This window comes from Argopecten irradians, chromosome 3 (genome assembly GCF_041381155.1).
Source record: "Argopecten irradians isolate NY chromosome 3, Ai_NY, whole genome shotgun sequence".
In the NCBI taxonomy this organism is placed as follows: Eukaryota; Metazoa; Mollusca; class Bivalvia; order Pectinida; family Pectinidae; genus Argopecten; species Argopecten irradians.
In genome coordinates this window covers 983,788-1,263,838 of record NC_091136.1, presented here as the reverse complement: position 1 = coordinate 1,263,838, position 280,051 = coordinate 983,788, and the positions used below count along the sequence as shown (strand labels likewise).

The window sequence follows — 280,051 nt, the reverse complement described above, 5'->3', positions numbered from 1 at the left end:
TAAAATTTAAAAATGAAAGGTTTTGCACAACAGACAGTTTTGTGAATGTTGAACCCTCAGAAATATCCCCATGTTGTACGTCTAATATTGGATTGATCCTGAAGAATCCCTATTTATACACGGGCGAAACTGGTCGACTGAAAATAAACCTGAAAACCAACCACACTCTGAATCAAATGTCATCACATTTTGATTTTCACCATTTCCCAATCACCCTGCTTACATTGGTTATCCAATGGAGTATAACCTGCGAGTAACTTTAGACACGGCGTTGGTTCCATAGCCATATCTTTCTCCTTTCTTCTTAATATTGGATTAGGCTCAAATATGAAATAATCATAGTGCCAACCTGTTCAAGATCATTCTCTGCAAAACCTTGACTGCACCAAAATTAGTAATTAATGTTACAGTAAATCAGAAGATACAGACAGGATGGATAATACTTGTATAATTATATACATGTATTTTAAATCCTTTGTCAGTGAAACAAATGAAACTACGGGATGGATATTGGATGACGCTTATATTTTATATTATAGTTACTGTTACTCAACTTTGTTTTGCGATCAATGATCAAGATCAAGATCAATGTAAACTCGCGAAAGTTTATCAGTGCGAATTTATATCTTCCACACAAGTTTTGCACAATTAGATTCGAGGATATTTCCATTTAATTTCAAATCCACAGATTCTAATATTGCGAAAATGCTTTGAAACGGAAATTGCGAAAGAGAGTAAGTTTGCAGTATATAGAGCATTATGATATCAAAGCTTTCAGAATTTGAAATTGCATCCAATGACAACAGACTGGAACGCATTTGTACCGCCTATACATTATAACGCACAGCAAGGTAGAAGGTAAGATATAACGATGTGATCAAAGAATCTAGACAATCGCATGCGCTTGCATTGTAGCTCATATATAACAGCTGCTTTAATAAAAGTATAACAGAAAAGTGCTACTGATAGCTCTAGGTCATACAAAATAGTTAACAATAGCCCTATTCCGTTGTGATTTAAGCAACTTTATTCGGGAAAACCACCGTTATAATGAACCTCTGGGGACCAACAAAATGAATAGTCATAATACGCAATATCAACGGCGTTTTGGGGTAAAATAATTACTAGTATTAAGACTGCTAGAACTACTTTTCCTTGATATATTTTTCGCATCAAGTATCAAGAGTAAAAATAACTCTTATTGAGTAAACATAAAAGCACGATCGAGCAATTTTGATTTCGCGGTTTTAAAACGTTGAAGCACTTCATACCTAAGGGTTAGTTGGACATATTACTGTTTTTTGGGGTTTTTTTTAGTTCTTATAATAATTTTATACATAAATTAATTTGAAACAAATAGGTGACGATTTGTGTTTACTTTGCCACGTTATCGCAGCAAACAGCCATCAATTTTATCAGATGTCAGTCAGATTTATCATAATAAAAACTTACGAACCTCAACGACTTAGCCGAACAGTTTAATGGCCCTGTCGTATCTTATGTCTGTTCGAGTTCATTAGATTCGGTGAGCCCTTTGGACCACGGGCGATTGCGGTTAACAAAGAGAATTTATAAGCTATCTTGCTAAAAATAAGTGAACAGGTTTGGCAACTATAGGTCGTGTAATCGACGCTATTCTGTTTGACTTTAGCGACTAAAAACATATTTATCTCAAGTAACCTGTTCAAAAAAACTATACACGACCGTATTCCGGAAATGGTATATTTCATTTAACGTGTCACCCTGTCAATGCCAATCGTTTTATCCGACTGGAGTATTTTTTGAAAACATAGTAAAATTCTGTCAATTCCCCAAACCAAAATACAATTAGCATACAGGGTTCACAGGTCATATATAGTTACATGGTGATGTATGTGCGGATTTAGTCGCTAAAGCTAGTTGAGTATGGGAAGGAGCTTTATATCCTTCTCGTTTACTAGTATATATTTATACTACATGTACAGGGGCGTAGGAAGCGGGGGGGGGGGGGGGGGGGGGGGGGGGGGGGGGGCGCATTTCCTAAAAGGCTCAAGCACATAATGTCAAACCTTAAATTGTAAAAAATCAATACACCAGAGTGTCCATAGACCATTTAAGACTTTTAGAGGTCTAGATCAAAATTCGGTAAAAACATGTTATATGGTACATTAGTGGCGTAGGAAGATGAAACGTCATGGGGGGGGCAAAGGTCCTCAATATTTTGTAACCCCCCCCCCCCCCCCCCCCCCCCCCCACACCTCAGGAGGAGAGATTAATTCAACTCCCAAACCATATAATACATGCTTAATGTACATTTTTCATATATCACTAAATTTAATCCTTGTACACATTTATAGACAGTGAGGTCGGTAAAAGGAAATTAACGAATACGCAAATTGGCCAAATTAGCGTGTGAGCGTCGAAGGCGCGAGATTTTGGTGTTTTATAAGGTGTCTGAGGGTGACCCCCGGGATGAGTTTTATGTATTTTGATGATTTTGCGATCGCCCGGAAGCGCGAGATTTTGGTGTTTGGGGGGTCCGGGGTCTCCCCCGGGAAAAAAAAATTACGATTTAGAATGGCTTAGATGAGTTTTACGATGCATTTGATGAATTTGCGAGCGCCCAAAGGCGCGAGAATTTGGTGTTAGGGGGGTCCGGGGGTCTCCCCCGGGAAAAAAAAATTACGATTTAGAATGGCTGAGATGAGTTTTACGATAAAGTTTAATGATTATAAAGCGTTCTTAACATGGTAATTTTTCGATTTAAAGCTACCTGCATTTAGAAATGATAATTGTGTCGTCATAACATTATGCAACCCTACTCGATCTGAATATACCGGCTTCACACCATCGGCACATTGTTGTGTAACATAAAAAAAAGAATTCATTGTCTCGCTAAGACATAAACAAATTGATCTTTTAAGAGACATTTTTTTAAATAGTACATAGAATCCCTTTATGGACATTTTTAGTCTAGTTTGTGTGTATTGAATTGACATTATGTGCTTGAACATTTTAGGAAATGCGCCGCGTAGCGGAAAATTTTCTAGAATGAAGTACGAAAAATGTGCAGGAGGACCCTTTTTTTCTTTCAAATAAGCATTTTTAGAAAATTTTAGTCGGCGAAAATGGGGGGGCAAAAAGACATGTTTGCCCCCCCCCCCCCCCGTCCTGGGGAACGGGGGGCAGTTGCCCCCCCCCCCCCCCACCCCCCACCCCCCCCCCCCACCCCCCCCCCCCCCCGCTTCCTACGCACCTGTAATTCATTCAAATTCAAACGCGGCATGGGCATCACTCACGTCATCCTCGGTACTCCAGGGGTTCCGATCACTTTCGATCTCCCTGGACTATCTCATAGTAAAACTGGAGGCAACAGAATAGAACAGGTAATTTAGTCATTTGATGTACATCAAAAGAGCCGTATAACGGTACACTGTGGTTGACTCTGTGGCTTTGATGTTAGGCGTCGCTCTCTCTTTAGTCTTCAAAGGAAATCTTTGCTAGCCTGTGATTGGTCAAATGTTTTCCGCTGAGCTGCCTTCAATTTCACTATGAGATAGTCCAGGGGTGTAGAGATCGTAAGTGATCGGAAGCCCTGGAGTATCGAGGATGCACTCACGTGTTCTTGTCACCAATCCTTACATTTGTCCTGTTTATCTTTGCTGTAGGATTGTTGGTAGGGACGGTGGTCTTTTGGATTATCTTCTTGTACTCCGTGTTTTCCTGGGGTTATTACCTACATTGGTAGTCCCGACGGATTTCTGCATCATATATATATATATATAGGATAACGATCCGTACAGGTAAAACTGGTTTCGTACATTTGGAATTAACCTACGAGGCCATTTGATAACACAGATGTCTCAAAAGTGGAAATATCTTATTTTAAGGATCCTGCGTTTTTTTTATCTTAATTCTTGACGTCTTGGATTCAGTCCAAACGAAAGTTAACAGAGATGGACTACGGTTACACCACTGAGAACTCCGAATCTGTGTTTCAAAAGCATTGTCTGTGTCAATAATGTACCAAATTCAAACAATATACTAGTGGTTTTCATTCAAAATCACTGAACCCAACCGGATGTGGGTAACTGTAGTTACGCTCAACAAAAATGGTGACGGTGATTAGGTCAGATTTCGCATGCCTCAGTTTATGTAATTTGCGATATTTTTAAGGTTTTTATTCGTGTCTCACGAATCATTTTTGTATAAAAATAAAATTTGAAGCGTAACGCATACGTAAATGACAATGAATAAGCGAAACAAGTCACCCCAATATTGACATTTAGTGGGTAACTGAAATTTAAATGTGCGTAACCGAGTTATGTTTTTAAGGCGAATGGTGGGTAACTGACAAACATGGAGCGCAACTGACGAATTAGGCTTGGATCGACCAACCTATAATACTTTTTTTTTCATTATTTATGCATACTTAGGGCTTTTCACATATGGGTTGTTTTTGTTCTGTTTTTTATTATTCTTCTGTACAGAAACTTGTATACAAAGGACCTCCGATATCTCGTTTAAAATTCGTTAAATAATTTAATACGCCACTCGCCTAAAGGCTCGTGGCATATCAAATTATTGAACTCGTTTGATAAATTTCATATCATATAGTCACTCATGTAAGATCCTCTCTGAATCTGTCGCGTCGTGTTGTGCAATGTTTTAAAACGTCTAAAGATACATGTCTAGCCCATATAAAATTTCGGTGACAGAATGAGTAATATTGTGTAGTTTACAAAGTAATATAACTTCATAAATATGTGTCGATACACCCGGTTAAATTATAATAACTTTGTGAAACCTCACTGATAGTTCAAATGATAATATTTGTTAGAGTGTCTAACATATTCCTTTCAATATAAAGAATATGTGAATATTATATAGCATGTAACTGATAACATATACATAAGAAATTTGTTAAATGTATGATTTAATATATTTTAAGCATTAATAAATTCATGTTGTTTTTAACTGTGCATTGCATCGATCATAATACTTTAATGCTTTGTTTTCCTAATTAATACCTTCATTTTAGTTTGTCAAACATGTATCCTGACCTTGGCGACAAGGTCGTCTCGTAAAGAGCGACAATTTTTTACGAAAATATGTCGCAGTAATAAGGGACATGAAAAATCCAACTGCAAATATGACCACTTTTGATGTATCTGTGCGTTTGAACTTGGAAAACAATATATATGTATGTAGATTGACTTCATAAGTAATATTAGTTTTTATACCCAACTTATAAATTGTAAATTTCTGGTAATATATTTATGTGACATGAATAAAACGTGTATTTATGCAAATGTTTTACAATAAATGTAATATATCAGGTGCCAAAAAAATTTGACGTGCGATTTTTTCTCTAGTAATCTATTGAAAACCATCAGGTTTGATGAATTAAGATGTCAAAATCATTCAAATGGGCCGATATTCATGTATGGTGCCTTATAAACATTAGTTTCAACACATGATTTATGTGCTGTTAATGCCTTATAAATGTATGTTTAGATGGAAACAAACCTGCACTTTGCAATTACTTTTAACACTGTAAAAATGTCGAATGAAATTGTAGACCACAACTTGCCTTCATGGTCTGACTGTATGCACTCATTTCACTGCATTGAAGATGTAAATATGATTTTTGGCCTTATTTACACTTACAAAATTCAAACCTATCCATTGTAAGCATTGATATTCTCAAATTTTTTGTAATATTTGGTGGTGAATAAAATATCAAAAAGTTCTTCTTGATTCGTGAGTATGAAAATTACGGCACATCTTTACTATGTCCTTTTTTATAGTTTGGTCCAGAAGCGTTATGCGAAAAAATTAAAATGTTAAAATGTATTGTTTAAGCGTTGAGCCAATTTGGTATCATAAAACGTTATGCATTGATGTTTTTGTTTAAATATAACGTTAGGAGTTAGGACAGCTCGTACTTTATCTTAAAAAAGCCAGATTAATCAGGGACACCAAAAGGTGAAATCGCGAAGGTTTAATAAGTGTTTTAGATCAAATTAGAACGACAATACAACCTGTCCTGGCGACCATCTCCATATAACAACACTTGTTTTGATAAGACCACTTTTGGGGTCCCAACATCACTTACAAAATATGTACGGTCTCTACACCCTGGACTATCCCATAGTCAAACTGGAGGCAACACAACAGATACTTTGACTGTGTGGCTTTGAAATTTGCCTCCAGTTTTACTATGATATAGTCCAGGGGTGTAGAGATCGTAAGTGATCGGAACCCAACGGCCAACGTCACCACAGCGTGACCAGTTATATGAAATTTTGTTTGTTTTCGTGGTTACAATATCAATACGGGACAACGAACATAAAAGAACAAATGATGTTTTAGACACAATTATCATCGTCGTTCCATCAACTAACCACAAATATTTCTATCCACAAAATTATTTGAAGGCTTCAAACCATGAAATAAATTACCCACGAATAATTCATGTAATACAGTATACATATATTTGAGATAAGTTTTTTCAAATTCCATTGGTTGTTCTTCATAGACAAGTTTTACTTAGAAATGTCAGTATTTGTTAATGTTTAATATATATATACACAGTTTAATTATGATAAATTAATTGAATGATAGGCCTAAATGGGCCTACCATACCATATAAAGTTTGACCTTTGAACGTTTCCTTATTTTAGCTTGCACTGTTTTTGTATAATCACATTACCTTCACATTTTTACTGTAAAGAAACAGGTCATGTGTATATAATAGTGTTACATGCCTTACCTGGCGTTAATAGTCAATTTCATAACCTGTTCCGTACCGTCGGTGTGTGACAGCGTGATGTATTGAGAAAAATAGCTTCAGGTGGCGTTAACGTTACGTTCTATCCTCACTGTTACACGGGAGTTAATATCATTTAAATACTTCAATTAATGTATGCACAGCTATATATGTTCAAGGTGGTTTGTATGATACGAACAGCAATAGGTGTCCTAGTCATTAACATATATGTACGTTAATTGCATATTAATTAATATATAGTTTTAATTTCCTTGAAAATATTTCTCCCGAATGGGCCTCACATACTTACCGTCAACAAACAATGTGATGTGTTTGGTGTGAGTCTATTTGTTTGCTATATGTTACGTTAAAAGCACGTGGATATACCGTTAATATGAAATATTTTGTTGTTTCTATTCAATTTGGATGATAAACCATATGTCAAATGGATTATGCAACAACCGGACTTGAGAACGTATGCATGCTATATTTTCTTTGTAGTTTCCTGCATCGTAAACTTGGACGGACACATAGCCGCTTGACATTGGATATGAACATCTTTGTAGGAATACTCTGCACACAACGCTGTGTATGAAACAATAATGATTATCGTTTAATAGATAATATGAATAATAAAGAAGATGACGAACCGGAATAGCATAAGATGTTTACAGTAAGTATACATTTTTTATGAATTCAAAATTGTCTTTAGTGTGTAATATCGTAGTGCCACAAAGTCATTACTGTACACACCTGTCTGAAATGCAGAGCTAGTGGTTAAATGGTAATCACTTTCCCAAAGTCAGATGGCTAGTGATAGAATATAAGAAAGTTCACCGCTGCGTGAGCCAGCGCAAACAATACGTGGCAGGCTAGTGGTTGAAAGGTATACGACTGAACAACGCTATTGATATAATTCATAGAATTTATTTCCTTATTTTATTTAGACTCCCTGTTGATTGATTTACCCTGTAAATTTTACTTCTTTACTTACTATAGTTAGGAATTCTTTATGATAAATATATAAATGGACATAGGGATGAGGAAACAGGTTTGACAAATAATTTCAAACATATTTAAAATAAGGACCTTGAGATAAAGCTTAATAAGTGACATGTTTGTTATTTCATGTTACTTGACTGACTGAAGATCACTTTTGTCTCAGACAATGCATAATAAGACAATAATACAATGATGGAATAGACAGGGGAACTAACACTTCATTTGGATGTGAAGTCTATATACGTAAGATAAATGTCTTAATACTACAATTAAGTTCAGGAAAAGTGTCAAAAGACTAATTCTCATAGCTAACAATATTTATATATTTTTTACGTTAGTTGAAGGTTACATTATATTTGTCAATCTCAAATTCTTTAACAAAATTGTCTCGGTAAGAAGTCTGAATTGCACCAATATTAGATTTATTGTTGTTGTCATTTAAAATAATATACGTTTATGAAATTATGTTTTCGTTATTTATAATATGTTTGTATCAAGAGCATTGGAATAATTTCCGCATGTTTTATTCTCACATTCCTGTGAAGTGAATATTTCATAAATGCGGGAATCTTTCATGTTCATTACTTTGTTTTCAAATCTTATAGATAAAAATATAAATGAAATAACTATTCTTCTGAAATTCAAAGTCACGACTACTTACGATTAAATGTATCAGCGGCGCTGTTTTATCTCAGTGGTATAGGCCACCAAACAACCAAGTTGGGCATCGTCAATTACCTACAAAGGAAACATGTTAAAATAACGGACATACGGATATTTCCACAGCGGTTTGGATCGTTTACGGCAAAGATAAACGTTGAACCCAATGCTGCCGCAATTCTCGAAAGCCCAGGATTCTGGCCAGAAAGCGTGGTATGTAGACCTTGGCTCCTCAATAGGGAATGGCAAGAAAAACTTGAATCCCAACAGCCAAATGAAGATAGATCGCGATGGACAGCACCGCGAGACCGCAATGATAATGAACGCAATAGAGATTATTGGCATGATGATAGCGAGGATTATTACAACAGATTCAACAGAGGCAATGACAGTTCTTGGAACTATAATGATGCACGCGATAACTTCTATTAGAACACAGCACTCGAATAGAATCGGGGAAAGACAGACGTTTCATATGTCTAAATTAGGACTTCTCGCTGACATCATGGTGTTTACCGTAATGACATGGAATGTAAAAGTGTTGTAAAACTACTACGTGATACGGACTGTGACGTAATGGCGATCACCGAACACAAATTGTGCCAGAAGTCGCACGGCTATCTAGACACGTTAGACGAAAACTACGATGCAGTATGTGCTAATTGTCGTGAATACTCCAACGTTGGAACCGGCGCTGCTTTTCTTATTAAAAAGTCCTTACAATATACCATCCGGAAACTAGACGAAGTAAAGAATGAACGCATTGTTGCCATTGAAGTAACCGGTAAAACATGGAACAGTCCTATATATATATTTGGCGTATATATGCATAGTGATTGCAATATAAATGCTTACTGCGAAACCTTACAAACTTTACACGATCTTCTTTCGTTCTATGACCAACGCGGTAAACTGATTATAGCGGGAGATTTTAATGCAAGGATCCTAGAAAATCCGACATATTCAATTGCAAGACAAAAGGCAAATGCTGTGAAAAATCTAGTTAATGACCTTAACCTGTGCATTCTTAACAATCAACCGTCCAGAACTGGACAAGAATATACCTTCAGATCTTGCCAATCGACGTTAGACTATATATTTATAGACCAATCAACCGCTGCTAGTGTTACAAGCAACCGAATACTAGATAATGGTGATAATGAAATAGCGTCTGACCACCTACCTATAGGAGATTTCAGAAAAGATGGCGATGACGTCACACAAAGGTACATCCGGGCGCTCAAAGGTACAACTCCGTATATCTACACATAAACATAGAGGGAACACAGCCGCTTGGGATGTTTGTTTACATTTTATTGTAATAAATAGTACGACACTCCGAGAACTATTGCGTTATTTTAATTATAAAAAGGGTAAATAAAGATATTTAACAAAAATATTTAGATATAAACATGTTGTATTCATATACTTTACTCTGTTTATATTCCATTTTCGACCGCCACGAGAAAAAAACACGGTCGCCATTAGACCTACGTATAAATATTGACAGAAGTTACAAAATTGACAAAAACTACAAATTAAATTCCAAGTTTCCCCAAATATTATACTGACATTTTAATATGCGATTAATGTTTTCAAATTCTAACTTGGTAAAACACCTTACGATGTGTGATAATGGCCAAATTAAAATTTGCCTCGTAGATCACCCCAAGCGCACGGCAGCCATTACGTACGGTACTGCCGAGATCCCGAATTTCGTCATTTTTCAGAGTCACAAAATTATGTATTCTGGTTAACTTTTTCGTCAGAAATTTTGGAATTTAGTTTATGACATTCAAATGAGTCATTTTATAGTTACTTTTTATCATATTTTAAAACAAAACTTCGAGTATTTTAGGATTCTCGAAGCCGTGCGCAATATGTGTCCTGGTCGGCATTTATAGTAATTACTATCTACCTATATTAATATATCTAAATGTAGTCTATCTAACATGTATTCAAATTATTTAAAAGTAATATCACCTCAATATGAACTTCACATAACGGCACATGGAATAAAAATGGCTAAAAATTAAAAAGTAAACTCATGAAATTGAACGATTTCACTATTTTATTTTTCGAGATATCGGCAGCCATACTGTACGTGTGCGTACATGTACACATACATCTTTATTTATGTGTAACAGTGGTTTATACCATTCATTAAAAATAATATATACATGGGAAATAACGAAATATATATATTTTACAAGTACTTATTGAGATATGTGTTGGTAATTACGTATAAATAGTATTAATTTCCCAATTATTGGCTGTTACCCGAGGTGATCTACCAGCGAAGCCATGCACGAGCGGCCGTGGTCTGGCCAGGTGGTTTACATTTCGTTATATTTATATTAATTAGTGTTATGAACAGATTTTTCGTGTATAAAAGAAATATGATACATTGAAATCAATTATCTATTCATAACTTTTTCACAACATGGATTTCTACGTGTGAACAAAAAGCGGGTACGTGTGACGGCCCGGCACCGCTTCGCAAGCTGGCTTCAACACTAAATCTACACAAATATATTTAGCAATGAACAAGTTGTAAATATAAATGTCTGTAACCTCTGAAACAATAAGAAGCTATTTAAAAAATCAGAATTTGCAAGTATGAAAGTGTATACTTTTGCCAGCGTATCGATTGTGTAGCAGGGATGTACATATCTGTTATTGTTTTTATTAGTCGCCATACTGTGTTTGTACCTTTGAGGACCCGGATGTAAACTTTCTGTGACGTCACGCCATCTTTTCTGAAATCTCCTATAGTCTGCTCAATAGATCTCAATATTGAATATTGTAAAGTACCAGAAAATAGTCCAAGGAACCACACATCTTGGAATAAAGCAAGTACAGACCATTTGATAGCATATCAGTTAGCTCTAACGGAAAAACTTGTCAACATCCGAGAATTTGACATGGATACACAACTTGGTATAGACGCGTTATATGAACAATTGTCATTATGTATGCTATTGTCGCAAAATTCAAGCAATTTCTAAAACCGTACTGGACGCCGAAAATTGAAAACGCGCATAATATGGCTCTTTATAAAAGACAGCTGTGGATAAACGAAAACAGACCGCGAGGGATGCAATTCAAAACATATAAAGAATACAAGGAGGCTAAAAATATATTCCGTAACATGCATCAAATTGCATACAAATCATATATGGACACAATTCACAACGAACTTGATAGCACAGCTGATCTCGATATAAGACTATTCTGGCGAACGATACGGAAACGAAAGAACCCAACGCCAGAAATATGTACATCATTATCACTTGAAGGTGTTGATAGTAGAGATTCCATTGGAATAGCGGGCATTTTTGCAGACTTTTTTGAAAGCCTCCACTCGGATAACTCAAATGAGGAGACGGACTTCGACCCACAACATAGGTACGTAGAGGAATTAGACTCGCCGTTTACGTTTGATGAGATCAACATATGCATACGACAGCTAAAACAGAATAAATCCCCAGTTATTGATAATATAACAAATGAACATATCAGATATGGAGGGAAATTATTGATAGAGAAGATAGTAGAACTGTTCAACTGTATAAGGATTTCAGGGAAAATACCAAAAACGTGGAAAATGGGAATAGTCATTCCAATTTATAAAGATGGACATAAAAAGAAGAACGATCCAAAAAATTACCGTCCAATATCATTACTACCGACCCTTTACAAACTGATGGAAAATGTTATTCGTAATCGTGTCCTTCGATAGATGGAAACGGAAAATATCCAATTCCCTAACAAACGGCAACAAGGATTTCAAGAAGGAAAGAGCTGCACCATGGCATCTTTTAATCTTCACGAATGTATCAACGAAAATCTAGAAAAAAATAATGTTTATGTTGCGTTGTTAGATACATACAAAGCATTCGATACTGTTCAACATAAAGGCATGTTTCAGAAGTTATATGAACTCGGTATAACCGGAAACTTGTTCAGAATGCTTTACAACTCATATAAAGGAATCGTCAGTGCGGTCTTCCACAATAATGTCCAATCACGTTGGTTCAGTGTGAAAAGATCAGTAAGACAAGGAGGAATAATGTCAACTTTTTTTTATACCTCCTCCATATAAACGATCTACTTAACCAATTAGAAGCATCGGCAGCAGGCGCGAGAATTCTGTCAGTTAAATATGCTAACCCATGCCTAGCGGACGATATAGCACTCATTAGCACGAGTCCGAGAGCTCTTCAGTGCCTACTCAACATCGCGGAAGAATATGCGAAGATGTGGAATTTACTTTTAATTCTTCTAAGTGTTCTATAATATCGTTTAAAAACTGTATTACAAATATCACATGGACATTGTACGGGAATATACTCAAGACGGTAAAATCAGAAGTTCATCTAGGAATTGAAGTATCATCGGATCTAAAGATCTCAAACGCTGTGAAAAAGAAAGCATGCAGAAAAGGAAGGAAAGAAATACTAAGCCGTTGACCACTGTTAATATGTATAAGAAGGTAATACTACCAGCCGTGTTATATGGGTCTGAAATATGGAGCAACTTAACGGCAAAAGACAGACAAACGCTAGAAATCTTCCAGCGATGCTCGGCATCTATAGAATCAATAGTGAAACTGAAAAGAAGAAATTGAACTTTCTACACTGCCTGATAAGTAGTCCTCCAAATAGCACAACAAAAGATATTTTCATTCGCAGACTTTTAAAATTCCTGAATTATGACGGAACATCAAAGATACAAGGCGGATTCGTGCCTGATATAGTCAACATTCTTCGCAAGTATAATTTAATAACATATATATCTCAATACGTAATTAATGGGAACTTTCCAAATCGACGCGAGTTGAAATATATAGTAAGAGCTGCAATACACATCCGTGAAAACGCACAACTTAAAAAACGAATCAACAATGACTCTGATTTTAATCGTTTTAAAAATGTAAACATGACATATAGTGAACCATATAAGCTACTGAAATTAGAAAACACCAATAAGAAAGAAGTATTATACGTCTGTAAAATGTTAACTTGCCCTCCTATAGAACACAGTAGCAAAATATGTGTGAAGTGCGGAAAACCTTCCTATGACGTCATTCGGCATTTCGTCACTGAATGTACTACCACATTCATTCTAAGGGACACGTTTATGGACAAAATGATAAATTACTATCCATGGTGTACAGCCATATCTGACGTTGTCGCAGATGAGTGACGAGAAACTTTTAGTGTCTCTTTTTAAAGCAACACATGGCGAACATGACTTTGACAATGATGCTGTGGGCTGCGAATTCGCAAACGATTGTATATATTTCTTGTATAAAGCAGCACAAACGTATTTTAACGCCGTAAACATGGAATGATACCATAAGATGTCAGGGGGATACACCCCTAGCAAAGAACATTGATATGTTGTTTAAGATACGAGACTTTCTAAATTTGATCGATATTGTATATATCAATTATTAATTTTGTTTTCTTTTTCTGTTTTACACACTCTCATTTTTGAGGAATAAAGATTGATAATGATAATGATGCACTCACAAAATAATGACGTCACAAGGGATACTTACCCGCAAGGGAGCTAACACTGTAATATGACGAGATATTTGCTCGCGAAATTAAATCGCACGCGAAAAATCTGCGTTTGCATATTACAGAGTTATCTGCCCTTCTGGGTTGGTACATGTATTTATTGTCACGTGATGTGTTCCCGAGCGTAACGTCATCCCTTTTCAGAGAAAACGACGTGAATTTCGCTTACAAAAGTAATGACGTCAAAATGAATACCTACCCGCAAGGGTGGTTACTCTGTTATATGCAAAGACGTAATAAGTTGATTTACAGTATATGACCACCACATATATTTACCAATTATACGAAAAGGGATAAATAAAATCAATAGAACAAACATATGTACTGTGTTACGCAAATAAATCTACACATTGTATAGTACCTGTAAAAGACGACCGTATTATTTGATATACTGAAAAGTAATGTGAAGGCTTATTTGGTGTAATTTGCTATAAAGAGAGAGAAAAAAATACTATTTCTGGCTGTGTATCTTTCTGTGCATATATTCAAAACTTTGGATTTTACGATAAAGAATTATATTGCTAATTAGCTTTTTATACAGATGTTAACTTTATTTTGTTGTCATACTGGTGTACTATCTTTGTTCCACATTTCTAAATTTTCCTTCTTCTCTTTACAGTGGCCGGAGACTGATCGCCTTATTATTAGGAGTGTGTCTTGCTCTGACAATTGTATTCATGCTGAAGAATTATGACATCACATTAAGTTCACGTCACATAATTGAATTCAAAGCTAACATCATACATAATGGTTATAGATACGGAGTCAACACATTGTCTAACGGGACGATAAGTAGGGATTACAACCATACAGCAAAACATCGTAATGGTGTGACTGAAGACAACGTACACAAAACTCAGACGGCTGCCATATTGAAATCAACATCTCACATCTTCCTAATGGACCCTTTAAAACGTGAAGTAGTTAAACATTTAAAACCAAAAGATTTTAACAGAAATTTAGACGTTTATCCACAAAAATCTTCACATGATAAGCATAATTTGCATAACGCCAAAAGTTCAACCAATGTGAAAGTTAGTGTTGGCAGTATGGCTGAAAGCTCAAAAGATTCTGTCGTACAGAGTTTGCAATTTCCTGGTCTAGTGGGTGCTCCAAATAGCCAACAAACCAGAACAGAGTTTAAGTTTCCCCTGAAAACGCATATGAGCCCTTCAAGATCTAAGTATGAAACAACTCATTACGAAAATATAGGGATGAATCAATTAACAAAGAATAATGTTAAAGACGTTGTAGAGTTTCATCCTGAAAGAGATATTCCGAACACAAATATAAGTACTAGTTTGATACATCGTAACATTATACAAAAACAAGATGAGATGCAAAACCATGTTGATCATACAAACACCCAATTCGTAACCCAGGATATAGTGCTGGACAGCAACAATATGTTTACAAGAGAAAATTATCAAACGAATGAAATACCATCAACTTATAAGGATGATCATTTTCTGAAATCGACTTATATGATTGCAACAAATGAAGCAAATCCTGCATCGCATGCAGGGCGGGTTCACAACATTAAGTCACTTATTCAATATACTCAAGGAAACGTCCAAACTAATCGCATTAAAAATATTAATTCTAGAACAAAATTCGTAACGCCAACTGTGTTAACCGATAAGATTGAAAAAAGTAATTTGCACTTCCAAAATGTCGAACAAGCTGTCCGATTTGACCTGATTGAGAACAAATTTCCGCCTTCGTTTCTTGAGCATAGAAATATCTCGGACAAAACACGATCAATTTATGACTGCAGTGCTCCAAGTAAAGTGAAAGAAGTGGAAAATATTCTATGTATGGTATGGACATTTTTATTTTTTTTATTGTTTTTTTTTCTCATCACAAATAATATAAGCATTGTCGTGGTAGTATCTAATTCGAGCACTTTCCCTGACTTCAGTGAAATATTGTAATTTAAAAAATATCATTGAAATGTTTTGTCTGATTTAATAAAACACGAATGAAAAAATCATTCCATAAAAATAAATCATTGATGTTCAAACGTGATACTTACACATAAATTATATATATTCTGCATATCTTATTAACAACCACGCCTCTTGTAACTGTTAACCGGTCAACAGTTTTGACTGTCGAACATTGGTTTTTTGCAATTATCTCGGGCAATAATCGTCTCACTTTCTTCACGAATATTTACACGCACAATATGATTCGCACAATATGATTTTCATTTTTGAAGGACAAGCCAGCATTTCTTACTAACTATAAAAATCCATGTTGGAGGGACAGTCGATCAGGCAGATTAAGATGTCTGCCATATTTCCATTTGTTTGGAACATGCAAGTCCGGAACAACAGACCTATTTCATCGGATGACCCATCACCCTCAGATTATTCCTAATAGAGGTATCCTATCTAAGGAGACGTGGTTCTGGAGCTGGAGGCGATACGGTGGGTAGTAGACGATGCCTAAACGGAAACACATATGTAGATCTTTAATTTATCTTGCTTAAAACACTTTCAACATTCCATTCAGGAGGCCTTCTCATGTATGTGTCGCGATGATTGTACATCTATATGTATATTTTGAGTGAGTATGTGGTATACGGTGTACTAGTTTTCATTATTGTCTTCACCAAATGATATATTTTTTTAAATTGCTTTTTGGTAAGTCACGCTATAATGAAACATAATGAGGTTCTACCCTAACCCTCATTAGTACTTGAATCAATTTCATTCCACTTAGTCAACGAATTATAAGGCACACCATGCACGTGCTCCATGACCTTTAACATAGGAACATAAAGGCAGGTCTGAGTTGTCAAAATTCATTTCGATGTAGTCTGATTCATATCAATATTGATAAATTTGGGTCTTGAAGAAGATAAATACAGGGCATAGGCCGGGATCTAGAGGGGGTCTACGTGCCCCCCCCCCCCCCCCCCCCACAACTTAACGAACCAATGTTTTTCTGAAGCCTTATGACCCACTGATAACGAAATCGAGAGGTAACATTGTATAAACTGGGATGAACTTCCGGTTATGACGTCATCAAGATGGCCGCCATCTCGAATTTCACTAAAGATTGAAAAATAGTCATAACATTGGCATTTTTCAACCGAAGAAGACAAATGAGGCCTCAAAATGACCACGATAGAACAACAAATACATATCAGGACCATAAAATCCAATATATGTAGTGATTTCTACGCAGGAAATGAAAAAATCGGATTTTAAGCTCAAAAATGGTAATTTTTTAGCAATTTTTTCATATTTGGCTTGACGCAGCAAAAATGTTTGCCAACAGCAAACTATTATTTCTAATTAGTTATTTGACCTCTTATCAATCAGTAAAAACGACACCAACAAAAAAACAATGTTAACATTGTATAAGCTCCGGTTATGACGTCATCAAGATGGCCGCCATCTCGAATTACTAACAATTGAAAAATAGTCATAGCATTAACATTTTTCAACCGAAGTAGACAAATGAGGTATCAAAATGATCATAATATAACAAAAAATTCATATGGGGACCATATAATCCAATATATGTAGTGATTTCTACGCAGGAAATGAAAAAATCGGATTTTAAGCTCAAAAATGATAATTTTTTAGCAAATTTTTCATATTTGGCTTTACGCAGCAATAATTGTTTCCCAACAAGAAACTATTACAGCTGTATTCGTAATCAGTTATTTGACCTCTTATCAATTAGTAAAAACAACAACAACAAAAATATATAGAAATGCAAAAGAGAATTGTTGTTATACCATCATTTGGTATACAAAACATCACCGGGTGCGTATACAGGGTATATGATTGCTGTTTTTTCCAAACCGCTGACACTACAGTTTCCGGATGTCTTAGAACTTCCTGAAGATAACATTGGCAATTGACGATCCATATCTTAACACATTTGAATTATAAGTTGGCTTAATATCTAAGTGGGACTTTACAATTTCCTAACAAAATTCATTTTCATGTTCGAAAGTTTGTAGACTAGTAGCGTCTCAAAATGAATTTTTACTGCACAACGCCAACTAATAGGGTATCAAATTAAAACTGAAGAAAGCATTTGTTTCCGTTAATACCACGACACTTTCCGAAATTTGTTTCTTTTAGAAATAGCGCATCCACTGTTAACTTTATTTTTCTGTGTGTAACGTAAGGAAATGTCAGATGGTTACTGCAGTATCACATATTTCTTTCAATAGTTCTTAATGATAAGCATTATCTTTGTGCGTGCTTTCTCGCCAGAGTGTCGATAAGCTGATGAGCTGATGTGACATTACATTACCGGTTTACCATCGTGGTTCTAACTTGTCAACCGTCCATGGCCAGAGGTAACATCAAGAACATCGGGTTCGCGGATGTGGGATCTCATCTGGTTTTCAACCTAGTGATTCACATATCGTATATGATGTTCCAGACCTCTCCGGTAGGATGGAAAAGACACCAGAGCCACATTCTGCGAAGGGTTGCGTTGCATCTCCTTAATTCGTATGAAGCACAATTCCTCATTCTTGTGAACCCTCAGTGACCATAGATGACACAGATGAATTATTTGAGGTCATAAATGAGGTCTACAGTGAAGTTCCTCTCTTTGCCAAGTCTGGAGAGCACTGTAGAAAACTTTTTCTGGAGAGTCTTCAATGGTGTATCCACGCATACACCAGATGCGACACAATCAGTACCTTCAAGGGACATGGGAAAGTCTGACCAATGAAAAACATTTAACATTTATGACCTCATTAAAGACCTCTAGGATATCACCTGTGCCATCTATAGTCGCACGAGTGTCCACAAGGTTAATGAATGGTGCTTGAATCATTCCACCATTCGAAGAATCTGGATCTGGTGTAATTTCCTGAGAAGTCTGAAACAGCATATACGATGTGTTAGAATCTGAAGGAGATCCCACATCCCTGAACCTGTTGTTCCTGATATAAACTCTGGCCATGGATGAGCCATGAAAGATGACAGGCTAGAACTCCACTGGTAATGTAGTGTCACATCATCTCATCGACATCGAAGACGACGCCCTGGCTTTCGACGAATTGGATACTGATATCTCGATTACTCTGATTAGGACTGCATGTACCAGCTACCAGACATGCCGAGTCATGTCAGAGGATAGTGCAGTGAGGCGGGAAAGCACGCACAATGATAATGGTTATAATTGAGAACCAGTGAAAGAAATATGTGACATTGTGGTAACTATCTGACATTTTGCTAATAATATGCATAGGAAATAAACGAAACTGTGACTTGTCCTACCCGAGGCTAGATATTCTGTCAACTTTACATTCATGTTTCCTACTTATAAATCGCCAATAGTCAAACTTATTTAAGGAACTTGTAATACACCAGGAAACTGTAGTGTCAGCGGTTTGGAGTTAGAAAAATAGCATATACCCAGTATACCCACCCGGTGATGTTTTTTTTTTTAAACTTAATGATGGTATAACAATAATTCTTTTTTGTATCTCTATATATTTTATTGTTTTACTGAGTGATTAGAGGTCAAATAACTGTTTACGAATAATAGTTTGCTGTTGGTAAACATTTTTGCTGCGTCAAGCCAAATATGAAAAATTTGCTAAAAATTATCATTTTTGAGCTTAAAATCCGAATTTTTCATTTCCTACCTAGAAATCACTACATATATTGAATTATGTGGTCCCGATATGAATTTGATGTTCTATTATGATCATTTTGATACCTCATTTGTCTACTTCGGTTGAAAAATGTTAATGTTATGACTATTTTTCAATTGTTAGTGAAATTCGAGATGGCGGCCATCTTGATGACGTCATAACCGGAGCTTATACAATGTTAACATTGTTTTTTTTGTTGGTGTCGTTTTTACTGATTGATAAGAGATCAAATAACTGATTAGAAATAATAGTTTGCTGTTGGCAAACATTTTTGCTGCGTCAAGCCAAATATGAAAAATTTGCTAAAAAATTACCATTTTTGAGCTTAAAATCCGATTTTTTCATTTCCTGCGTAGAAATAACTACATATATTGGATTATATGGTCCTGATATGTATTTGTTGTTCTATTGTAGTCATTTTGATGCCTCATTTGTCTTCTTCGGTTGAAAAATGTCAATGTTATGACTATTTTTCAATCTTTAGTGAAATTCGAGATGGCGGCCATCTTGATGACGTCATAACCGGAAGTTCATCCCAGTTTATACAATGTTACCTCTCGATTTCGTTATCAGTGGGTCATAAGGCTTCAGAAAAACATTGGTTCGTTAAGTTGTGGGGGGGGGGGGGGGTGCACGTAGACCCTCCCTAGATCCCGGCCTAGCATATATATTCTGTATTTGCATATTACAGAAAATGGTATTAAAGGAAGAGTTTCAATAAGGTTTAATAAATTTCTCTTTTGTACAGTTGGTGAGCAGCTGGTTGTTGTTATTTAGAAAGTCTCTAATATTACTAGGAAAACAAATGGCAATAAGATCAGTAACTGATGTGTACATTTAGGCTATGAATGCTGCAAGTTGCAAAGCTGAGTTAATACGTTTATTATCTTCTCTATATAGGAAGAGATCGATCTTTGATAATTATACTTTATTTCTGAACCAAATCTTGTTTGTTATCTTTCAGATCCAACATTTGGGCAGCTGATGTCTGGGAACTCTTCAAACGCTACAAGTAAGGTTTCATCTTTATTGCATGTCCCATTTGAAAACCAAAGACAATAGCTACATGAAATATCAAACAACGAGAGGAAATGCACTGACATTCCAACAGGTGTTGTCCATCATGTAGGAGCTATAACTGGGAAACTTTAAAAATCTTTAAAATCTTAATTTTATCCTTATGTTCACCCATATATTTTTAATTTAAAGATATCTATTTTGGTGAAAATTGCATCATACTAGTACTGTGGCTTCTCTATGACAATCAGTGAGGAATCTAGTCTAACATATCATAGATTAAGATTCACGCTTGTTAATTGATGGCTATGTAGATGCATTATTTGTAATAATTTATATTTTCTGTTTTTCAATTGCATTGTTAGTTTCCTCAGACCGTAAGAAAACATTAATACATGTATAATGTTTCCGTGAAATATAATTGCACGAAAAATAATTTTTAATGATATTAGAAATAACGTACAGGTTTCATAATACTACACAACTACCATCCTCGATACTCCAGGGGTTCCGATCACTTACGATATCTACACCCCTGGACTATTTCATCGTAAAACTGGAGGCAACAGAACAGAACAGGTAATTTAGTCCTTTGATGTACATCAAAAGAGCCGTATAACGGTACACTGTGGTTGACTATGTGGCTTTGAAGTTGGCTCTCTCTGTAGTCTTCGAAGGAAATCTTTGCTGGTCAAATATTTTCAGCTGAGCTGCCTTCAATTTCACTATGAGATAGTCCAGGGGTGTAGAGATCGTAAGTGATCGGAACCCCTGGATTATCGAGGATGCACAACTACATACATTTTCATGTCCAGTACTTGTACTTTATGTGATTTGAGGCTGGATGTCTTCATTCCTCATCTATTCTGTCTTTGCATATTACAGAGTTAACTCCCTTTCTGGTAGGTATCCATTGTGACGTCATTATTTTGTGAGTGCAATTCACGCCGTTTTCTCAGAAAAGTGTGACGTTACGCTCGCAAACACATGACATCACAATCAATACTTACCGACAAGGACAGATAACTCTGCCATCATGTATGGCCGATGACCGCAGTGATGTTGATATCGCTAGAGTAGTATGTGAGCGGCGCACTGACAGATGGTTTGTTTGTATCCAGCAACGGAGATCACGTCGAATCTCGTAAACTCTCACACTTCCGCTTTCCAGCCCTATAATAACTAATATGCAAATACAGAATATAATTCCATAAAGCAGAGAACGCTTAATCAAATTTTAGCGGTTTATAAATTTTCACGATCTTAGTCAGCCATTTCTCAATATATCGCGAATCAAATCTTCCCGATCTTTACAATGCCCCGCGAAAATAGCCGGCTACACGGTATTCTTATATAAAAAAAAACGTTCGAAAGACGATTCCAAAAGGCTTCACATAAAATTCAACTATGTCGAGTAGTAACAGCGATGTCCTACGAAATAGCGGAAACATTATACCCGCAAAAAAAAAACAAAAAAAACCCGCAAAAAAAAAAACAAAAAAAAAAACGGCTACACCGTATTCTTAAATGCAAAACGAACTGACTTTCAAAAGACGTTTTGAAGAGGTGTGAAATTCAGCTACGTCGAGTAGGAACCTTGTTGAAATGGATATATTATTGCACATATACCCTTTATTTTGATCTTTTCAGGAATGGGAATGACTCTAAAAAACTTTACAGATTTCTTCGATGCAGAAACTATTGAAAGACATGTTACGTACGTGAAAGGAATTTATCCCTATCATAAACTTGTGACTGGTATGTATCGTATTATACATCATTTTTTCAATATTATATGTCATCGATAGAACTATTGAATGTGGTTGTGGGTACCATTGTGATTGAATTTGTCCACGAACATCTTTACATAAAATGTTTTGAATTTACCGTATGGAGAGTCATTATGTAATCTTGAAATGGCCTCAGTGGTCTATAAAATGTGTTTTTATCCAAAACATTATCACTAAAATGTTTTTATGTAATCTGAACGATTAGATACTGCCGAGTATGTAGATGTTGCCAAGAAATGAGAAATTTGTCAATTTTTATGGAAAGTCAAAATTGATGTAGGTTTTCTTTTAAATGGACAATGCAGTCAGGCTTATTCTGTTACATAACCACGAAGCAAAATATGGCATAGATAAACTGTCATACATTCCTTATCAAACATATAACATAAAATATTGGCAAATTCCGCGTCATTGTTAAGTACATATTTGTATTTTGATTGATACCGTTAAAATTCCAAATAGCATAGCAATACGATTAAGAAGATATGATATATACGCGGTACCAATACCCGAGCCAATGTCACGTATGTTAAACAAATGAAATACATAATCACTGAGGAGTTTGTGAAATGATTTTTAGGCATGACAGTTTACCTAATAATGTAAAACCACTACTGTCAGAGCGATTTGAGTAGTTCTAGTTGCATTTCTCCACGAGCAAGGGCCAGGGTTCGGTATACAAGACGTCCGACTGCAATGTGTAATGCCGGACAGCGAGCGAGTTTGAACATTTCACATACATTTTTCCATAATTGGCTTATCTGGCATGTCAAAGTAAAAACAACTTATCTTATTTCTATTAGAGCTGGTTTGTTTCCGATGTATGCGCAAATTTCAATGTTCTCTTAGACCGAATTGTCCCTTTAAGATATAACATACAATTATCAACAGGTATTTGCTCTCTAAACTAATAATACATGGATCTCTGATTTTTTATTTCGGTATAATTTGCATTGGACATAATACGCTATTTTTTAAACATCAATTATCATAATTTAATGACATTTATTATTACTGCATGTAACATCGAAGTTTTGTTGAAATTGACCCCAACACTGATTATTAACAATTTTCTCTCGCGACTGATCGTTTAATTAGCGACACTGTGAACCTGCAATAGACAGTACATAATCCATTATTAACTTCTAAGAGCATCACAATATCACTTATATTTCATATCACATTTTAAACAGAACTTTTTATTTCTTTATTTCTATATTTTTCTTTTTTTATTATTGTTATCATTAATTTTTGTCGACTTTTGTCGTTCTAGGTCATGGAGATCCTATGGATATTTGGGATTTTTCCAGATGGGAGAGTATTTCACAAAACGACCCTTTGGCCTTGGAACCGGATATAACGACTCCATATTTAATTCGCCACGTTAATCCTGACGTCAAATTGATTGCGCTGCTGCGAGAACCAGCTGAAAGGTAACGTTCTGTACTTGTTAACGTGTTATGATCGTTCACTGTATACCACTTTATGATTGCGAAATACAAATGTAACGTTAGAAAGCTCAAACCTCTATACCGAAGTTTTAGAACATATTTGCCCTTTTCAACACATAATTGCATTGTCTGACAGCAAATGTGTATACTGGTTAATATTTCATCGTATTTTTTAAGGTTTGGCAAAATTTCGCTTTTTCACGATAAGATTTAGTTATATAAGCTTGTATTCCTAGTATTTTGGGTTTTCTTACCAAATAAGTCGAATTCCTTTTTATCAGCTTATTAAAAGTGAGGATACTTCTGTAACATAACTACGAAGCAAAATATGGCATAAATGTATTGTTCTACATTCTTTACGAAACGTATGACAAGAAATCTCGACAAATTCCACGATATTGTTAAGTATTTTGATTGACATGTGCGCTGTACTCATACCCGAGCCAAAGTCAGGCACGTTAAACAAATGCAATACATTACCACCAAGGAAATTATTTTTAGACAAGAACATGCATCTAAGAAGGTAAACACTACTGTAAGAGAATTGAGTAGTCCTAGACACACATTTCTTTCATACCTACGGGTTTAGTACTGGCTGGTCTAGGGAAATACACTCATGTCGCCTTCGGCTGTGTTGCATGGCTACCCATGCAATAAAGCCTCGTGACGTCACAGCGTCAACAAAATCTCTATTTCCTCGGTAAAAAATTAACATTTTTTCACAAATATGACTGGTTTTACTATAAAAAGATGCAAACAACGGAATTTGTGTTGAATATATCACGTAATTTTTCATGTATGGTAAATAGACTTTCATTCGTGGATTTCTTTGGATTTATTTCAAAATGGCGGGATAATACAGTTGTAAAATTGCAAAAAAAAACAACGTCGAGGTATGAAAGAAAAATACTCTTTCATAAGTGGATATGAAGGATAGGGATAGTCTACTCTCGGGATCACAAAAATTGCAAAACCCTCGGCAAGCCTCGGGTTTTACTATTTTGTGACCCTAACAACTGGTTTGTTTCCGATACGTATGTTTGCAAATTTTTATGTATTCTTAGACTAAATTGTCCCTTTAACTTATATTTTAGTTGAAAGTTACATATTTTAGGATATATTCCAAATATTTCACTGTATGTTTTCTAATTTCAAGAACTGTTTCCACTCTTTGTTTGGCTTTTTCATGTAACTATTTGTTATTCTTTCAGGGCATATTCCCATTACTTGCACATGCATAGTGGCGATACGAAGGAGGAGTTTCATTCCGACGCAATCCGTACCATCAAATATTTGAGGGATTGTGAGAAAAGTGGTGAACTAAGGGCTTGTGTATACAAACAAAGCGCTTATATAAAGGTATATTTACAAAATAAGTTGAGGTATGTACGTGATATATCACAAGGACAGGTGGGCACGCTACGGAAAGTATTTACACATCTAAATCTAGGTATGTACGTGATATATCACAAGGACAGGGTGGGCACGCTACGGAAAAGTATTTACACATCTAAATCTAGGTATGTACGTGATATATCACAAGGACAGGGTGGGCACGCTACGGAAAGTATTTACACATCTAAATCTAGGTATGTACGTATATTACGCTACGGAAAGTATTTACACATCTAAATCTAGGTATGTACGTGATATATCACAAGGACATACGCTACGGAAAGTATTTACACATCTAAATCTAGGTATGTACGTGATATATCACAAGGACAGGTGGGCACGCTACGGAAAGTATTTACACATCTAAATCTAGGTATGTACGTGATATATCACAAGGACAGAGTGGGCACGCTACGGAAAGTATTTATACATCTAAATCTAAGTATGTACGTGATATATCACAAGGACAAGTGGGCACGCTACGGAAAGTATTTATACATCTAAATCTAGGTATGTACGTGATATATCACAAGGACGGGTGGGCACGCTACGGAAAGTATTTACACATCTAAATCTAGGTATGTACGTGATATATCACAAGGACAGAGTGGGCACGCTACGGAAAGTATTTACACATCTAAATCTAGGTATGTACGTGATATATCACAAGGACAGGGTGGGCACGCTACGGAAAGTATTTACACATCTAAATCTAGGTATGTACGTGATATATCACAAGGACAGAGTGGGCACGCTACGGAAAGTATTTACACATCTAAATCTAGGTATGTACGTGATATATCACAAGGACAGGGTGGGCACGCTACGGAAAGTATTTACACATCTAAATCTAGGTATGTACGTGATATATATCACAAGGACAGGTGGGCACGCTACGGAAAGTATTTACACATCTAAATCTAGGTATGTACGTGATATATCACAAGGACATGGTGGGCACGCTACGGAAAGTATTTACACATCTAAATCTAGGTATGTACGTGATATATCACAAGGACAGGGTGGGCACGCTACGGAAAGTATTTACACATCTAAATCTAGGTATGTACGTGATATATCACAAGGACAGGGTGGGCACGCTACGGAAAGTATTTACACATCTAAATCTAGGTATGTATGTGCACGTGATATATCACAAGGACATGGTGGGCACGCTACGGAAAGTATTTACACATCTAAATCTAGGTATGTACGTGATATATCACAAGGACATGGTGGGCACGCTACGGAAAGTATTTACACATCTAAATCTAGGTATGTACGTGATATATCACAAGGACAGGGTGGGCACGCTACGGAAAGTATTTACACATCTAAATCTAGGTATGTACGTGATATATCACAAGGACAGGGTGGGCACGCTACGGAAAGTATTTACACATCTAAATCTAGGTATGTACGTGATATATCACAAGGACATGGTGGGCACGCTACGGAAAGTATTTACATACATCTAAATCTAGGTATGTACGTGATATATCACAAGGACATGGTGGGCACGCTACGGAAAGTATTTACACATCTAAATCTAGGTATGTACGTGATATATCACAAGGACAGAGTGGGCACGCTACGGAAAGTATTTATACATCTAAATCTAGGTATGTACGTGATATATCAACAAGGACATGGTGGGCACGCTACGGAAAGTATTTACACATCTAAATCTAGGTATGTACGTGATATATCACAAGGACAGGGTGGGCACGCTACGGAAAGTATTTACACATCTAAATCTAGGTATGTACGTGATATATCACAAGGACAGAGTGGGCACGCTACGGAAAGTATTTACACATCTAAATCTAGGTATGTACGTGATATATCACAAGGACATGGTGGGCACGCTACGGAAAGTATTTACACATCTAAATCTAGGTATGTACGTGATATATCACAAGGACATGGTGGGCACGCTACGGAAAGTATTTACACATCTAAATCTAGGTATGTACGTGATATATCACAAGGACAGAGTGGGCACGCTACGGAAAGTATTTATACATCTAAATCTAGGTATGTACGTGATATATCACAAGGACAGAGTGGGCACGCTACGGAAAGTATTTATACATCTAAATCTAGGTATGTACGTGATATATCACAAGGACAGAGTGGGCACGCTACGGAAAGTATTTACACATCTAAATCTAGGTATGTACGTGATATATCACAAGGACATGGTGGGCACGCTACGGAAAGTATTTACACATCTAAATCTAGGTATGTACGTGATATATCACAAGGGACATGGTGGGCACGCTACGGAAAGTATTTACACATCTAAATCTAGGTATGTACGTGATATATCACAAGGACAGGGTGGGCACGCTACGGAAAGTATTTACACATCTAAATCTAGGTATGTACGTGATATATCACAAGGACATGGTGGGCACGCTACGGAAAGTATTTACACATCTAAATCTAGGTATGTACGTGATATATCACACTCTATAGGACAGAGGTGGGCACGCTACGGAAAGTATTTACACATCTAAATCTAAGTATGTACGTGATATATCACAAGGACAGGGTGGGCACGCTACGGAAAGTATTTACACATCTAAATCTAGGTATGTACGTGATATATCACAAGGACATGGTGGGCACGCTACGGAAAGTATTTACACATCTAAATCTAGGTAGTACTGATATATCACAAGGACAGGTGGGCACGCTACGGAAAGTATTTACACACTAAATCTAGGTATGTACGTGATATATCACAGGACATGGTGGGCACGCTACGGAAAGTATTTACACATCTAAATCTAGGTATGTACGTGATATATCACAAGGACATGGTGGGCACGCTACGGAAAGTATTTACACATCTAAATCTAAGGTATGTACGTGATATATCACAAGGACATGGTGGGCACGCTACGGAAAGTATTTACACATCTAAATCTAGGTATGTACGTGATATATCACAAGGACAGGTGGGCACGCTACGGAAAGTATTTACACATCTAAATCTAGGTATGTACGTGATATATCACAAGGACATGGTGGGCACGCTACGGAAAGTATTTACACATCTAAATCTAGGTATGTACGTGATATATCACAGGACATCACACGGAAAGTATTTACACATCTAAATCTAGTGGGCATTATCACAGGACAGGTGGGCACGGAAAGTATTTACACATCTAAATCTAGGTATGTACGTGATATATCACAAGGACAGGTGGGCACGCTACGGAAAGTATTTACACATCTAAATCTAGGTATGTACGTGATATATCACAAGGACAGGGTGGGCACGCTACGGAAAGTATTTACACATCTAAATCTAGGTATGTACGTGATATATCACAAGGACAGGGTGGGCACGCTACGGAAAGTATTTACACATCTAAATCTAACACAGGAACAAAGGTATGTACGTGATATATCACAAGGACAGGGTGGGCACGCTACGGAAAGTATTTACACATCTAAATCTAGGTATGTACGTGATATATCACAAGGACAGAGTGGGCACGCTACGGAAAGTATTTACACATCTAAATCTAGGTATGTACGTGATATATCACAAGGACAGGGTGGGCACGCTACGGAAAGTATTTACACATCTAAATCTAGGTATGTACGTGATATATCACAAGGACATGGTGGGCACGCTACGGAAAGTATTTACACATCTAAATCTAGGTATGTACGTGATATATCACAAGGACATGGTGGGCACGCTACGGAAAGTATTTACACATCTAAATCTAGGTATGTACGTGAGTTGATATATCACAAGGACAGGGTGGGCACGCTACGGAAAGTATTTACACATCTAAATCTAGTATGTACGTGATATATCACAAGGACAGGGTGGGCACGCTACGGAAAGTATTTACACATCTAAATCTAGGTATGTACGTGATATATCACAAGGACAGAGTGGGGCACGCTACGGAAAGTATTTACACATCTAAATCTAGGTATGTACGTGATATATCACAAGGACATGGTGGGCACGCTACGGAAAGTATTTACACATCTAAATCTAGGTATGTACGTGATATATCACAAGGACAGGGTGGGCACGCTACGGAAAGTATTTACACATCTAAATCTAGGTATGTACGTGATATATCACAAGGACAGGTGGGCACGCTACGGAAAGTATTTACACATCTAAATCTAGGTATGTACGTGATATATCACAAGGACAGGGTGGGCACGCTACGGAAAGTATTTACACATCTAAAATCTAGGTATGTACGTGATATATCACAAGGACAGAGTGGGCACGCTACGGAAAGTATTTACACATCTAAATCTAGATATGTACGTGATATATCACAAGGACAGGGTGGGCACGCTACGGAAAGTATTTACACATCTAAATCTAGGTATGTACGTGATATATCACAAGGACATGGTGGGCACGCTAGGAAAGTATTTACACATCTAAATCTAGGTATGTACGTGATATATCACAAGGACAGGGTGGGCACGCTACGGAAAGTATTTACACATCTAAATCTAGGTATGTACGTGATATATCACAAGGACAGGGTGGGCACGCTACGGAAAGTATTTACACATCTAAATCTAGGTATGTACGTGATATATCACAGGACATACGCTACGGAAAGTATTTACACATCAAATCTAGGATGTACGGAATTTCACAAGGACAGTGGGCACGCTACGGAAAGTATTTTACACATCTAAATCTAGGTATGTACGTGATATATCACAAGGACAGGGTGGGCACGCTACGGAAAGTATTTACACATCTAAATCTAGGTATGTACGTGATATATCACAAGGACAGGGTGGGCACGCTACGGAAAGTATTTACACATCTAAATCTAGGTATGTACGTGATATATCACAAAGGACAGGGTGGGCACGCTACGGAAAGTATTTACACATCTAAATCTAGTATTGTACGTGATATATCACAAGGACAGGGTGGGCACGCTACGGAAAGTATTTACACATCTAAATCTAGGTATGTACGTGATATATCACAAGGACAGGGTGGGCACGCTACGGAAAGTATTTACACATCTAAATCTAGGTATGTACGTGATATATCACAAGGACAGGGTGGGCACGCTACGGAAAGTATTTACACATCTAAATCTAGGTATGTACGTGATATATCACAAGGACAGGGTGGGCACGCTACGGAAAGTATTTACACATCTAAATCTAGGTATGTACGTGATATATCACAAGGACATGGTGGGCACGCTACGGAAAGTATTTACACATCTAAATCTAGGTATGTACGTGATATATCACAAGGACAGGGTGGGCACGCTACGGAAAGTATTTACACATCTAAATCTAGGTATGTACGTGATATATCACAAGGACATGGTGGGCACGCTACGGAAAGTATTTACACATCTAAATCTAGGTATGTACGTGATATATCACAAGGACATGGTGGGCACGCTACGGAAAGTATTTACACATCTAAATCTAAGTATGTACGTGATATATCACAAGGACAGGGTGGGCACGCTACGGAAAGTATTTACACATCTAAATCTAGGTATGTACGTGATATATCACAAGGACATGGTGGGCACGCTACGGAAAGTATTTACACATCTAAATCTAGGTATGTACGTGATATATCACAAGGACAGAGTGGGCACAATACGGAAAGTATTTACACATCTAAATCTAGGTATGTATGTGCACGTGATATATCACAAGGACAGGGTGGGCACGCTACGGAAAGTATTTACACACATCTAAATCTAGGTATGTACGTGATATATCACAAGGACAGGGTGGGCACGCTACGGAAAGTATTTACACATCTAAATCTAGGTATGTACGTGATATATCACAAGGACATGGTGGGCACGCTACGGAAAGTATTTACACATCTAAATCTAGGTATGTACGTGATATATCACAAGGACAGGGTGGGCACGCTACGGAAAGTATTTACACATCTAAATCTAGGTATGTACGTGATATATCACAAGGACAGGGTGGGCACGCTACGGAAAGTATTTACACATCTAAATCTAGGTATGTACGTGATATATCACAAGGACATGGTGGGCACGCTACGGAAAGTATTTACATCATCTAAATCAGTTCTATGTATGTACGTGATATATCACAAGGACAGGGTGGGCACGCTACGGAAAGTATTTACACATCTAAATCTAGGTATGTACGTGATATATCACAAGGACATGGTGGGCACGCTACGGAAAGTATTTACACATCTAAATCTAGGTATGTACGTGATATATCACAAGGACAGGGTGGGCACGCTACGGAAAGTATTTACACATCTAAATCTAGGTATGTACGTGATATATCACAAGGACATGGTGGGCACGCTACGGAAAGTATTTACACATCTAAATCTAGGTATGTACGTGATATATCACAAGGACAGGGTGGGCACGCTACGGAAAGTATTTACACATCTAAATCTAGGTATGTACGTGATATATCACAAGGACAGGGTGGGCACGCTACGGAAAGTATTTACACATCTAAATCTAGGTATGTACGTGATATATCACAAGGACAGGGTGGGCACGCTACGGAAAGTATTTACACATCTAAATCTAAGTATGTACGTGATATATCACAAGGACAGGTGGCATACGGATTTATCGGAATACACAAGGACAGGTGGGCACGCTACGGAAAGTATTTACACATCTAAATCTAGGTATGTACGTGATATATCACAAGGACAGGGTGGGCACGCTACGGAAAGTATTTACACATCTAAATCTAGGTATGTACGTGATATATCACAAGGACAGGTGGGCACGCTACGGAAAGTATTTACACATCTAAATCTAGGTATGTACGTGATATATCACAAGGACAGGTGGGCACGCTACGGAAAGTATTTTACACATCTAAATCTAGGTATGTACGTGATATATCACAAGGACAGAGTGGGCACGCTACGGAAAGTATTTACACATCTAAATCTAGGTATGTACGTGATATATCACAAGGACAGAGTGGGCACAATACGGAAAGTATTTACACATCTAAATCTAGGTATGTACGTGATATATCACAAGGACATGGTGGGCACGCTACGGAAAGTATTTACACATCTAAATCTAGGTATGTACGTGATATATCACAAGGACATGGTGGGCACGCTACGGAAAGTATTTACACATCTAAATCTAGGTATGTACGTGATATATCACAAGGACAGGTGGGCACGCTATACGGAAAGTATTTACACATCTAAATCTAGGTATGTACGTGATATATCACAAGGACATGGTGGGCACGCTACGGAAAGTATTTACACATCTAAATCTAGGTATGTACGTGATATATCACAAGGACATGGTGGGCACGCTACGGAAAGTATTTACACATCTAAATCTAGGTATGTACGTGATATATCACAAGGACAGAGTGGGCACGCTACGGAAAGTATTTATACATCTAAATCTAGGTATGTACGTGATATATCACACGGACATGGTGGGCACGCTACGGAAAGTATTTACACATCTAAATCTAGGTATGTACGTGATATATCACAAGGACAGAGTGGGCACGCTACGGAAAGTATTTACACATCTAAATCTAGGTATGTACGTGATATATCACAAGGACAGGGTGGGCACGCTACGGAAAGTATTTATACATCTAAATCTAGGTATGTACGTGATATATCACACGGACATGGTGGGCACGCTACGGAAAGTATTTACACATCTAAATCTAGGTATGTACGTGATATATCACAAGGACAGGGTGGGCACGCTACGGAAAGTATTTACACATCTAAATCTAGGTATGTACGTGATATATCACAAGGACATGGTGGGCACGCTACGGAAAGTATTTACACATCTAAATCTAGGTATGTACGTGATATATCACAAGGACATGGTGGGCACGCTACGGAAAGTATTTACACATCTAAATCTAGGTATGTACGTGATATATCACAAGGACATGGTGGGCACGCTACGGAAAGTATTTACACATCTAAACTAGGTATGTACGTGATATATCACAAGGACATGGTGGGCACGCTACGGAAAGTATTTACACATCTAAATCTAAGTATGTACGTGATATATCACAAGGACAGGACAAGAGTGGGCACGCTACGGAAAGTATTTATACATCTAAATCTAGGTATGTACGTGATATATCACAAGGACATGGTGGGCACGCTACGGAAAGTATTTATACATCTAAATCTAGGTATGTACGTGATATATCACACGGACATGGTGGGCACGCTACGGAAAGTATTTACACATCTAAATCTAGGTATGTACGTGATATATCACAAGGACATGGTGGGCACGCTACGGAAAGTATTTACACATCTAAATCTAGGTATGTACGTGATATATCACAAGGACATGGTGGGCACGCTACGGAAAGTATTTACACATCTAAATCTAGGTATGTACGTGATATATCACAAGGACAGAGGTGGGCACGCTACGGAAAGTATTTACACATCTAAATCTAGGTATGTACGTGATATATCACAAGGACATGGTGGGCACGCTACGGAAAGTATTTACACATCTAAATCTAGGTATGTACGTGATATATCACAAGGACATGGTGGGCACGCTACGGAAAGTATTTACACATCTAAATCTAGGTATGTACGTGATATATCACAAGGACAGAGTGGGCACAATACGGAAAGTATTTACACATCTAAATCTAGGTATGTATGTGCACGTGATATATCACAAGGACAGGGTGGGCACGCTACGGAAAGTATTTACACATCTAAATCTAGGTATGTACGTGATATATCACAAGGACAGAGTGGGCACGCTACGGAAAGTATTTATACATCTAAATCTAGGTATGTACGTGATATATCACAAGGACAGAGTGGGCACGCTACGGAAAGTATTTACACATCTAAATCTAGGTATGTACGTGATATATCACAAGGACATGGTGGGCACGCTACGGAAAGTATTTACACATCTAAATCTAGGTATGTACGTGATATATCACAAGGACATGGTGGGCACGCTACGGAAAGTATTTACACATCTAAATCTAGGTATGTACGTGATATATCACAAGGACATGGTGGGCACGCTACGGAAAGTATTTACACATCTAAATCTAGGTATGTACAGGCATGGTCATATATTTACACATCTAATTAGTATGTACTCATATTCATATCTATATAAGGGCATATATTTTAAACTGTGTATGCTAAGGGCATTTCTGTTCAAATTCCAAATGAGCACAACGTATAAATGCCTATAGATTTGAGTTTTAAAGGAGATACAAATCACATTAATTTATTCGTCAAGAGCAACTCCTCTTTAACAACGAATTGCCCCTGAGGTCTACCATTCGATAAAATTTCAGTTTTGCAGACGCATGCTTTCTAAAAAATATGTACAGTAGCTTGATACAAATGTGGAAGTAATTTAAGCATTTTCATAGTAGATATATCGTGCAATTATGTCGATAATGTTGATTATATTTTCATACTTTTTAGATCCAATAACTTACTCGGATTATATGCACATTGCTGGTCAACAGAAGCAGTATGTCTCTCCCCTGAAAGCCAGACTTGGGTCTATGCTGCCAAAAACCAAAGCCATTCTCAACAAATACTTCGAAAGTTCCATCCATAAACTCGTCACTTTATTAAACGATACAAAATATCTTAAGTGGATAGATAGCAACTCAATCGTCAATGACAATATCAACTTGGATACTCTGGACGAGTTTCATGCAACAGCACAAAGTTCACTTATGACTCAACACAGGGCCCGACTTCGAGCACTAGTAACGAACTTCGACAGAAGAAAGAGACTTAAACAGTTTAATACATTTAAATTGAACTTACCTACGAACAATGTACCACGTGCTGATCTTCCTTCGTTCCTTTTATTACAACCCCAACGACCAAATATACGGGAACATAACAATGTCACGATACCTCATCAACTTAGAATTGTATCCAATATAATCAACCACACATTACACAAACTTAATATCTCTGACAGAAAACTAAAACGCACGTCACCGTACGTTACCGCTAAAGTCAAGTCTTCAAAAACAACCCCGAAAATAAAGTCCTCAAACACAATACAATTAATGAAATCCCCACAACCACTCCCTAAAATATTACATTTTAAAAACAATCCAAAAAAATAGTTTTGTATCAAATTTGAAAATTGAATACTAAAAAATGATAAGCACTTTCAAATCGTTCAAAAAAAATAATAAAAATATAAAATCTTTAAAAAATATGCCAACAATAAACACCCTGAAGGCTCCTAGAAAGCACAAAATAGAATCCGCATTTCTTGCACTCTGAAAAGGTGATCGTTATTTGAAAGTGTCCTCAAAATCTTTTTAAAATTCAGATTCCTTATTACTATATGATACATATAAACATCTCATAATGAATTTAGATCGTCAAAACTGTAAAACACGAAAGTTATTGGTTTTTTTACATGGATAATGTATGATCATTACTATTTTACCACGAATGTTGTGTTTTGGTGATGCTGTTTTTAAAGATGTACAATGTGTTCCAAAAATAACTCATTCTCATATGAATGTGTAAACTCGAAACCACATCCATATGAAATCCAATGTGAGAAAGCAAATACTGATCGACCCAATCCAAAACCAGTATTAAAAAAAAATGAAGAACATGTACTACCGACCGTAGTTTGTTACGCTCTTAGACTCAACGATCCAGTACTAAACTGGAACGTAGAGTATCGGTGTGTAATCGAAGATCTGGTTTTAATCAGATTGGGCTATTTTATAATTTATAATTTAACATGACTAAACTATATATGAAACATAATACAGATGAATTAGTTGAGGATTTCATCCTAACTATAGCTCAGTGTACAGGACATCACGTGAAATAAAATCAAACCGAATCAAATCATTTCGACTTTTGTTATCGTATTGTTTACAAAAGACATTGTGCATGAGAAAGGAAACTGTAGTAAGTTACATCACATGTATATTTTAGCATGGTGCTTGCAGACTGATGTTAAGCTAATTATAATCAGCCAGGGCAAGACAGCCTATGTGTATAGAACAATTTTTCCTTCATTGCATATTAAAGAGTTAGCTATCTATTGTTACGTCATTACATGTATATTTTAGCATGGTGCTTGCAGACAACAACAAAATCATGACTACATGAATTGAAGACAATATCTTTCCAATACACCACGTCAATATTACGAGGACGGCGGGTCAAAATAGCGGCATCTGCATTTCGCAATACATTTTGACGTGAAATTCTTCAAAATATAGGATTAAGTTGTTGTAGATATGTGATAAAAAGTATCTTAAAATTGTGATTATTTCATATGAGATTTTATGAAACTCGTCTTTAAAGTTTTAATTTTTGCTCGCCAAGGCTCGCAGAAATAAAAACGAACTTCTTAGGCTCGTTTCACAAAACCTCATATGAAATGTTGATTAACCACTTGGGGGGAAACGAGAGCTCGTGCACAGGCGCTAGTCATTGACGCGATGTCATCGATATATCAGTCGACGTTATAAATAACGCAATATAACTTCACTGGGATGATGGCGCGCAATGAAATTGCTTCTAAACTGCTTTCATTACTTTTCTTTATAGAATATATCGAAAAATCCCACAGATGGGCCTGTTATAGCTATCCTCATGCAAGATACTGACTGTCTACACTCGGCAAACATCAGGTGTGCGTACCACTAAAAGTTTTTTAAAAATCTTTCACTCGGGGTGAGATTACTGGCATCATCTTGTTACTAGCAATCGCGCTGGGTAACCCTTATAGACTATTAGATCAAGTAATTCCTGAACAACCGCGGCATAACCTTGTCAACTATGAAGAACATCTTTGCTGCGATGGCGCAATAAAAATGCCTTGATAAACAGTTAAAATTTCACTAATTCCGTACGTATGAGAGACAAATGCCAAATATGGGTATGTCTGGCATACAGACATGTATACATATTTCAGTCAATTCTTAATGTAATAATTGATTTGTGTATCGTGCGTGTGTTACTCATGTATATTCGCTTGTCACTGGGTTTGTAAGTGTGTATAGATCTAGATGTGTCAGAGATTTAGATTTTTGATTTGATCACATTAAATAACTAGGGCATGGTAATAATAATATACAAATATTGCATTTTGATGAGGTCTATACATGGTTATATCGAACAAAGAAAGAATATTGACCAAGGACGTAGTCCGAGGTCGATATTTTTCTGTGGTCGATATAAACTGTTACCAGATTTGACATACAGTTGATATGAAGCCCATCCGGAAGGAAGATAAATAGAATGGCGCCCGTTAGGGCGCCATGAATATTTATCTTTCGGACGGATGGGCTTCATATCAACTGTATGTCCAATCTGGTAACAGTTTATTACTTATATTTCCATTACGATCATTCAAATTCAAAACTATACACGTATATCCTTTGAATTTCACGCTTGCGTTAGTGTTGACGTCACCAAGTTCAATAGACGGAACAGCCATTGCATTAGCTTCTGAATATAGTTCAACACAAAATGGTTTGAAACAAGCGAACAAATGGAAATTATGCAATGATATTTTATAATACATGCTATTTTGTCAACACGATAATACAATTAGATTTCATAGACCGCGCAATTTTAAAACCACATTTAAAATTATTTTACCGTTATGTATAGGCGTAAGCATACATTATTTACATTGTCAGTGACGCGGCGGAAACGTTAAATATTCATACGCTTGACCAGATTGGAGTTCATAGTCTGATATTGCCCATCTGGTTTAACATAGATTAAACGGGAAACTGAAAGTAGAATGGAAATATAACCATGTATTGACCGAAATCAAAATGCTATAATTGTTTTATTATTTTTCTGGATTTTTTTTTACATATTGAAATAAGTGTGAAACTAAATAAGCATCGCATTGTAAATTCTGCTTCGTGATAATAGTTACAATCTTATGATTTTGTAACAAGTTTATAGAGTCCTCTAACATTAACTTAAACAAGAATTCTGTTAAGTTCAAGTCAGTTGTGGAGTCTTGTATACAAGTAATTTGAGTTGACATATCAGCATCATAATATTAATTTTTATCAATATTTTAAGCTCATATTTCCAGTTTTTAAATCAGAGATAATAACTGTCTTAATAAAATCTAGCCTTACTACACTTGTCTCTTAAACTCCATATATACACATGTATATTATGTACATATAGGGATTGGATTTCGTTTTTATGTTAACCATGCTTGTATGGAGCAATTCCTCTAAGAATATATTCTATGGGGCGCGTTAGCGCCCCATATTGAATATATTCTTAGAGGAATTGCTCCATACAAGCATGGTTAACATAAAAACGAAATCCAATCCCTATATTTACACTCACACGACTTTTTATTTATATTTTATGCAATAAAATCGTCATTTGAAAGTGACGTAATTATTCAATAAAAGTCGGTCAAAAGTGGGAGGAGCTTACTCATTTGAACAGCGAATGGTGACGCTTCACGTAAGATAGAATTATTCATCCGCGACGACAAAAAAGTTCAATATTTTAGTGTAAAATAAACATGACAAACAAAGTAAATTTCAGAGATAATTTTATTTAATCAGATCAGAACTTTAAATATATATTCAATTTTGCTAAAAGTTAATATATAGCGTAATAACATAAAGAATTTGTACACGGCCACATGTGTGAACTCGGTGACCGTTATTGTGCAGCGAGGCGAAGCTGACGCACGCTTACACACGAAGTTGGCAAAACACCGATTTTCAAGTAGCTCAATGTGTTTGAGATGTCGTCTGACTTGACGGTATTACATCCTTGGGAGCCATGTGATTATATAATCTACGCTTAGATCCATATCAAACAAATTCACTTGTGTTCGATGGATACAATGTATTTGTGGTGACGCGGAACTGTCAACACGTGGATTATTAGCGGTGCATGTTTTATAATACACATGATTAAATACTCAAAGAACAAAGACAAGAGGATATGTTAATAACTGACCTCTATCAGAGGGTCTCACACCCGTCCACCCCAAAGGCTCGATCGTAGGACGAACATAGGCACAGAGGTAATGTTTACATTTGACACCCATCATTTTTAACAAAAATGAAAGCACGTCGCCCCGGTCGGGATATTTTTCCGTTTCTTTATACAATCGTTAATTTAAAAATTGTTTGAATCATATATAAATATAAAACATGTATATATTGTTTACATTTTTCCAAAATTCTATGAAAAACAACAATATACACGTAATGTTGCGTCAAAATGTAAACAAAGCCATGTGTTTCTTTTTAAAAAAAAGTAGTCCTTTTACGTTGCACAGAACATTTCCTTACGCAAGTTCAAAGTTCAATGTTACCATGCAGTTATGGTAAACAAAATCGGCTAGTATTAGCGTATAGTGACCAAGCCTAGCAAGTGTAAATATATATACATGTACAAATGTATTGTGTATGCATGATTGTATCTATATATTGATTACATCAATATGCTAATTCATTGTCATGTATGTTACACACTATACAAACTATGTACATTGTCGTTTTGTGATGTGACACTCCATTACCACGGTATCTATATGGACAATTTGGCAAATTAAATTTGTTACACTTACTGACATTAAATTGTATGTCATAAAATTAGAAAATAATGCTAGCAGTTAATTTTTGTCAACTTCGAATTTGAAAAGGAAACTGCTCCAAAATTTTAAGTAATATTCTTGTTCTTGTTGTAATAAAATAAAACATCGATATCACATATGTTAGCAGAAATACACAGAGACACTAAGTTCACTTCATGTGTAATTTATTTACTGTAGAAGCAAAACGAAATGAACACTTACGATTTTTGCTGTTTCTGTGAGAATGGAATGTTGTAGGCATTGATTATTGTCACACGGGGTCGGGTTGCGGAAGTACCCAGGTCCGAAAATGCGTACCCGGGTACCCTTCAAAATACATGTAGGAAACATGTGTAGGCAACATGTGTAGGCCTTCCCGGCCGGGTATCCGTCAAAATAGGAAACATACTGACCGATGTCTGAGTAAATGTAAAATTTAGTTACAAGAAGTACAAAATAGCACTCTTTTGTTCTGTTTTACTCACAAAGGATGACACTTCATCTGCTTACGACATGTTCACAAGCAACATTGTTGCAATTTTTATTTCCCATGATCGGAGAACTGATCATGGTGCAGTTCGAGCGTTAACTTTAGTCTGAACAGGAAGCAGGCACTACGCATGACGATAAAGTTGCGAATCGAACGCACTCTAGTTCATAAACTATAGTTAAAGATGGTGTCCCCCACAAGAAAAATACAGCACTGTACACTAATGGATTACTTGATCAGTGATTCTGATGATGAGACGATTTCTCGACACAAATACATGATGTCTGCTATGGCTTTGCACATCCAGAAAGCAAACCGCTCATCTGTACCAAAAATCAATACTTATATGGGCATCATATATGATATGATACTGCCGGAAAATGTGGATGACTTCAAAACGCACTACAGATTAAGTAGGGATATGTTTGATTGCTTTCTGGAGCGTGTAAGAGACGATTTAATTAAAGACTTTCGTGGTGGTCGCTGCCCAATAAATCCTGGTAAGCAGCTTCTTGTTTTCTTGAATTATCTCGGCAATCAACAGAGCATGCGAGAATGCGCCCACATATTTGGATTGTCAAAATCAACTGTTCACAGCATTGTTACATCGGTAACTGAAGCCATTGTCAAGTTACAGTCTCAGATGTGTGGCTAAAAATCATATTTAGTTTCAGTTGAACATGCTTTAATTTTCATCTCATTTTCTGTATTTGTCCCAGCCTGTTGATGATTGAAGTATCAAATTCAAATATATTTTGACTAAAGTGTTGCTAAAGTATGCCGTAACAAGACTCTTGTTTGACTCATATTATAGACACTATATTCCAGATCTTGGTTTCAACAGGTTATCAGATGGCCAGATGCAGATAGACAGAGAGAAATTGCAAGAGAAGCTGAAGCTAGTGTGGGCATACCTGGTGTTGTGGGCTTCATCGACGGAACACATATTCGCTTAGCAAGTGCCCCTGGTGGCGAAAGAGAGTATTACAACAGAAAAAATGTCCCTTCGGTTCAACTACAGGTAGGGTATATATCCAACAAGTATACTTATTTACCATGTATAAGGTACTATAGATAAGTACTTGCTTATATAATTAAATGTCTTTGTGAAGCATAGTTAAGATGACCGACTGATTTAGCATGTTGAGCTATACGCCTTGACAATTGCTGAATTTTAAATGTTGCATGCATATGGCTGTCTATAAAACAAATATCACGACTTTTGGTACATAGCACACCGACTTTTCTATTTTGCATAAAATTTCAATAGCTAATTGACAAATTTGTCATTTTCAGGCAGTTGTTGATAACAACTTAATGATTACAAATGCCTACTGCGGCTGGCCAGGATATACCCATGATGCTCGAGTGTTAAGGAATTCTGAACTATTCTCAAAAGCAGAAAATGGTACATTATTTCCTCAAGATCATTTTCTTTTAGCTGACAATGCCTACCCTTTGAGGAACTGGCTGATTTCTCCCTTCAAGAATTATGGCAATTTGTCTCCACAGCAAAATAGGTTTAACAAAAAAGTGTCAAGTGCTCGACAAACTGTTGAAAGATCATTTTCTCACTTGAAGGGTCGATTTCGTCGATTGAAAGAAGTGACCTTCCACAACCCTACAGAAATCACAAAACTTGTTATATCAGCATGTATATTGCACAATCTCTGTGTTATTCATCGTGATGATTTGGACCAGTACATGGACGAAGGACACAATGATGAGCCGGGAAATGATGAAGCTTATCAGCATAGACATCATGGAATACTTGGTAGAACCAGACTCCTTCAGCTGGTGTAGTTCAAAAATGGCAATATTACTTTCCATTAAGAAAAAACTGCCAACAGTTATAATTAAAAAAAAATATACAACAAAACTGGAGTTTGGATCTTTTGTCTTAATAATGATTTTCAAAATTTAAACATTTGGAAACATAAATTTTCCATATAACATCTATAAAATAAAATAAAAATCACTATCTGTGAATTTTAATTGAACAAAATTCAACAACGTAAAAGAAAAAAGAAAAAAAAAACATACCTGGTACTTGCTATCATAATTTTCTAAATTTAACATTTGGAAACAAAAGTGTTCGATATAACAACTATAAAATAAAAGAGATATATTCACTATCTGTGAATATTAATTGAACGGAATTCAACAATGTAAAACAAAACATACCATACTTGCCAAAACCCGAGCAAAATCTGCCAGATACTTCTATAAAGTTAATTGCAATTGGTAATAACTAACAAGAAAACAATGTCACTGACTGTAACTTTACAATCATTTGGTTGAGCACTACTGATCAGATGTGCTCTGCTTATCCATAACGTCGAGAAACCTGTCGAAACGTTTCATCCGCTAATTGTGCATTTCACCAATATTTTGCATGAATTCTGAATGCTGATCCTCCAATGCACTCAAAACCTGTAAATTACTTGAGGACTTCCTTTGAGGGAACTTGGCTTTTTTGGGAGGTTTCTTGCTGTTTTTCGATTCCGTTGAATCACCACTGCTTTCTTTCAAAGTATCAACGGTAAATGTTGGTCTTGTACTGACCTTGTCACCATATTCATCATCAAATGCTCTCTTGTGAGTGAAACGTTTAGCTGCTGATCCTGAGGGACTGTCTATAATCTCCTTCCACCTCTTTTTCAATGCATTATATTTATACATAACTTGTTGACTAGTAGTTGAACAATTCAGTGTTTCATTAATTATGTTTGCTATTTCCTGCCACAGGGAAAGGTGATTTCTGGTAGTCTTAAACAGAGCTGATCTCTCATGCCTCAGGTCAACAAGCAAGCTTTCTTCATTTTCTGTCCAGGTCTTAGTCTGGTGGCTCTGGTCTAGAGAACTTCTGTCCCTACATTTACTTGGTTGAGTACATTTTTCTTCATCATTTGTAGTTATACTTGAATTGGCCTTTTCTGAGATTTCTTTAGTCATCCTGTCTGATTGCTTACTTTGCTCCTGCAAGCCGGTTTGTTGTTCCATATGGGCTTGTGTCGAGTACTGTTCTTTTATGATACTTAGAACCAAAGCCTCCTTGGCTGCAGCTTCTGTTGCCAAAATAAACGGTTTATTTTGGCAACCAAAGACTTTTTTTACACATAATGATAAACAATACCAGAGCATTAATCCCAGAAATAAATATATGTCAGAAAATAAAACAGGAAAGTGACATGCATTTTGACAATAAACTGGTGATACACTAGATTAAATTCTTTAAAAGAACAACCTGATTGTTAGCATATAGGCATGGTGTTTACTGTAGTTATCCTGCAATCAACCCAGAAGTATATAACAATCTGACTGGTAGGCTTATAACAGGACATATAGGCTGGCTAACTTGCATGATAAATATGGTAAGAGATCCCAGATGGATGATGGTTGGCTCTTTAAGATTGACCTTGATGACTTTAAAATGGTTAATTAATTTAAATATCAATGACTGGACACAAATTTCCTGACCTGTTAAAGAAAAAGCCATTTAAACGAAAGTTGGTAGATGACCGGTCAGCCCACCATATCAAACATCCGAGACTCTCTATGCCAGATGACCTATAAATACATACCAATTTGTGGAGACTTCAGAAGATTGGCCATGCTCTCTGTCACCCTTATCCTGGTTTTTCCTGCCATTGTTGGTGTGGTTACTTCCAGTGTTACTAGATTTTTGCTACAATGCAGGAAAACATATGTCGGATGTGTTACAAACACAACTAAATGACCAAAACACCTACTGACATAATTAGAGTAGCATATGAACTCACTCTGGTGCTAATTCTGGGGGGCCACCATTAATTATATAAACAAGAGGTCCCAGAGGGAACTTGGCGCCAACCATTGACAATTCTTAGTTAGTTCTATGATAGACTGTTTTTCTCCCTTCTTTTTTCACTCCTTTTCCCTTCGTGATTTAACAAGTCAACCACACAATTAACTTTCAAAACTCCAGCTCTGACTTTTTGGACAAACTAAACTTCAGGAGCTTTATAAGAAATAGCAACCACAAGAATTAATAGCCCACCATCTGGTGACTGTAGGGTAAAAAATAAAAACTTATGAAATATGTTACAATTAATATTTGATAAATATGTATTGATATAATCTGTCAAAATTAAAGGTGATGATACAATTAGTAATCATTATTTAATTTCTGTGATACCTTGCCATGCTCAGCACAATAGTTGCACAATACAAGGGTGTCTTCTCCTGTAAGTACTGGTTCCAATTCAAAGTCAACACAAACAGGATGAAAACAAAGATTGCAATTCTCACACCGAAGTAGGATGCTGGAAAGAAGTTTATGATACTCTCTATCTGCAAACAAGCTAATAAAAGATGTTATTATTACCAATAAACCATATTAACACTTATTGGACTTTTTGATGTTTAAGGTGATAATTTTTGTAATTAAAATTAAGTTTTGTATGATGGTCATAAATGCATGTATAGCGCATATATCCTACATGCTATTGTAGGACAGGGGTTATCTCCCCTTGCATAGCTCTCCTCTGTTAGGAGTTAATTACTTGCAGTGATAGGCAAGTTGCAATGCCGGCATGGGTGATTCTTTGCAAAGACCACAACGATGGAAGATCGGCCTAAAAGGTTACAAAAACTAGCTAGAACACTTGGTCCTCCCAAATCTGTTCTTGAGCCAGACATATTAATGGCAGATAACCAGAATATTCTTTCGGATGAAGAGTCCGAGGCGGACTTCTCAGGTGAACCCGAAGCGCACGTGGCCCCACCACGACAAGGGCAGCGCGATGAACTTGAAATTGAAGAATCAACGAGGTCTACTCCGAATCAAAATAGACTTTTCCTACGACCTGTGGGTAAAGAAGCATTAAATTCAAGATCAATAACATCCCACGTGGACCCCCCCCCCCCTCAACATGACCTTGAAATGGCCACGATGGCCTCTGAACTCAGGGCGCTAAAAATGGAGGAAGAAAAACTCAAAATGCGGAAAGAAATCGCATAGACACGCCAAAGAATTGCGGGTTATCAATCACACCAACTTTCCCTAAATGAGACTGGTGATGATCATGGACATAGGCCCGATGGATTCCACGTGGTACAACCTCGAGCTCATTCAGTGAAAGCTAGCCACCAGGTAGAGGGAGACACAATACACAAAAACCAAGGTGAGAATGATTTCGTGAACATTATGCGACAATTATTATTCAGAGACACACAACCCAGTAAAAAGTCATCGCCGTATAAAATCACCGACTTCATTTGGGAAGACCCCACTATGAAATCTGAGAATAGTGATACCATAACAATTAGCACCGAAGGCAAAGTGAAGGTCACCAAAAAAGTAAAACCAGACTTACAAAATATCTCAGTTGAGCAATGGGGATACGGTTGTATTGCAATATTATTACACATGCTTGACTCCAAGGAGATAGATAATGCAGGCATGCTTGATTACCTAAAGTACACTCAAAACACCCTGCGTTACTTTCATAGATACCAACGAGTAAGTGTATTAGCATACGACAAAGAATATCGCGAGTCTCAGAAGAAAGAGGGTTTTAAGTGGTCATCGTCTCAAAGGGACATACAAGATTTCCAATTGGTATTGAAAACAACCAAAGGCAGTTCAGAAGTTTTATCTACGCCCACTAATAGTAAACGCAGAAAAGGCCCGTTCCTTCCGAATGGAAAGGAGATTTGTCGTTGTTTCAACGTGGAACCGTGCGACAGATCGCTAACAAATTGTAGAATGGCGCATAATTGTAGTTTGTGTTTTTCGAGGGACCATCCTGCAACAAAACACCCTACAGGTACGCATTCTATGGATTCAAAAAAAAGTAGATTTGGGCCCGGGCCAAGTTACGGACAATACCCCTGGGGATATTAGAGGACCCCTATGTATTGAAGAGTGGTCTAGGCTTTTAGATGAGGATGATTTCGACCGTGACTACATTTTGGAAGGTGTGAAACATGGATTTAAATTACTAGAATCAAATCTAGAGTCAATTTCACAGTAGAGGCAGACAATTATTCATCCTGCACAAAATACTTCGATTTAGTTGAAAAGCAGATTAAACATGAACTCTTACATGGCAACTATAAAGTGACTGCGTCAAAACAAACTATTATTAGTGCTTTAGGGGCCATCCCAAAGTCATCTTCTAAAGTACGCCTAATCCATGATGCCAGTAGACTATCTAAATTATCACTAAATGACCACATTTTATCGGATTGTTCATGCGAGTATATGGATTTACGGGAGGCCACGAAGCATATCACCCCGGGGTGTTATATGGCTAAAGTAGACCTTAGTAACGCGTATACATGTAGATCTGTTCCAATTCATCCATCCAACTACACAGCTACAAGGTTAAAATGGACTTTCTCTGGTGAAACCCAACCCACTTATATGTATGACTGTAGACTTCCCTTTGGCGTTTCGAAAAGTCCACAGATATTCCAGCGCCTTAGTAGCGCAGTATGCCGTATATTAAAAAGTAAATATGGCTTCAGGGTAATATCTTACCTTGATGACTTTCTGATCATGGAACATTCATTTGACAGATGCCTTCAGGCCTTAAACACCCTCATCAGAGTATTACGTAAACTCGGTTTTTCTATAAACTGGTCAAAAGTAGAAGGACCAACCACGCGGATTCGTTTTTTTGGAATAGTCATCGACAGTGAAACCATGACATTTTCATTACCGCAGGATAAGCTAAATCATTTTGCTTGTCTGTTACAATCGTATGTATCGAAAAAGCGTGCTAGTAAAAAACAATTAGAAACTCTATGTGGAAAATTAAGCTGGGCAGCTCAGGTAATATGTGGTGGCCGAACTTTTCTCCGTCGTATTATTAGTATGAAAAACGCAATGGCTGATACTCATCATAAAGCCCTTCTGTCTCCAGGATTTTTTAAGGATTTGGAGTGGTGGTTGTCTTTTCTACACTTTTTCAATGGGATACAGCAAATCCTGAATTCAAAGCCAGTTACCTCCCTTCAATCAGACGCATGTGATAAAGGTGCAGGCGCATACTACAATGGAGACTATTACTATGTTAACTGGGAGCTAGACATGCCCCCTATCTACAGAGAACACATAAATATCAAAGAACCAGTTGCCATATATCTTGCTATCTGTCGCTGGTGTCATTTGCTTAAAAATCAACATGTTGTTATATATACTGACAATAAAACGGCGGCGTCATGGATTAACAAAGGATCCTCTCGAAATGAACTCTGTATGTTTATATTGCGAATTTTATTTTGGTTTTGCGCATGTTATAACTTTACATTGAAATGTGTGTATTTTCCTGGAGTTTAAAATGTCATTGCAGACACGTGTTCTAGACTTCACGAAACTGGAAAACTTAGCTTACCAGTTGTTACCATCTTTACAACTTGATCAATTTAATGTTCATGAACTGACAACTTACATGTCACAAAACTTTTTCATCAACAGGTGGTATGTCATCCTCGATACTCCAGGGCTTCCGATCACTAGCGATCTCTACAGTGTAGAGATCGTAAGTGATAGTAAAACTGGAGGCAACAGAATAGAACAGGTAATTTAGTCATTTGATGTACATCAAAAGAGCGTATAACGGTACACTGTGGTCGACTGTGTGGCTTTGATATTAGTCATCGCTCTCTCTGTAGTCTTCAAAGGAAATCTTTGCTGGCCTGTGATTGGTCAAATGTTTTCGGCTGAACTGCCTTCAATTTCACTAGCGATCTCTACAGTGTAGAGATCGTAAGTGATCGGAAGCCCTGGAATATCGAGGATGGTGGTATGTCAGAGACTGTGCTTATGGAAACAGCAGAGCTACTAAAAAGCAAGGCGTGGACTGATTCCACCAGTAGAACTTATTCCACACACTGGAGATGCTACACAGCTTTTTGTGACAGGAACAAGTATAATCCAGTGCCAGCATCACCAGATGTGCTTCAGGTATTTGTGGCTTACCTAATAACAGTGAAACAGTTGAAATATCTCTTCAAATGCTTCTGGCCCAGTCCATATCTGCAGACCCTTTGGGCCCATTGTTTCAGCAATTGGATGGATCTGCTTTGACTTATAAAAACTTTCGTGATAAGTTGCATACCTGCCTCACCTTAGCAGGAATAGACTCGTCCAATATCAAGGGTCACTCCTTTCGTCGGGGTGGGGCTTCCTGGCTTGCTAAAATGGGGATCCCCCTTGACATGATTAAAAACATTGGTATGTGGTCGAGCGACGCAGTGCATCGGTATATAGAACCTGATTTTAGTGCAAAACTCAAAACAGTACAGCAATTTGTTTGTTCTGCTGCTTCATGTGCATGATAGGTTATTATAATACCAGTGTTATACAATCTTGTATTTAGTAAGCTTAATATTATTGTTAAATTGGTACTGATTGCAATTACATATTTTTCCCTAGCATTTTCAAATACATACCTTATTACCTTAGGAATATAATATTATTCATCAAAATACTCAACTAGTTAACTTTCCGACCTATATTAAATTTTAACCTCTGGGCTGGGAATTTATTATCATAATTACTTAATTCTGTTATTGTATTTTGTTGTCATAATTACCAAAGATATTGGGAAGAATTGTTATTTTTATTTCTGTAATTAAAATTGCCAGACTTAGAGTGTTGTTGATCTTATATATGTACATCTTCAAAGTGATAATTTTTGTAATTAAAATTAAGTTTTGTATGATGGTCATAAATGCATGTATAGCGCATATATCCTACATGCTATTGTAGGACAGGGGTTATCTCCCCTTGCATAGCTCTCCTCTGTTAGGAGTTAATTAATTGCAGTGATAGGCAAGTTGCAATGCCGGCATGGGTGATTCTTTGCAAACCCATCCCTCCCACCCTTTATATTATTATTATCTGTACACTTTCACATAGTAGTATTACTATTGTTTGTGTAGTCTTTTGCATACCCCTTCAGGGGAATTTTATTATCATAATTACTTAATTCTGTTATTGTATTTTGTTGTCATAATTACCAAAGATATTGGGAAGAATTGTTATTTTTATTTCTGTAATTAAAATTGCCAGACTTAGAGTGTTTTTGATCTTATATATGTATATATTCAAAGAAAAATATATCCAGTAAAATTACAGTATAAATTCATGAAACACAAGACAATTTTGTAACACATTTTGTATCAAGGTTATTGTCTTATTTATTTACACATAAAAAAAATATAGGCAAAATAATGTCATGAAAATGCATTAGCCCAAATATCTTTTTGAATTAACACATACATGTATCTAATTGGGGATGAAATTAATTATGAGACTTTTTACACATCAATGCGTAATGTTTAAAAATTAATGATTATTTATGTCCCGCTGAAAGTGAACCAAAAGAATCAAAGTGCCAAGGCCACTCATAGATGCTGTGAATGAAGGACTCAAACAAGAAATAAAGAAATTGGTTTTTCATTTAAATCTAGAATTTAGTAAACTATACATAAGTGTGCAGTGTTGAATTTCAGAGTTTAATAAAAAAAAAATTTACGATATACCGTATTTATTTTATGATATTTGAAGCTTTTCAAGAACAATAAGTTGAATAACTTATTATCCTGAAATAACTGTAAACATTTTTATTTCTAGATTATTTTTGAAATAACTATTTCAACACCAATGAAACCGTTCAGAATCTGAGTATAATTTTTTTATAATTCTTTATTAATTGCTAAATTATCAATTTTGTCAATGTCTCTTCAAAGACAAAAAAATAATAAGAAAACATTTTCGTATCTTAATATCCACTTAACATTGAAGAATATTTTTGGAAAAATATAACATTAGAAATATTACCCTTTCCGGATATGTTTTGGTTCCTTTTTAGAAAACTAACATGGTTTGCTTTGACGACTTTTGACTAATAAATCATGGCCAGATACTTTTGCCAAAGAAAAGGTACATTATTTCATTACGTATTTCACTCGGATTTCTTTTAAAGATGCTCCACCGCTGACAAATGGTATATTTTCACTATCAAAAACAGGAGCAGGCGATTAAGTATTTTTCTTCAGTAACAAAAGTTACTTACTTTACACCATTATAACCTTTGAAAAGTTTGAGCTTCTAATTTTACTTCAAGTTAAAATTACAAAAAAATAATTAATTGCATCCCGAAAAAATTCCGCGGCACTATATCCTATATGGAATGAAGTACTGATTGCGCATGCACCAAAAGCAAAATACATTATTTTATATTACTTTTTCTGTTAATTAGACATATATATACACTATTAAATACCCATTATTGTTCAAGTGATGAATATCATTTATGCTCTGTCGGCGGTGGAGCATCTTTAAATTCACAAAACTTCATGTAATGTATCGGACTTTAGCAAGTCTTCGTAAGCCTAACTATAACGTTAACAGTAACTGGTTGGCGAGATATTATCGTGCAGAACATTTATCGTGAGTTTTGCTTTGCCGACTTTTGACTTATAATTAAACATGTCCATATACGTTTGTCAAGTAAAGGGTACATTATTTGGTTACTTATGAAAGTCAAATTTCTTTTGAATTCATAAGAACGCTATCATCAAGAAAACTTCCTGCAATACATCGGACTTTAGCAAGTCTTCATAAGGCTAGGCCTACCGTACATTACACGACAATATAAGTTCATTTGTTACTTTAAGTTGCTCGTACATAAATAGATCTATATTATCATTATATTTTGTAAGTTTAAGTTGATAGATTTGGTACTTTTTCCCTTTCAATATACCGCAGTTGTCAATAAACAAAAGACAGAACTCCCAGTGACACATCAAGGGAGGAGGCACGTACTCAAAACTATTAACTTTTACTGCGCAATAATATCTCAGATATAGTTCGTCAATACAACCAACACAAAAGAACTTTATAAGCGTTATAAGAACTTTCTTTTGCAGTTACATTCCTAACACTTGGTTACAATAATCGGTCATTAGCATGAATTAGGTAAAATTTAGATAAACGTACACAATCCAAAATCCACCGAAAGTCTGTCGCGGAGGAAGACAGCGAAGAATGCGTTGTTCGTGATTTTCGGGAGACCAGTGTTCTCGGAGTAATACAAATATCATAGAGTCCCAACTGAACACTTAAAACACTTCATCCATGGTGTAAACGTATGTACAAATTCTATGTCTGTGGTTTTGAATATTGGGGTTTTATTTTTTCATACCATCAAGTATTACGTGATATGAACAAAACAACTTTTAATTTTCATCGCGGAGTGGTTTCATTGTTTTTATGTGCACAGGCTCTCCGAGCGTACCTAAGAATGCTGTTTCACAGCATCAAAAATCTGTTATATATTTTTACCTGTAATTTGTATCAACAAACACCTTGACTTTCCCCAGTTGATTTGACAGTGATGCAGCACTGGCAGGCTTCTTGTGGCATTCAACGCAAGTCCAAAACACTTCTTGCTGATCCATTTGCTCTGAAAAGTTACGATTGAAATGTATTTTGGATATTCCCGCTTTTTGAAATACACACACGACCTAATAACCACACGTGCTCGTTGGTGAAGAGGTTTTCAACGAAGATAAACTCGCTTTTATTACATTTTATTCGATAATTATCTGATGTCGTTCCAATATTTGCATATGTATGACGAAAATCTGTTTGTCTTTTGCAGAAAACGTTCAGGGTTTTTCAAAATCTACATTTTAGATACTTAAGATTTCAGAAACGCATCCTTTCCGCTATCTTTGAACTAGACCTCTAGTACGGCGCGAAATAGCTGACCCCAGCTCCCGAAAAATCGTCACTTCCGGAAAGTTACGTTCCGTTCGATTGAACTTTAGTTCGACTGTAGCAGCTGAAGTCTTCGCTCGAACTCGACCCATGAATATGGCGCACATGTTTATTTTCACTATCTGTATGCTGTATATGATAACACCAGAGTAATTTCCGTGAATCTTCGGAAATATATCACCTCGAGTGCATGCATGGAGGGGCACGTGGTATGTTCACGTGGTATGTACGTCATATTCCAAAATGGCTGCGCCCATGTATTGGCATGGAATCAACACGAAGGAAAGCACTACGTTTTTGTTTGATGTGTTCTAGCACAACAATGCGTCCGTATAATGTACTGAACCAGAAATACAAATCTGAAGATGTTTGTGATAAACTAGAGATGGGACATGCAGTTCCTAAGACCACGCGAAAAAGGTGAATATATGCGATTCTTGTTTGAATTAAAAACTGAAGAATGAAGTATAATTAGGCCTATTTTGTTAAGAGTTCTGTTTTAAATATGCAGTTCGTGTACACTATATAGTATATACAGATATGTTTATGCTATTATTAGTTTAGTTTAGTGCTTGTAATTTATCTATGTACATGTATCAATGTAAGTGATTGAAAAGACATATAAATTGATATTGCATGTTGATGTTTGTTTTTTTTTTCAGAAGGAGAGAATTTATTTCACAATCACAAAGACGGCATAGAAATGAGATCGTATATTCCTTGGGTGATCCGGTGATCCATATGCACTTAACAGAGGAATAACAGTATGGCACACAGAAAGTAGCAGTAGATCTACCACTTCAAAATGATTATGTAAATTTTATATCCATGGTATATCTCAAGGATTTATACGTCCTTGTATATCTGTATTGCATTAATGCACAAGATAAAAATATCTTCTTGTTTTGATAAATATATTATGTAAATGAATTATAAGCGAATGAAGTAGAGCCATGACAGAGATACAATTATGCTGTACAGTATATATAGTTATATAATATTGTATGTGAATATCTTCATTTTATTCAATTATAATACTGCATCATGTATTCCTAAGAGTAAGATACATGCAACACAATACCTGAACAAAACATATATGCACAGGGGTTTGACATTCTGCCAAAAATATATACATGTATATATATGTACTGCATTGTATGTATTATTGCGTGCATGTATGGAACATTTATAAGTTCACATTATTTTTTATTCAATCTTCAAGTCTAATACTGTTTTGATATCTGGATCATCACAAAATGTAACTTACCTATAGCCTAGGTACAATTATTATGTTTCAAATACTGTTGATGGTATTTGTGTTTTGCAGGCCTATAAAGATTGACATATGGAAAGGCCATTACTTATCACTTCAAAATATGGGATGTCAAAGATGCACCATGTATGCAGTCATCAAAACTAAGAGGAGACATTACCTTATCCAGCGAAACAGGAATACAGCATAATGGAGGAGATTCTGAATGTACATGAATGCCTATATAGATGTGCATGTATATATGTATTGTCTCTTGAAAAGGTGTCAGCAAATCTTCATTTTTTCCATTGCATATTATTTTCTTAACAAGCATTTGATATGATCTGAGCCTCTGAGGACAGTTAAGTGATTAAAATGTCTGGTTTAGGTTTTAATGACTAAGTCAGAAATATTTTGAATTGTCATAATAAGATCACTTGCTTGATCAAGAACAGCTATAGTTTTCCCCAAGTTTGTCTATTTTGTAGATATTTGCTTCCATTAATATTACAAATACATACTACTTAATATGAAAAAAGCATGACAATTCTTTGTGACGAAGAAGTGTAAGGTGCAATGCAACAGTAAAATATACAGCTTGAAATATTTATGCTTTTACTGATCAATAGTTTACCAGTATTTGATTTTCTCGTTCCAGGAAAAGTTATCAAAAGATACCACTGAATACCATGAGAGCAGTTTGTTTTGGATGTGACCGCACATAGCATAAGATAAATGGAAAAGACACAAGTTTAAGGCGTTCTGGAATCCCTTGTCATCGCAACAACCTTTTAATACACCTATGTGTGTCCAATTCGAAAAAGTGGCCCTACCAATCTTGGATATTGTAAAATAACTGTCACTAAAACATATATCAGTTCATCAGACTTTTTAGTAACCTAATTGACTTTGAGATTTCACTATTCAATAGAACATCAATCGCCAAGAACATCAATCGCCAAATTGATAAGTAAATAAAAAGAAAAAGTATTAAAATCAAAGATTCTTATTTCTTTTAAGGTAATTTAGCATACAGGGTACAACCTACTTAATAATATATGGAAAATCAAAAATATTTACTTTTCTTGTCCAAGTGTTTTCATTTGATAATATGTACAGTATGTATAGTTTCCCTTCAAGCCAAGTACTGGTATACATGTAAAAAAGACATTAAAATTATGTATTTAGTAATAAATAGCTGTGGTATTATGTGATTTAAATACTTATTACCCAGTACTCCTGTTTATTCTTTAGAGGAAAAAAACCCAACAAACTACAAGACATTCTATTGGAGCTGCAGTGCATGTGAATGGGTGCATGGTTAAGATATGACAAAATACAACAAGACACTCAATGTCACAGAGTTTGAATCCCATTTGTGGCAGTTTTCCTGTATTAATGCTGTTTTTTTTGTGTTTTTCTCTAGGTACTCCAGATTTCTTCGATCCTGGCTATTAAACATGCTAATCAAACCACACCAAGCAACAAAGTATCTGTTTTCTTTTTCACACTCACCAAAAACATCCTAACCAAAGACCTAGAGTCAGAATTCATTATTAAAATCAAAATAGTTCTTTTATTCCTAATGACTTCCTACTTTTCTTGCATCAAGATACATTGGAACCCAGGTATAATGAAATCCTCACCAGAGAATGGAGTACAAATTGTAGCTAACACATGTGTATGTACATTCTGTACATGGAAATCATTCCAATATGATTTGAAACAATAAAACAGTTTAGCATCAGCATTTCTTTCAATATTTGATATATAGATGTTTCAACATTTGAGATATAGATGTTGATTATTGTAAATTCTGCCTTAGCACAATCTTTGTATAAAGACCACCTGCTTATAATTTTTAAACCACTTTTAAGTGTCTAAAATGGATGTTTATAACACAATTTGGTCTGTGTATAAAGTGTAAAGATCTATATTATAGATAAGTTTGACTATAGTTATCAAATGCACACAAAAACACAGTACATCAGATGTGTCCTCTAGTAAATAGATTACTTTTACATTTAAAAATTTTGAGGCAGAGTGGTCAAGGTGTTCTAACAGTACTACTACTCCTTCACCTCTGGGTTTCAAGTTTGAACCCTAATAGGAAAGCTACCTGTACCAAAGTACTGATCATCGGTTTATTGATCTTCTCTAGATAATTCAGCTTCCTCCAACTAAACATGGTACAAGGTAATCTCACCAAGGTACAATTTAATAGGCAGTAAAGATCTTTGCAAATACTCACTTAGGGTAAGAGAAAAAAAATTGTTCACTCTCTTTTGGTGAGGGGAGATCTCGCCCCTCGGGATAAGATTTTTTATACTTTTTGTTTGACAACTTAAGAATTTTACTCCTTGGTTTGTTATTCTGTCTCAGCCCCAAGGGGTTTTATGATTTTATTACTTTTTAATATATATTGGTTCTTTGGTAGTATGCGTTAACGTTGGAAAAATAATACTGTATTATAAGTCCTAGGCCAATCAAATATAACCTAAAGATCCTTGGAGAGTCTGAAAAGAGTGTCCTCTACCAGATGTGAGGGAAACTTCTATATGTAGGGTCTTTAAGTCCAAAATCATATCTAATCATCTTATGAGGTTTAGAAATATTAAGTTTGGGGAGTCTAATTGATAAATACCAGTCGTCTGTGTTCGCTTATTTATACATACCTTTTAATATTGGAATATACAGAAAAAACATGGTTAAAATTAACATCTGGAGAACAACAAAACAACTTTGTTATACAAATATTCTTTCAGTAGTTTGTTATATGCAAACGGCGGTGGCCGACTGGTTAAGATGTCTCTGACTTAATACCACAAGCCCTCCACTACTGGGTCACGAGTTCGAATCCAGGTAATGCCAGGTACAGGCCGCTGGTCAGTGGCTTTTCTCCGGGTACTCCTGCTTTTCTCCACCAACAAACCTGGCACGTCCTAACATGACCCTGACTGTTAATAGGAGGTTGAACAAATGAAACCCAAACCCATTATATGTAAACACACATTACAGATATTGTATAGGAATATTGACAGGGACTGTTCGCCCCTGTGAGGAAGGCTCTGGGTTCTGTCCCCTGGCCGAGACACACCAAAGTCTATAAAAGTGGTAGTTTCTGCTCCTGCTTAGCGTTCAGCATACGGGGAGTGGGACGACTGGTTCGCCCGTTGTCAGTATAATGTGACCGGGTGGGGTGTGTTGCTTGGTGTCTTCGGCGGCATGCTTCAGTGATATAGCACTATAAAAAGGGCAACAGTTCCACTATACAAGAAGACACAACACGAACATACCGCAGTCTCCCAGTACACTCACCTCGCACAACACACCGCATACATGGGAGGCCGTCCTTACATGACCATAGCTGTTAATAGGACGTTAATAAATCAAACAAACAAAAGCATACATGTGTGCTATTGAACTTAATTGTAAGAGTGTTCGTTATGAAATGTTTTACTGTACATACACTAGTTATTGTTATTTGGACTTGTAGGCCTAAACTTAAACAAACATGTAACCACATGTGGAGTGTTGTAAATTAATTGTTTATGTGACTGGGTGTTATGTTTTAAATGACACCTGTAACTATATAAGGTATAATTTAAGCCATAGTTATAAGTTATGATCAACCACAGCATGTGGTCATATATAATCCTTAAATGAATAAGTGGCATCTTCCAGTTATAGGAAATAAAACAAGTGTGGAAAGGGTACTTGCATGTCCACAAATAGATTCATATTCATATATGAATGGGCAGAAGAATTCAATCCATTTTCTGATTTTAAACCCATTTATCTTTATTTCTTCAGTTCACAAATTCAGATATCTGAATTAACAATATATATACTCTTAAATATCTTCATATAAAATACAGATATCTATATTTATTGCTATAAGTATATATTATACAAATATCTGTATTATATTACAGATATCTGTAAAATACAGAATTGTTACATTTCTAAATTCAAAGACATATTTATTTAAAATAAATTGAAGATATCTGTAATTGAAATAAAGATATCCTTATTCAATGGGTATAAATATGCCATAGTAATGCCATAGTACCTGACAATAAGAGTTATTTGATTAAAAGAATTGATGGTGGTCTGCGAAGGATCCTTTTCATGTAGTGCATTCATGCTGATAGCTACTCGAGGGTTTACTATTAGTATAGCTGACATTATATCCAACTCTGGACTATCTCATAGTTATAGCTGTTGAAGTTAAACATTACCACAAACTAGTAAACTTATATCCATAGTATCCTAATAAATTTGGTATCCATCTACATGTATATAGGCCCTATGTTTCCTCTGTGTTCTATGTCTCTATATAAAAATATTGACTGATTGGAGTTCAGTCTGCAATTATCTGTAGCCAAGGAGATACAAATGAATTTCACAGGTGACATGACAAAACTATAAAACATAAAGAAACGTTTGTATGGTTTTAATGTCTTTAATGTCTGCAATTTCAAATCGATGAATAGTTAATCACATACGCGTATTATATCAATTTCACACAGACATCTTCCCATGATATGAATAACAATGACGGCGGCTGCAAAGTCTCCTAACTTTACAACGAATACTAGGCCTAAGTTAACTCGGAAAAATACAAATGAATGACAAATGCATCCAAAATAACTTGAAATCTAACAATAACGAGTATCGCACCAATCCTGCTCTGGTAGATTTTCTATTTCAGCATGCTGGCAACTGATCATTAAAGAAACTGACAGGAATTTCGCCCTTGTTTCAGTTTGCGTATCCTTATCAAACTTACTGAGCTGTGCTTTCGCCACTGTAAACATTGGCAGCCATATTTCTCTATTCGGAACCTATAGATAGATAAAGTCCGAGGGTTTTCGAACTATGTCGTGATTCACGGCATGGCGGCTTCGGCACACACTCCCGAGGTGTTATATTTCCGAAGATTACCGGAAATTTCCAATTTGGCTTATGATCACCCTTGTTTTGACCTTTACCCTTGAAATTTCTCCGAGGGGATCCGATTGTATCTGTATGCTGTATATGATAACACCAGAGGCTATCCGAATGAAGACTACGTATATACGTCACTCTTTTGTACTTCCTGTTGCGGGCTCTGTAAGCTTGTTATATTACGAATGTATGATGTTACCGATTGATATTAAATTGATTATCCAATACCATTTGGTATAAATCTCTCACATATCATTATGATTACATTGAAATTTGCTCCATCTGAAGATCGCCCCAAACAACATCAGTAAAATTGTACAGTAACTCACGAAGTTGATACTTTCATATATGAATACATGTCGAGTACCTAGGTACGGATCGGATACTTAAATTCGGGTACCAGAGGACAAAATTTAGTACCCATAACAGCCCTACTTATACATTTAGTGCAAATAACTGGCGAGAATTTAGGTCAGCGATCGCTATCATTCATGCGAATATTATTCTCACTACTTTCCATTAATAGAAAACGATATTACAGTTTTGGACACATTTTTCGGTCTCAATGATTGGAGGATATATTTCTAAAGTCAACATTTTTTTTGGACAATAAGAAATAAAGTTTGCTAGTGTTCCTTCCAGTTTGGACTTTTGAGGATTCCTTGGACACCAAGGTATTAAATAAGAAACATGTACTAAACTCTTAGGAGCCAATTCTAATATTTCCTATGGTGTTATATGCCAACTGACTTTATAGCATCTTAAACCTTTTCCTTGTTAATTTGATGTCAATTAAAATGTCCATTCTCAATTGCTATTCTCATTAAGTTCCTGGGACCAAAGTATCAGTTAACAAGTATTGTTTTGCAGCAGAGACAGACAAGAGGCATATTTTTCTATGCCAAAATGTCTTAAATATAGAATATGTCAGTCCTCAAGAAGACTTATCAATATAGTCATACCATTTCTGAATAAACTGGTCAATTGGTCTACTTTTAACAAGTTTTTGTAATTAGTCTTTTGTAAAACAGCAAGTTGATTGATATATCCAAACATGATTTAAACTAGCTCTGATAAAATATCTTAAACATCTTACAGCCATTTAAACAAGAGCTGTCGGAGAACAGCAAATCTCGCCTATTCAGAAGAAGTTGTTGTTCAAGTATTTACTATTTAAACATGGAAATATGACAAATTAACAGACTAAAAAAAACCTAAAGGGCCCCAAATTGGTTGTATTATCACGTTCAGCATCCATACACATTAGGAAAATAAAATCATAAACATTTATGATGACTTAAGCTTAAACAATAGACAAAATAGAAACTTGCTCAAAAACTTTAACGTGAAATATGACAAATTAACAGACTCAAAAAACCCCTAAAGGGCCCAAAATTGGTTGTATTATCACGTTCAGCATCCATACACATTAGGAAAATAAAATCAGAAACATTTATGATGACTTAAGCTTAAACAATTGACGAAACAGAAGCTTGCTCAAAAACTTTAACGTGAAATGGGACGCCAACGCTGACGCCGACGCCGACGCCGACGCCGGGGTGACAACATTAGCTCCCCCTATTCTTCGAATAGGCGAGCTAAAAACGTCTGGTCTATTTTCATGTTAAGTATACATTATGCCAAAAAGTAATCATTCTACATTTTATTCCAATATCAATTGGGTATCTTGTTAGCTCGCCATAAACCATGAATTGTTTTATACACTTTTTTAACTTGAGGAAATTACAAATGATTTTTTTTCTACAATATTTTGTATTTTCAAATCCCCATACTTCTGATGAGTATAATAAAACTGGCATTACAAGTGACTAAAATATTTTCAGTTTAAAATCAACAGGAAGGGATACATTCCTTTGTTTCTTAAAAATAGTAGACACTGATTTAATTGTTTGTTCAGCAGTTTTTTCCTTTTCTTTAAAAACGCTACCATTAATGTTAAAAAATATACATAGATATGTATACCCTTCTTATCAAAATAATTCTATATCCCATAACGTAAACTGGTGTTGTTGGGCCAATTTACGTTTTTGAGAATATTACAACTTTTATCTTTCTGATATATTAGATTATAATTTCCATATAATGCAATAATGTAATGCAATATTATTCAAATCCGTTTAACATTTGTTGTAGAACAGTGTCATCGCCATATAAAATGATAAAAGTTTGGGATACATTTCAATATTATCTGTAAATAATTTGTCAATAGTTGTCAGACAATTAACATTCTTTTTCCGCCAGATAAGATTCCAAGTCATCAAGGTATATTGAAAATAGGAAAGGAGATATAAATAAGGTACCATACTGTGCATGTATATGTTCAATGTAAATTAACAATGTAAGCTGATCTTGCAGAATTGCCTTACAGCGTTATAATAAATGCAGTTGTCTCATTGCATTGGATATAATTGATTTAAGGCAGTTCATGTGGCGACCGAAAAAGGTAAAATCACCATTTTCAGAGTGATCAGAGAAGATTGATAGTCAAGGAGGGAAAACATAAGACAACCTGTGTTATGCAAATTAATATCTAATTTATTTTGAATAAAGTATGCCGAAGATGATGATAAGTGTATTATTAACAATAATCTTAATATGTTTTCTAAAAATATTAACAACTAATGTCATATTGTTTATAAATTTAATGTTTTATTTATTCTTTTTATTTCAAGCATGTAGATGTCATAGAAAATAAACAAATACCAAGTATATGCATATTAAAGTAAAATTCACAAATCACAACACTAATGTGTATTGTATATATGGAATGAAGATGATGATGGTAATTATTTGGATCAAATATGTTTACAACATTAAATGTATTATATATATGGAATTTGAATATGATGATAGTAATTATTTTCATATCAAAAACTATTACAGTATTAAGCTACCACAGTTGAAAATGATTTCTTTCATTTTGTTCACACATTTTTTCTCCTGGACTGGTTCCAATTGAAATGATACTTGCATGTAGACATTCTGTAAAACATAAGAAAACAATAAATGTATTAACAGAGTAATTCCCGAAAAGGCTAATATCATATAATTAAACATTTTTTTTATAAATAACAATACCAGTTTAGAGTAAATATTATTGAAATTTATCTTCTGTTGATCTTTAGTCCTCCTGTTCTTTGGAGTTTTGTCCTTCATAAATTGATTGTAATACAGCAGTTGTCATATAATGTATCTGATAATGTGCACACAGAAGTATAAGTATATGCATATGCATGTGTGCATGGGCACGGTGATAAGTTTATTTTGCCGAGTAAAAAGTTCAAAGAACTAGTATTGTTCATACTCAAAGATGTAATCGCACTAAAAACAGTGATCGTGTAGGCTTTTGTGTGATTGCATTTGTAAGGGGTGTATCTCTGAACGCCAACATTTTGGATTTAGCTGTAGGGTAGTTTGTTGTGACAGTGGTTATAGTCTTTTTCCTAAAGGCAGACCCAATGCCACAGGTAAATTTACCTGTAAAAGTTACCTGTGTTGATACTTATCTAAGTGTATATTGATTAATTTCCATTTCAATAAGTGTTCATATTTAATATCAGATACATATATACATAATATATGTTTCTGTTAATATCTATGAAAATATAACAATAGAATCTATGAATGAAATTAAATTAAATTCACAATGATTTTATTTCAAGAATTTTAAAGATTTCCTTGATATATCTAAAATCTCTGGTATAAATCTCATTAGATTTTCAATAGATTGATACTAAAATCAAACAAAATTCTTTGAAACTTATTTCACATGGAAGTAACTTTACCATTCAGTAATATCAAAGAAAAAATCCAAAAAGGAATTATCCAGTTTCAACTTAGTGTAACACTAATTTGATTAAAAGTTTGAAATTATATAAGCCTTTTGCCTGTTGAAAAGTGATATATTTCCACAAGGTCTTCCATATATGTCTGTTAAGTGACCTTATATACATATATAGTACATGTACATGTAACATCTGCGTTAATAACCTACCAAAGAGTAAGTGAATTTATGTCAAATATGATTTCCAAATTTTACTTGTACTTGACTGACCTTTTTAAGTTAACAGAACATACAATATATTTTGAAAGTTGCATTAGGATGCATCATTTATCATAATTATATAATTTTCCTGCTTTCTTATCCTAAGATGGTATTTCTAGATCAGTGTGATGTTACATTATAATGTAAATGTACATGTACATTTGTATATCATTATAGCAAAAGAGCACCCAATAATTAAACTGTTGTCCGTTAACAGCGCAGTAAAATTATATATTTTTGTGCATGTTAGAAATAACATATAAATTTCTTTCCTATGGTTGAATTTCGGTCAAACATTGTTACTAGATACAAATTGGTATATGTACTATAATCTTTAAACAGAAAAAAATAGAAAACTGTTAATTTGGTATTCTGAGCACTAAAAGTTTGCAACATTTTGAGAATTACAAGACCTTCAACATATGGACTTGAAATAATTTTGCCAGTATTGCAACATTAACATCTATAATGTGTATTAAAATGAATATGGTTAAGACCCTAAGTAACAGTCTTCAATCTCATTTCATTTAGTATTTTTACATTATTAAGTGACTTCTAAAAATATTTTGTATCAAAAATACATATAGAGCATTAAACCCCAATGATATATTATTACCAATGTTTATAAAACATCATAATGTGTGTTTGTGTCGGCTTCAATAGATTACCAAATTAAACTATAATCAACAGGTCAAAATTTCCGACAATATTAATTTAAACTTTTGTGATATTGTTTTTCTCCACTCATTTTCTAACCAAATACTTCACGGTGTACGTCTATGCGATAAGAGAAATCATGCGCAACTATGCACGGTCACAAGAAATGAAAGTTGGCTAAGAATGTAGCCCTACTGGAACTCCTATGTCAAAACAGAATACTGTTACATTAGAATATACACTGATCAAGAAACCTGTTTTTCTGATAAAATTGAGATATGATTTGTAAAAAAATATTTCACCTGGAACTCAAAATGCATCGTTCTTAATAATCCACATGTAGCTCCATATTAATTCTTAGCATATTAAAGCACTGATTATCAATGATTTATAATTTACGTTGTATATAATACGGAATATATTGAAGGAATTTTTATCCAAAACCCACCAATGTTACCTATGATACTGATTGAAATACAGGTAAATCTCAAGTGACTTTACAGGTGAAAATAAAGACAGCTTATATGAAACAGTATATAATTGCCTTCCGATTGTTTCCTAAAACAACACCTACCTGTTGTTGATAAATATGTTGGCGTTAAGAGAACACCCCTTTGTAAGACTGTGCCAGGTGGTAGAGATTAGTTCCGCTCGAGTGATCACACAATGCAAGTGAGAATCGGGAGTATGTTTATGTAAGTTTTAATTACTAATCTCTGATGAATATTTTAAAACATAATTGATAAATTAAACGAGACTTACCTGGAAGTTGAAGTTTGATTGGAATTCTACTTCATCACTGTCGGGAACGGAGGAATCACATGAGATAGCGCTAGCTAGCTGGACTTCAGTATTTAACATCAAATGGTCGAAGATGAATCACGTGTATATGGGTGGGAAAAACACCAGTAATTGACAATCACCGAATAATTCCGTATTATAAGATAATCCAATGAAAAGGAACTGCAAATGAAATTATATATGCACCTTTGTCAAAATAAAGGGCGGGCATGTGATTCCTCCGTTCCCGACAGTGATGAAGTAGAATTCCAATCAAACTTCAACTTCCAGGTAAGTCTCGTTTAATTTATCAATTCTACTTCATCACATGTCAAGGTCACTGCGGAACCACATGAGAGTTGAAAGCTCTGAGGCCATTTGATAAGATTAGAAAAATAACGATAAAACCGACATAAATGTCAATATGATTATATTATACACCAATAAAAGCCACAATTAAGTTCCAAAAACATGACAATGTCAGTATATTGCTTAAAGTCACCACGATTTTTAAAGAATATTATCCGATCTGTTATAAAATTTTTGGAAAGTTTTTGCAGATCGCCATCCCACCTTTTCCATTATCTGTGATACTGGAACACCCTGTGCCACTGAAGCTGATGTGGATGCCGACCGGGTGCTATGGGATTTGAATATTTCTGTATCGATACCACTTGATGACATAACAGTTTTAATCCACCTTGAGATAGTGCTGGCCGAAACACTTTTATGAGGTTTATGAAAACTAATCAATAGTCTATCATCTTCACGAATGTCAGATGTCATTTTAATGTATTTCAATAAATGAATCACCACACACAAATTTTCGTTGCTGAACTTCTCAAATGTTAGCACTGATAAATGTTTACCTGGTTTGCTTTGTTTTAACAAGGCTGACACTTTTATTTCAACATTATCCTCCACACATTTGACATTGTTTACAGATAAAGTGTGAAGTGTTTGGACACGCTGGCCAGAAACTAATGCTAAAAGCATTGTCAGCTTGAGAGTAAGACCTTTCAACGAAATATTTCCAATGTTAATTGATTCCAGATAATCTAACACAGTTTTCACATCCCACGTGTGGGTGTATCTCGGTAGGCTGGGTCGCTGATTATAAACACCTCTCATGAATCGTTTAACCAACGCGTGTTGACCCAAAGTACCAATTACACTGTCTTCCAAATTGATTACAGTTGATAGGGCACTCTTGGCAGTGTTAATAGCCGAATACCCCACTCCTTTCTCAAACAGCTGTGTTAAAAACATTAGGACTGTTCGCACATTAGATCGAAAGGGATCCAAAGTCCGCTGACTGCAGAACCCCTCCCACTGTTTGAGATAACACTGGTACTGCTTTGATGTCTTTGGCCGCCAGGAGGACACAATGATATCAGTAGTTTGTTGTGAAAGGTTTTGACCCTCGATGGATTTCCGGATAAATGACAAACCAGAAGATCGAGTTTCTTCCAGATTTGGTGAATCATTTCTGGATGAAGTGGCAACTGGAGTAACTGTTTGTTTCGTTTTAGCAACAGTGGTTTTGAAATAAGCATGTTCATTGCTGTTGCATAATATGGTTGTGTTGGCCAGTTTGGAAGCACCACAATTCCCGTCGTTTGTTCTATAGAAATCTTTTGAAGAACTGCTGGTAGCAGGCTGAAAGGGGGAAAACAATAAAAATTATATTTAGACCATGTCATAGTAAATGCATCTACAGCAAATGCTTCAGGTTCAGGCCTCCATGACACATATTTTTGAATTTGTCGGTTTAACCTTGATGCAAAAAGATCAATATCAGGAATATGAAATTCAAGTGTTTCATTGATCTCTCGAAAACTACCTTCGAGAGCATCCACTCAGTTTCTGTATTAAAATTTCTACTTTCGTAATCAGCTGATCTATTGTCTATCCCAGGAATGTGAGTAGAACTTAACCAGATATGCCGAGCATAAGCCCATGACCATATTTTTCTAGCCATAGCATTACATTCAAGGGACCTACTGCCCCCTTGTTCCCGGATATATGATACAGCAGTCATAGAGTCCATTAATAACTGAATGTGAATATTTTCCTTATCATTGCATAAAGCTTTTAATGAGAAGAAAGCAGCTTGTAATTCTAGCACATTAATGTGGTGGTTTGATTCACACGTCTTCCAAGGCCCCCCAGCTCGAACATTGAGGGAGCGGCAATAACACCCCCATCCCTTCTGGCTGGAATCTGTTTCAAGTATGAGGTCCGGTTGACCGTGTGAAATTGGAGACTTTGAAGTTGATATATTAGCCAACCACCATTTTAGGTCACCTCGACCTAATCCAGAGAGCTGGAATTTCATCTCAAAATTCCCTTTAGCTAGTTTTAAAGCAGAGATTTTCTCGTTTTCTAACTGCCGATAAAACAGCTGTCCATAAGGCACAGCAGGCAAACTAGACACTAAATGCCCAATTACTACACTCAGATCCCTAATTGATGGACCTCGGTGCTGTAAATACAGAGCACAGACTGATATAATTTTCTCCTGTCTCTCTGTTGTCAATGAAACTGACATCTCTATCGAGTTTAAAACAAAACCAAGAAAAACAATTGTTTGTGATGCATGAAAAACAGATTTTTCTGGATGAACAACAAACCCACAATTTCTCAACTGAGTCACAGTGGCCTGTACATTGTTCTGACAAGTTTCCATAGTTTCTCCCTGTAAGTATGTATCATCAATGTAAACAACTGACTGATGACCTGATTGTCTAAGATGAGAGAAAATTGGTTTTAATAATTTTGTAAAAACTCTCGGAGCAGTTGATAACCCCATTGGGCAAGCCTTGAATTTATATAACTGTCCGTCCCATGCAAACTTCAAATATTTTTGATGATGTTTAGCAATTGGAATGCAATAGTAGGCATCTTTCAAATCAATGGAAGCCATATAACAATTTGGTTGCATCATTTGAATTGCAGAAACCAAAGAATCCATTTTGAAATGGTTATACTGAACTGATTCATTCAGCCGTTTTAAATTTAATATCATTCGAAAAGAATTGTCTTTTTTCGGTCTCAAAAATATAGGTGATATAAATTCACCATGTTCATGGAAAGTTTTTATAATCACGTCTTTCCGAATCAAATTTGATATTTCTGTTGAAATTGCCTCTGCTTCTTTATCAGAAAAAGAATGACATCTTGGCTTATTTTGTTGAACAGGTTTTGAAACAAAATCAATTTCCAAACCCTTCACAGTGGAAAGTATTTCCTGATCAGATGTCAATGACTTCCAGTGATTCAAAAAATTAACTATTCTCCCACCTGTGAAAGTCGCTATGTCTTCCACAGATTGTTTCCTAGTTATTATCACAAAATTATCAAAATCAGTATTTACCTGCTGAGATGACACATTCGTCTCTATGGTACAGGTACTTCCATTTACTTCTTCTTTTTGTGGAAGTTGTTCTTTGGTGTCTGGTTGTGTTGTTTGTTGTGATTGGAGGAGTTGTAATCCCCCGATCTTTTCCAGTTTTTTGAAGAGTACTGCTGATTGTATTCTCTTCCCACACCAATAGATTGTCGTGCCTCCTTTACAGTTTTGAGGAGATCATCCCCAAATAACCAGTTAGTAACTGGAACGCTATTGTCACACAGACCGACATGATCACTTTTCAGAACTGGTCTCAGCAATTCCCGACGATTGTGGGACAGTGTAATATAACTCAGGATAATTGCTAAACATTTAACCGTTTTCTCCACGTTTGTTGTAGATTGAAACAGCTTTTTAAGTGCCGTTCTACGGAAGAATTATGAAAAAGAAATCGGCATTTTCATCGATTTACAAATGAAGTAGTCCAAAAAAAATCTCACTTCGAGTTATACGAACATTTTATGTATGATTTTTGTCATTCGGACCAAAAATACTTCGTTAATTACGTAGTTTACTGAATACGTTATATATATTATCAGAACGTCAAGCTCCTGTAGGCCTACATGTGATGAAAGTGGCTAAAATGTTTTTAGTGACAACCTCTATACGTGCTTTAATATGTATATATAATCTGATAATGTATACATGTGCTTATAAAATTATCGATAATTATGGATGTGGTAAATATTCATACCTTATTAACTGCCGTAAGTTGGAAGATTACGCCAGCTTGGACATTTAGAAAATGTTCATCGTCTCTCACGCGCTATTTGATCAGTTTACAAAGTTTATCCTAAATTTTCTTAGAGTTGTCTTTCTTCCATTGTGGATTTACACGTACATGTGGCATAACGCAGCCGTGATAAACAAATCTCCATTTCGTCCTGAGATTTATTTGCTCCCGAACTAATATGATTCAAATTACAAAAATCATTATTGTAAAAATTTTGATGTTTGAGGTGAAACATTGATTTCATTTTTTCCGTTGTGGGATAATTGTCACTAGTAGGGACAAAACGCGTGGGGCGAAGCGAAGCATTTTCGGGACGAAACGTCTTCATGCATTGTTAACAACATTTTCGGGACGGAAAGTCTAAATACATTGTAAACAATTCAAGTGAAAATTTTCCAACCTAAGATCATTTGGATAGTGTATATGGTAAGGATATGAAAGCAGTTATCTACTTCTCCTATTTCAACATTACAGATACGCTTATTTCAGTAACTTTCATATTCAAAATTTGCTATTTAAAATTCCCGGTAAAATCAAAGTTGTTGAATACACTGCCGTTAGGAGCGCTAGTATCTGCGAGCAAGTTCTAAGCCAATCACATTGAGGAAATTGACTGAAAGAGAATTTTGCAACCACGATCACAATGGCGAGGTGATCCTCGCCAAAAACGATATTACAGTTTTGGACACATTTTTGAAACTACATGTATGTAGCGTTTTTCCAAAATATGATAGCGCTTAGGCTATGACGAGACGCTATTGTATATCGTAAGTCCGTGATGGAAGGTGACTACGGCAGGGAAAACTAGAAAACATCACTTTAAAATTCACATAGTTTATTCACATAAACATCCACGTAATATAGTTCACAATAAATCCACTAGGAACACACACACTGGCACACTGTTTCACTTAAGTTCACTGCTAGGTGATATCCATAATTGCGAAGTATTCAGTACATCCCAAATGCAAGTATAAATCCCATAGTCACAAACACACTAAGTGTAGTAAAGTAATCCGAATTAAAATATCTTATCCTGAGATACGTGGAGTAAGTCCCAAAATGTCCATGTACTCTGTCTTTTCTTCACGTGCACCCCCTTTTATACCACTTTCATACTGTCCTTTAATTGGCTAAAACCTCGCTCCTCCGACCTTTATTCTCACGTTCATTGGCTGAATCTAATTACGATTACGTATTTCTACCTACTTCCATCCCCCCTCCCAACCTAACTCTAATTGGCTGGCCGGAGTGACCACTACCTAAATTTAGCTCTCTGTTACTATTAATACGAACATCTTACGCAACCTGTCCATCAAACTGGACCCTAATACACAGCCCTAGTCGTAAACAACTCCTTATATGGAAAACGAAATGCGGTGCTCTAGCTCCCTACGTATACGTAACGACCCCAGATGGGCACGTGCACGTGGTCACCTGGTCCCTAACTGTCCTATGTATGTATATTATATATACACTATACATACTGCACATATATAAACTAAAACTATGAACTTAATAGTATAAAACTGTTATTTTACAATACAAATAAACTTAAACTTTAACAACTAATAAAAACTAAGCGTGACATAAATTTCCATGCTACATGTATAACATTTAAGGAAATACCACAGATTTTTTCATGCAATCATAATTACACTATGACAGCTTATTTGCTGTAGAAAGCGGATTTTTTTTAGACCGGAGTTGTAGTACTTTTTCACGCTAGGTGGTGTCGTAGTCGAAAGGGTATTTCCGGTTTCGCAGGCAGTAATAATACGCTGTAAGGCTTTTAGCCTTAAGCGTAAAAACAACATGAAAACAGTATCAATTGATCCACTTCACGCTTTTATTACATACACCCGGTGCATGCGTGTTTGTATTTTGCATACACGTAGGGCCTACATGTACTCCATTATATTTACAGTCAGTGGTGAATTGATAGTATAAACCCCGTTGATTTCAACCAAAGGCTACTCAACTTTATTTCTCGATAAATTGAGTATGTCACGCGCAATTTGGAGCCGCGCGGATGAATTTATGATGGTCCAAATCAGAAACTTTTGGTGTTTTCAGTAACCGAACGTACGTTCGATGAACATGTACATGTATCAAAATAGGTTTGAACACATATACATGTATGTGTGTAAATACAAATGTAGAAAAGTTACATTGTTTATGTTACTACCGTACCTCTTTGAGCAATGCTTCCGTGCGTATGATAAATAAACAATGTTGTACAATGTACAGTTTTGCACATTCCGATGACGTCGCAATGTTTACATGTTGTGTGTCTGTGAGTCTGTGTTGTTCTCTACAACATGTAGCCTAGATCTACATTATATTCGTATTTTTAACATCTTTGGTTGTACGCGAATGGATAAGATATGTCAGAACAACATCAGTATTTGAGTTGGATAAGTGTAACCAAAACGACCTAGCACGACAATGCATTTTTGTTCACCTCGGCGGATAGACAAGTCCTGTACGTTATCTAGAATCTACTGTGAATCGGTGAGAGTAGGACTTAACTTACATACACAATGTACGTTTGGGTGTTTCGAAATATCAATGAAACGGAATCCTTCAATTGTAGCTTTACAATACTTGTAATAGACACCTCTAATATTTATTGAAGTGTTTAAATCAACAATATAAATATAGCTAACATTTTGAGAGCGGTACAGTAAACGATTTACAGTAGTGGGCCTACCTGTGTTTGTACATGTTCCTCGAAACGACGTCCGATACATTTGAAAATCTCTAAAATCCGGAAATAATGACATGGAACTATGTAAACATCCGTGTATTCAAGTAATTTCAAACGTGAACTGATTAAGTAGAACTCAAGTGATCACAAAATTGAAGAAACTCTCTGTTTGTCACACCTCCTTGACACAGGCGGTTTGAATCGGACGCCGCGTCACAACTACGTTAAATATCCTGCCACGTTATGAATTGTGTAAGCGTGTGAAATCATACGAAGCAAAATATTAAAACCAAACTGCTTTGCACCATTGTGTTTTTAACAACAGATAAATAAAATGATTTATAGTTCCATACCGGGAAAACCTCAGATATATGCTTCATCAGACGGAACTCATTTTATTGGTATGTTCATTGATAAATTGGCGGGAATTTCCGCCACTTCAAGTGGCTGTTCGAAATGCCTGTCGGAACCAAACGATATAATTCAATTTTAGTCTTATAAATGCCATAAACACTATTAAGGGTAAATTTTGAGCTATGAAAATAATAGTTAAGACTGTAAATATAAGGATTAAAGTCTCTTTCTGGTGGTTCTATCGAAGGATAAAGTTGAGTAGGGTATCGATATTTGTTTCATGGACCGCTTCGCGGTCCATTCCAAATATCGATACCCTACTCAACTTTATCCTTCGATAGAACCACCAGAAAGAGACTTTAATCCTTAAATAACCTGTAGCTCCATATCACACAGTCAATTAAATGTATAGTTCGTTCTCCGTTGAAATATTCCACTTCGACGTCAAACATATATTAACAGATTCAGATTGACATTAAGATACATTCTCTTATGCTTAGTACTCCATTCAATGTTGTAATTAGCCTAGGTGGAATTCTAAAAATAAACATCAAACGTATTCACAATTCAATGGCTCCAGATGCTTAATGAATGTTATTCGATTATTTCCTACTCTCCTACCGTGTTGATGTTGGAGATTTTAAAGTTTAAACTGTAGTTCAGCTGGAAGTCATCATCATCTTTGATAGAAACCGAAACAATCAACGTCGTCTGTCACATTTTGTGGTTACGCTTCAAACTTAGGTCATCAAAGCGTTTGTTTCAAAGCGCCAGGAACATGAAGCGTTTTGGTAACATAGACGATAACGTTATCTAAAAATAATATAATAAATAAATAATATTGAAGCCACTGCAGCTTAGTATTTTTTGTAACAGTAAAAGGAGCTTTGTATATCATAGCCCATGCTGTGTCATCCAAATCAAAAGTTAATTCCACTTCTTTTTACCAGTTTTTAAGAAAATTCGGGTTTTGTTTACCGCGTGAGAGGGCCCCTTGAAACCGGAAAATCATGAAAATCAAAATGAAAACTCAGGTCAAACCCTAACGGAAAAGCTGACATGTTTTTACACCAATGCAGACAGTCAGTTAAACAAAATGAATGAGTTAAAACTGAGGATTCAAGAGAAAAAAACGAGTATAGAAGTAATAGGTATAACTGAAATCTACCCTAAGAATTAGAGATTTCTACCTACTAAAGCAGAACTGAACATCCCGGGATATGAACTTTTTATCAATGAACACGACCCAAACCGACGCCGCGGAATAGGCATTTACATCAAGGAAGGCCTCAAACCAGTGGAAGTTAACGTTAAAACAACCTTTAAAGAGAGTGTCTGGGTAAAACTAAAATCATCAGATAGGGAAAGTGTCTTGATTGGCTGTGTCTATAGAAGTCCAAATTCAGAGAAGGAAAACAATGATGAACTACATAAATTAATAACCACTGTTTCGACAGATAAAGTGTTTTCGCGATTGCTAATTTTCGGTGACTTCAATTATCCTAATATAGACTGGAACACATGGATTTCACGGGGAGATACACGTGGAGAAAATTTTATAGAACTTCTGAGAGATAATTTCCTCTATCAACATTCAACTGAATGTACGCGAGTTCGAACGGGAAACGAGGCGAATATCCTCGACTTAATTTTGAGTAGCGATGAAGAATCAGTGAGTGATATTAGTTACAATAGCCCTATAGGCAACAGTGATCATCTTCTTCTATATTTTGAATACGTGTTTCGTAAAGGAGAACATACAAATTTTCAGACAGGTTACAATTACCGTAAAGGAAACTACAATAATATGAAACGGGATCTGCAGGAAATAAATTGGATTGAAACTTTGTCCGATCTAAATACTGAAGAGGCCTATGATACGTTTCTAAAGATATTCAACACGTTTGCGGAAAAACATATCCCACAAAAGAGAAATTATGGAGCGCACACTAAAAACGGCGTAGCCTTAAGCGGAGATCTTCGGAAAAAAATCAATAAGAAACATCGTGCATGGACGAGATTTATAGAAACTAAATCACAAGATAGATATAAGGAGTATGCTAAACGCAGAAATCAGGTCAAATGGGAACTCCGAAGGGCAAGAAAAGAAATGGAAAAAGAAATTGCACTTAGTGCGAAATACCAACCCAAACGGTTCTGGAAATACATAAACTCTAAAAGGAAAGTAAGGTCTGGAATTTCAGACCTCAGAGGTTTAAACGGGGACCCTTCCGAAATGGCAACGAGTGATTCAGATAAAGCAGAGGTATTGGTAAATTTCTTCACGAGTGTATTTACCAAAGAGCCACCGGGAGAACTACCCCCGTTTCCAGCGAGAGCAATTAATAACGTATTCGAAGAGAAATCAATTAACGAAGATCTAGTGAAGAAATTATTTTCCAATTTGGATGATAGCAAATCACCTGGACCGGACGCGATGCACCTTAAAGCCCTGAAAGAACTTCGTGATGTTTTGTGTTTATCCATTTCTATAATTTTCAATAAGTCCCTTTCGGAAGGCAAACTGCCACAATCATGGAAGGATGCGAACGTTACGGCAATATACAAAAAAGGTTCAAAATCAGATCCTGGAAATTACCGTCCCGTTAGTCTAACTAGTATAATCGTTAAAACAATGGAAAAACTTATACGCGATGACATAGTCAAGCATATGCAAGTGAACAACTTATTTAGCAGCAATCAATTTGGGTTTCTCCCTGGAAGTTCAACAACACTTCAAATGTTAATCGTTCTGGATGAGTGGACACGTATGTTGGATTCAGGAGGAGAAATTGATGTTATTTACATGGACTTCATGAAAGCCTTCGATAAAGTCCCTCATCGTCGGCTGATACACAAATTGTACAAATATGGAATCGGCATGAGAACTGTTAAATGGATAGAAAATTTCCTAAACGATAGACATCAAAAAGTGGTTGTGAACGGAACCACATCAAAATTACAGACTGTTCTAAGCGGAATTCCCCAAGGCAGTGTTTTAGGTCCTATATTATTTGTTATTTATATTAATGACATGCCGGAGAATGTCACATCATCGTGTCCTCTATTCGCTGACGATACAAAATTATACCGGAAGATGAACACGGACGAGGATCAGGAAATCTTGCAAAAAGATTTAAATAATCTCCAAAAATGGTCAGATGATTGGCTACTAAAGTTTCATCCGAACAAATGTAAGGTACTTCAGGTCAAGGGATCACCTAACAATAGAACATATCGACTCGCAAACCAAACTGGGGACGTGGTTCTGGAGAAAATCACCAACGAGAAAGATTTAGGAGTCACTGTGGACACTAATTTGGACTTCCGAACTCACATCCAAAATTCAATAAACAAAGCTAATTCTGTACTCGGAATCATAAGAAGAGCATTCACTTTTTTGGATGAACCGATGTTCAAGCAATTATTCAAGGCGCTCGTGAGACCGCATCTCGAGTATGCGGCCAGTGCATGGAGCCCATACAAACTTATGGATATCCAGACGCTGGAGAATGTACAAAGAAGAGCTACAAAACTTCTACCCGGACTTAAGGATCTCACATACGAAGAGCGCTTAGCTAAACTGAAATTACCAACAATTAAACATCGGAGGTTTCGAGGTGATCTAATAAACGTTTTCAAAATAGTAAAGAAACGGTTTGATGAAAAAGTCACTTCCGAGCTGTTTGTCTTATAAAAACTAAAGAACTCGAGGGCATAAATTTAAGTTGTATAAACAACGTTGCTGTACTGAACTGAGGAGAAATTCGTTTACCTTCAGAGTAGTGGATAGTTGGAACAATTTACCAGAAATAGTCGTGAACGCTGAAACCACAAAAGACTTCGAAATCCTCTTAGATAACCACTTAAAGGACAACATTTATAATAATTATTGATATATGTATATATATGAGCTAACAAATACCTGTACCATTGACATAATTGTAATGTATATTTTGATGTTTTATGATATGGACATAGAGGCTTCTAGCCTACGTCCATTAATTTCAATTAAATTCAATTAAAGTTGGCGCAGTGTTACTCTAGATGAAAATGATATAAAAGTCTTCAGCACCATTTCGATTTCTTAAGAATATTTCAATGTTTATCGGTATGTATGGATATGGTACTTTACTTTTAGTGATTTCATTGGATGATATGAACTTTTTAACTGCTGACACAATGCTGTGGTACTGAAGGAAATTAGATTTTACCTTATATATACGAATGATTTCCTGGAAATTGTAAAAACTTCCAGTATTATGGTCTGATATTAAGTCGTTTATAATCAGGATTTTTTGTCAAAAAATTCTTTAGAGACTGTTTTGTGGCCAATAAGTATATTTTCATTGAACCACAGTGGAGATTTCAACACAGAATCATTAATAAGATTATTTTTTTCAATTAAAGAATGTTGAATGATGTCGTGAGTGGGTCTATCGGTTTATGATGATCTTTGATGAAAATGTGCCTGGTAGATAATAATTTACTAATTCATATGGTAAATAATAATATATTGGTATTCTTAATGATGATGCGAGTCTGAATGATGTGAATGCAATGGTCATTTTTGAGGATGATGATGATTCATAAAGATGGCAATATAATAATATCATACTGATATGATGTGAGTAGGTGTGTATGGTGTGAGTAAGATAACCATGTATTCTCTGTATATGTAAAATTCTCTTAAAATAAATATGTAAAATATATATATATATATATGTTCAATGCGCCATAACTCCATTAAAATCAATATTTTAATCGACAAAATGTGCGCCATGCATTATATTACAAGCTCTAAAATGTGAGTTATATTACATATCTGTTTCTAGCACGTAAAAAGACGGGTTACTTTTACCGCGAATAAAATGTCAATATAACATGTGACGTAACCGAATGAATTAAACTATCTTGTGTATAGGGAAATGTGCTTTAGCATCACTCAACATAGTGCAACTACAATTATGTATGCCACAAATAGTCTAAGATGGGCATGGTTCTGTTGCAAGTATATGGACAAAAATAATAATATACATGTACGTGTACGTCTTTCCTTCACTGATAACCAATTTCCGATCCTTCCTCTCAGATTGATGCATTAGAGTCAAGGAAACAAATCCGTGATAACGTATAGTTAATGTGTATAGGTTAAAACATATGAAAAGGTATTGTTTTGGGTTACTGTAAACAACCTTTCTTTCGCGTCTACTAAATTTCGCGATTTCAAGGCATTTTCGCAGAGAGATTGAGTTTCATGGCTTTATAATTGAATGGAAATATCTCCCAATTTGTTAAGTGTGGAAGAATTGTTGAAGATATTTATTTAACGAGTATAAACTTCAGCGAATTAACTTAAACAGCGAAATTCGCGAAAACGAATCGCACGCGAAAGAAAGTTTGGTTACAGTATTCATATCGATTTGTCTTTTAGAACTCAGTTGAGTGTCATTGTACTACATGTAACTTGTGAACTGATCATGTCTTTAAAAAGTCGAATATTGCAGAAAATCAGAAAAGTCCTACAATGTTCTACTAATGAAGACGGTGAATATAAATCATTCTTGCTTATTTGGGATCTTACGTCCAAAACACGTTACCGTCTTGCCATTATATAAACACTGAAGAACTGGTTGATTTTTAAATAAAATGTTTTGATATGGAATTAGAGTTCTGAGTTTTGTTGGGCGCCTTAATAAATATAGTTTTATTTTGATGACAACTTATCGTTTTGGCTATAACAGTGTGCGCTGCAGCTATGCAGTATTCGATTTTAAATGGTTTGGGTGAAAGCATAGTCCAATAAAGTTAGGGTTTTTCATTTAATTGCAACAGAATTCTTTGTTTTCCTACAAAGTGACTGAAATCATATTTTGGGAGTGTCCCCCCCCCCCCAAAAAAAAAAAAAAAAAAAATCTGAAAAAAATGTTAAAAGTAATTGCTTGCTCAGCAAACTTTTAAGTCAAATATAACCTTTATGGAAATATCAGAATTCATGCATAGCAAAAACATTTCACTAGCAATACAGATTACCAAAACCATCAGTTTCAACTTATAAACGGGAAAAAATGACAATATTGAAATTGTATAAAGAATTGTTTGGGTAAAATGTTTTGGAAAAAAAGGCTTTTGATTATAAGTTACACAAATATAAGATTTTACTTTCACTTTCCATGTTTAAATCATTGCTAAAAGTTGTGCTAGCTGGACTCATTCAATGTGATGATTTGTCAACTTATATACTCGGAAAATATACTCAATGACATACAATTTCCGTTATGGCATAGATGTTTCCAGAGGGAAATACTTCGAACTTTCCTAACTACCTGCTGATGCATACATTCCATTTTTACATGCAGCTCATATTTATATACATGTATATCAGACCTAATGAGTAATATCTATTTATCCTGCAACTGTCCCATATACTGACCAATAACTACAATGTACTGCCGAATAAACTTGTGCTTTATCCGTCAATACAAAAAGCTTTATCCGTCAATATGATCACTGAATTTGGTCCACATCTGACGGAACTTTTTCCTAAAATGTCCCAGAACTTAGCGAAGCGGTAAATAAAACGTCATTCAGTCCCACTAAAAAGTGACGTCACATTCACTGGAATGACCTTATTTACGATATCGAAAATCTTGTAGGGCGGTGTCGTCTTTTTCTTGGTTCATGGCAAAGGTATATATTATAAAGTAAATTTTTAATGCGTAATTATTGTTTTTCAAGTATTTTGAATAGAATTACAGGTACTGTTAGCGAACGCGCTTATTTATTTCCCATGGCAGTAAAAGAAGTACACTCTCATTGGAGCAAAACCAAGTAAATAACTGGCAATTTCCTTTTATTTTGAATGTCATAATAGTTGCAGGATAAACAGAATACATGGTTAGTATCTTACAATGCAAGTTTTATTTTGGTGCTCGACACAGAAATCCAAGATGACTTGGCAAAGCGTCGTCATCTCGGCTTTCCTAAGTCTCACACTAAAATAAGGTGTGTTCCCGCTACGCCTACATTCTATAACAATAGGTAAAAAGATCAAAGAAAGTGTAATTATAGTCTGTTTCATACAAGTTTCTTATACCTGTACTTCGTCTACTTACCTGGAGTTTACCTATGTGTGCATGTAGAATTATTGTAATTTACTAGAAATGATAGTAATATATATATATTACATGTACATTATAGAATCGTCATCGTGATGAAATATCACATTATAATACATTTATTATGATTAATACATTAATGGAAAAAATATATTGATAATTTCCTGCAAAAATGTGTTGTGAAATGCACATTCTTACGGCATCATAATCTTCGTCGTGAAAATATGTGATTTGTTACATCATATTCTCGATAATTAAACCTGCAGTATGTACACTATTGAATGAAATATCACCTATAACACTCTATAAGTCACATCATATACCACACTAATTTGTATATGATGATTTGGAAAGAAGTTAAACTTACAAAAAATATGCATGTAACTATGAAATATCATGTTGTATGCGTTCGATTTTAAGGTTTGTAATACCTATTTTTTCTTAATACATGCAATTTTGCTAATTCCCCTAGTCGTTGCCATAGATTTCATATCATTTTTTTTTTTTTTACAAAATAAATGTTAGTTCTCCTTACGAATGTACATGTAGTTTGCTGTTCATTTGATCAGAAAGTAGAAATCTCATAAAAATCCGTATATTTTGCCATGGGTTGTATAACTTATGAACTTAATTAAGGACTACATGTATGGATTGTGCCCTTTTTGTCTCACAAACATTTTTCAAATTTGTTATTCAGGATGAAATTCAAATATCGAGTACAAATTCCTTGATACAATAGATATAACGGTTGTACAAATGTATAGCATTGTGGCTGCAGTTGTTATGGTAACCATCCTAACATGATATACATAAACTACATAAAACCAGAAACTGGAACTTGTGTCAGTTATTTGATTTGCTAAATATAGAAAACATAGAGTGCATCATTTAACAAAACTTATATTTATCTTATAAAGATGTATCTGAAGTGCTTGCATATTCTCAGTAAAATATTACATGTATGTACATGTGCATGTATATAATTTATGTTTCTGATTAACTCAATAATTTTATTTTTTTATAAGTTGCAAATAATTTAACTGCTCTCCTTATATAACTTCGATTTGTCTTCATAAATTTGGTATCAACTCAAGCTCATATGAAATATGTTTGCGGAAAAATTGAAATTGAACGCATGTAGGAGGAAATTCGTCCGTTAATGTTCGAGATTTGTTACTGGTTGGACAAGGGGAACACTTGTTTCATCTTTTATTTGCTAAAAAAGCCCGAAATGTATTTTTTTTTCTAAAAATATGGTACAGAATGGAGATTATATGTACTAACATTACGATGTTTGTCTCTAGGGTCGTATGTTATTTAAGTTTTATTAGTTACCGTAATATAAGAAATTCATTCGAAATTGATAGAAAGGAATATTGTCATAAAAAAACATATAATGTTGTTACGTGTGGCCAAAAATATCGGTGATAAATATCTTTTGTTTTCATTTGTGATTTGTTGTTCGTCTATGAAAAAAAATATATATATACGTATACCTCTATATACTATTACCAAAATCCATCTGACGACCTTTTGCCCATAATGCAAAATATAGTATATATGTCCAGGTAAAAAATCCAGGTAGATCACACACAGGTAAAGTTACTTTTATGATACAGACTATAATTGTTATAACAACATACTTGCTGGTATATGTTTTTAAAATGTAGGCGTTCCGGGATACAGCCTAAAATAACCCTTTTATTGTTAGATACCTACCATGTACAGTATTCTCTATATGCTGGAGGGGATCCCCTACATTACACACAGGCCACATTAAATGAGAATTTGAGAGCCTGGATAAACTTTTTTATAATATCCATGTAAGTATAAGTTATCAACTTTCCTAAATCCAAGAGTGAAACATATTCTTATGTGACAGATGATTGATCAATACATTAAGTTTTAAATTGTTTATTTCTGACATGATAACTTCAGACACCATCCAAAATATACAGTCACTCACACATAAACATTAACAAATAAAGATATATATACTAGAAATATCAGTATGTACCTTTCTCTAGAAAAAAAAATCAGCAGTCAAAAGAGAACAGAAGGGAAAAATGTAATATCTCACAATCTTGTATTTGTATCTCCCTTTACTTTTCTTGATGATTCCACAGACCTTAATCGCTAATTTGATGGTGACCTTTTGTTTAACCATTGTTGATCATGATGTACAAATATATCCAAGAGTTATCTACCATGAATTTTGGTAAAAAACGTCACAAACTCTACATTCAAGAGTTTTAACTTTTGATATTTTGTAAGTTCCATGTTGTCTCTGATCTCTTACATTTACTGTATCAAGAGTTACCACAAATTGATACAGAATTTCAGATTCCAAGATAAAATCTTAATTATCTCTAATATTGATATTTTGAAATTTTCAGCATCAGTATCTCCATTCTGATATAGCAGTTACTTCCCTTTGTTTCCCTCCGTCAGTACTAACGGTTTCACTCCGGAGTACTGACATGAAACTGAACTGAGTGAAATGAAGGGAAGTAACTCTGATAGACCAGCATGCATTATCTCCACATAGCATCTTTCAGTCTTAGACATTATATTTTATAATATTTTGTTGCTAATCAAGAAGAGGATGTTCATCAGGAGTTGCCTTTCTCCGAATCTTCTGTTGTTAATTTATTCTCTTGAAAGTCTTTCTTTATATCCTTTGCATATGTTGCAAAAAACAGATCCTGCGGAGTAAACTGTGCTTGATTGATCTCTTCCACGCCCCACGGTACATATGCCTTTAACTGTCAAAAACAAAAATATATTTGTTAGCTTTTTTAATTATATACAGACATATATACACTATCAGCTTATATATACACTATCAGCTCATTATAATTTAGACGATAAATGGTATTTTTGCTCTATTAAAACCAGGAGCAGAAGAACTTGTATTTTTCCTTTAATCAGTTCGAAAAGTAACTTTACATCATTACCACCAATGAAAAGTTTTATTTTCTTATTGTAATTCAAGATAAAAATATTAAAAAAAAAATCAATTACTTCCGGAAAAAATTCCATGGCACTATACCCTATATCAAGTACTGATTGTGCATGAACCAAAAGCAAAATAAAATATTTCATAAATTATATGCATTTTTTTTGTGTTAGTTAGACACATACAAACACGATTAATGTCGATTATACATCAGTTATTGTTCAAATGATGGCTATGATCATCTATGCTCTGTCGGCGGTGGAGCATCTTTGAAATATATGAATCTAAAGATGTGCTAAACTTAAGACCTGATACATTAAGTACCTCTTAAAAAATGTTCCATGAAAGAAAAATGTATCTTTTTAATCCTATGTTTACATTTCAGTTTGAAGAAGACATGTCTCGTTAACTCATGATTTCAAGTCAAATTCCATAATTTTGTACATGCAGACAATCAAATATGTTAAAAGTCAATATAGCACAGACAATACTTAATTTAATCCATAATCTTTTCAAGATATTATCTAAACTGAAATTAAAGATGGGCATGCAGTATTAAAATATAGTAATGAAAATGATAAATTGTGTACATTACAGAAATGTATAATCTTATTTCATTAGTGAGTTTACTGATCAGTTTAATGAAAAATTCAAATATGCATGCCATTAAGAATGTTCAACTGGCCATGTGATTAGTAATTATAAGGATCCATTCATGTGATCATGAAATTATCCCAATTTGATACCTTGAAATCTTTCAAATCAGGAACAACAAATTCTGGAATCATCTCCTTTACATTAGAATACTGTTTATTTTTCTCACTATATCTTCCTGTTGGGGCAACACCTGAAAATAAAGCATAAACATGATTTAAATGATATTTCATTTCACAGAGCACGTGGCAGATCAGAAGAACTTCAATGTATACCGGGTATATACTGTATGTATACTGTGTGGTTAACATTCGAAAATCCCTTGTTGGGAAATGATCCATGAATCTAAATAAAACATATCTACAGTGCAGGATTTTATATAAGTTTAACTACTACCTCTTTCGATCCACCAAGGATCCAACTTGAGACCTCAGAATGATTAAATACTAGCTATAGTATGATGCTCATTGCTCAACCGATCGAGCTAAGGAGTTCTCCTTGGCTGAGTGGAATAAAATTATATTGTGGTTAATATTGACCAAGGTTGCACAAAAATGACAATAAAGATATCATGAAAATACATGATTTCAAGAAAAACAAATCATAAAATTAAAATAAAACTCTTTGGATTATCAGTTATAATATGTATGTATACCTTTACGACTAAATATTGTCATCACGTAGCATACTGCGCTCAGTACTGGTTTCAGTACTTTAAAATTACTGTACTTTAAATTTATTATTTAACTACTTTTAATAGTACTGTACATTTTACAGTTTTACTAATATGTATCGTTACATGTACAGTGCACAACTGTTTTTCATTATGACCTAATAAGTATTTCATGATAGGTGAATAAAAGCTCAGGTAGAATTTTCATTAAGGAAATCAAGGACGTATATGAGAAGGATAAGTCACACTGGGTTTTGGGGAAGTCCAAGGCAGGCGCTTTTGTGTTTGTGCACTGACCGTGACGTTGGGCGACGATTAATTTTCCTTTGATATCCGCCGGCGCTGCCTTTGATGTAGCTTGCGGGTGCGAGAGTTACCGTCTTACTTTCTGAAGCGGGGCCGTCATTTCATAAGCTGTCGATTATTTTTAACGAAAATTTAAGACATATCCTCTAAATATTCCGTCTTTAATGCAAGTAATATACTTCGTGAAATTTAATAAACTTTACAATGATGTTTCGTTTGACTCGATAAGACAAGTATTTGTTGAGAAAAACGTTTTTTTTATTCCCGGTTCATAGGCGTCTCGCGTGGTGTTTAGTAATGTAAAGAGACAGTCACGAATCCTTCTCACTTAAAAATCCTTGAGGAAATATATTTCAACGTTTTTGACCGAGACAGAAAGTGAAAACTTACGTTCATGTCTGGGGTACTGCACCTTCAATGCGATCGCTTTTGACCCACCAAGTTTACCGACTGCAACATCCTTGGGAGTCGTAACGGGGTCGTATGCCTCCCTCTTTTCTTTTTGCTTTTCCAACAAAGTTTTGTGTTTAAACGTTTTTACTGCATAATAACGACATAACATGAACGTTTGAAACTGTCGACCCGGCAGGATCCTTACGATTCTTTGATGATGCATGCCCGCAGAACCCGCAGGAACTACAGAACTACTCTGCATGCCCGCAGAACTACAGAACTACTCACAAAACAATTCCGGAAATGTCGTTATGCTTATAATATACTGCACGGTTTACGGGGGAAGGAAATCCGGATTAGTGAGTAGTTTCCCATACGACGTTTCTAGCTTAAACCTGAAATTTTTAAATGCTTATGACACAAAATAAATGAATTTAAAGCTAATATGTGACGGCGACTGCGAAAATGGGTACAGATGCGGCAAGCCTCATTCTGAGAAAAAGCCGTCTAAAATCACGAGACATTTTGCTGTATTTTTCTGTGACGTGATCGAAGACTTTTTATTATTTTTTTCACACAATATATTGACTAGTCTAGCAACACATAAGCTTGGACACCATGAAATGTACAATATAATTAAAGTCAATTTATTACTTTGTTTATCAACTGTAATAAACAACTGTTTGATCTCGTAAATTCTTTTATTCTTCGATCGGCAGATCCAATTATCTTTGCTTCTTGCCGACAAACTTGATAACTGCTGTGAAGACATGATGTGTTAAATAAAATACGACACTTCATAGAATGTGTTACTTATTATATTGGCTTATGAGTTAATTGTTTTGTTTCAAAATAATAAAATGTGCATTGTTAATATACTGGAATCCCAAAGATGACACAAGCTTACGCATATTTATAGAAGCACGGACCCGAACGCACCCGGTGTTTACGGACGGGAGATCACTCTAGTTAGTTTCTTAGTGGCGTAATGACAACAACACGTACGTTTACATCTCTCTGAATTGTCATAGTGTGCAATCTGCAATGATGATTACTTGATCAATGAAAACCAAGCCCGGTAGGTGAGACACGATGTTATATTAATGAAGGAACGTTCAAACTGAGTAGTTAAACATCCTCCCATTAATTAAAAATGTATTCTTTTTTACAAGACCAAAAAAAGGAAAATGATTTACAACGCACTATATTGATCATACTTAGTATTTGATAACGAAAAAATTGTCATGTTAGACCTATTGAATCAAATACATTAAAATGTAATAATCATAAACAGTCGAACAGTTTACTATTATTAAGACTAAACTGCTTTAATATATCAAGACAATTTTATCTTGAAGCTGGCCTGTAAATATACCCTAATATAGTTGTGTGAGGTGTTACAAGATAAGTGAAAAATAAAGAATATGCATTCCAGCAAACATGAAAAATTATTTTAACGACAGTGACTTTCAGGTATAATGTAATTCATTAACAGTTGATAAATAGATGAAATAGGACAGGCACTGTGCTGAACTCACTTCATAGACAAGAATATATATTCAAGATTAATGTGGCTGGTACACATCATCCGATACATACTTGTACGGTTTTCGAGCGCCAAAATCGTTTAATAAACTAACTTTTATTATTTATTTTGAATTTAAACCTAGCTATTCAGAGAACAACTTTCTCTGTTTTTTCGTGCATTATAATTGTCATCAAGGACGAAAAATTCTGCTATTGAGATATAGACCCATGTCGCATCTTTAGCTAATCATGATAACATTTTCATCAGTTTTCATTTGTTTCTATATAGTACTTGTAATTTCATTTAACAAGCACCACCACATTAAAACCCCAAAGGGCTTCTAGATGACAACGTACAATGACTACAATACGACGCTGACAACCAGCCACAAAGTTAACAACACATGTACGTAGATGACTACTTTAGTTTCCGTAAACAGAATAATTGTGTACAGGTCTGTAATCGCCTGACATAAGTCAAAAATAATGTTGTTGACAAAAACTAATCATCAATAACAATTTAAATGGAACACCTAAAAACGAAAATAAAAATTTTCGGTACGAAAATACCCGGACGAAAATGTCCCCGTATCGAGATGTTCCCGTTATACGAAAAATGTTTCGGTACGAAAAATTCCCGACACCGCAGCGCCGATGCTTCCAGTGAAGACGAGTGTAATTACGAGTCCCGATATGAAGGTCATCAGATGATAATGATGTTGTAATTTGTTTTCAACAGATCCCACTGAATGTGACACTATTGAATATTATAGCACTCAGGCAAAAAGATTTCGTAATGATGACACATGTGGCTGTTAAAGTGTATGGTGGAGAAGCATGTAGTGTACAAAATAGACTTAGAATCGGCATTTGAATTTAGAGAACATTGGTCACCCAAATAACACATGATTGAACTAGATATTACTGTTAAGGCTGAGGTATTTGCTCATCGTAAATCTGGCAGTCATATACCCAATCTAAAGAAACACAAGATATAAAGGAACGAGAGCGACCATATCAGGAGTTTTATTTCAATGGAATCCGTGTTTGCTGTAGAACTACATTTTTGTATTATTCATGGCATCAGCAAGAACAAATTACAGGCAATTAGTAAGTCACTAGGATACTGTTGGGTTTGATGCCACGAAAACATTGGAAATTCTGGAAAAGCTCCGCATAATGTGCTCTCTCTGTACAAGACAGACAGAATATATCAAGATATTCTTGTCAAAATTTGCTAGAGGACAATGCATTGTCTATTCCGGGAAGATTACCAAATTACAGGTCTGAAAAAAGTGCTTCTTCCCTCGGATACAACTGCCATGGACATTTTTGAAAAGTTTGATTCACTGGCCGGCAAAAATTAATTATAGACGAGTGAGTCTACGCACCTTCCAAAGAGTATGGCATGATCTATGCCCATATATCACTGTCATGAAACCATGTACAGACTTGTGTAACTCTTGCCCAATTTTTTTCATTGAAATTATCTGCTACTGGTTCAATAAATGATGATGAAAAAAGTAACAAGTCTTGGAGGAATACTGTACTCATATAAGTCAGGCAAAGCAATAGAGAGATGCATACAGAAAGCAGTGCACAGAGAGTAAAGATAAAGTTCAAGTTATTGTCAGAAGCAGAGAAGACAACAGGTATTTAATAATAATGAAAATACAAATCAATATTTACATTTTTTGCTGAGCAATAGATTTCTTCAGTATAGAACATCTTTAAATAAAAGCATATCAGAATTATTCAAAGTGTTATATAGATTATTATTTTAAACAGGTTCTACCAAGTCTGCTATTAACAGCTTTTCCAGTCTAGCTTTCAGTAGACTAAGAATTGTTAAGATATAAGACCACTCGTGTATACATACATACCGGGGTATATAATAATTACATGAAATGCCTTTCAATTTTTTTTACATAAAAAACCTTTAAATTTTATATTTATGAATTGGGAAAAAATCTGAAGTGTTCATAATGTAATCTTATTTGATTTCAATTAAACTTAACTATAAATGTAACAATGTATTTGAATTTTTAAAGAACAAATGTATTTATCAAATTAATTATATATAAAAAAAAACCCAAATATACTTGATGTAGTAATGGTCTATCGTTATTCTAGAAATGTATATGGATGTTTGTGTCCTTTATTTCTTTTGTAGGCAATTCACCCTGGTACAGTTTGAAGGTGCATTCCACTATTCTGACTGATTTCCGCACAACAAGTCCATTTTTCCCCCATCATGCTGCAACAAGTTGCGTCCAGATCTTTTTTAAGATACCCAAGGAAATGCAGTGGTCGCCTTTAGGCAATCTGGCTCGGAAGGTTCACCGTAATTAAACCCCCGAGTTTTACGTTTAATAAGCAGTAATATTAATCATAATAACCCATTAATTAATTGATCTAAAATACAATAATACATCAGTTTTTTATTGATCTTGGCAAATTAAATCAAATCAAAACTAATAATCAATTTATTGGTAAATCAAATTACATGTATATCATTTTACCTTAAACACCTTTTTATTGAAAATTTCCTTTAATGATAAAAGGATTTCAATTAAAAATTGAGTGACAGTGATGATTCCAGTGGTACAAACATTTGTTGATATTGCCAATGAAACTGGTAGGAATTAAACTACAGTATTCCTTTACTTGATCAAATACATTGTAATTATTCAACAGGACAGCAAGGTTTTCTATTTGTGTGGATGAGACTGACGAGTTCAGGAGTAGGAAAGGGAGCTAACTCAGTTATCACGCATGGTCCATCACTATTTTCATCATCATGGACATGGAGAAGAGATCGCCAACATGCATTTTGACAACTGCAGGTGAAACAGAATAAAAACAACATTGTGTTTGGGTATGCCCTTTGGAGGGTGATAGTTGGTAAGTCCCCCTTCATAGGTTTGTTAGGCTTGAACTTCAAACCACAATTTTGTATGTATATATGCTGTATCTTAAACTTTTTCATTTCTCCAAAACTATTAGAATTATGAACATTTTTCCTGTTTTAATAAAACAAATTGTTGCAATACAATGATGAATTTTTATGATATTTCAGACTTAAAAGTCAATACCACATCATGACCCTGATTAATTTGTGTAGCATTAGAACTACATGAATATATACCTTGAGAGATTGGGGGTGGGGAGTGTTTAATATATGTATACGAATTAGTCACAGTGACTTTCAGTTTTTACTATTTTAGTCATCAATCAGTCTAAACAATTTAAATAGTTTGTTTCTCAACCAAGATCAAAATTAAAAATATTCAAATTTGGAGGACTTATTATAGATTTGCAACAATTAATTATAAACTAGTTTTAAGTTTTTTTTCTAATACAAGTATGTTTAGCAGAGGAGTACCTATATATTTCCTATCTATATGGTAATTATCTTGAAGAAGTGATTTACTGCCGCTTTTTATTGTAGAATCCAATCGAACTCATTTGTTACGCATGAGTATATTTTATGTACTTAAACATGTCGTGCTTCAATGTGGTATGTCCTAGTTTGAACTTCTGTAGGTGTTGATTTGATTTGTTGTGCATAGTGCTCAAATGTGTGATCCTAGATCTGGCATGTTTGTGTGCTGTGTGTGTGGAAATTGCTGTTCTGGTGTTATCTAGTAATGTGGAGAATGTTTATGAGGAAGGTTGCTTCGCAGCAGTTAGAGCAAACTTTGTAATCGTCGTGATGTGGAGACTATGCAATATTCCTCTAGCTTTGTGTTCACAAAGTGTGTGAGGTAAGTAAAGTGAGATGACCGCAGTCATACGCTTAGGGACTGGTAAGTGTTACCTGTGTAAACAAGATACTTCAAGCGATTTGATACAAACACTGACAACATTACCACCATACTATTTTCTCTTGTGACGTTTCTACAATGTCCAGGTGAACAGATGCTCCTGATCGTAAGGATGTTCGTGTCGTGACTCACTTCCAGTGTCAGTCAATGTACTTAAGAGAAAGGAAATCCTTCCATCTGCAGAAGATGAACCCAGAGGTTAATTATGTCAAAGGGATTGCTAGATCCATTCTAGATCAATGGTACTTATATGACAATAAATAGGGAATTTGTATCCGCATAATGTGAAAGTTCAAAAAACAATACTGTCCAAAACCCACTGTGTACCAAAGTCAGAACAATGGATCGTGACTGACAGCAACCGGTACCAAATGTTCCATGCAAACGGCAAGGTTTACTTTTACGATGAAAATGACTGCTATATTACATTGTTCAACATTTGTATACTGGCGTTGATGTTTGTAGGGAAAGATCTGTAGTGATGCGAAAATAAGTTTAAATGTAGGAATTTGTGGGATCGGATATTCCTTTTGAAACAGAACTTTGTCTTTAAATGTATATGTATATATACACATGACCTTTGATTCTACCACCTTAGTGTTGGATTGATTATTGTTTTTCATTGATGATCGATCGATTATGATTTTCCCTAAAGGGACTATCGATTATGAAATTCAATAAATCTTGGAATTATTAAAATGGGAGGATAACATTGTTGTTAATTATATTGTTCTGAACCTTTATCATTTGTATATTGGTGTAAAAAAATTTTCTCAAAATGTCTTAGACATGTTAGATAAACAATAATTTGAATTAATAAAAAAACCACTTCGTTGAAACCGTTGCCACAAGATATCTTTTCTAAAATTCTTCAGAGAAAATATAAAGGTTGAATACATAAATATAAAAAAAGTTTTCTATAAATGTTATCCAAATTCAAAATTGATAATTAGTGTAGGTTGTCCTAAATGAATCATTGAATGTGATTTTACAACCGATTATTAACACTAAGTAAGCAATCACTGTTTTTTTTTATTGGCTGTCTCCCAATTTTTTATCTATTCCTAGATGGATATACTAGTACTATTAAACTTAGACTGATTTTAAAGTTGGAAATTAAAAGTAATTGAGGATCAATTTTACTGAAATATATTAGACACAAAATTAAGTACCTGATGTAGGGAAGTGATTAGTAAGGCTGTGTGCATATTAATTTTACATGTATATATATTAAATCGGTGTGATTTTAAACGGCCCTCCCACTCTTCCTTTTCCATTATACCTGACTTTTCCAGCCTATTTATACCAATTCTCAGTTTATCTATTCCAATATTTTACTGAATGTTATTACTTTGCTAGCTACATGATCTATCAAACATTTAAGAAGTGTGGATCATTTCAATAATTTATGGCTTTTGGAGTTAATAATTTAACCCGAATTCTTTCAAAAATTTTGTACATTAATTGTCTCCCTTTGATGTTATAAACATTTGTACGTGTAACGACCGTTTTTTAAAATGATATGGACAATTTATTTTTCGTAATTAATAAGGGATAACATAAAAATATTTGTTTCGGTTTTGAAATTATATGTTGTATTCAAAAGTATTGACATGTCAATATATCCCTTTTGTTACACTGTGTTGCAAATATTAGTACTTTAATGACGTTATTTTGACTTTTGTTGTTTTCTGTGTTCAGTGAAGTGATACAGGTAATACAAACAAATTTTTCTCCATAACCGTACCTACATTAGAGACCTTAATTTTTTGGATTTACATAATTTATAATGTAAGCTTCGCAAAAATATATGTATAAAAACTTCAATTCTTTCAATTTGGTCCATCGTGACCCCATTTTCGCCCGTAGTAGAAAGGGGCATAAACTATGTATGTTGACTTGTTCAAAATCACTATTGTGCTTTCATCATGGGTGTTGGCGAATATTTCCATTTTGAAACAGAATACACTAGGACTTTGTCATATAAACTATATACACATTGAATTTTGGTTTTCTACGTTCAAAATTAGTATATTTGTATTTGTACTAAGTCGATTAAGGTATTGTTTAGCAGTTTAATATTTCAAATTGAATCATTTTGTATGGATATCTATGATTTTAAAAAATTTTCATTTCTCCCATATATCAGAATTATGACATTTGTCCTGTTTTGGCATTTTCAACTAATCAATTGTCAATGTTTTCATTGAAAAATTTAACTTTGCTTATTAAAAGTTATAATGAATCATGGAAAATTGATTAATTTGTCCAAGTTTTAAATACATCAATTAAAGATTTGTTATTCGGTCAAATGTCATACTGTATCAAATTAGATCACGAATGTCATAAGTTTTTTATTATTTTAGGTCAATAAATTATTGATTACAATTGAAATTGTTATTCTCACAAAGATCAAATTAAAAATTCTTTGCAGAGGAACTCAATAAAAGGTAGATTTAACATATAACACAAAGCTAAGGTAACCATATATATAAGCTTACACTATTGAAATTGATAATTAGTCGAGTTTGTACCAACAAACATTCTACATTGTTTGATCTGTTTGGGAATTTGCATTATCTATTGATAATACCATTAGATTAGCCAATTTAATTTTTTATTGCAGATGCAATTTCCTCAGTCCCATTAAAAACATCAAAATTACTTAAGTATTCTTTGTAATCAGATAAAAGTACATAATAATCATACTTATACTAGACTGAAAAACCGTAAAGTATCGCCAAGCATGGTTACTCCAACTGGATATACAACTGTACATGGTACTCAATTAATTCACAAATATATCATAGACGATTAATGTGTGGTGCCGATGTAAGGGAAGTGAAATGTTTACATTGTGTTTAATGATTGTAATATGATTACATGAGGAAAACATAAAGATAGAAAATCGACGTTATCTGATCAATTACCGATAAACTCCGCCGATTCCATGTAAAACGCTCAAGGCCTTAACGTTCATTGTTGACCAAGATATAAGTTTCCCGGGAAAACATTATTTGCGTTATTTTAGTCTGAAATACGTCAATTACATAATTGAGTTTTCACAAATATTATACTGAATACTAAAATTAATATTATATTTACTGAGATAGTTTGACATTGAGATTAAAATGAATCAACAAGAACTATTTTAAGATGTTGTACTCACAGTAATTTAAATTATGGAGTTCAAACAATTGATAACTTTAGTTTTGATATTCATGTCACTTGTGGACTGATATTAGATATATTTCACTCTGAACCATTTTGACTCATCCCAGTAAACTGATAACACATTAATATTCACTCTTTGCAGTACCAAACTAAACGATTCTTCATTAAAACAAAATATTATGGACAATTTATATTTATATTGAAGGTTTCAACCTTAACAGTCCTTTGATGGTCAAAATACCCAAATTTGTTTTGTAATTTAGCAAGTATGTAAAACCATAATGTTTCTTTATTCAAAAAGTTCATTTGACATAGATCAATTACAGATCATCCAATTTGCTTATACAAACAGTTTGACAACATATTGATTAAGTATCCAGAGAACTATCATATTCTGGAACAAAGGATTATGTTAACCTTATGAAAAACAAACTGCTATATTCATTTCAGGGAACACAAATTTACGCTGGATCAGATCTACCAAATGCAAATTTTTCTCGCATAAACTTCATGTAAGTGACCAATTAGAACCTAATATCATTTGGTTTACAAATGAGTTTTATAATGTGTTACCATGCATCCAAATGTAATAAAGACTCAAATTTGACATGGAAGTGAAATCTGACACCCAAAATTTTCCACTGCCTGAAAAAAAATGTCCACATATTTTGGTGCTTTTGACCTTTGTCACATTTCTGCCTATACTTAAAAGGCCTTACGTGAAGTCGTTATATGTAGGAAGTCGGGTATCACTTTCAGACAATAATAAGAGTTTTATATGAACATAAAACCTTCCATCTGGGCAGATGATGACTTCTTGGATCAAAAGGAATCTAGATACCACCTTACTAACATTAATACTTGGGACCCAGTACAGAGCCCCTGGTACCTCTTGAATATTTTAATTAATTATCAATTTTATAGTAAAGTAAAGTTGGTAAATACTGTTACATTTATTTTAATCCAATACCCACTGATCAAATCAGAAAATTGGATCGACAAGAGTTCCTTTATTTTCGCATTCTTACAAATCACTACATATTACGCATTAAATGAATAGCTTTACTGCTTCCACGGATGAAAATGTACTAATATATTGACGCAATTACATTTATAAGGCAAACTGTCATGTCTATGTCTGGAAAAGATCTGTAGTGATGGGAATAAGTTTATTCAGCTGTACCAAGATAAAAATCACTTTGAAGGTTAACGGATTATTCCTAATCATGTGATACAAATTATCATTAGTTGAACTACCTTAAATGGTATCAGTGTATTGTAAATGCTTAGTCAGAATACTACCTATTTGTTTCTGCACCACTCTAGTGGTTGGACTGATTTATTGTTCAATATGATAGATTCAATAACTTGATGAAAAGTTGCATCCAAGATTATAATTGTGTATCAAGACGCCTAATTAGATTAGCAAACATTCTAGAATAGATATAAATTATAATAATCAGGTCATTGGCATATAAATAATGGAGATAATTTGTGCAGCGATTTATGGCATGTTCTAGAAACCTTTTTCCATACTCCAAATTGGGGTCTGTAATACAAATTAGTTCTCAAAATTAATACGCAGAGTTGGGGTGTTAGATAAACGACCTGTTCCCATTGTTGACACTCCTAAAAAAAAAATTCATTCGTTGAGATCACGTTGACATCACCGATATCTTTCTAAAATCTCACTATCAGAGAAAAATAGAATGGTATGATAGTACATAAATATAAAAAAAGTTAAAAAATAACAAATGTAGAATCCAAGTTATTCAATTCTGGATAATTCTGTAGCCCCCCCTCCCCTAAACCGATCACACTCCAGGTAATCTTCTTTTCACAAAATGCCGGTGATTATTGAAAGAATGAACCTAAGTAGCCTTCACTAATTGAGAAGCAAGGTATGTAATCCCAAGTGAGAAGGATCTAGTCACTAGTGGATCTTTACAGTACTAAATACCACGCGAGACTGCCTATTAAATGTTGGAACTTAATAACCTTTTTTCTAAACAATACTTGTACTAATATGAGTCCAGACACAAAATTAGTACCGATGTAGGAGGTAAGTGAAATCCAAGGTCTGTGTGATATAGATATTTTACATGTACTGTTAATGACGAAGATTTAGAGAATGTCTAAAATTTTCGGTAAAGAAAATACGAAAGCTCCCTGAAATACAGCACTCTTCAGAAATTACGAGGTTAACCCCTTGCACACAGCAATCTCATCATCACAAATCGGCAATGTTACATAGTGTGCATGTCGGTAGATGTTGATATAAAATGAGAGACGTACGATGCGATAACAGCGTTATCGTTCCTTCGGAACGAATGTTAACCACGACAACTTTTAGCTATCAACCAGGTTATAACCGCGATTTGGGTAATAAGGAAATTGACACAAAGTTTTTAACGATATTTTACAATTAAGTAAATCCAGGCGTGATCTATCGACTGAGATAGTTGTTGACTCTGTGAACATCCATTTGAACATTTGGGTCAAACAGGCAAAAATCGACATTTTCATCGCTAGTTTCTGTTTAATTCGTCCTAGCAAACAAACGCTTATAGTTGACAAATTGAGATTTTACAAATTAATAGTATAAGAAATTCTGAACAAAACGGTATTTTTGGTTTTTGAAAATATTATAAAGAACGACCACAAGACGGTCTTGGAAATTGGTAGTATTTCGCAGGTTCTCAGTAAATTTCCACGGCAGACGTGACATTTTTGGTCTTGCGCCGCCTTCCTTCAAAGCTATTCTGATTTATTAGATCGACGAGTGGGCCATTCACAAATAGATCGTATCTATGAAACATTCTGCTTATATTTGATGATATTATTACTTGAATTTGTAAAACGTTTTATAAGTTTTTCAATAATATCCAAATATTTGTTGGGGATTGCGCGAATCGGGGAAATGTATGTTGTTTGGGGCGTTCAACCGCACAAAGACATGCCATACGACTAGCGCCATCTGGTAGAAGGAATGTGAGATGTCACCTTGTGTATCCGGTTGGAACAGGTTTGGATTGATGTTGAAAGCCGCCTCGATTTTCAAGTTACAATCGGCAATATCAGGTAAGTAGGCCTAGTTATGTATCTTACGTGTTAAGGCTATCACTATCGGCTGGTGTTAGTATTATTCGCTATCTAATATTTGAGGTTTGTTGTTTATTATGATTGTTTTTCGTATGCCTACTGCAGTACCGAGCCTGATCATGACAGCGACTGAATCAAGCGTTAGGCTAGGCAACACTGCATGAATTAAATTTAAAAACAACTCGTAAACTGACAGTCTATTGTAAGACTCTGAGACAGATGCCGTTTTAATATGTTCTCCTAAGATATTGCTTAATTGTATGATTAAGACTAGTAGCGTAGTTAAACCATTCCCGTTATCAGATGACATGTTTTGTTGATCAGCTGCAGTCTAAAAATAGCACCTTGATGAGATCAAAGCGAAAGTGACAGGTACATGCGACAATGTCAGACAAGGGATGGCTGAAAAAATCTGGTATTGATCAACATTATTAGATATGCACTGCAGTTTTACAAGACACCTAGGCCTACATACAGTACCGTACACATTTTTTACATTACGTAAAAGTTACTGTACACTTACATTGTAGGGGGAAGGGGGCATAGTTACAACAGTTTTTAAAAATTTAATGTACTGCATATATCAAACACTCAACAGCCTCTTCAGTTTGGATTCGTTGTCGAGTATTTCAGAGACCAATTATACTTTTTAATTAACTTTTATTTTCATTTTCACCAACTAGTAGTCGTGACGGAACAGTAGTCGTGATTATGTGCATATTCTACTGTGTGTCCAGATTTACGAATGTCTGGAGCTGCTGACGAATACTTCATAATGGTGTTGTTTTGTTTAGGTGGAAATAATGTGTTTCATGAGATCCAAAGAATTATTTTTTCCCAAATCATGAGTACTTTTCCTTTACGACTACTGGTAGGGTCCCAGAAGTTTGTCTAAAAAACATGTCTCGGTCCCCAAGCCAATTCCAGAAAAAACAATATTTTATAATTACAAAACAGTAGCTTTTGGGAATAGATCTTAAGAAAATCATATACAGTATCTCTCATTATACAGATACATTTGAAATATTTAAGTCATATCGGTTAAGGTATTGTACCAATCAAAATATTACTTGCTTTTGAATTTTTTTTTAATATTACTTCATTCTTTACAGGATTGAATAAAGGGAGGCAATTTGCTTATTTGTTCATTTCTAGGTATATTTTCTAGCATAATGCTAAACACAATTAAAAAATAGCCAAAATGTAGAAATGTATATACTAATCTGATAGATTTCTTTGTTAGCGAGATCGATATTGAATACTCTGAAGATCATTCTTATTTACCAATGCGATTGTTCTCGGATTTCAGTATGTATTGCAGGACTCATTTACAGGAGAGATAGAGGTAAAGTCAGCATCCATCTCAGAAAAATCAATGAACAACAATTAGTAGCATTTTGATTACGGTACCCAATATATGATTATATCGACCACAAGGAACCCGAAATATTGACCGAGGACGCTTTTAGTAAATAGGTCGATTCATCTTAACCATGTTGGGCGACTCATCAGCTATGACTATTATAAGTATGATCGCGCTGACATCATAAAATAGATGATGTTGGGTATGTGTGTGCCACTATTGAAATAAATATCAGAACTCTATTGATATTAATCTGACTGGATCGCAAGATAACAGCCTCGAATGATCGTGTGCTTTGTCCCAGAACATGGAGACTAAACTTATATTTGACTACATTCCGTCCACTACATACACTACGATACGCATATGCACTTGTATCTACCCAAATGAGATTCAAACTCGTAACTTATATACATCTTGTTACAAAGCTTTACTCCACTTTAACTTAATCTTCTAAATAATTTAAACCAGTGCAAAATAGTTAAGTGACCTTTTTTGTTCGATATCGTCACGAAGCATTTATCACAAAATTGAAACTTGTAATGGGGTTTAAACATCGAAATCGTATCCCCATATGAGACGCATAGCCAGTTTTAATGTATAAGGACGTGCCAGATGGGAGCATAAACTGCATTGTTTTCTACATTCCTTGAAGAAACATACCCAGCATGAAAATTTGACAACATTTCCCGTGTAGCCTGGCAACAACACCAACGGGATCTCGAATCGCTTTTCCATAATGCGGAGGGGCATTGTATTGTAGATACTTAAAGAATACATGGAGGCTTGGTGCTATGTAATATATATTTTTAGAATTCTCGATTAGTTTGAAATAAATTGCATTTTTTTTCAACACATTTAGGGGGGATTGAATATTATCATATTTGCACTTAGAAGATATTGTCCGTAGTGTGTTTGTAACCACTTTGCAGATACGAACATATGCTTATATGTCCCCCTTACTGCGTGGACGTACAATGTACACACACAGCCTATATCTGTGTTAACGGGAAATAGCCCTTGTCAGACAATTGAGCCCATCCCCTCCGTACTCATCATGGAATCAACTTAAAATTATTAATAAGTCAGTGTATATCTCCTAATATAATTAGGGAGATCCGTACATCGACCCCATTCAACGCAGCATTGATGGCAATACCCACCATAATAATCGCTTCCTCCTAATTACAATGAAACTAATTCATTCTATTAGTCAGTGACATGTAGTCTTCCACTTGAAAAACGCTGTAGTTCTAATAGCGATGTGCACATACGAAAACTCATGACGTTAAAAATTAATTTTGCAATTAATGCTTTTTTCTGTATTTAACACCCCGATTTTATAGTAAAATAATAGAGACCATACTAATTGATGTTTCATAATCTATAATAGAAATTGATTAGTCGATCTTGATTTTGAAGTAACATCATGGTACTGCAACACTGATAATGTCTTTGTGAACTGGTTCATCCTTAGACTATATAAATTGTCACGCATGGATAAAAGGGTTCTGTACTTTTATGAAAATAGTTCATCTATTGTCAGTTTGTGTCAACGGTTAGCAGATTTCTGTATAATAAACAACTATATATTTATAGTGATCTTGAAGTATTTGTGAATATTTCTACACTGATGTGGTGGGTTCAGGTTAGGCCTACCAATTATAATTATGGAGATCAAGCTTTTATTTGTATTTCAAACACGGATTCATTACACAGTACATTGATCTGTTAGCAGGTCATTGTAGATATCCAATGACAAGTTAACCTTTCATACGAACAGTTTATTACAATTTTAATTTTAGCGCCCAACTTTTAATGCATATTGCATTATTCTCAGAAGTGTCACGTGTGAGTGTTTATGATAAGCCATTGTCAGATTCATATTGAAATATTAACAAAATGATGTAATCATGAATTAGGTTTTTTCTTTCTTTTCGTTGGAGAAAAGCTGATAATTGAATGTTTGACTTTAAGCCATTCTTTTGTATGCATTGAAGTCATTGGCACTACTTTCAGTAACCTTTAACTCAGTAATTTGAAATGCTTTGACCATGCAGCTAATTTAAATGCCGTTGACCTAGACTCTGTACTACATTCTCACCCCTGAATTAAATGCTGTTGAATTTTACTGATTGAAATGTATCTGGTACGTTATTATTTTTTAGTACCTCTTTATTAATATACAATTTTCATTACATTATTATTTTTTAGTCGTTATTAACAACTTTACAGTGATTTTTACAGTGTATATATATCGGTGTATAAATTTTTACTAAACCGCAAATTGTGTTTGTGAACACGTTTCTGGTCGGCGGATTTCCTGTGAATATAAACAATTTTGCGAGTGAACAAATGCTTCTGATACGTAATTAATATTCATCTTTAATATATTTTTACATTGCATATTTGATCTTTTAAACATATTTTTACAGTGATTTGTTCAATGCATAACTTATTACAAAACTGTGTATTTAGCCGTAGCCGCACTCCTGATTTTCAGGGAAAAAAGGGTCGCAGCTTATACTCCGGAAAATACAGTATCTTAATTAGTTCCGCTTAAAGATAAACAAGAGGTCCCATGGGCCTTAATGGTCACCTGAGTTAGAATATTATATGTAACAAATATGAAACAAATTAAAGACATATAAACACTATATGGCTGGCCATGAAAGTTGGTCAGTGATTTTCATATAATTTTACTTTTTAAAACTATGAAGAGTATTTGCTTACCATCAAAGCCTGTTGAAACTTGACCCCTCCCCAGCGTGTAACGTTTCAGACCCAGGAGACATATAATTCACAATTTTTATAAACACCTTAAGACCTTATATAATTATTTGATTCTACTATATCCAGAATTTAGAATGATTTTTGAAGTTTTAGCCTATTATGACCCTTTTTTATTGGCCTGCCCCTCTGCCCCCAGGGGTGTCGGCCAGGACCAATGTGGATATGATATAAAATGCTAATCTCAGGCTAATTAATTCTAACCACGATTGACTCATTTCCTATGAAAAATTGAGAAAAAATGCTCAAATTAATGTGTTTTTCCTAATATAAACTATAGTAAATTTGACCCCCCACTCAACAAGGGGAAAACAGGAGACCCTCAGGGTCATATTAATTTACAATTTTTTATCAACAAACTTTAAGACCTTATCAATCCTTAATAAAGTGCATTTGATCATACCATTTTCCAGAATTATCAGAAGAAGATTTTTGATGTTTATTAAGCCTATTTGACCTTTTATGGCTCCCCCACCTCTTTCCCCCAGTAGGACCAGTGGCCCAGGACCAATGATGTAATATGATATTAAAATGTTATCTCAGCTAAATAATTCTAACCAAGTTTGACTCGTTTCCTATTAACAAATGACCAAATAATGGGGGTAATGCGCAAAAATGTGTTTTCCTAATATAAACTATTAGTAAAACTTAACCCCCTCCCTAGGGGTGAAACTAGAGACCCCAGGGTCAATATAATCTCACAATTTTTGTAAAGGACCTTAAGACCTTTCTATCTATGAAGAGTATTTGATTCTACCACATCTGTGAGTAGAGAAGAAGATTTTTGAATATTTTGACTCAATTTCAACCCCTTTTGGCCCCTCCCACAGCCCCCTGGGGGGGTGGGGGACCATATAATTCACAATTTTGGATTGAGGCCTTAATGCGGCGGACAAAAGCGATTAGGAATAGGTCACTTGAGACTTCAATTCTCAGGTTACTAAAAAAACTTGAATAAATGGTGTTCACAATCTTCCTTCATCCAATTTCTCCATGAAAGAGAAAATCAGAAACTACAATATTATTATCCAATTGATTTCATGATCCTAAATCCAATTTATGGTAATAACAAATATAAACCCATCCATATTTTCAACATTGAATTTATTCCCCAACATTTTCATCAGGAAGATAGCTGTAAAAACCGTCTTGACTAATTGGTAAATCCCTTTCATTTTTTTTTTTAGAAATAATGGTGAAATAACTAAGAAGTGTTAATGAGAAACCTAATAAGTTAAAAAAACCATTTTTCTCATGATCATGTACAATCTGGTCAATATTCACAGATATGATTTTGTTCTCATTATCTCTAAGTCTGATAGAGTCCAACGCATTTTTTCAGTGCTAGTTTTTATTGACAGGGGACAGTTGAAAATAAATCATCATAATTAGCAGAAAGGTAGAAATTGTACCCTACTATTTACCACATGTAAACACCCGCCTTCCTGTAGACAATTAGCATCCTATTAACTAGGGTCAATAAATTGACAGAAGTGTGCCTAATTAATATACCTTAAAATGTTACTTTTATATCCTGGACAATGGTAATGCCAAGTAGTTTTTATGTAATGTAGTTGGTACTTGGTAATAGCATTGTACATTTGATTTAAGCATGTAAGTTTGGAGATCAAGTCTGTATAGTGACTTATACTATTGAATTTCGTGTTAATTTCTAATATATATAATAATCATCTTTAATATATCTGTATTTTTGTCCAGAATTTAAATGTTCATACGAATCATCCTCAGAATCAAAATTTTTAGGCATCTTGGACATGAATTATTACAGTATAGCAATTAAACAAATGTGAAAAAAGTTATTATTATATTTGTATAGCAAAATTAAATCTCCAATCTTTTATTTTTTTTAGGAATTAAATTGATTACATTTATCATTTTACTTGTTAGAAATCATCATGAAAATGGCATATAGAGCAAAAAAATCATTTTTCAAAAAGCTATATTAGACAAGAAAAAAATTGTCCTACACAAATCATTACTAGAACACAGTCATCATTCAGTCTAGCCAGGATGAAAATTGATTCTGGTTTTTGGGTGAAATAATCAATTTTTGTTTGTGAGTAACCTGGCCCCCCCTGGGTGGATTTGAGATCATGTGGAGATAAATTGTTGGGGGTATAATTATGAGATAATTGGGTTTACCTTGCACTGTGTGCAGTCGATTACAGTCACCAGGTTATGGCGAACACATTTGAGTGAGTGCCTGATAAAGCCCTTCTGCTATACAGTGGGGCTCTCTATGGGGTAAAATATCAACAGTTTTGATGTCCCAGTAAAAATGACTCAAAGTATAGTAAATATCAACAAGTTTTGATGTCAGTAAAAATGACTCAAAGTATAGTAAATATCTACAAGTTTGATAGTAAAATTCCTCAACATAATAATTAGCAGAATCATTCCTTTTCCAATTCTTTTTAGTCCCATAAATAAATTACAACCTGTTTCTCTTTTCCGAATAATGTAAACTTTTGAAAAAGTCTAAATCTTAAACAGGTAAAGATAACTAAGGGGAAATAACATCAGGAGTCAAAAATCAATATAACTCTTTATAAGCATTGCCGCCCATTTCAGTGGATATTGAACTTTCACCCTATCAAATCCTCTAGCCGTTTTGTGTTTTTTTTTTTGTAGCAGGCAAGGACAAAGTTGATTCACATGACAAATGTGGTGGTGCAAAGAATACAATATTTCATATTATTCTTAACTTCTAATATCCTTCAGATAGAAAAAAAACCATAACGTGCATTGACACAGATTTTTTTTTCCCCCTAAATAACAGAAATCGAAGTGGTCCATGGCCACTCACTGTCTCCCCATGAACAGTTTATACCTTCATGTTCGACCTTTGATTCACCTTCATTGAAATCAATTGTTTCCTTGCATTTAAACAATATGTATATTTAGTAACGCTATCATAAGTTGTGCAGTGTTTGATTCTCGGAGTTTAATAAAATATTTTTCGATATTTACCGAATTTATTTTATGATATTATAAGCTTTTCAAGAAAATAAGTTGAATAACTTATTATCCTGAAAATAACTGTATAACATTTTATCTAAATTTGAATTTACGATTTCAACACAAGAACCATCTGAATCTGAGTTTCATTTTTTTATAATTCTTTATTAAATTGCTAATTTTTCAATTTCATCAATGTCTCTTCAAAGACAAAAAAATAATTAATGTAAAAGTTTTGTCGTATCTTAATATCCACTTATCATTGAAGCATTGTATTTTCGGATAAAAATATAACATTTAGGATATAGTTCCTCCTATTTCGTTTATGGTTTGGTTTCTTTTAGAAAAACTTAACATGGGTTGCTTTGCACGACTTTTGACTATTAAATTCATGGCCAGATATAAATTTTGCCAAAAGAATAGGGTACTGTTTATCATTAACGTTATATCACTAGGATTTCTTTTAAATTTAAAAGAAGCGCTAGCCGTTCAAACATCAAGACAAGTTGATACCAGAGAGGATGCGTGGCGCGCCCCCACCAAAGAATGATCTCTATGTCTGACAAAAAATTGGATAGACGGGATCTTTTCCCTGCTTTTACATAATTTTAAAAAATACTACATATAAAATTTGTCACAGAATCGCTTGAGTACTTTGTGATAAATTAGCAGGTACAACAAACTTCACACCGATGGCAATCCAAGATGGGGCAGGCGGTTGGCCTCTTGTTGATCAAATTCAGTACGAAAAAAGGTACTATGCACAAATGGGGCCCAAGGGGAAACCTACATATGGAATATTGTAGGAGAGATCCCTTTACAGTTAATTTCTGGAGATAATACGCGGTAACTATACAAAGTCCATGATGGCGGATAGTTCAGACAAATCTTGTTGACTGATCACGTCCAAAATGGCAATTATTGTACAACTAGGGTCCATAGGGAAAACCCATATATATCGATATTGAGTATGTTCCCTACAGTACTTTCTGACGGGAAGATTGCGATAAACTAAACTTCAAAATATCAAAATCCACAGAATGGCTGCCCTGAGCGGCAATCTTGTTGGGACCAATCAGTACCAAAATACATTATGCCCAGGGGAATAACTATGTATGTAAATTGAGAACGATTGCCTTTTGGTACCACTCTGTGAAATAGCAGATAATCATAAAAAAAAAAGACTTTAATATCCAAAATTCAAGTTGGCTGCCTGTGTGGCCATCCTCTGTTGTCCAATCAGTCAAAAAATACGCAATATGCCACATACTTGGGCTCAAGAGGAAGCCTACATATGAATTTGTGATTGTTCACCTTTGGTACTTTCTGTGAAAATAGGCGAATAAAAAAAAAAAAAAAAAAAAAATAAAAAAAAAAAAAAAAAAAAAAAAAAAATAAAAATAAACAAACGTCAAATATCAAATCTCCAAGATGGCTGCATGGTGGCACCTTCTTGTTGACCGATCAGTCCCAACAAGTACTTTATGACTAAACTAGGGCCCCAGGGGAACTTTACATATGTGAAAATTTGTGGAATGATCCCTTAGGGTACATTGCTGAGAAATAAAAGGCGACGATAACAGAAACTTTAACTATCAAAATCCAAGAGGGATGCCTGTCCGGGCCAATTCTTGTTGAATCCGATTCAGTCACTATAATTCAATTATGACAACCACAATCTGGGCTCCCTGGGGGAACTTTAAATATGTAATTTGATGAATCGATCCCTTAGGGCACTTTATGAGAAATAGTGTTAAACAAACTTTATCTATTCAAAATCCAAGATGGATTGCCTGGCGGCCTTCTTATTGACGGATCAGTCCCAAAATACATTATGCACAACTAGGGCCCCAGGAAATCTATGTATGATAATTGAGAAGGATTCCTTTGATTTCATTATGAGAAATAGCGATATCAAAACTTTTAACTATCAAATATTCAAGATGGCTGCCCTGGCGGCCATCTTGTTGACTGATATAGTCACTAAAAAACGCAATATGATATTACTCAATCTAGGGCTCCAAGAGGGAACCTACCTATTATGATATTTGTGAATGATCCCTTTGGTACTTTCTGAGAAATAGCAGATTAAAACATAACTTCAATACGATCAAAATACTATGATGGATGACTGCGCGGACCATCTTTGTCGACCTTTCAGTCCAAATAATGCTTTTTGCACTATAGCTAAGGCCCCAGGGGACTCTACATTATGAAATTTGAGAATGGATCACTTTAATACTGTTCTGGAGAATTAGCGATAACAAAACTCTTAAAAACTATACAAGATCACACAAGATGGCTTGCTGCGAGGGCCCACTCTTGTTGAACATGAAAAACTCCATGTAATGTATCAGACTTTAGGCAAGTCTTCGTTAGCCTAACAGTAACTGGTTGACGAGATGTTATCGTGCAGAACATTTATCGTGAGTTTTGCTTTGCCGACTTTTGACTTATAATAAAACATGGCCATATATACGTTTGTCAAGTAAAGGGTACATTATTTGGTTACTTATAACAGTCAAATTTCTTTCGAATCAAAAGAACGCTATTATCAAGAAAACTTCCTGCAATACATCAGACTTTAGCAAGTCTTCATAAGGCTACCGTACATTACACGGCAATATAAGTTCATTTGTCACTTTAAGTTGCTCGTACATAAATAGATCTATATTATCATTATATTTTGTAAGTTTATGTTGATAGATTTGGTACTATTTCCCTTTCAATAAACTGCAGTTGTCGATAAACAAAAGACAGAACTCCCAGTGACAGATCAAGTGAGGAGGCACGTACTCAAAACTATTAACTTTTAATGCGCAATAATATCTCAGATATAGTTCGTCAATACAACCAACGCAAAAAACTTTATAAGCGTTATAAGAACTTTCTTTTGCAGTTACCTTCCTTACATTTGATTACAATAATCGATCATTAGCATGAATTACGTAAAATTTAAATAAACATACACAATCCAAAATCCACCGAAAGTCTGTCGCAGAGGAAGACAGCGAAGGAGCGTTGTTCGTGATTTTTGGGAGACCAGTGTTCTCGGAGTAATACAAATATCATAGAGTCCCAACTGAACACGTAAAACACTCCATCCATGGTGTATACGTATGTACAAATTCTATGTCTATGGTTTTGAATATTGGGGTTTTATTTTTTCATACCATCAAGTATTATGTGAAATGAACAAAACAATTTTTAATTTTCATCGCGGAGTGGTTTCATTGTTTTGATGTGCACAGGCTCTCCGAGCGTACCTAAGAATGCTGTTTCACAGCATCAATAAAAAATTGAAAATCAAAAAGGTCAAGATTTAAATTCTCTGTAAGTAATAAATAAATCGTTCACATCATTACGATTTAATCTTGAGATATCCGATCCTTTAGATGTTTACGAGGAGACAGACACAAGATAGGTAATACATTACAGCAGAAAGCATCGCTATCTCGGAATAACATTGTGCATACCGAAACAGACAGGAGCTTTATCAGGTAGAGTTTTTTACTGACAGAACGTACTTAAAATTGGCCAATTTATCCAGAATATCTTTCTTATCACACCCGGAATTCAGTTCTTCATGGCGATGGGCTGATTTCTCTGGCATTGATCATGATATTATTCCATCATTAGTACTTCCTGTTGGTAATTTGTCTCCCGAGTATAGCTACTGTTTTTAATACTTGTGAGAACTTTGCACCAAGTTTAAATTTTATGAATATCATTCTTAATTCAAATTTTTTTTTCGCTTAAAGTGTTCATTTTTATTTTCATTTAAAGCAACAAATTCAGCTAATGAAAGCTATTTAAAAAAAAAATACATTTCATACCATTTTCAATGAATAAATGAGTATCACTTATTTCCAGAAAACATAATGCATAGAATTCTTAATAGACGGATCGCCATCAGTCAATCAAGAACTCAGGTATCGCACTTGATTATGCTTTTTACTTTAGAACCATGCAGAACTCTAGGACAAGTAGCGATATAGGATTTACCTCTATTTCCCCTATTGGGCCCTGCCCCTCCTGCCCTCCGGGGGTCAGAGCCAAAATTTATAAAGTTCTGTTCCCCTTCCCCTAAGGATGTTTCTGGCCAAATTTGGTTACAATCTATGCAGAACTCTAGGACAAGTAGCAATTTATAGGATTTACTTCTATTTACCCTATTGGGCCCCGCCCCTCCTGCCCCCAGGGGGTCAGAGCCAAAATTTATACAAGTTCTGTTCCCCTTCCCCAAAGGATGTTTCTGGCCAAATTTGGTTACAATCCATGCAGATCTCTAGGACAGGTAGCAATTTATAGGATTTACCTCTATTTCCCCTATTGGGCCCTGCCCCTTCTGCTCCCAGGGGGTCAGAGCCAAAATTTATAACAAGTTCTGTTCCCCTTCCCCCAAGGATGTTTCTGGCCAAATTTGGTTACAATCCATGCAGAACTCTAGGACAAGTAGTGATTTATAAGATTTACCTCTATTTCCCCTATTGGGCCCCGCCCCTCCTGCCCCTGGGGGGTCAGAGCCAAAATTTATACAAGTTCTGTTCCCCTTCCCCCAAGGATGTTTCTGGCCAAATTTGGTTACAATCCATGCAGAACTCTAGGACAAGTAGCAATTTATAGGATTTACCTCTATTTCACTTATTGGGCCCCGCCCCTCCTGCCCCCTGGGGGTCAGAGCCAAAATTTATAAAGTTCTATTCCCCTCCCCCTAAGGATGTTTCTGGCCAAATTTGGTTACAATCTATGCAGAACTCTAGGACAAGTAGCAATTTATAGGATTTACCTCTATTTACCCTATTGGGCCCCACCCCTCCTGCCCCCAGGGGGTCAGAGCCAAAATTTATACAAGTTCTGTTCCCCTTCCCCCAGGGATGTTTCTGGCCAAATTTGGTTACAATCCATGCAGATCTCTAGGACAAGTAGTGATTTATAAGATTTACCTCTATTTCCCCTATTGGGCCCCGCCCCTCCTGCCCCTGGGGGGTCAGAGCCAAAATTTATACAAGTTCTGTTCCCTTTCCCCCAAGAATGTTTCTGGCCAAATTTGGTTACAATCCATGCAGAACTCTAGGACAAGTAGCAATTTTTAGGATTTACCTCTATTTCCCCTATTGGGCCCCGTCTCTCCTGCCCCCAGGGGGTCAGAGCCAAATTTTTTACAAGTTCTGTTCCCCTTCCCCCAAGGATGTTTCTGGCCAAATTTGGTTACTATCTATGCAGAACTCTAGGACAAGTAGTGATTTATAGAATTTACTTCTATTTCCCCTATTGGGCCCCGCCCCTCCTGCCCCCTGGGGGTCAGAGCCAAAATTTATACAAGTTCAGTTCCCCTTCCACCAAGGATGTTTGTGGCTAAATTTGGTTACAATCTATGCAGAACTCTAGGACAAGTAGTGATTTATAAGATTTACCTCTATTTCCCCTATTGGGCCCCGCCCCTCCTGCCCCTGGGGGGTCAGAGCCAAAATTTATACAAGTTCTGTTCCCCTTCCCCCAAGGGTGTTTCTGGCCAAATTTGGTTACAATCCATCCAGAACTCTATGACTAGTAGCAATTTAAAGGACGGACGACGGACCTTCGGGCCAGGTGAGCTAAAAAAATTAGACATCAAAGAACTAACCAATGTATACATAGTTATTGAACAAAATTTTACGTGACCTTGATAATTTATGTCACATTTTATTGTTATCTTTATTCGTAAAAATAACTGCTGATTGCCACTATTAATAATGATTTTTGTCCTTATTGACTATACAATTTGTGTCCGAGATTGATCTTAATGTTACTGTGGTCTGCACAATTAGGTCAGTAATGCTCGTCATACTGTCAGCTGTCCTTATTTACAGATACAGCACGATAGATACACCGCCTATCACTAACAAAACAATCAATTGACCCCTTATATCATTGACAAACAATCAATATTGATAGCGCTAACTTTGTAAAAGATTATGACACAGTCAGATACTCCAAAGTTTACTTTTGTAAAATTTTATAAAATATTGATAAGATATGAAGTTAAACATGGTGGGAATAGACCAGGACTAGAGTCAATAGTACTCGAGGTAAGGGGAGTGGGATGTCCATCTGTAAACAGAGCAGCGACAAAACATCCTGATTTACATACTCATCATATTACGAGAAATATTTTTAACTATAGTAACCCAGTAACACCTTTTCTATAGTCCATGCTCAATCCTTAAAGTCACTTGTAAGCCAAAGGTGTCGTGATCTTACAGTGGGTCATCTTTCGTAAACATTCATTTGATTCTCATTTTTCATATTTATAGATACGCCATTGATTCAAAATGGACCTCGATAAATGGCACATAAAACTAACGAAGCTGAACATGTCAAAGCCGTATCAGTTGTGTAACTTGAATGAATGCCACAATTAAATGCAACTAATTGCCTTGAAATCACTGGGAGGTATTGAAAACGATTTTCTCTAAGTTGTAATTAGTAATTTAACAGAAAACTAATTTCATGAAACGACCTATTTGAATGAATAGATATATTCTATTGAAAATTAAATAGGCATTAAGTCCAATAACGGAGAATCAGATTCATAAATAGATTTTAAATCCTAACCCAAAATTAAAGACAACTTTTCAAAGTCCTTTCGACTCAAATATCAATAAAGTGATAATTAACTTTGCATGCAAGTCGTCTGTACCAGTGTTAAAGATCAGAAGGGAGTTGGTCTCATTAAAACCTGGTGCAAGGACTTTTATCAAATTGAAAAGAAGTGTGATATCAGTAATTAAAGTTATTAGTCACAACACACAGAAAATATCATCCCGATTTCACTACAAAGATTAAACAATTTTCAATTCCAGATGATAATACATAATGTTATTAATAACGTTAACCTACCTCTAGCCATACACCTTTGTCATCTCTTCTCCACGTTTGATAAATTGTCTCTGATAAAAAATCTCCCCAAACCTCTGAATTTTATCACCATGTCAATCTCTTTGGCCAAACAGAACGTTTGGTTTCTCTTCATTAAAATTATTTGATGTGTGTGTCATCTTTACAAGCGAGGATTCAACCTTTTAGCTGAGAAAGGTCGAACGAATATTAATGAAAAAAAAAGTTATTTACATGCTGGGTATAACAGGTTTATAAATGGCAAGACATCCGTCTCCACGCTTTGAAACATGAGATATCATCTACAATGGTGAATAGACGAGTATGTAAAGATGAGCAGTCTCGGAGCAGTACACGCGACTATTATGTATTTAATGGAAGCAGACAAATTCTAGAAAAAAGGCTGTACATTGAGTATGAAAGGAAGTATATTCACATCTTCAAATGTCCCCGATAAAATTGATATCGTATCCTAGATGAATTTTAGCCATGCACAACATAATCTGTGGTTAAATTAATCGTACTTGTTATCTTAATTACGGGTCAGAGAAAAATGATCACCCATACGACAGTTAACAAATACTATAGATCAAATATAAATATTCCAAAATCTTCATATCGTGCCATTACAGTATTTATCTTATACATTGACAGTGATCTAGTGACGTAAGAATATATTTTACATCCAACATACAAAGTTTAGCTACACCAAAAACGTGTGAATACTAATTTCTCCACATTCTATAGAAATGGACTTACAAATGATCTAACCAATAGAAAACTGATACATTTCTATTCCTTACCATTGCATATCTAGTAAATAGCACCAACAATACAATGACTTTGTAACAGATATACAGAGGATTCCGCTTATTTGAATAAGTCATTTTTCAGAAGAAAATATGCAAATAACCGGAGTATTCGAATAGGCGGAGATGACATTTTGCACCTTCGTTTGACCTCACACATATGTATGTGAACAGGCAAATAGATATTGTTTCGTTTACTTGATAAATACGTAAATTATTTACACTTAAAACGAACAACAAGTAATTATTTTCGAAGTTGTAAATCGATTTTAATTGTGTAATAACAAAAAATATTCCAATATTAGATTCTTGTTTACATTAGATCGACAATTGAATATTTGAGAAACAGCTGAACGATCGATATCAAATGCAATAACTAAACAGAATTGAATTTCTACAATTCTGAACCTAAATAATAAACAAATTTACGTCCATTTGCCTGGCAAAATGAACTTACGATCGTGATTAAACTTCAAAGTGCCGATCAACTAGTAGGCCTAGTGTTGTTTTTACACATGTGTAAGAATTCGAAAATGGCACCAGGTGATGAAGCCATGCGTTCACTGGACCTAAATGTGTTTTGAGAATTCTCCCTGTATTGTTGATCTATACGGCGAATAGCTTGATAACATTTCAGAAATTAATGCATATTCAAGTAGCAATGAAACAACGTAGCAAGTATCTTTTGTATCCTTCATACTGTACGAAACTTGCGGTAGTCATTGCACGCCGACTTTGCATGCTTTTAAGTCTCGTTCAACGAGATGCTTGATTCGCACATGTCTGTCGTAGTCAACAGGACTCTGATTGAACGAGACTACTCATGAATGGCGATTGTTGTAAGGAAGCGTGGTTTCTCCAACCGATCGCGAACTAAGGTACGTTACGTTAATAAATAAACATATTTGAAAGTGCAAATGTTTTTATTAGATGTTTGAGTCAGTGATTTTACTAAAGTTATGATCAACCGCTGCTGATGTAAATCGTAATAGCGTCGAATACCTTTGCAGATTCATGCATAAAATAACAAGCCATACGATAACGTTAATCTGTCACCATGATGATTTCTAATAAAAGCGAAGTATCTTGAAACATATATCAGCGAATTTTCGCTAAAAATATATTGCAAAATTGAAAAATATTTGATTTTATTTTTAGAATTTCCCAAATATTTTATTCAAATAACCGGAGGTCATGTAAAAGTCTATGCAAATACACGGAGTTGAAAAACAAAGATAAAGAAGGAAAAAATCGGGACTAAGAAAAATCTAGTAAGAAGTAAGATTATTGTAGTTACAGTCAAATGGCTAAATTTACATCCTCTAACCATCAGCATATGTCAGGATTTGGTGGTTTGAGAAATCTTAACTGAGTTCACCCTAAAAAAATCACCAACCTGCATCAGTACCTGACAAATGCCCCATACATTAAGCCTCAAATGTACAACCAAAATCTAACCAAAAGATGCAGGACTTATAAAATGTACCTGTACAAAGTTCCTATGATAAACTCCCAATCACCACTGTGTCAGATAGTATCTGAAACATTATTTCATATGACATTGCTTTGGTGGATTTTTACCTTTTATAATTGGAGATATTTTAACCAGACTGCTTCACATCTCATCCTCATAGACATTGATATCATAGATTGTTTTGTATGATGGACCAGTTCTTCTGTTATTTAAATACATTCCCTGCCTGTAACTTATTCAAAGATTAGGTGTCTACAACCTATTTAAATTGAATCACCTAAAAGATTGGCAGTGATAAATACAAGGACTTGAATATGACCCTACTCCAAGGCGATGCACATCAGGTATAAATTGAAAATTCAAAACTATCTGTCTCTAAATCAGATTCACGATAAATATAAATCGAAACATGTTATAAATTTTAACAGTATCTATCGTTTTTGATAGAAGTTTTACAACTGCAGATCAGTTTAACATCAGACAAGTAGGTCCCTGGTACCTGGAGCCAGTTCAATCAGCAGGGAAATGTATCGTTACAGGAGTAAGATAGAATAAAACTTCAAATGATCGATCAGAAAGATATAAGAATTATATCTAAGGAAATAAATCAACTACTCTCTCTCGTACAAATTTCTTCTTCTTCTCTCTGTATTCTTTATAACATTTAGCTTTTATTGCAGAAAAACTAATTTTGAAATCAAGAACAATCAAAAATGTTTTCAAAATATGCTTTGAATAATCGTACATGATGTAGTGTCCTATGCTACTTCCAAATTCATATTTATACGAGTGATATAAGTATTCTGAAACTGGATTCTGCATTTATTTCACTTTTCTCTATAATGTTTTCATTTTTTCAAATTTCAATTTTTAAAATTATTTCATTTATCAACTAATTATCTGAAGTTTAGGATAGTTGGACAGGCATACAGACTGAGGTCTGGACACCCAGGAGTCAAATTCATCAACAGTGTCAGACATTTTTGGATAACGGCCAGTCACACCATGGCAATCTTATCTAGAGAAAACTGTCAAATTACTTCTAATCTTCAACATTACACCAGACAAAAATCTGAATTTTCCAAAAAAGAAGATTCTAGAAAATGATATGGACATTATCCACATTTAAAAGTAATTAATTTGCTGTCAGACCACCCATTTTTAAAGGTATAGTATGATTCTGTATATGTACCTACAGACCCGAACTAGTCCAACAGAAATCATATCTTTTTACCACAAACCTCGCCAGTCTTCCCACTGACTTCACACTGCAGTGGGTAGCGTATTCAAGTCGTAGAAAACAACACTTAAGATTAATATGTTTTTAATGCACAATGGGGTATTCAGTGGTTCATTATACAGTTCAGGAGGATTACCTTGTGAAGTAAGAATTGAAATTTCATAAAATAATGTATTGAATTTATATGTTTTAAACTTGCACCTGACAGTAACACAATGTTCTGCCCAGGGCAGTTCAATAGAGAATAAAAAAGCCACGCTGTGAATTAGTCACAAAAAAACATTACTGGGCCAGGAGAATGTTGTATCAAATCACGCAACATTTACCAACAAAATGTGATCGTGCGAGTTGTCATCTGTCATATTGGCGTTGGTAGGTATGGCAAGGAAAACACAACTACTGGTCCTTAAAATTTATAAACTGTTAAAGTCAATGAAGTCACCTGTCGTGGGTGAGTTTTCAGAAAGGTGCTATATAGTCCCCGTGTAATGTTTAATGTTCCATGACCAAAAGTTTGACACTGTCACAGACAATCCCTGATGTCAAACTCATAGCGCGAGTTTGGCAGGGGAACTCTGGAATGATGTATAAGTTTCAAATCGTTAGATATAGCCATGCTATAGTTATATAGATATACAATTTATATACTTTAATTTACAATGGCAGACATACCGATAGACATAGAAATATGGAAGGATATTAGGACAATACTCAAAGCTATTGTCTGATATATCATAAGCTTCGATCGACTATAGATTTCCTATAAAATATGTTAATTTTATCCTTGATGATATAAGATAACCTTGGAGTTACAAAATCTGTGATTTCTAGACAATGACAAAGTATTATGATAATAATAATACTAGATAATGAATGAAATCCAGAATATGTTGAATTTTGAAGTAATTGTATTCAGTAACCTTAAAGATGATGAGACGTTTTTTTGATATCGCTCTCCTGCTTCTGGATGATATTATGGGAGAGACAATTCAGCTTAGATTTACAGATAATTGTCCCTCAAAAATACTGGCACCGTCAGTCTCATCCGCTGAGACCTTAAATCGACAAATTGTTACGATGGTTTGACATTTAATGTCTCTGTTGAGAGGGTTTGATATCAAAGTGATTTCCTTCCCCACCCAGGGTAGATTAGTCTGAAGCCTGTATTGTGTATCTGTGTATTTATAGGGTACATTTCACTCTTTCTAAATGAAGAAATATTTTCAGAAATAACAATCGCATTCTTCAAGGATTGACATCAAATTGTCCATACACCCTTCAAAGACCTCCTCCTTTTCCATTATAACTTCTTTGGGAAACTTAAGTCTACAGATAGCAATCTTTCTCATTTTCACTTTTTTTGTATTTTCTATAAATATTAATTCTGGTAGTTTGATTGATTCCTATATGATTCAAGGTTTCTTCTGATCCAGATGTATATCTCTGACGGTTTTAAGTGTGTGTCCTGCTTTTAGTTCCGATGCAGATAGTTATAGATTCTCTTGATGCAGCTCATTTTACAAAACCGAATATGGCATGGAATCTCAGTAATATTATTGACATACGTTTATCGTTAATTCTATTAATATAGCAAATGATCACAATCATCAACGGAACCTTGACCGTCCATTTAAATTATAAAACCTTGGTGGTGACTGGTCCAGTAAATGATGTGACCGCCTCATCCACAAGACACCACCTCTTGCACACCATTACACACAGTCGCTACATTACCAACAAGAGGCCCATGGGCCTTAACGGTCATCTGACTCATGGCACAAAACAACAAAGTCACAGTATAAAGTATTGGTTAACGATTAATATAAACAATACAAGGAACTCCTTAGTTGAATATGTAAGTTTCTGAAAAAGGTAAATGTCATTTGTTGAACAAACTTGGTAGCCCTTCATCCAAATATGGTCGAAACCCATTCAAGGATTAATATAAGGAGGAGTCAGATTTTAAAGCCATTTCAGCAAAGCTCCCATTTTGGACCTCGGTCATACTATCCCCATGGGTCTTACCTCGGTCCTTTATAAAATATGATTGTCCTTACCTAAAGTTCCCCCTTCTGAATCAATTAAAACCACTATAGACCAATTTTCATTGAGATCAGAGACTGAAACCTTAAAACAGGAAGTGGGCCAGCGGCCATCTTGGAATACCAAAATCTTTACGAAAATATTTGCATGTTGTTCGGCATCAATTAAAACCCCTATAGACCAATTTTCATTGAGATCGGAGACTGAAACCTTAAAACAGGAAGTGGGCCAGCGACCATCTTGGAATACCAAAATCTTTACGAAAATGTTTGCATGTTGTTCAGCATCAATTAAAACCCCTATAGACCAATTTTCATTGAGATCGGAGACTGAAACCTTAAAACAGGAAGTGGGCCAGCGGCCATCTTGGAATACCAAAATCTTTACGAAAATGTTTGCATGTTGTTCGGCATCAATTAAAACCCCTATAGACCAATTTTCATTGAGATCGGAGACTGAAACCTTAAAACAGGAAGTGGGCCAGCGACCATCTTGGAATACCAAAATCTTTACGAAAATGTTTGCATGTTGTTCGGCATCAATTAAAACCCCTATAGACCAACTTTTATTGAGATCGGAGACTGAAACCTTAAAACAGGAAGTGAGCCAGCTAAAATTAAGAAAATTTGCCCTTTTGGGGCCCCACCCCTCAGTTCCTAGGGTTCAGACCAGACTCATTTATATAAAATATAATTGTGTTTCCCCAATGATGCTTCACACCAAATATGGATAAAATTCATCCAAGGATGGAGGAGGAGTAGGATTTTAAAGCTAAAATTAAGAAAATTTCCCCATTTGGGGCCCCACCCCTCAGCCCCTAGGGGTCGGACCAGGCTCATTTGTAATATGATTGTCCTTCCCCAATGATGTTTCACAACAAATATGGATGAAATCCATCCAAGGATGAAGGAGGAGAAGGATTTTAAAGCTAAAATTAAGAAAATTTCCCCATTTGGGGCCCCACCTCTCAGCCCCTAGGGGTTGGACCAGGCTCATTTATATCAAATATGATTGTCCGTCCCCAATGATGTTTCACATCAAATATGGATGAAATCCATCCAAGGATGAAGGAGGAGTAGGATTTTAAAGCTAAAATTAAGAAAATTTGCCCATTTGGGGCCCCACCCCTCAGCCCCTAGGGGTTGGACCACGCTCATTTACATCAAATATGATTATCCTTCCCCAATAATGTTTTACACTAAATATAGATGAAATCCATCCAAGGATGAAGGAGGAGTAGGATTTTAAAGCTAAAATTAAGAAAATTTGCCCTTTGGGGGCCCCACCCCTCAGCCCCTAGGGGTTGGACCACGCTCATTTATATAAAATATGATTGTCCGTCCCAAATAATGTTTCACACCAAATATGGATGAAATCCATCCAAGGATGAAGGAGAAGTAGGATTTTAAAGCTAAAATTAAGAAAATTTGCCTTTTTGGGGCCCTACCCCTCAGCCCCTAGGGGTCGGACCAGGCTCATTTATATAAAATATGATTGTCCATCCCAAATGATGTTTCACACCAAATATGGATGAAATCCATCCAAGGATGAAGTAGGAGTAGGTTTTTAAAGCTAAAATTAAGAAAATTTGCCCTTTTGAGGCCCCACCATTCAGCCCCTAGGGGTCGGACCAAGCTCATTTATATAAAATATGATTGTCCTTCATCAATAATGTTTCACACCAAATATGGATGAAATCCATCCAAGGATGAAGGAGGAGTAGGATTTTAAAGCTTAAAATAAGAAAATTCGCCCTTTTGGGGCCCCACCCCTCAGCCCCTAGGGGTCACACCTATCTCAAATATATAAAATATGAATGTCCTTACCTAATGATGTTTCACACTAAATATGGATGAAATCCATCCAAGGATGAAGGAGGAGTAGGATTTTAAAGCTAAAATAAGAAAATTTGCCCTTTTGGGGCCCCACCCCTCTGACCCTAGGGGTCGGACCAGACTCACTTATATAAAATATGATTGTCCTTCCCCAATGATGTTTCAAACCAAATATGGATGAAATCCATCCAAGGATGAAGGAGGAGTAGGATTTTAAAGCTAAAATTAAGAAAATTTGCCCTTTTGTGGCCCCGCCCCTCTGACCCTAGGGGTCGGACCAGGCTCATTTATATAAAATATGATCGCCTTCCCTAATGAAGTTTCACACCAAATATGGATGAAATCCATCCAAGGATGAAGGAGGAGTAGGATTTTAAAGCTAAAATTAAGAAAATTTGCCCTTTTGAGGCCCTGCCCCTCTGACCCTAGGGGTCGGACCAAGCTCATTTATATAAAATATGATTGTCCTTCCCTAATGAAGTTTCACACCAAATATGGATGAAATCCATCCAAGGATGAAGGAGGAGTAGGATTTTAAAGCTTAAAATAAGAAAATTTGCCCTTTTGGTGCCCCACCCCTCTGACCCTAGGGGTCGGACCAGGCTCATTTATATAAAATATGATTGTCCTTCCCTAATGATGCTTCAAACCAAATATGGATGAAATCCATCCAAGGATGAAGGAGGAGTAGGATTTTAAAGCTAAAATTAAGAAAATTTGCCCTTTTGAGGCCCTGCCCCTCTGACCCTAGGGGTCGGACCAAGCTCATTTATATAAAATATGATTGTCCTTCCCCAATGAAGTTTCACACCAAATATGGATGAAATCCATCCAAGGATGAAGGAGGAGTAGGATTTTAAAGCTTAAAATAAGAAAATTTGCCCTTTTGGTGCCCCACCCCTCAGCCCCTAGGGGTCGGACCAGGCTCATTTATATAAAATATGATTGTCCTTCCCTAATGATGCTTCAAACCAAATATGGATGAAATCCATCAAAGGATGAAGGAGGAGTAGGCTTTTGTATAAATAGTCTTACGCACGACGCGGCGCACGGCGCACGACGACGGACGAAACAGGATGACAATAGGTCATCCTGACCTTCGGTCAGATGACCTAAAAATTCAATAACCACCGATGTACAATTATGTACTTGTCATTGAAAAAGTTCATGCTTTTCTTCTTCAGAAAATTTCCGATAACCATAGGCCATTAAGCAGTATATCATACTTTTTTGTCTGAAGTTTTGACACCGAGTTCCAAGCCTTCAATATATTGAATGAAGTGGCCACGACTTCCTGTCCAAGCGTATTGTTCAGGAACAAGAAAATTGTTGGAAGCTTTGAGAGGCGAAGAAATTACTGACACAGAAAAAAGATGTTTATCGGATGAAATGGAAATCGGAGACTGTCAAAAATTATTGTTTATAGGTCCATTAGAGATAATTACACATCAAATTAGTGGACCTTTACACGTATACCTTACAGGTCCAGGTAAACATTACAGGTGTGTTCAGGTAAATATTACAGGTATGTTCCCAGGTATAGGAATGATTCTCTAGACTTACACAGTCCCAGATTCTGTATGACAATGGGTAAAAGAGGAGTTAACAATTTGTTTGTAAATCACAAGCAAAGCTTTTCTAGTTAGTTGCAGAAAAATGTGCAAATCCTGAACAAATTTGAGAAATATATGATAACATACACTAGCTAATCTCTCAGCCTCGAAGACTGCAAATACTTGTATGATGATATTTCTCCCCATTTTGTCTCTCTAAATCTCTCAGTCTCGGAGACAGTAAATGCTTGTATGACGATTTTCTCCCGATTTTGTCTCTCTAAATCCCTCAGTCTCAGAGACAGTAAATACTGGTATGATATTTCTCCCCATTTTGTCTCTCTCTAAATCCCTCAGTCTCGGAGACAGCAAATGCTTGTATGATGATATTTCTCCTCAGTTTGTCTCTCTCTAAATCCCTCAGTCTCGGAGACAGTAAATGTTTGTATGATGATATTTCTCCTCAGTTTGTCTCTCTCTAAATCTCTCTGTCTCGGAAACAGTAAATACTTGTATGATGATATTTTCCCCATTTTGTTTGATACCTTTGTCACCTAAATACTAATCCTGTGTTATATATACCTCCCCATTCAAACGATAATATCACTTTAACCAATGATCCATACACAGCTTGCCTCGGGCGATATTCCGAGATCAACCAAAAACACACATTTACTATCAGTATTCTCACAAGCACTCAAATTAGTGTGAATTGTTTAATCATTTTAGGGTTGCATCCAAACAAAGGCAGGCATGTCTTTTGGTCCCGTTAGGGTACAAATGATGTTAGGGGACCAGTGAGTCGCAGTGACTAATACAGCCCTCTTTTACGCTAGAATTTCAGCCCCAAGGGGACAGCGCTAATAGAATAGAACTATTGATAGGTCATAAAAAAATATCCAGATTACATGTGAAAATCTATACATGTTGGTGGCGTTGTTGTAGATGACCCGTTTTTAACCTTATCCATCTCAGAAAAGGTATTCTATCAAAATTTGTTCATACAAAGACAGCTGGGGAAGAGACTTGTTGTTTTCAAATTGAAATGGACAGCTATATTCTCTGAATGAAAACTTGAATGGGCATGTGATTTTTTCTCTTCCCTTCGAATGTTTTCATTTCATTTTCTGAGTTTCGCTGTATCAGTTGTCGCTATTATATTTGAGCTTTCATTTTTGTAAGGAACAGATCCGAGGTGGGTCAAAACTTAATGAGTGGTTCTCGTTTAATATCAAAGGGGGATACTGATCCATTCATATTCTCATCATATACGCCATCACCACGATGAGAAAAGGGTTCAATTTCTGTGTTCTGCCCCTAATAAGGCATCTAATATTGATCAATATTTATTATCAACTTTTCCACTTCAGCTTCTATACACATTAAATCAGTTGTTTGTAATCAACTTGGATAAATACACACTTTCCAATGGACAGTTTCATGTTAAAGAGTTTCATTTTCCACCTCTACATCTATCAGACCGCCTGTGACAGATGTTTAACACTTATCTCTATGAAACCGACCGGAGTAATCATCGCATGTCTTTTCCATTTTTCAGATGAATTACCAATCTTTGACATAACACAGATGTCATAATCGCAATAATCTCTTCCCATGGAAATCTGTTTTCCTCATTTCCCGTTACTCCGAAACCTGCCAGGGCCTTTGATCCGATTGAGATGTGAAGCCCTTTAAATGTCTTAATCTAATTAATGAACAGATAAGCCTGTTTTGTTGTGTGCTGAAATCATGCCATGAGGTAATATTTGATGAGTTGTTAGAAAATTCGTTACCATGGAAATGTTTTACTTTGTGACATTTCCTTCATGGTGGCCACTTATCAAGGTAAAATGTCACAATAAGTGTGCCTCCTCCTTTTTGAGGCATCACTTGTAACCATGAATTAAAATATTATCAAATCAGACAGATATGAATAACAAATATATTCTTTCATTTCTTTCACAAATTATTTGTGGTTTACTTTGTGAAAGTCTGAAATTGGTCCTGAACCAATCGCCTTCTGAACTTTCTAAGTGCCTTGGATTCTTATTTAGGTGAATGTGGTAACATTGGTTTTCAGTTAATCCTCATCATCGTTAAGTTTTAATTACAAAGACCTGGCCAGAGGACTAATAACAAAATATCATTGTCATCTCTTACTGAGCAGCTAATTACTTAATCAAAAATCGTAATGAAACAAAAACAAAAGATTCAACAAGTTCATCAAAACTAATTGGCGCCCACCAAAGAATGATTTATGTCTGACAATGGAAAGAGGATCTTTTCCCTGCTTTTCAAACTTTTTCAAACACTACATATAAAATTTGAGACAGATCGCTATAGTACTTTCTAAGAAAAAGTGGTAACAAACTTCAACAATGAAATCTAAGATGGCGGCCGGTTGGCCATCTTTTTTACCGATCAGTCCCAAAAAGCATTATGGAGCAGTCCTTAAAGGTACTATGCACAACTAGGGTACAAGGGGAAACTATGCTTGGAATTTGAGAAAGATCCCTTCAGTACTTTCTGAGAAATAGCGATAACAAACTTTAACTATCAAAATCCAAGATGGCCGTCGGTCGGTCATCTTGTTCACCGATCGGTCCCAAAATGCAATATGCACAACTAGGGTTCTAGGGGAACCTACATATGAAATTTGAGAAAGATCCCTTCAGTACTTTTTGAGAAATAGCGGTAACAAACTTAAACTATCAAAATCCAAGATGGCCGCCTGTCGGCCATTTTGTTCACCGATCGGTCCCAAAATGCAATATGCACAACTAGGGTCCTAGGGGAACCTACATATGAAATTTGAGAAAGATCCCTTCAGCACTTTTTGAGAAATAGCGGTAACAAACTTAAACTATCAAAATCCAAGATGGCCGCCTGTCGGCCATCTTGTTGACTGATCGGTCCCAAAATGCAATATGCACAACTAGGGTCCTAGGTGAACCTACATATGAAATTTGAGAAAGATCCCTTCAGTTCTTTTTGAGAAATAGCGGTAACAAACTTTTAACTATCAAAATCCAAGATGGCCGCCTGTCGGCCATCTTGTTGACTGATCGGTCCCAAAATGCAATATGCACAACTAGGGTCCTGGGGAAACCTGTATATGAAATTTGAGAAATATCCCTTCAGCACTTTTTGAGAAATAGCGGTAACAACCTTTAACTATCAAAATCGAAGATGGCTGCCTGTCGGCCATCTTGTTGACCGATTGGTCCCGAAATGCAATATGCACAACTAGGGTCCTAGGGGAACCTACATATGAAATTTGAGAAAGATCCCTTCAGCACTTTTTGAGAAATAGCGGTAACAAACTTTAACTATCAAAATCCAAGATGGCCGCCTGTCGGCCATCTTGTTGACCGATCGGTCCCAAAATGCAATATGCACAACTAGGGTCCTAGGGGAACCTACATATGAAATTTGAGAAAGATCCCTTCAGTACTTTCTGAGAAATAGCGGTAACAAGAATTGTTAACGGACGGACGGACGGACGGACGGACGGACGGACGGACGGACGGACGGACGACGGACCACGGACGAAAGGCGATTTGAATAGCCCACCATCGTAATGAAACAAAAACAAAAGATTCAACAAGTTCATCAAAACTAACTACAGATGTAACAGACAACCTCATGGGTTTATTGTTCTGAGCCAATCATATAAATTAGGATAAAAAAGTGATTGTTTTCCTCCCCTGTGTTTATTTTTGTATTCCTGAACAACATGGTACAAGCATGGTCTACTATAATAGTGTTTTGTTGGTACTCCGGATATGATGCATGGACTTGAATATAAGGTGCCTGCAGCCAAAACGATGTTTCTATTCTTTATAAAAAATTTAATCATGTATAAGAACAAGATGGGAAATCTTTTGATGAAGTTTACAAAATTAGCTGGACACATTATACGATTTGAGATATCCTGAAATGCTACATCATCAAACAAATCACTGGTTGCTTTGACAACAACACCGTTCATGTTCACCCCGCCCACCATTTTCGGGGATGAATGGGCGGTCGGTCTAAGGACAAGGTTTACTGAGAAGGTAGTGCTGTACTTCCCCGGGGAGTCAGAGACTGAAATATATCCGGCCAATTGCTTCCTTTCTGCTCCTGAATCTGCTGTGTGTCGTCTGCTCGGATGACAATGGCCGCCCCTGACAAGGGAATGTGACCACTATTGGTTCTGTCACCATCGGTCATCACACAAACAACTGACCATTGTGGAACTGGACACTGCGATAATGACCCTTCATTATCCCTAATTCTATCTGTTTTACGACATCTGTCCACGTCCATCTCTGTCACAACAAAACTTTGATAAGATTTAAGGCAGTATACACCCTTTAATACTTCTGGCTTCAGGTTCCTATAGGAAAGTCGAGTGGAGGATCCAGGACTACATCTGTTCCTTACGAATTGAACAACTTCTGTCCACACAGAAATGTTTTAAAATGAACAATCGGTCAAAACTGACCACTTCAAAATGCCCACTTTGTTCCATTGATGACCTTTGTACAAAAGGGAGAGGTCAATTTGACCAGAATTTTAATCTTTGACCAAATGTATAAATGAAGAACTTCCTATCCAAACATTTGTCAACACTGACCACTACAAAATATTTCATTTAGAATTACAAGCCCTTTGATGACCTTTCTGCATCAAAGGACAAACTGACCACTATGTATTTGTAAAGAAGTTTTCCAGATTTAGAAACACTTGGAAGCTGGTAATGAAAACTGAATTGATTAAATAATACTTAAGACCTATGATGAGCTTTCTAATCTGGGAAGTGGTCAAACAGACCAATGTCAATAATTACTGAAATCAAGTTTTCTTGAAATTGGTCAAAACTTGCAAATGAAGATTTGATCTTTATATATATGATTATATAATCAATCAGATATAATTGTGTTTATAAGGAATCTATATTTGGAAAACCATTCCTATCTAATTTTGCTTTATATACTAACATCTTATAGCACAAACATTAACAAATAAATCCAATGGTAATCGTCATTATATTTTTTTACTCTCCAATATTCAACATGGCCACAAATGCACATTAATTTTGATATCATATATAGCCCCCAGTTAGACCATCTGTCTGCATGGTTCTGTAAGAACAAATCTCAAATATTAATCCAGCAATATCAATGATTAATGTCCTTATTTTCACTTTCCTCCCACAAAATTCTTAATGCTTCATTAGACACAATTAAACCCTTAAGCAAATAGCAGAAGCATTTCAAAGTCATAAAAGCATCACAGATTATAACTTAAGATGTGGGCTCACAAAGTAAACAATGGTCAGTGCCTGGTCAGTCACAGATTTGACAAATATCATAATCCTGAATGACCAAGAATTTCTGATTATAGAACTCCAACAAGATTATGTCGTAAAGAAACCTTGGTGAGAGTAAGTCGATGAGGCTTGTAATCTTCAGGGTTAGTAATCCTTACTGAGACAAAGCACCATACATCATATTGGATCAGGTTTGTCACTGACCACTGCTAACCAACAGCAATGAAGGACAAAGGGTCATCAGCCATTTGGTCTGTTATCTGTTCATTACATATTTGGTCAAGAAAATACGATCCCTTGAATCAAGAGAATGTAAAGATCTGTTAATACAGCAGGAGACTGGACAGTGGCTACCAATCAGTTCAAACTAATTTTTGATCTATGTTGAAGTGCTTATTGGGCAGTACCTGTGCTTGTTTTCTATTCATTCAGAAATAAACCCTAGCTCCTGTCAGTCATGTGCACTACATTAGCTTTCTCCCCAATAAACTTTTCGACTCAAGAGAATAAATATGCGTCAAGACCACACCAGACTCAGGACACTGCCTACTAATTTACCTGTCGATCACACCAGCTGGCCACTAACTGACCATCAGCTTAACAAGTGACCAGGAAGGTGTTACAGAGCACCTGTCCAATTTATGATTCCTTGATCTGTCTACTCTTTATAGACACCAATGATGTACCGCGACCACCCAGGTCAAAACTGTGAAATAATTCTACAGAGAAAGAGGCTGTGGTGGCCAAGTGGTTTAAATGCCTTGACATATTACCACAAGCTCTCTCTGGGTTGCATGTTCGAATCACATGTGGAGCAGTTGCCAGGTATAACTGACTGCTGGGCAGTGTTTTTTCTCCGGGTACTCTGGCTTTCCTCCACCAACAAACCTGACACATCCTTATATAACCCTGTTAATAGGATGTTAAACGATCTACAAAGAAAGAAACTTATAACAGGACCGAAAATGAACTTGTGAAATAATTTTTCCGCCGATTATGTCAATTACAAGTATCTTATCTATATGGTTGATAACAGTACTGGCTTAAATCAAACTAGACATGATCATCTTGTTTAAAACTCATCTAATAGTGTAGAGAAAGGACAGACAATGACATGGCTGTATTATCATCTAACCCGGTTACAGACCCTAATAAGTCACAGCTATACAGCCCCACACCTGGTTGTACAAATTTGTCTTACAAAACAATAACGATATTACACGAGAAAACTCATGTGACAAGTGTGAAGATCACAGCAGACTTAGATGCATTACAATGTGTGAGTTTAAACACCAATAACACTGTCATCTAAATCCTCATAAATCTTATAGCAGGGGGACATATCTCCGTTACTTAGTACCAACAGTCCAAATGCACACACAGATCGCAACAAAATCCATAACCATTTATATCCCTCGACCGAATCTTTTCATCGTGTAAAATATATCTTTGGAAGTATTTGAACAGTGACAATCTTGCAGTCTGTAGCAATTACCAAGTTGGACACAGCCCTGCATATGGTTATGGTCTTCTCCAATCTTAAGTTCCATTAAATTGGTACAGTCAAACCTCGATGTATCGAAGTTCAAGGAACCGTCAGAAAAACTTTGAAACAACGAGACTTTGAATTATTCGTGGTTTAAATTAGACCGATTGGTTTTTTTTACCATGACCAACTGTGGTAGTTGTGTACATTTCGTCTCCGTTCCATAAACTTTATAATCATTGTGTTTACCACAAGCAAAACAAAATAAAAATGAAGTATGCAATTAATCACATGTATTGCTATCGTTAGCAGTACATACGTATATTATAAACAAGAGATCCCATAGGGATCTTGGCGCCCACCAAAGAATGATCTATATCTGACAAAGGAAAGATGGATCTTTTCTCTACTTTTTAAACTTTTTCAAACATACTACGGTACATATAAAATTTGAGACAGATCGCTTCAGTACCTTTTGAGAAATAGCGGTAACAAACTTCAACTATCAAAATCCAAGATGACTCCTTGGCGGCCATCTTGTTGATCAATCGGTCCCAAATCACAATATGCACAACTAGGGCCCTAGGGGAACCTACATGTGAAATTTGAGAAAGATCCATTCAATACTTTCTGAGAAATAGCGATAACAAACTTTGAATATAAAAATCCAAGATGGCTGCCTGGCAGCAATCTTGTTGACCGATCAGTCCCAAATCACAATATGCACAACTAGCGCCCTAGGGGAACCTACATATGAATTCTGAGACAGATCCCTTCAGTACTTTCTGAGAAATAGTGATAACAAACTTTGAATAACAAAATCCAAGATGGCTGCCTGGCGGCCATCTTGTTGACCGATCGGTCCCAAAATGCAATATGCACAACTAGGTCCCTAGGGGAACCTACATATGAAATTTGAGACAGATCCCTTCAGTACTATCAGAGAAATAGCCATAACAAACTTTAACTATCAAAATCCAAGACGGCGGCCTGGCGGCCATCTTGTTCACCGATTGGTCCAAAAATGCAATTTGCACAACATGGGCCCTAGGGGAACCTACATATTAAATTTGAGAAAGATCCCTTCAGCACTTTTTTAGAAATAGGGATATCAAACCTTAATTATCAAAATCCAAGATGGCCGCCTGGCGGCCATCTTGTTTTTCCTATCAGCCTCAAAATCTGTATGGCACAAATAGGGACCAAGGGTAACCTCCATGTGAAGTTTGAACAAAATCCCTTCAGTAGTTCTCAAGAAATATCGATAACAAACTTCAACTGCCAAAATCAAAGATGGCTGCCTGGCGGCCATCTTGTTTTTCCGATCAGCCTCAAAATCTGTATGGCACAACTAGGGACCAAGGGTAACCTCCATGTGAAGTTTGAACAAAATCCCTTCAGTAGTTCTCAAGAAATATCGATAACAAACTTCAACTGCCAAAATCAAAGATGGCTGCCTGGCGGCCATCTTGTTTTTCCGATCAACCTCAAAATCTGTATGGCACAACTAGGGACCAAGGGTAACCTCCATGTGAAGTTTGAACAAAATCCCTTCAGTAGTTCTCAAGAAATATCGATAACAAACTTCAACTGCCAAAATCAAAGATGGCTGCCTGGCGGCCATCTTGTTTTACCGATCAGCCTCAAAATCTGTATGGCACAAATATGGACCAAGGGGACCCTCCATGTGAAGTTTGAACAAAATCCCTGCAGTTTTTAAGAAATAGTGATAACAAGCATTGTTTACGGACGGACGCCGGACGCCGGATGGCGGATGACGGACCACGGACGCAGGGCGATTTGAATAACCCCCAACATCTGATGATGGTGGGCTAACAAGACTTATGTGTACTAGGCCTAACCCATGTACAAGTGTTCGTTTGGTGACTATTTAAGCGATGGTTAATATTATGGAATGAATATAAAAACGAAAACACGTTGTAAAAACGAAACTAAAAAGGAGGAACCGAAAGTGCTACAACACCTACAAAATACTTTAGAATGATCGATTTGCTCCAGTATTTATGCCAAAGTTGTGCAATGTAACAGTTTTGAGTATTAGTTACTAATAATGTGGCTCACTATTTACCGTTCCGTAAATTGTACAAACCGCTACCAATAGCGGCGGCAAACATCAAAAACGACTAACTGTATCTTTGCCGTACTAATGATTTACTAATGCAGCTTGTAAAAACAAAGCACCGGGTATCGGCCTGATTAGTGATATTAAATAATCTTGATGATATCAAGCAAGCAACACAAGCCATCATAATCCCTATTGTCCAGAGAAGGGCCGTCGCGAGACAGCTAGGTGTGACAGCATGCCACGGGGTATCGGCAAACACCTGATCTGTACAGGTAAATTTTTATTCGAATCATCGAGTGTCAGTTACCTATGATTCTATAACAAATGGTCCATAAAAAAGTTTGATACATCACGAACTTCGATCCATAAAACTTCGATTCATACATGGGTTAGTAATGTTATAATGTGAAGAAATTCGGGACAAGACAGAAAGTTTGATACAGTGAGAAATTTGATTCATCAAAGTTCGAATCATCGAGGTTTGACTGTATTTAAATACAATACTGCATCAGTTTTGAAGTCAAGGTATTCTAGGAGTGACTGATAATTGTGATTGAGCATAATTTTTGACTATATCTAATATAGAGCTGATTTATGGGTACACATTTATTGGCTTCCCAATTAAGGGAACTCATAGCGTTCTCGTGATGTTCCCATTACTGTGTTATCTAGTACTAATAGGGAACAGGATGTGACTGACCGTAAAGGTGATGCCATCCGGGTAATCCTTTCCTGCACTGCCAAGAAATGAATGACATTGACAATGGAAATATGATCAAAGATAGAATAAACTTAAAGATTTAAAGAAAAAAAAAAGATGTTCAGAATGGGAATTAATGACTCTTTTCATAACAAGCTCAGTCGCCTGAAATCGGCGTATATGTCAGCTACCATTCCTTATATTGTGTGTAGAAAACAGTACAAAATTAACTTCCAACAAACCACACCATGCAGACATGTAACTTTGAGTTAAAAGTTGACTTATTTGTACCTACAATATACTAGATTTTTATCGTCCATCTCCAACATTAGGGGGCACTACAGGTATAAAGACTGGTTGTAAAGTCACAGATTCCGAGGTCAATCCCCACTTAGTCCGGAGATCCCCAATGACATATTTAATATCCCTTAATACATGATTCTTTTGTCATTAGGTGTTGGAGAAAATCCGGCCGGAATTCCTCCGCGGAGAGAGACACAGGAATTACAGGTAGTCGGAAATGTCATACTAGATAAGAGTGGTGTTGTTGGTCCACCGTCACCTGTCAACCCTTCCCACCTGTCTCGCCCATACCTGTATCATCTATTGGGATGTAACACGACTTATGGATAAACCTAGCATGTCTCTGAGTAAACAAGAGTTGTAAAAGTCAATATTTCGGCCGCGTGCTGTCTTGTGGTGCAGTATTTGTATAGGAGAGATAAGTTATACGGTTGTTACTCCTTCTGTTATTACCTAAATCATTATGTTGGCACAGCGATAAATGTCGCCCCGTTGACATTACTTTATTCCATTCCAAACCTTACTATCAAAAACCTAACTATCAACTTCTGAAGTAGTTCAATACTGTAAAACAACTGCAATCCAAATTTGTATAAAAATGTAGTAATAAAGTTAGCTTAGATGGCCTGATTTCAAGTTCTAGCGCTCTTCAAGAATATTTCATGCGAGTCTCAAATTTTCTGCCATGAAAATAATTGTATGATCGGAATGAGTATATTAACAACAGGGTAATTATGAAAGTCCATTCAGTTTTTATAAAGGAAGAGGATGATAGTTTGAACCTCAGAACAGACAGATTGACAGGGGATATTATATCATTCTTTACTATGAGAGTTTACAGCTGTGCTCCAGCTTTGGTGAGGACTTTTGTATTAAAAGATCACGGTAGATATTTTGATAGGTCCTTTATCTATTATTGGCAATCCTATTACAAATAACAAAACAGCAGCCAATTCCCCACCCCAAACCCTCCATGATAGACAAAATTAGATAAGAAATTTATCTCTCATAAGAAATGTCATTAAAGTGTATAATCCTGTCCACCCTCAACGTCCATCCTCTGAATGCGTACCTGGGATGACCCATTCTTTACCTGGCCGAGCACAGTCTATAATAGACTGACCACATCATTTTCAAATGAACAGAGCCCTATTATGGCTGACTGGACAATCTACACAATGCACAAGACCTAAATCTCATTAGACCAGATGCTTTGATCCATCAGGTTTTAATTAAGGTGGATTTTCTCCTCTGTACCAAACTAAGGAATCCTCACTGAGAACTATTATCTGGTCCAGCAAGAAGGGGTCAGCTCTCAATGACCACTGGTCAAATGAGTTCACAGCTAAGATTCAGCTAAAACTTTGAGGTGAAATTTCAGGTAAAAAATAAGAATCATAAAATCTTCATATTGATAAATTACTGTCACATTTGGGTTCACAGATGACATTCTGTGGCCGTCTGACTGCAGTAATGTGAAACAACATTTCTAATGTTACTGTGTACAAATGGGATACAGTTGCTATCAGTAATGGTATTGATGATTATGGAAAAAAGCCTAAAGTAGATCAAAGAAAATCAATTCCCAGAAAAAATGAGAAATAAATATAAAATCATTAAGAGTATATTTAATATGGGACGATAACAGAAATATGGGTTGGTATACAGTTAAAGTATGGGGTTGAGGGATATAGCAAGTTTCTGGTTTCCCGAGACTTGTCTATTTCCCGAGGAGGAGCCGAGGGTAATAGGCAAGTTCGAGGGAAACTTGATATATCACTCAATCCCATACTTTAACTGTTTTAATATACTGATACATACAAAAGCTATGATAAGACTAAAAATATATTTCTTTCATATGCTAACGTTCTCTCTATTCCTGTCGCGTACGGCAATGGCCATTGGAGATTGAGATAATTTTACATTGTAATCGATCTACGTAATCTTATCTTCAAACATACAAATTATTCTGAGATGATAACTGTGATTCTATGTCCGTTTTGTTTTGCTTCTATTCAAACCGCAGGTTAAAATTTGATTCCGCTATGATTTCTCGATATTTCAACATTTATACCACTAGGCATAATACTAAATTTGTATATAAATATTGTTGAAATTCCGAGACGTTAACCACTTACAGGTAGCCTAAATATATACATAACAACTGTACGTACATGTAAAAGGTATTGTCCTCTGACCCCATTACATTTTTTCACAAGCCTCTCACTTACAAGATAAACATGACGACGTGTTCGGTAACAGTTTCCGATCGATACTAACGTCGTCTGAGTACGTCAACGGAGATGGCGTGATCGGAAACTAGCCACGTCCAATTGTTACGTCACCTAGCAACTGATGGTGTGATCGGAAACAAGTCCCGACCACCTCAAATCTGATTGGTTAAACGGAAATATCCGAGTGCAAGGGTGTGCTAGCTTCCAGGGGTGTGCTAGTTCGATGACTAACACACAGCTGAGAGAGGTTTTTGGAAAAAGCAGGGAGCTAGTAAATTTAACAAAGTATCTTTTATATAGTGTAAATAAAGTAGAGGTATATTAATGAGGAATTAATGCTGCCTGGCTTTATTGACAGAACGGTCTACATCCTTAAGACCATGTCAACCAGACCCCCAGATCAATAACAGATGATTGGTAGTAAACCTCCTCAACGTTTGATTCCTGTAGTATTCCAGGAATATTGAATCAAATGTTTTGATTTTCATTAATAATTTTGTTATTTTGATTAAGAAGTTTTGATAAAAAAAAAAAAAAAAAAAACCATAGCCTTACAACTATACCCTATGACAAACATCTTTTACTAACAGACAAAAGGCTTAGGAGCCTGAACAGTCACATGACGTTTGATTTAATGTTCGAAGATTTTACACTGATTAAAAAGATGTCATTTTAAAACTCTATATTTGACCTGTGACAGTTGAAACAAGGTTAAGGTCACCCATTTGAACAACTTTTTAAAATTTTGCTTGTTACAAAAAATGTGGAACACCTCAAAGACGTCTTAAAACTGTTATCTAAGGACAGACTTGATAATATACATACACAATGTGAGGCAATTTCAATGGAACCATGATAATTTTGGATCAACTTGAAAACTTGCAATTTGAATGTTTCAATCTTTAAGAACTGCTGATAAAAGTATTCTTTCATAGGAAAAAGAAAACTATCTTTTAAAGTAACGCTTTCCCTTCATTTTCCTGCATATATGATATGCACCTTAAGAGCTACACAATCTGATCAGACAGGAAGCCTACCCTAGCTAGTCTATCTGATGATTAACGTATCAGGCGGGCAGGAAAAGATGTTGATATTTTTATTATAAATCATCCCGAACCCAATATGTCAAAGTCTGCTTACTGAAAAAAGGGTAAATTTATTTTTCCCATGTGTGAAATCGTTCAGCCCTTGGTGTTGAAACTCTAAAGGGTTTAGCAGTAATAAATTACCTCTGTGGGGGAAATGTCTGCAAGGAAATATACTCCCTCGTTTCTGCAAATTGGCGCTAATTGAAATATATCATTTCTTTGTGGGATAAGTGGGAACAGGTTCTTTTCAGAATATGGAATCACAGTGGTGAAAGGCCTGACAAATTTGTAACATTTCGAAGAGAAACTAAGTAAGTGTAATTTCAACCAATTTGTGAAACTTGTCTGCGATTGCTGGTGTGAAAATTCCCACATCTAACCAGCCGTAAAAATCAAATAAAATTTTATCTACAAATGATTTTTATTTATAAAATAATATAATCAGTAAATTAAGAAAGTTTGTTTTTTAATAAGAAACAGCAAGTGTAAATATCTAAGAAGTAAGAAGTGAAAAGTTCTATGGCTAAATATTTTTTACCCCACACAAACAATAATTTCGGATGATATTGATACTGTCTTTCTAATCACTAAACCATCCCCCAAACTAGCAGCATCCAATTGTAGCTGTGTAGCACCTCAGTAGGTGGAAAATAGAGACAAAATCTATGTTGGCAAACCGACAAAACTCAGGAATCCTTTCTCAGCACTTCAAACATCTCTTTCAATCAAATTCGCATGAGTCCTGATTCAAAAACAATATTTCAATAACACAATGTTTAGTCTCAACTTATTGTCCCAGGTTGGTCCAGGAGTGGAGTCTATCAGTCATAAAACAGTACATAATTTGTTCAATCGATCTGAGAATGGAGTATATTGAATACACATTTGGAGACGTACCAAAGTCTTGTATATAACATATCGTAATATTAATTTCAAGGTAACAGTCTGTAAAATATACCACTTTCCTTATACATGTATAACCATTTACATATTATCACCTGGTAATTTTACTCGTTATTTCACCTGTGCACACCTGATAGTAATAATCGATACCGACAATACGATGTCTCATGTTATCTCTGCTTCGACAATCATCCCTATGTGTGAATTTTAAAAGCTCATTAAAAAAAGATGATATAATGTTTCCTAACAGATGGAGGATAATAGCTATACCTGTAGACTATTATATGGCTCTATTATCACCGACAGACTTACGACCTGGCCGAGTTTTATCTGTGACAAAGTTACAGTGGTGCGTCATTACAAACCTGCATCAATATTGTAATATATTATGTGTTATATTGGGAGGTTGATCCAATTCCATAGTGATACAGATTTAAAACATGCTAATATGTTGTAAATATGGTAGTGAAATTTTCAACCATATATCTGATAGCAAATATCAAATTTTTGAAATTTTTAGAAATTTTACCAAAGAAAATATCAAATTTTTGAAATTTTGGTAGGACATGTTGAAGTAAAGGAAGAGTGTACATATTTTTTCATATTCATTATCTTAAGATGGTTAATTTAAATATATGCTGTAACTTGAACATTAAAAACTTTACATCACTGATATATCATTATCAATGGCTGGAATTTTAGACATGATTTCTCAGAAAATATATTTTTGATAACATCATTAAGATTTGGCAATCACACAAATATACAGTACTCTGAGTTTTTTGGAATGCTTATATGCATCTATTACTCCATTTTATCACTAGTAATTGAGTTAATTTTTTTCAGTTTCAAAACTCACAGCAGGAAAAGGTTGATTGCAGGCCAGCAAGTGCACTGTGGTCATGTCCCAAGAACTTTCAGGCAGAGCAATTTTTTGATATGTTTTGATTTATTAAGAATGTAATATATGTAATGTAATAATATTTTCCCATCCATCAGATTTCTATATCTATAAAGTTTAAGAGATCAGGGAAGTTTAAACGATCCAAAAAAAACTCTTACACTTATCAATAAAGGAAGACTGACAAATATATAAACAAATACACTTTTAGACGAGAAATCTACGAGCATGCAGGAAATCTGACTATAGTCTGGAGAACTTTACACAGAGATAGTAAAGTCAGAGATATTTTCTGTAAAAACTACTAAAATTCTTTGGTTAGTTTCATAAAAAGCAGTCACGTTTTAATCTCTAGATGCCGTATGGTATCTCAGTTTACCAGTAGGAACTCTGCCTATCAAAACCAACGCAGCACAGGCACGTACTATATCGTACTACAATGTTCCGTTACTTCACGTTTGATTCGTGAAGTTGGCTACGGGTGAAAAGCAAAGCACCTGACAAGCTTCAATGTAGATTTTATCACTTTTACCGAGAAAACAACAGCTGTCGTCTTAATTTGTACCGTCAACATCATCATATTTAATCTGAAGTTTGTTTTTCATCTGAACTTTGCTAGGTATCTCTGGGAAAGAAAAGTCGATTATGTGAATGATACGATCTAAAATATCTATGATATGTTTTGTGGAAAATTTAATTACTCTGCGGCTGATAGCGTAGATTGGTATAAAGAACCGTGATTATAGTTGAGATATGATTAGACCATCGGTGTTGAAAATAGCGAAATGATCTCCCACAGATAAAAATATTTTCTGCCTCACAAATTAAATATGGCTGCATTTCTATGCAAGAGTATGTTTTAAAAATAATCAAGCTATTTAAATGTAACTATGATTAAATTCATATCAAGTTATACTCAATGTCAAAAATTTACCATTCTTATGACATCAATCTTGACATGTGATCATTATCCTGAGATATTTTGTCTACATTGTCTTTCTACAGGAAGTAGATGTTCTAAATAAGTATTTCCTTTCAGAAATTTAGCTTGATCAATGTTGATATGTTATGTTAATGCAAATGATTTTTCCAGGTCAACCATTATGGCCTTTTGTAAAGAAAATATCTGTTGTTGACTGGAAACCAAGAAATTAAAGCTTATATTTGTGATTTAGCCCTTTTTAATTGTCCTGCCTAGGCCAGACTTAAAATAATGTTGGTTTGCCCTTTTCCGACCTGGAATTTTCAGAATGGGTCGGTAGGTAGGAAAATTATTTTATTGTATTTTGCAAAACTCAAACTTATATAGTTTTGACTCAATTACCACAAATTGTCCCATCTTTGTCAAAACATAGATTTATCACTGGATGTCACAACAATTGAAAATGTCCATTGTCCGCGTGTAGAACAATCAAATCACATGCAATTGTTATGACGTCATAAACAGCTGTGACTCACACTACACATGATGTTTCAATACAAGTACAAGATGTATAAGAAAAATAATCAAACATGGGCGTTTTGTCTGGGCAGGGTTAGCATTGAACGTCTATACCCTCGGGAAAGAGTCTTTAAATATTTTCTGGACCATCGTACATCAACCGAATTTCAAAAAAAAATCCATACGTCCGACGGTGGACTTCTATCTTTGACCCTTGACCCCAATATTCTGACATTCGACCATGTTACATCCGACTACCAAAACGTTTGAAGATCCATGGAATGATTCAACTTTTACCGTATTTGACCGCAAATAAGACCCCTCCCGCAAATAAGACCCCCCACCTATTTTGACACATTTTCAGACTTAGGGGGGATGTCTGCAAATAAGACCCCCCACCTATTTTTCAGTTTACTGGATGATGGAGTAATTAAAAATATCACCAAAATGACTTTGTATCGGAAATTCTTTTTGTTTGTTTTATCGGCATAGAAAAATCACGTAGTAAATAACTGTTTGTGTGCTTGTTATTTTTGTCATTTAATTCAAGTTAATTCACTGGTGATTTAATTTAATTATCAATAACTACGAATTGTGGATATTGCTCATATTTACTTGGAGGTTATTTTCAACAAAATACGCCGATATATGTTTCCATGAACACTTCATATCGGCATGGTCAACACGTTTTAGTGTTCGTACGGCTTGTCATTTTTTACATGAATCGGCAAAGATATTCGTCATTGATGCAGATCGTTTCTGCAGTCGTGGATTCTAACTCAATACAATAATTACCTAAAACATCTACTTAAGGCATTTACAGTTTCAAATATGTTTATTTGTGAACGTAACGTACCTGTAGATTTTTTACTCAAGAATATGATTTTACATAGGCTTGAGTAAACAATCTGTCTGAGAAAGTTTTATGGTGCCGGGCCCAGTTGGAGAAACCATGCTTTACTTTTCAGCCGCCATGTTTTGTTTTCCGCATTCAGTATGATATGATTAGCTGCAAAGTTTCGTATTTTACTCTGGAAACAAAAATACTTGCTACAATGTTTTAATGCAGTTAATACTTGGATAAATATCTGAAATATTATCAAACTATCGTCGTATCAATAGCAATACCGATCAAATTCCCAAACACCTGGTGTGAAAATGTGAAAGTATGGCTTCAACCCGGCGCCATTTTCCTACACATGTGTGTACGATGTTACAACAACTGCATCAGTGCATGTCGGCACGTTGAAGTTAAATCACGATCGTTTGCTCATTTGACTGAGACAAATGTACGTAAATTTGAATTTGAATATTTTAAAATAAGGTGAAACAAAAATTTATACCGCGATTCATCAAAGGTTTTCACACGGCACTGGAAAGTACACGACAATAAAAAAAAATTTTCACTAGAATATTTCAATAAAAATTTTTGTGTCGGGCCGATTTTCATTGGTCGGTCGGAGGAGGGCAAACAAACAATATTTTAATTTAAGCCCTATCAAAAAAATGTGTGTATCACAATTAGTGTTCAAGGTACCTTCCAATAAGGTTTATATGGGAACTTCTTTAGTTAACAAAATCCTGGTGCTCCTGAAGTTTTCTTTAGTACTTAACCATGATATCTACTTTCCTAATCTAAAAGAAAGTTTTTATAGTCATGATATAGTATTGTCGAGCTAATTGTACCAATGAGAAGGATCATTCATTTCAATTTTTTTTCATATGGTGTACATGTACACTCTAGATAACTGAGAAACGAAGTATGACAAAAGAAAACTCTGCTATCATCCTAACAGTTCTTCAGCCTGAAACTCTGCTGTCATCCTAACAGTTCTTTAGCCTGAAACTCAGCTGTCACCCTAACAGTTCTTCAGTCTGAAACTCGGCTGTCATCCTAACAGTTCTTCAGCCTGAAACTTAGCTGTCATCCTAACAGTTCTTCAGTCTGAAACTCGGCTGTCATCCTAACAGTTCTTCAGCCTGAAACTCAGCTGTCACCCTAACAGTTCTTCAGTCTGAAACTCGGCTGTCATCCTAACAGTTCTTCAGCCTGAAACTCGGCTGTCATCCTAACAGTTCTTCAGCCTGAAACTCGGCTGTCATCCTGACAGTTCTTCAGCCTGAAACTCGGCTGTCATCCTAACAGTTCTTCAGCCTGAAACTCAGCTGTCATCCTAACAGTTCTTCAGCCTGAAACTCAGCTGTCATTCTAACAGTTCTTCAGCCTGATCGACACCAAGAACTTGGCTGTCATCCTAACAATTCTTCAGCCTGATCGACACTGAAATCATTAACAATGTTACTTAAGCAATGGAATACCTTCAGCAAATGAACAGTACAGGATGTTCAAACAGATGTATTACAAACCGTGTATTGATGGCAATCCCCAAATGTCCTGTTATTATTTCAATACTGCCATATTTTTTAAACATTTGTTATTTGATTTGCCACATCACAGAGCGATTTATTAAATAGTCTCGCCCCTGAGTGGTAAACATTATAATATTTACCTGCTGAAAGTTCATCAACAGTTTCAAAAGACGTCATACCTGTTCAACAGTCAATACCTGTATTATAACTATAACAGGTGTAAATATTGTAACTAACAAATGGGAGATTTAATTGGTTTTAGCTTTGGTGGGAGTAGGCTGTATTGAACTTAATGCATGTAAGCAGTCACAGCACTAAGGATTAAAACTTTTAAAAGTCGATATGATTGAATTGAAATCTTCATGTTTACAGAATATGGAACAGATCTTATAGTGGAACAGAAATTTTTTTAAAATTTTTACTTTGAATTATTTCAAAAAGACATATTTCAATTTAACATGACTAAATCAAATGTATGAAAACAGCTAGCACTAAAAATGTATATAATCTTTCGGAGACTTTTTAAGACAAAACATCAACATTCTAATTAACTGAAGTTCTTCAACTCAATCAAAGGAGTATAACAATTAGCTCAACTTACATTTTACAGTTACATTGCAATCTTGCTGTTAGTCCAAATTTGACTTTATCAAAGATAATTAATTAATCTTAATGACCTTGGTATAATGGGGGAGGAGAAATAGGTTCCCATGTACCCCTCTGGCAGTTTTTCGAAACATGGATTTTTAGGACCGGTATAATGTCTAGTTTCATTTTATGCTTGTTGTCATTGACAATTAATGTCCCATGGGGGTCAAATGGTGGCCATCTTGGATTTCATTTATCAAAAATGGCCAAAATGACACTTTCGCATATACGCGCATAGATAGAGAACGAGACAACATTCAGAGGCAAATAAACACATCTTTTAATATGATTGAAACATGCTGAATACGATTAAATCATAATAATGACGTTACGTCTTCTTATTTTTGTGACTTGGCGAGAAAACGATGAAATTTTCAGCTTTTTTTCTCTAAAAAATCGACAAATGTCATAATTTTAATTTTAATCAATGGATAAAACACCTTGTAACAGTCATTTCGAATTGCACTAACCCTTGATAAAACACATGTGTACAAGAAAAAGATAGATCGCATCAATAAGGTCGGAAAAAGAGAGGGAACACCCCCACCCCCACCCCCCAACCCCCCGAAAAAGTCATCAAAAATGGCCAAAATAACACATTCTTATATATATGCATAGATAGCAAACCAAACAACACACAGAGGCAAATAAACACATTTTATAATATGATTGAAACATGCTGAATATGATAAAACCATAATGACGTTAAGTCTTCTCAGTTTTGTAAAATGACAGGAAAATAATGAAATTTTCAGCTTTTTTTCCCCTAAAAATGTCATAATTTTATCATAAGAAAAAATTTGATGGACAAAACACCTTGTAACAATCATTTAGATTTGCACTAACCCTTGCATAAAGACATGTGTACTATAAAAAGATATATCGCATGAATGAGGTGGAGAAAAGAGAGGGACCCCCCCCCCCGCTCCACCGAGAAGAAAATGCAAAAATAAATAAAAAAAACAAAAATTAATTATAACTCCAAATATTCTGTCAACACACATTGTAACAGTTATTCTGAATTGAACTGGCTCTTGTCTAATCATATGTGCATTATAAAAGGATAGATTTATCGTTTTTAGCAGAAGAAGCGAGATGACCAACCCCCATCCTCTCCCCCCACAATTAAAAAAATACTTATTCCCGGATCCAGTAAACATCAAAAGGCTGGTTCATATATTTTATCCATAATTCAGATTGATAATAAGACTGCTCATAAGCAATCCTGATCACCAGATATATCAATCTGGAGATGTACTGGGAGAAGAAATCCTGCTGACCATGTTTAATGGGCAAGAAAAGTACATCGCCCCCTTGTTTCATCAAGGTTAAACCTAAGTGTCCGACAGGGACAAAGCAGTCGATCATTCTCTTTCGACTCAATAGAGACACTATTGATACTTTACCAAAAAGGCAGGATCAGTGAATAGGGTATTAGATCTATATTTGGCCCAACGAAGCACAAAAAGTGAATAGATGGATATCACTCCTCCTGCGGCCTGAGGAAAGAGCAAACAGGAAGTCAAAAGTAAACACCTTAATGGAGACAGACACCAAAGGCTCATAAGGAGCCCCTTTCAGTAACACAAGTGCTAGATTCCACTGTGGAGCTAGCTGCTGTACCCAAGGCCTGTCAAGACTGAACCCCCTGATCAAAGCAGACAAAGAGTTGGAAGACCATAACTCAGGTCTACCATGAAAATACAGTACACTGGAAATAGCCATGCAATAGCCTGCAATAGTACCAGAGGGAAGTTTGTGTTCCCTAAACAAATAGAGAAGGGAATCTGACACGTCTTAAGAAAAAGCCTAACTGAGCGAGGCCTCCTGAGATAGCTTCAAGCTCATGAAGGGATCTGCCGGGACTGAGGGTGGCGCAGGAGATTGGTTCTGAGTGGGAAAACCAGAGGAATAATCACCTAAAAAAACCGACTAGAGCTCTAGAGACCAGGATTGTCTCGGCCACAGGGGCGCTATCAGAAAGAGGGAAAAAGATGCTCCCAAATTGTCATTTGGTCTGGCACCAGAGAGACAAAGGTGGACAACTAGTTGTTCAGGGAAGTGGCGAAAAGGTCTATATGAGGTCTGTTCCGCACCTGGCAAATGCCCTCGAAGATCGAAGATCGGGGAAATGAGCTGCCTTTCTGTCACAACCAGCTTGAGACCCCCCCCACACAAACCACCTTGGAATATAGAATCTTCTGAAAAGCCTGCAGAGCCAACCGACCAGCCCTTATCCTCTATCCTCAGCACGTTGATGTGCTCGGAGAGCTGATCCCCAGACCACTTCCCCCCCCCGGCTGACAATGCCCCCCCCCCCTGGACTTCTCTCTAGAAGGAATGAAATCGACTTTGAGCAAAGGTTTCAGGACCAGACGAGCGTTCCGCTCCAACGATTCCTAGACTAGGTGGAGCATGAGGGAATCGTCGAAATAGACGTGAACATTTATTTTACTGGAGTGCTGAAATCCTATGCCAACCTGCAGCAGCTTGGTGAAAACCAAAGGATTTAGTTTTGCGGTAATGAGCTGTGCTATACCATCGTGTCTTCAGGACAAAAACAAGAGGCCCAGAGGGCCTGTATCGCTCACCTGGTTTGTAATGCCAAGTAATGTTCTGAATACAGGTTCATTGTTTCTTTTCTGAAGGAATTTTAATATTAACCTCTAAATCCCCTATTGGGCCCCACCCCTCCCGCCCCCAGGGGGTCAGAGCCAAAATTTATACAAGTTCTGTTCCCCATTCTTCCAAGGATGTTTATGGCCAAATTTGGTCACAATCCAAACAAAACTCTAGGACAAGAAGTGATTTATAGGATTTACCTCTATTTCCCCTATTGGGCCCCAACCGTCCTGCCCTCGGGGGGTCAGAGTCAAAATTTATACAAGTTCTGTTCCCCTTCCCCCAAGGATGTTTGTGGCCAAATTTGGTTACAATCCATGCAGAACTCTATGACTAGTAGCGATTTAAAGGATTTACCTCTATTTCCCATATTGGGCCCCGCCCCTCCTGCCCCCGGGGGGTCAGAGCCAAAATTTATACAAGTTCTGTTCCCCTTCCCCAAAGGATGTTTGTGGCCAAATTTGGTTACATTCCATTCAGAACTCTATGACAAGTAGCGATTTAAATGATTTACCTCTATTACCCCTATTGGGCCCCGCCCCTCCTGCCCCCGGGGGACCAGAGCCAAAATTTATACAAGTTCTGTTCCCCTTCCCCCAAGGATGTTTGTGGCCAAATTTGGTTACATTCCATTCAGAACTCATGACAAGTAGTGCTTTAAAGGATTTACCTCTATTACCCCTATTGGGCCCCGCCCCTCCTGCCACTGGGGGATCAGAGCCAAAATTTATACAAGTTCTGTTCCCCTTCTCCCAAGGATGTTTGTGGCCAAATTTGGTTACATTCCATTCAGAACTCTATGACTAGTAGCGATTTAAAGGATTTACCTCTATTTCCCTATTGGGCCCCGCCCCTCCTGCCCCCTGGGGACCAGAGTCAAAATTTACACAAGTTCTGTTCCCCTTCCCCCAAGGATGTTTGTGGCAGAATTTGGTTACAATTCATGTAGAACTCTATTACAAGTAGCGATTTAAAGGATTTACCTCTATTTCCCCTATTGGGCCCCGCCCCTCCTGCCCCCTGGGGACCAGAGCCAAAATTTATACAAGTTCTGTTCCCCTTCCCCAAAGGATGTTTGTGGCCAAATTTGGTTACATACCATTCAGAGCTCTATGACAAGAAGCGATTTAAAGGATTTACCTCTATTACCCCTATTGGGCCCCGCCCCTCCTGCCCCCGGGGGATCATAGCCAAAATTTATACAAGTTCTGTTCCCCTTCCCCCAAGGATGTTTGTGGCCAAATTTGGTTACATTCCATTCAGAACTCTACGACAAGTAGCGATTTAAAGGATTTACCTCTATTTCCCCTATTGGGCCCCGCCCCTCCTGCCCCCGGGGGATCAGAGCCAAAACTTATACAAGTTCTGTTCCCCTTCCCCCAAGGATGTTTATGGCCAAATTTAGTTACATTCCATTCAGAACTCTATGACTAGTAGCGATTTAAAGGATTTACCTCTATTTCCCCTATTGGGCCCTGCCCCTCCTGCCCCCGGGGGACCAGAGCCAAAATTTATACAAGTTCTGTTCCCCTTCCCCCAAGGATGTTTGTGGCCAAATTTGGTTACATTCCATTCAGAACTCTATGACTAGTAGCGATTTAAAGGATTTACCTCTATTTCCCCTATTGGGCCCCGCCCCTCCTGCCCCCAGGGGACCAGAGTCAAAATTTATACAAGTTCTGTTCCCCTTCCCCCAAGGATGTTTGTGGCCGAATTTGGTTACAATTCATGTAGAACTCTATGACTAGTAGCTATTTAAAGGATTTACCTCTATTACCCCTATTGGGCCCCATCCCTCCTGCCCCCGGTGGGTCAGAGCCAAAATTTATAAAAGTTCTGTTCCCCTTCCCTCAAGGATGTTTGTGGCCAAATTTGGTTACATTCCATTCAGAACTCTATGACTTGTAGCGATTTAAAGGATTTACCTCTATTCCCCTATTGGGCTCCGCCCCTCCTGCCCCCGGGGGATCAGAGCCAAAATTTATACAAGTTCTGTTCCCCTTCCCCCAAGGATGTTTGTGGCTAATTTTGGTTACAATCCATGCAGAACTCTAGGACAAGTAGCGATTTAAAGGATTTACCTCTATTACCCCTATTGGGCCCTGCCTCTCCTGCCTTTGGGACCAGAGACAAAATTTATACAAGTTCTGTTCCCCCTCCCCCAAGGATGTTTGTGGTCAAATTTGGTTACAATCCATGCAGAACTCTAGGACAAGTAGCGACTTATAGGATTTACCTCTATTTCCCCTATTGGGCCACGCCCCTCCTGCCCCGGGGGTGACAGAGCCAAAATTTATACAAGTTCTGTTTCCCCTCCCCCAAGGATGTTTGTGGCCAAATTTGGTCACAATCCATGCAGAACTCTATGACTAGTAGCGATTTAAAGGAAATGTTGACGGACGGACGGACGGACGGACGGACGGACGGACGGACGACGGACGCCACGCCATGACATAAGCTCACCGGCCCTTCGGGCCAGGTGAGCTAAAAATCAAGATAATATTTAGAACACTGTTGTACGTTTCTTTCTGGCACGTTTCGTTCTGGCACAAGCCGATAATTTATGAAAAATTCTATGTTTTCCAGTTGTTCACTAAAAGAGAGTGAATTATTACGATGCTAACCTAGTTCTAGTTGTAATTTGGGCCGTGGTGGCCGATTGGTATGATGTCTCGACATATTATCACAAGCCCTCCACCTCTGGGTTGCTTGTTCGAATCCTATGTGAGGCAGTTGCCAGGTACTGACTGCTGGCAGTGTTTTTTGCTATATGACCCCCATGGGACATTAGTTGTCAATGGCAACAAGCATAAAATGAAACTAGACATCATACCGGTCCTAAAAAAACATGTTTAAATGTATAAATGTATAAATAGTACATCAAATTAAGACACGCCTACGAAGGTCAAGTCCTGGATACATTTACATGCTGTTTTGTCACAAATTTAAACAATATAATGGACATCTGTTCAACAAACATTAATTTTCCCATGAAAAGTTTGAAAGGGTATATAACTGGTATTAACAAACATAGATTTTTAATAGCTATATACTCCAGTTAGAGTCTCTTTTATACTTCCAAACTTTACAGCTAGCCCATGCATGATCACAACCGTGAGTATTCTCAACTATATCGACAAATAACAGAACATTAACTGTTAACATAATTAAGACAATATAAAGTACAGTTTTCAAATTTTGAAAATAAGGTCAAGGTCATTCATTTGTGTATACCTAGCTGTTAGTCCCAGTATACTACAGGTGCAATGTCAGTTTTTTGGGCCAAATAATTACTGAATGTGTTCTTTTGGCCAAAGTAAATTTGGAAAGGTAAGCTAAGTGGATCAGGATAATTGTATGAAAAGAATCTTTCTTTAATAATCTTTGATATTACAGATATTCAATAATTGCGTGAGGCTTCAGCAACTTGTTTCCATTTCAAATTGGTTCTACAACTGACCCTTTGAAACACTCATGAAACCACATGCAGGCTCATTAAACAGCAGCCATAGCTCCCATGGTCACTCCTATCAGCTTTAACATAAATCATTATACAGTTCTATTGAGCTCCTTGGCAGGTTTCTTTATAGGAGAATTAATACTAGAATTAGGATGCTGGGATGATGGAATTAAGATGCTGACTGCTGACCGGTACTTGTCATAACATTATCAAAGTCATTATCAGGTTCAATAGGGGCCTAAGTGGCTGTGGGGTGGGTCAGTCCATGATTGAGGGGGCTAAATACCCTACAGACAGAGTCAAGTGGTAGTGGTGGAAAAATCAAGTTATCAGTGGATTGTCAACTTTACAACACAAAATCAAAAATATACATTCACTTCAAATGTTAAACCTGCAAATAATTTTTTTAACAGTTCTCAAGTAGAGAAATATACATTTACTATTTCAGTAATGCATGTTCATCAAATTCAATACTTTCATACATTTCACCACAATTTTGAAGTTTCAAATTTTGGTGTCATAATCTGAAAACTGATATAGTTTCCTCGCGGTGGGAGTGAAGAGGTTTGACAGGTTAGCTTTAAGGCAGGTCCCAACTTTAATGAAAATCGTGAACATCCCCCTAAGTGGCATATCGGTCCACAAACCAAATTAATAGATATCATTAGGGAGGCTTCGGTCTTAATGATTTTTTTTGAAAATCTTTGTCATCTTTCATATCATTGGAAAATCCTGGGACATTAATTTGTAGAATCCATCATTTCATAGGGAATTTCATTATTTCTACTGATCAAATTAACCATTATCCTTTGAAGTGACCAACGGATGGTAATTCAGACTCAGTGGCTGTGATTGCAATGTTCAAGTTAATTACTTACAGCAGAGAGAATTAATTATCTTCTTTTTATTTGAGTTCTCAGCTATTTCAAACTAGATATACATATTTGTACCTACAAGACATACTCATTGATATGATTAATGATTATAATCACAATTTCAGATTGCAAGTTTTCAGGGTGGCTATATGAATATGATATTCAACTTAATTACTTTCAGCGGAGAGGATTATCATCACTTTTTTGTGTTCTCAGCTATTTCAAACTAGAAATACCTGCAAGACATTCTCTTTAATAATCCCGCCTCCATATATAAGGAAAGGACTGGATAGACATCCTAACATCATTTCTATTTTAGCATTAAATCATCACATTCATTTTTACATTCATTTTTTTAAACTGTACATATGTATGATACATCATATTTGGAACTATGATTATAAAGATTTCAGAAAAGACTGACAGGCCCGATCAAATCTCATGACAATGAATTTCATACTTTTTACGAAAATTTGGGGTTTTTTTTATTTATTTTACTTTGGACAAATATTTTTAACTTCTACACTGCAAGCTGACCATACATTGGTCAATAATGGTAATTGGTCACTTTGTCCTGCATCCTATGTAATTACAGGCCTAAAGCCTTGTCACCAGTAGAAAGACAAAAGACTCCGCTAATGTCACATGCACACTTACACAACACCAAAAGTCAAAATCTCACAAAATTGGTGAATAATTGAAAATGTGATAGGCTGTGATTGGTCAGTCCTACGGCTGCATGGACATCCTTTTGTTGTCCCGTTATTGGCCATACACGTGGCCAATATCATTCAGTTTGAAGTGTTTTATTCATCAAGATCTTTATAAAATTTCACGTCTTGTAATACAGATGTTTTCCTTGTAACTTCACATGGGTTATATATATACAGTGGCGTAGGAAGATGAAACGTAATGGGGGGGGCAAAGGTACTCAATATTTCGTAACAATCCCCCCCCCCTTGCGCGAGAGAGATACTTGATATATGTTATTCATATATCATTACATATAATCATTGCACACATCTATAGACAGTGGCGTCACTAACAGGGAATTAATTAATACGCAAATTAGCGTGCAAGTTTGGGGGGTCCGAGGTATCCCCTAGAAAAATATAACGATTTAAAATAACTGAGATGAGCTTCATGATGTATTTTGATGAATTTGCAAGCGCCTTCCAAATTTTGGTGTTTCTTGGGTCCGGGGGTCTCCCTGGGAAAAAGTTACGATTTAGAATGGCTGAGATGAGATTTACGATGCATTTTGTTGAATTTACGAGCGCCAAAGACACGAGATTTTGGTGTTTGTGGGGTCCGGAGGTCATCCCCGGGAAAAAAATTTGCAATTTAGAATGGCTGAGATGAGTTTTATGATGCATTTTGTTGAATTTGCAGGTGCCGAAGGCGCAAGATTTTGGTGTTTATAGGGTCCGGGGGTCACCCCCGGGAAAAAAATTTACAATTTAGAATTGCTGAGAAGAGTTTTACGATGCATTTTGTTTTATTTGCGAGAACCGAAGGCGTGACGTTTTGTTGTTATTGGGGGTCCTGGGTTCTCCCCCGGGAAAAATATTTCGATTTTGAATGGCTGTGATGAGTTTTACAATGTATTTTGATGATTTTAAAGCGTTCTTAACACGGTAATTTTTCAATTTAAAGTTACTTGCATTAAGAAATGATAATTTTGAGTGTCGTCATACCATTATGCAACCCAGCTTGATCTGAACATACAGTATTCACACCACCGACACATTGTTATGTAACTCAAAAAAATAATAAATTGATTGTCGTGCTAAGACATATAAACAAAATAATCTTTTTAGAAGCAATTTTTGAAATAGTATAATCTCTTGATGGACATTTTTAGTCTAGTTCGTGTGTATAGATTTGAACATTATGTGCTTGAATGTTTTAGGAAACGCGCCGCGCAGCGGAAAATTTTCTAAAATGAAGTACAAAAATGTGTAGGAGGACCCTTTTTTCTTTCAAATGTGCATATTTAGAACATTTTGCTCGGCAAAAATGGGGGGGGGGCAAAAAGACATGCCCCCCCCCCCCCCCCCCCTGCTTCCTACACCCCTGATATATAGTGTAACTTGTCTAGATAGGAGGTCTGACTGGACAAGCAGATTTGGCCGATGGAGCCATATGATTCCAGATTATAAAAGTTTTAATTACTATCAATTAAGAAGGTAAATCCCATTCAATTACACGGGGATTATAGTCAGGGGTTAATATATCGATAACTATTTACACTGGTATGACAAACTAAACACACAATGGAAATTAATTATGAGGTAAGATTAGGGAGTCCAGCTTTACATGGTAAAACCACTGAGAATTTCTTGAAATTACACTCAGGTCGACAGGCATGATATGTAAATATTTGAGAAATTTACAAAATCTTTGAGCAGCATGAGCGGAGATGATAAAGGATGTCTGACTCGGGGCTCAACTATCTCAATTCAAAAAAGTTTTAATCTTTCTCAGATCTGAATCCAAGGCAGAGGTTGGTATAGACCAACAACAGTTGTTCTCAGTCTGATGGCATACAAATGGATTATATCATTTCCATGGCAACATGCATCTATCAAACCGACACTTCCTTCGATAGCATCTTAGGAGATAAAAAATGTTTAAGAATAAATCCTCTGCTGTTAAGTTTTGTGTACTGATAAATATGATAGGACCAATACTGGCTACATATCATCTTTGTGGTTTTAAGGATACTTCCTGAAGTTTCTTTTGAACAAAAGGTCTGTTCTTTCATATGAGTCCATAGAAGACATTGTTTGATCTATTTGATGATTTGAAATTAGGAGAGCACAACATCACAAAGAAGTTAAGTAATTCCCACTGTAAGCCTTCCAACTCATTACACAAACAATTAACATTTTACACCAATCAGGACAAAATTTTAATGATAATTAAATTCTTATTGATGTAAAAGATTTACAAGGGAAGAGAGAAGACAGATATATACATGGGTCGCACCATAATTCAAAATCATTTCAATTTGGGTTTTTCTTCTAAAGAACTACCTACCGGTATGTCATTCTTAACAATTTTCTTTTCCCCCTTTTAGGGATACTTACAATAAGAGGTTTATATGCGTATACGAATACGGATATGTTTGTATTAGAAGGATTATACAGATAACATTATAGTTTCTTTCATTGTACACGATTGATTAATATTATGAGATCAGAAGAGGAAAGAATTATAATGTGTTACATAACATATGAATATCAAAATAGACATAAAATAGAAAATATGGAATGTTTTATGAATAATGGTCGCTCCCCTTTCAATACTTATCAGTATATGTATACCGCTTATTGTAAGTATCCCTATTTGGAATCTAAGATAGCCACTACTGTGAGCCTCTGATTGGTGGAATTAATCCCATACCACCTATTAGATAATTTTAAATATAAAGGATCAGTATTCAGTTGTTATACTCGCATAAGAATTGAAAATTTCATATTTGAGTTTTTACTTTTTTACTACATACAAAATTCCTAGAGATTTTGCAGTTATAAAAATTAATCTAATTTCATGCTATAGATATGGCAGCTATATCAGAGTATGTGACTTCAAATCTCATTTCAGAAGGCAAAAACACTTAAATCTGAATATCAAATATCTACAGGGGCTAAATCTTTTAGCAGAGTGATGGCGACATGGCATAATGTTTAATTTTTTATACCTTGATAAGAAAAAACCTACTTGATAACAGGGGTACATTAACCAAGTGGGTCAGTCTGACAAGAGTCTGAGAGACCCAGAGTATCCATGACGATTATAAGATTATCATAGAGATGTGTAAAGCACATGTTGTTTGTCAGATACTACAGATCTGTCATAGATTAGGTTGACAGAATGTTTGGGACACAGCTGTCAGAAGGATGAAATCACAGTAAGCATACAGATAGGAGTTATGTTTATTGAGCACACTTGATGACACAAGAAATACCAGAAAAATTTGAGGATTCTAAATATGTTTTGTTTTTCATTCGAGTGAAAGTCTATATATTACCCTGTATTAGTGAAGAATCAAATCTATTTAAAGTCTTTTTTCTTGTAACCCATCCATATACCACACCAATAAAGACTGATTTGTCATTAATGTCATGTCAGCCTCTTAATACTAGCATATAATGTAGTACCACCTCCTTTAGGTTACACCGACATTCACCAGGGGAGGTAACTTCCATTTGATAAATAGGTTTATAAAATCTAACAAGGACATAGTCATTCAGATCCCCCGCCAATGGAGATATCAAAGCTGAAGTAAGTTTGATTGTGGAGACTTATGTGTATGAAAAAAAAACAGGAACAAGAGATCCCAGAGGGATCTTGGCGCCCACCAAAGAATGATCTATGTCTGACAAACAAAAGAGGGATCTTTTCTCTGCTTTTCAAACTTTTCGTACAGCTGTACATATTACTACATATGAAATTTGAGAAAGATCCTTCTAGTACTTTCTGAGAAACAAACTTTATTATCAAATTCCAAGATGGCTACCTGTCGGCCATCTTTTTGACTGATCAGTTGAAAATGCAATAGGCACAAATAAGGTCCTAGGGGAACTTACATATAAAATTTGAGACAGATCACTTCAGTACTTTCTGAGCAAAAGTGGTAACAAGTTTCAACTATCAAAATCCAACATGGCGGCCTATCGGCCATCTTGTTCATCAATCGGTCCCAAAATACAATATGCACAACTAGACTCCTAGGGGAACCTGCAAATGCAATTTGAGACAGATCCCTTCAGTACTTTATGAGAAATAGCGGTAACAAACTTCAATTGTCAAAAGCCAACATGGAGTCCTGTCGGCCATATTGTTCACTGATCGGTGCCAAATTGCAATATGCACAACAAGACTCCTAGGGGAACCTACATGTAAAATTTGAGAGCGATCCCTTCAGTACTTTCTGAGAAATAGTGGTAATAAGTTTCAACTATCAAAATCCAAGATTGCGGCCTGTCAGCCATCTTGTTCATTGATCAGTCCGAAAATGTGATATGCACAACTGTACGCCAAGGGGAACCTGTACATGCAATTTGAGACAGATCCCTTCAGTACTTTCTGAGAAATAGCGGTAACAAACTTCATTGTCAAAATCCAAGATGGCTTCCTGTTGGCCATCTTGTTAACCGATCGGTACCAAAATGCAACATGCATAACCAGGGACCTAGGGGACCATGCACTTGAAATTTGAGACAGATCCCTTCAGTACTTTCTGAGAAATAGTGGTAACAAACTTCAATTGTCAAAATCCAAGATGGCGTCCTGTCGGCCATCTTGTTGACTGATTGGTCCCAAAATGCAATATGCACAACAAGACTCCTCGGGTAACCTTCGTGTAAAATTTGAGAGAGATCCCTTCAGTACTTTCTGAGAAATAGCGGTTACAAACTTTAACTATCAAAATCCAAGATGGCTGCCTGGTGGCCATTTTGTTGATCGATTGGTCCCAAAATGCAATATGCACAACTAGACCCCTAGGGGAACCTACATGTAAAATTTGAGAGAGATCCCTTCAGTACTTTCTGAGAAATAGCGGTAACAAACTTCATTGTCAAAATCCAAGATGGCTTCCTGTTGGCCATCTTGTTAACCGATCGGTACCAAATTGCAATATGCATAAACAGGGACCTAAGGGACCATGCACATGAAATTTGAGACAGATCCCTTCAGTACTTTTTGAGAAATAGTGGTAACAAACTTCAATTGTCAAAATCCAAGATGGCGTCCTGTCGGCCATCTTGTTGACCGATTGGTCCCAAAATGCAATATGCACAACTAGACCCCTAGGGGAACCTACATGTAAAATTTGAGAGAGGTCCCTTCTGTACTTTCTGAGAAATAGTGGTAACAAACTTTAACTATCAAAATCCAAGATGGCTGCCTGGCGGCCGTTTTGTTGATCGATTGGTCCCAAAATGCAATATGCAAAACTAGACCCCTAGGGGAACCTACATGTAAAATTTGAGAAAGATTCCTTCAGTACTTTCTGAGATATAGCAGGAACAGGAATTGTTAACGGACGGAAGGACGGAAGGACGGAAGGACGGATGGACAGACGACGGACGACGGATGAAAGGCGATTTGAATAGCCCACCATCTCATGATGGTGGGCTAAAAAGGAAGTTGAGCTAAAGAAAGATGGAAAATAATTCAAGTAGAGCAGGGCTACAATTATTGAATCAGGTATACAGCCTTGACATTTATATTAGACTATATACACAAAGATGGGTGGAGTTTTGCAAAGTAACATTTACCATGATATTTTCAGCAATGTTTCCATGGTAACGGAAAAAGTGCAAAAAATGAAAACCTAAAAATAGCAAAAGGTACTACTAGACCATAAAAAGAATGTGTCTATGAAATTTAGTGGAAATATCTCTGCTGGTTTTAGAGTTATGCTCCGGAAATGAACCTGCTACAAAAATATGATATTTTCAGCAATGTTTCCATGGTTACAGAAAAAAGCACAAAAAATGAAAACCTAAAAATAGCAAAAGGCACTACTAGACCATAAGAACAATGTGTCTGTGAAGTTTCATGGAACTATCTCTGCTGGTTTTAGAGTTGTGCTCCGGAAACGATTCTTACACAAAAATCTGCCATTTTCAGCAATGTTTCCATGGTTACAGAAAAAAGTACAAAAAGTGAAAACCTTAAAATAGCAAAAGGCACTACTAGACCATAGGACTAATGTGCCTATGGAGTTCCGTGCATATATCTCAACCGGTTTTCCAGTTATAATCCGGAAACGAACCTGGTACAAAAATATGATATTTTCAGCAATGTTTCCATGGTTACAGAAAAAGTGCAAAAAATGAAAACCTAAAAATAGCAAAAGGCACTACTAGACCATAAGACTAATGTGCCTATGGAGTTCCGTGCATATATCTCAACCGGTTTTCCAGGTATGCTCCGGAAAAGAACCTGGTACAAAAATATGATATTTTCAGCAATGTTTCCATGGTTACTGAAAAAGTGCAAAAAATGAAAACCTAAAAATAGCAAAAGGCACTACTAGACCATAAGAACGATGTGTCTATGAATATTCATGGAAATATCTCTGCTGGTTTTAGAGTTGTGCTCCGGAAACGATTGTTACACAAAAATCTGCCATTTTCAGCAATGTTTCCAAGGTTACAGAAAAAAGTACACAAAGTGAAAACCTTAAAATAGCAAAAGGCATTACTAGCCATAAGACCAATGTGTCTATGAATTTTCATGGAAATATCTCTTCTGAATTTAGAGTTATGCTCCGGAAACGAACCTGGTACAAAAATATGATATTTTCAGCAATGTTTTCCATGGTTATGGAAAAACTGCAAAAAATGAAAACCTAAAAATAGCAGAAGGCACTACTATAGACCATAAGACCAATGTGTGTATGAAGTTTCGTGGAAATATCTCTACTGGTTTTAGAGTTATGCTCCAGAAACCATTCGTACGGACGGACAGAGAGACGGACGGAGGACACGGACGGACGGACACGACGGACGGACGGACGAACCCATTTGTATATCCCCGCAAACTTTGTTGGGCGGGGGATTACTAATATATATGATAATTAAAATAACATTTTAATGTACTTTATACATGCTAGGAGTTGTCGTTAAACGTAATCGTAAAGTAAGCTTTAAGTGTAAAAGTCATTTTAAATTTCGCGGTTTTTTCGGTGATACAGAAGGGGGAGATGGGTAGGAGATATATAATAGTCATTACGCATGCGCATCAGAGCTGCGACAGAGAAACAAAGAGAAGAAAGACGTTTTTCAAGGTCAGTCAGTTTTTTGATTTGTTACGCTTTTAACAAATTGAATTGAAAGAAGATATGGAGAGGATATCGGTGCTTATTATGGGTCATAGTTTCGTGAGACGTTTAGAAGGTCAGATGTCAGGGTCGTGGTATAACCTTGGTTTTGATGAGTCATTAATGGTGATTCATTGTTGTGGTCGGGGTGGCGGTAAAGCAGGTCACCTTCTCCAGTCTGATATGTCTCGAGCTCTCGCGCGACATCGACCCGCTGTAGTAGTTTTACAGATAGGTGGCAATGACCTTGATTCACCTTTGTGCGAGGATCTTTCTGGGCGATTGGCTAGAGATATATTTTCGATCGCATCATGGATGGTCAGTGGATTTGGGGTGGCCAGTGTTTGTGTTATGCAACTCATGTATAGGTCTAAGACCCGTCACGCACCAGTGGACAAGTATAATAGTGCTGTGGATGTGGTGAATGCTAATTTACGGACATTGTGTGCGGACTCTAGTGATTGTTTTTTCTGGCGACATAAGGGATTAAAGACTGGGATATTCTCGTGTCTTAGCCAAGATGGCGTCCATCCTTCGAGGAAAGGGTCTCGCAAGTATATTCTCTCGGTGCGTGGGGCTGTACTGAAGGGCAAGTCATTGAGCGCTTCGCGGAGTGCCATATAAGGTAAGCGTGCCCTCATTAACATAAATTATGCGGGACGGCACTTCCGCCCAGGTCATGTATCGGTTACTCTCGTTTATCGAACATTAGGCTAGTGCTGCGATTAATATCATTGTATGATTAACTTCAATTTATCACAATCTAAGACTTATTAAAAGGTTGAGTGTTATATAACTTTATATATTAACCATGACATTCTTTAGTTGTTAAAGTTCAAGGTTAAGTTATGTGCAGTTTGTTTACGTCACATGTCGTCTATATATACATTGTATTGCACGGGTCAAGGTTACTACATAGAAATTCTTTGTTTACGTTTGAGTGTTAGCTTGTTTAGCATTCAATAGGTTACGGTCTAGCGGTCACTGTCAATTTTACTTCTCTCGCTCTCCTAAGTAAATATTTGGAATATTGTTGTTTTCCCCTTTGACATAGATTGTGATTTGTGTTACGATTTGAAATGATTTTAGTTAATTTTTAAGTATGTACAGGTGAATGGTGAGATAGGTAAATGTGAAGTACATCTAAGGTGTGTACAATTAAATATTGCCTTACATCATACGTATGTACAGGTAAACTGAGTACATCTAAGGTGTGTACAATTAAATATTGCCTTACATCAAAGCTTTAAGTGTAAAAGTCATTTTAAATTTCGCGGTTTTTTCGGTGATACAGAAGGGGGAGATGGGTAGGAGATATATAATAGTCATTACGCATGCGCATCAGAGCTGCGACAGAGAAACAAAGAGAAGAAAGACGTTTATCAAGGTCAGTCAGTTTTTTGATTTGTTACGCTTTTAACAAATTGAATTGAAAGCCGCCTCCACCCCCTCCTCCTTCCAATTTGGTTATTGAGATTCTCTATTTTTAATTTTTTGTATTTTTTACCATGTTAAGTATTATGTTAATGTGTCTTGTATTATGTGAATGTTTCTATAAAATGGGGCGTTTTTTATCCCCACCTAGAACCATATGATGTCTTGTGGGGTCAATTTGTTTTTATATTGACTTGAAAAGTAAATATCTTCAAGTCCGGCGTTTATATTTAATAAACAGCCAATTTCAATCAGAACAAGTCTCTGCTTTGTTTTTGCATGTATTTGGTTCAACAAGCTCGCCCTCACGACGGTCATGTATAAATATCTCTAACCCATCCATACCACACCAACAAAGATCGATCAGTTACCAGAACACAAAAAGTGTCAGGAATGTCATGTTAGTGCCCTAGTAATAGCACAGCATTGCGTCATAGTCATTTACCGGGGGAGATAACTTCCATTTGATAAATATATATAATGTATATTTTATATACTTCAGAACACAACACTTTTAAAAACAATATGGATACAATCATCAGGATTTGTTTCTGGAAATAAAGCTTGGAAACAATTTAAAACAAAACCTACCATACTTCAGAGTAAATAATTTTCAACTTTGTTGCCATGGAAACCCTTCCAGTACCGATTATAACACTTTGTCGATGTCAGTGTATTAAATCCCATTACAATGTGTACCAACATAGAAAGTATTTATCCAACCATCTTAAATCTTCCTGCAAAATAGGAGGTAATGCTGCAGGTGTTAAAATCCAAAGCCAGATTCTGTATACTCATACAAGATATGATATATAATCTCCCACCACTGTAGAGTGAAGTACAGGGCCTTAATCCAAAGCCAGATTCTGTATACTCATACAAGATATGATGTTTTATAATCAGTGAAAGTATTACACATCAACAGTTCTAACAAATGATGTTTTTTTTTTATAATATGTACCGTTTTCTATCAGCAGTTCTAATAGGAAAATAACCAAGAAAAATATTCTTCAGAGGAATAGGTTAAGTCTCATCAAATAAAACTTCATAAATAGGCATTGTTTGATGTCATTAACATACTAAAATAGTTTACATGGCGTTGTTCAGCGAGTCCACTTGTGCACATTGATGTTGACAATTTATGTACTACGACACAATGATATCAAGGTCAAATACGTAAATACTTGTCCCGTAACTTAACGAAGTTCCTCAAATTAGAATTCTTCGAAGGAAAACATTATAGAAGTTCAGAGAAACTCATTTACTTAAATTGACCTTAACTTCCTTATAACCCCTGTTCCCTGTGAAGAATTTTAAGTGAAGAATACTTTCTTAGTTATGGAACGTTAAGGAAAGGAGGGTCTGGAATGGAAAACACATATACCCTATGATATCAGTACATACGATGTCTACAGCAGTTATTATAGTGAACTTTCTCATGCAGTCCATGAAAAAAGAAACCTGTTGCAGTCTGATAGGACGGAGCACGCATGGTACTCATCGCTCCCCTTTGGACAACACAGCATTGGTTTCCGAAGATGTTACGGCTACTAGTTGCAACACCACACATCTTGCCCAATCATCCACAGATGCTACACTTACCCAATCGACCTCAGCACGATCATCCTCTCAGGAAAATGAGATTGATTGTCTGCAAACTCTCCGGGATCATCTCAGAGGTAAAGGAATATCACCAAACATTGGAGATATCATCTATCTTCCTGGAGAGAGACAACAAAACAGCAATATTGGGTGCATTTCAGGCGATGGATGCTTTTTTCACAGCAACGGACGTGTGATCCGATTTCACCATCTGTAAATGACATTTTACAATTTCTGTCCGAAATGTATGACACAGGTGTGGGATACAGTAGTATAAACACTGCTAAGTCGTTTTTATCTTCCTTTTTAGAGATGGTTGGTAGTGTAAATAGTGTAAATAGCGTGCTTGTAAAAAGATTTATGAAAGGAATCTATAATCTTAGACCTTCTCTTCCTCGTTGTTCTCAAACATGGAATGTTTCAACAGTTCTCCAATATCTCAAAACTTTAACTCCAGTTCAAACTATCTCCTTGAAATTGTTATCTTGGAAGTTAGTAATGTTAATGGCACTTTTAAGTTGCCAAAGAAGTCAGACTTTGCATCTGATTGATATCAGGAATATAAAACTTACAAAGGATAAAGTCACTATTCATATTGGAGATTTGGTGAAACAATCCAAACCCGGGAAACACTGTCCGCCGATAGAACTAAAGGCTTTCAATCATGATCATGAACTGTGCATTGTGACAACAATAACAGAATATCTGCGGAGGACTTCTCCTTTGCGAGGAGATTGCACTAGACTATTTATAAGTACTTTACCTCCGCATCAGTGTGTAACAAACCAAACATTACGGAACTGGATAACTTCTGTGTTAAAAAACTCTGGTGTTGATACAAACTGGTTTAAACCACATAGTACTCGTTGTGCATCAGCATCCGCTGCAAAGACAGCTAAAATTCCGATCAGTATTATCTTAAAAACGGCAGGGTGGAGCAATGAATGTACTTTTCAAAGGTTTTATGACAAACAAGTGATAGAGACACCTTCAATCTCTGTTGACATGCTCACACATTTCCAGGAACAAGAAACAGATGATTAATGAGCTCAATCATGATCAAGTGATCATTTTCTGTGACATAATACTATATCTGCAGTAATATAAGGACATTAATATTGGTATTGCCATTGTTATTACTTCAGTTTAGTCTGTTTAGATATACTGACTAAAGTGACGTCATGATGCAAACTATGTGGTTATGTAAATAAGTATGTGTAAATATGTGTATAGTATATGTAAATACAGATGTAAATATTTTATTTTTGACTTTGTGTCATTTCATGTATTCAATGTAGATCTATATGATCTGTCAAGGTTGTATTACATGAATTCATCATCTCTGAAATCTCATATGGTCCCTCAGTAGGTTGATTTTACGGAATTAGAAAATTAAATGAGTCTTCCGCTGGAAGACGATATTTGATTATAATTCTGTAAAATCAACTTCTACTGAGGGATCAATTGCCCTCCCTGGATCATATATTTCACTTTATGTAAATATATACAACACAGATATATATATACACTGCCCTCCCTATACATATATTACCTTATTCTTTATAGACTGATGAATTAATGTATATTTCTCTGAAGACTGAACCACGTGACCTCTACGTCATCTCAATTGATCCCTCAGTAGAAGTTGATTTTACAGAATAATAATCAAATATCGTCTTCCAGCGGAAGACTCATTTAATTTTCAAATTAATCCCAATGGTTATACTACCTATAGTGACACAGAAACATGATTCATTAACAAATCCTAAACCAAGAACCTGTTCCTATCCTCGTTAAACATTTTATGAATGTACCATACCTGTAACACTTCACTCTGAATCCCACGTTTCCGAGGGTAATGCCACCGTTTCTCTGGAGGTTACGTGTTGTTGTGTTTTCGTATTGGCCACTTTTGAGCATGTACACGACCCTCACTCACATCAACACACAAATACAACCTAATATTCCCTATCAGCGAGTAGAGACATCAAATTTAATGTGCAGGCAAAAATTCTATCCTTATCATCTCTTTATCTATCAAAGCAAACTGCCAGAGTTCCGAGGTATGTCAGAGAACCACAGGAGAAATTTATTCTCGTCTACTGTGGCAAAGCAGAATTATCATGATACCAAAAAATAGAAAAATTCTAAAACGCCATTCTGCAATGATATCGAAAAAGATTGGCTGGGCTTTACATTTGTTCTGATATATCATGATAAGCAGTACATAGATAGAGGCCCAGAATTGGGGGCAGCAGAGAGGAAATAGATCAAGTGTGTACTATATATACTGGGTTTAATTTCCTTTCAACAACTTTTCATAAGAATGATTTATGGTTTAGTAAAATGAATTTGATTTTTCATCTTAAGGGCTGAAAATGAGACCTTGATTAAAGAAACAGTGATATACATAGGCACCCTGACCTCATAATGACCTCAGAATGACCTTTGTAAGTGACCTTTGTAATAATTTCTAGGTGTGATTTGTAATTCAACAGCTGAAAAGTATGATATATGTCATCTTATAAACCTGCCACTGTACGTAGGTAATAATAGATCTGGGTTAATACTCCATATCAGTAGGTCATAAACAATAATGATTTAGAATGTTTATCATTTGTCTATAGTTCTATTGATTGTCTATTATATTTTGAAATAACACCAACAGAATAGTAACATGAATCATTCACGTAACTAAATTAAAGATAATATATGTACATATCTTAACAAATAATAAATAGGAAAAAAATTACTCAACAGAAAGTGAATAATTCACAAAATTTAATTTACATGAAAAACTATCAAATTTCCATAACGTGGCAATTTAAATTTTTATTACTTTATCAACCATTTAGGTTTTTTTTATTAAAGTCTTGACAATGTGTATTCCTCTAGCTAAAAATCTTGAATATTGACAGGAAAAAAATTCTCTAATATAGAATTAAATCACTTTTGAAAAAAAAAATAACAAACATTTTATTGATATTGATATTACACACCTTGTGAACCTATTCCATATAAATCAACTGTAAAATGTTGTAACCGAGAAATGGAATAATATTAATAAAGTAAACAATTTTGAGCAACCTTATACAATTTAAAACATATAAATTTAATATGTCAAATGTTTGGTGGCAATGAAAGTCAACATCAATAATTTTATGTAGGTTAATTACTGGTAGCAAATAAATTTCAGACAATATGAATGCAGTATGAGAGTATACAAAGAACAGACTGACAATGTGAATGCAGTATAAGAGTATACCATGGACAGACAGACAATGTGAATACAGTATAAGAGTATACCATGGACAGACAGACAATGTGAATACAGTATAAGAGTATACCATGGACTGAGAGACAGACAGACAGACAGACAGACAGACAGACAGAAAATGTGAATGCAGTATAAGAGTATACCATGGACAGACAGACAGACAGACAATGTGAATGCAGTATAAGAGTATACCATGGACAGACAGACAGACAGACAATGTTAATGCAGTATAAGAGTATACCATGGACAGACAGACAATGTGATTGCAGTATAAGAGTATACCACGGACAGACAGGCAGACAATGTGATACAATATGAGAGTATACCACGGACAGACAGACAGACAGAAAATGTGAATGCAGTATAAGAGTATACCGTGGATAGACAGACAATGTGAATGCAGTATAAGAGTATACCATGGACAGACAGACAATGTGAATGCAGTATAAGCGTATACCACGATCAGACAGACAGACAGACAATAAGAATGCAGTATGAGAGTATACCACGGACAGACAGACAGACAGAAAATGTGAATGCAGTATAAGAGTATACCGTGGATAGACAGACAATGTGAATGCAGTATAAGAGTATACCATGGGCAGACACACAATGTGAATGCAGTATAAGAGTATACCATGGATAGACAGACAATGTATACCATGGACAGACAGACAGACAGACAATGTGAATGCAGTATAAGAGTATACCATGGACAGACAGACAATGTGAATGCAGTATAAGTGTATACCATGGACAGACAGACGATGTTAATGTAACTGATAAGAGTATACAATGTGAATGCAGTATAAGAGTATACCATGGGCAGACACACAATGTGAATGCAGTATAAGAGTATACCATGGATAGACAGACAATGTATACCATGGACAGACAGACAGACAGACAATGTGAATGCAGTATAAGAGTATACCATGGATAGACAGACAATGTATACCATGGACAGACAGACAGACAGACAATGTGAATGCAGTATAAGAGTATACCATGGACAGACAGACAATGTGAATGCAGTATAAGTGTATACCATGGACAGACAGACGATGTTAATGTAACTGATAAGAGTATACCACGGACAGACAGACAGACAGAAAATGTGAATGCAGTATAAGAGTATATCGTGGATAGACAGACAATGTGAATGCAGTATAAGAGTATACCATGGACAGACAGACAATGTGAATGCAGTATAAGCGTATACCACGAACAGACAGACAGACAGACAATAAGAATGCAGTATAAGAGTATACCATGGGCAGACACACAATGTGAATGCAGTATAAGAGTATACCATGGATAGACAGACAATGTATACCATGGACAGACAGACAGACAGACAATGTAATTGCAGTATAAGAGTATACCACCGAACTATAAAATATAGTGATTCTAAAACCTTGTTCCAACACATCAACAGATTTACTTGATTTTTGCCACAAAAAGTTCGGAACCAAGACAGGTGATGTAGCATTAACACAAGTTATTTCACATCATCAGATCAGTGTGGCATTCCATTTTTGATCAGCCATCCCAATCCCTGATCTTGCAATTCATTGACAGTATCTTATAGTACCCCACTGTGCTAGCTTTGGTTATAACATTCACACAAAAAAGCTTGGAGGTCGGCTTTCTCATGTTTTCATCTGTTCTGGAGATCTTAAGATTAAAATGCTCTCTCACAAGATAAGGAAATTTATACCAACTGTGTTTAGATTATAAATGTTTTTATCTATAAATGTACCCAGAAAAACTGTAAAATTAAAATCCCTTTATTTGCGACATTCCATATCAACATTTAAAATCTGCCTTAAAATTGAAGCAGATGTGGTTAGTCCCAGATAAAACACAAGGCTATCATATCTGATGATCTTCTATCAATATGGGTCCCTGACCCTGAGAAGGGGGGGGTGTGGGGGTAGGGGATGGGGGTGGGGGGCTGTCAGGGTGATATAAGGGAGGAGTGCCCCCCCCCCCCCGCCCCACCCTCCTCCCCTCTCTGGCTGAAGTCCAGTAGCAAAGTAGGTGTATACCAGTATATATGTAACAGATACTAGGGAGGGGTGGGGCTGAGGCTGAGGCTGAGGGGGGGGGGTTAAAGTATATGTAGTAGGTATTACATATTAGGGAGGGGTGGGGTAGGGGGAGAGGTTGAAGGGTAATTCAAGGGGGGGGTGTTAAATCGTTAAGTACAATGTAATTTGTTGCTGTTTAAGTTTTTCAAGGAGATAGTCACTTCATTTGGACATCTGCAAACAAAAATAAAGAGTAATAAATAAATGAATAAATAATACAAAAAAAATTTCACACAACTTTCATTAATGAATATGACAGGCATACTAAACATTACCTGTCAGTTACCAGAAGCCTGAAATACTTTAAAGGATCAAAGTTCAAATGTTTAGGTTTACTTGGGCTTATAAAATCATAAAAACAAAATCAAAGTTACATTATAAGGTGAATATCACAATGAGATTCAGCTGTGTACCAATAAAGCATGTACTGTGTCAATTATGAATGTATGTCAAGGCCACATTCACTTGACAAAACTTGATGGTCCTTCATCCTGGTATGCTACAGGCTTTAGTATAAGTATTTTGGTACAACTAATTGTAATTATGGTAAGATTTTATGAGAGCTGAAACTGCAAGTTGATCACAGACATAAGAAAATACATGACAATTAAATGCTATTTGTAATAGATTTACAATACAGTATATGTAAAACTATGGAGAGGAAATTTGAAAATCACTTTTAGTCTATACCAAACATCATGTAATATATATCCTTCAGCTCTTTATTCAAACTCACATCTGTGCATCGGTTTGTTTTTTATATTTCCATCATATCTGTATTAAAATCTGTTAAATATATATTAGGTGTGTAATGAAATAGGTGCATGGCGACAAGCAGACTTCATTGATCAAATCTCAACTGTATAATGTCTATCACAGACTCTGATCCCGTCACCCTTCCCACAAACAGACAAAAGGTATCACATAAAACTAACACCTACAGAACAACTTTTCAGATTTTGGTTTCAATTTGAATGTCACACAAAGACCGAGATAAAGAAGCAATGAAGAAGATTTTCTCGTCCTGTATACATATCCGACCTGATTTCTGATTACATAGATAACCTTACAGGAAATCTCTGTACATTTTATCCGGTTTCTTCCTTTAAATTCATTGATTTTTAATAACATAATACCTTTCAGACATATATTTCTTACAATAATGTCAACTACACAAATATATCATTTTTCCATCTTTAAGGCTGTTGCTTTATTGGTGGAGAACAGCCATATTAAATTCTATATTTCCTGCCGACTTACAAGGGCAACCTTTTTTTTATATCAATATCAGCATTCAATTTCAAGTCCCTGTGATTTTTATTCTCGAGGATATTGATATTTAATTCAGATCTAATACTGCTGGTAGGCATAAAGTTCAGTGTATCAAATTTCATCTTCCATGTTTCGTTATAGGAATTAAATTCCTATTGTAACCTGAAGACTCCTGAATGACTCCATAGAAATGTAGAACACAAAAGTACAGGGGGGAGAGAATGTTTGGTTATGTGTCACAAGCTATAACATTAATAATGGCATAGATCTAACATTTAAATTTAAAAGTAAAAAGATATAATAAAAAAAAAATTAAAAACTTTCATGATTATTTTCTTGCTAAAAATATCTTAAATGGATGTTTCTTTCTACCTGTCTCAGCTGTTTGCATAAACTATTGAATCAAATTGTTCAGTAAGAAGTATTGGTCAGGACCTGGTTGTGCAGAACTCTGATCTTGTTGTCTTGGCAGTAGGAGTGACAGTATTTGTGTACAACTCTGATTTTGTTGTCTTGGCGGTAGGAGTGACAGTATTTGTGTACAACTCTGATCTTGTTGTCTTGGCAGTAGTTGTAACAGTATTTGTATACAACTCTGAACTTGTCATCTTGGCAGTAGCAGTGACAGTATTTGTGTACAACTCTGATCTTGTTGTCTTGGCAGCAGGAGTGACAGTATTTGTGTACAACTCTGATCTTGTTGTCTTGGCAGTGGGAGTGACAGTATGTGTGTACAACTCTGATCTTGTTGTCTTGGCAGTGGGAGTGACAGTATGTGTGTACAACTCTGATCTTGTTGTCTTGACAGTAGGTGTGACAGCATGTGTGTACAACTCTGATCTTGTTGTCTTGGCAGTAGGAGTGACAGTATGTGTGTACAACTCTGATCTTGTTGTCTTGGCAGTAGGTGTGACAGTATTTGTATATAACTCTGATCTTGTTGTCTTGGCAGTAGCAGTGACAGCATGTGTGTACAACTCTGATCTTGTTGTCTTGGCAGTAGGAGTGACAGTATTTGTATACAACTCTGAACTTGCCGTCTTGGCAGTAGCAGTGACAGTACATGTGTACAACTCTGATCTTGTTGTCTTAGAAGAAGGAGTGACAGCATGTGTGTACAACTCTGATCTTGTTGTCTTGGCAGTAGGTGTGACAGTATGTGTGTACAACTCTGATCTTGTTGTCTTGGCAGTAGGTGTGACAGTATTTGTGTACAACTCTGATCTTGTTGTCTTGGCAGTAGGAGTGACAGTATTTGTGTACAACTCTGATCTTGTTGTCTTGGCAGTAAGAGTGACAGTATTTCTATACAACTCTGATCTTTGTCTTGCGTAGAGTGAAGTGTGTGACAACTCTGATCGTTGTCTTGCAGTAGGAGTGACAGTATGTGTGTACAACTCTGATCTTGTTGTCTTGGCAGTAGGAGTGTGACAGTATTTGTGTACAACTCTGATCTTGTTGTCTTGGCAGTAGGTGTGACAGTATGTGTGTACAACTCTGATCTTGTTGTCTTGGCAGTAGGAGTGACAGTATTTGTGTACAACTCTGATCTTGTTGTCTTGGCAGTAGGTGTGACAGTATGTGTGTACAACTCTGATCTTGTTGTCTTGGCAGTAGGAGTGACAGTATTTGTGTACAACTCTGATCTTGTTGTCTTGGCAGTAGGTGTGACAGTATGTGTGTACAACTCTGAACTTGTTGTCTTGGCAGTAGGAGTAACAGTATTTGTGTACAACTCTGAACTTGTTGTCTTGGCAGTAGGAGTGACAGTATTTGTGTACAACTCTGATCTTGTTGTCTTGGCAGTAGGTGTGACAGTATGTGTGTACAACTCTGATCTTGTTGTCTTGGCAGTAGGTGTGACAGTATGTGTGTACAACTCTGATCTTGTTGTCTTGGCAGTAGGAGTGGCAGTATTTGTGTACAATTCTGATCTTGTTGTCTTGGCAGTAGGTGTGACAGTATTTGTGTACAACTCTGAACTTGTTGTCTTGGCAGTAGGAGTGACAGTATTTGTGTACAACTCTGATCTTGTTGTCTTGGCAGTAGGAGTGACAGTATTTGTGTACAACTCTGATCTTGTTGTCTTGGCAGTAGGTGTGACAGTATGTGTGTACAACTCTGATCTTGTTGTCTTGGCAGTAGGAGTAACAGTATTTGTGTACAACTCTGATCTTGTTGTCTTGACAGTAGGTGTGACAGTATGTGTGTACAACTCTGATCTTGTTGTCTTGGCAGTAGGTGTGACAGTATTTGTGTACAACTCTGATCTTGTTGTCTTGGCAGTAGGTGTGCAGTATTGTGTAACAGTGATCTTGTTGTCTTGGCAGTAGGTACAGTATTTGTACAACTCTGATCTTGTTGTCTTGACGGTAGAAGTGACAGTATGTGTGTACAACTCTGATCTTGTTGTCTTGGCAGTAGTGTGACAGTATTGTGTAAACTCTGATCTTGTTGTTTGGTAGGATGACAGTATTGTGTAAACAACTCTGATCTTGTTGTCTTGGCAGTAGGTGTGACAGTATGTGTGTACAACTCTGATCTTGTTGTCTTGGCAGTAGGTGTGACAGTATGTGTGTACAACTCTGATCTTGTTGTCTTGGCAGTAGGTGTGACAGTATTGTTACAACTCTGATCTTGTTGTCTTGGCAGTAGGTGTGACAGTATTGTTACAACTCTGATCTTGTTGTCTTGACGGTAGAAGTGACAGTATGTGTGTACAACTCTGATCTTGTTGTCTTGGCAGTAGGTGTGACAGTATTTGTGAACTCTGATCTTGTTGTCTTGGCAGTAGGAGTGACAGTATTTTTGTGCAACTCTGATCTTGTTGTCTTGGCAGTAGGTGTGACAGTATTTGTGTATAACTCTGATCTTGTTGTCTTGGCAGTAGGGCAGTTTTACTGATTTGTTGTTTGGCAGTACAGTATGTGTGTACAACTCTGATCTTGTTGTCTTGACGTAGAAGTGACAGTATGTGTGTACAACTCGGATCTTGTTGTCTTGACAGTAGAAGTGACAGTATTTGTGTACAACTCTGATCTTGTTGTCTTGGCAGTAGGTGTGACAGTATGTGTGTACAACTCTGATCTTGTTGTCTTGATGGTAGAAGTGACAGTATGTGTGTACAACTCTGATCTTGTTGTCTTGGCAGTAGGTGTGACAGTATGTGTGTACAACTCTGATCTTGTTGTCTTGACGGTAGAAGTGACAGTATTTGTGTACAACTCTGATCTTGTTGTCTTGGCAGTAGGTGTGACAGTATGTGTGTACAACTCTGATCTTGTTGTCTTGGCAGTAGGAGTGACAGTATGTGTGTACAACTCTGATCTTGTTGTCTTGGCAGTAGGTGTGACAGTATGTGTGTACAACTCTGAACTTGTTGTCTTGGCAGTAGGTGTGACAGTATTTGTGTACAACTCTGATCTTGTTGTCTTGAAGGTAGAAGTGACAGTATGTGTGTACAACTCTGATCTTGTTGTCTTGGCAGTAGGAGTGACAGTATTTGTGTGCAACTCTGATCTTGTTGTCTTGGCAGTAGGAGTAACAGTATTTGCGTACAACTCTGATCTTGTTGTCTTGACGGTAGAAGTGACAGTACGTGTGTACAACTCTGATCTTGTTGTCTTGGCAGACAAGGTGTGGCAGTATTTGTGTACAACTCTGATCTTGTTGTCTTGACGGTAGAAGTGACAGTATGTGTGTACAACTCTGATCTTGTTGTCTTAGCAGTAGGAGTGGCAGTATTTGTGTACAACTCTGATCTTGTTGTCTTGGCAGTAGGAGTGACAGTATGTGTGTGTACAACTCTGATCTTGTTGTCTTGACGATAGAAGTGACAGTACGTGTGTACAACTCTGATCTTGTTGTCTTGGCAGTAGGAGTGGTACAGTATTTGTGTAACTCTGATCTTGATGTCTTGGCAGTGGGAGTGACAGTATTTGTGAACTCTGATCTTGTTGTCTTGGCAGTAGGAGTGACAGTATTTGTGTACAACTCTGATCTTGTTGTCTTGGCAGTAGGAGTGACAGTATTTGTGTACAACTCTGATCTTGTTGTCTTGGCAGTAGGAGTGACAGTATTTGTGTACAACTCTGATCTTGTTGTCTTGGCAGTAGGTGTGACAGTATTTGTGTACAACTCTGATCTTGTTGTCTTGACGGTAGATGTAGGAGTGACAGTATTTGTGTACAACTCTGATCTTGTTGTCTTGGCAGTAGGAGTGACAGTATTTGTGTACAACTCTGATCTTGTTGTCTTGGCAGTAGGTGTGACAGTATTTGTGTACAACTCTGATCTTGTTGTCTTGACGGTAGAAGTGACAGTATGTGTGTACAACTCTGATCTTGTTGTCTTGGCAGTAGGAGTGTGACAGTATTTGTGAACTCTGATCTTGTTGTCTTGAAGGTAGAAGTGACAGTATGTGTGTACAACTCTGATCTTGTTGTCTTGCAGTAGGAGTGACAGTATGTGTGTACAACTCTGATCTTGTTGTCTTGGCAGTAGGAGTGACAGTATTTGTGTACAACTCTGATCTTGTTGTCTTGACGGTAGAAGTGACAGTATGTGTGTACAACTCTGATCTTGTTGTCTTGGCAGTAGGTGTGACAGTATTTGTGTACAACTCTGATCTTGTTGTCTTGACGGTAGAAGTGACAGTATGTGTGTACAACTCTGATCTTGTTGTCTTGGCAGTAGGAGTGACAGTATTTGTGTACAACTCTGATCTTGTTGTCTTGGCAGTAGGAGTGACAGTATTTGTGCTCAACTCTGATCTTGTTGTCTTGGCAGTAGGAGTGACAGTATTTGTGTACAACTCTGATCTTGTTGTCTTGGCAGTGGGAGTGACAGTATTTGTGTACAACTCAGATCTTGTTGTCTTGGCAGTAGGAGTGACAGTATAAGGCCACTACTAATCTATGTAGGTGTCTGTAGTGTTGTCAAAACAAAGGTATCAAGGGGAGATAAGCTAAGGGGAGATAACTTATCCATATAAACAATTTCACTGTTTACTTGTTCATTTATCTTTGTTATATCATATGAAGATGGCATATTATTTTTCTGAAAAAGAAACTTAAGAAAGGGGCATTTGGTTACCTTGATATATAATACTCTGTTTCAGCAATATTGATAGACTTTAGTATATTAACTTTCTATATTTCTTTGAAAATTCGCCAAAAGATTTAAGTCAACCATTACTCTCAAAAAATATAAAAGGACGAAAACAAAGAGAAGTTTAAATATACGTAATATAGAAAATAAATTGAGTTGACCTGTACTAAAGATAAGAGAAATAAAATATCCTTGGCTTTGATACCGGACGGAGATATAGCCACTAGTAAAATGTTACAACACTGAAGGTTTCTATCAGGTCCTCATATATACACACCAATCTCGTATCCTTAAACAGAGTCCATTTATACCTGACATAAGAAGAAGGAGTTCTCGTTTACCGCCCATCTTTACGGACATAAATAAAAGACTCTACTCCAATACTATTTACTCAGGGATGGTTGAATTAAACAGAAGTGCGTTCTCAATAGAATCATTGCCGGCTGTTGACACTACTCTCTCCAGTTAACACCAGAGAAACCCATCAAATGAATAGTACAGAATTAAGTTGGTAACGATTGCCGAATCTGACAAGATGAGCTCACAAGGACAGGTGAAACACGAACAAAAGACTGTTTACCTAGGGTTCCCGTCCCGAGCTTAATTCAACCGTCTTTATAACGTCTCTGTATCGGGAAGTCTGCCATGTATTTGCTTAAGCAGGATCTTGTGTATTAAACTCATGGACACCCAAACTTGTAATACTTCTTTACCTTCAGTCTTTTTTACATTGAAACAAAATGAAAGATCTTATTAGAAGATTATATTTTGGATGTAAATTAAAAGAAGGTTTTAAGGATTCTGGTAATCTTGTAGGTCTATTTCTAGAGAGAATAACTGTCAGATATCAAGATAAGGAGATTTCTTTGCTTATAGATGCCTGGAAACTTGAAAACTCCAACAGCTCTGAAAACTCTTAAGAGATCAGACGGGTTCTCTGTAAAGGGACCAGAGCCCTACAGGTTAGAGTTAAAGGGTCTCGAAGGGAGAGGATTCTACAGGACTAGAATACCTCTTTGATGGCTTAAAAGAAAGAAAGGAAAAACGACTTATAATAAATAAAAAAGGAAGAAAGTCAAAGTTGATAATGCCAAGTGCTTTGAGAGGAAGGGGATCTTACAGAGCTATTGTCTACCTAAAGGCTGTGAAAAGGAAATTAGAAATTGTATTAAAACATGAATTATATATACATATTGTTTTCTATACTTTCTGCTGGAATATTAGTATGTTCCTTCAAGCAAAGAGATATGATTTCTCAGAATCATCTTAAAACTTCAACAGTCTTGTTTGCACTAGATATGAAAACAGAAATGTTTGTAATAGGATAAACAAGTCAATCAAATTGCTGGATTGTAAAAGGTAAAATGTAATTTCCATTGTGTTTTGATTCTAGTGCTGATCACCTCATCATCAGGGACAGAGAGTGGACAGGACCAGGCCAGTCTAACAAACCAAGGAACATCCTGACTTTATCAGGTTTAATGTTTCCTTTAGGATTACACTGTCATAGCAGACACAAGTCTCTGGGTCAGTCGACAGCCCCTTTCTGGGGCAAATCGATCTAGTCAGAGACACATGACCTTATTTGACTTTGCTGGACATTACTGACTTATCATCCTGCTTCTACTCTGCAATGCTGAGCACTAACCAGGAGCAACATTACTACAATTTAAATTTTGCTTAGTCTGAACAACATAGACCAAAAGTCTCACACAGACAAATGCCCATGTGAGGGGTCAGTACATAGGCAGGTGATGTTATTTTTGAGTCAGGTAAAATTTATATGCAGTTTAAGCCAACCAAAAGAACTTAGATATAGGAGGCCTGACATCGGAACCCTCGGCTATATCTCAGCAGATCACACAAACTATAGTCAGTCCATTGAAGCTTCAAGTTCTGGACCTAGGACTATATATATAGGGTAGCGCCCCATATTGAATATCTTCTTAGAGGAATTGCTCCATACAAGCATGGTTAACATAAAAGCGAAATCCAATCCCTATATTTACACTCACACAACTTTTTATTTATATTTTATGCAATAAAATCGTCTTTTTGAAAGTAACGTAATTATTCAATAAAAGTCGGTCAAAAGTGGGAGGAGCTTACTCAATTGAACAGCGATTGATGACTCTTTACGTAAGGTAGAATTATTCATGCGCGACGACAAAAAAGTTCAATATTTTTGTGTAAAAAAACCATGGCAAACAAAGTTAATTTCAGAAATGATTTTATTTAAACAGATCAGAACTTTAAATATATATATCCAATTTTGCTAAAAGTTGATATGTAGCGTAATAACATAAAGTATTTGTACTCTGCCACATGTGTGAACTCGGTGACCGTTGTGCAACGAGGCGAAGCTGACGCACGCTCACACACTGGAGTTTGCCGAAGTTGTCAAAACACCAGTGTTCAAGTAGCTAAATGTGTTTGAAATTGTCGTCTGACTTGACAATATTATATCCTCAGGAGCCATGTGATTATACCCATCGCCATCGATACATGGAATAACTTCACTTGTGTTCGATGGATACAATGTATTTGTGGTGACCCGTAGCTGTCAAAACGTGGATTACTAGCAGTGCATGTTTTATAATACACATGATTAAATTATCAAAGAAAATAGACAGGAGGATATGTTTATAACTAACCTCTGCCAGAAGGTCTCACGCCCGTCCATCCCAAAGACTCGATCGTAGGACGAACACAGAGACAGAGGTAATGTTTACAAATGAAAGCACTGTACGGCGCGCGTCGGGATATTTTTTTCTCGTTTCTTTATACAATTGTTAATTTTAAAAATATTTGGACCATATATAAATATAAAACATATATGTATTGTTTACATTTTTCCAAAATTCTATGAAAAAACAACAATATACACGTAATGTTGCGTCAAAATGTAAACAAAACCATGTGTTTCTTTTAAAAAAAGTAGTCCCTTTACGTTGCATAGAACATTTTCATACACAAGTTCAAAGTTCAATGTTACCATGCAGTTATGGTAAACAAAATCAGCTAGTACTCCCGTATAGTGAACAAGCCTAGCAAGTGTAAATATATACATATATATATTCAGCAGGATTAAACTTCAACATTCCTTAAATATAACAACTTCATGTACAATGTTACAAAAAACTTCAAGTCCATTACACACCATTAGAAATCTCAAGTGTTTCTAAATTCGCCTGGTAGTCTATACAGAATGGTATTACAGTCAGGTCAAGATTGGTCATATCACATCAACAAGGTCATTTGAGGTCAACAGTACTAGGGCCGTATTGTCCAGGTGGATAGGCTTTGCTGTAAAATACCCCATAATGACGATTTCTAAGACTTCTTCCAGACACATATTTACACATAATTTACAGACTATCGTTACTTCATGTGTACATATCTAAAGTAGGACAAGCACTTTCACCAAGATGATTTACACCCAATATAATTTAATATTCAAATATGAATAAATAAAGTATTTAAATTTTATGAATTATATCTATTATGGTATGTTTGGATTGTGTCACAGTATGTGAGCAGACGGGTAACTGACACTAGTGGAGTTTTAACTGGTCCCCGTAAATGTGGCCGATTTAATTTGGCCGATTGGAATAGGATCTTGTTAATAACTGAAACCATTCAAAAAATATCAGGCCTTCTGACAATTGATAATCTTACTAAATACAGAGAAAACAGTTATGTTATCATTTGAACAGAAGGATGCTACAGGCTACAACCACAAAGCTTATAAAAATTATGATCGAGAGGTAGAAGGCTAGTTGTAGAATGTTGGACACTTTAACCACTCAGCCACAGTGACCCAGAGATGGAAGGCTAGTGGTAGAATGTTGGACACCTTAACCACTAAGCCACAGTGACACAGAGATGGAGGGCTAGTGGTAGAATGTTGGACACTTTAACCACTCAGCCACAGTGACCCAGAGATGGAGGGCTAGTGGTAGAATATCAGTGGTAGAATGTTGGACACCTTAACCACTTGGCTGCCATGACCAAGAGGTGGAAGGCTATAGTGGTAGAATGTCAAGACACCTTAACCACTCAGCTGCCATGACCAAGAGATAGAGGGCTAGTGGTAGAATGTTGGACACTTAAACCACTCAGCCACAGTGACCCAGAGATGGAGGGCTTGTGGTAGAATATCAGTGGTAAAATGTTGGACACCTTAACCACTCAGCTGCCATGACCAAGAGGTGGAAGGCTGGTGGAAGAATGTCAGACACCTTAACCACTCAGCTGCCATGACCAAGAGATAGAAGACTAGTGGTATAAGGTTGGACACCTTAACCACTCAGCCACAGTGACCCAGAGATGGAGGGCTAGTGGTAGAATGTCAGACACCTTAACCACTCAGCTACCAGCTAGTGGTAGAATGTCAGACACCTTAACCACTGAAACAGAATGACTCAAAAGTGATTGATCAGTGGCAGAATATCAGACCCTTTTTTCACCAAGGTTGACACTATGGCTTGGATGGGGCCAAGTCTATTATATATTTGTAGAATGAAGGCCCAGATGTAGTAGGCTTGTGATTGAATGCAAAGATAGTGATCCCCCCCCCCCCCCCCCCCCCCCCCAAAAAAAAAAAAAAAAAAACAAGCATTATGCTAGCTAGAGGCTGTGTTAAAAAAATTGCATCACAAAATGAAGCTGTGATTCTTGTAAGCCATCTTTGCTGATCTTGAAACTTTTCTCCTTTGTTGCATTGAAACTACGGTAGATTCTGGACATGTGGAACTTTTTAAACTGAAGTTTAGATTTATAGGAGTACATAAGGAGTCACAAGAAAATTAAGATACCTATAAAATATATTTATAGTATCAATTGTCACGAAACTCTCAGAAAAGACACAATACCAATACTAAGACGTATCACGAAACTCAAGAAATACTAGAATACAGGTACCCTTTCATTAGATATACACCTATTCTATTATCCAACAGACTATCAATCAGAAATACCAGTCTAAAATGAATCAACATCTTATTCTTTAGCGGTGATGAAAATACCACGAGCAGATTTTATCGTTTTCCTTTTTCAATTTTATCGTTATCCGTAATAACTTTAAATGTGCAAATCCTTTCTTAGTCCACAGCGCCTATACTTAAAGTCATAAAGCTTCTATTCAAATTTGCAAAATCACCACAAAAGCTATCATTTGCGATGTGATCCGTACAAGATGACTGATTCAAATCAAGAAAGACGATACATTTCAGTCCAGTACATAAATTTTATTAATTACTCCTATTTCATTTCTTTTCATACAATTTGAAACATTGTGTCTTTGGAGAATAATCCTGATTTGATTTTTTTCTTGATAGCAATCTTGATACATGAAAAACACATAATCGTTTGGTTTAAGTTTACAGCCTAGAGAAAAATAATAGCAACTCTTTTAAAAAACTGAAACTATAAAAATGTTAGGAACTAAACACAATGAGCGGATAATCTCTTTTTTTGTGCCAAAACGTATGGCGTGTACGCTTAAAGTATCGCGTCTCATCCAAAGGTATATAATTATGTCCTATGATGGCCCCGAAAAGAATTCAGCTCCTGTCAGTTAGGCTAATCGACACCTCAAGTAGTCGTGGCAACGACAGGTGAAATTCTTTCTTTCTGTATTTAATTTTTACGATATTTTGACCTGGCCCAGCAGTATTGGTCTATTACTCCATGAACCACGACTATTCAGCTTATTGTTCAAAATCGGTAATAAAACTAACTGTCACAATACTTAGGATCTATACTTAGATATTTTAAATCTTTTTATTTGTTCAGGGTTGGCTGTAAACCTTGACCACCAGCTGTGGCAGTGTCTGCAGCCTATCATTGTCCACTTCTCCCTACTTGTCCACTGACCACTAACTGGTCTGCTTCATGACCACTAACCTTCAGTAGTTTTGAATGATGCACATGTTTTATTTTAACAGTAATGAACATCTTATTGCATGGTTAGAAAAAACAACCTTGAAAGTCTGTTACTGAAATGAACATTCATTACAGAAATTCTGTACAAAGTATTTTCAACTCAGATGAGAATATTCTAAATACTTTTGTAATATAAGCCAGCATATTGAGAAACTAGATCATAGAGTAAGTATTCTACAACTGAATGATTTTGTGATTTCAGAATATCATTCAAACCACTGATCCCTTAGACAGACCATATATTTGTTTCGTTGGCCTGATAGATATGAACAAGATAATAAGTCTCCTTAAAAACTTGAAATTACACGATAACAATACGCACACGTCACCATCGATCTCCAGTCATTAAATATCTATACGTATAAACATCTGAGGCTTTCAAAAAGATCAAGATATTAAAGCCCAAGCATTAAATATTTTTATTGGATCAGAAATACTTTTAGCACAAGGCTCTCTGTCCTGGTGACATCTTGTGTGGAAATAAACAGTTATTATCATTCACTTGTCTTAAGTCTTCAACGTAACGCAACAGGTTAAAGGTCAGTCATTTCAACTATAGTATACCTTTGTCAAAAAGTTCTTATGCATTTCTAAATAACTAACATTCAGGGTATATATACATACACAGATAATAGCTAAACAGTTTGAACATCTACCACCAAATCAGGAGATCCACGGTTTAAATCTGGCCATCTTGCACTTTTCTTCCCAGATTTTTCTTCTGTGTTTGATCTGCTCCAATGATAATTTGATTTTTGGTTTGTTTTTTTTATAAATTCGAGAAATTTTTTAGCATTAAGTGATCGTGTATGGCTAAATTCTACTCTCTGTCCAATAGAACACCTGAAATAAATATAATAAATTTTACATGGTAAAATACACTGAAACTTTAAGCAGTACTGCGCATGGGTCATGATGTTGCTGCTGTTGGTGGTTTTATTCTGGGATCTCTGAATTTTAAACCAAACACGGCTTGTCCTTACTTCTAATAAGATGTAAAACACTATCAAACTAAATATTTTATCACCTCTCGTAAATCTTTCAAACATACATAAACAGAGACACTTTGGCTTGGCCTTACACAATGTATCCTCTATAGCTCACAGAGGAGAAAAGCCAACAAAACTGTTACATTAACAATGATTCTAGGACGTAAACCAGACATAAAGTAGTCACAAAAAACCTTCAGTCAATAAGCAATAAAATCTACACAATATATAAACACAAGGACAGCTGTCTGCAGTAAATGACCACCATTTTGTAAAGCTGTGTTTCCATGGCAACCAAATCTATCAACATCCATTAATAATTCCAATGAGCTCAAAGTGATAGAGGTACTTATTTTCCACTTGAAAATGTCAATATGTCAGGAGTTAGGAGTCAAACTTTTCAGGTCTGTTTTTAAAGTATACATTATACATCAAGTTCATCAAGTACAAATCACATCCTCAAAATGAATACAGATTGCTGAACTTGCCCCTTGTACCTTCAAATCATATAAGACACTCCCATACAAAACAGTTTAAAGGTATAAAATTGTTACACAGTAGTCAATTATTTAAAATAAACCATGTAACCTTTCAAAAGTTTTATCTAAACCATTTCCGCCCTAACATTCAATGAATTTTAACACCTACACTCAATATCAATGTGCCAGTGACATATCAAATTATTCCTCCCTTGGTATACAGGGCCACTCAAAGCCCTGTGTCTGGGGATATCATGCAATGTTTCTATAAAACAAGCCTTCTGTCAGCTGACACCAGCCTAATGAAGTGTTCAGCTCCTATTTGCATCGTAATTACAAACGAACATGGAAAGTCATCATTAACCAATGGGAAACACTAGATATATAACAACACAGTTATAACGTTAAAATTGGACTCAATTCACGGATAATTTCTGTGGTAGGTACCATGGTGAATAGATCATATTTAGAGTAAGGTGGAATTCCCCATTAATAATTTGGTAGATCTTAGACCTATAAGTTTAGGGTCGCAGAACTCGGATCTTAGACCTATAAGTTTAGGGTCGCAGAACTCGGATCTTAGACCTATAAGTTTAGAGTCGCAGAACTCAGATCTTAGACCTATAAGTTTAGAGTCGCAGAGCTCAGATCTTAGACCTATAAGTTTAGGGTCGCAGAACTCAGATCTTAGACCTATAAGTTTAGGGTCGCAGAACTCAGATCTTAGACCTATAAGTTTAGGGTCGCAGAACTCAGATCTTAGACCTATAAGTTTAGGGTCGCAGAACTCAGATCTTAGACCTATAAGTTTAGGGTCACAGAACTCAGATCTTAGACCTATAAGTTTAGGGTCACAGAACTCGGATCTTAGACCTATAAGTTTAGGGTCGCAGAACTCGGATCTTAGACCTATAAGTTTAGGGTCGCAGAACTCGGATCTTAGACCTATAAGTTTAGGGTCGCAGAACTCGGATCTTAGACCTATAAGTTTAGAGATGCAGAACTCAGATCTTAGACCTATAAGTTTAGGGTCGCAGAACTCGGATCTTAGACCTATAAGTTTAGGGTCGCAGAACTCAGATCTTAGACCTATAAGTTTAGGGTCGCAGAACTCAGATCTAAGACCTATAAGTTTAGGGTCGCAGAACTCAGATCTTAGACCTATAAGTTTAGGGTCGCAGAACTCGAATCTTAGACCTATAAGTTAAGGGTCGCAGAACTCAGATCTTAGACCTATAAGTTTAGGGTCGCAGAACTCAGATCTTAGACCTATAAGTTTAGGGTCGCAGAACTCAGATCTTAGACCTATAAGTTTAGAGTAGCAGAACTCACACGTCTTTCTTGTAATAACTTCTTGAAAAGACTTCTTCCTTCTTCCAAATACTTCCCTTATTTTCCAATTGTGAGGAAGGACTTTGACTTCAGTCCCTGATGGAGATATCAAAAGAGATGACAGCGTTTTTTTAATGTTTTTTTATACATAACCAAGTGAGATGTGCTGCTCAGTGTCCATAACAGATTACTTCAGAGACACCAGTTTAGAGTCAACAAGAGTTCTGCTATCACATGGAGACCAAATGCTGTGATTTCAAATATAAAGTGGTTTTCCATACACTCATTAACCTGCTCATGGACGAAATATCCTGTAGAGATCATTAAATGCCAAAAACCTTGGTACAGCTATAAGCAATCAACATGTTCTAGGTTTGAACTTTTTAATTGGCAGACAAGGGGCACAAAATGAAACCAAAATTACTTCCAATGTCATGAAATATCTTATCTAATTTTTGGCACATTAATGTGGTTTGTTTCACATATATTTTCTACTGTCAGCATTTTGTTCTACTAAACGCAGAACTGACTTTCTGTGGCAATGCACATGATCAAAATAAGTTACCACTAGTAATATATCAAAATGAAAAAAAAATATATAAAATTTAATTTCCTGTCAATATCATCGATGCCATCACTAACAGTTTGATATGATAACAAAACAACATTATCATGGTATTAGGTTAATCTCATTTCCTGTTACAGGTAAAACCTATTAAATCTAACAGACGTTATCCATGGCGCGGGGCTGGCCATATAATGCCAAATTGATTATCGCCTTTCACTGCAAGTCTGTACGTCATCAACAATCTAAACTGAACCTTTACATGGAAATGAAAGACTTTTTATAAAAGATATCATTTTATCATATCATCTACAGAGATTAAAATGTCTGAGTAACATTGTATGCCGTATGTGCCGAGATCAATAAAATGGATTTCTATACCAGAGATTGAATATCAAATTTGTCTATATGATAACATTTTCTGGGTAATCGGTCATTGATGATTTTGATATACCTGTATAGTATTAATAGATATCATTACATAAATGTTGAAGGTGACTGCACATAAAATCAAAGCAGGGGATGGACTTGTCGTGTGATTCCACCTGATAATGTCCATACTAATTGCTAGTTTATGTCATTATTGTGTAACAGGGTGCAAGATTTACAATAATTTAATACCTGCCTCTGCTAGAGATCGAACTTGAGACCCCTGGATTACTAGTCTGAAGCTCAACCGATCGAGCTAAAGAGAAGTTCTCTCTAGCCGAGCGATATATTGCGGCTAGCACTGACCAGGGTTGCAATTGCTTACAGGGTTTGCACTGCATGATAGAATGGGGTCAGTCTGTATAATTAGAATGGACTTTCAGAAAAAAAATAGTGTCCTTTTCATTTTTTGTACTTGAGATGCACAAAATAAATGCACAGACTTTGGTTTGTTAATGTTTTACTGTATTCTGGAGGAAAGCCTGAGTACCCAGAGGAAAACCAGTGACCACCACAAGTTTCTGGTAAGTTTCAGGATCTCAAATTTGAGACATAAAGGGCTAAGTTAAAATAGCACACTAAATCACCTTTAAGGAATACTATATTATAGTTTTTACCATAGCTTGAAACATTATTCAAGCAGATATATCATTAAGACTTAATAGCAATGTTGAAATCAATACAATGTATTGAATAAAATAATTCAATTTACAAATTTCATTTTTAATCATCATCATATACCATCAAAATTTAAGAAAGTTTACCACATAACAACATTTAAAATAGTTGAAAGACTATTGATATCTTATCAAAGTCGCAGTGAGTCCGTCATTAGGCATATTTCTGGGTGTTGAAATGGATCTAAGCAAGTACGGGACTAGATTAGAAAGATAAAATCTCGTCCAAATACGACGCCAATAAAGTTAAAAGGATGGTAGGGCATGTCTTATTAATTTTTTTATTTAAAAGCGTAAATCATGATCAGGGATCACTACAACGTAGGTCGAGATTAGAGGTTAAACGCTGGTTTTAGGGGTGTAATGAGACTCCTAGATGGTCAACTGATAGCGGGTAGGTATTTAAACTGGGGTGTGTTCATTTTACAGGAAATGAAAAGAGAAAACTGGCATTTAAAACCGATACTGTTAAAATTTAGTGTATCAGAAATTAAATGTATTTGATGGCAACTCACGCACTTTCACATTTTCTGAAGTTCACAGAAAATATTACATAAAGATTTCAAACATTAAATGACTATAATAATTACAAAAGTCCTGGTTATTTTCAAAGACCTGCACAAACTATAGTATCAATACTTAAATCTGAAGCAATTTCTAAAAGTATCACAAGTTAAAAGCATACTAGAGTACATTAACAGCTGAACACAAACTCAAACTGTATTAAGAATTAGCAAAATGAACTATGTATAAGAATTATGTATAAGCTGGCCCAAATTTGTATTTCTTTTAAGCATTTAAAACAAGAACTTTGATTTTAGAATAATATTCACCTGTATTTATACAAAGAAAGTACTATTTTAAAGCTACAAGTGGACACTGCTGATCTTAATATCCAAAACAATTTAAATTCTTTTCAAAATTCCTATTCATGCATTAAAAGATTTGTTAACCATCAGTGAAAGTTTCCTCTATGCTCCCACATCCATATACCTATAAATCATCTATCAGCTAATCAAAATGGACAACTGTAGGCCAGGTGAGAATGAAGTGCTGTCCCAACAGTAAACAGATTTGTAAACATATCTGATAAATCTACTAATGTGTTGTATCAATTAGGACTTTAGGCCAAATAGTTTACCCCTCAATATTATGTATTAGAAAACAAATTAACAAATCAATTTTACCTGTCCAAAACATCACCGATAATGATGTTAAACAAATCATTTTGTTAGTATGGTCAAGATTTAAAATCAAGATATTCTCAACATTGCATTAACATTAAATCAACTGAACTAACATCTCTCAAACTTAACATTAAATCAACTGAACTAACATCTCTCCTCTTTTTGTTTGATTTTAATTGAAGGCATATGCCTGAAAAAATATGTTGGTAAAAAGTTTGGAAGCTGACAATAAGTTAGTGGAAAGAGTTTCCGAGACTTGATGGAATTACAAGATAATTTTATACCAGACTGCTGATTGGTTATAAATCGTCTGTCTAGCTGTTATATCAATCGATCAAACATTATTGATACTGTATCATTGCGAGGCTGTTACTATTTTACCTGATAAAATCACTAAAAGGCAGGTGAACACACCTGTATAACTTATCCTACCTCAACATCAGGAGGCAGGAAATGACCAGATGACCAGAGGTCAAGGTCAACAACCTACCTCACCATCAGGTGGCAGGATATGACCAGATGACCAGAGGTCAAGGTTAACAACCTACCTTACATCCAGGTGGCAGGAAATGACCAGATGACCTATCTCACCATCAGGTGGCAGGAAATGACCAGATGACCAGAGGTCAAGGTCAACAACCTACCTCACCACCAGGTGGCAGGAAATGACCAGATGACCAGAGGTCAAGTTCAACAACCTACCTCACCATCAGGTGGCAGGAAATGACCATATGACCAGAGGTCAAGGTCAACAACCTACCTCACCATCAGGTGGCAAGAAATGACCAGATGACCAGAGGTCAAGGTCAACAACCTACCTCACCATCAGGTGGCAGGAAATGACCACATGACCAGAGGTGTGGTGTAGGTCAACAACCTACCTCACCATCAGGTAGCAGGAGATGACCAGAGGTCAAGGTCATCAATCACTCACCTTAATAATCTTATCCAATTCATTTCACACAATTGGTATAGTTTTTATATCATTGAGGTAGCAATTGTTTCCTCTGAATTTGAATTTTACAGTAATTCTAATTAATTCTTGACTATGTAAATGGTTATTGAAACAGAAATACAAAAGTTTTGATTTAATGACAGCAGAATCTACATATAAATAAACAAAAACAGATGATATTTAAGATGAAATCAACAATTGGCTATGAAAGTATCTCAGTTAAACTGAAGTAACATCATTACATATTCTGAAAGCACACCTGCACACTTCTGGTTTGTCACAAACTGTTACCCCAGAATGACTCTAAATTGGTTCAGTACTTTTAAATGTTTCACTTTTATCATCGTAGCAGATGGTTAAACACTTCAAAGGTGAGTATCAACGAAACGTCAGGAAAGATCGCTTTGTTCAGAACTGCATGTGTGACTTCAGAAATCTCTGTGTACTCCTGGTCTACTGTGTGATATAATTATCTCCCTTTAATACACTAAGTGACGATAATCAGATTTACAGATTTTTCAAGTTTAAAGCATCTTTCTTCTATTTACATTTAGTTCTTTCTTCTATTTACATATCTCTTTTTGTGTAATATCAACCAAGAAACTATTTTTGAATCTACAGCCTGGAGTTTACTGACATGCAGTTATCTCCCCTCCCTATATATACCTTGGTAACTTATATTATTTTGTTGAGTATAAATTCTTTTTATCGCCTGTAATCATTTTTTTTAAATCTTTTTCAGACTTTTGCAAAGTTTTGTTTTCACTTGCATAAATTTTACAAGAAATACAAAAAACTATAATTATGTCAGTATGACATGAAAAGCCACTGCATCAAGAAATATTGATTGCTTATTTCTCTTAAAGTGAACAGTCGGGCAAGGATGACTAAAGTCGGTAAAAATGGTGTGAATGTATCCAGTATAATTTCTTATGGAATAGAAAAATAAACTTTCTCGTCAAAATCTGTCTGCGTAAGTAGAAATTAATGACTATGTCCGTGGTTACATTTCCACGCAGCCTCGCTTTCAATGCTTTCAACTTTTCTTTATTTCAATGGTCAGAACTGAGAAACGTAAGCAGAACTTGACCGTCGTATTAATATGTGAGAACTTTTGGAAGGCCAATCAACGCATTTAGACTGGTTTTCTTTGCCCGACTATTCACTTTAAGGATGTATTCTTCCGAGGTTTCAGTCCCGTTGAAGTCTCGTTTCGACAAAGATCAAAGAAGTTATGAGATTTTCAAATATATTTTACCAATATCTGTAGCAAGTTGCCAGATGCAAATTTTGATAAAAAAATTACATTTCTATTTTCAGTAGATTTTTTTATATAGGGATTTTAAGAAATGGCCCATTTGGCGGCCATTTTGAAATTGTGTCTTTTTCCTTTATTGAGCATTATTGCGTGAAGTGATACGCTTTTGTCACTTTATTTTTACATTTAATGGTAATTTGAGCACTTTCATTTTTTACTCTAAAAATATGGAAAAATATGAAAAAATAACACATATTCAAATGAGGCAAAAGAGTAAGCACACTGACCCCGTATTTTTCTGCCTAATTTAGAAAGAACAACCCATTCCCTATTGATATGCAAAATATTAACAAAAGTTTAATAAACGGTTTTTATAAAGGGTTAAATTTGGCAAAATTGGCTGAAAATGGTGTATTTTGTAGCTCAAAATTAAGGGGTAGGGGTAGCATATGTTGTTATTCTGAGAAAAAATATGAGTCTTATTAATCAAAACTTGTAATAATTTTAAAGAAGACTACAGGAAAATAAATTCTTCAAACTTCCATACACATCAAACATCTCATTAGGAAATTATGGCTTTAAACCCTTGTGTATATGGTTAAAACAGCCAGAATCCCAAAAAATCTAAGATTTTGTCAACTTGGTATCTTTGAATGACAACAGCTCAAAAACAAGCACACCGACATATGTTTTTTCTTCCATTTTCTTGTATGGTATGAACTCCTATTTTCCAAAAATCTATATGAGAAAAAAAGTTTAATACAAGAAAATTTTGACTTCTCAGAGGTGTACATCCTTAAAAACAATTTATCCTACAGATTCGATGCAACGAAACATGTGTGTTGAATACCCTGCAAGTGTTTGTTATTTCTGTCTTAGTGATTTATTTTAATTATTAAGAATAAGTAATTGTGGACAGTGCTCATATTTAACTGAAGATTATTTATGACCAAATACGCCTATATATGTTTCCATGTGCACTGTTCACTTCAAACCAGCATGGTAAACACGTTTTTGTGTTTGAACGGCTTGTCTTTTTTTACATGAATCGACGAAGATATTCGTCATTGATGCATTGTTTCTGTTGTCGTGGATTCTTATTCAATCAATAATTACCTAAAACATCTACTAAGGCATTTACATTTTAAATATATTTATTTGTGAACTCTTCAGCTTTCATGGTTAAGAAAAATTTATTAGTACTTCATGCAGCCCCTTTCTTTCTGATATACATTTCTGTAATCTGAATTACGTCTGTATTTCTCGGACCAGAACATGACGGTGTTTACGTGAACCTAGTGGCCCCTTAACTATGTCTACCTGTATCCCCTACAGAGATGTCACTCGTTAACGAGTGTCACCTGTCCCACAAGTACAGATGGGTGTCCGAAACAAACAACATAAATTTCCAATGATTATTAGCTATCGTTACAGAACATGTACTTCTCCTTCCCCGAGGTTCTCTGTACCCTATCCTCAGCCTATTCAGTTTTATATGTCTGTATAAAGTACAGGATTAAAATAATTCTTTTTTTTTTATCATGATTTTGAAGACATTTACATTAATATGACAAACCTAGTCCCATTATATTATTTTCCACAAAGAAGCATAAGAGGATTTCTTCTTCCAAAATCAAATACTGATCGGGTTTTTCAAGAGAACTTCTTAGAAGTTAAGAAACGTTAACCAGATAAGTGTCATAAACGAAGTAGATTCTAGCTAGGCTATTTTAAGCTGACCAGACCTTGTTTATATTTAGTATCGGTCAAGCCCTATTGTATCCCACACCCTGTACTGTTTATTACCTCCCTACTAGAGCCTGTATCTAGTCACCCTATAAAACTTCCACTGTGGTCAACAGGGGCTAATAAAGCAACATTCAGGTGTTACCTCCCTTTCTTACCTTGACAATGGGAGCCTAATTTGGGCCAGGTGAATACGGTCACTCGGCAGGTATTTGGGAAATAGTTACTCCCCTGATAATCAATTTCTCACCTACCTTATAACAATTCACACAAAACTCCGACCAGACCTTGATGAGAATTTGAATGTTTTGGTAAGAAGTAAAAATTGTGTCGACTCTGATCAACTCTGAGGGGTCTCCTTTGATCCATATCAGCTTCTGACAGTGTTCCCTACTGGTGACATGGAATGTTGGGGTGGATAGGTTAGTTATGTAACTCATATCAAAGGGACATCATATTGGATATATACATACAATAATGTATACTAATGCTAGGCTTTATTGTAATGGTCCCTATAAGGAAGAGAAAATTGCAGCAATCAGCAGAGGATTAGTTTTGTAATCCAGGGATCCTGGGTTCAAACCCTAAGGGAAAAAGTCTGTGGTTCAAAATATATATCAATGTAACTGTTATGTAGACGAACATCAGGTACAGAGAAACAGAGACAGCATCTAAATGATTGGGAAAATCTTATTCTAAAATCAAATGCAATTCTGTGTGCCTAATTCTAAATAATTATTTCTTTGTGGTCCATAGACTTTTGACAATCAGAGAAAACAGTTATCCTACAAAGAACCATACTTATTATAGACATATAATTAGACCTAAATGACTTAAGCTAGAACACTTCTCCCTGTGTGATCCCCATAAACTGTTAATGATATGGGGTCAGAGTGTCAATATGACTGGTATAGCCAACGCCACTCCCCCTCCTTTAACTCCCTTCTCCTCCCTCTATCTATGGGGTCAGACACCTCCTCCCTGAGGACCTGACTATATATTATAAGCCCCCCCCCCATCTTCTGAACCACCACATCCCCTCCTTAGGGACCTGTTTACACTAGGCTAACATAAGCTAATGATCCATACTTATTACTATAATTATCTCCACATAGTTAGCTAACACCAGGGCTATCAGCCAGGACATTATCTACAGGACAGGGGACAGTCCAGGATGGTAGATTTACAAATTATAGGGGCCATATAAATTAAAGTTGTGTATGCACAAATTATTGTTAAAGGACCAAGAGTTTATTGACATATAGATTTATGTGAAGTGTTTTATTGCAGTGGCAGTAAAGAAGGGATGAGGGGGGGATGTGTTGTAATGTATGTTTATGGTAGAACTGTCCTGTCACTCCTCAACAAATTACAACAACTGCTTATTATAAAAAAATAAGATCTATCTATTTATTCATGAACAATCCATTTTGGTCCTTGAACTTATTACCTTCACTTCCATCCACAGTGTATGTTCGACACATTTCTATATCAATATCTGTCCCCACCACGACCTCCCCTCTAATAAAGGCTATCCCACAGATAGGAGATCAAACAGGTATTGAGACAATATACAACTTTGGGAAACCATAAAACAATTTAAGAGTTTAGGAAGTTTACTTTAGGCTGTTTGATCCTGACCTCAGAAGATTTCTACATGTAAACTGGAAATGCTGACAAGTTGAAGAGAGAAGTAGCACCTCCGTGCTAGTTTGGTCATATACCAGCCGAACTTAGTCCGAGTCATGAAATATAAAAGTTTTCATTTCTCAACATTTTTAAAGTTGTTCAAGTCTGAAAAAAATTGTAAGTCACAAAATGAATGGTTACACAGAAAATCTATGCAACAATTGCCATTAAAACTTTTTTTTGTACTTTATATTTCAGGAAGACAGTAAAAGCAAAACAGAAAATTCTTGGCTTAATATAGAAAATGTTAAAAATGATTTAATTTGGCTCATTATCAGTAATAGTTAAGTAATGGTGAGCACACAGAATAAACTGTTATGAATCATTGTACAGCTGGTGTCTACTATACCTAATGTTACCCATCTCTATATTTATCACCTGGCTTCAACTAAACACTTATAAATAGCCATACAGAGATTAGTACTGACCACCACAGAGTCAAATCAATACCCAAACATGAATAACAGATTTAACAAGAGGTGCTAATGGCTTTCATTGTTAATCCTACTTTCACTTTCCATGTAGTTATTATGTCATCACTATCACTATTGTCAGTGGTGGTATTGTGTCACTCACTAGGGAAGCAACCAATAGTTATCTAACTTCCAGTTTACTTCACACCCAATATCAACAGGCTCACACCTCTACTTTCACTTTCCCTGTAGTTGATGTAAGAGTCAGCATGTCATTTCAGATACATGCTTAATCATTTCTACTTTCATCTTCCATATATCTATTGTATAGCACACAATGATAATTATCACAGATGTTTTACATCAATATATAAATTATACATAGGACAGTTACATAACATTACTGTTACCTCAATACTCTTAATTGTGTTTGGTGTTTATTTGAGCATTCCATAAAAATATGATCACACTTTTACATATATAGGTAAAACTTTGTGAATTGAATGACAATAATTTAAGCTTTTATTAGTACCTAGGACATTCGATTGTCTTTATGGGCAATGGACTTTCTGGGCTCTTTACTTTAAGTTCCACTTTCCATAAATTAATTATGGGATATCAAACTTTACTTGCTCTAATTTCTATGCATGGGCTGAAGTCTTATTAAAATGAAACATTATTCTCATTACATTTTGGAGTTTTTGAAGTGATAGACAAAAGACAGAAGGACATTCTTCATAGACGCGAATGTCCTTTTTTGTCTATGACTTTATAAACCCAAAAGATATGGAGAATAATGCTTATAATTTAATTTCTAGAGCTGAATTAAGTGGGAATACTTTAACATGTCTGGAAATAATTATTATAATTGTTAGCCTATCTGCCTTATTTATAGCTACGGTATTATTATTGTAGGGAATTCTCTTTTCCTCCAAAGTCAAACTGTTCTGACCTGACAACAACATGTTTCCATAACTTTCAAGGTGGCCATTAGTACCAAATAAGGAAAGCCCTACAGTCTGTCAATGTTCATTGCACTATTGCATTCAAAAGAATATCACACAATTAAAAGTTTCAGGAAATTATGAAGATTCCCTTCTTTAAAATTTACAACAATGATTTGTCTACCAAATTTCATTTTAATATTTCCTATAATCAACTGAATCGAGACACAGTTTGTTACATGAACAGTTAGCAGAATTCCAGTCAGAATATATAATTAATACGATTCCTAAGTCTTTGTTTCAGAAATAAATACTAGAACTATATAAATAATGATGATTTATTTAAAGGTACAGTTGGCGTGAAAAGAAGATAAAGTGATTTTAAATATACTCCATACTAACATGTCATCCTACTGTCTATATGTATACATAATTAATGATAAACGGGTGAACCTTGTAGAGTAAAAACCCATTAATTAAATGATTTGTATATAATAGAAGTGTAATGTTAAGGGGACTATAATTATGACAGAAGGAATTATCACTAATCAGTGTCTCCCTAATTAACTACATATGATGTAGTATGGTCTATTGTCACACCAACCAAATGTGAATACCGTATTGACTATTCCACCCAATAAGCGCCCATGTCCCTATAAGCGCCCATCCCCCTTTTTGAGGCCTCAATTTCAATTGTCCAGGCATAAATAAAGACCAAAACAACACCCAACTGTATAGATTTGCAATTATTTCGTCTTATTAACACCTTTTCGAATACGGTAACATTATCAACATTAACCTTTAATGAAAAGGGAAAGGTGACTCATATAAACTAGTCTATAAATCTTTGTCTTTTCATCTGATAAGCATTTGATCTGTTAAAATGTACTGTTTGATACATTAATGAAAAGTTATTTGTTTATATTTGCACATTTATTATGTCATATCAACTGACCAACTTTGTCCCCATTTATGATCACTCATAATCTCTACAACAATTCTAAATTCCACACCAAGCAATACAGCTAAGGTAAAGTCAGGCTGCCATCTCTCAAATTGTTTCTTGCATCTTCGGACTTTCACATCTTTTAAGGCATCTTCCACATCTTTAATATGGCTGGTGTTAATAAGACATAAAAGTCTACCTTATCCAATTAAAACTGGATACCTCGAAAACTCGCCACAAAAATATGATGCTAAACTGGTGATGGCATGGTCCTTTACTATATCTTTTAATTTTATTTTTTGGACCAAATTCAGAACAATGTGAGAAATGCAACAAAATTTCACTATTACCTCTGAATCCTCATTCTTATATATCACAACACAATATCATTATATGAGCTATGTCTAGTCCTCAAAGAATGATTTCCAATGATAACGTTTCACTTTATTTAAACAACTTTTACAACAAAATCGGACATTAATTTTTTTTTGCTAAATCCTAAAATTCTAACGCCCAATCTGGTTATACAGTAATGGACTTAAAGTGTCTCCCTGATGTACCCCTGTCAGAACAAATTATACTGTCAGTGATTACCCTGTGTTTCCATGTCACTGAAGTTCACACTGACCAGTGATACAGTTAAAATGTCTATAAACTCATGTCCAGTTAAGATCAAAGCTTGACCACCTGATGGCCAGACTATAAAACAGGACTTGTTTAATTCCCTATGATGTTCATACTGTTTACATAGGCCTGTTGACCTGGTACTATAAGTTTATACTCATTGTATCAAATATCATAAAATTTCTTCCAATGGAGTGATAATCTCACCGCCTGGTACCTTGTACTATGTAAAGGTTTACCCAGACATATATTACCGTATTCGACCCAATAAGCGCCCAAGGTGTTTAAATATTGAAAAAGTGAAAGGATACTTTAAGAAGAAAATTATTGCAAATTAACCTATAGTTTTGTGTAGTCTTGGTCTTTCCTTATATTGAAATTGAAGGCCTCAAAAAGGAGGAGTGAAGCTTATAGGGACATGGGCACTTATTGGGTCGAATACGGTACTTATAATCATGTGGCTTAAAGAAAACACACTCTGAATTATATCACAAGAGAAATCCTTCTCAGAGAAAACTTGCTTATTTCATTCACTTCTAAGAACATCAGACATGAGACATTTTGTGGTACCCTTAATGAATGTTAATTTCATTTCAGTAATACATTACCACAACTTTAGTATGCAAATCAGGGCTCGAATTTTTTATTTTTTGTCACTTGCTAAAAATAGCAAGTGCCCTAAATTTTTACTTGCTGAAATATATTTTTACTTACAATTAATATCCGTATTCAAATTACAGTTATGTTATATATAAAATCCTTTAATTTTTGCATGATGATGGGAGGTGTATATAAGTACATAATGTATATCAACAACATTATTGTAAGAACTGGGTCCCAATATTTTCCATTAAAACAATTTTTCACAATTATTATGCCATTTTTACAGTTGTCCCTGATAAAAACCACTTCCTAAAATAAGCAAGTGCATATTTTTTCCACTTGCTTTTCTGGTATATCTACTTGCAAAAAGCAAGTAAAACAGCCTGAAATTCGAGCCCTGCAAATAAGCTACCTACAGCCATAAAGGAAATTTAGTATCTTGTCCTGTGCCACACAAACAGCCAATATAGAAGACACTGGTCTGTATCTTTGCTTTTGGTGACTGCTGTATGGAACAGTCTAATATACATTTATCATATTTAAGTCTTTAACCCCTATTAGTACACACAAAAAACATAGTTCACAAAAATGCCCATCCTTGTCCATAAGGAAGTCTAGTAAACATTACAAGAACAACGCCACATATCTTCCTGAGTGTTATAAATATGTCAGAAATACCTGTCAAGTGCCTAGTTTTCACTCTCAAAGATTGACATAAACTTCACTTTCATCATAAATTGAATTTTAGTCAAATCCTACACTTCAGGGAGCCATCTCAGGTGTTCAAATAAAGTCTGTGGAAATATATATTTATGGTCTACAAATCACAGATTTTGATTAGTATACAGGCTGTCTGTTACCTAGCCACACTCAATGGTAAACTTGTCCTTCAGATCCAAAATAAATCTGTCAAAATAACTCTTAGGCATTTTCTCGAGTACTTATACTCACAAAGATTAGCCACCATTTCAGTTCCTCTGTGTATCTTGCTTGTGACACTTACATCTAACCCAGGATAAATCTTACTTACACCATATATCAAATTTCTGTCAAACTCTTCAACATTAGATTAAAACCTGTATGCCTCTTAAATGAGCAACAATACTAATGTTATGTTGGGCTAATTTTAGAGACTTTTCAGGCTACTATTAAGTATTTCCACATGAGCTGGCTTGTTTCATATCCAAATAAATGCTGAAACAATGCTGGATTTTGATATATATTTGTCTTAACAACCAAGCCCTCGGAGGGAGCCGGTGGTCTGATCCCTGGTCTCTAGTCGGACACTTCAGGCTTTGTTGTACCACTTTAAGTAGCCAGATCCTCCAACACAGTATTAGCCCAACAACATAGCTGATGTGTTTGTGCACTTAAATCCAAACTCTAGACAAGATTTAAGGACCATGTTTGGCTAAAAACACTCTCCTCATGTCCTGATTCACTCAAAGAAAAAACAAACTTGCAAATTGTGTTACTTTTTTGGTCAAAGATCAACGAGAAAAAACTAAAACAGCACAAGTGATTGTTATCTTTACCTGGTTACCAGGACAGATTTATCATGGAGAATTCAAACAAGGACATTGATAATCTCCATTTTTTGAGAACATCAATTTTTTAGAATTTTAGAATTGATCATGTTTATCTTTTTTATTAAACTTTAATAAAACATATAACTTCTCATAAGTGTTCCAAAGGGAACATAATTTACAATATAAATAATATAAACAGTCTCTGTTCCAAATTTTCGGCTATGTAGCATTCGTCTGGGAAATGAATCGCAGTCTACTGATCAAGCCACCATCTTGCTATCATCTTGATTTTAAAACTTCTCACTGTCCATGAGGTCACAACACTATGACGTCATCCATATTAATATGTCAAAATGACGTAATGAATTTTCCCGAACTAAGTCTTTGTTGCATCACACTGCTTTTACATTACATCTTTTTGGAGTCTTTGTGTCCAACAACCTTATCCATTGTTCTTCGTGTAAAAGTCGGTATTCTTTCATATTCTTAGACAATGTCAAATGGCTGTTTAATAAAACAGACAAAATACATATAGTTTGTTAGATATTCCTTTGATGTACAATAATTTTGGAGTATAAATAATCTTGTTGATTTACGATAAAAGATTATGAACACCACTCCAACCCCAAAAGTCTGTCAAATATGGATTTAGATTTAAGTATTAATTTTCAAGTTGTACAAGGAAACCTATATGGCATCTTTGTCTACCTGGTCCAGTTTTCAACATTAGAACAGTTGGTGACCATTAAGGTCCTGACAGTGTTAAAGTGGTACTGACAAAGACGTCTCAACGCCCCAGTCTGATGATCTCATCAATAACCTGTCTAAACGTACAGGTAAACAAACGAGAATTTCTCAAACTGTACAAAAGCTTCCGCATATCATGCTGAGTTGGCTATAGTCACAGCCCAAAAACTTAAAATGTTTCAACAGAATGAAACTTTAAACGGCCATCATTCAAAATTGACCAGTGGGACTTTTTCATAAATCACGTTGACATCATGACAAGAAGACGTGTAAGAACTCATGTATGGTCAAGACTTGTTGACCACTGTCTCTGTGGTCAACCTGTGGTTACAGGTCAAATTATTCATGAAAAATTTTGTCAAAATTTGAAGTTTGGATAGAGGTAGGACAGTTGTGGCCTTCAGATTCCATGCCAACCTACTGTTAAATCATCAATCTTAGTCTACAGGCAAGTGGCCTCACAGTAGGATATTTCTTGGTTGTATTTTCATTATATGTTCATCATCATTTCATCTTCATTTTCAGTTTACACTTTAACAAATACTTTAACCAACACTTTAACCTTTTTTGAAATTTCAATGGTAGCAGTGAGTTTATATTAGAGAAGAAATCAATAACCTTCATCTCTATAAATGTTCTCTGTATCCTTATTGATAGACCTCCCACATATATCAATATTAATTTTTTATCACCTAGGTCATCGTTTCATTTGCACAATCAATTGTAATTGAATTTTAATGATCAAGGGGCTACAGTGCTAACAAACAATTTTTATTTATAAAACAGCTAAGATTTAAGAAGGCTAGGGTAGTCATGTAAAAAAGAATAATAAAATACATGTAATAAAATAAACACTTAACATTATTATACAACTGTCTATAAATTAACATTAATTCTTAAACTTTAACAGAACTTGTTGTAGGGAAACTTTAACAGAACTTGTTGTAGGGGCTCTTAGAGACTGATATCAATAGAATTTATAGGCCTCATTCCCAAATGAAGAATTAAGTACATCTAAAATTTTAACCAAATTCACAAACACTGTGTGGTTTACTCATGAAAGGTCTCATCCCTTCTGTAAATCTACAATTTTCTTCCAAAATGGCTGCGAACCCAAAACAATTCCCTTTTTCAAAAATCCAACTTTTCAGTGACAAATGAAGAGGTCTGTAATATCAAATAGTAGACTGAAGGGACAATTTAAAAACGTGTATTTTATTTCTTAAATCTCAATATGAAGATCAAACTAGACAATGCTACATCACCATCTGCCTTATGTCTACTGAACAAATCTACTGCATGTACTAGGAAGTATTTACCCTGTACTGATCTGTCCATACCTCCCCTGCGTTCAGTGGACCTTATAAAAACCATTTCACGGTCAATTTGCTGTGACATGTTCACGATAACTTCTCTATAAGAAAGGTTATCTCAGCATTAACAAGACTTCTGAAACATTTCCCTGATAGAAAATAAATTCACTGCAGAAAAAAAATCCAGTAAAGTTGGCAAATTTGTGTGTTTTTCAACAAAATTTGCCATATTTGTTTTAATTAATTCAAGTAGTAACTTTCTTTGATCTGATGATTATTTGTAGTTTATCACAAAATTATTCTTACTAATAAAGATTACTTTGTTAGTAAACGAAGAAAGGTATAAGCTTAAGAACTGGAAGAATGGTTTTAATTTACCAATGTCAGAATAAAATTGTATACTCAATGTAGTAATGATGTGTATTGTGATATTCAGTTGAATGTTGTTAATTATCTCAATATTGACAAAACCCTCAGTTTTCCACCAATCATGTGTTTAGTTTGTTCAGGGCCATATAAACAGGGTCAAAATTTCAGAGTTCAAGTTAACAACTTAGTATAATAGCATTTCCATTATTCCCATTAATTAATTAAAAACAATTGTAAAGTGTGGTATCAAACAAACTATACTATATGTTATACTTGTGAGAGAATATGAAGGTTCACCTACCTGATAGACCTGTTCTATCTGACCAGTTTGACTGTTAGCCTGATGTTTATCTGTGCTGGGAGTTATCTTCCCTGATTTTACATCTCTCTAATTAACCACTCAATGGAAGCTTATGCTCTGAAACAGAAAACATGACAAAACCTAGTGGTCATCATTGATCACCTCTGACTGTTAATGGACGGTCAGAAAAACTGCCTCGAAATCAGTGTTATAGAGTAAAGACAAAGAGTGAACTTTAGAGGGGCACTGTGTAAATGAACTTGAATCAGATGACCTGACTTTTGAGAGTAACTGCCACGGGTCATTTTGGAGATGACTACCTTGGTCAGTTCTGATACATTGTAGTCCACTGACATCTGCCACTGTAGCCTTGTGAAGGACCTGTCCTGACAATTATAATGGTTTTAATATTTCTCCTCAGACTTTTATATACTTTGTAAATCAACTATTGTTTTATATTACACATTATGTCTAAAACAGTTTTATTACATAATTTGTTTACACCAATCTATATATGAAGAAATATTCTATTTTCAACTATTATCCCGACAGTTCAATCAAGCCTTGTCATATTGCACTCTTCGAAGTTATATTGCACGCTTCCATGAAAACCTTATATTGCACGGTTCGAGATGTTATATTGTACGGCTTTAGGAACACCTCGCTGTTGTTGTCTAGTTTTGTAGAAAACTCAAACCTCAATTTCGCGCTAACTTAATAGATCTTGAATCAAGCACGTCATGTAGATGTTTATCCAGTATAGGATGGACACGATGAATGAGTTGAATTAAAAGGCTGCATGCAGGACTAATAATGTGAAAGAAGACAATAAGATTATATACAAACTGGAGTTACAACCTGACATTCGTGTGCTATACCTCAATCTTTAATAGGATTTGAAGCTTTTCCGTACGGTGCAGTGTTAATGATTTTGCTAAGTGATTATCATATTCATTTTATAACAATATTCTACTGAAAACTGGTGATTATGTAATAAAACAAATATTCCATGGGTTACTGTGCTCTAGTTTTATAATATTTAACCCGAGGTGGTGGTAATCAACAAATGTTATATTGCACGAGGCCGAAGGTTCTAGAGCACAGTAACCCATGAAATATTTGTATAATATCTAATGTTAACAAGCATTTTAGGCCAGACTCTGGACAGTGTATATAATCACACATGACTAATGATGCAATTATGATTTTAATTGCGAATTTTTTCGCAAGCTATGTTAGAAACTGTTAGCTAAACTTTTAGTTTTTATAGGTTTTTTGATGATTTTAACTCATCGATAATGAATAATTGAGACCATGAGTATTAACCACATTTTATTTCACTTTAACCTGTACCTACATTAATCTTTACTTGGATCATGATAGCTCTCGCTGTACATAACCTAACTCAGTGTAATTGTGCCATTGGTTATTTCCCTTGAAAACATATCAATGAGTAAATTATAAACCATAATTTCATTTTTTGATAAAGAAAATAACAAAAGCAGTTACTCTAGAGATAAGAATTGATTAAGACAGGGAAATTTTTTCGATGGTTGACTTGCTGACATCACTGATTTATTTTTTCAGAACTTCCTATAATAGATGCCAATACATGTAGTTCCATTGCTGTCACTGGAGCCTCATTTAACATTCTGATGAGATTTGTATATGACAGGTGTGCCAAAATACCTGGTCCTGATTCAGTTTGATTTTAAGTCTCTAATTTAAGTCCTTTTTCTATTAAGTCTGGTTTGAGTACATGTTTTAACATATTTGTTGTTAAATATAAGACACAACACTACATCACAGCTTATAAATGTCTAAGATCTTATTACCCACAGCTCAGCCTTCTTTGTCCATCTGTTTTGCACATACTTCCCAAGCAGTGGTTTAGTGTAGGTATGTGTATAATTCAAGAGAAAGTATTTATGAAATGGACCTTGCTTAATTCAAAATTTTAATTGGCTACCCTCCATTGCCATTAGTACTTTGTTCTGTCTGTATGATGGCTAGCATTAATCTCATGGATCATTGTCAAGGAATAGCCTGTCACTCACCATTAAAGCTATAACCCCCTTCCCCAGTCACTCTCCCCACCCCCAGTCAAGAAATAGTCTGTCCATCACCATTACAGTTATACCCCCCTCCTCCAGTCACCCTCCCCACCCCCAGTCAAGGAATACCCTGTCACTCACCATTAAAGCTATAAACCCCTCCCCCAGTCACTCTCCCCACCCCCAGTCAAGGAATACCCTGTCAATCACCATTAAAGCTATAGCCCCCTCCCCCAGTCACTCTCCCCAGTCAAGGAATACCCTGTCACTCACCATTAAAGCTATAACCCCCTCCCCCCAGTCACTCTCTCCACCCCCAGTCAAGGAATACCCTGTCAATCACCATTAAAGCTATAACCCCCTCCCCCAGTCACTCTCCCCACCCCCAGTCAAGGAATACCCTGTCACTCACCATTAAAGCTATAACCCCCTCCCCCAGTCACTCTCCCCCCCCCCCAGCCAAGGAATACCCTGTCACTCACCATTAAACCTATAACACTCTCCCACAGCCACCCTCCCCACCCCCAGTCATGGAATACCCAGGTACTCACCATTAAAGCTATAACCCCCTCCCCCAGTCACCCTCCCCACCCCCAGTCAAGGAATACCTAGGCATTTACCATTAAAGCTATAATCCCCTCCCCCAGTCACCCTCCCCTATAACATGTCAACCCCCTTGGTCCAACTCACCAATGGTCCTATCCCTCACTCCCTATTTATTCATATTTTTTCTTGGTTCTAGTATAAACTGACCACAAGTCTATATATTTAAAACATCACTAAACAAAAGTTTGCCTTTGTGATTTTTGACTCTACAAGTCTGATTCTAAGTTTCAAACTATGGGGAGAATAATCTAGTAGTATAAGAATTCTGTTGAGAAAATCTTATCAATAACTTAGGGTTTGGTGGTCAGTCTATTTCCATTGTTACATGTAAAGTTATGAGGCACAAAACAAAGATTTCCTCCCAGGCTCTTTATTCTTTAACTCTCTATGGTCATTTCCAAAGGACTTCCCATTACTTACATGATCTCGACTGCCCCTCTACCCTGTCTGCTCCCCTACCCTGTCTGCCCCTACTCTGATTGCCCCTACCCTGTCTGCCCCCTACTCTAACTGCCCCCTTAACCCCTACCCTGTCTACCCCCCTACTCTGACTGCCCCCTTACCCCCTACCCTGACTGTTCACCTACCCCTACCCTGACTGCCCCCTACCCTGTCTGCCCCCTACCCTGACTGTCCCCTTACCCCTACCCTGACTGTCCCCCTACCCTGACTGTCCCCCTACCCTGTCTGCCCCTACCCTGTATGCCCCTACTCTGACTGCCCCCTACCCTGTCTGCCCCCCCTACTCTGACTGCCCCCTTACCCCCTACCCTGACTGTCCCCCTACCCTGACTGTCCCCCTACCCTGTCTGCCCCCTACTCTGACTGCCCCCTTACCCCCTACCCTGACTGTCCCCCTACCCCTACCCTGACTGCCCCCTACTCTGTCTGCCCCCTACCCTGACTGTCCCCCTACCCTGACTGTCCCCCTACCCCTACTCTGACTGTCCCCCTACCCTGACTGTCCCCCTACCCCTACCCTGACTGCCCCCTTACCCCCTACCCTGACTGTCCCCCTACCCCTACCCTGACTGCCCCCTACTCTGTCTGCCCTTTACCCTGACTGTCCCCCTACCCTGACTGTCCCCCTACCCTGTCTGCCCCCCCTACTCTGACTACCCCCTTACCCCCTACCCTGACTGTCCCCCTACCCCTACCCTGACTGCCCCTACTCTGTCTGCCCCCTACCCTGACTGTGTCCCCCTACCCTGACTGTCCCCCTACCCTGTCTGCCCCTACCCTGTATGCCCCTACTCTGACTGCCCCCTACCCTGTCTGCCCCCCCTACTCTGACTGCCCCCTTACCCCCTACCCTGACTGTCCCCCTACCCCTACCCTGACTGCCCCCTACTCTGTCTGCCCCCTACCCTGACTGTCCCCCTACCCTGTCTGCCCCCCTACTCTGACTGCCCCCTTACCCCCTACCCTGACTGTCCCCCTACCCCTACTCTGACTGCCCCCTACTCTGTCTGCCCCCTACCCTGACTGTCCCCCCTATCCCTACCCTGACTGTCCCCCTACCCCTACTCTGACTGTCCCCCTACCCTGACTGTCCCCCTACCCCTACCCTGACTGCCCCCTTACCCCCTACCCTGACTGTCCCCCTATCCCTACCATGACTGCCCCCTACTCTGTCTGCCCCCTACCCTGACTGTCCCCCTACCCTGACTGTCCCCCTACCCTGTCTGCCCCCCTACCCTGTCTGACTCTGACTGCCCCCTTACCCCCTACCCTGACTGTCCCCCTACCCTGTCTGCCCCCCTACTCTGACTGCCCCCTTACCCCCTACCCTGACTGTCCCCCTACCCCTACCCTGACTGCCCCCCTACTCTGTCTGCCCCCTACCCTGACTGTCCCCCTACCCTGACTGTCCCCCTACCCCTACCCTGACTGTCCCCCTACCCCTACTACTGACTGCCCCCTTACCCCCTACCCTGACTGTCCCCCTACCCCTACCCTGACTGCCCCCTACTCTGTCTGCCCCCTACCCTGACTGTCCCCCTACCCTGTCTGCCCCCCTACTCTGACTGCCCCCTTACCCCCTACCCTGACTGTCCCCCTACCCCTACTCTGACTGCCCCCTACTCTGTCTGCCCCCCTACCCTGACTGTCCCCCTACCCCTACCCTGACTGTCCCCCTACCCCTACCCTGACTGTCCCCCTACCCTGACTGTCCCCCTACCCCTACCCTGACTGCCCCCTTACCCCCTACCCTGACTGTCCCCCTATCCCTACCCTGACTGCCCCCTACTCTGTCTGCCCCCTACCCTGACTGTCCCCCTACCCTGACTGTCCCCCTACCCTGTCTGCCCCCCTACTCTGACTGCCCCCTTACCCCCTACCCTGACTGTCCCCCTACCCCTACCCTGACTGCCCCCCTACTCTGTCTGCCCCCTACCCTGACTGTCCTCCTACCCTGACTGTCCCCCTACCCCTACCCTGACCGTCCCCCTACCCCTACCCTGACTGCCCCCTTACCCCCTACCCTGACTGTCCCCCTACCCCTACCCTGACTGTCCCTTACTCTGTCTGCCCCCTACTCTGTCTGCCCCCTACCCTGACTGTCCCCCTACACTGACTGTCCCCCTACCCTGTCTGCCCCTACCCTGTCTGCCCCTACTCTGTCTGCCCCCTACCCTGACTGCCCCCTACTCTGTCTGCCCCCTACCCTGTCTGCCCCCTACCCTGTCTGCCCCTACCCTGTCTGCCCCTACTCTGACTGCCCCCTACCCTGTCTGCCCCCTACTCTGACTGCCCCCCTTACCCCCTACCCTGACTGCCCCCTACCCTAATGATCACTTCCATCCTTTGATTAACTGTGACAGATCCAACAAGTGAAAGAATTCCTATTAACACCTAGGGATCCTTATGAAGTCAAAACCAATGACAAAGACCAGATGTTTAAACTTCAGATACAGTGGCTGAACTTAACTATATATCAAGTTCAATTATGGATATTCATCTAAACTCATTTCAACACATACATACCATATGATTCAATGGGTCTTAAATTAATGAAAACAGTAGAAAGAAAAGCTGTTCAAATACATGAAAATGGTATCCTAAATTGGAAAAATATGCTAGCACAACATTTTCTAACAAAATTTTCAGTGAAGTGCAATTTCAGGTAGAGTTTATCCTAAATTGGAAAAATATGCTAGCACAACATTTTCTAACAAAATTTTCAGTGAAGTGCAATTTCAGGTAGAGTTTATCATATTAATAAATATTCCCTATAGGTTTCAATGAAGAGATAAAGATTCCATTACTTTTAATTTTAAATGATTTAATTGTTGAAGTTGCAGTTCGAAAAAGAAACTAACAGCAATTAATAAGTAATCTGTGAATGAATTTCTGTATCATAATTGTATTTTTCCTCTTTAGTTTTCAGTTACATTCGGTAATTTACACAAAGAAACTTAAATTGATTTATGAAACTTCTCTTAGATGAAACAAAATTAAATCAAGTGAAGAAATTATTCTAAGCATGTTCAAATTTTTCAATTCCATTTAATGATCCAGAACTAATTTGGCAATTATCAATTTCTGAGACTTTTCAAATATCCAGTCCAGACTTAACCTGGTTTGTTACAGGTCAGAAGATAATTAATTATGGGGAGGAAGGAGAAATAAATGGATTTAGGCGACATTTCCAATGAATTTTTCTGTCCACAACAAATTCCCAGTCTGGTAGAATACATTAGCAGTATAAACAAACCTGCCAATTTGAGGACACCCATGTGTGAAATATTGATGTTGTTGATGTATGGTCAGGAACTCCTCACATGCTCTGTGTACAACATTAAAAACTTAAACAGCTGTTTCTATACACAGCCAGGTGTTATAGAATAAACGGCTAGCAGAAATGAAGTAGAGATATCTGAATTATTTAATTATTTGTCCTAGAAACAACTTAAATTTAACAAAAGTGTATGATAACATTTTGAAAAAACTTCAATACTGTACGATACATGTTTACAATAAATTCATGAACACGCTTAGAATTATTTCATGATTATAATATATAGCATTTTTCATTCCCTTTTCATGTCGATGGAGAGATTTTGTGGGTGCAGTGCTAGAGGTTGGCTATAACCATGTTTTTGTTGTGGAATAAAAGATGATGTACTTACATATTCTTTTTCTTTTTCAGCTATTACAACTTAACGATAAACAGATTTTAAATACCTATTATAAGACTATCATTCTATTTCATGTCTGTGACAAACTTTAATACCAGTATTCATGTGTAATTTTGATACTCAATAATTTCAGGGGCCCCTACCAACTGATTTGGGAAAATCAGACCGTTTTCTTCCTTGAAATATACATACCCCAGTATTGTAAAATATTCACATGACAATGGAAAAAATGGAGCATATTTCAATAGAGGAAGGATCATTATTCAAAGTCACTGTATATATAAATACTATACATGTATGCCAAAAATACTATTTCAAGATACAAAGGAACCACTTAAGACTGATCATCATGAAAAAATAAATACCATTCGATGTCTAAATTCAGGTCAAGATAAATAGAATCCTCCAAACAAACTGGGTTAGTCTTCAACTTAATGTCGAACTATCTAGGCCAATTATTAACAAATATACTTATGAATCAATAAAATAAATATTTGATACACTTGTTGGCCGTCTTCACTGTCTACAAGTACCACTGACGGAGTCGTGGCTGCTCTCATCCTCTCTGTGTAATTGATTGATTAGAGGTAGGATGTCACATTAGAGATAAGGAATCCTGCTTAAGTGGAAGCCACCTTTCCTGGTTATCTACCTTTACTGATTATCTACCTTGGAGGGGGCCTGGGACCAGACTCTCCTCTAGATGGTCCACCGGTTTGACAAAGGCTGTGTGTTACAATTTTAATGTGTACTAAATCCCCTTATAAGGTTTGAAATCAGGCAATCTCATCACAAATAAAAGACAGAAGACAAGTCAGAAGTTTTCATAAGTCTAATACTGCCACCATAATCCAAAAGTGGTCCAGACTAGAGGTAGAATATCAGACACCTTAACTACTCACCTGCTGGCCCACTCAGAGGTGGAGAACTAGTGGTAGAACCTTAACCACTCAGTCACCACAACCCAGAAGTGGAGGACTAGTAGTAGAATGTCAGATATCTCAACCACTCAGCCACTGTGACCCAGAGGTGGAGGGCTAGTGGTAGAATGTCAGACACCTTAACAACTCAGCCACTATGACCTAGAGCTTGAGGACTAGTGGTAGAATGTCAGACACCTTAACCACTCAGCCACTGTGACCTAGAGGTGGAGGACTAGTGGTAGAATGTCAGACACCTTAACCACTCAGCCACTGTGACCTAAAGGTGGAGGACTAGTGGTAGAATGTCAGACACCTTAACCACTCTGCCACTGTGACCTAGAGGTGGAGGGCTAATGGTAGAATGTCAGACACCTTAACCACTCAGCCACTGTGACCTAGAGTTGGAGGACTAGTGGTAGAATGTCAGACAACTTAACCACTCAGCTACTGTGACCTACAGGTGGAGGACTAGTGGTAGAATGTCAGACACCTTAACCACTCAGCCACTGTGACCTAGAGGTGGAGGACTAGTGGTAGAATGTCAGACACCTTAACCACTCTGCCACTGTGACCTAGAGGTGGAGGGCTAGTGGTAGAATGTCAGACACCTTAACCACTCAGCCACTGTGACCTAGAGTTGGAGGACTAGTGGTAGAATGTCATACATCTTAACCACTCAGCCACTGTGACTCAGAAGTGGAAGACTAGTGGTAGAATATCAAACACCTTAACCACTCAGCCACTGTGGTCCAGAGGTTGAAGACTAGTGGTAGAATGTCATACACCTTAACCACTTAGCCACTGTGACCTAGAGGGGGAGGGCTAGTGATAGAATGTCAGACACCTTAACCACTCAGCCACTGTGACCTAGAGGTGGAGGGCTAGTGGTAGAATGTCAGACACCTTAACCACTTAGCCAATGTGACCTACAGGTGGAGGACAAAAGTGGTGTAGAGAACTGTGGTAGAATGATTTAGATCTACAACACCTGACCTCCTGATTTCCTAATTGATTATTCTTCATGTCAGTGACAATTTAAGTGTAAGGATATAGCAAACCGAAAGAAAAATAGATTTAAACCTTAAATTGTTAATGGCAATACAATACACCAGCTATTGAAACATCCTTGTCAGTCAGTTCCAAAACATCATACTGACTCCATGTCATCATTGTAGTACTTAAATGTTTAAAAAAAGAAAACTCCGTAAAAACCCATTCTTTTTTTATTTATTTATTTGTTTTGTTTATATCAGTTTAATCTGAGATACGGGTCTGTGATGTTTTGTTTATATCAGTTTAATCTGAGATATTGGGTCTGTGTGATGTTTTGTTTACATCAAACTGTAAACAACAACAATAACAAACAATATCATCTTTACAAATCCACATGAAAGTAGCAGGCTAGAGAATCACCAAGATTATTTTAATCCACCGAGACTGAAACTAAAACCTTTACTTAGCTGCATTCCTTAGTACCTCAATACTAAAGTCAATTATCCAATATCACCTGAGGAAATGTATACCATGGGAAGTAAGTTGTAATCAACATTCCTAAGAGTCAAAACCTAAAAACATCTTCAGCTCTCCATCACTTACAATGTGCAAGTCATAGTTTTGTTTGATGCAGAACTGCTGTTTGCCTACTGGTATTTTTTTAAGTTAAAAAGGCAAGAAACCTGTAAGCATAATTAAAATGTCCTTCTATGGAAGATGATAACTCTGTGGTAGCTGGTGGCTACTTTACAGTTTGAGGAAAATAAGAAATTTTCATAAATTACAAAGACTGATTAAAGGCCCAATACCTTTCCGAAACGGCTTTTAATTTTTTAAATGGGAATGTAAAACAAGATCAATAATTTTTTAGAGTCACAAATGTTGTTAAATTACCGTTAATACTACATTTATCACCACCTTCTGAACGATTTGATTAAAATAAACAAGAGGCCCATGGGCCTTAACGGTCATCTGACTCATTGCACAAAACAACAAAGTCACAGTATAAAGTATTGGTTAACGATTAATATAAACAATACAAGAACTCCTTAGTTGAATATGTAAGTTTCTGAAATAGGTAAATGTCATTCGTTGAACAAACTTGGTAGCCCTTCATCCATATATGGTTGTAACCCATTTACGGATTTTAAAGCCAAATTTCAGCAAAGCTTCCATTTTGGACATCAGCCATACTATCCCCATGGGTCTTAGCTCGGTCCTTTATAAAATATGATTGTCCTTACCTAAAGTTCCCCTTCAGAATCAATTAAAACCCCTATAGACCAATTTTCCTTGAGATCGGAGACTGAAACCTGAAAACAGGAAGTGGGCTAGCGGCCATCTTGGAAAACCTAAGTCTTTATGAAAATGTTTGCATTTAATTTAAACCCCTATAGACCAATTTTCATTGAGATTGGGCCAGCTAACATTAAGAAAATTTGCCCTTTTGGGGCCCCACACCTCAGCCCCTAGGGGTCGGACCAGACTCATATATATAAAATATGATTGTCCTTAAGAAAATTTCCCCTTTTTAGGCCCCGTCCCTCTGCCCCTAGGGGTCGGACCAGGCTCATTTATATAAAATATGATTGTCCTTCCCCAATGATGTTTCACACCAAATATGGATGAAATCCATCCAAGGATGAAGGAGGAGTAGGATCTAGCTTAAATTAAGAAAATTTGACCTTTTGGAGCCCCGCCCCTCTGCCCATAGTGGTCGGATCTATTTCATTTATATAAAATATGATTGTCCTTCCCCAATGATGTTTCACACCAAATATGGATGAAATCCATTCAAGGATGAAGGAGGAGTAGGATTTTAAAGCTTAAATTAAGAAAATTTCCCCTTTTGGAGCCCCGCCCCTCTGCCCCTAGGGGTCTGACCAGGCTCATTTATATAAAATATGATTGTCCTTCCCCAATGATGTTTCACACCAAATATGGATGAAATCCATTCAAGGATGAAGGAGGAGTAGCATTTTAAAGCTTAAATTAAGAAAATTTCCTCTTTTGGAGCCCCACCCCTCTGCCCCTAGGGGTCACCAGGCTCATTTATATAAAATATGATTGTCCTTCTACAACGATGTTTCACACCAAATATGGATGAAATCCATCCAAGGATGAAGGAGAAGTAGGATTTTAAAGCTAAAATTAAGAAAATTTGCCCTTTCGGGGCCCCACCCCTCTGCCCCTAGGGTTCGGACCAGGCTCATTTATATGAAATATTATTGTCCATCCCCAATGATGTTTCACACCAAATATGGATGAAATCCATCCAAGGATGAAGGAGGAGTAGGATTTTAAAGCTAAAATTAAGAAAATTTGCCCTTTTGGGGCCCCACCCCTCAGCCCCTAGGGGTCGGACCAGGCTCATTTATATAAAATATGATTGTCCTTCCCCAACGATGTTTCACACCAAATATGGATGAAATCCATTCAAGGATGAAGGAGGAGTAGGATTTTAAAGCTTAAATAAAGAAAATTTCCTCTTTTGGAGCCCCGCCCCTCTGCCCCTAGGGGTCGGACCAGGCTCATTTATATAAAATATGATTGTCCTTCCCCAACGATGTTTTAAACCAAATATAGATGAAATCCATTCAAGGATGAAGAAGGAGTAGGATTTTAAAGCTAAAATTAAGAAAATTTGCCCTTTTTTGGGCCCCATCCCTCAGCCCCTAGGGGTCGGACCAGGCTCATTTATATAAAATATGAATGTCCTTCCCCAATGATATTTCACACCAAATATGGATGAAATCCATCCAAGGATGAAAGAGGAGTAGAATTTTAAAGCTTAAATTAAGAAAATTTGCCCTTTTGGGGCCCCACCCCTCAGCCCCTAGGGGTCGGACCAGGCTCATTTATATAAAATATGATTGTCCTTCCCCAATGATGTTTCACACCAAATATGGATGAAATCCATCCAAGGATGAAGGAGGAGTAGGATCTAGCTTAAATTAAGAAAATTTGACCTTTTGGAGCCCCGCCCCTCTGCCCATAGTGGTCGGATCTATTTCATTTATATAAAATATGATTGTCCTTCCCCAATGATGTTTCACACCAAATATGGATGAAATCCATTCAAGGATGAAGGAGGAGTAGGATTTTAAAGCTTAAATTAAGAAAATTTCCCCTTTTGGAGCCCCGCCCCTCTGCCCCTAGGGGTCGGACCAGGCTCATTTATATAAAATATGATTGTCCTTCCCCAATGATGTTTCACACCAAATATGGATGAAATCCATCCAAGGATGAAGGAGGAGTAGGATTTTAAAGCTTAAATTAAGAAAATTTCCTCTTTTGGAGCCCCACCCCTCTGCCCCTAGGGGTCACCAGGCTCATTTATATAAAATATGATTGTCCTTCTACAACGATGTTTCACACCAAATATGGATGAAATCCATCCAAGGATGAAGGAGAAGTAGGATTTTAAAGCTAAAATTAAGAAAATTTGCCCTTTCGGGGCCCCACCCCTCTGCCCCTAGGGTTCGGACCAGGCTCATTTATATAAAATATTATTGTCCTTCCCCAATGATATTTTACACCAAATATAGATGAAATCCATTCAAGGATGAAGGAGGAGTAGGATTTTAAAGCTAAAATTAAGAAAATTTGCCCTTTTTTGGGCCCCATCCCTCAGCCCCTAGGGGTCGGACCAGGCTCATTTATATAAAATATGAATGTCCTTCCCCAATGATGTTTCACACCAAATATGGATGAAATCCATCCAAGGATGAAAGAGGAGTAGGATTTTAAAGCTTAAATTAAGAAAATTTGCCCTTTTGGGGCCCCACCCCTCAGCCCCTAGGGGTCGGACCAGGCTCATTTATATAAAATATGATTGTCCTTCCCCAATGATGTTTCACACCAAATATGGATGAAATCCATCCAAGGATGAAAGAGGAGTAGGATTTTAAAGCTTAAATTAAGAAAATTTGCCCTTTTGGGGCCCCACCCCTCAGCCCCTAGGGGTCGGACCAGGCTCATTTATATAAAATATGATTGTCCATCCCCAATGATGTTTCACACCAAATATGGATGAAATCCATCCAAGGATGAAGGAGGAGTAGGATTTTAAAGCTAAAATTAAGAAAATTTGCCCTTTTGGGGCCCCACCCCTCAGCCCCTAGGGGTCGGACCAGGCTCATTTATATAAAATATGATTGTCCTTCCCCAATGATGTTTCACACCAAATATGGATGAAATCCATTCAAGGATGAAGGAGGAGTAGGATTTTAAAGCTTAAATAAAGAAAATTTCCTCTTTTGGAGCCCCTCCCCTCTGCCCCTAGGGGGTCGGACCAGGCTCATTTATATAAAATATGATTGTCCTTCCCCAACGATGTTTTACACCAAATATAGATGAAATCCATTCAAGGATGAAGAAGGAGTAGGATTTTAAAGCTAAAATTAAGAAAATTTCCCCTTTTGGAGCCCCGCCCCTCTGCCCCTAGGGGTCGGACCAGGCTCATTTATATAAAATATGATTGTCCTTCCCCAATGATGTTTCACACCAAATATGGATGAAATCCATCCAAGGATGAAGGATTTTAAAGCTTAAATTAAGAAAATTTCCTCTTTTGGAGCCCCACCCCTCTGCCCCTAGGGGTCACCAGGCTCATTTATATAAAATATGATTGTCCTTCCCCAACGATGTTTCACACCAAATATGGATGAAATCCATCCAAGGATGAAGGAGAAGTAGGATTTTAAAGCTAAAATTAAGAAAATTTGCCCTTTCGGGGCCCCACCCCTCTGCCCCTAGGGTTCGGACCAGGCTCATTTATATAAAATATTATTGTCCTTCCCCAATGATATTTTACACCAAATATAGATGAAATCCATTCAAGGATGAAGGAGGAGTAGGATTTTAAAGCTAAAATTAAGAAAATTTGCCCTTTTTTGGGCCCCATCCCTCAGCCCCTAGGGGTCGGACCAGGCTCATTTATATAAAATATGAATGTCCTTCCCCAATGATGTTTCACACCAAATATGGATGAAATCCATCCAAGGATGAAAGAGGAGTAGGATTTTAAAGCTTAAATTAAGAAAATTTGCCCTTTTGGGGCCCCACCCCTCAGCCCCTAGGGGTCGGACCAGGCTCATTTATATAAAATATGATTGTCCTTCCCCAATGATGTTTCACACCAAATATGGATGAAATCCATCCAAGGATGAAAGAGGAGTAGGATTTTAAAGCTTAAATTAAGAAAATTTGCCCTTTTGGGGCCCCACCCCTCAGCCCCTAGGGGTCGGACCAGGCTCATTTATATAAAATATGATTGTCCTTCCCCAATGATGTTTCACACCAAATATGGATGAAATCCATCCAAGGATGAAGGAGGAGTAGGATTTTAAAGCTAAAATTAAGAAAATTTGCCCTTTTGGGGCCCCACCCCTCAGCCCCTAGGGGTCGGACCAGGCTCATTTATATAAAATATGATTGTCCTTCCCCAATGATGTTTCACACCAAATATGGATGAAATCCATCCAAGGATGAAGGAGGAGTAGGATTTTAAAGCTTAAATAAAGAAAATTTCCTCTTTTGGAGCCCCTCCCCTCTGCCCCTAGGGGGTCGGACCAGGCTCATTTATATAAAATATGATTGTCCTTCCCCAACGATGTTTTACACCAAATATAGATGAAATCCATTCAAGGATGAAGAAGGAGTAGGATTTTAAAGCTAAAATTAAGAAAATTTGCCCTTTTGGGGCCCCACCCCTCAGCCCCAAGGGATCGAACCAGGCTCATTTATATAAAATATGATTGTCCTTCCCCAATGATGTTTCACACCAAATATGGATGTAATCCGCTCAAGGGTTAAGGAGGAGTAGGCTTTTGTATAAATAGTCTTACGCACGACGCACGGCGGACGGCGCACGACGACGGACGAAACACGATGACAATAGGTCATCCTGACCTTCGGTCAGATGACCTAAAAATCTTTACGAAAATGTTGTATGTTGTTCGGCATCAATTAAACCCCTATAAAATCATTGAGATCGGAGACCGAAACCTGAAAACAGGAAGTGGGCCAGCTAAAATTAAGAAAATTTGCCCTTTTGGGGCCCCACCCCTCAGCCCCTAGGGGGTCAGACTAGACTGATTTATATAAAATATGATTGTCCTTCCCCAATGATGTTTCAAACCAAATATGGATGAAATTCATCCAAGGATGAGGAAGGAGTAGGATTTTAAAGCTAAAATTAAGAAAATTTGCCCTTTTGGGGCCCCACCCCTCAGCCCCTAGGAGTCGGACCAAGCTCATTTATATAAAATATGATTGTCCTTCCCCAATGATGTTTCACACCAAATATAGATAAAATCCATCCAAGGATGAAGGAGGAGTAGGATTTTAAAGCTAAAATTAAGAAAATTTGCCCTTTTGGGGCCCCACCCCTCAGCCCCTAGGGGTCGGACCAGGCTCATTTATATAAAATATGATTGTCGGTCCCCAATGATGTTTCACACTAAATATGGATGAAATCCATCCAAGGATGAAGGAGGAGTAGAATTTAAAAGCTTAAATTAAATTAAGAAAATTTGCCCTTTTGGGGCCCCGCCCCTCTGCCCCTAGGGGTCGGACTTATCTCATTTATATAAAATATGATTGTCCTTCCCCAAGGATGTTTCACACCAAATATGGATGTAATTCACTCAAGGGTTTAGGAGGAGTAGGCTTTTGTATAAATAGTTTTACGCACGACGCACGGCGGCGGACGGCGCACGGCGCACGACGACGGACGAAACACGATGACAATAGGTCATCCTGACCTTCGGTCAGATGACCTAATAAAATGTTTATTTTCATAACGCGGGTTGTATTATGTTTCCCTCCGTCGTCCTAAATACCGCGCATGGTAGTTGACTATCACTGCGCCAGACGGCAAAACAGCGAATTGACTCTCCACTGTTTTCATATACATGTATTATGCAGGAAATCTTGCATATGTTTGGTGTCATAACCTTATTTTAGGTCATCGGTATGCATTTTCTGATGATATTAATGTTTCTTAAGAAACCTCTATATTTTGCTCCGGAAAGGTAATGGGCCTTTAAAAATGATTATGCAATTGTAATATTGCTCAAGAGTTACGTCCCTTGACACAAACTGTAGTTTACGCTTCAAAATCATTATCAGAAATAGAACCCCGGTACCTATATTTATACATTATATTGTTTAATATTAATGTATCTATAGCTATAGTCTCTTCTACCTTCATGATGTATTAGATTTTTGAGAATTATCCAGCCAAAATATTTTCACCAGTGACTACATTAAAAATTCTTAAGGTAAAAGAAAAATACATTTCAAGATTGCACAACTTCAAAAGAATTTCAGTCAGTCATAATGGAATTTGATACAACAAAAAATAGCTGTGTTTGTACATATACTAGTATAATATATCAACATTGTCCGGATAAAATTTGAACTATGGAGACACTTGATGACAAGATAGAAACCAAAGTCAACTAAACCTTTTACACAGGTCAGTGAACACACACGTATCTTTACATGATTGAGCGATTTCCATCAGATTGGCTCCCTTTACTACCTCCTGTCTAAGCCCTGGTAAACTGTACTGTGTGTAGATTGAGATACTTAAGGTAGAAAATCTAACATTTCTGTGAGGATCTTGTGTTAACTAACATTTCTGTGAGGATCTTGTGTTAACTAACATTTCTGTGAGGATCTTGTGTTAACTTACATTTCTGTGAGGATCTTGTGTTAACTAACATTTCCATGAGGATCTTGTGTTAACTTACATTTCTGTGAGGATCTTGTGTTAACTAACATTTCTGTGAGGATCTTGTGTTAACTAACATTTCTGTGAGGATCTTGTGTTAACTTACATTTCTGTGAGGATCTTGTGTTAACTAACATTTCTGTGAGGATCTTGTGTTAACTTACATTTCTGTGAGGATCTTGTGTTAACTAACATTTCTGTGAGGATCTTGTGTTAACTAACATTTCTGTGAGGATCTTGTGTTAACTAACATTTCTGTGAGGATCTTGTGTTAACTAACATTTCTGTGAGGATCTTTAAACATTACAATTATCCTGCATTTTTATTCTATGGGTATTAAAACCTGCATGCTACTTTTCCTCACAATAATGTAATTTGTTTCTTTTAAACTTCAAACCATGTGATAACTGTACAGACAGAAAGTGGAACATCTCTGGACAAGTTAAAACACTGACTGCTCTCTTGTACTGCCTGACAGGAGTGGCCTCTATTGTATTGAATAATGGGAGTGGTCTCTCTAAAAAGGTTTACAACACTGGCAGGAGTGGTCCTTGAAAGGTTCTATCATTGCTATAATTGTATTTGTCTGATGGAGTGGTCATTTGTTAAAGGTTCTACTGCACTTACAGAAAGAATGGTCTCTCCTGAAATGTACAGCAGTGGCTGAAGGAATAGTCTCTCCTGAAATTTACAGCAGTGGCTGAAGGAATGGTCTCTCCTAAAATCTACAACAGTGGCTGAAGGAATAGTCTCTCCTGAAATGTACAGCAATGGCTGAAGGAATGGTCTCTCCTGAAATGCACAGCAGTGACTGAAGGAATGGTCTCTCCTGAAATGCACAGCAGTGACTGAAGGAATGGTCTCTCCTGAAATGCACAGCAGTGGCTGAAGGAATGGTCTCTCCTGAAATGTACAGCAGTTGCTGAAGGAATGGTCCCTCTGGTTACAGCCACACTGGCTGTCTAATATCAAATCGACATGGTTTGACCTAATTTACATAATGAGCTAGTGACTTAAATTCCGACCTAAGTCTATGCTCTTTTCTTTTCTCTCTTTGTTTTCTTGAAAATAGGGCCAGATCCCAGTCATATTCGGGAAGTTATAAAATCGCCCAGCTGTATAGCTGTTAATTCTGATCTTTGATCCCCTGTAACTGATTATGCTATAGTTCAATAGTAAACAAATGAAGGTGTTAATGTAATATTTGTTTTAAATTTACCCCGTTAACTGTTAGATCCATACTGTGGAGGAATTTAAATGCTTTTCTATGGCACAGTACTGGTCAGTGACAGTCAAGCTTTGTTGTGGTATTATTTGTAAACATTCCATTTCTGGTCAATTGATACTTGACCAGCCAATGTTTGTTTGTAACATATCCATGATAACCATTCTTTTGACCAAATCGATGACCTCAGACCCAAAAACTTTACACCTCTTTTTCTATGTCCATTCCCAACCACCAGGAAAAACAAAATTCTGAATCATACAATTTGTGAAGATTCAAACTCGACCATTCCCAGCGTTTAGATGATGCTTATAATAACGTATTCGTCAAACTTCCTGTCATGTTGTATCGGAACTCTTTTGTTGAGAAATAATAAAGGAAAAATAAATAAAAGAATCGTTTTGTTTGATGGTTTCTTAACTCCTACAAATATTTAATTATACAGTGTATAGTGACCTTTAAACAGGAATTCTTACTTACAAGTAGACAAATACACAATTTAATGATACAATTCTGGACAATGATACCTTAAATGGAACATTTTCTATAATCTGTTTAGATTAAGCAGCTGATGGCAACCTTTGTAATTTTGATCATTTTCTTTTCGGTTTCTATTTCTACCAATAACTTTGTTAACTTCTAATAGCAATGTTAGATGTGTCTGAAATTCTATAACTAATCCACTCTTCAAGACAATGGCCAAATGGTTGCATTATCTGACATTCTATAACTACCAGTTTCGGGGTTTTGAACTTCCAGCAAGTAATGTTAGAGGCAAAGAAAGGAATAATATGATAATTTATGACATTTGTACATCAATATATGACAGTGAAATGGAATATTGGAATATAACAGCGTAGCAAAAATGGACTGGGCCAATCAAGGTGTCTATAGCTCCAATCAGCAGTGTATCATCTTGTGTTAGGAGGTCCTGGGTTCAGCTTCAGTTTTACTATTACATTTTCTCTCATCTTGTTGCAACAGCACAACCAAACAAGAAGCCCATGGGCCTTAACAGTCATCTGACTTTTGGCACAAAACAACACCTCAAAGAACATAGAAGTGACAAACAATTCAAAAGAACTCTTTTAATAGAAGACATTCAGGTTCTGATATATTTGATGAATTAGACTATGAATGAAGGTCCCTTGGTCTCCACCATGCTACAAGTCCAATATCCAGTTTCTAGGACTTTTACTTATTTAAAAGAAGTGTTTAAAGATTGTAGCCTATTTGAGCCCATGACCTTAAATGAAAAGCAAGGTCCTTCATATGAACAAACTTGGTAGTCACTTATCCAAGCATGTCACAGGCCCAATATTATGTCTGTAAGCCTCTTAGTTATTCACAAAAAGTTGTTTCAAGATTTTAGCCTTTTTGACCCATGACCTTGAATGAAGATCAAGGTCATTCATTTGAACAAACTAGGTAGCCCTTCATTTCAGCATGCCATAGGCTAAATATCATGTCTCTAGACATCTTAGTTATTCACAAGAAGTTGTTTAAATGATTTTAGCCTATTTGACACCTGTGACCTTGAATGAATGTCAAGGTCATTAATTTGACTTAGCAGCCCTTCATCCCTTCATCCCAACATGCTACAGGCCCAATATCAGTACCCTGGGCCTTCTGGTTCTTCAGAAGAAGTTCTTTAATGATTTTATTCTTTCGGGTCAGATGACCTAAAAACCCTAGAAGGAATCTTTAACTCCTGTATATCAAGTATTTCCAGCACAACTTAGAAACCTAAGTAGGAAATTTTTACTCTCTCTTCTGTACAAAACAAATAATTACACTATATACTAGACCGCAAAATCTTGTCAAACACCAGAACCCTAGTCTTCCTACCATATCACCACCATCAAAACACTAATTCCAACCCGATTTCAACCAGCGATTTTTACGACAAATAGAATACACCACTGAATACGTGAAAAGTGGCCAAAAATCCCTTGATCCTTTGTAAGCCTTGGCCTATCAAAAATGATTATTAAGTCTTGGTTTATCTAATCAATGCGGCCGGAGCCACAGGCGATTCCAGGCCTATCATTACCTGTACAATAGTAAGGTGTAAACGGTGTGGTACACTACTTTAATTGATTGTGGTGTTAAAACAGGCCCACGAGACCTGTAATCCTTGATGTTATTGTTCACCGATAACCACAGCCATTGTACAGTAGCCATGTTAGATATAAAGTCTGAATAGCCAGGCCAGATCCTACGATAAGACCTCAACATTTTTCATACCTAATTGGGTTTTTCAGAGAATGTGGCTTAAAGGTTTAATGTCATTGCTAAGTAACTGGTGAATTTTATTTTTTTCAATTTCATTTTGGGATGATTTATGTTCGATTACATTGTATGTCACACTACACTGATCGAGTCATAACACAATTGCAAGATGAAATTTATAGAACATCTCGCAATGATAGCAATTTTTTTGTATCTTTTTTTTTCATTCGAAATATGCAGCCGAAGAAGCCAAAGGAATAGATTTTCTAACTACCATATTTTAAGCCAACTATTTTCGCTGGTTAATATTTTCATGACTTGATCTAAAAATGAGAAAATAAAACTTGAGTGCAGGTTTTAAAATAAACTTTTGAGATCTTATTCTAGCTTTAAAGTTATATATGCCCTAACTAGCTCTGACGCGAATATAGCAGATTTTTATATACATTAATTAATAAACATTAAAAGTTATGAACTTTTCTTTAATTATGATGCAAATAAGCTACTGGTTTAAAAGTAATTAAATAACAAAATCAATAATTCGATTTTTGGCAGTACTGCTAAAAATCATAGGTTCAGCGCATGCGTGACACATGCAGCATGTCACAAACAAAAACAATATGGCTTCCCCCACTTCAAAACGAAAGCGTGGAAGGCCGTCATACTTATTGCCATCTGAGAAGAAGGAAAGCAACCTAGAGTATCAACAACAGCGCCATAAAAGCAAAGTGGTTATTGGCGAAAACATCTAGCATTGGAATTTGGTGAAAGAAAGAGAAAACCTCAAGTTCCATTATGAAGTAGCAGCTTTCCTCCTCGCCATGTGAGTATCGTTATAGTTAACAGTGACAGATTCTAGAGGACCACAGAAAATTTATAACGTGATCATCGATTTTCGCTCTCGTATATATATATATATATCGATAAATGTGGACATATATTAACTTTTGGAGTGGAAATGACTCTGACAATATAGATTAGTATTGAAACATCAAGTACCAGTGTATTTATAGAGACTGTGGGGCCCGAATAGGGGTAACAGAGAGCATAGTGACGTCAATAAAGTTTGAATGTGATTGATATGACGCTTTCTTAGATGTAAAACATAGCCCTAGAATGTTTACAATGTTTAGCGTGTCCCTGTAATTATCACTTTAACTGAATGTCATATATTTTGCTACATGTATTTCTACATCTTTTCATTTACATTACAATATACATGTACATATTGAATACTGTAGCAGGTTTTATTGTACATATGGACAGTGATACGGTTGCCTTCTACCTTCTCGTTAGGGGGAATTTCCCTTTAGATCAGTCGGTAGAGCGGCGGACCAGTAAGTCTGGGGTCACAGGTTCGAGCCCTACTGCGGCACACTACTCTCGGCCTGTTAATACTATACATAGTTTTTCATGTACATGTATGTTTTTCTTTTAGCTATGATAGCTATAGTAAAGTGAGACAGGCCCCTGCATCCAATCCAATATCAATACCTGACAAAGGGACTACCTTCAGACCACCAAACATGTCTTTGTATGGTATTAAATTGGAAATTTCATCAGAAAATTCATTAGCACCAATTAATTAAAAGCTTTAGGTATCAATTGATCCTTTTTTTTTAACCAAAATCAAAGATAGTGTAAGTCCAGCCCATGTAAAGTACTGATATGACATGCTATCTAAATGTATAAGAAATAAGATTACATCCATTAATTGCTCTGAAAAAATATGTGATTCATAAAATTTTGCGTTTTGATTTCAGTGGACCAGTAATATCCGGAGTTCAAAAAATACATGTATCTGGACCTCCACGTTCAACATCTTCGAAAGGGTTCTTGAGTACGAAAACAGTGAAATGAGACAGAAAGTGATGAAATTGTTGATGTCGATGATAATTCAGATGGAGTGAAAAGGATTTTCAATGTTATTCTTTCCAACCAAGTCCTAGACGATGAAACTGCATTGGTTTTCATTTCCCAATTGGAAATGCTTGCCAAAAAGACTGCTGACAGCCAATGTAAAAATAACGGGTGCAGAAAACAAGTCAGCATTTCTACATAAATTAAAGGAACAGCAATATACCTGTAGCGGGATTGGACTGGGTCGACCATCGGTGACCAGGTAGCTCAGACAGTAGAGAGCTAGTGTTCGGAGGGTCCCGGGTTCGAATACCGATCTGGCCGCTTCATTTGCTCCTCTCCTGTTACATACCTAAAATTGGTAATCCATTGTTTTATTTTGCATTCTACTTTCATCATATGGATTTGGTTTGGTTTGGATTGTTATAGTTGAACGCCCTATTAACAGGTAGGTTTGTTGGAGGAGGAAAGCCGGAGTACCCTGAAAAGACAGTCAGTATGTGGAACTGCCCCACATTGAACTAGAAATCTATAGTAGATGGGCTTGTGGTAATATATTGTGATATCTTAACCACTCAGCCACTGCATAGAATTGAAACCATAATGTGGCATATATATACACTATAGTCAAATTATACATCTCACAGATTATTGGACTAGACAATTAAACACCATTACATTTATGGACACTACTCCTCAATAACATATATATACAAAATTAAAAACACATTCTCTCCTACACAATGGAATATTCTACTGGTGGCTATAGCTCTATCCCCACTATCACTACCTCTGCTCGATTCGTTCTGAAAAGCGGCTACCAGCATACGCCGGTCATGTGACCGGGCGATCTTGCAAAACAAGCATAACCGGCGTATTCGATCATGGCGGACATTTCTTCAGAGCTTTAGTAACATTTTGATTTTTGCATCAAACACAATCAAAGACTGAATTTAAGTTGATCTAATAGTTGATATTCTAATTTGGTTAATATTATGTTATGGTAAACATTAATTACGCTTAACTTACCGTTAGCACAAGTAAGAAAAATACTTCTACGTGTACATTTACAATATTTATATTTGACAAATTAAAAGCGACTAAATAGTCGACGCATGAGCGTGGCTGTCTCCGTTTGGTAATGAATGAATGATTGTTTTTCAGATAGTAATGGTAGAGTTAATAATATAATGTGTTTTGGGGGAAAAAGTGACATTGCCAATAAGAAATTAAACTTTCAAATATTCGTATTTTTCATTACGGGCCAAGAACTTCATAAATCATTAGAGTTTAATATTAATAGGATACCGTGACTGGCTAATGTCCTTTCGAAAAATGAACAACCCCCTCATTTTTTCTTCATTGTGCATGCTACTCTGTATAATATACAAGTGTATGCTGTTTTATTCAAAAAGAAAAAATATAACAAATATCATCATACTGCATTGATCTCTGTGTTGAAGTTTCTTATGAAATAGAAAACATATATGGTGGCCTATTGTCGCTCCTCACAAAATTGCTCCATGCGTTCCTGTTGTAGTGTACAATTGATGTAATGTATGGTGCATTGTAATTTGTATTGTAGAATTACGGGTATACTATGAGATAATTTTCTAGCATTACAGCTTGGAATTTAATTACACATCACAAGACAATACGCGAAGCAATAGTGAGATAATGCGCGGAGTGACACGTACTGCAACAAAAATACACTGTATAATTTTATTTTCTCGCTAATGCGACATGAATGTTTTATCGCATAGTCGCGTGATGTCGGCAGGGTATTTTTGTCGCTCCAAGCTCCTTTGCTCCAAGCACTGTCGCTCCATGCATTGTTGCAATGGGCCAAACGCCAATCATTATCTGTTCTTACTAAAATTGAAGAGATCGCTGAAGCACCGATTAGTAAAGCATGAGCGATACCCTGGTGTTGCAATGTTGTAACTTTATGTAAACTATTTTATTAATTTATTTTCAAGTTACTACATGTCACCAGTAGAATTCTTTTTCTCAAGTCTTGACATACTATCACAGGTATTCCCTTTTGAACATTCTTTCTTCATAGTGTATTTTCAATGTACATGTAGGTATAATTCTGTACATGTAAATCTATTTCCTTATGTTACACTCTGAATTACATGTGTTTGAAGAAAACGATTCATTGGAACTTTAAACGTGTTACTTTCAAAAGTGTAAAACCTCAGAATAAACCTTAAAAATCTGTTTTTATTGTTATTGATAAACAGTCCAAGAGAAGTCATTGAAAATTTATACACTTGGAATAAAACATTCAATTTTTATGAACATTAGGTTTACAAAATTTATTATAATCAACCTAATAAAATGTACATCCACAGGCATTAGGTTCTATAAAATGCTGTGACACCGTACGTATTACATTATATAGAGAAAATATATCTATAGAGCCAAACGCCTGGGCTACATATATCTAAGTCTATACATCACCGCACATTTCGATGTATTTGCTTCATAAATGAATATCTACATACCTGTGTGTATTAAAAGAGGTTTCAATTCCTGTCCGTTAATGAATACAACAAACAAATCATAATGTTTGGAGAATTTATGTCTGAACGGAATGACGCTTGCTTTAAGAGAGTTTCGTCAACAAACATCTAACCTTTATTCTGCCATCTTGCGCCGGTATTAGCCGGTGAATCAAAACCGGCTGATCCGGCGTATGCCGGTCGCGCCACAGGCGCACTTTTTCTTTGAATCGAGTGACTTAGCCACCTCGCCGGGTCGCCGGCGGGCACCCGCTCTTGACGAATCGAGCAGGGGTACTGTGTACATTATTTTATATTATCTGCTACAAATTAACAAAACAACATCTTTCACTGTACATAATACATCTTCACTAACTGATCATGAGTACACCACCACTGCTAATCCAATACAATAAAACCATCGATTTGTATATCTTGTTTCAAAATAGTTAATTAGCTCCTCTCATATGTATATATACATATATATTTTATTGTATAAACAAGTTACTGTATACTTTTATATTTGCTGCCTGGTAGGCCAAGGCCCGAGTTGTGGTCACCCCACGGTTCAGTACCCTGACTTGACACAAGTTTGGTCGATACGTTTGCGTATCTTTTTTCATTGGTCAGTCATTACTGGTAGTAAATTCCGGATAAATCTTTAGCCTCAGTCCAATTCTGATTCCCATGATGACTGCAGAAGTTGGGGTTTTTTTTACACAGAAATTTTATTTCATTCACCCTTCCCTCCCCATAAATAACTATAAATATCTAGGATGTGGTTAGCACAGCCGCTACATTTTTTTTTATAAATAGAACATATTACACAGCACACATTCTTGTGCAGGATAAAATTTTCTGTATTTTTTTTTTTTTTTTTTTTCATATTTATACCTGTTACATACCACTAAAGACAATTTATATTTCGCGCGCTAAAGTTTACTAAACTTGTAACCGACATCCGTAAGAGACGTGTGCGCAAGCAGAACAACAGCCATTAAGACGTGTCAACATACATAATATCGGGTTACATATATGGTAGCGCGTACGCAGACTACAGCTTGCGGTGAGTACCTAAACCCATGAAAGATGTTATCATGATATTTGTAGTCACTACTTGTTGTAATTATGATTTTATATAGCGCTGTGTCGATATACAGCGATATTGTTTACCTGTCTGTGGTATGTGTACACACGTACAGGTGCGCGGTGTTGTGTTATTACAAGGTCATGTATATATCGTTAGTAAGGATATAGGATGTTATTTAAATGCTTTGGAAATAGAAATATAATGATGCTATATGTAATATAAAGTGTATATTATATACCCATGTAGCTATTTACTCATGTTATTTTATATAAAGGAAAGGCACGTGTATTGCCTGTGACTATTATTAGCTAGGCTTGGAACCATTAAAGAGTCATGCTCTGTACATTTCTGTGTATATTATAGGGTTCAATCATGATAGTTATGGATTATTGTATATATATATATAGATGTAGCTGATACATGAACCCTGGTTGTTGATATAATTAACATAATTAGATGTTGTCATTAGACACAATGATAGTTGACCGTCGTTGCTTATGGTTATATCTGTGATTGTAGTTCTTCATCCTGGTACCTGATGAGGAAGACCGTCCCATAGAGTGACGGGTCACCTTGACCTGTATGTGGTGACTGATACTGTAGCAACCCATACTATGCAGCAGTGGTCAATGTGAGACAGTTCGGGATGCTGATGCTGGATACCGAGAGGCATTATGGTGGTACAGAACTGTGAAATATGCTTATTGGGTGGACTTCTGCCCGCTCATTTGAGCCGTGCGATTATTGGTACAGAGTATATATGGACTGAGTGGAATACAGCCTACTCTTATAAACGTCTTTGTAATATAGAACAGTTGGGGAACACAGTCCATCCTTACTATGTTTAGTTGTATTATTGTATAAATCATGTCTATTACTTTCAATATATTTTTGTAAGGTGGGCATGTAAGTGAGATCGATGTACTTCTGTCTACTATGTCTATATTCATTTAAATGGCTTTGTATATAAATTTGTATATATTGTAAAAAGCCTGTGTCTATTGTTCTTTGGAAACCTACAATCGTTCATCCCGTTACAATACCTATATGTTAACTTGCATATTATAACTATGTATACATGTATATAGTGTGTTGCTATTTTTTTCACTGTGTTTAATTTATATACAACACTGTATTTATAATACAGATTCATTATACATGTAGTATGTTTATTGGTAATTGCCCTTTCATCCCTTCTTGAATTAGAGTAATATTATAATATTATATATATATGTGATCTGAACTGTAACTCAAATTTTCTGTAGCCATGGGGTGAAAGGGCATTTCTTTGTAAATACAATGTACAGGTTTTGTTGATGTAATAAATGGCATAACTTATACTTCTTTTCATATATATATTCAGGGAGAGATCATTTTGATGGAATTGCGTAAAACATCTGTTAGCACATATAAATGCAAACTGATAATATACAAAATAAAACGGTATATATGTATAATGCCTCTACTCACATATACATACATTGTATAATAAAACAAGAGCTGTTGGAGAACAGCAAAGCTCGCCTATTCAGAAGAAGTTGATGTTCACGTATTTACTATTTAAACATGGAAATATGACAAATTAACAGACTCAAAAAAAACCTAAAGGGTCTCAAATTGGTTGTATTATCACGTTCAGCATCCATACACATTAGGAAAATAAAATCATAAACATTTATGATGACTTATGCTTAAACAATTGACAAAATAGAAACTTGCTCAAAAACTTTAACATGGAAATATGACAAATTAACAGACTCAAAAAACCCCTAAAGGGCCCCAAATTGGTTGTATTATCACGTTCAGCATCCATACACATTAGGAAAATAAAATCATAAACATTTATGATGACTTAAGCTTGAACAATTGACGAAATAGAAACTTGCTCAAAAACGTGAAATGGGACGCCAACGCTGACGCCGACGCCGGGGTGACAACATTAGCTCCCCCTATTCTTCGAATAGGCGAACTAACAAGTCTCCAGACTTACAATGAGGCCGGATTACCTGCGAATGTATATTTGTGTGTAGTGTGTGCTTGTTTACACTTATTATCAGTGATTACAATATATACATGTAACTCTATAATGCACACAAATATAACATTTACAAATATCCAGGTACATGTTTCGTTTTCTGCCAGATGAGCATGAAAGCTTGTTGTGTCTTCGGCATTTGTATACCTCGGTATAATGAGATTTAAGTGATTCATAACAGCTTCACTAAATTATACAATAGTTAGTATGTTTGACAGCAAAAGTTCCGTTATATTTAGGAAATAACAACCCCTATGGTGCCCCGCCATTTTTTGTAATTTTTATTCGTGATGATTACAACAAACGACACTATTTATATCACTTGTAGCTGATGCTTATTCTCATAAGTTCACATTACGAAACAAATTGCAACTTTTCTAGGGGAAAATCCTATCGAAACCATATACTTTCACTTTGCAGTAAGGTAAACAAAAACAAGCATGGCACTTACGATCGGTATCTATTTTGATGTGTTCCGAATGATGATCACGTGACTTTTCGGTACCTCTCTGTTTTAATATTCATAAGAAGGCAGGGCTAAGCATTTCCCGTACCATTTCTTCGCAGCGTTTTTATTAAATTTTGAGAATTATTATAGGTAGACTATATGGGGCGAATAAATTAAAAACTAATATTAAACATTTCCATCAAATTTCCACTAAAAAAACGCCGATGAATAAATATATCTCAGTTACGGCACATACAACTTTAAGGGTAGATGTATATATATCTTAATATTTCGCAGATGATAAAATTTTCATGGCAATGTCAAACAAAATCGCAAAAATATCATTCCACCAAAAATAACAGCTATATATATATATATATGGTATGTTTTCACCCACTGTCTAGGAATAATAACAAACGGCATGTTTTAATACAGAGAATATCATTATTGTTATAGATAATTCTTTTTACTAGAATTGCAACCACAGCCACCATAACCACCAAAAACACCAAAACTTTTGCTATTCTGAACCACTACCAACTACTGTCAGACACTCCACATTTGTTCGTGAGAAGGGGCTGGCTAAGTCGGGGGATGGAGTGGCACTTACTTGACCTATGAACCATTTAATAAACTGTGTTTTTGATACAGGTGAAAACTGGGCCTTAATTGGCTCATACAGTGGCGACAATTTCACAATAATAAATTTACGTGTCACGTAAAAACAGATTTCTCTGTTGTCCAATTTCAATGTTTTTCTTTTTAAATATGTTAAAGATCATGACAAGGCACGCAATCCATCCTGTGTACATTGGTAAGTCCTGTCGTCACGCAATCCATCCCGTGTACATTGGTAAGGCCTGAAGTCACGTAATCCATCCGGTTTACATTGGTTAGGCCTGTAGTCTGATTACAGTCACGCTAGCGTGTAATCCTAATGAGTTTGTCCTGGTTGTTAACAGCATTAAATGCCATTTAAACATGCAAGTATTTCTTAGTGAGCATCTTACGTGCTTAAGGGATACAATCGAAGGAAATCAACAAGAATTTTTATTTAACATACCAATTACCCCTCACAACTATTCTTTGAATCTCACAAATAATATTATTTAATGCCATAAAGTTTGCACTATCATTTTCATGAAATATGGCTTGATAATTTTGTAGAAAATACAGAAAGAAACAATTATATGTCCTTTACTAAACACACCATTTGGATGGTAAAATGCCACAAAACTAAGGTTACAGATCTATAATTATAGGTGGACTTTAATGATAGCCAGCTGGCTATCAAGACAAGGCAGCACCCTAAGGAATATAGATCTAGCATAAAGCAATATGTTGCATATTTTGTGTATTTATGCCTAAAAAAAGTTTTAACCTAAATTACTAATAAAAAAAAATCTCTCTTTTTTTCTTTAAACTATCTCTACTATAAAGTATTTTTATAATTGGTTATTATACATAGGCCTATGCCCTTCATGACGTTAGATTTTTCAGATATCCCCTGAAAACCATAACCTTTGACCTTATCTGACGTCACACATCATTTGACAAATATGCACATTTATCATTTAGCATGACATGTGTTGGGTGCCTTTTGTGGGTCCCTATCCCAGTCCCAGGTCTGATATGGCATCTAGGGTAATTGAGAATTTTTGAAGAAAAAAAAAAATTATCAGTCAATGTTGGTAATTGGGTAAAATTATGAATATACTTTTGATAGAAATATAACTTGCTAATCAACACACAATTATTTGTTCCAGCATAAAATCAAGGGTGAATGCTATGATTGATCAACAATCTCATTCCAGAATCATGATAAGATTCTAGATTGAAGCTCATTAAAAATGTCATTTTTATATAAGAACGTCTCTGATTGGTTCAGTATAAAAACCTCAGGAAATATTTTGGTATTGAACCAGTCTATCATATGATCTTGATACCAGATTGGTAAAGAAACAGATCAAAGAGCATGACCTTGCATGATCAAACCATTCGGACATTTGTAAGTACATTCAATATATATTCCATAATTTCTCCCAAACTCCCTTATTTTCCTCACAACAGAAATGCAGCTATAAGAGAATTGTGTTTGTATCAAAAGAACTTTACCCTCAAATCAAATTAGCAATGACCCTTAATTGTCTTCTAATTCAACACATTAAGGACTACTTCCTTGTGAACATCCATGACATCAATTATCTATCATTTTATTGAATATTACAAAAGTTTTCATCCACAACATGTCATTAAAACATGATATACTCTAACCAGTATATATAAAATACAGGCTATCATGTCATCAACTTGAGATTGAATTCAGCTTTTTATAATTTCTACCCTAAATGGTTCTTGCTGCTAATAGGACATTTAAGCTTAATAGACCAAACTACATATAAGCTTATTCTACTAAATTCTTCTTAAATTCAACAGAATAACAATACATTAATATAAATGTTTACTGACGGAAGCACCCACCTGTGGAATGTTGTCAAATTCCGGTAGTAATTCCCCGTGCTCAGGTAAACATCTACTACACATGCATGTACGTAAATATCATCCATACAACCATGTAAACATTGTCTCTCCGCTTTACGAGGATTTATGAGGACGATGTTCCGTGATTCAAAGGATCAAAATGACCCCTAGAACCTGATCACTTTATTTTGTGTAGCTTAATAAAAGACAATTGTATGTTAATATGTCTTTAGGATTTGTACTCACCACCAAGTCTTTGAATTTAAAATCCAGAATTTGAAATTGATCTATAAAAAAAGTAAGTATTATTATGATTGTCTCCGCGACTAAGTGAGCACTCAATATGTTCAGTCTGGAAACTCACATAAAAGACTCTTCAACTTTGATGGATTTTAAAATCAAATGGCACAACAAATTAAACTTTACTCTAATGATAACAATGAAAACAATTCTGTCTCCTCCAACAGATTAAATATACCAGGTATCCATATTTAACCTCAAAATCTTTGTCTCAGGTAATCTATTCAAACATTTTAATGGATTCCAAGTTAAAACACGCAATTCAAACTTTCATTTCAGTAATACGTTACCATAACTTTAGTTTGCAAATACTCTACCTACATCAATCAAATCATACTTTTCAAGAACAGCACAATGCAAGAAAAACACAGAAAAATAGCAGTACATGTATGGCTTTAAATAGCAGTACATGTATTGGCTTTAAAAGTTGTTCAGCATCAGATGACAAGCTTCTTTTTGAATTTTGTGAAAATGTCTTTAATATTAATAACCAACTTCATGGAAAACTTATAGAGTAGACACAGGGAAAAAAAAAGAAAAGTTTTATAATATCTAGAGGTAATTGTCATTTGAAATGGGACTACGTCAACAAGTATTAAATGCAGAAAATGCCTTATTTCTAATTACATTTATATTTATAATATATGTGCAATAGATCAATACCTGTAGAGACACGCTGTCATCAATATGAGATTACTTCCACAATGTAAAGGTATATATATTATTAGATTTATAATGGATATAAATCATAGTTACCTTTTTTTATTACATTACTATTCACGGTCATAAGTTTTGATAAAATCTACAGTTTCCGTTTTAAATTTAAAACCCTTTTAATGACTTGAATTATACCAAAACCTTTCCTCCATCAGAACTAATAGTATAAAACTTTCAAAACTTCAGTAAACTTAATGATGAAGAAACTTGAAGCAACATTTGAGACAACGTTACGATGAATTCTAAATTTTTTTGATCTGTGAAGTGTTATAAAAGGATGTCATGACATTCTGAAGTTTTTATGAACCCTGATTTTTATCTTTACGGTGACACATCACCCTATAACTTCACCATTATCAGTTTTTGTGATCTTGTTGTCCCTCTATTGGCTTTCTTATGTCAAATTCTCTGTAGAGTTACAGCTTATATAAAATAGGTTTTGATACCAATGGTAAAATGGCAGATTTATTAACTTTTACATAATTTTTAATATTAGAACATTTTACTTACTCACACTACAACATAATTCTACATAGTTATATATATACTGAAGCCTTTCAGGGATCAAACCATATTGATTATCATATCTTAATAGTCAGGGCTTCACTCATTGGTTAAAAATGTCATAAAATTCATAAATATAAAACTAATGTGTACTACAGCGATTTATTGTTAACGATGATGTGTTTTTTGAGATCTGTTAATAAATCTGTTTACCAAGGAATGTCCCATCCATATCCATACAACATAAATTCTCCTTTATCTCACAATCCAGGAAATCAACCATCAATAAACTTGGCCACATTTTTATTGAGAAGTTTCATAATGTGTTTTAAATCTGCAATTAAAAAGATATTTTCTTGGATGATTTATATATTATACACAGTATATTGGCATTTTCAAATTAACATTGAGGAAGAATTTCTTGAATTTTAGACATCGATGAAAAATATTTGATGCAAGTTTTTACGTTCAGAACTTTTGATTAAAAAAATCTAAATCTTTCAGGCCTAAATATCCCAAATGACATCACTACAAATTGTAGACAATCCAAAGATTCTGTTATCAACTTGTGATGAAAAAATGAAACTATAGAATCACATGACCAATATTTGAACAATAAACATATTATGATCTACAACTATATGCTGTACTTTCATACTTTTGGCTTACAGATTATGTTTAAAATATTGCTAAACATATTTTTTAAATAAATTCATTAAGATGCATGTGTACACCTTTCCTTAATGAAGAGATGTAAAAATCCATGTTTTTTATGTTGTGGTGTCATTCTTTATTCACTGAGCCAAAATAAATTTAAATTTAAAATGCAAATTTCTTGATTAAAGGGAAGTAAACCCAGGTACCGTTTGTAGTACACTATGGGTGTCTTTGGGCGACAACTTTTTTCCTACCCGAGGGTCGAATGAGAACATGTTCTCATGAATTCTCGCCCAAACAACATGAACAAAACCTAAGAACAAATATGGCTATGGCCGAAGTAGGGAACGATTGGAAACATTAGCAGTTTATCAATTTATAGATGATTTTCTTAAGATGAAACCGAATTGGAGATAACTTTTATATATATAACAATCGTGAAAAAACACACACCTTTTGATATTGAACGTTAATTGTTTAAAAATAATTCAGATTCAATAAAATAAATTTCAGTCAATATTGTTATGCCTAATACATAAGTGACACTCGTGCCAGCATTTCTGGCATTTCTAAACATATAACTTGTGTACAGTAACGTTACATCAATATGAAAGAGATCATTGGAAATTTGTCAAAATCTATTAAACCGTTTCATCAGTATTTTTAATCTTACAATCACATTTCACGGCCACAAATAAGAAATTCAAATTGAAGCGAAAGGCTAACCTTTACTTTGCCGCCATGTTTGTTCTTCTTGCTCCCGCTTTGGAGGTAGTTCAAACTTTTCAATAGTTTACTCAACAACTGTATAGTGTAAAGTATTTAACTTGTGTTACTGAGGAAAAATTCTAATTCATCTGCTCCTGTTATAATAGATAACAAGAGATCCCAGAGGGATCTTGGCGCCCACCAAAGAATGATCTATGTCTGACAATGGAAAGAGGGATCTTTTCTCTGCTTTTCAAACTTTTGCAAACATACTACATATAAAATTTGAGACAGATGGCTTCAGTACTTTCTGAGAAATAGCAGTAACAAACTTCAACTATCAAAATCCAAGATGGCTCCTTGGCGGCCATCTTGTAAATCGATCGGTCCCAAATCGAAATATGCACAACTAGGGCCATAGAGGAACCTATATATGAAATTTGAGACAGATTCATTCAATACTTTCTGAGAAAATAGTGATAACAAACTTTAACTATCAAATTCCAAGATGGCAGCCTGGCGGCCATTTTGTTGACCGATCGATCCAAAAACGCATTATGCACAACAAGAGCCCTAGGGAAACCTACATATGAAATATGAGAAAAGATCCCTTCAGTACTTTGTGAGAAATAGCGATAACAAACTTTAACTATCAAATTCCAAGATGGCAGCCTGGCGGCCATTTTGTTGACCGATCGATCCAAAAACGCATTATGCACAACAAGAGCCCTAGGGAAACCTACATATGAAATATGAGAAAGATCCCTTCAGTACTTTGTGAGAAATAGCGATATTAATCTTTAACTATCAAAATCCAAGATGGCTGCCTGGTGGCCATTTTGTTGACCGATCGATCCAAAAACGCATTATGCACAACTAGGGCCCTAGGGGAACCTACATATGAAATTTGAGAAAGATCCCTTCAGTACTTTCTGAGAAATAGCGATAACAAACTTTAAGTATTAAAATCCAAGATGGCTGCCTGGCGGCCATCTTGTTAACCGATTGGTCCCAAAATGCAATATGCACAACTAGGGCCCTAGGGGAACCTACATATGAAATTTGAGAGAAAGATCCCTTTAGTACTTTCTGAGAAATAGCGATAACAAACTTTAAGTATTAAAATCCAAGATGGCTGCCTGGCGGCCATCTTGTTAACCGATTGGTCCCAAAATGCAATATGCACAACTAGGGCCCTAGGGGAACCTACATATGAAATTTTTAGAAAGATCCCTTCAGTACTTTCTGAGAAATAGCGATAACAAACTTTAAGTATCAAAATCCAAGATGGCTGCCTGGCGGCCATCTTGTTAACCGATTGGTCCCAAAAATGCAATATGCACAACTAGGGCCCTAGGGGAACCTACATATGAAATTTGAGAAAGATCTCTTCAGTACTTTCTGAGAAATAGCGATAACAAACTTTAAGTATCAAAATCCAAGATGGCTGCCTGGCGGCCATCTTGTTAACCGATTGGTCCCAAAATGCAATATGCACAACTAGGGCCCTAGGGGAACCTACATATGAAATTTGAGAAAGATCCCTTCAGTGCTTTCTGAGAAATAGCGATAACAAGAATTGTTAACGGACGACGGACGGACGGACGGAGGACGGACGGAAGGACGGACGGACCACGGACAAAAAGCGATTTGAATAGCCCACCATCTGATGATGGTGGGCTAAAAATTAGCAATTACCATTCGTCAGCGTATCTCATTGGTAAATCAAGTGAAAAACGCTATCAATGATACTGTATGTTCTGATATTAAATACCTTTTAAAATTTGAAAAAAGTCACCTGTTGTGATATAGGCCTAATATCACAACAGGTGACTCTTTTTTTCAAATTTTAAAAGGAGCAGATCGACCTGATCATGGCTGACCAACTTCATAAATATTAACGGTTATCTCAACATGGACAGATTGAAACTTACCAGAAATAGGCTACTTATTAAACAGTTTCTTTCGTTGAAGTTAAGTACTGTAACAGACATTCTTGCGAGTAGGTGACGAGAAATAAACTCACTTTTGTAAACTGGGCGTTATTTTGGACGAATCGATTTGGACAGATGGCGGGAAATCAGTTCCTCGTAAACACATTAAGGCATTAAGAGTAGCCTCCCTTATTTATACTCTAACAATTTTATTTCTAATAGTAGATGACAGTATAGTACTGACAATTTTCTGGTAGCATCAAAAAAATAAAAATTAAAAAAATAAGCTTTGACGAAACTTCTTTTCACCGAGGCACACTTGTGAGATTAGCAATAAATTGTGTTACCGGATTTATTTATCCGTTTTCCGCCTTTGGTTTAGTTTATACTCTCAGTTTTGATTTTTTTAATTTTGTTTAATTGCTTTGAAGATTGAAATAGATATTCGTTATAGTGCATTGTAATTGAAAATAATGACAAATGTGAGTTTACTTTATTTCAATGATCAATATTGAACCGATTTGCTCTTGCTGTTACCATGGCGACATTGTAAATGGAGACGCCATTTTGTTTTTAGTAATGGAGGACTGGAAACACAAACTTGGTTGAATGGGACAAAACACGACATAATACAAAGATCGAGATCCTCAAACAGGAGTCAAAATGGCAACACAGACACAAACAATTAAGCGCCAAGCCGCTAGGACACACGATTATCTTTATGGTATGTAAATAATTGCAGTGACTATTTTTTAAATCGAAATGATTGCAAACGATTTTGACAAGTGAGTGAAAAAACATGTGAACTGCAGCAGGATAAATATTAGTAAAAAACATGTGAACTGCAGCAGGATAAATATTAGTAAAAATTCATGTGAACTGCAGCAAGATAAATGATGATAGATTTGAGGCAAAGCCTATCTTAGAGTACAGCCGTTAATCCATTCTTTCGTGGGTTTTTTAAACTGTTACTAAATAGAATATATGCCAAGTAAATAAAGGATTTCTAACGCCGAAAGAGTAATTTTCCCTGACCCATTCAATCTTATCGATGTTGACATGTGTTTTGTTCAATCCAATTGCTGTTTTGTTCTTATTGTGTAGCGAAAAGATATTAAGCCTCTCTACACGCCTGATGATTTTCTTTTCCGTTACAATAATATCTTACTGTACAGTAGGCCTAATAACTATTAGTATACAGTTAAAGTATGGGGTTGAGGGATATAGCAAGTTTCTGGTTTCCCGAGACTTGTCTATTTCCCGAGGCGGAGCCGAGGGAAATAGGCAAGTTCGAGGGAAACCGGAAACTTGATATATCACTCAATCCATACTTTAACTGTTTTAATATACCGATACATACAAAAGCTATGATAAGACTAAACATATACTTCTTTCATACGCTAACGTTCTCTCTATTCCTGTCGCGTACGGCAATGGCCATTGGAGATTGAGATACTTTTACATTGTAATCGATCTACGTAATCTTATCTTCAAACATACAAATTATTCTGAGATGATAACTGTGATTCTATGTCCGTTTTGTTTTGCTTCTATTCAAACCGCAGGTTAAAATTTGATTCCGCTATGATTTCTCGATATTTCAATATTTATACCACTAGGCAAAATACTAAATTTGTATATAAATATTGTTGAAATTCCGAGACGTTAACCACTTACAGGTAGCCTAAATACATGTATATACATAACAACTGTACATACATGTAAAAGGTATTGTCCTCTGACCCCATTACATTTTTTCACAAGCCTCTCACTTACAAGATAAACATGACGACGTGTTCGGTAACAGTTTCCGATCGATACTAACGTCGTCTGAGTACGTCAACGGAGATGGCGTGATCGGAAAACTAGCTCCGCCCAATTGTTACGTCACAAAGCAACTGATGGCGTGATCGGAAACACAAGTCCCGCCCACCCCAATTATGATTGGTTAAACGGAAATACCCGAGTGCAAGGGTGTTCTAGCTTCCAGGGGGGTGTGTTAGTTCGATGACTAACACACAGCTGAGAGAGGTTTTTGGAAAAAAGCAGGGAGCTAGTAAATTTAACAAAGTATCTTTTATATAGCGTAAATAAAGTAGAGGTATATTAATCCTATATATTGCACGGATGTTACATATATCTAAACACAAACGACAAAAAAAAAAATTAAAACTTCGCATGAAGTCGTTTCCCCGAGATTTTCAAAATTTCATTGTTAATAAGCAACTGGAAAGAAAATGAAATTTTTTTTTTTTAGATTGTAAACTGAAAAAACTGTATAACATTTTTTATAAGTGTTCCATTTTAGGGTAGCGTTCCAAATGGGGACTAATTCACGCACAGGGACTTGTAACGTAGGTTGTGAGAATGTTCTGCTGTGTATACATGTAGTACTATATACTATATAAAAGGACAAGGGAACCAACGGCTCGCTTGGAAGAGGTACACCTGCCTCTACAAAAGTCGCCAGTATTCCGTCAAACATTGATAAATATGTACATATTTAATACCAATATATTCTTAAATAAATTTTCGACATGGAAAACACAACTTCAAACACGAAATATATTAACATACCTTTATTTCACTATATGAACGTGGAAAATGCAGTCAGATATCACCGATGTCGTTTTGCCTGTCCACTGAAATCTAGGTCAAAAGCACTCATATTCCCTTGTAACAAATTTTGTATGCATTCATTTCACTTTTCCGGTGATATTTTCCCATTGCAAATACAAATAGGCTATCTCTGATAACTCTTTCATTAATCCAATCCAACAGCTAAGCGAGGAATCACACTTTTTTTTATCCAGCACTCGACTCTTGTTCGTATAATCCGCCATATTGTAATTGATGATGGGTACCTTTTTGGTGTACTCTCCCTTACCCGATACAAGGACGTATATATCTCACTTATAAATCCTTGCCCGATACTACACTGAAATTCTGTACTCAAACTCTGTATAAATTAAGTTTCACGGTTTAGGTTCTTAGAAGAACCTTTATTTGAGATGCATATATCATTAATTGAAGAATCTAACTTATATGGAGACTCTAATGTTGTACTTGACCGTTACCACATTGATATTGTAGCGTTTAGTGTACAGACACCAAGGCCGTTTTCGTTTATTCGGAACAACCGGTTCGACCGTTTGTTAAAGGCCCATTACCTTTCCGGAGCAAAATATAAAGGTTTCTTAAAAAACATTAATAACATCAGAAAATGCATACCGATGACCTAAAATAAGGTTACGACACCAAACATATGCAAGATTTCCTGCGTAATATATGAAAACATTGGAGAGTCAATTCGCTGTTTTGCCGTCTGGCGCAATGATAATCAACTACAGCGCGGTACCTAGGACGACGGCAGGAAACATAATACGACCCGCTTTATGAAAATAAACATTTTATTTATTCTAATCAAATCGTTCAGAAGGTGATGATAAATGTAGTATTAACGGTAAGTTAATAACTTTTGCAACTCTACAAAATTATCGATCTTGTTTTACATTCCCACTTTAAAAATAAAAAGCCGTATGGGAAAGGTAGTGGGCCTTTAAAGTCAATATTTCAAGTATAAATCCTGACGGACCTGCAGTTTTTAATACAGGCTTGTGAGGGCTTTGTCAAGGCTCATCTGAAAACAATATAAAAATCACCAGGTCCGTCTTTAATTCATAAACGAACAACTAGGTCCAACCAGTCAAACCGTATAATCGAAAACGGCCCGGGTGTATGGTGTTTCTAGTCCGGGTCCGGGTATGGGGTACACAATATCCACACAAACGTGTTTAACCTAGATTTCAGTGGACAGGCAAAACGACATCGGTGATATCTGACTGCATTTTCCACGTTCATAGTGAAATAAAGGTATGTTAATATATTATTTCGTGTTTGAAGTTGTGTTTTCCATGTCGAAAATTTATTTAAGAATATATTGGTATTAAATATGTACATATTTATCAATGTTTGACGGAATACGGGCGACTTTTGTAGAGGCAGGTGTACCTCTTCCAAGCGAGCCGTTGGTTCCCTTGTCCTTTTATATAGTATATAGTACACATGTATACACAGCAGACTTTCTCACAACCTACGTTACAAGTCCCTGTGAATTCACGTGCCACGTACATGATACCCGATAACGTTTGTGCGGGACAAGTATCTCCAATGGTGATGGAATGTAACTCTTTGTAATCTTCCCAGTGGGCACATAACGTCCGGACAACGTTTTGGCAATGTTTTATTTAGGTTGCGACGTCGAGGACATTCTGAAAATGATGTGAGAACGTTTTTCTCCAAACGTCCTCACGACATTAGCATTTGACGTCCCGAGAATGTTTTTATATGGTTAGGAAAAAAACTTTGACAATAATTTAATATATTTCAAAAAGTATTATTGTTGGAAACAACTTTTTAAAGGAAGCGAATGAATCTATTCAAATAGTGATACATACAAGTAGGCCTTATATTTTTTTCAGTAATTATTAACTAATTAAAAAATAATTAATCATTTTTTGTACTTTTGTAAATAGTTTTATTTTTTGAATTACAGATACTATAGGTATTAATTGAATAGATGAAAACAAAACAAAAAGTGTAATTATGAATACCAAGTTTACATACCGAATATTACGTCAAATATGTAAACTACCGAGTTATGATAAAAGAGTTGTGTTACCTCCCCTTTCATTTGTTACCTCCTATTTAAAACAAAAAATTAAAATCATTTTAAAGTTTTTTATATATACCAATAAATTGGGATTTTATTTATATGATATTTTACATATTTTCCCCCCGCACACTACAGAAACTAGGAGTGGAAACTCGTAAAGATTATTATGGTGTTTGCGCGGTTATTTTCACTTCCGGTTCTTTGTTCATTCAAACTTTGTGTACACATGTGCTTCACACGGATAACAATTTCTTAGGCTCGACAGCATCCAAACAAGCTAACTTCCAGATATTCGACAGATATTTCAAGGTAAGTCTTTGTTGATTCCTATACAAACTTGTTTTTTTTAAAAGAATTGTGTTTATTATATTATATCGCGGTAAGTTATTTTATCTATGTGTGTAGTCAGTATTTATGAGTATGTATACACATATTATATACATGTAACTTATACAAATTCCCTGATGTGCCTGAATCCTATTTGTGTTTTTATTTATGTAATAACCGTACCGGCATATGAAAAATATATCGTCTAAATATTATATAGACGTTTAATATTTTATTCTGTTTTTTCTTTTACAGATGTAAAATGCTTACATAAGTACACACGGAAGTACGTGAAATGGCTCCTACACAAACAGTCTGGGTGGAAGTTGATGCGCAGCCTAATTCATGCAGGATGAGCAGAAGACATTAAAATATTATATAAACACTATATTTTGTTGTTATTGTACTTCAAAATACTAGAATAATCAAAATAAACAACGTAACATACAAACGTTTGTGATAACATTATATGAAAACATTCGGCGGACGTTGTCAAAAAATGTTCCCCAAACTTTCATTTGCAACCTTTTTGCAACCTAAATGCAACGTTGCGATCGGACCTAATAAAAACGCCCTCCGCATGTTGTGTGCCCACTGGGTTCCCGCTGAAATGACGTTATACCGAGATAACGTCATTTGACGTCATTCGATCACCAATATAAACAATAGTCCCGCACAAACGTTAAAGGGTATCACATGGTACCAGAATGAATTCCATTGGGTAGTGTCATGTTAATTGTACTGGTACTATTGTGAAAACTTGTCGCTGACCCAGTAGCCAGATACTATACCTTAGTATCTAGTAGTGTATAGTACCAATTGGCGAAAAATAACCACAAAAACTCATGTTCAGGTACATTTTAGCTCACCTGCCCGAAGGCCAAATGTGAGCTTATGCTATGGTGCAGCGTCCGTCGTCCGGCCGTCTGGCGTCAACTTTTCCATTTAAACAACTTCTTCTCCAAAACTTGGAGACCTACAGTCCTGAAATTTGAGTTGTAGCATGCTGGGATGAAGGGCTACCAAGTTTGTTCAAATGAATGACCCTTGGACTTCATTCAAGGTCACAGGGGTCAAATAGGTGTGAAATCTACAACAGGCTTCTTCTATATAACCAAGAGGCCTAGAGACCTGAAATTGGGCCTGTGACATGCTGGGATCAATGGCTACCAAGTTTGTTCAAAATGAATGACCTTGACCTTCATTCAGGTCACAGGGGTCAAAAAGGCTAAAATCTTTAAACACCTTCTTCTTAATAACCAAGAGGCCTAGGGACCTGATATTGGGCCTGTGACATGCTGGGATCAACGGCTACCAAGTTTGTTCAAATGAATGACCTTGACTTTCATTCAAGGTCACAGGGGTCAAATAGGCTAAAATCTTTAAACAACTTCTTTTTTGATAACCAAATAGCCTAGGGACCTGATATTAGGCCTGTGGCATGCTGGGATGAAGGGCTACCAAGTTTGTTCAAATGAGTGTCCTTGACCTTCATTCAATGTCACAGGAGTCAAATAGGCTTAATTCTTTAAAAGACTTCTTCTTGATAACCAAGAGGCCTAGAGACCTGATATTGGGCCTGTGACATGTTGGGATGAAGGGTACTAAGTTTGTTCAAATGAATGGACCTTGACCTTCATTTAAGGTCACACAGGGGTCAAATAGACTAAAATCTTTAAAAGACTTCTTCTTAAAAACCAAAAGGCATAGGAACCTGATATTGGGCCTGTGGCATGCTGGGATCAAGGGCTACCCAAGTTTGTTAAAAAAAATGACCTTGACCTTCTTTCAAGGTTACAGGGGTCAAATAGGCTAAAATCTTTAAACACACTCTTTTTAATACCAAGAGGCAAAGGGGCCTCTAATGTGCTTAGGGATGATATAAATTCTTATTTACTCTATTTTTGTTAAGTATGACATCACGCATGATTACCAGATTGCAGGTGAGCGTTTTGGGCCCATTGGGCCCTTGTTTATCCCCCCCCCCCCCTATTAAAAGTAACACCAATGCTTTTACCAATTTTTTTATCCAATTACAGGTTTTGGTAACAGGCACTAAATCTAGTAGGAGCAAAAAAATGCATGGGGTTCAAACCCTGGACCTTTTTGGAAGGTAGTTGGATGCTCTACTGATTGAGATACCTGAATGTCGGAAATTGTCCACAAAACCACTTTTATGTACATGTCTTTTAACTATTGTTTTTATTACAGATAATCACTTTGTTGTGTCCAGCGAAAGGGATCATGCACGTGCTACTTTCAAAGCCCACACCAGTACGGATAGGGTCGTAAGTATACAACTATTGTAACGGTTTTGGTAATCCCAAAATCATCTCCTACTAACATTCGTAAAATGTATTTTAAATACTGCATTTATATAATGATGTTGATGAATAATAATAAAGATATTTCATGTAAATGATGCTAACTGTATCAATGCTTTATTTTTAAGAAACGTGTACCAATATACAACACTATGTTCAGTGAACTACGTCATCATCCACGTTTTCAAATGCGACTTGATGTCACTGACCCTGTACCGAAATTCATTTCCCGGCAATGGAGAGGGTATGGGGAGCAGCAACGTGAGGCTATGATCCGATACGCAACGTAGGGCATTAGTCATTGTTTAATCAAATTAAGATACTATAAACGACATTAATCAAAGGACTATGTATCGCTTGGGTCCTTTTTTGCCCCCAAATCCAAGAAATTTTCAAAACTGTTATTTAGTAATTAATTTGATGTCTTTTAAATATGATCTCTGTTTCAATAGTAATGGCTGTTTTCTAATTTTGCAGCTGTAGTTGCCATGGTATCCATTCAAAATATACCTAAATTATGAAAATGTGGAAATTTGAACAATTTTTGCCATTTTTGCTAAGTTCTTGTCTATGAAACCATAGAGCGTGTCCTTGAACAAAATTTATATTTACTGAGAATATGTATGCAGGAGAAATATAAAGTTTGTTCAAGAATGTGCTTTATGATTTCTAAAACAGTAACTAATTAGCAAAGAACAGCCAAAATTGCCAAATTTCCTCATTTCATAATTTATGCATATTTCGAGTGTTTACCATGGCAACTGAAACTGCAAAATTAGAGAACCATATTTACAATTAAATTAGGAATGTACTAAATATGTCAAATCAAATTATTTAAATACTCAAAAAAGTTTTGAAAATTTGACAGATTTTAGGGGCCAAAAAAAGGGCCCAAACCAAACATTTATTGTCCTTTGTTGAAAAAGTTACCACACAACTGTATTCTTCTATTCGTTTAAAATAATGTGTATATATATATATTTTTTTTTTTTTTTTAATAAAATGTAAAAAATGAGGTAGACATTTAAGAAATTCGTATTGACAGAGAAATATACCTTTAATGAGTTTTGTATGTAAAATTTGTATGTGTTAAAATAAAAGGTTGGTATACCTGCAGATAAATCCTTTTCAGATAAAATGGGGGTCCCTTTGTATAATTGGAAATTACTTTCAGGAAAAAAGTAGGGTCCTTTTCATTTTTTGGGCTTATAATTACTAATCTTGGACAGCATAAATGCAAACCCTGAAGTTTGTTTTTGAATTGATTTAATATTTGACTCATAACCCTTTCATAAATTATAAAAAAAAAAATACTAATATATTTTTCACTGTACATCATATGTTTTTACTTATTTCACTTTTTAGTTGGGTTTTTTTCACATTTTTTTTTTTTTTTTTTACATTTTTGACTTTCAGGTTTAATTACGATCCTTCTGTTGTTGTTCCACCAAAACACTTTGCAGATGCACAAAGTAGCGGGACAAAATCGATACAAATTCTTTAAAAGGTTTGTAATTTATTTGTTCACATACATGGTATTTATTCAACATTCACTTTTATTTTTAGTATTTTGATTTTGATGAGAATTTACACTGTACTTCACATTTAAAAATAAATCTTAAAACATTTGTAGACAATTTAGCAAAATATATAGTTCCTCTTAAATGTCATTGTAAAAGTTTTATTACTTTTACTTTATGTTGCAATTGACTGACCAATGATGTGAGAATTTATTTTGTATTTTATTTTACTCTCGACAGACCTATGATTTCCATTCATGCAGCAGATTCCTCCAGAGGTGATGCTGGCTACTGCTAGGTAAGAAAAAGAAATGAATACACTACCCCAAATAATGATGTCTCGGCACATCTCATATGATATTGGCTGTGTACACACTGAGCATATAACATCAATTCTGATTAGCTATTAAGCATTCAATTGAAAATAATCTGAATTCGAATATTACGAGTCAAGCTTTTATTAGGTTCACCTGAGACGAAGTCTCAAGTGGGGTGACCTATTCTAATCGCCTTTTGTCCAGTCGTCGTGCGTTGTATGTCCGTAAACAAATTTACATTTTCGACTTCTTCTCCAAAAACTGCTGAAGCAATTTCAAATGAAATTTTGCACAAACCTTCTAAGGCACAAGGCCAATCAAAATTGTGAATTATATGGTCCCTACCCCCCCATGGGGCTGTGGGAGGGGCCAAAAGGGGTAAAATTGAGTAAAATTTCAAAAATCTTCTTCTCTACTCACAGATGTGGTAGAATCAAATACTCTTCATAGATAGAAAGGTCTTAAGGTCCTTTACAAAAATTGTGAATTATATGACCCTGGGGTCTCTAGTTTCCCCCTGGGGGGGGGGTTAAGTTTACTATAGTTTATATTGGGAAAACACATTTTTTGCGCATTATTTGGTCATTTGCAATAGGAAATGAGTCAAATGTTGTCAGAATTATCAGTATGAGATGGCCATTTAATCCTATTAACAAATTTTCTATGACTGACCCCCAGGGGCCTTAGGGGCGGGGTCAAAAGGGGTCAAATAGGCTAAAACTTTAAAAATCTTCTTCTGAATCTTCTGGAAACAATGGGATGGAATCAAATACTTTTCATAAATAGAAAGGTCTTAAGGTCCTTTACAAAAATTGTGAATTATATGACCCTGGGGTCTCACGTTTTCCCCCTGGGGGAGGGGGTCAAGTTTACTATACTTTTATATAGGGAAAAAACACATTATGAGCAATTTTTTGCTTAATTTTTCAATAGGAAATGAGTCAAACTTGGTTTGAATTTATTAGCCTGAGATAGCATTTTTAATATCATATCCATATTGGTCTAGGCCGGATCCCTGGGGGCAGAGGGGCGGGGCCAAAAAAAAAGGTCAAATAGGCTTCAAAACTTCAAAATAATATTCTTTTAAAATTACTGGAAATGGTATAATTCAAATACACTTTATAGATGTAAAATAGGTCTTAATGTTTGTTTATATAAAATACAAACCATTGTAAATTATATGAACCTGGGGTCTCCTGTTTCCCCTTGGGGAGGGGGTCAAGTTTACTATAGTTTATATAGGAAAAAAACATATTAATGAGCTTTTATTTTTTGCTCAATTTTCATAGGAAATGAGTCAAACTTAGTTAGAATTATTAGCCTGAGATAGCATTTTAATATCATATCCATATTGGTCCTGGCCGACCCCCTGGGGGTGCAGAGGGGCGGGGCAAAAAAAGGGTCACAAAATAGGCTAAAACTTCAAAAATCTTCTAAAATTCTGGATATAGTAGAATCAAAATAATTATAGATGGAAAGGTCTTAAGTTGTTTTATAAAAAACTGTGAATTATATGACCTTGGGGTCACACGTTATCCCCTGGGGAAGGGTCAAGTTTACTTTAGTTTTTGTATAGGAAAAAAACGTATTTGTGAACATTATTTGCCCAATTTTCATAAGAAATTAGTCAAACTTGATTATAATTATTAGCCTAAGATATAGCATTTTAACATCCATATCCGTCCCTCAATGACCCCCTGGGCGATCAGAGGGGCAGGACCAAACAGGGTCAAAATGATTAAAATTTCAAAAAATACTTCTAAGTTCACAGGTTTGATTGAAGCAAATACTCTTTCATAGTCTAAAAAGTCAAATTATATAAATCACTGACCAACTTCAAGGCCCAGCATATAGTGTTTATATGTCTTTAATTTGTTTCATTATTTGTTAATATATTCTAACTCAGGTGACCGTTAAGGCCCATGGGAGCCTCTTGTTATCGAAATAATATACAATAGGAAATTTCGTTAACTGTGCATGTTTCTATGAACTATTATTTTGGACTTGGAAGGGTCATTCAAACCCATTAACCATTAAAGTTTGGCCAAATAAAAAAAAAAGTCAGAATCAATAAGACAGGTTTGTTTGTAAATAAATTATATTGCCGTTAAACAGACAAGACCCGCTAGCTGTCCTGTCCTGATCAGCTACAGGTAGAGAGACCGCCGACACCACTTACTAAGACGGTGGAGATTCATGACAGACTACCGAGACTCGGAGGCCAGACAGACCCATATACACCCGAGTATGTGGTCAGACCGGGCTCTGCTCCGGAGCTCCTCACACTGGCTACACTCTCCTTCGGTACGTGTTATCTGTTCGTGAAATTTACAACTTTTTTACTGACTTTAATGTTGAATTTTGAAAATTGCTAATGATAATAAAAATCTTTCAAAAAAAAAAACCAATAATGTTAACGGGTAGCAGGTAATATAGAGATTCAGATTAAACAATTCAATTCAGTGTCAGTTATATGAGGATTTTTAATTGCAAATTTTCACAAAGATTTCAAGGATTGAACATGACCTTCTAAAGCAAAACCATTTAACAGCATTAAATCATGATATAAAATTAATATTTGAGTGATAAGTTGTTTTACCATCCTGTTGACCACATACTTCAGGGCGAGGACTGCCAAAGTGCCAGGTTTAGCTGAGGTGGAAATGATTTGAGCGCGCCCCGAGGGGCTAAGCGGGGCATGGGAGGCGACTCTGCCACCACTAAATGATGTGTCTCAGCAGGACAAACGTCCGCCGTATGATGGACGAGATGGAAAGGAAGTGAATGGGCACTAAGATAACAGGAAATTGAAAAGTAGGTCAAGGAAGTTATCACTGATTTTCTTAAAATTTCAAAAATTTTTCAAAAAGGGAATAAATGTATCTCATTTGTCTTATCTTGTCAGCTGTTACATTATTGGGGTCTTAATGAGATGTTACCTATTTCCAGCCGTCAAAATTTTATTTTTTGGTGGGGCAAATTAAAAAATTTCATTTTTTGAACCATCAGAACACTTGTTTGCTAAACATTTTATACATTTATAATCAACATCCCGTATGAAACTTGCATTTTTAACTTACTAGTTACAAGAAGCTAAGACTTAGGTTTTATAAAGGAGCATTTAAAAAGAAGCGCGAAGAAAATCATCAGGAACTGGAATTACTCAAACGTCTGGGGACCAACAATCTGGTAAGTATTTTACATAAATATCACTTTGATATCAGATATTTCAAAGGAAAAATTTTATTTGTGTTTGCTTTGTCTTTTATTTCAATGAATTTAAATATTAAATGTATGATGCTTGCTGGATTAGATCTTTAATTGCTTCTAAAAATAATTTAGACAAATCTGATGGATACTTAATATAATTCTGTGACGGAATTGTTATAGTATGCCTATTAGGTATACAAAGGGAAATGGGAAAAAATGTTTATCTTGCAATATCTTATAACATCTGAACAAATCTATTTGAATGGTCAATTCACTGCAAAAATAATAAAACAACATATTACTTTTAATGTCTGATCTTGTTTCTTAAATTCAGGTCAAAGAAACCAGAAAGAAAAAAGAGTCAAAGATTTCAAGAAAATAAGGAATGTACACATAAAAAAGTGAGTCAATGTTACCAATATAGTAGAGTTTTAGATATTGTAGATTAAATCATCAGAGCAAATAAACCTTGTATTGTTAGAGTAGAATAAATTAAGTCACAATTCATGATTTCAGGATTTACTCAATGTAGACTGTAAAGTTAATCTCACATATCCAAAGAATTTATTTCTTAGCAGGTCTGAGCTTGTGAGCAAAGTATGTTGTGTATCCTTCTGGTCTTGTCCAGTGTCAGTCATGATAACAAGGTATCATCTAGTGAGGTGATTACCAGTTGATTTTGATTTACAGATACGGCTCAACCATTTAGCAATGGTTAAATGCTGTTCCCCATTATCAAATGAGGTCCACCAAGTGGATAACCGTTTAAGATACAGCAAATATATTTGATGTTTTATGTAGATCGTATAAAAGACTAACTTTTATACAATTACAGCAATTAGGTCAAAGGTCAAACTAAAAAGTTCGCTATGAGGTCAAAGTTCACGAATTTTTATTTTTTTGATTTTGCGAAATTTCTTTTTACATATCGATGCAGAATGTCATTCCGATGAATTTGGTGTCTTTTATTTTTCGGTAGCACTCCCGGTTAATGCTGTATGCCATTTTGAACAATCCTTTGATCTTTGCTAATTTCCCGCCAAAATGTTTAACATTATATATTGTCGAACTGAATGAATAATATAGTCTGCAATTGCTATAGAAAAGACCCCTCTAATGTTCTCTAACGTTTGATATGATTTTCATCTTCATCAAAAAAACAAAATGGCCGCTATGACGTCATATCTTAAAATTTAAAAATGCTTATAACTCACTAACAGTTCTTTTCACAGATTTCATCCAATAATATTTTTTGCAGATAATCTTAAGCGTAAACTTTTTCTCTCTACATGTTATTACAAAAAATGGCAACTTCCGGTTTTCGGTAAGGGTCAAATGTTAAAGGTCCTGTTTTTAACAATAAACTTGAAAACTTTTCTCCTGAAGTTCTGTAAGGTCTAGGATCTTCATATTTCATATATAAGATGTCCAGGGGATGGACTATAAAGTCAGATACTAGGAATGACCTTGACCCATATTCAAGGTCACATGAGTCATATATGTTCAAATCTTTAAATGACTCAACAATAACCAAAATGACAAGAGTCTTCATACGTTCAAGGTCACAGGGGTCCAGAGTTTAAATATACATACCGGGATATATATACTTAACAACACCGCAAGTGAGATGACGTTAAGGCGCATTCGATCTCGTTATCATTCGCTCGAACGAATTTGGAAATATTAATTGGATTAAGATGAGAGGTCTCTTCGGCTGATCAAACTTAATCTGCGCAAAGAAAGATAACTCCCCCTAAAAACCTATGTAACAGTATATTTCTTTATAAGTGATTACCGTTGTTCATATGTTGGTAAGCAAGTAGAAATGACTCAACAATAACCAAAATGACAAGAGTAACACCAGACTAACGGCTTTATCATTTCCTTGTCTGAATTACCAACATCCCATTCATGAGAAAAGGTTTAACTATAATGTTGTTAATCTGTTTCTTGGTTGTTTTAACCACTATCATTGACTACTTACTCTCCGTTGAGTTGGTTCTGTCTGGCGATCACTTCTGAAGCATTAGGATGCTCTATCTGCAGAAGCTGACGTGCCAGTTGGTTCACCACCGCCACCTTAGAGGCATTAGCGTTCATCTCATGCTCGAAACTGTCGAAACGGTGCTTCATAATAGCTAATTCCTCGATATCATCAGTGATGATAATTGTGGTCAAGAATTTCTCCTGAAAACAATAAATAAAACATAATTTACCAAAATGAACCTACACTAGTTACGATAATTTCTGATCATATTTCAAAGACAATACTATGATATCTAATTCAATCATTATCCTAATATAAATGCTTGCCTTCTCATCGATCCAGGTGTCGACACCATCAGCCTCGTTAACCAGCTTGTAGAGGGACAGGGCATCCAGGAGTCTCTGTTTGCGGAGCTTGGCCAGCTCCAGGAGCTCCTGGTAGCGTCTGTCGATACTTCCAAGCCTGTTCTGTACATCAGGAGATTCACGGTCCTGTAAAGGTAATAAACATTAGTACTGTAGAGCTCATCTTGTGGAAAAATAACAAAACTACGACTCAAGTCTACTGAAAAGTTTTTTCTAAGGTATCTTTATCCTTAACCATAGCCTTGAATCTAACCACAACCCTAACCCAAAAGCCTTAACCCTAAAACCAAAGCTAACTCTAAACTAGTTTCTTGAAAATTCTATCCTTGACATGGTGATTTTTTTAGGAGATTACCTCCCTTGCACTATTAAAAGGAAAAACTGCTCATTTGATAAACACCACAGAGAAAAGAATGTTTCACTGTAAAAAATGATTTAACTGAAATTTAATAACTTACTTGCTCTCCCAGGTTGGCTGCCTGTTCATGCAGAGCGGCGATGGTGGTCTCGTAATTCTTCAACTCATCAGTTACTTCCTACAAATTATACAGCACATTTTATCATTATTTTGTATTGAGGATGCGACTCATATGCCATTTAATTCCTAAGGCTTTGTTATACCATGGTATGCTATTGTCAACTTTAGTGACACTTTCACAATCTATTACATATTCTTCATATAAACATAATTTATTTTATTCAAACTTCATATTGAAATTGTTAATATTGCATCAATGAATTTACTTATGCCTGATTCCATGCTGGAGTGCTTATTTAGTTAGAATGGGTCTTGGTTTTCGAAAGCATTTATATAATTCATACAGAATAATTGATAAATATTCTGTATTATTCAAGGATGGAAAAGTTGTTATTACTAAATTCAGACTTACTTTGTGTTTCTTGATGAGAGACTGTACACTGGCCTCATCTTTGCCGACATCCTCACTGGACACCAGACGGAGAGTATCCAACATCCAGGCATCCACATCATCAGCATCAGCAAAGAACTGAAAGGACAGAAATAGTCAAATCAACAGGACTTCATGTTTAGAGTGAACAAAAGGACTTTTGGTACTGTAATTAGTTCAATAAAATATGTTCTGGTTAACAAAAATATGCCTCTCCTTGGCTTAAATATAACAGACCAATATGTCCACCTTATAAGGCTTCTAAAAGGGCATATGTGTACTGTACCATTAGCCTCAGGTGCAAGTTTATGAAAGATATCTTTAGAAGTCTAGAAAGTGTAATTAGAATACAAAATGTCTTCCTTCATTCAAAAGGGATACACAATCAATATTGTCTGTTTAATTGTTGCAGCGTACCTGGTAGTAGTCTACGGCCTCGTTGAGCCTCTTCTTGCGATAGGCGGCCAGGTCTATCAATGTCTCCCACTGTTGGTTGATCTCATCAATACGTTCCTGTATCTTATCTGCTCCGAAATTGCCCGCAGTGATGAGATCGTTGCCGACCTGGAGAACGGACTGTAAGTGGGTGTGTCTGGCTGTCATCTCGTCTTCCATAGCCTACAAACACAGAATGATTCATTCATGTTTAACCTAATCAAAAGTATTTACAAAATAAAGTAATAAGACAAATCACCATTATTTATCAATGATATTGTGATATGTAAACATATGTATTTCTCTTTAAAATATTCGCGAGACTTCTTAAATTTCATGATCAACTTCAGGAGAACCTGTATTTGAATTAAATCGCCTATACAGAGAACTGTTAAAACAAGTAAACAGTGAGCTCTACAAACAAGATTTACCTTCTGTTTGTTAAGTAGCAGATGTACACTGGTAAGGTCATGACCAAGTTCTGGTGAGGACATGAGTTGTTCCTTCTCCTTGATCCAGCTTTCTTCGTCAGCCATGTCCCAGTAGAACTGCCACAATCTGCGCGACTCCTCCAGTCGTGCGCGTCGTTCTGCCGCAAGGTTCAGCAGCTCAGCATATGAGTTCTCCAGTGTCTTCATACGCTCCTCGATGACTTCTGGTTCACATGGCTTGTAGCCTGTCAGGGAGTTAACAAAGAAATTGGATTATGTGTGACAATATTTCCTCCTTTATAAGAAGAATAGATTGAACAAGGGAGTAGTGTATGTATTTCTTTGAAACAAATTCTTAAGGTATGATAACGAAATTGCTGAACCTCCCTTAAATAAATGTTCAACAGAAATGTGTTTTACCTCCTGCATCCGAGAAGTCGCCTTTGACGAATCTGTCGGCCTGAGTGTTGACTGTCTTTACCCTCTCGCCAAGGACGTGGATGTCAGCCTCCAGCAGACTGTGTTTCTGTAACAGGTCCTCCACACTCATCAGATGTTTTCCATAGTCCTCTGACATCAGGCGTGCCTACAACATTAAAAGTAGGATTTAGATTTCATACTGCTGCAAGCCGGAAGTTAAAGCAACACTTACGTTTCAGGACTATACCGGTATTACAAATCAGGAACAATGTTTAAGATCTAGCCCGTCATCAGTATTTGTTCAATTCTAAAATACTTTTTATATTTTTATTCCAATATGACTCACCTTGATTTCCTCTGTCCAGTCAAGGATGTATAACATCTCCTGGAAGATTCTCTGGAGGTTGAGAGATAACTCAAGCCTCATACGACGTGCTCTCAGCAGCTCCAGTAGGTAGTTCCATAGACGAAGAACATTGTTCTTTCTACAACACAAAATTGGCAAAGGACATTGAAAACCAGCAAACTGGCGTAAAGGTTGCAAATAGCATTTCTAAACGGGGTTGACACTTTTCGAATATGTACATCATAATATTCCAGATATGTCAACCTTAGTATCGTTCAATCACAATTCGAAGCTTAAAATATCATTTTTATAGACTTATTTGTCAACATCATTTATCATTATCGACAAATGACATCAATACAACAATGCTTTTGAAAAGTGCCTTATTGAAGAGTAAATTACTGTAACTTGTTATAACCAAACAGTAAAAAAATTAGATGCTAGACCGTACCTGGCAAGAATCCTGTCAATGTCGTGGTAGTTCTCCTGTTCCAGTTCAGTGGCCACAGAGACGACAGCCTGGACACGCTCCTCGTAGGCGTTGATGTCTGTCTCGATGGCCTCGTGTTTCTTGGTAGCAGCCTCAACAGCAGCCAAGTCGAAACCAAAGTTGTCTTGGGAGACTAGGCGCTGGTTTTCACTCAGCCAAGTCTCACGCATACCCGCCTTACGGTCAAATCTGGCCGCAAGCTGGTCAAGTTTCTCCTGCCTGTAAGGAAAGATTAACCAAGGTTAAAATGTGTGTTTATAGGTACCAGACAGATTTAATGCAATATCTGTCGTAACGCCAAGCTGATGAAGCAAATTCTATCAACGTCTTTTTAGATATCTATCATCTCACAATATAGAAGAGGCAAACATTGCCCCATGTCACAAATTTTCAGTCTTGTATAGAAACAAACTTTTTTCCAATGCAAGTTATACAATAAATTAAATTGAATCTAAGACTGCATATTTAAAGACATTTTCAAAGAACCAGAAAAAATTCTGCTTATAATAGTATTTCAACAAATTCTGTGATTCTATGTCTTACCTGATGAGCTCCTCTCGGAGGGCAAGTTCTCGTTCATGTTCAGCTTTTTCCAGACGGTCCCACTGTTTGTTGATGTCAGAAATGAGCTTGCCCTCCTTGGGGAGGTATGGCCTTTGGTTATTTGCTCTCATCTTACTTTGGAGTGTGAAAAGTAAGATTTCCAGGTTTCCTTTTTCGTCGAATCTGAAGACATCAAAATGTTATTGCACAAGATCCTCAAAATTTCATGTCAATAATAAATAAATGAAACAGGAAAAGACTTTTATGTGCCTTGATATTTGTTCTTCATAGAATAAAATTTTACATCCGGTAAAGATAGTTAAGCATGTCGAGTTGATAGTATTTTATTAAGTTCTAAAGAGAAAAAGCTTTTTAGCCATAAAAACAAACATTGACATTTCGAATTTGAATTTTATTAGAATGTTACACCTATTTAATACATTCAAATCTCAGTTTTAAATCTAACTTAACACATAAGCCATTTTCAATTTGTCTCACTTTTTTGGTTTTTCTCTTGTTCTGTATGTGTTGAAGGCTGAGAGCTGTTGCTGGACCCCTGTGAGTGAGTTGGCAAACTGTCTGTCGTTGAGGATAACAATTGTCTGTTCTATCCATTCTAGCAGATCTGATGTGAATGTCTCGTAGTCGTTCACAAGTCTGTCAGAGTCCAGGGCGTTGTCGATGACCTAGTAAATATAGCAATGATACAGAGGTATCAAAGTAAATGGAACAGTATAATTTCATACGTGTTTCTGTGTTGATGTTTCAGCTAACAATAATTTTTCAGAGAAACTAGCAGCATAGTATTTATTTTTCTTGTTTTCAATTTTCCATTCAGATATTCATTTTTAAAATCTTTAATGAACAAGACTTGAAATCTTCAATGTATGTAACAATAAGTATAAAATATTTTCACATTAGAATTCAAATAGGTCATGAATTGGTAAACTGATGTTATCTATCAACATAAAAAAATCTAGAAAACAAAATCTGCCATCTTGATCAATGACTTACTAGACAGATGATTTCCCCTACTCCAATCAATTGTACCATTGATTGATTGGTTTTTTATACAACCATTGTAATACAAAAACGTTCACCTGGACGGTCTATATTTACCAACAACCAGTTAATAAGTGCATGTACTGAACAGGTAGGATATTTCTAGGGTGAAGTACAAACTATGTAAACAATTTTCTTGTACACAAACATCGGAAGTCTACCAACCAGGTATAGCATCTATTGTATATCTGGCAATTATGTAATTTTGGTTAGAAGTATGATTTAATGCACTTTCTTATTGATCACAAAGTGCTCTTTAATAATTACTGAAGATGAAAGCTATGGTGGGTAAATGGGTTGTTTAGAGGCGAGCCAAGTCGACCATGTTTAATCTAAGGGTAGGTAGTACCTTTCCGATCCTCTTGCCCTGGACTGACTCTGCCTTCATCTTTGAGAAGTAGTGGTAATAGGTAACAACATAAGTAATAATTGACTTCTCATCAGGGAACTCAACATTGATGTCTGTAACGAGGAAAGGAACAAAAATTGTTAGTATTACCATCATATAACGACATTATTACATCAAATAAATCACTGACAACAAAGATATCTCACACACTACCATAGGGTACAGTAAAGGTGTAAGGTTTATGTTCCCAAGGACACAAAGACATGTAGAGGTCAACGACTCATGTAGTAGCTGGTGGCTACATTAGAGAGCAATAGAGGAAACTTTTTATGTCATGAAAGGAAACCAGGATGTCATGCAGAATGGACAAAACCATGACAGTACAGACAGTACAGGTACATTTCTCAGCTGTGTGCCATCATAGCAGTTTTACTTATTTCATGTTTATGCGAGTTTCAATAAATATACATACAAGATTACTTATTACACTCTGCATTTTTTCTCCTCTGATATTTCAATCAATTTCTAAACTGACTTCATAGCATTTGTTTTAATGTATTATGATGCAAAAGAATAGACTGAAAAATATGTGGTATGTTACTTCTAAAGATGTTTATTAACAACTCAATCTCCATATGTAATTTCTGAAGGAGTTGTAGGAGAATTCAGTTTAATCAACCATTTTAGGGGATTTATGGTACATTGTAGCTACACATGAGAGAGAAACAGCTGACAGTAAAAAAGAGAAAACAGCAGACGCCAAAACAGATCAAAGTATTGATTGTCACTCTCTCAAATAGAATCACAATCATTCAATCTTCACATACAACCAACAAGTCAAGGTCTCCCACTACCCATTTTAAATTTTACTGATTGAGAGATTTGGTATCAATTTATGTGCAGCCATGCTTAACCAATTGTGCATTATTATAATGTGCCAGCCTGCAGTAGCTATATAACTGAGTTCTGGGGTGTAGGGGCATGTGACTAAAACTTGGAGGATATACTTTAAATATATAATCAGCTTTGTTGTAAGGTCATGTGACTGAAGCTGAAGGGGGAGGGGGGAATTCGTTACATATAATTGACCATGTTATTCCCACATCCTCTGCTGAAAGGTTGTGAGTAGCACATGCATGTGACTTTCGATATTGTAATTGTGTTGTCTGTCTGGTTTGATAACCAATTTCTCCGGGACAAAATTACTTCTACTCTGACTACTGACTATAACTGATATGTTTCACCACGCTATACAAAATCACAGGGATTATCTTACACAGAGAAAAACAACCAAAGGCCTTGCTTAATTCAGTCAACAGTGAACATTTTCATTTTTTTTATTTTTTTTTATTTTTGCTTATGGAAGGAGATCTTCTATCACAACAAACACATTTAAAATATAACACTAAAATCAAGGACGAAGACTCATAAACATTTTTTTCTACTGGTTGTATAACCAATCAAAAACTAACATAAATTGTGAATTTGAATTGATAAGGCATGATGACTCACATGAAAATAAAATTGTCACGCGTGTATAATATGCGTTAAATCCAAATTTGCTACATAATTTTACACTTGTGATATGAAACCAGCTGGGAAGTCAAGCAAATAATGAAGTCGTGTGCACTACCTATATCATTAGTAAGGAAGCCTATGTATACTGGCTGGGACTAATGGAATCGACCCTTTAAAACACAATAAATGACCAAAGCTCTATAATGGGGTAGTAACCGATTGGCAATTTAGGTCACAGAGCCATCAGAAATTGTTGTACTAATTCATACAATGCATGAAAGAAAGAAGAGATAAATAGTTAGTGTCTTCAATATTAGGGTTAACATTTTTGTGCTTTTCTCTCCTTCTCTCTCCTTATTACTGTTTGAATTTCATATAAGTAAATTTGTTTGTACTTGTGTCATTGTAAGGGATACAGCAAGAGACTAATAGGAAGATGGGTGTTTATTGGATTTGATATGGTACCAACTACAGTCTACATAGATGTAAGGTACAAATCTCACAGCAGCAACATTCATTCTCTCACAGAAATGGATCCGAAACCATACAGATACAGAGATGGATTCAAACACACCTTCTGGGTCCAAGAGTCTGGCAAGGCCCAGCTTTTCTTCAGCAACTTCAAACGCATTGTCCAAGTTGTGGAGTGCATTGGACTTCTGTAACTTGTCATACTTGATAAGGTCAGGTCTGAAATAAAACACAACAACATGACACAATTGTTTTAACACAATTAGAATTTACACAATAGTTATCAATCACCTGACATAATAATCTTATAATATCACATCAATAAAATGTACAATAAAGCGGTTATTTATCATTGTCCTTAATGATATGTCATTATACATGCAGGCCTTTAAATGCAGCCATTTCAACATTAGAATAAACTATTCTGGTTATTAGTCAAACATACCTTGTAAAACTTCTAAAGCAGAGACAATGACAAACCTGCTTCAAATTATTGCTATTTATGCTAATCAATTGCTAACCACAGGCTTCTCAAAATCTTAATCAGCAATCAAAGAAATGAATTGCTAACAAAACAAAACTACAATCTATTGGATATTTTGACCTGTAACACTTTTCTATGTTTTACATTATGTGCAAAGAATCAACTAAGACTTTGACCTAAATGTGATGTTTACATTGAGTATGGGCTGATTCTAGTAGCTGTAGCTGCCGAGTTTTACAGCCTGAATATTGATTGGCTGGGCGACCACAGACATAATGAGGTTTCTCTGTAGAATACATTAGAAGTAATAACCAGACAGGTGCTCTAATATAGACAAGGTATGGCCAGACTTTTACCTGGGCTGGAGATTTGTTTCTAACCTATAAACGGTCAGACGGCAGTGGACACTAAGTCAGCGTCACCATCATACCTGTATAGTTACCTGTAACGACCTCTTACACCTGTGACAGACTCATCATCATAATGCCTATATCTTAACCTATAATTACCTATCACACCTGTGTATCGTCTTCAGGTGTTTCAGGCGACAATGGATACTGTCGGTCAGGTTATCAGAAAACATTAATACTTATTAAGTCCCACATATTCACTCCATTCATATCAAACACAGCTAACATCATCATGATCATTACAACAATATGAGCACCTCATTTAGGAAATAGCGGGGAAAAAAAGACTTATTCACCAATTGCTTCTCTGCTGGAGAAATTACTACCTAACTACCCTCTGAAAGGCACAATTATAAGTTTTAAAGGATTGTAGGCTAAAAACCAACTCATGTTCCAGAAATTTGAACAATTTTCAGCAAAAAGTACAGAAATTATAACCATCAGAACTAAACACCACATGTTACAAAAAATATTTGTCAAATACACATCCACTTTGAAGGTGGAGACAATGAAGTGAGGCTAATTCCGTTATAGAGCACAACAAGCTAGGTTAATAGGTGCTCTTGAGACAGTTTGATTCAATAAGAGCCTAGAGGGACCTTATACGGACAGGTTTACATGCTGTTTGTGGAGGTAAGCCTGACACGGACAGACAGTTATTACCTGACTGGAGGTGATGGGTAAACACTTGATAACAGGCTAAACACACAGGATTAGGCCGACATGACTCCAAACATCAACTCAGTCTCCTTTCCTATATACCTTACAAAGCTTTCAAGTCTTCCATAGCCCTAGTAGGCTTTCCGGACACTCTTTGCTAGATACTATTCCATTTCACTTTTACCTAAATGATTTCCATCTCCCCTTTCCCCCATGTCCTGAAGGATTTTTCTTCACTATCACTATGACATGAAGACCTTTCCCTCCGAGTTCCCCAAAATGCTTTTCATGTATGTTTCCCTATGCCTTAGAAGGTGAAAGGCTGCCCAGTTCACCCTATAATCTTTCTATTACTTGGGTGTTGGATTGAGGAAACAACAGTAGAGACTCTTGGTCTACAGGAAGCATTACATCAATGTAAACTGTGCACAGCAGAAACTTTGGTTTGTTGGACAGCTTGAGAGGCTTGCAGACATTACTAATTCACCTGGTACACACCCAGATGTACAAGGAGATCTATGGTGTTTTACCGGCTGCTCACTGCATCTGCTAGGCTCATGTAGAAGTGGAAACCTGATTTGGTAAACTGTGGGTCGTTTTCGAATTGACACCTCCTAAAAACTTTCAACTCTAGGATCCAATCATACATTCTTGAAGTATTGTGCAAATATATATAGTCAGTATAGATGAAAATAGGTATCTCTTTATTTTATCTAGATCCGATGCATTCATGGAGTACGACCAATCATTATGTGTACATTTCATATTGAATATATTGTATGAACATCAGGTGCATTTATAAAATTCATCAACCTGAAATAATATTCTCATGCAACAAATTGTTATCAGTAGAAGAATGCTGTACAGTATGTGTCAGCTAACTGTGACCTTGACAAATGCCCAGGACAGCTATAACAACAGAGGAGATATAAGTGGAGAGGGGGTATATACATGTAGAGGAGGGGGTATCTATATAACCATGGTGCATATGTCTCCCCTAAGGTATGGCTACAGGATAAACATTTAGACTCCACCAGATGGTACATGGCAGTGTGATAATCAGGCTGGTGACCTATACACCCAGCTGTCACGATTGGCCTCTGGAGTATCCAAATCACAAGTAATACAGGTCTTTATATCATTTTTATTTTGTATATCTGAATTAAAAATTAAAAGACCAAATATTTCAGAGATTTTTAAAACTTGTTCAAATTTGGTAATTTCTTTTAACATTTTGTTCAAGGGCTAAACCTGACATAGTCCAGAAGCCGAGTTTATGTATATAGATTATAGAGGTAACCTTATACCAGGGCTGTAAAGTCAATGATAAAACCCTACTGAGACACATTCCATTCACAGTGGGCCTAATCAACCAACAGCATCAGTAAACACCAGCTCTGTAGAACTGTATCCTGTTACTACAACTCCAATTTTAGGGGAGGGGCACTCATTCTCCTAATGAGTTCTGTTGTTTTCAGAAGGAACACAGATCTCATTATCCTAATGCTTGCTTCTTTTTTCTATGACTAACTAACCATTCTCAGTGGATAATGTTAATTTGCACTCCCTGCCTTTTGAAAATTGCATTTTTTAAAGGTAATAACTTAATGTTGGTGTTTGTATGTCGTTTACAAAGAACTGTATTATCATTGTCTATGTCAGTCATTCATAGAGTTTCAATGGTACGTAATGAACTGACCAGAAACTATGTAGGCTAGCTTTTAACAATGTAGTTCTGCTACATGGCACAATAGCAAGAGTATCCTGCTTCATAATAACATTCCACAGTAATAAACAAATCCTGGTATTTAACTCAACAATGGACACCAATATCATATTTAATTCCACAAAACAAATTGTTCAGACAAATGGAATCTAATGTGGATTGAGAGAATCCATGAGTAACCCCAGAGTTTCAGAGTACAGAGAACCAAGATATTACCAATCTGATGGTCCTACTAGTTTTATGGATGTGTGTATACAGAGATGTGAGAAAATTCCATACTAAACAAGTTTTAGATTATAGAGATAGTTATCAGCTGTGTCTGTCAGCTGTGTAGATGTATCAAAAGCTTGCCTTTTATCTCCTATCAAGTTGTTCTAAACACAATATCTGATACACTAATATAAGTCAATATAGTAAAAGTTAAGTTATAAATACCAAACAGCTTTGAACCCATTGTTTAATCAAACACCCATTTAAACTGCATAAAGACCAAAGATAGAATTAATTATCTCCCATATATTGATGGCTCTAACACAAGATTCCTTATAAATGTGTGTGGGTAAGGGTATCCAAGGGTGGGGGAGAGGGAGGGGGGCAAACTTATTAAGGAAGGGGTACCTGAGGACTTGCTGGGACAAGATACTTTAACATCACACACATCACCAACTGTGTGGAGCACTGTAATCCACTGCCAGTAAGATATAGGCATTACCATGGAAACAAGGAATAAGTAAGTAGTACCTACAACATTCCTGAACAGACATGCTGGGGTTAGGAGCCTACATACCAGGTGGCAATGATAATGGCCAAAGCTTTAACACTGGCCCTTTGCCATGCATACCAGATTGAAGAAGAGTATATTATATATGGCCCCTGAAGTCTGAGGTCTTGGAGGTTGAGTTGACTTCAACACTCAGTTTGTCCGAGAAATCTTGATTGTATATAATATCTATAAAGTTTTGAGTGTATTTGTATACAGCACTTCATCTAAAGGAAACAATAGTATTCACCTGGGGTCTTTACCTCCCTGAAAATGATGCAGATGGACAAAGTATAGGCAATGGGTGGGGTGAAGAGAAACCAGTGGTGCATTGAACAGTGAAGTAATTAGACGAAGACTCAAAAAAAAAAAAAAATAGAACCATAGTTAAAATCAAGAGAAGAATTGATCATCTACTCCACCCTAAGCTACCAGATCCTACAGTAGACAGACATCCATTCTACTTCTAGTCACCATCCCAAAGATAATACATTCTTCTTGATAACAAGAAATTCCATAGACCGTTTCATACAACAGTAAATACAACATTTCTAACCAGCCATCTGAAATTCTATCTATCATCTAGGGCCATTACGATAAACATCAACAGAGCAAGTTGTTTACAAACATACATAAACACATACTGTCTAAATTACCCAAAAGATAAAAGTATATTCAACACAAGGCAACACAGGTTAGCTACTTCTTCTGCCAATGATTCATTTAATTATAGGTATCTGAATCACTATGCTTCATCATGTATCGCTACTTAAGGCTTGTTTTAAGTCGATAACATCTATTTTGATCACACCTAGTTTTTACGTCTTTATAACTTGCAATATAATGCCCAGTATGTAAGTTCCCTCGGAGAATAAATTAAACAGACCTTAAGTGTGTCTGTAAGGGAATTGCTACACAATCCGATATTCAAACGAATACATTCTCCACTGAAGAAATCTGGCAAATGTTCAAACGATAAAAAAGCATTTCCTGACTAGAATATTAGGGGAGATACCAGAGAGCTAGACACAATTACACTCTGACAAGTAGGCCAGCCACATTTACGGTCAGAACTCATCAAGATACCCTCTCTCATCTTCTCTAAAGCCTGGATTTTCAAAACCATTTTTTAGGCAAACTGCATCCCATCTCTAGACAAGTGCTTCACTATATTGATCAAATGTATGCGTGTACATTCTTTCGTGGTTTCGAGATTTAAATCATCATGTGGGGACAAACTTTTTGTGGTAAGCCTTCTATGTATATTTGTGGTTTGATGGAAAATCTTAACTATCAAAGTTATCATTTACATGTATTCTTTTTCTGTTTGAAACAGAACTATGCTCAAAGATACAAATATTTAAACCAAAATATCAGGATTCTTCTTCAAAACATTATTATCAACCAACCTATACATCTATTTTAAAACATCTTTCTCTATGCCTTTGCCTTTTCTATCCTTTGCCAGCCTCGTTGCTATTAGAAGACACTCCCTCCTATGAGATGTTCTGTAGGCAACACATCCCCAGCTATAAATAGCCTGCTGGAGCAAAGACTGGGTGCTGAGCCATACAACCAACATGTTCTACCACATTTGAGGCAAATATCAACACAGAGTTCTGAGGATAACATTCTTAGGGTTGTGAAGGACCTATTTACACACATGTACACCTATCTACTTAAAACATCTTATCAACCACAGATAACGATTATAATTAGCTTTGCTCAGAATTCCTGTTTGTTACCAGCCTCTCCATATATATATACCAATGTACAACTTCCCTACTTTGAAACTCTTATCTAGTACAGATAATGATTTTAATTTACTATAAACCAGCTCAGAATCAAAGGGACACAACTCTTTAAATGTTAACTAAAATTGCTTTTTTATGCATTACATCACCTGATCAAAATAGGTATACACACACACATATAAATAACATTATGCAATGGAAAATAAAGATGAAATTAGCAGATTATTCTTGTCCTGTTCAACCAAAATTTAAACAAATATAAAACAAATCTAGGCCTATTGCGTAGATAAACAATTATAACCAGTTCTTTTGGAAAATTACGGTTCTCCTATATAACTCTGCTAATCACCCAACCCTCCTCCACTTGGCTGGGCCATCAAAGCACCACCCATCCTCAGCTATTAGTTATCACTCTGGTATGGCCTAGTCACGCTGAAAAGGTTCATCAAACTTAACGAGCACTTCACAAATATTTTCATATCCATTTTCTACTTACATCCAGTACTGACTTTCTCTGGCAGTTTTTCAATAATAACTCCTATACTATCTAGTCTTTGTGTTCTTGTATATTTTCCTCCCATCAACACAAACACCACCCAGCCCAGTTAGTGCTATATTCAGAAGAGTTCTGGCAGTACCAAAATAAGTGCCAGTACCAGAATTATGAATTCTTAGCGGTATTTCTGTAACTAAATTCAGAATTCAATGTTTGTGTTGATAGTTTATTCATAAATTCATATGAGTTTCAGACTTTCAAACTTCCAGAATTTATAAAATTAAGAATTAAGTTATATCATAAGTGGAATCTTCACATGGGTTGAACTGACATGGAGATGACAGAAGTGTTCCGGAATGGTTGTATTTTCAGGACAGAATTATGTTGAGTGGTTCTCCCCGACATACACCATTATCTAATGTTTATTGATTTTCCGACCGCTATACATTTCCTAGAGTTTTCCCATGGGAAGTTATCGGAACACCATGTCATCCATGGATCGACAGCAGACGGCACCATCTGTTTGTCATCTCAAAAACAATACTGTGCCCATCATGATCAGTATTCAAATAGTTAGAAAACTGACATACGACATAGCACTTGGGAAATTTCAGTTATCAAAAGATTTACTTTCAGTAATTTATCATTTCTACTTTCCCTGTACTAACTTGTGTGACTGGACATTCCAAGACTGCTTATAAAGATTACCCCGGTAACAAGTTCTAATTACATTACAAAATCAATAAGACACTATAAATGGAAAATTATTGTCTCAATATATGTGGAATGAGATGAGGTTTTGACCTGTAGCTCATTAAAAGAGTATGCAACGTAGAAGTTGTCTATATACCTGTATATTAGTTATTATATGTTACATGCTAGTAATTACATAAATTAAGGTGGGTACTTCAATTTGGTCAGTAAGAACAGCATATGCAGCGTACGATTTATTGAAGAATAGTAAAAATTGAGGCTAATTGAATGTTGCTGATGTTAACTCTCATGAAAACTAAACCAGAAAAAAGGTTGACCTTGTAATCATTGTAAATATATACCCTGATAAGAATACACTTTGATTACCATATATATATATATATATATCATACACATTAATTGATTTATTTTTCACTTAAATTGGTACAATAACCATTTGTATGTCAGAATTTATTTAAAATTGAATCCTTTTCCAAAACAACTTTCCTTTTATCTAATTCAATTCTATAACAAATTGGTTAAACTTTAATCTTTGATCATTTCACAGACTTAGTTATACACTACACACAGCTATACCTCATCAAAGAATTCTCCTGTGGTTTTAAGATCATAAGTGAATAGATGTAACATACTGTACACAAACTATTGCCTTATCCTAACTCAAAACACTGCTTTAATGACCTGAGATAAAGCTTTAATTAAATTTCTGTATGTAACAACGTTTCATTCAGGATAATTCTGAACATGTAAGCAGAATTCTAGACAGCGTTTTTTACCTGTCGTCACTCAGGTGTAGCAGACGACAAACCAATATAGAGCAGACGACAACCTGCTACATTGGAGTGATGACTCACTTGTCATAAAACTATTCATTATAACGCTCATACACTTTTCATAACTGCATGCATTTTCTCCCACACAGATCTCATGTCTGCCAAAACAGTAGACATCACCATAAGTAAAATGTTAAAATGTTGAACATGTTCAGGGCCCAAGAGCTTTCTGGAGTCAATAATGGGCCCCATTCCAAACTAAAATCTAGGCTAGCTTGTCATTTCGTTTTTTGGTGGTTTATAATATTCCTTCTCGATACAGGGCTTTGTAAGATCCTGTGGGTAAATCAGATTTATCGCCGACTAGTCCCACCTTCTGTTGATCATGATGTCACCGGAAGGTGGGACTAATCGACAGTAAATTATACTGAACTCACTTTGTTTTGGTATCTCAAAACCCATATTTCACCAGCTTTCTTCCAAAACTACTAATAAAGTTTCCATCTTGAATCAGTGGAGTAAATCTGTGGTGTATCTGTAACCTTTTAGTTGAGCCAATAACACTGTATATCAATAGCTTTTTAAACGTTAATGTAACTACCACACTCTCCATATACCAATTTGTATAAAAACACACAGATTTATATAAGATATATTAAAATTATAGTTTTTGAGTCAAATTTATGTTCAAATCTAAAACAAACAAGAACCACATTTTTATTAGATTGCATAATTGAATGATTGTTCTCCTATCAAATTTTGTTATGTGATTGAATCATGAGTGTAGGACACTCCCACAACAGTGTTGGGTATGACTACCTTCCGTGTCCTACCTAGTTCAGGTTATCATACAAAATAACACTCCATCTATATCAGGATGCAGCTGCTATCAGGCCATGCTTTCATGTCATAACAACTTAGATTTAAGCAATACCAGCTACAATATTCCTCATAGTCTATCCAATGATAAATTACAAGCAAGATTACACTGATGCAGCAGCATAAACACAGCCGAGAATATCAGTATGCAGCCGACTTGATGGTTTTAACTACTACAGCAGCCGTTAAATCAATATATAGCAAGTTGTTCATAGAGGTTTCTGCTAACAATTATGTAAATGGTGGCTCAAGAAAAATCTCCCCCCCCCCCCATCATAATCAAGGCTAGCAACGTTATCTGAAAATATTATTTGGTAATGAAATGACAGCAGGCAACTTGGTGGTATCAGATTATTGGAAAACAAATAACCATAATGAACCAGTACTAAATACATTGGTCAGCATGTATATGGAAACAGGAACATCTGGCAAAGACGCCACGTGACAACAAAAAAGTCTCTAATCCAACAACAACATTTCATTGAACATATCTAGATTTCTAGACATGCAGCTCAAAGCTAGCATTAGAAATCAATGTCTGATACATCTATATATGGTAGGCTGGGTCAGCCTGCTGGCTGTGCTCAGCCAATGTAGTAGCGCTGGATTTTATACACATCTCACATCCACATACACAAATTCAATGCCATCCAGCAAGGATAAAGGAACTAAGCTTTTAACTTATACACAGAATCGACTCAGAAGTTGTGTTCACTAGGACGAGAAAAACATACCTAGTAAAACTCCAACCATAAATATCACCATAAAAACAAATCTCTTTATCCTTTACCTAGCCATCCCTGACCTTGAGTCAAGGATTGATGCAATGCTTATTACAAGTTACATAATTAAAACAATATAATATTAACTTTCCTTTCTTCAGCGAATTCTCATTTGTTAAGGGATTAAACTTCTAAAGAGCAAAGAGCATTTAAATAAAACAACTTTGAAAATACATGTAATGATTTCAAACATCACACCCCAAAATAGTTTGATTTAAACAGTTGAAATATTTCTATTCATTAAAAGTGTGTTACGCCAGTTACCGCAAATCCAATACCCCACACAGCTCACATGTTTCACATTGTATAACCCCAGAGAAATGATACCATGATCAATAAGGTTTGGATAAGCAGAAAAATACAACAATTTGATCCACTGCAGCATGTTGCCATTGCAGCACAGTGAGCTCAAGCAGTGGGGAAGCATGGAGGAAGCACTCACCTGTGTTTGTGTATGATGGCATTGAAGGCCAGGCCGTCCCTCCAACTTGTCGTGAAGTTGCGCACATTCACGTTCGGGTATCCCGCAGTCTTCATCTGGCACCATAGCAGCAGCGCATCCTTAGCAGACTTAGTTTCACTATTGTCTGATTCTTCTACAGTGATGTCTTGGATCTTTAGAACAAGAGTAGGATATTAATGGTCATCTTCTTACATCATTTATACCGTTATTTAATTCATTTTAATGGCCTATTTCGACAGTCATTTATGTTAAAAATTTTAAGAGCATCCCTCTGGTTTTTTCAAATATATACTGTACTTAATCATACCAATGACAGGGTGAACACAAAACTACCAAAAGAATATGACTATTTTCTATAATTGAACGAGTCTTACCTGGAATCTTAAGATTATCGTCCAAATTAAACCTAAAGTAAGTCTGGAGCTACCATCTACAATATCATGGGCACCCATGTTTTCAAGGTGGACTTTCTGTTCGTGTAAAAATTGGAGAGCTTTATCCACATTCTCTAAACAGTGAATCCTCATCTTTCCTTTTGTTGGTCGAGGCTGTAAAAACAACAATTATAATAAGTGTCTCTCAGAATACATGTGAAACTTTATTGACAGCTGACTTGGGCAATATTCAATATCCAATATTGTCCAACAAGAATGGTTCTATCACCGCCAATACTGGCATAATTGACATACTGTCATATCTAACACATGTGTTTGGTTCAATGAAGAGCCAGTCTTTCAAATTTCACTTTATTTTATAAGATAACCATTTTTGAATGAACCAAATTTTTTGCTTTGTAGGTTAAGAAATTTGTATTTTTTGATATGATAAATCTAACCCCACACTTACGAGACGTTCTCCAGACAAAACTTCTAACAGTTTCATTAGCATCTTTCCATCTCTCAAGTCTATATATAGGTCGGAGATTCGACATCCGTAGCGAATGAGATGAGAATTCACCCATTTTTGGAAAGTTTTCTTCTGCACAGATTCTCTTTCGTCTGCAAATAAATCAAAATATTGTTATCTTTTTTAAAGGTAAGAATAAATCATAAGAAATATTCAATTTGGTGAGCAGAACACTTGACTTGGAAAGCAAAATACTGAAACTACCTACCTTGGAGTCAAGAGACAAAACAGAACCTTGAATAATCCCTGGAGAAGTTGAAATAACCAAGTAAATCATAAAATATTTTTGATGTCAAAATCAAGCCTTTATTTCAAGTGATGTGAAAACCTAGCATTTATTTCATGTTATGCGGAATTCTACACAACAAATGTTGAATGATATGTAAACTAAATTCAGAGTTTTATCATACATCTGAGGTGCCAGACATTCTGTACAGTCTAATTATCATTGCTATTTATAAACAGCCATTTGAAATCTTGAATGAGTAATGCTGAACAGGAATATAAAGTTTTGAAATTAGATGCTAATTTTGGATGGTATGACCTATGACAAGGCATGGTGTCCCCTTAAGGTTACCTGAGGGGGCCGACTAACATATGATACTACTGTCAACAGCATTGTAATGATGTAGCCAACTAGCTATAGAGGTTGGCAGTCACAGGAAACTACAAGGTGTAATATTTCAAGTATCAACTGATCACTGAAATGAATCCTCACAAAAAACACCATGGTCAATATCAATAACACACACGATCACGATACCCTGACCTAGATATAGCTTCTGTTGATTTGGGGGGAAATCATTACAAAATGGAAAGGAATATTGACTAAAATCTGTTGTCTGTTACAGGAGTTACGTAATGGAGGAAGGCTATATACCTGTTGTATGAATATATCACAGTAATAAGAGCAGTGAAATAAACCTTTCTGACAAGACACAGCCACAGACAAAATACAAATGAAAACCTAACAACTCAAACATGTAGTGTCACAAAACAGTACAGTCCTATTTATATGTACATATATGGGATAGAAGCTATAAAAGACAAGGTTACCTGCTAACTGTTTGATTTTGTCCCGAATTCCCTTTTCCTGAATGTCTATAGCTACACGATTTGACATGCTTGTTCCAAAGTCTAAATCACAATCTTTGATGAAACTTTGAATATGCCAATTTTTGCAGTTATGCAAATATCAATATGGCCGACATAAGTCCACACCCTGAGCGACTGTCCTTCGACTTTCAGGTTACTATGCCCTTCAAACTACATCCACATAGTAAAATTATGCATGAAGTCGTTTATGTATATATGTATATACAAGTTTTAAACTCTTAAGTTTTCCTGTCTCACAACTGCATGTCCTTCACAATCTACACAAACCAGAAGTTTCCGTGCTAAATCCTGATAACTTCCTGTGAACACTGTAAAACTTTATAAAACTCTTGTCTCTGCACATATCTCCGTGAAGAAAACAAACACCTCGGAGAGACTTAAATGGAAAAGATTTTTTGGGTGATGAATTGATAAGCAGCCAAACAAAACAATAAGACACTCTACACTATTATCTAGTGTGGACATTGCTTTATAGGACAGTCAAGGTTACGCTAACAATCTGAAAGACCTAGAAATCCGAGATAAAGGACACGGCTTCAGAACTTGAACAGAAAAGACCTATATGTCACACAAGAGGAAGGATAACATAAAGCTCTTCACTCTTAGGAGTAAGAAGCTTGGCAGTTTTTAAAGGTAAGTTCATTTGTTTATTTCATTAGAACGTGATTGACTAACAGGGAAAATATGATCATGTGCACAGCCAGTTTATCATAAACTGTGAATGAATTATCATTGGTTATATATATGTACATGTATATGTACAGTACTGAAGGACATTCAACATTCCAAGTATTTCCCTGTTGACACAATGGGTTATCAGGTTATTAGAGTGAAGAAGGCAGTGTCTAATTAGCTATAGGTGCATGATACACCAGAATATCAAAGCTTAACTAGATATTGTTCTTATTTTTCTAATAACATGGAATAAATTCTTTTTGGAAAGACTATTCATATTTAATTCATTCAGAAAGAATTGCAATAATGCAAAATTAATATCCTAGTTTAATATAAATGAGAATATGTTTAAAAAAAATTGTAATTTTAATTAATCATCTTATGTGACATGAGGATGCCTAAAAATATTTTAAAAGATAGGTGAACATGTGTTAATTTTAACCAAACATTAAATGAGTAATTACCACGCCCACACTTGCTTACACTTGAGACCCTAGTAAGGGCAATGTCAAAGTATGCAATAAGATGTTCTCAAGCTAGGGTCATAGAGTCTGTATTATATTTGGCATCACTTGATGGTAATACAAAGGTCTCGATACATGGAACTACTTTGATTATTGGGACAAACTCTAAAAGGTCATATACCCAAACCCATCTGGTCAATGGTGGTGACAAAAAACATTTACAAACAAGGTACCACATGTTGCACAAGCTGAGACATAGGTCACATGGGTGGTTTGGGTGGTACATACTAAGAATCATTTGATAGTGGCAAAGGTCACCTACCAAATGCCACAAGGTCATATACATGCAACCAGTTGTAGCACAAGGGTTTTAAACCTTGCACTGTTTGGTGGCGGGACAAGTACAGGAGACACATACCCTATATAGCTACCACAATTTTGATGGGGTGGCACTTATTCTAAAAGGATGCATATATTATTTACCTTTTATATGGTACTGATCTAGAATATGATAATTTAATCAATACAAGACAACCTTTGGCAGCCATTACTTGTTGCTGAAGCAAACCTCAAGGCAACATAATGATTTTGTGGACAATGTAATCGCAGGCGCATATAAGCCTAAGTAGGTATACATGTAAATGGATCAATGTGAGAGAATTTTACAGCCCTTTCTTACTCTTATATATGTAGTGGTGCTAACACAAGTTTTATTGCTGGAAATCAATACAAGTCTTCTGTATTTTGCTCTCCCTACACTGCGGTACTGCAGCCAGACAAACAGGACTAATTTCAAGGATGATCACTTCACTGTTCATCAATTTACTAGGAACTAGAAAAGTAACATAAATTATGTCTGGTCATATCAGACAAGGTAGATACAGCTTACAAAACAACCTACTCTCCATAAATTAGAAATTCCTAAAAATTAATTTTTGAGACCAAAAAAACATTTCATCAGTCCCTCAAACGACACCAATAACAAGTTTACAAATAAAATATTGTTTCTTTCATTTAGAAAAACAGATTTTATTTCAATAAATTAGATATTTGCAATGAAATCAAAGTCTATTTTCAGCTTTTATTCTCTGTACTATAGTACTATATAAATACCTGTGACCCAGTTTCCCACGTCCCATTCATTAGATAAGTAATCCTACTTATGTTTTACGAGATCATTGATTAAGTAGATTAGGATTATGTCCCCTTATCCCCTTACACAGACTCTCTGTGTAAAAACCACAAACTAAATCCTATATCATTTGTTTATATATCAAACCATACTCAACCTGATTTGGTGTCTTTAGTGTTAAAGATTCAGGGAAAATGGGTACATGTTTTCTGTATACAAGACTAGAAGTCACACAAAATTGTCTTAAGTTACAAGACTAAAAGTCACACAAAATTGACTTAAGTTATAAGTATAACTTAATCATAAATGTATGGCAATAAATTCATCATCTTAATCAGTGTATACATACGACTACAAGTCCATTTAAAAAAATGATCTAAATTAGAAATGGCTATATGACATAAATCCCTGTCTCCTTTGACCTTTATTTAGTCAGGGTCACAATAGGACAATATAAGACGAATACTCAGACAGGCATATAAAGTGGGATGGAAGAGGAACACCTTATAAGAACATGGGTGCTCATTGGGTAAAATACACAATAACAAATGAATTATAGGCAACATGATCAAAACAGACATTAAGTTGAATAAGAAAATGTTAGAGACTATTAGATGAAATATGGTATATTTTATTCTGCTTTGGTCCTTGCTAGCTCAGCAATATTGAGCTGTAATACCACTACAAAGTACAAACAGTATGTAACAGACACTACAATGAAGACACAATTTGTTTTAAAATGACTCACACTTGCTTTATTGGTACAAGCAGAGATTGTATTCAATAACATTACAAGTCATGCCACCACACTCTATCAGATCAATAGAAAAGGTGAAGGCGGGATTTGTAACACCCGCGGAATACTAACTAAAAAAAGTTACCCCGTAAATAACACTAATTTGTTTGAAGATTGGTGTGTTATTCTGACCTCTAACAATTAGAAATGTCATCCGAGACATTCCAAACCAGATGTTTTTAAGCATCTGGCAATTTAATTTAAATTTGCCTCAGTTTAACATTCAATTCTGCCTATCCGCTTACAGGGATATAGATTGCTGAACAGGGCATGTATGATTGCACTATGACTCACTCCTACATTTTTACCTGTTGGGAACAGAAGTGTCTATATATAGCATACTATACCCAAGCACAAATATATTGGTGTTTATAGTTTGGACCTAGATACAGAAAAAAATCACTGAAATATTTACATGTACAAAGCTTCCATTTCATGAATGTGTAGCAATCATGCAATGTACCAAACGACACTGAATCAGTATATTTTCTTAAATTCTTTCATATTCTATTTTTCTCATAATTACTCTTACATAGATGATTATGATTTCAATTTGTAGGACCATTGCTTGTCGTCGAAAGACCATGCATAATTGATTAAACTTAAAATCTTGGAACTCTTTACAATTAAACCTATAGCTGGCATACTCAAAATTATCAGAGCAGAATTATTTTTACAATAACTACGGTACAGGCATATAATTAACATAGTGTTATACAGCTGTGTGTCATCTGTCACTCAACTGATGCAATAGAGACATGCATTAATTCTGGTCTTTATTGAAAGGTTATTTCTCCTCTCAGTTTTTACATATATCCTGCACAGTTTTCTTCAGTGTGAATTCACTATACACCTATTTCATGCATAAAACTTACCATATATACACTTTATAATACATGTATATGCTGGTAAAATGATGTGTATAATTTCACCACAAAATTTCTACACTTAATCCAACTCCCACCCACTATAATTTGTGGCTCCGTCACAAATGGCTAGTCAACCGTATAACACAATCTGCTTTCTCAAGATATTTCTGAATAACAAGTCAACCATAACACTAGTTTTACTACCATATCTACAAGTAATTCTACTAGCTTTACCTACAAATAATTCTACTTAGTACTGTGAAACCTCACCATCACTTCAGATTTTGGCTCCTATATGATGAGTAGACCACACCAGTAAATATGAATGTGTTTCAGTCCTCATAACATTGTGATGACAATTATGTGTAACCATCATTTATCTACTTGGGTAATATTTTAGTGATGACAGACAAAATAAAGTGATATAAGCAGAAATTACACCAATTTAGCTTTTGACATTAACAGCAATAACATAGCATCAAGATAACAAAGGAGTAGTGTTTCAATAAAACGGTGCATTAATAATACTAGACTTGACATTAACATAAAGAGTTGATATTTGTTTGATTCCAATACTCGAATAAAAATTTTGATGTTAATCTAGAGGACAATACACAAAATTTCATCAACAAGTACCAAACTAAACAAAACCTCCTTCTGAAAATTGCGCATCACATGTTTGGTCCATATGTACAACTTCCTAGGATTGTAAGTTTCTAACTAGGGGGAAATATTCAGTTATAACTACATGTAGTACTAAGCAGACGGATTTGTACAAACACTAAGTGTTGGGGTACTGACCAAATTGTTAGCTTGAAACAATACATTGTAAATTATGATTGGCCTTCATAACTGTTGTCTAAATGACAATCTCACATGTTAAAATTAAGATGGATACCAAGAAGTCAGAATGAAAAATTAGAAGTCTGTTCTGATGTTCTTTCAACACTGTTGACCAGTCTATTTTCCAACATGCACGAATAAACTAGAATGTACTGTAGTTGGTACTTTCAGTGTAATACAAACCTGCCAAAGCCTTGATTCTGGATCGCTCAAAGAGCTTGGAAGAGTTGTTGCCAGCATCAAAATCTTCTTCCATCTGTCCGGGGTCCCATCGGACCCCATTACTGTTATAGTTCTCTATCTCAGTCATGGCGGAGGGTCACCACTACCTCCTGCAAAAACAAAATCACCATTGTAACAGTTCAGCAAGGTTGAAATTTGACTGCATGGCCAACAAAACATTTGGTATTTCAAGTTAGTCAATTGCCTTGGAGTTTAAAACACAGACAATGTCTCCTATGGATGTATTGCATAAAAAAATCAATCGAGTACAGCGAGTTTAAATCTGAAAAAAATTGAAATTTGGTTGTGATCAACAAAATACCAAAGTCTTAACTTTTTGTAAAAAGTTCAAAACACAAACAGTAGTCCTGTGAAGGTATACACAATAAAATAATTGCAGAAAATGATATCTCTCCTGAACCATTCACATTCAATACATAACACACAGCAACAAATCAGTTTTGATCAGACTTCTGTAACATTAACCACATGTAGCTATAACCATGACAACTGCTGGCAGTCTATCTCATGCCTGAAATCACTACCGTTCCATCTAATACACATCCTGTGTCTAAGGGTATTCAACTTTAGGGAACAATCAATGATTTCATTGTGAAGAGAACAACATCACGTTCAATTTGATAACATCTGCTCTTATGGGAACTGAAAATAACAAAATAGTAATAACAGAAATTTTGAAAACCATCCTCAGCCATTAATTTGTGAATTGGTTGTTTTAGTTTGCCCTTGGTTCAGCTTCTTCCAACATTTAATATATGCCACACCTATAATATAACATACAAAGATACACTCACTTTCACTGGTATTTATCAAAACTTACTATATTCCAGGTGGTTCATACATAATAAGACATAATACAAAGAAACATATGGTTCTTTATCACTTGTGGCCTATTTTCATGAAAGCATTTATATACTACCAGTGTTTTTATTACATTTTATACTTTTATAATTACAACCTGACCAATTTCTTTCTTCCTAAAAGATATGTATCTCATATCAAAATCTCTAATTCTTCACAGCACAGGAAAATAAACTTAACAAACTTAAGTTGTATAACAATGGTGGTTCTTGGATGGTTTTATATCTATTTTTGATACATCCCAGTAAACCAATGCCCCCATTCACTGCAGTAAAGCAGTATTTGAACGCTGTACATAAGTATATTTTTACATACAATAATGACATGTATTACAGTGACTGGCCTACAGGAAGTCAGAATCTCAACTCTAATTATCTACAGATATCACCGCCACTCCAATAATGGCTTCCGCCTCTACACAGATAAATCGCAACTGTAATGATCCTTCATCTGTTTTTTACAGCAGCTGGGTGGATCATGATGGTCGGTGGCACATATAGGTAGCATGTCTTTCATCTTGAGGTTTGGGGTTTGATTCTCTTACTTAGGCTTTTGAAGGAGTTCTTATTCCAGAGAACTCCTTCTTCAAGACAACAGAATTCTTTACAAAAGCTCCAGTGGACCATCATTATGACAGTACAGTGTTGTCCACTGGACACAGTGGACCACTAAATATCGTGTCCGTTAGGTAAATGTGTGTAACATAGAGTATTGTACTATAAACACCACAATCTCAGTTCTGATATCGGTAAAAAAATATCTAACAATATATTATTTTAATAGTGTCATGATACACCTGTCTTTTTCATGCAGCATTCCATCTATTTATTTTACAACGTCAATGTATTAGTATCCATAGATAATTCTTTTAGCTCCAGCATAACGAAAATCGTTTTAAGTTAATGATTGTTTTAATGTGTTATCCACCATGTATGAAAGATGTAAGTAAATTCTTTGCCACTCATGGGTGCACGGTATTTTATGCAGTATGAATTACGGTTGTTTGCCGTACATATTGTCCGGAAAATCTTGGCTAGTGTCGTCATAAAGCTGTCCCTGGCCATAAAATGTAATGCCTACATAGAGAGGGTTCATATTTAATTGTTTACACTTTTGATACGCAACTTCTTGTCAAACAGCTAATGAAATGAAATTTAAAGAAAATGTGGCATAAATAGTAGTTGAAGTTGAAAGCCATTCAGAATAATTTGGTTAACGAGATTGCTGTGTCCCCTTGGAATATAAGAACGTGTAAAATTAAATGATTTCAATATCAGCATGTTATGCGATTATCATTCTCTCTATAATTACCATTATTTAAAGGCGATACTGTACTCATCAACTTCCTTGTGATCCAGATACGCCAGATGAGCCGCATCGGGGATTGTTATTTTGCCGATTTTCTAACAAGACTGTGATGCATTTTTGTTAACTCATAGATTTTTTACTTGAACTATCGTCTTCTTATATGCTTTTCGATTAAAATGCCTATCAATGAGGCATTAAGACTTGTGGGAACCGTGATGAACGACCTATAACCCTGCACTATTTTACCTGGAGGCGGAGGCTGGCGGAAGATAGAGGATTACGTATATTCAATGGGGATATAACTTCTTATTTTTGCACTTTCTAAAGAGTGTAGAATAAGTAACTCATAAATGTTCTATTCATCTTAACGATTCACTTTTTTACAACTGTACTACTCTCTCCCTTCTCTCTGAGTGTTATGTCATTCACATGTCAGTTCTTTTATTACCTTGAGCCTTTCGGCTCATCGGTTTGAAACAAAACATATATATATATATATACAAACACAATACACAGAATATACCCTTACATCCATGCAAAAAAACACCCACTCTCACCATACATACATGTACACTGACACACAATAACCCTCTTAAGTATACATATGACAAGTGAAGAGGGATTACGCTAATTTTACACGTAGATTGTCGCCATGATTACTAATGATAATTACGCTTCCCATGTATACTGTATAGACTACATTAATCAGCAGGTGTCACAACGCTTGACCAATAACCAAGGATTTATAATACGTCCTTGCAATTAACCGACTAATTAATCACGTAATTATTGATATTTGGAAGTTGTGGGAAACATCATGTAGCTTTAGCTGACCACAGGGGTCCATCTCCATCCATACAGGTAAGGGTGACACTTGAGCTGATCCCCTCGTTGCACCAGGAAAACAAAGTACCTGTGGAAACTGCCAATCATAATGGATGTATTTCTGATCGCCAACATTTTGGATACACCTGTTGGGTAGTTTTTTGTGACAGCGGTTATAGTCTTTTTCCTAAAAGGAGTCCCAATACCAACAGGTAAATTTACCTGTAAAAGTTACCTGTGTTGATACTTATCTAAATGTGTATTGATCAATAAGTGTTCAGAATTAATATCAGATACATATATCATATATAACAATAGAATCTATGAATGAAATTGAAATAAATTCACAATGATTTTATTTCAAGAATATTAAAGATTTCCTTGATATATCTAAAATCTCTGGTATCAATCTCATTATATTTTCAATAGATTGATACTAAAATCAAGCAAAATTCTTTGAAACCTATTTCACATGGAAGTAACTTTCCCATTCAGTAATATCAAAGAAAAAATCCAAAAAGGAATTATCTTATTTCAACTTAGTGTAACAATATATAAAAGCCCTTTGCCTGTTGGAACGTGATTTTTTTCAACGAGGTCTTCCATATATATGTCTTTTAAGTTACCTTATATACATATATAGTACATGTAATATCTGCGTTAATTACCTACAAAGAGTAAGTGAATTTATGTCAAATATGATTTCCAAACTTTAAAAAGGTATTACTTGTACTTGACTGAACTTTTTAAGTTAGCAGAACATACAATATATTTTAAAAGTTGCATTAGAATGCATCATTTATCACAATTATGAAATGTTCCTATACTCTCTTAAACCTAAAATGATATTTCTTAGTCCGTGAGTACCTATAATTTAAACAGTTGTCCGTAAACGACTGCTATAGTCCGTGACACGACTGCTACAGGCTGAATATAATATCCAATTTGATGTAAACAAAGAAATACAAATAAGAATACATATAGCATGTTCTAAGGTAAATTTATGACTGATATTATTTTAAAAAGAATGAGTACCCGGTGTTGTTTTCATTACACCTTGTAACGACACTGACGAACTCGAGAATGCCTAAACATGCATACATTTACAATATGTACACAATCTGAATTGGAACTGTATGATATGAATTAATCCACATCGTAATAAATCATCAGTGGTCTTTTTGGTATTTTGTCAACAATACTAAAAGGTCGTAATTGTGTTTCACGTAAAACACTAAATTAAACATCGTAGTTTTATGGTTTGACACAAGAAATGCATTAAGACGTAGTAGTTTGTTTTTAATATCATATTCAAATTTTACCTAAATATGTATCAAGTTATGCAGTGTATGTGCTACATGTAAATGCAGGGTATAGATGCAAGTTCCATGAAAACAGTCATAATTTTGTCTTCTAATTAAAGTACAATATGCGATACACGTAAAACCAATGCAGGTATAAAATATAACTTTCAGTGATTGCAAATACAGATGGGGAAAATATCTTGGTTATAAAACTCTTTCATGATTTTACAGCGGTAGGCGAATTACTTACAATACGATTTTAAATGTAGGTGGTTATATAACTGAAATGAAGTTGGAAACTTTTGTGAAATGCCAGCATAAACCAGGACGTAGATCACGTATCACTTATAAAGTATTGGTTAAAATAAACGGAGAAATAAAACAATCCAAACACAATTGCATATTATAACATTCGCACAAAGATATCCGGTCCTACTGCCGTCATTACATTTTGACAATATTGGAGATAATATTTTTTGAAACAACTCTTTCTGATTACGCCAAAATTTCAAATCGGTATGATCATGGTACACACAATGTAGTTATATGTTCAAAGAAAACAGAATTTTATCTAGTTTATTCTATATCTAGATTAAGTTTTACGGATCCATAATCTCTATCTGACCAAGTATAGATCCTTGATTTCATCCATTTGTATTCTAGTATTTATTAAATCAAAATGGTTACATGGTAACAGAGATTTAAATCTAAATCTCTGATGATAAGAACTGTGAACACTCGCTGATTTCTGCCAGATAAATTCTGTCACTTATATTTGTATATCAGAGACATAGAAATGTATATAGATAGCTACATTGTATCTAAAATTCTGCTTATATGAAATGAAATAATATGAGTCGATTGATTGATATGATTCCCAGTGGGGTACCAATCTACAGGATGTTTATAATGATGTCACAGGTAAATTTACGATGTCAGGTACAAAATCAACCAACCGTGAAATACACATCCGTGTCAATGGTTGTCGCATGCCATGTCCTGGGGCGTATATATAATATACAGGCGTGAAGGTTACGTTACGTAATTTCACCCGAGCCTAGTAGATGATGTGAATGAATCGGAGCGGTAGGACTACCACGTGCATGCGGTTTCGTATTAAATTTTGAGGCCTCACACAAAACAAGAACTTATAGATCCTTAAATTAACATATATTATATTATTTAAAGATGCCGATGGATTTTTCTTCTTTTTTTTTTATAAACTGATCAAAGTGAAGCGACCGCGGCCGTATACGTACTTATGTATGTCTAAGGCTAGTGCATGAATCAAGAACTTATAAATCCTTAAATGAACACATACTATATTCTTTATTCAGTTACCGAATAAGTTTTCTAGAAAAAAAAGCCGATGTATTTTCTTTTTTTTATGAACTAATTAGTTGCAAAGTTGAAGCGACCGCGGCCGTATACATGTTGGTGACATCAGTCTAATATTATAGAGACGGTCTAGCCGAGTCAAATATTGAAGGACCACGAACTAGATCACGACGACATGAACAACTATACAATGTATTTGTCAAAGAGAACTAATAAAGAAACTTGAAACTTGAAGGACCACGAACTAGATCACGACGACATGAACAACTATATGTCTGACTAATTATTCAAAGGAGTCAAAATATCCTGTGCCTTAGATTTTTCTCCGCTAGTTTGAATTTTGACACCATTTTCTAAAAAAAAAACATCACTGATTATCTATGTCTTAAATATATTTGACCGGCCAAATTATGACGACCTTAAATGTGTATCTAAACTTACCGTCACTAGCTTGTATAGTCTATTTCATCGCGCACATGTCTTAAATTATAGCCAGGTCTAAATAAAATAGTCTGTGGTCGATAACTAATTTGTTATGACTTACGTATTCATAAGACCGGTTTTGTGTACGTATAGTGTATCGTCTCTAATGTAGCTTACGACCGCTATATATCAATATACTTCCAACAATTCATGTTTACAAAAAGAACTTTATCGGTTTCTCAATATGAGTTTCATTCACTCATTGTCTAATGAAGATGGACTTTGTTTTAAAGCTTTGTGTGCAAGCCTCATCCGCAGCTACACTCATTCAGCCTCCCGCTGTGATAGACAAATTTACCTGTGCACGGCTAGCACCATGGCTAATGCCCGGCCCGGTGCTAACCGAATCATCGCAACGGAATCGTCCAGTAAGCTGTCAAGCAGGAAAACTGTATCTGGCTTTTAAAAGTTATTCATATACGGAATGTTGTTCTCTTTAATAAAACTCTCGCAATATTCCCGACGGATTTTACGTATGTAACATATGTAAGTCGCCACCAAGGATTTATAAGTGAGTCAAATTCTGTATACCCAATACCGCTTTACACAATGTATGTTGTCATAGCGACGGCTGCCCCAGTTCATAGCCACAAGCGTTTATCTGTAGACTTTTGTCAAAATGTACGTGTGCAGATAGTTATGGTTTTCGATAGAAGATCAAACTTTAGCACGGTTATTGCGGTACGCATTATCCAGTTTATCGAGGCTCCAATGTAGATCTGCTTCACTCAGATGTACGACTGTAACAGATAAACATTTATGCTTTCAATTTGATATAGGCTAGATACAGCTTTTCGTTCATTTAGCAGCTAGCACAATTAAAACTTTGATGAGTTTTATTGATATACGTCCTTGATATTTATATATCGGTAAGACGATGTATTCTGGTTAGTAATAATTGTACACCATACATGATAGGTACATGTTCATATTATAGAACAGAGTAATTAAATTATCTATGTCGCTGTATAGAACAAATTTTCACACTTATATTTGCTGATGCAATTTTGTAAAATATTTTCTAGAATTCTTTCGATTTGTTTCTCTGATTTGGACTACGATGAAAATGTGCATATAAATATTGGTGTATTTGTATGGGTAAAGATATTTCTAATCGTCCATCATGTCATTCAGTAATTTCAATTCCTAAGTGTAAAAAACTCTTGACATCTTGGACCAGATGTTCAGGTACAATGTACTTACCATATACTTGTGAGTTGCAGTGACGTGGATCATTTGAACAACTGTCAATCAATCACGGTAGGTATTTCCTTGTGCTAAGAGGTATGACCCCCCCCCCCCGCCCCCCCCCCCCCCCCCACCCCCCCCCCCCCCCCCCCCCCCCCCCCACCCCCCCCCCCCCCCCCCCCACCCCACCCCCCCACGCCCCGCCCCCTCCCCACCACCCCCCACCCTCCACCCTCCCCTCCACCCCCCCCCCCACCCGCACTCACCCCCCACCCCCACCCACTCCCCACCCCCCGTCGCCCCCCCACCCCCCCCCCCCCCCCCCCCCCCCCCCCCCCTCCCCCCCCCCCCCCCCCCCCCCCCCCACCACCCCCCCCACCCCCCACCCCCGCCCCCCCCACCCCCCTCCCTACCCCCCCACGTCTTGTCTTGGTCACACCGACGATCTACCAGCGAAAGCGAAACCATGTATGGTATTTGGACTATCACAGGTTGTGATTTTCACTCAATTTATGTCTACCGTTAAGTGATACAACGTAAACTAGAGTATGCTCAGGGTCAATCTTCATTTATTTGTAACGTTCTTGTGTTGAAATAAAATAGTTCAAATGAAGCGTTTGAATCTTATGCTGAAAAATTAGTATAATGATTTTACGTTAAAGCAGATAAAGTCAATTTTTGGACATTGAGAAGAAATTATATACTGGTGCACTCAATCCCTGGATATGAAGTCAAATTAGTAAATATATATTATCTCTTTTATTTCAAGCTTAATAACACCGTAACATGAGATGAAGAAGATTTCCAAATTATATCGCCTGATTTAGTGAAAAGATATCGCCCATAGCCTGTCTCACTGGTTCTCCTTTCTAATTACTTTAATTTAGCTGATATTAGTGTTGACCGTTCATAATTATTATGAAATAAACATAAAATATAACAAACACACAAAAAAATTGCATTGGCCTCACACACTCAAGACACAAATTATGCATGGCACATGACGTACTCAAGAAAAATATTCTAGGTAACGATCAGTTTACTGTCGAAGTAAACTCGCTTTATGTTGTACACGTAACCGAACTGAAAATTATATTTTGATATGTTATTCTCTTTAATTTCCTGTCAATGATGTCGTAACAACATTAAAGATCGGCGACGCAGAGTAGACACGACGACACCGCTATCAAAAATTGCTCAATTATGTACCTGTATATTGATTGCTTATTGCAACTGAACTAATGCTAAATACATCGTCTAAAGGGATCACCTTGTATACGTTTACTAGTTAGCTCGGATTCATGTTTTACATTTGAATTATGTTTCTGTTTGAATATAAAGTTTACTAGGCCTATGAATTCCAGCGCACCACTTCATAATGAAAATGTATTTATGCAGTTCAATATACATGATTTTTATTTCTTTTAAGCAAAAGATTTAGATTGTATTATCATACTATTCTAAATCTCTGTTTGAAGCAATCATCTACAGAGTGGTACAGTACGTTTATTGGTCATATGAATTATCATCATATGCATATCAAATGATCATCATATTGACCAAAACTCACAAAGAATTGGAAATCCGAAAACGAGCAATTATCAGAAATATCATTATCTGACAGTTGTGCAATACTTTTGACAAGAATTTATTTGTGTTCATTATAATCCTTGCTTTTGAATAGTTCTTTTTTCGATATGCCATTGTAAATAATGGTATAAAAATACATCCATATGAATTAAACTTTAAAAATATTTATCAAGGATATATTTCTAGTTGTTCCCTCAAAAAAAGATTGCTAAACAATACTTTAAGATTTCTTGATGCTGGACATATTCAGAGCAATTTACAAATATTCACTATTAATCCGCAACATAAAACGTATTAACTTTTACCAAGGATTTATAAGTGATAAAGTGTAATAATGTATTCATATACTTCCTTCTGCTTTTACAAATTATGCCTTTACGTAGCCAATAAAGACAAGTTTTACAGAGTTTTTAGATTCTTATAGGAGCTAATTTATAAATAGTACGTATATTACTATAATCAAGATACTTATACACATTTAAGATATATTTCTGATAATAATCTAATCATCAATATAAAGCATACAATATAATATATTTTATCGCTTTGCAGTTAATGGTTGAGCATCAGAAGTGAAGAGTTTCGCGCCTATTTACGCTATCGCATTCGCGGGCAACGCGAGAGTAGCCCACGAGCGTGACGTATACACTATGCAGCGAGGGGACCAATGAGATGCCGAATGTGGTTGTGAAAAAAAAGTGACAGGTGAATATCAGACATCCATCAATCAAAAGCGGGACACCTATTTGATTGACAGTTATTCGGGCTACGGTAGTACTTAACTGGTGTACAGCTGATGTGTATGTCTTTGCCTAAATCCAGGAGTTGTTTTCTCCTGCCTATGTCAATTTCATTGTATTTATGTGGGCTTATCAGATATTTGTGTTCACCATTTTGTTTAGTACACGTATATAACACAGGAGGGTTAGCAATCTTTGTCATTTATTCGCCGAAGTATTTACTTTTCACTATATAACAGCGTACACTTGTTTTACGCTTTGATAATACCTGATATTATATTATTATTGTCTAACCAATGGGAAAATGTCCATTAATCGAGAATTCCGCATGTTTTACATGCCGGCTTCGGTTCAAAAACAACCTATGGTACAAGAATGATACAAGAGTAATATTTTTGATCACATTTAATACACATTAAAAAGATAATTATGTAATATTTTAGAAAAAGACAGGGCTTCGCGCGGTCTTAAAATAGTTTACTTAATTTTTTTTTCTCATGTCATTGGATTTCAAGCAAAATCTCAAAAATCGTTGTACAATTTATACTTACAGTATAAAATACTGATACAATAGGAGAACATATTTTACATATTTTACATAAACATGTAAGTAAATTTATCTTCGCTGGTATATGTAGATCACCTCATGATCATGCCACAGTAAACAGTTGGGGAAATTAATAATATTAATACGTAATTACCAGAACTTATCTCAATAAGTATTTGTTAAAGATATACATTTTGTTCTTTACCGTGAATATCTTGTTTTAAATGAATGCTATAAACCACCGTGTACATGCAGATCTACATGTGTACGTACACGTATGGCTGTCGATGTCTCGAAAGATAAAACGGATTTCATGCTGTAAAGTTTATTTTTAATTTTCAGTCGCTTTTATTCCATGGGCTGCTATGTGAAATCTTATATTGAAGTGATATTACTTTAAAATAATTTGAATACATGTTAGATAGACTGCATTTTGAGTTATGAAAATAGATCGTAGTACTGTAAATGCCGACTAGGACACATTGCGCACTGCTTCGAGAATCCTAAAATAATCAAAGTTTCGTTTAAAAATATGATAAAAAGTAACTATAAACTGACTCACTTGTATGTCGGAAACTAAATTTCACAAAATAACGGAAGAAGAACAAGTTATCCCGAATACATAATTTTGTGACTCTGAAAAAGGACGAAATTCGGGATCTCGGCAATACTGTAGGTAATAATGGCTGCCGTGCGCTTGGGGTAATTTACGAAAGCAAATTTTACGTTGATCATAATCACACATCGCATGGTAGGTGTTCTACCAAGTAAAACTTAGAAAACAGTAATCGGTTTTTAAAATGTCAGTATGGTATAATTGGGAACTTGGAATTTAATTTGTAATTTCAAGCTGATAAGTGCAATATTCTGTCATAGCTGTTTTGTTTAGTTTGTAATGAAAATTTAATAACATACGAGATACAATGGACATTGTGAAACGATCCCGTTTTGTCTTCATACACGTTAAAATTCTGCACAATATACATCAATATTTTAAATAAAGTTACATTCAATTCTATGAAATTACAAAATAAATATAATTGGACAATTAGATATACATGAAAATACATATTTGAATATTTGACATAATTCATGAGTCCCTGATATTCGTTTGTGATTAATATGTTAAAATCAATGGTCTATTTTAAAATATCATGGCTATGTGTGGACCACTCCATTTCCTCGGGAAATCGTCAAACAACGGGATCTTTAATTATGATCCTATATATATCGTCAACTCTTTTTCCCCTGGTATAAACGTATCGTGGATTAGACGTCCACTCTATACGGTGGACCGTCACGACCCAATGTATCAAACGTGGATAAATGATGCCCACCCCCAATATACAGTGGACAACGGTTGTCCACTGTCCAAATGGCAATATTTCGCCATAATGTTTGTATCTGTAGTTAAACATTTCTGCGATTAATAACTACAGTCAACATATATATGTAACACATTTACAATACTTTGAACGAATCCGTTAACTTATAACAATGTACTGTATTTACGCCAACACGTATAATTTTGTAATGAAACATCCAAATTTTGGACAATGACAATATATTATAAATCTATTTAATTGATTACTTATGTATAAAAGTTTTGTATGAACTAATGAAAATAATGTCTCATAGTAACCCTTTTAATATTCAAATTTGCGGCTACAGATTCGTACATTGCATTTGAATTAATTCTGTTAACATTATACGTGATTTTCTTTCTTTAAAGCAAAGATTTTTTTATGTATATCAATTGTTCTAAACATCTGATAAAAAATTGTTTTATGAAGCAATATTAACAGATCAGACAAAAATGTTTTTATGGGTGGTCATTGGTCATATGAATTTTATCATTATTATCATATGTAAAATCAAAACTCCCATGAAATACGAAATTGACCAAAACTGTCACAAAGAATTGAATATCCGAAATCTAGCAATTTCAAAATATCATTTTGACATTATGCAATTACTTTTGATAAGGAATTATTAGTTTTTCAAGATAAATAACATTATAAATCCTATGCTTTTGAATAGTTTTTTTTTCACAATGATATGCCATTGTAAATAATATTAAACTGTTCCTAGTGTAAATACATTCAATCTGTTGAAAAAAACTACATACACATGATACACTTGCTATATGTAAATGTTCTTAACAAAAATTGGCCAAGACCTTGTACATGTGAATTGGAAATTCTACATGATGGTCAATTAGCTCACTCTCCGTAGGATAGTTTCTCTTCTTACGTAATCTGTCCCTCTCATGAGACCTGTATTGAAGAGAACGATGTTGTGGACCAGCTAAGAGTAATACAGTTAGAGATTACAACACAGCGTGACATCAGCTAAGAAAGTCCTCTAGTTCTCCAGTTTTTTCTTCCACATCCGTGCATGATCTGTTTATATAAATAAAGGACACTAATTAATGAATGAATTTCAGCCAATATATTGAACACAAGTCATGTACAGTATGAAAAGCTTGACATGTGGGTTTTTATTGTCAGAAAAAATGGATCGATATATATATCACTCACACTAAATGATAAATATATGTATTTGTTTTTATGGCGGTTCCTCAAAAACTTTATAGTATGTATAATTCAAAGCCGCCAAATTCACGAAAATGAAATAACTCTTCTCTCAAAGATAATATTTGTTTAGACATAATTACTTATATACAAAACGTGTTCTGGTTTAGAATCATGCCATATATCATGCAAAGGAAACTAGGGAGACATCAGCTTTCCCGGGTCGAGGGTCATGGATAAACAGAATTAAGGACGTATCAGTCCTTGGATATGAAACATGTATTTTTCACCCCCCAAAAATGGTGTATGTTGTAGTCCACTGGGAAATATTGAAGATTTTTAACCAAAGAAATAATAATCACTTATTGGATTACAGAAAACAATTGACTTTCTCCTTTTCCCTTAATTACCAACGATCGGTAAGCAGAAATATTAGTTCGTAATTATTTACGACAACGGTATGTTTACATGTATGAAAATATAAAAAAGCTTTGTCACAGCATGAAAGTTTCCTCCGCCGGTATTACATAGGTTAGTTTAATTTTATTATTAGTAAATTTAATACGAAAATAAAATACTTTCACGATATAATATAATAATATATCAAGGGACGAATAATATAAAATAAATAAAAACCCCTCATCATCCGAAATTTCAATGGTGCTGCTAAATTGTTCACAGACATGATGTCTATCGATAATCAAAAAAAACATAACTGACTGCACACCCTACATTTTGAAAAAAAAGTCTACAGGTAAAAAACGCCCCCCGTGGCTATGAAAATTTACTTTTGGGGCAGTCCGTCGGCTAAGCCTGACAACACATACGTGGTCCCCCAAGCTGTATGTCATGTGGCTTATATTTTGGACATTTTTCGGCACGTTGACGCCGACATACCTACGTTAAAATTCGTCCCCCCGGAATTATTGCAAGAAATTTTATTAATGAAACAACATTTCGTATAACTTAACGCCAGAGGACAGATGATACTGACGGCTTCTGGATAATCTTTCCGACATGGATTTTTTTTATTCGTCCTTGGCTTCCGATTGACCAGTTAGCTGGCCGGACACAGGTGTAAAATCCTTGTCTATCACAGCGGGAGGGGCCTGAAGAAGTGTAAAGTCTTGTGTGGATGAGGGTTTTGCACACATTTATCTTTAAAATAAAAGTCCCATCTTCATTTCACAATGTTGTAAAGATGAAAAAAACTTATATTTTAAGAAAACCGATTTTTATTTTTTAAGTTCTTATTGTAAACATCCCAATCCTTGTAAAAACATGAATTCCTTGGAAGTAATTATTGGTATAGCTATAAAGCGGTCTTAAGCTACATAAGAGACGAATACACAATTACATTACAACAAGGACGTTCTATTAGTTATCGATCCTCAACCTATTTTCTTTTAGAACCGGCTAAAAATTAAGGACAGGTGCACGATGAAATAGACTATACTAGCTAGTGATGGGAAGTCTGCAAGTTTTAGATAAGGTAGACCGTAAAAAATGGTGCCGTCGAATAAAATTTAAGACATAGATAATAGTGAAATTTTGTTTTTAGGGAAAAATTGGTGTCAAAAAATTCCAAACTAGTTAAGAAC

General features: G+C 36.0%; 4 protein-coding genes and 2 long non-coding RNA genes across 8 annotated transcripts; 3 read left to right on the top strand and 3 right to left on the bottom strand.

The window, feature by feature from the left end:
* Positions 1–15,100: 15,100 nt before the first annotated feature.
* LOC138317242 (carbohydrate sulfotransferase 15-like) lies at positions 15,101–36,213 on the top strand. Its single transcript, XM_069258796.1, has 8 exons — positions 15,101–15,821; positions 16,223–16,433; positions 17,140–17,181; positions 22,310–22,417; positions 23,723–23,882; positions 25,112–25,286; positions 31,349–31,469; positions 34,798–36,213. Exons 1-8 carry the CDS (start codon positions 15,165–15,167, stop codon positions 35,460–35,462), a joined length of 2,139 nt encoding a protein of 712 aa, XP_069114897.1. The 5' UTR covers positions 15,101–15,164; the 3' UTR covers positions 35,463–36,213.
* A 16,179-nt stretch (positions 36,214–52,392) lies between these two features.
* Positions 52,393–54,699, top strand: LOC138317241 (uncharacterized). Of its 2 annotated transcripts, none has more exons than XR_011207741.1 (4): positions 52,393–52,638; positions 52,881–53,031; positions 53,546–53,754; positions 54,129–54,699. It is a non-coding gene; the product is annotated as an uncharacterized lncRNA (long non-coding RNA). The 2 variants fall into 2 exon arrangements; XR_011207740.1 differs by having other exon boundaries at positions 52,398–52,638; positions 53,546–53,698.
* A 25,449-nt stretch (positions 54,700–80,148) lies between these two features.
* On the bottom strand, positions 80,149–83,559 carry LOC138317240 (uncharacterized). The gene is made up of 4 exons (XM_069258794.1): positions 83,509–83,559; positions 83,233–83,469; positions 81,956–82,056; positions 80,149–81,015 (listed from the first exon to the last, which is right to left on the bottom strand). The coding sequence occupies exons 2-4, from the start codon at positions 83,456–83,458 to the stop codon at positions 80,863–80,865; spliced, it is 480 nt and encodes a 159-aa protein (XP_069114895.1). The 5' UTR covers positions 83,459–83,469; positions 83,509–83,559; the 3' UTR covers positions 80,149–80,862.
* A 47,978-nt stretch (positions 83,560–131,537) lies between these two features.
* LOC138317239 (uncharacterized) lies at positions 131,538–227,240 on the bottom strand. 2 transcript variants are annotated; one of them, XR_011207738.1, is made up of 4 exons: positions 222,270–222,516; positions 213,932–214,060; positions 191,933–192,049; positions 131,538–136,570 (listed from the first exon to the last, which is right to left on the bottom strand). It is a non-coding gene; the product is annotated as an uncharacterized lncRNA (long non-coding RNA). The 2 variants fall into 2 exon arrangements; XR_011207739.1 differs by lacking the exons at positions 213,932–214,060; positions 222,270–222,516 and adding an exon at positions 227,090–227,240.
* Positions 221,680–235,932, top strand: LOC138317238 (cilia- and flagella-associated protein 91-like). The gene is made up of 5 exons (XM_069258792.1): positions 221,680–221,796; positions 227,667–227,813; positions 234,303–234,379; positions 234,544–234,701; positions 235,832–235,932. The coding sequence occupies exons 2-5, from the start codon at positions 227,753–227,755 to the stop codon at positions 235,917–235,919; spliced, it is 384 nt and encodes a 127-aa protein (XP_069114893.1). The 5' UTR covers positions 221,680–221,796; positions 227,667–227,752; the 3' UTR covers positions 235,920–235,932.
* Positions 235,933–241,442: 5,510 nt separating this feature from the next.
* On the bottom strand, positions 241,443–265,854 carry LOC138320190 (spectrin beta chain-like). Its single transcript, XM_069263234.1, has 17 exons — positions 265,673–265,854; positions 259,535–259,686; positions 259,063–259,236; positions 258,668–258,840; positions 248,891–249,006; positions 246,799–246,911; positions 245,886–246,073; positions 245,388–245,570; positions 244,806–245,063; positions 244,355–244,493; positions 244,009–244,174; positions 243,589–243,833; positions 243,140–243,340; positions 242,705–242,821; positions 242,273–242,350; positions 241,776–241,940; positions 241,443–241,649 (listed from the first exon to the last, which is right to left on the bottom strand). The coding sequence occupies exons 1-17, from the start codon at positions 265,797–265,799 to the stop codon at positions 241,443–241,445; spliced, it is 2,802 nt and encodes a 933-aa protein (XP_069119335.1). The 5' UTR covers positions 265,800–265,854.
* Between the last annotated feature and the right edge of the window lie 14,197 nt (positions 265,855–280,051).

Bases quoted from the DNA above. Each gene is read 5' to 3' on its own strand.
- LOC138317242 (XM_069258796.1), top strand. From the start codon at position 15,165: ATGAGCCCTTCAAGATCTAAGTATGAAACAACTCATTACGAAAATATA. The intron at 17,182-22,309 runs GTGATTTCTACG...TGATCTTTTCAG, and splicing joins CATAAAATCCAATATATGTA to GAATGGGAATGACTCTAAAA. The intron at 25,287-31,348 runs GTACGTGATATA...ATATATCACAAG, and splicing joins TACAAAATAAGTTGAGGTAT to GACATGGTGGGCACGCTACG.
- LOC138317240 (XM_069258794.1), bottom strand. From the start codon at position 83,458: ATGCATCATCAAAGAATCGTAAGGATCCTGCCGGGTCGACAGTTTCAA. The intron at 82,057-83,232 runs GTAAGTTTTCAC...CTTTATTTTCAG, and splicing joins GCAGTACCCCAGACATGAAC to GTGTTGCCCCAACAGGAAGA. The intron at 81,016-81,955 runs GTATCAAATTGG...TGTTTTTGACAG, and splicing joins CTGATTTGAAAGATTTCAAG to TTAAAGGCATATGTACCGTG.
- LOC138317238 (XM_069258792.1), top strand. From the start codon at position 227,753: ATGGCAACACAGACACAAACAATTAAGCGCCAAGCCGCTAGGACACAC. The intron at 234,380-234,543 runs GTAAGTATACAA...TTTATTTTTAAG, and splicing joins ACACCAGTACGGATAGGGTC to AAACGTGTACCAATATACAA. The intron at 234,702-235,831 runs GTAGGGCATTAG...TTTGACTTTCAG, and splicing joins GCTATGATCCGATACGCAAC to GTTTAATTACGATCCTTCTG.
- LOC138320190 (XM_069263234.1), bottom strand. From the start codon at position 265,799: ATGACTGAGATAGAGAACTATAACAGTAATGGGGTCCGATGGGACCCC. The intron at 243,341-243,588 runs GTAAATCTTGTT...CTGTGTTTGTAG, and splicing joins TGCTACTTAACAAACAGAAG to GCTATGGAAGACGAGATGAC. The intron at 241,650-241,775 runs GCAAGCATTTAT...TATTGTTTTCAG, and splicing joins ACACCTGGATCGATGAGAAG to GAGAAATTCTTGACCACAAT.